General features: G+C 50.0%; 2 protein-coding genes across 4 annotated transcripts; both read left to right on the forward strand.

Moving 5' to 3' along the window:
- The first annotated feature begins 520 nt into the window (after nt 1-520).
- EPB41L1 (erythrocyte membrane protein band 4.1 like 1) lies at nt 521-124,111 on the forward strand. Its single transcript, XM_082670332.1, has 23 exons — nt 521-588; nt 17,819-17,869; nt 71,834-72,024; nt 72,905-73,069; nt 74,986-75,090; nt 75,697-75,739; nt 79,068-79,143; nt 84,570-84,788; nt 87,124-87,211; nt 87,750-87,902; nt 89,144-89,241; nt 89,510-89,685; nt 92,313-92,461; nt 93,296-93,331; nt 95,708-95,890; nt 106,120-106,530; nt 108,287-108,391; nt 110,437-110,517; nt 115,015-115,101; nt 115,866-115,949; nt 117,947-118,027; nt 118,333-118,449; nt 123,810-124,111. The coding sequence occupies exons 3-23, from the start codon at nt 71,848-71,850 to the stop codon at nt 123,816-123,818; spliced, it is 2,643 nt and encodes an 880-aa protein (XP_082526458.1). The 5' UTR covers nt 521-588; nt 17,819-17,869; nt 71,834-71,847; the 3' UTR covers nt 123,819-124,111.
- Nucleotides 124,112-130,278: 6,167 nt separating this feature from the next.
- AAR2 (AAR2 splicing factor) lies at nt 130,279-152,345 on the forward strand. 3 transcript variants are annotated; one of them, XM_082671232.1, is made up of 4 exons: nt 130,279-130,300; nt 133,384-134,192; nt 137,863-138,092; nt 150,060-152,345. In XM_082671232.1, exons 2-4 carry the CDS (start codon nt 133,436-133,438, stop codon nt 150,225-150,227), a joined length of 1,155 nt encoding a protein of 384 aa, XP_082527358.1. In that variant the 5' UTR covers nt 130,279-130,300; nt 133,384-133,435; the 3' UTR covers nt 150,228-152,345. The 3 variants fall into 3 exon arrangements, with proteins under 3 accessions (XP_082527358.1, XP_082527357.1, XP_082527359.1); XM_082671231.1 differs by having other exon boundaries at nt 130,281-130,532; XM_082671233.1 differs by having other exon boundaries at nt 130,281-130,532; nt 150,083-152,345.
- Nucleotides 152,346-228,888: the final 76,543 nt, after the last annotated feature.

Here is a 228,888-nt window from a genome sequence, read left to right on the forward strand (position 1 = left end):
GCGTCTGGGCCAGGGAAAACCGAGGTTGGCGCTGGCTGGGACCAGGAGGGGGCCGGGGGCGGGGCCCGAGCCCACCGGGCTGGGACGGGAAGGGCGAGGGGGCCCAGGGTGGGGTCTCCTCTTCGTCGCCCCGCCGCTCGCCCCGGCCTCCGAGCTCCGCGGCGACACAGGTAGGCGCCGGCCCACGTTGGGGAGCGGGCGGCGGGTCACCAGCGCCAGGCGGGCTCGCAGGGCTCAGCCCCCTCCTTTCCTCCTCTCCCCAGGGGCCCGCGCGGCTCCTCCCTACGCGCGGCCCGGGCTCAGGCGGCGCTCCTCCGGGTTGCTCGCTCGCTCGCCCGTGGCTGCCGCGGCGGCCGGGATCGCCGCCGCTTCCTCTTGGGGAGCCGGCCGGGGCGGGGCGGAGGGGGGAGACCGGGTGAGGGGGGCGGGCGGGGAGGGGGCTGCGCCGCGGGAGGGAGGGAGCTAGCGAGCAAGCGAGCGAGCGGGGCATTTGTGCGCAGCTCAAGTGCGCCTCGGAGCCTGCCGAGCGGCCGCGGGACAGACCGACCGAGGACAGACAGCGCCCGGAAGCCGCGCCGCCGCAGCCAGGTTAGCCGCCTCCTCCGGGCCCCGGGGACCCCGCCGCGTCTGGGCTGGTGTGTGTGGGGAGGGTGATCACCGAGGGCTCCAGGCTCGGTTTCCCGTCCTCGAGCACTGACAGGCCGGCGGGCAGGCTCCGGGGGGCTGGACAGCACCGAGGCGGGGGGCGGGCGCCTGAGCCGGGAGGCGGGGAGCGGGCGCCCGAGCCGGGAGGCGGGGGGCGGGCGCCCGAGCCGGGAGCCCCGGGCCTCGGTTTGTGCGTTTCAGTGCTGGCGCGGTATGTGTGTCGGGGTCCACGTCGCCGGGTGTGTGCTGGGTGTGAGCGCGCGTGTGCCTGTGGGTCTGTGCAAGTGGATGATCGGTGTGTGCGCGCGTGCGTGTGTGCAGCGGGTGTGCATCTGTGTGTGTGTGAGAGGGTGTGTGCCCTGTGTGTCTCCGCGCGTCTGGGCTGGGCGGTGTGTGTGCGCGCGTCTATGCGTGAATGTGTTTATGAGAGGGTGTGTCTGAAAGTGTAGCCGAGTGTGTGTACATTTGGATGAGGGTGTGTGCCAGTGGCTTCGCTTGTGGCTGGAACCTGTGGCGGAGTGTGTGTGTGTGCGCGCGCGCCACTGTGAGTCCCCGTGTGTGCGCGTGTGAGGGCGGGTGTGCACCCGCGTAGCCCCGCGTAGCCCCCGTGTGCGTGTGCGCGGCTTTGTCTCCGCACAGCCTGGAGGAAGGGGTGGGGGCGGCGGCCGAAGCGCTGCCGTCGCCGGGAACCGGGCACCTGGCCGGGGCAGAGGGCGGCGGCAGCGGCGGGAGCGTCCCCGCTGGGCCTAGACTCCTTGCCGGCAGGTGGGCGGCCACACCCCGGGGGCCGGAGGGAGCCGGGCTGACAGAGGGGCCCGCTGGAGCGGAGGGCGTGTCCTGCCTGGAGCCCGGGTGTGTGTGTTGGTGATGGTGGAGACAGCGGTCCCCAGGCTGGTGACCTAGTCGGTTCAGGGATCCATTTCCTGTCGTGGTGCGGGGACAGTCGGCCAGAGCCAGACTGGGCCTGGCCAGCTCAGCCGCACTCCCATCCTCACCCCTCCCAGCTCCCTGGGGTAGAGCCGCACCTTAGGTGCCCTGAAGGGAGGAGGGAGAACCACTCTCTTAAAGGGCCAGTGCCCACCCTCCAAGGAACGCCCCCTCAGATGTCTACTTTGAGAGAGGTCTCTGGGTGTGTCTTACTCCGTTCTTCATGTATCGATGCAGCGCATGCATTTGGAGATGTGTGCATGTGTGTGTTTCTTGTGCATTTGGGGGTGCAGATGTATTTTATCAGTGAACAGTGAATCATGCATCTCTTGAAGTCTATGTGTATGTGTTTCTTAATGAGTTTTAGTATATTTGTTTTTATGTACACATAACTGTTTGTATGTTAGTGAGTCTGTGCATGTGGGTTTGCAAGATAAGTGGCATTTTGCTGCCAACTGGAATAGGATAGAAAAATTTTGTCCAGGGCCACCCTATTTTAGAAAAACTGGGTGAAAAGGTGGTTTGGAAATTTAGCCCCCGGCTTTGTGGGTTTCAGATGCTGGTACTGAAATGTAGGTAGACTGGGATTAGACTGGATATGAGGATAGAAACCGAGACTCTTACAAGAGGAAGGAAGTGTTCTGGAAGAAGGCTATCCAAGTGTAAGAATTCACCCTCCACTTCCAGTTCTTCTTCCCTAGAACTTCACCTCCCCCTCTGCTACTCAGCTTGCCAGGATAAAGTGCACAGGATTTGGAGTGTAAAGGGAGGGAGCTGGGAGTGTGAAAGGAAGGAGGGTGGATGGGTGATAGGATTGGGGGCCAACAGCAGATTTTTGCAATTTTAAAAATGTTTCCCTACTGAAGGCAGCAGAAGCTGGGGGAAAGCTGAGCTTGCTGTCCCCTTTCCTGAATCCCTTTCCCAGGGTAGGAAAGGCTCTGGTCTGCAGCTCAGGAGCCCTGGAATTTGGTGCAGGGGTTTCCTTTGGACTTTGGTCAAACCTTTCATGTTTTTACCTGTTCACTCAACACATTTTTATTGAGCTTCTCTTATATAAGGGTCTAAACCCCCTAAGCCTCAGTTTCCCTAGCTGAGCAGCTAGTAGGCTGGATTCTGAGACTTTGAGTCCCCTTCCCTTTCTCAGAGTGCTAGAGTTTGTCTCATTGTTACCCACATTTAGGAATCTACCCTTTTAGCTCCCAAGGATCCTGGCCATGGGCCCCACTCACCACTCCTCCTTGCCCTCGTATATTCTAGTCTAGAGCAGTGGTTCTCAAAGTATGGTCACCCCACCAGCAGCAGCAGGGTTACCTAGGATCTAGTTAGAAATACAAATTCTTGGGGCTCCCGCCAGATCTACTGAATCAATAACTCTGGGGGTGGGGCCCAGCAGTCTATGTTTTAACAAACACAGGAAATCCTGATTCACATTAGAGCTCAAGAGAGGTGCAGGCAGGGAGCTGGAACCTCCTATAGGATGAAACACCTGGAAAGCATCTCCTGCCCCCTTCCACACACATACCTGAAGTAGCTGACAGCCCTAACCTGGCAAGTAGAGGTTCTGGCTTCAAGTCCCAGGTCTTCCTTGTGATCTTGGACAAATCACGCCTTCACAAAATAATTCAATGACTTGTTGACAGCATCTGCTCTGGGCTAGGTTCTGAGCAAGGGGTTTCCCTGCTCTGCTTCGTTTCTTCATTTCTTACGTTGATTTACAAGGCCTGCCCACCTCTCTAGAAACCAGTCACTCTGGCCTTCTTTTAGTTCATCTAGGCAGCAGGAGCTCTTTTGCCTCTGGGATTTTGCACATGCTGTTCCCTCCGTCTACCACACCCTTCCCCTGCTTCTTCTTTTTTTTTTTTTTCAGTACGCAGGCCTCTCACTGTTGTGGCCTCTGCAGTTGCGGAGCACAGGCTCCGGACATGCAGGCTCAGCGGCCATGGCTCACGGGCCCAGCCGCTCCGCAGCACATGGGATCTTCCCAGACCGGGGCACGAACCCGTGTCCCCTGCATCGGCAGGCGGACTCTCAACTACTGCGCCACCAGGGAAGCCCCCCCTGCTTCTTATGTTGGTTAACTCCCACTCTTCAGATTTCAACTGAAGAATCACTTTCTCAGGGGAGCCTTCACCAACAACTCCTTTAAGATAACTCAGTTTTTCCTGTTATACCTTCTTATAGCTCCCTGTATTTCATAACACTTATGAGATAAGTAATTATACATGAACTTGTTAGTTGTTTGTCTCTCCTCACTGGATTGAAAATGCCATCTGGGCACAAACTTGCTTATCAGTCTTCCTAGTGCCACCACACCATGTCTGGCTTATGACTGGTGTTCAATAAATTTGTTGAATGGTTGACTTTCTAATATGGGAGATGGTATTAAAGGATACCCTTTGTCCTCTCGAGGCCTGACATTGTAATATCTAAGCAGGCTTCATACTTTTCTTTTTTGGCTGCATCAGATCTTAGTTGCAGCACGCGGGCTTCTCTCTAGTGTGGCGTGTGGGCTCCAGAGCGCATGGGCTCTGTAGTTGCAGCACACAGGCTCTCTAGTTGTAGCGTGTGCTCAGTAGATGTGGTGCACGGCTTAGTTGCCCCGCAGCATGTGGGATCTTAGTTCCCCAACCAGGGATCGAACCTGCGTCTCCTGAATTGGAAGGTGGATTTTTAACCACTGGACCACGAGGGAAGTCCCCAGGCTTCAGACTTTGTTGAAGTAGATTCATCTGGTTTTTTTTACTGCTAAGTCGCCTGGCTATAGATTTGAGCCCCTGTTGTGTGGCCAGGCCTATGCTGGGCTCTGCTCTAGGGGAGACGGGAAAAAGCTCTCTAGGAGATACAGCCTACCTTGTTTTCTGTGTCCTCCTGGATTAAGATCCTGCAAGAATGAGAAGAGGAAGAACATTGAATAAGGAATCTAAAGATCTAGGTCCACATCTTGATACCTGACTGTGGGCAAGTCACTCTTCCTTTCTTGCTTGTTTCCTCTTCTGTAAAATGAGGGTATTAGGATGGATGGTGTACCTAACATCGGTTACTAGCACTGGCGCTAGAGTATGGAGCACTGTCTTCGCTACCTACTAGTTGCGTGGACTTGGACAAGTGACTTCATGTCTTCATTTTCTCACCTGTAAAACAGGATCAGTAATAGCATCCGTTTCAAAGGGTTGTCTTGAGAGTGAAATGAAGTAACATACGTGGAATGCTCGGCACAGTGCTGAGCACATAGTAAATATTTGGTAAATGGTAGCAATTGCTACTGTTATGGCTACTCCACAGTTCAACATTCTTGAATGCCTTTATACTGGGCCCTAGGCCTACAGTGACAGAAATGAATACAACAGTGTTCCCAGGCTGAGTGTGCAGGGCAGACCTGTAATGATGAACAATGTACAAGGTGGCAAGGTATGGCTGTTCATGGAGGTAAATGTGGTTGGGCTGGATTTTATTTTCCAGGTAGTTGGAGCAGCATGTGCAAAAGCACCACGACTTGTTAGGGGAAATACAAATAGTTCCATGTGGTTGGAGCAGAAGGCGGTGAGGGGTGGGGACAGGTGGGGTGAGTGGCTGGAGATAAAGAGGAATTTGAGGCCAGATCTGACACAGGCTCTGGGTCCTACAGGTTGTGAAGAGTTAGGGAAGAAGATTAAGCTAGCCAGGAAGGATCGGATTTGCATTTCAAAACCACAGCTCTCCAGGTGGTGGTAGAGGCTGGCCTGGGTGGAGGGGGAGGATGGTCCATCTGGAGTCGGAGCTCAAAGGGTGCTTATGTGCATGATGGAAGGGCCCAGTGGGATGGCTAGACACCTGGGACATGGAAGAAGCCCCGTTGATGGACTTCAGGCCAGCCTGAACCAGGGAAGTGAAGGAGAGATGAGAAGGACTCCTCCATGGGCCCCAGGACTCCATTAACCTCCAAGGCTGCCTAATGAGTGGGAATCTGAAAAATGGAATTTAAGAGTCTCAGGTCTGCTGCTCAATGGACTCACTGTGTATTAATTTCCTAGGGCTGCTTATTGAAATACCACAATCTGGGTGTCCTTAAAAAGCAGAAATTTATTCTCTCGCAGTGTGGAGCTAGAAGTCAGAAAGCAGGGTGTTGGCAATGTTGGTTCCCTCTGAAAGCTCTGAGGTGGGTGGCAGGGGCATCTGTTCTGTGCCCCTCTCCCAGCTTCTGGTGGCGGCCAGTAATCCTTGGAGCTCCTTAGCTTGCAGCTGCATCTGCCTCTGTTGTCACATGGCTTTCTTCCCTTTCTCTGGTGTGTCTCTGTGTCATCTCTTCTTCTAAGGACACCAGTCATCTTGGGTTTAGGACCCACCCGTATCCAGCATGACCTCATTTTATTTTAACTCATTGCTTCCGCAAAGACTCTATTTCCAAATAAGGTCACATTCTGAGCGTCTGTGTAGACATGAATTTGGGGGGACACTATTCAACTCAGTACATACAGGAAGATGGAAAAGACTGCAGGTCTTGGAGTCCCACAAGCCCAGGTCCCAATCCAGGCTTTGCAATGGAGCAGCCATGAGGCTTTTTCTCAGCCTCAGTGTCCTCTTCTCTGAAACGGGGACAGTAGCACCTGCAGTGCCGGGTTGTGGTGGTGACACTTGGTCAAGATAACAGATATGAGTGAGCCTAGTGAGGTGACGCACAGCAGGCGTCCCGTAATTACTGCTTCTGCTTTGACTCCCCCTTCTCTGCACTTAGTAGCCTGGACAAGCCACTTAAATCTTTTTTTTTTTAAATTAGTTTATTTATTTTTGGCTGTGTTGGGTCTTCGTTGCTATGTGCGGGCTTTCTCTAGTTGTGGCGAGTGGGGGCTACTCTTCGTTGCGGTGCACAGGCTTCTCATTGTGGTGGCTTCTCTTGTTGCAGAGCATGGGCTCTAGGTGTGCGGGCTTCAGTAGTTGCAGCACATGGGCTCAGTAGTTGTGGCTCACGGGCTCTAGAGCGCAGGCTCAGTAGTTGTGGTGCATGGGCTTAGTTGCTCCGCGGCATGTGGGATCTTCCTGGACCAGGGCTCGAACCTGTGTCCCCTGCATTGGCAGGCAGATTCTTAACCACTGCGCCACCAGGGAAGTCACAAGCCACTTAAATCTTGCTTCACTTTCCTTATCTGCCAAATATGAATAATCATCGTCCAGCTCTACTTAAGTCACCAGATTGTGAATCCCAGGGGATAATGAGAAAGCTCTTTGTAAACTGCTTTAGAGTTTGTGGCTGTGTTTTTAAATTATAATCGTCATCTTCATAATAACCCTTGGCCATTGCCACATCCACGGCACTCTCAGCAGAGCCCAGCTCGGCACACTCCTCTTCTGAGGCAAGTCCTCTTTGCCCCTTTGTGCTCCAAGGTATCCTACCAGTAGGATAGCTGCTGTCGGAGTTGGGAGAACCTTAGAGAAACTCCTCGTCCTCCGTTGCCCTCATTAGCCAGAGGAAGGAAACACGCTCTGAGGGAAGTGACACCCCTCAGGTCACACAGCTGGTCAGTGGCAATCGGAACACCTCGTTTGTGGTTCCTGTTTAGAGTCTGAATGGTGCTTTTTCCCTAGTCGCAACTTCAGCCTCCGAAGCAGGACCTTGGGGCAGGTAGAGGCCTGGAGAGGGCTCCGCATGGGACCCGGAGGTGGGGACCCAGTGGGGGGAGTCCTGCTGAGTCAGGATCAGAATCCACAAGGGGGTCCCTGAGTCCTAAGTGAGCGAGTAGTGCCTCTGCAGGCTGAATGGGCAAGTGGTTTTGTTCTCAGCCCGGCTCTGGCCGTCTCTGCCTGCTCCAGGGGAGGAGGCCGTCATGGGCAGGCAGCAGCCGCGTGGGGAGCCAGAGCCTGGAGGTAACCCAAGGCTTCAGTGTCCCTGCTGACAGCCAGGGCGGTGCTTCTCAGCAGACTGTGTCCCTTTAAGCCTTGCCTTGGCGGGCCTGGGGAGGCTCCGGGAAGGAGAGAAGGCTTATCCTGTGTTGGCAGCTTCCCTGAAGTCATCTTCCTTTCCCCCAAGCTGGGGAAGCCAGGCCGCCCCCACCCTTGATTTTCCTTTCCCTTCCTCCCTCCTCTTCTCAGTCTTCTTTCTCTCCCTTCCCCTACCTCCCCCTCCTCTCTCTCCCCATCATCTCTCTGGGTTAAAGCTCTAAAGATAAAGCCTCCAGACCCAGTTCCGGTGGGTGGTTTGGGAGTTGCTTGAGGCCACCTAAGAATTAGAAAGCCTAGAGTCTTCCTCGTCAGAGGCTCGCTCTGGTGACTGATAAACAAGTGCTTACGTTTATTGGCTCACCATGTGCCAGGCCCCGTGCTCAGTGGTTTATGCGCCTTATGTCTTTTAATCCTTGCAACTACCCAGTGAGGCAGAGATTACGGTCCCCACTTTATTAAAGGAGGCTAAATAACTTGCCCAAGGCCTACCCAGTCCTCAGCCAGCAAGTGGCACAGTTGGATTTAAAGCCAGATCTAGCCAAAGCCCACAGGTGGTCTGGAGTCTTTCCTATACTGCCCCGGATGGAGGCTGTGAGAACGTTTAGGGGTCCACAGAGGGATGCACACTTGCTCAAATTTGGAGAACAGATTCTTGGCTCAGAGAGTGGGGTCTCCTGCTTCCTAAACCTATGCTGTCACCCCATCAGGGACTGGCCTTCCTACCAGGAAGGACAAGGCTCTGAGCCCCTCTGGTTCTAGGCAGCTGCCCACCTGTTGGAGAGATGCTGCGTCAAGAGCAGGTAACAGGGCAGGACTGCAGGCGCTTGGCTTTTTCTTTAGATGTTGTTTTGTCACTGGCCACCTCAGTTCTTCATTGATTATCTTGAGTCTCCCAATTAAATGAGCTTATCATCTGCAAAGCATGATAGTTTTATCTCCTCAGAAGGGTGCTTGGGGGCTTGGAGGTCCTCTGTCAGGCTCGGTGATGGAGGGGAGGGAGGCAGAGGCTGCAGCCAGGAAACGGAGATTCAGGAGCAGAGTTGTGTAGAAAGGAAAAGGAAGGGAGCCGGACCTGACTGAGGGCTGGAGTGAGAGTCTGGAGAGAGGAAAAGAACCTTTAGGCTGGGGTTGATAGGAACCCTCCTCCCGCCCCAAGTGCAGCCCAGGAGTCCGGACTCTCTCCCAGGCAGGGCTGCTGATCTCAGAACGTCAATTCAGAACCTAGCCAGCTGCAGTCAGCTTGCTGGGCCTCCTCTCACCCTCACCACGACCATGACCATGACCAGGGCCAGCTTGAGCAGGTGGCTCAACCAGAAGGGACCTTGATTAATGAGCAGTGGCTTTAAAACTTCTAGCCACAGAGCCCTCTCTATGTTCAATCTGTGAACCAGCTAAAAGGAGAGCGGCTGAGCACCACGTGGTGGGGGCCCTGGAATCAGCCTGTTTTAATAGGTTCCAGTCGAGGTGACTGGGACACAGAGGGTTCTCAGACTGCCCTCGGGGAACGCTGGTCTCAGATGTTTGTGAACTTCCGAAACGGCATGCACAATTCTCAGAGTGTTCCCTGTCCTTGGGAAAGGATCCACACGCACCACGTGAGTCTCTGAGTCACGACCCAGAAAAGTTCAGAACTGCCGACTTCAGGGCTGTTTTGTTGAGTGGGAGCCTAATGACTGGAGAAGGTCGCTGGGGGGTCATGGCAGAGTGAAGCATTGAAGGCAGATTTCTCCTACCTCTCAGCACATGGCTGGTTCTGCTGCGAAGGGACTGCGAACCGGTCTCTTCCCCTATCTGGGCCTCAGTTTTCCCAGCTGTAAAAATGAGGGTTGGACAGGATAAGCCCAAGGTCCCACGCAGCTTTGATCTGTAGTTCTGGAAGCCAGGTCTACTGCTGCCCAATTCACAGTCTTTGCCCCTTTCCTTGTTTCCTCCCCAGCATCACCCACTTCTGGTGGGGCCACTTCCTCCCTTCAGCATCTCCCATCTTGAGAGAGTCTGTACAGAGCCTGGATTCTAGCCCCTTGAGCCCCTTCTGGCAGACCATGCGCCCAGGCACTCAGCACTCTCTCCCTTTCCACACCCGCTTACCAGAATGAATCAGCTGCCTGGGAGTCTGGGGACGCTCATGGTGGCCTCTCTTCAGGGCCAGACACCTGGGACCAGTGCCAAGGGGAGGGGCTTGGAGAATGCATTTGCTGTGGCTCCTGGGACACGCCCAGTGCTTACCTGTGTCTTTGCCCCAACTTCCTGGGTTCATCTCTGCCAGGAATGCCACACCCGGTCCTTCCCCAGTCACTGTTGAAATCCTGCCTGCCTTGTCAAGGCTCAGCTCAGATGCCAACCTCTGTCCCCCAAAGCCTTGTGAGCCCTCCCGTCCCCAACCCCACAGGGAGATTTGTCTTGCTGTCCTCTGCATTCCCTTAGCACCTTATCGGGTCTCCTCTGGGGACAAGTTCTGCTTGCTCTTGACTTTATCCTGGGACGTGGCTTGTCTCTTTTGCTAGATTGTGAGTTCCAGATGTCTCATGTAATATTCTGTGCTCCCAGCACCTAGCATAGGGCTTTGCACAGAGTAGGTACCTAATAGAAGGTTGTGAAGTTTTATTTATGGAATCTGCCTCTGGCCCTGGGCTGGGCTGGTTTCTATGGGACCCCCATAGCCCCATCACTGGCAGGTCACAGCTTCTCACATATCCCCTCCTTTATGTGTGGATTGGAGGGAGGCCAAGTAGGGCGGTGGATAAGAACTTAAATTCCAGTCTTATGACTGCCATCTCCTGGCTATGTGACCTTGGGCAAATCATTTCACCTCTCTGAGCCTCAATTTCCTCAGTTGAAGACAAAGGGGTAGGAATGACAAGTCTATGGGGGGCTTGGGAGGATGAACTGAAATGATACCTGTAAAATGCTGAGATCTGAGCATTGTAAAGAATGAATGATCAATAAGCAATTATAATTCATTATTTTTCAGGTAATGGTTATTATCGTTGTTTTAGCAGGCACCTACTGTGTTCTCACGGTGCTGGGGGGCAAGGGTGAGGGACAGAGACAAATAATTGCAGGAGTTCCTTGGTCTGCAGGGTCTTAAGGTCACATAGGGCTGGTAAGCCTCTCCTCTGGGGAGCAGTGTCTGGGAGAGACATGGCTGAGTGACTTGAGGAGTGAGTGATCAGTGTAGACTCCGTGCTGGAGGTTTGAGCTGGATGGGCAAGAAGTGGGAGGGGGCCGTGGGGAGCAGGGAGACAGGTATTCCCTGTGGAGATAAAGGAGGCGAGTGCCAGGCCGGGCATGGGAAAGTGGGGCGCATTCTTGGAGCGATGCGGGCAGGATGCAGGAAAGGGCAGAGTGGAAGCCGAGGCAGCTCTAGAACCTCCACTTAGAAGGGCCTTAGGGTCAGCACCCCAGATGGAGGGGGAGCTTCAAGCCTTGTTTCACCAAGAAGAAATTGGGGGAATGGTAGCTCATGATGCCGCTACTGAGAACGACAGAGAGAAGACTGGAAAGGTGGGGCAGAAATAAAAAGCTGGGGATTTATGGTGGAGGTAGGAGAGCCCAGTGAGCCCTCAGGGCCTTTGTCCCTCTGCCCAGGCTTGAGCTGAGAATGCTCAGGGGTGAGCTGTAGCTCCGGGCATCTGCGGGCCTGTTCTCAGAGTCTTTCTCATAATATCAAGGCTGCCTGTTTCCCTGGCCAGGATCTGAACTCTGGTCTGTCTGAAGTTAAAACGCAAACTGATCCCAGAAATGTCAGAATCTCTAAATATCTGGAGAAGCGATCTCTTAATCCACGCCCCCTCACCACCACATTACACAGATGGGAAGCAGAGGTCCAGAAGCGGGAGGCCCCGCCCAAGGACGCAGAGTGAACGGGCCACAGTGAGTTTTGCTCCAGCCTGGTGTGGGCTTTTGTCGTTTGTAGGCCTAGGTTAGGGGAAGAGGGTGAGGAGGGGGCCCGAGGAGGGGGCCCAAGGAGGGGTGTAAATGACAAACAAATGCCAAATTAGGAACCGTCGGTTGCCAGGGTGTGTGTGTGATCCCAGGTGAGTAGGATGTGAGTGGGCTGGAGCCGTCATCATCCCGGGCTTTCCTTCCCGGAAAGGAAAAAGGGCCACATAGGTGGGATCCAGGGGAATATTGGGATGTGGGGGAGTTCAGGGGGTGGCCTGAGAAGAGGAGGCTGTTGCCAAGCAGCGAGAGACAAGACTATATTACAGCGGCACAGAGCATCCCAGCCTCTTGGGCCTGGCCTTGTACAGCCCTGTAGGTGATACCGTAGTGTTATCTGTCACCCCTTGTTTATGGGGAAGAATGAGGGCTGCAAAGGTCACAGCTAGGAAGAGCAGCGCCAGGGCTGGGGGACTTCAAAGCCATTGCCTGGCATGTCCTGGGTGGCTGCCCTCCTGGTTCTCAGCCCAGCTTGGTCTCAGCAAGGACCCAGGACAAGTGAACTTTTGCCTTCCTTCATTTCTCCTCCATCACTCCACCCCCTTATTTGTTAATTAGAAATATTTATTGAGCACCTACTATGTGCCAGGAGCTGTCTGTGACCTTATAGAACTTATGCTGTCACCCCTTAGCTGCCCCACACTGGTAGGTTGGGACCAGAAGGAGGAAGTGGGTTGCTTCACTAAACACCCCTTTCTCCCTTCACACCAAGCCCTTCCCCTCTATCCCCTTCCAAGTCCATCTACCCCAGATGGGACTTTTTTTTTTAATTTTTTATTTTTTTGCTGTACGCGGGCCTCTCACTGTTGTGGCCTCTCCCGTTGTGGAGCACAGGCTCCGGAGCGCAGGCTCAGCGGCCATGGCTCACGGGCCCAGCTGCTCCGCGGCATGTGGGATCTTCCCGGACCAGGGCACGAACCCGTGTACCCTGCATCGGCAGGCGGACTCTCAACCACTGAGCCACCAGGGAAGCCCCAGATGGTACTTTTTGCTGGAACTGCCTCCTGCTGAAATGGAAACCAATCAGAGTTAATTGTTAAACCTAATAACTGGCGAGAGTTTCACCTGGTTAGGCTGCAGGGAGAGGGCTGACTGCTAGCTGTGCCCCCCAGGAGAGGGGTGGAGCTGCCCAGGTTTTTCTGGCCTATACCTGCCACCCTGTCCCTACTCTGGAATCTGCCGCCAGGGCCTGCTCCTCCCCTCCTCCCCGGGGGGTGAGAGGTGGACTGCCCCTTGGATCCTTTCCCTTGACTCCAGCTGAGGTGACCCTGGGAGGTGAGTACAGGCTCTGGCCCTAGTCCAGGGGCCTCTGGGTGAGTGTTCTTGGGCGAGATGTGGGGGAGGGCATGGCGCCGAGCCTAGGAGACCCAACCCAGAGGGCAGGCAGCCAGTGAACCTTGCTGGCTTTGCCTCCTGCTGGGTAGGGGTGGGGAGGGTTGGGAATTGTACCCTAGCGGCCTAAGCCCTGTGTGCAGGACCGTCACCCAGTGCAGCCCATGCCACTTCCTTCCCTTTCCCCTCTTCACTGGTTATCCTGTTAGGGGCCATTCTTTGCCATTTAGACTGGGACAGGAGGGAATTTAGTGGCAAAGGCTAGAAGCCTGAGCCCCAGACCGGGCCCCTGCCAAGCTTTAGGGACAGAGCTTAGGCTTCCAAGTCAGACAGGCTGTGGGTCAAACCTGGGGGACCTTGGAGTGATGGCCCGTCTCTCGGAGCCATAGTGCCATCTGAGCAATGGGTACTCTGTCCCTTTGTCACCCGCGCTGTAAGTATAAAGGCACCAGAGGTCGATATTAATATCAGGCTCCGTAGGGGGTTGGAATAAGTAGACACCATTCTATTGACATTCAACTTTATTTTGGGAGGCCTAGCTCTGGCTTAGGGCCAAGGAGGCCACCAGTCCCGCCCTCTAGGACTTGACTGTTAGAGCTGCCCCATACGGTAGCCACCAGCCACGTGAGACTACTGAGCACTTGGAATGTGGCTGGTGTCACCGAGGAACTGAATTTGTAATCTTATTTAATTTTAGTTAATTTAAAAATTAAAAAGAATATTCCAGTTATTGGAAAACTTCTGTGTATGTTTGTGAACTTAGATTTGTGCAAACACTTTTTCAATTGTCAAGGCTAAGACACTGTAAATATCTGATGAAAATTTAGTGTGAGAATCGAGATGTGCTGTAAGCGTAAGGTGTACACTGGATTTAGAAGACTTAGTATGAAAAAAAAGATTGTAAAATATTTCAGTAATACTTTTGGATTTTTTCTTTTTTGGTGGGGGTAGGTCTCAAGGCTTGTGGGATCTTAGTTCCCCAACCAGGGACTGAACCTGGGCCCCCAGCAGTGGAAGCGCAGAGTCCTAACCACTGGACTGCCAGGGAATTCCCTCAATAATACTTTTGATATTGATGACATGTTAAATAAATATACTATTAGGGCTTCCTTGGTGGCGCAGTGGTTGAGAGTCCGCCTGCCGATGCAGGGGACGCGGGTTCGTGCCCCGGTCCGGGAGGATCCCACATGCCGCGGAGCCGCTGGGCCCGTGAGCCATGGCCGCTGAGCCTGCACGTCCGGAGCCTGTGCTCCGCAACGGGAGAGGCCACAACAGTGAGAGGCCCGCGTACCGCAAAAAAATAAAAATAAAAAAAAATAAAAATAAATAAATATACTATTAAAATTAATTTCACCCACTCCTTTGTACTCTTTTAAATGTGGCTACTGGAAACTTTTAAATTACATATTTGGCTTGTATTATGTTTTGATTGGACAGCTCTGTTCTACCCTAAGTTGAGTTGGACACATTTGAATAATCATACAAGAAAATAGAGCCTAGTTATTCGGGGAGGTTTGGGGGTGAAGGTGAAGTCGAGATATTCCCCCACTCACCACCCCCCATACCTGGGCCACACTCCATGGTGGAATGTTACGCAGAATAACTCCATAGCCTCAAAGATAAGATCAGGGCTTCTGGTGTCAGATGAAGAGCCCCTGTCTGGGTGGCCATGCTATGCACTTGCTCTGTGGGTGACCTTAGGCAAGTCACTTCACTTTGCTGAACCTTAGTCTATCATCTGTAAATCTAGGCTAAGGGTGGGATTTATCTCGTTGATGGAGGGGATCACCTGAGATATAATCCAAGTGCACGCTTAGCACAGTGCCTGCACATTTGCACGGCAGAGTCTGAGCTGTGGCAGTGGTGACTACTACTCCTGGTTGTGGGAGTTGTTGCTAGTGCTGTTGCATCTATCAGCTTGGATTCAGTTATTCCATTTGTCCAAATGGGACATGGGTCAGAGGGAAAGGAGGAGTTAAAAGAGATTGAGGGTGGGAGCTGGGGTGGGGATTGCTTGCCTTTAGGGGTAGCTCCTTGGATCTTCTGGTTCTATAGGTGATCAGGCAAAGATGTGTGCCCATTTTATAGATGAGGAAGGTGAGGCCTGTTGAGGGGAAGTGACCTGGCTATATAGCCAGAACCTGAATGCAGGACTTCCCATGCCTATTGTAGGAATATTGGAGCCAGCGTTAAGAGTCCCCCTCTGGGGCTTGTGAGAGCAGGGCCTGACCAGGAGTCTGGCGCTTATGAGAAATGGTTATGAATAGTCTTCTATAACTGCAAGGGATCTCGACACCATTCAGTACAACTGTCTCATTCTTGAGTTGAAGAAACAGAGACCCGAGTGTGTGTATGTGTGTGTGTGACCTCCCTAGGATCAGCCAGCAAGTTGGTGGCCAAGCTGGAACTGTTTCTGTTTGTTTAGATCCAGCCCTCAGCTCAGCCCTGGCGGGACGGATGGCCCTGCTTGTCAGCCCCTCCTCTCCTGCCCAGTCCCCAGTGAGCGCTGAGAAAGAGGCTTTTGTTTCACCCGCTCCTTCTGGTTTCCTCTCAAGGTAGCTTCACCACCACCCTCACTCCATCTGCCCAGATTTGCATTTGTCCCTGTTCCAGGTTTAAAGGGCCCTGAAATCTGAAGCTTCTCCACACACACCTACTTTCTGGGTAGCCGTGGGGGAGACCAGGGGATTTTTCATCAAGAAGGCCTAGGTTCAAATCCTTCTTCTGCCATGAATTCCCTCTGTGGCTCTGGTCAAGTCACTTGTAATTTTTTCGTCTCAACATCTTCATCTAAAAAAGAGGAACCCAGGGGCTTCCCGGGTGGCGCAGTGGTTAAGAATCCACCTGCCAATGCAGGGGACACAGGTTTGAGCCCTGGACCGGGAAGATCCCACATGCCGCGGAGCAACTAAGCCTGAGCACTACAACTACTGAGCCTGCGCTCTAGAGCCCACGAGCCACAACTACTGAGGCTGCACGCCACAACTACGGAAGCCCGTGTGCCTAGAGCCCGTGCTCCGCAACAAGATAAGCCACCGCAATGAGAAGCCCACGCACCGCAACGAAGAGTAGCCCCCGCTCGCTGCAACTGGAGAAAAGCCCGCACACAGCAACAAAGACCCAACACAGCCAAAAATAAAATAAATAAAATTTTAAAATAAATAATAAATAAAGAGGAACCCAAATGGTTAGCATATAACCGGGCAGTTAAGACCCTGAGCTCTGGGTCTCACCCCTGTGCTGATTCTCTAATGATCTTCAGTGAGTCATTTCAACTCCCTGGGTCCCAGTGTCCACATCCGTAAATGGCGACTCCTCCTGGATTGTTGTGATAGGGAACTGTGCTGTGTTCTCCACATGTAGCGTCTCATTTAATCCTCCCGTTAGCCCTGGAAGCAGACACTATGACTCCTTTCCAAATGAGGAAACCGAGGCTCAGAGAAGTGAGGTGACTTGCCCCAGGCCACTTTGCTAGAAAGAGGTGGGGGCAGAATTCAAACCGGTCTGCATGGCTGCGGAGCCCCAGCTTAAACCACTGTCCTGCACTGCCTCCCAGGTCCCTCGGTACCTGGCCCCCAGGGTGAGCCTGGGCTCTGGGAAACAGTGGATGGGGAACCAGGTCGTAAGCCGCTGGGTGATGGATGTTACAGCTGCAGTGACAATGTCCTGAGGCCCCTACCGGCCTCTGGAGCGGGGGCAGGAACAAGTTGCTCGGGCACACAGCTTCTGCTTCTGCTGTTCCAAGCTCAGCCCAGGTGGTCTTCCTATTTGCTCAGTTCTTGTGTTCTACGTGAAGCGGAAATACTTCATCTCACCTGGAGATAACTGTTCTAAGTGTGTGACTCCAGGGGCCCCGAGGATGCTCCCTCCAACGATCCTGCCCACTGTGTACTAGGCCAGGCCTGCAGTTGGGGCTTAAAGATGATTGAAAAGGGGCTTAAATACTCTGTGAGTGAATTAGACCAGAACAGAACATTAATGCTAAAAAGACCTTAGGGACCCCTGAGTCCAACCATGTTTATTTTATTTTAAAATTTTTTTTAAATTTATTTTTTGGCTGCATTGGGCCTTTGCTGCTACGGGCCGGCTTTCTCTAGTTGCGGCGAGCAGGGGCTACTCTTCGTTGTGGTGTGTGGGCTTCTCATTGCGGTGGCTTCTCTTGTTGAGGAGCACGGGCTCTAGGTGCGTGGGCTTCAGTAGTTGCAGCACGCGAGCTCAGTAGTTGCGGCACATGGGCCCTAGAGCATGCGGGCTTCAGTAGTTGTGGAGGCGGGCTCAGTAGTTGTGGTTCATGGGCTCTAGAGCGCAGACTCAGTAGCTGGGGTGCATCGGGCTTAGCTGCTCTGCAGCATGTGGGATCTTCCCAGACCAGGGATTGAACCCATGTCCTCTGCACTGGCAGGTGGATTCTTAACCACTGTGCCACCAGGGAAGTCCCCAACCATGTTTATTTGACAGATGGGGAAACTGAGTTAAGGATAGGCCAGGTTGAGAGAACAATGGGTGTGGCTCGTCCTGGGTGCTGGAGACCAGGGGACTGACATGAAACAGGCACCTGAGAGGTTGGCAGACCTCTCTCTCCCTTATCCCCCCAGATCTGGTCCACCGCCGAAGTCTGGAGATACCACCGCTCAAAAGAGCTCTGGAATCCATCCACCTCATCCGAGCTCTGCTGTCCCCACCCCAGCCTGGGCCCTTGTCACATGTCCCCAGACAGCCACAACAGCCTCCTAACTCACATGCCTAAAGCTACTCTTGCCTGTTTCCAGTCCATTCTCGACCCTACAGGTCAATGGTTTCTCATTGCTCTTAGACTCAGGACTGAATTCTTTACCTCGGCCTCCAAGGCCCTTCATGGCCTGGCCCCTCCTGGCCGCTCCAGTTTCATATTTGTTACTTTCCCTTTTGCTCTGCATCGTCACACAGGCCTTTCTGTGTAACAGGTTCAGCAACTTCCCAAAGGTTCCTCAGAGAGTCAAATGCCAGCCTCTCAGTTTCCAGCTCCACGCTGGGTCCACGAACTCAGTTCGGAGGTGCTAACACCGTTTCCTCCTTCCAGGTGCCTGACTGCCGTCCTTACCCCCAGGGAGCCGGTGTGGTCGCAGCAGGGGTGAGTGTTACAGAGGCTCAGCCTCATCCTGTCTCTTTTGCTCGGGTTGGACAAATTTGGTCTGTCAGCCCTCAGGCTGTTTTAATATATTTTACTGCTGGGGAGGCGAGAGGATTTGTCTAGGCCACAGATTCCTGGTGGGTTTGAAAAAGCGGGGCGGTGCTGAGGGTCATCTCTGGTTTTGGCTTGTTTTGAGGAGGGACTGCAGTGGGTATTCATTAAGCACCTCTGTGCTAGGCAGCACGCTTTGCCCAAATTGCTGATCTGTCCACCACGGCTGGGGACGGGTGGCCTCGGACCTGGAAGCCGGATCTGCTGACTTGCAGACCTTGTTTTCTTTTGCTTAACCACTGTGAGGTTGTAGACTAGATTCAGAAGAGGGTGTTTTCGTTCTGTTCTGCCACTGACTCCTGCGTGACCTGGGGCAGCCACGTCCCTCTCTGTTGGCCTCAGGGTCATATATACATTGTCAGGGCGGGGAGGTGGGCTCAGAGTAAATGAGTTGCTTTCAGACTTTCCAGCAGTGAAATCCCCTTTTCAAATGAACCCCAGAGAATCTCAGTGTACAAAACAATAGAGGGGTGGGATTGCAGCCGTGGTCGAAGTTGGGGTGGGCCGGGGGACTCTAATTGGCTAAGTCCACAGCACCAGCAGCCCTCAGACAATGACGGAAACCCGTCCTGGGCTCTGTGCAAGACACTTTGCAAACTGCTGGCCTGGGACATGTCAGAGCCCCTTTCCACCTCCCGGGTTCCGTGACACTGGCAGGGTGAGGGTGTGGAGAGGGAACTGGGCCAATGAAGTTATACTGATTGGGAAATTGTGAAGTATTATGCAAATGTCATTGTGGGGTTACTAGTAAAGCACAACTGCCAGGGCTGTGATGTTGTCATTCTAGAATCCTCTGGTTTTTACTGTTGATTAGATGTGAGGCACCTCTGTACCTCGGGGAACTCTCCTGTGTGTGTGCGTATGTGTGTGTGTATGTGTAGGGAGCAGAGGCTATGGGCGTTGAGGTGGGGCTGAGCCAGGCCAGGGCAGGTAGAACAGATGCCTAACAGAGCTGGGAGCATGTTGCTCCCGGGGGTGGTAGGGACAGAGGTGCTTTAACGCCAGTTTAAAGGAGAGATTTGACTCTTTCCTGCCAGCGCATGGGCCCCACAGAGATCTCTGGGCAGGAAGCACTGCGAACAAGGAATCCTCTGTCCACAGTCACGGAACAGCCAGGACAGAGGAGGTGGATTAGGAGTTCCCAGGAGGGGGCCTGCCAGGCTTTCCCTGACGTTTGGGCAAATGGGTGGGGAGAAGGGGAACTGAGTGTCTGTGTACATGGTAGGGGGAAGGTCGCGGTCGGTTCATACATTTATTCCACAAGTTCCTTGAGCTTCTGGAGCCCTCCCAGGAGCCAGGCTCAGAGGCAGGCAGCTCTGCAGGAGTCAGAGCTGAGAAAGGTGAGACTCTAGATATTAACTACCATCAGTTTACCGGAGGAGACAGGAAATGTGAGAGATGATAGATTTTCACAGGCAGCCTGGTGCAGTGGAGTTCGTTTGGCCTGCGAGTCCAGAGCCCTGCGTTCAAGTGCGTGCGCTGACACTGACGTGCTCTGTGGCCTCGGCCTCATCGTTTCCCCTTTCTGGGCCTCAGTTTTCTTTTTTGGAGAATGGGGGTAGACACAGCAGTCTTGGTTACTTCTTAATAGTCTTCTGAGCGTCCGTTAGAATAAGGTATTTCAGATCTCTGGGGGCAGCAGAATCCCGATATGTACGCATTCGCGACAGAACTGCTGTGGTTGAATTCGCAGCAATTTACACAGAATCTTGTTGCCCTCCTTACTGCCCTTTGTTCTGTGGGTGTTTTTGGAGGTGCCTCTGCAGATTCCCAAGGCTCTGGGAAGCAGTGTGTGAAGGCCGTTGGGTCAGGATGATTCTTTAGAACATGCTTTGCGGACTGTCCTTTGCAGCCCAGATGACAGGGATTGTGCTGGAACACACAGGAGCAGTCATAATGCTGCCTCTGCCCTGCCCTGCCCATGGCCAGCACAGACTAAGTCTTGGTCAGAGCCTGTATAATTGGGCCTGGATTATTCAGAAACAAATGACAAAAACTCTATTCAAAGTGGCTTTGAACTTCAAAGTGGACTTCAGTGGATCCTGGGGCAGTTCATAGAACTGAAGGATGAAGAATCAGATAGACTCCCCATCTCTCTCCCATCACGGCTTGTCTCTCCTCTCTGCCCTTATGAGGAACTGGCTGTCCACTGCCCCAGCTTAGCAACCCAAACAGAAAGAGGGAACTATTTTTCTTCTAGGATCTATATATCAACCCAAGGGAAGGACTCTGATTGGTTCAATCATTGTTGCTGGGGATAGGGACGTTCCCTATAGTGGCCTGGCCTGGGTCAATTGTCTACCTGTGTAGCAAATGGAGGAGCAGAGCTAACACCAGAAGAAGGGGGAGTGGACAGAGCCATGAGAACATACGCACATGTTAGCGGAATCTTGGGTTATAGGAGAATGAGTAGCTTATAGGCCTGCAAAGTACCATAACTCCTCTCTTCAGTAATAGTAATACAAATATCAACAATGATAACAATAGGTAATGTTTATTGAATTACTCTCTCTATGCTGAGCATGGTCTATTGTTTTTCATGTATTATTTCATTTAATCCTCATGACAATCCTTTGGGTAGGTGCCATTACTCTCCCCATTTTATAGATGGGAAAACCGAGGCATAGCTAGTGAAGGTCACACACTGAGTAAGCGGAGAAGCTGGGGTTCAAGTCCAAGGAGTCTGTCTTCAGAGCTCACGCTCTGATCACTATGTCTACTGCCTCCCGTCAGCAGTTCAAGTGGATCCTACATCTACTTGCATGCTGCTCCGTGACATGGAGCTCATGATCTGCAGAGACAGCCCAGGCCCAGGTTATTCTGCTCTGGGAGTAGAGAAAGTCTTCCTTATGTTGCACACAGATCCACCTCCATAGATATCCATTCATCCGTTGTGTATCTCTGTGGTAGGCTTTTCAGGAGATGTAAAGAAAACTCATCTGTGGGACTTCCCTGGTGGCACAGTGGATAAGACTCCATGCTCCCAATGTGGGGGGCCTGGGTTCGATCTCTGGTCAGGGAACTAGATCCCACATGCATGCTGCAACTAAGAATTTGCATGCCACAACTAAGGAGCCCGTGGGCTGCAACTAAGGAGCCCACATGCTGCAACTTAAGGAGCCGGTGAGCTGCAACTAGGGACCCCGTCAGCCACAGCTAAGGAGCCCATCTGCTGCAGCTAAGACCCGGTGCAACCAAATAAATAAATAAATATTTCTTTTTTTAAAAAAGTGCAGATTATTAAAAATAAAAAAGAAAGAAAGAAAGAGAGGGAGGGAGGGAGGGAGGGAGGAAGGAAGGAAGGCAGGAAGGAAGGAAGGAAGGAAGGAAGGCAGGCAGGCAGGAAGGAAGGAAGGAAGAAAGAAAGAAAGAAAGAAAGAAAAGAAAGAAAGAAAGAAAGAAAGAAAGAAAGAAAGAAAGAAAGAAAGAAAGAAAGAAAGAAAGGAAAGAAAGAAAGGAAGAAAGAAAGAAAGAAAGAAAGAAAGAAAGAAAGAAAGAAAGAAAGAAAGAAAGAAAGAAAGAAAGAAAACTCATCTGTGAACTTGCCTGAAGGGTCACCATAACAAATAAGTCACATTACTGAGCTCCCAAGCTGTGCCAGGCTCTGTGCTGAGCACTTAATGTTCATTGTCTCATTTAATTGCAAGAACAGCTCTGTGGAGTAGGTACTATTATTGCCCCCATTTTCCAGAGGAAACTGAGGCTCAGAGAGAAGTGACTCTCCCATGGTCAGGTGGCTAATAAATGGCAAAGCTGGCCTTTGAGTTCAGGTTTGCCTAGCTCTGAGCCTGTGCCAGAAACCACTGCAATCACCTGTGCCCCCCAGAGGGGAATAAATAAATGTGTGCAGGTGTTGGCTGTGACACAGTCAACAGTGCACATTGCCACTGGAGAGGGACAGGAAACTGATGCTCAGAGAAACAGGGGGGCAGCGTGGGGCACAGCAGTCAAAATGTGCTTCCGGGAGGAGGGGACATTTGATCTAGGCCTTGGACGGAGCTGGATTGGGACGTTTGGTTCAGGGAGGGCTCTCCAGGAGCTGCCTGGGAAAAGGCGTGGAAGGGAGAAGCAGCAGTGGTTCAGTTTGGCCAGAACTAAAGAGCTGGGGTTGGGGAGGGTGACTAGCCCATCTTTCAGGCTTCCCAGAAAGACCCCTCCTTCCATACTATTCTCTTCAGAGATGTGAAGAAGTTTGATCATCTCCAGCTGCACACAGGTGTCCAGATCCTTCACCTTTTATCCCACATAGATGGTGGACAAGGGCATCTGGGCACCAACAGGTGTCAGTCCTTCATTCCTGGTGGCGAGTGATGGGAAGAGTGCTCCCCTGTGGTCCATTGCCCAGGGGTCAGCCTTTCCTCCAGGCAACACAGGCTCAAGGAACCAGGATTGTTTCTAAGAGCCTTGGTGAACAGTAGTATTCCCCATCCCCTCCCCAGCCAGCAGGCTGAAACATGTACCTCTGACCCACGGAGAGGCCCCCTTTCCTTCCCCCCGCCCCTTCAACACACAACAGATCTCATCTACCTTGTCAGGAGATGGATAACGCCCTCAAGGCCTGGGCTCTGTCCTGAAAGTGCCTTCAGATTTTTTCTTTAAATAACTCAGGTGGAAAATTGGGGGAAGAAGCTGTCAGCACTGGGAGCCTCCGGGTTTCATAGGATGGGAGAATGACAGGCATGTTTACTGAACTGGACTCACGGCGTGTCAGAGGCTTCATCACCCCCATTTTACAGAGGAGGAAAGTGACACAGGTACAGTTGTCACATGAAAGGTAACATCATTGTCTCTTGCAGGAGGGATGGAGGTGGGGGAGACTCAACAGGGGAACACCTCCCACCCACAACAGCCTCCTCCCTGCTCTTGCCCAGAAACTCCTCTCACAGTGGTGGCTCGGAAATGCTGACTCTGGCTCCCCTGTCTGTTCCCCAGCCTCTCCCCGACATGGATACTGACCATTTCCCCTGGCTTGCTGCCTGCCTGAGAGCTAGAGGGGCTGTCTCGGGGACAGGGGGCCAGGCTTCACAAATGTCATACTGACAAGACGCAGATGTCCAGTATTCCTTCTGTGACCCTTCTTGTCTCTGGGATCCCTGGATTTCTCCGACCCTTCTTGGAGGGATTCCAGCATTGCTGTAGGGGGAAAAGAGGTAGAAAAGGGCAGGGGAATTTTTTCTTGTGGTGGGTGGGGTGTTCTTCATCGCCATGGCTCTTATCACCTGGACTAGAATCAAAGTCCCTTATATTTTTCCTATAAGGCCTTTTCTATTCATCATCTCATCAGATTTCCCCCATAATCCTGAGAGGTAAGGCAGGGAGGATAGAATTACCCCCATTTTGCGGATGGGTTAACTGAGGCTCAGAGAAGGTAAGTGACTTCTCCAAGTTCACACAGCTAATGAGTGGCAGAGCAGAGCTAAAAGATAGAAACCAGTGTCTGGAATCCTGACCTTTCTTCCTGTTGCTAATGGCTGTAAGGACAGCCCCCTTTCTGGCCCAGTCTGTGGGGGTCATGTCCCCAGTTCAAACTTTCCCAAGCTTCCTAAGGCCTGCAGAATAAAGCTTCATCACCAGTTCTGAATTTGATCATCCCCTAACCCAGCCCAAGCCTACTGCTCTTGCCAATCTCGGCTGACATAAGAGGATGGCCTTTATCTTCTGATAAGGTGGATGAGATTAGACATTTGTTGGGGAAGATCCCTCTGTGGAATGTTGGAGGCACATGTTTCAGCCTGCTGCCCAGGGAGCAGATGGGGAAACTGAGGCCAGGGGCAGCACAATCGTTGCATTCAGGGCAGCTACAGAGGCAAGGCTGGGAAAAGGCTTGGGCTTGGGCTGGCCTGATATAGTGGGCCCCTTTCCCAGAAAATCCACAACTTTGTTTCACGAAGTGGAACACAGTGTCCACTGAGTGTTTACATTTTGCTCCACTTCTGCCCCAGAGAAATTCTTCCAGGGGCGCCCTGGCCTTTTGGCATCTGGGCCAAACCAGGGAGGAGCCCTGTGTTCCTAGGAGCGTTGGGGCTTGAAGCTCAGCACTTGCTAAGTATAAATGGGGTGCAGGCAGGAATTAGTGGTGATGGTTGCACAACTCTGTGAATACAGTGTGGGCACGTTCTCTACCTCCAGACCTCCCTGGATTGGGGGCAGCAAGAAACAAAGGCGCTGAGACTGGCTTCCTGGGCTTTATGGGGGCCGGAGGCAACAGTTTTGGCCTCTAGAACTCTTTGCTGACCAAGTTAGTTTCCCCATTTGTAAGTTGGGGACTAAGACTCAGACTAGGAAAGTTAATTGGCGTCAGTTGCTGGCCCTGGATGCAAAGGGGGCGGGGCAGCTAGCCGTGGAGTGGGGGGCAGCATTATAAAACTAGAAGAGCAGACACTGCTTTCTTCATATGTGTGTCTCACATATGAAGAAAGGTCTCAGGAAAGGTCTGAACGAATGACCTGGGCAGGTCCCTTTCCCTCTCCAGGCCTCAGTTTCCCCCTTGGGATCCACTCTCCACAGTCCTTTGTATTCCTGCTTTTCTATGATCAGTGAGTTGAGATACATGGTTGCCAAGTTTTCCTGGGGGTCAGTTGCCTCATTTGTCAAACAGGGATGACAAAATCAGCCAATCCTACCCATCTCAAGGGTTACTGCTGCAAGGGTCAGAGAAGTGACTATGTTGCTTTGGGCCACGTCAGGCTTTGGCAAATGGGGAGTTGCTTTAGCAAGGTGACATGCTCCCACGGGGCAGTGGAATGAGCTGGAGCTCCAGACTCAAACAGACTTGGGTGCAGTCTGTCCCTGCTCCACCACCTATGGTGTGAATTTGAATATTTCATTTCTCAATGCCTCAGTTTTACCATCTGTAAAATGGACACAATAATAATTCTTGCCTCAGAGGTTATGGAGGCCAAATGAGAGAAGGCAGGCAACCTGCCTTTGAAAGATTCAAGTGTTTAATAACTGATAGATTTTCCTATCAGTTTTTGGTGGCCATAATGATGATGATCACTGACCTTTAGAGACTGGGATTCTCTGGGGGCCAGCGGGGCTAGTGGTGGCAATGTTATTGTTATGAATAATCTCTTATATCTCTTTGACACTTTACAAAGCATGTTCACACGCATCACTGTATGTGGCTTTCAGAGCATTCCTTAAGAAGGCGTTACCATCTCCATTTTATTTATTTAAAATTTTATTTAGTTTTGGCTGCGTTGGGTCTTCGTTGATGCGTGCGGGCTTTCTCTAGTTGTGGCGAGCAGGGGCTTCTCATTGTGGTGGCTTCTCTTGTTACAGAGCACGGGCTCTAGGCGCACGGGCTTCAGTAGTTGTGGCTTGCGGGCTCCAGAGCGCAGGCTCAGTAGTTGTGGAGCACGGGCTTAGCTGCTCCGCGGCATGTGGGATCTTCCCAGACCAGGGCTCGAACCTGTGTCCCCTGCATTGGCAGGCGGATTCTTTAACCACTGTGCCACCAGGGAAGTCCCCCATCTCCATTTTATAAGTGCAGTCGTGAGTTTTAGGAGAAGTGGCGTGCCCCTGATTTTAGCTCAGGTCTTCACGCTTTGGGAGCTCGACTCCTGGCCAAATGTGTTACGGGGGTCAGCTCTGGGTCTGGCAGCACCGACAGGGAAGTGGGGGACGATTGTTACTGACCCTCATTTTTACCGCATAAGTTTTGGAGAGTGAGGGAGCAAGTGACTGAGTTAAATGACAGAGTGGCTGACTTGGTGGCCTTGCCAAGTCACAGAAACACACACACAGGTCTTTTATGTTGGCTGCGCCGCGCAGCATGCGGGATCTTAGTTCTCCAACCAAGGATCGAACCTGCGCCCCCTGCAGTGGAAGTGCAGAGTCTTAACCACTGGACCGCCAGGGAAGTTACCCGCCCCCCCGCCACAGGTCTTTAAGTCCATACATTCAGGGTGATTGGGGGCAACCTGTCTCTCACTTTGGGGCCCAGGATTTCTGAAGCTGTGGGCCAACAGTGTCCCTGCTTGTTCAATGCAGCCTGCCTGGATCCTGAGCCTCTTCCGTTTCTCGCTTCTGTTTCCGGCTCCCCACCCCACCCCCAGGGCTGGGGCCTAGAAGTAGATTCTGCTTCCAGTCAATCCGCCACTGAGTCTTGATTTAGTCAACCAGTGTGCACTGAGTTCCTGCCCTACGCCAGGCACTGCCCAATGTGCTAGGACACAGAGGCAAACAGAGCAGGTATACACATGATCCGTTTTGAACGGCAGAACTTCGTAGCAGTCTCTGGCAGTTTCCAAGCAGTGGCGAGGAAGGTGTCTCTCGGCTCCCCCGTGGGATGCATGATTTTGAATTTGGGAAAATGTGCTGTGGGAGGAAGTAGGTTCTGGAAGCCCTGGGCTGAGGGGTTCCCTCTCTGCCATGGCCTTGCTGTGTGACCTTGGTCAGGTCCCTGCCTCTTTCTGGGCCTCCTCCTCCCTGTCTACCAAGGGAGGGGATTGGTTGAGATACGAGAACAGTCTCTGACGTTTGTAGGGCACCTGCCTGGCCCATGTGTCCCATGCTCACAAAAGCCCAGACTGATGCCAGGGTCCCTTCCTGCCAAGCGGTTGGCTTCTGAGTCTTGCAGGCCTTGGGAGTGGTCTCTGAACTGGGTTCTGAGCCCTTGGGAAAAGTTGATAGAATCATCAGCCCCCCAAATAGTCTGGCCTGTGGGCCCCGTGTCCCCGGCTGGCACTAGTGCTGACAGAACAGATTCCGGCAAGGCAGCCCCTGACACAGAAGCCCTGTCCAGCAGGGGCCCTGCATACTGGTGGGTTTAACCTCTTATGCTTTCCTTTGGGCAGGAGGTGGTGAGAGGTGGGGTGGAGGTGGGGTGAGAGCAAAACTTAAAGGCTCCCTGAAACATGGAGTTGACCTAGCACCTCCAAGGGAAGGGTGGCGAGATTGGAGACTGAAAGGGCAGGTTTTCCCAAGTCCACACCGAGTGTCAGTGCTGCAGAGCTACCTAGGAACGCCGATTTCCTGCCCCCCTCCTCCAACAGTCACATCTTGTGCTCAGCTATTTCCTGGGTCTTGGTTACTGAGGTTGGGGGAGAGCAAGGGGTAGAGCATGTGTGTCCCCAACAGAGCAGAGAGGGCGGGACTTCATCCTGGTGGCTGTGGTTGGGAGGGGAGAAGTGTTTGTGTGTCATTTTTGTCACATTTCCCTGCCTCCTGTCATGTCTCCCAGATAAGTTCCTGGGTCTCTTGCCCTGGTGGCACTGACAGCTGACACGTTGAGAGTCCAGAGGGGGAGGGGAAGCAGAGGGCAGGCCCTTGTTTGGCCACAGGAGGCCTGGCAAGTCCCAGCTGTGCCTGATTCCGGGTGACGGAGCAGTTCAGCACTGAGCGCCCACCCTGGCCCTGGGGCAGTGCCTGTGTGGCCTGGCTGGCAGGCCAAGAGGCCTCTGTGTCCTCCCTGCCGCTTAGCTCCTGGTGTCTGCAGCCTAGTCACACCCCTGTAGCTCTGGGCTCTGCCCCTTGGCCTGGGTACAGGCACTGGTTTAGCAGGTTTTGCTGCACCCATGAACAGTGGGAGGGTTGCAAGCTGGAGCAGGGCCGGCCGGAGGAAGCAGTGCTGCTCTGTCCTTGCCTCCCTCCCCACCCACAAGGCCAGCCTCACCTCTGCCCCCTTTGCCATCTTTCTCAAGGGAGGCTGCACGGGGAACTGGAAAGCAGAAGATGCTCAGACTCCTAGTTCTTTTTTTTTTTTTCATTTATTCATTTATTTATTTATTTTTGGCTGCATTGGGTCTTCGTTGCTGCACGTGGGCTTTTCTCTAGTTGCGGAGAGCGGGGGCTACTCTTCGTTGCGGTGCACGGGCTTCTCATTACGGTGGCTTCTCTTGTTGCAGAGCACGGGCTCTAGGCGCACGGGCTTCAGTAGTTGTGGCTTGTGGGCTCTAGAACTCAGGCTCAGTAGCTGTGGCGCATGGGCTTAGTTGCTCCGCGGCATGTGGGATCTTCTCGGACCAGAGCTCGAACCCGTGTCCGCTGCATTGGCAGGCAGATTCTTAACCACTGTGCCACCAGGGAAGCCCTAGACTCCTAGTTCTGACTCTATCACTTACTCAGCATGTCACATCTCTTTCCCTTCTTGGACCTTAATGTCTTCATCTGTACAACAGAGTTTTCAGCTCAGTAATCCTCAAACAGCCACATACTATGATTCTAGTTCAAGCTCTGGCATGTTCTTTCCATCCTTAAGCATGTCATAGCACACTGAGTGCCTCAGGTCCTGAGTGGGTAGAATGAGGGCCACAACCCTTGTCTGTTTCCTGGGGAAGGTGATAGGATCAGCCAGCATCCTAGCAAGTAGCCCGTCTCCATCTGTAGTCTGGCCTGCCCTTATCTGGCTCAAGCAGAGGGAGAGAGTGTACCTAGACTGGGGGCTTACTCCAGGGCACCCACCACCCCGCCATCCTGAGCCCATAATTGCCTGGGAACCAGGCTTTCAGAGCTTCTCCATGAAGAGTTTGGGGGAGAACATAGGGGGAAGGCCTTAGCACTTGCTGCCTCCTCTTCCTCCTGACTTTTGCATCAACTGGGGGTCCAGTTCAGGGGGAAGAGAGAAGGCAGGAAAAGTCCACCACTGCTGCAGCCCCGCTCTGTGACAGTGGGTACATTGCATTCTCTCACTGGTCCATATCTATACAGATCATTATATCCTCAGAAAATTCAAATTATGACAATGTATAGGTCAGGAGAAGGAATAGGAGTTAAAGAGGACATTTCCAGCCTGGGAAGGGAGGAGAGAGAGAGAAGGAAAAGAGGATTAACATTTACAGTGCCAGTTACTTTGCATACATTACATACGTTATCTATATTCTCAAGTCTCCTTTCCAAGTGGCAGGCAGAGTGGTCTTCGTAAAATACACATCAGACCATGTCACTCAGTGTCTTTCCTCTGCTCCTAGAATAAACTCTGAACTCCTTACCATGGCTACAGGGCCCTGAATGAGCCTGTCTCTGCTTCCCCCTCTCCAGTCATGTATCTCCTCATTGGTCATTTATTTCTTCCGTTGATTTAACAAATTTTTCCCCACCTCAGGACCTTTACATGTGCTGTTCTTTCTGCTTTGAATTCTCTTTCCCTGGCTCTTTGCAGTCTAGGATCCTTCTTATCCTTTACAACTCAGCTTAGTTAGACACCTTCCTTGCCGGCCCCACCGCACTGCTCTCTACCTCCGCCTTGATTCCTCACAACGCTTACCACAATTTGTAACCATTTGTCTTTTATTTTTAACAGCACGTTCGCTCCACATTGCATGGCACCTAGTAGATATTCAGTAGGTATTTGTTGGATGAATGAATGAATGAGTTGTAGGGAAATGAGATGCTAGTTAAGTGCCTGGCTCAGGGCATGGCTCTTAGTAGGTGCTCAGTAAATGGCAGCTTTTAGTGACAACCAACGTGGCTGGGATGGTAAATACCAGTTTATTGTGGCTAGAGCACACATGCATGGGGCCAGGGGATGCAGTGGGAAATTAAGGTTGAAAAGGTGAGCTGGGGGCCTTCTCTGGCTGTCCAGTGGTTAAGACTCAGTGCTTCCAATGTAGGGGGCATGGGTTCGATCCCTGGTCGGGGAACTAAGATCCCACGTGCCACTCAGCATGGCCAAAAAAAAAAGAAAAGATAAGCTGGTACCAGATCCTGGTGATTCCTTGATGCTAGGCCAAAGAGTCTGGACTTCCTGAAAGACATTGCTGGGAGTCACAGCTGGGCCATTTCTGGGAACTGTAGAGCTCTACTTCTGAGCTGGGGGCTCAGACTCTTTATACTTGAAGAGGTCGTGCTGTGTGGTTGGGGGAAAGTAGGGTTGGAGGCAACCCCAGAGGAACAGGCTGGGCCCTCTCCAGAGGCTCTCTGAGGCAGGCTATTCCCAAAGCCCAGAAAGAAAGAGCACTGCCGGGAACAAGCTGTGTTGCCACTACACTGTTCCTGGGGTCGCAGAGGACTGGGGCCACCTAAGAGTCTGATGCTTGGACTGCTATTCTGGCTCATCGCCTTAACAACCATGTGACTTCTGCCAGCTTCATTCACATCTCTGATCCCATTTCTTCAGCTGTAAACAGGCTGCGCTAAGTACCTGCCTCATAGGGTCTTGGAGAGGATAAATGAAATGGTGCCTGCACAGGGCTTAGCAGAGAGCTAAAGGTGAGCTGTTATCTCCATCCAACAGTGGGGGCTTCAGAAAGGACATTCCAGGCAAGGGGAACCACAAGTGCAAACAAAAAAATGCACAGGCATGAAACAGGAGGGTGCTTTGGAGTGGTGGGAGTTTGCTGCGCACGCTGGGGATGGCAAGAAAAGAAAAGTGGACCACAGGCCGGCCCAGGTCCTGCAGCGCATGTGTACTGGGCCAAGACCTGGAACTTGTCTGGAGGGTGATGAGGGCCACTGCAGGGTGTTAAATTGGGAATGGCGTGATGTGATTTCTGGTGGCAGGAGGATGGGTTGGAAGGGCAAGGCTGAGGCCTGGAGGCCAGTGGGCAAGCTGTTGGCGTGGCCCTCACCACTGTTGGCAAGCGGCAGTGGTGGGAAGTGATGGGCCTAAACTCGGGCATGTGGAAGGACAAGAGGGAACAGATGAGAGACTGGGTGACAAGGGTGAGAGGATGCAGCACAGGGCCTGATGGGTACGGGGCTGGGTGGGGAGAGCAGCCGTGTCCTGGATGGTGGCAGGCTTTCTTTCTTTCTTTTCTTTTTTTTTTTTTTGTGGGATCTTAGTTCCCCGACAGGGATTGAACCTGCACCTTCGGCAGTGAAAACACAGAATCCTAACCACTGGACCACCAGGGAATTCCCTTTTCTATCTTTTTTTTCTCTTTTTTTTTAGGATTTCTTACTAGGTGCCTGAGGGATCGTAGAGCTGAAAGCACGACCAGTGCATGTGGGTTTGGATGTCAATAGTTTGGCTTTTCTGGGAATTGAGAAGCTTCCTAAAAAACCTTTTTTTTTTGTTTTGACTCTCGGTGTGGAAAATCTTTCTAAAATCTGAATGATTGATTCCTCCCTGAGTGACAAGAGAGCCTTCTGTGGGGATGCTGTGCACACCTCGTCCCTGCTGGGCTAGGGACTGGGCAAGGGAAGGGGTGCTGGCTTGGCCTGTAGGTGGCCAAAGCTGGGGGTTTTATCTGGAAGTGGTTTTTCAGCGTCCATCAGTTTTCTTGTGATTTTCTTCCTTCTTCTCAAAGTGTGTACAAAGAGGTAATTCCGGGGAGTGGAATGATTTATGTATTCCAAGGCTCTGGACCGGGGGCCAGGCAAACTTTCAAAAGTGGTATAAGGGGGACTTCCCTGGCGGTCCAGTGGTTAGGACTCTGCGCTTCCACTGCAGGGGGCACGGGTTCAATCCCTGGTCAGGGAACTAAGATTTCGCAAGCCGTGCGGTGTGGCCAAAACAAAACTAAAAAATAAAACCCCAAAGTGGTGTAAGGTAAGCTCCTGCCTATGCCCTGCCCTCAGTAATTTTTCTGGTGAGTGTGGACTGGGCGCTGTCATTCCAAAGAACCATAGGTCTTAGATTTTACACTTTACAGATGGAGGAAATGAGGCCCCAAGGGGAAGCGGATGAGACTTGCTCAGGTCCAGTTGTGAATGAATGCCGGAGCTGGGCCTGGACCAGGCGCCACCCTTCCAGCTCCAGGCTCTCCTGTGGCTCCGCAGCTGGCACGGCCTCTCAGAGGAGTATGGGGCTGATGAGCTGAGGAACATCCACACAGGGCCCCAGCCCAACTCAGGGGCACGCACCTGGTGAGAGAGGACCCCCGCAGACAGGGCAGGACTCAGCTATTGTCCTAAGTCCCCAACTAAGAGGCCCATCCCTACTCCTCCTCCTGATCTGAGATGGGTCCAGAGGCCTGGCTGGAGGTCGGAGGCTAAAACCAGAAGGGTTGTGTTGGTTCCCTCCTTATGAGAAAAGGAGCAGAGAGCCCAGTCTGAATGGGGTGGAATACAGTCTGCATCCTACTTCAGCTGTTTGCTGTGCTGAGCAGAGGCCTTTGTCTGCGTTGCCAGGGGAACCAAAGCTTCTGCCTCCTTCCGGGGCTGTGATTGGCTCCTGGTAGAGCTTGAGCTTTGGTGAATGGAGGGGCTTCCCTCCTGCCTACGTCTTCCATGGAGGTGAGAGACTAGAGCGAGGCTGCGGTCCCCATGGAAGCACCGCATAGGTTTTTGTGCTCTGCTCCTTCAGGTCTAGCGGCGATGGGTCCCCTTGTTCGTTCACTCTTTCATTTATCCCAGGCAGCATCCGCTCCAGGCCCTTCATTCTTCCAGGTCTAGGAAAACTAACCTATGAGTCAGAGGACCTGGCAGAGCCACAGACTCACTCTTGGCCTTGGGCGGTTCCCTTTGCCTCCCTGGGCCTCAGTTTCCCTACTGTATGTAAAAACAAAGGCATTGGGCGAAACTCTCCGGTCCTTCCAGCTCCAACTTCCCTGACCACACAGCTCATACCTTCTCTTTGACTTCCCATCCTCCCGTCTGGCCTCTTGTTGAGCTCTGATCATGTTCTTTTTTGTAGGTGCCCATGCAAGATACAGGGCAGAATAGGGAGTTGCAACCAGCTCTTAGCATTGGTTTTTTTTTTTTCCCCCTAGGAAAATTTTGTTCTCTGAAGCCTCTCCCAGAAGCCCCAAATCCTGCAGCGCCTCTTGTCTCATCCCTTTCACTTGGACCCAGGCTCAGTGTAATATGCCAAGGAGTAGCTAACGATGGATGCCCATCTCTGCTCAGGGCGGGGCGGAGCATCAGGCAGGGCAGAGCGGGCTGGGGCAGGTGGGGATGGTTGGAAGAACCCTGGGGCTCAGCAGTCCTGGGTTCCAGGCCTAACTCAGCTACATGCTGGCTGGGTGACGTCGGTCGGGTTGCTCAGCTTCAGTTTCTGCATCTGGGACACAGGAGTGGTAATGCCACCCTTGGGGTTTTGCAAAGGTTGAACGTGATGACACGCCTGCCCTACAGGAGGCACCGAGTCCCCTTCCCTGGTCTCTCCCCTAAAAAAGGTAGGGAGCTGGGGAAAGTCCAGACCGAGGAGGGCTGGGGGTGGCAGGGCCTGTGGTGCCACGTGGCAGGCTGTAGCCGCTGGTCTTTCCTGGCAGCGCCAAAAAGCAGGGAGCAAAGCGTTGCCTTGGGCGGCTGATGTCTGAGTGGGGGAGGCCGCGTGTCAGAGCTAATGTTTGAATAACACTTTCAAGATCCTCCAGGGACCTCAGATAAGGATTTTTCAGATGAGCTGAAAATGGAGCAAAGTAATAAGTCTGAGCTCACTGGCAGGAAAGGGGGCAGCCTAATTGGTACTGGCCTTGTCTCGCCCAGCCATGCTCATTACCACAGGCTGACTGGGAGAGTGGCCCCTGCATCTGGACTGTGGGCTACAGTAAGGAAGGTCAGTTTTCTCAGAACGAGGGCGTAATGGGTGACTCGGCCCCGCTTCTTGTTGACTCACTAGATTGATGGTCAGAGGTGGCTTCTTAGGTCATTGGTCTTCAGAGGCTGGTTCAGCGTTTAGCTCTATGACCCAGCCTCGCGCCACCACTGGGCTGTGGGAGCTGCCGCCTGGGCCGGGCCGCTGCCTGCCCTGGGTGTGGTGGGAGGCTGGGATGGGACAGTGAAGTGGGATGTGCGCGCTGCTGGGGGCCCTTCCCTCCTCTGCTCAGGTCTGCCGGGCTCTGTGATGAGGTGGGTGGACAGAGGAAGGGGCTTCTCAGGCAAAGAAAGCAGGCTGGTGGTGTGACTCTGGGCATGTTGGGTGTCTGCTTACACCAAGGAGGCACAGCATCTACGGCATGGGTCTCAAAGAGGCTGAGGAAAGGCCCAAGAAGTGAGTGTGTGTGTGTGTGTGTGTGTGTGTGTGTGTGCAAGTGCACCCGTGTATGTGCCTGTGTAGAATGTGGTCCCCACGAAAACAGGTGGCAGAATTGGTGTGTGGTTGTGGACGAGGAGTGCCTTGTCCTGAAGACAAAGAAACTCCTGACCGGGCTCTTCTACCTGAAGCCTCCTCTGCTTTGCTGGGCCTGGGCTGGGAGTGGATGGCCGTGGGGCAGAGCATCGCTGCTTCTCCTGGGTGCCTGGTTTCCACTGGAAGTCCTGCTCCTGGGACACTGGCCACTCTGAGACTCCTCAGTGGGGAACGTGTGCGGGTGGATGACTGATTCTTCCTGGTGCCTGGGTTGCCTTGTGAATGCTGTTGGGGACATAGGGACGAGCATCTGGTCACCAGCGTCTCCCAGGTGCCTCCCGGGGATCCCCACTTCCTTCTCTTCCCTCATCTCCGTGACACCACGCCCTTCTTTCCAGCTTCCCCACTACCTCCCTGGCTGGCTCGAATTTGCCTGTTCCCCCTCCTCTCCTTGACTGCTCAGTGTGTGGCGTCCTCAGGGCTCCATTGCAGTTTTTTGTTTTTTAATAATCCCTTTTTTTAAAAAAAATGAGCAAAGTAATAACAGTACAGAGATTTTGGAAAACAGGAAGAGGAAAAAAATGACTCCTGAGTGTTGCTGAGAGTTTGGTTTCCTTCCAGCTCTTTTTTTACACAGTCATCGTCCTCCCCAGTTCATCTTCAGGGCTGTCCTGTGGTTTTCACTTAACGGTGGATGCGAAACCGCCTTCGGTGTCATTACAGAGGATTCCGTTAAATACGTGATCCATTCACCCCTTTTCCTGTTGATGGATAGTCAGGTTGTTTCCAGTTTGTTCTCTTATAAATAACATGGCAATGAATATTGCCTAAAAGTGTTTTTTCTTCATTTCAGATGATGTCTCTGAGAGTGGGGACCCAGAAGGGGAATTCTGGGTCAAAGGCTGTGGGTGCCTTTCAGGCGCTCAGTAAATCTTGCCCAACTGCTGTGCCACTTTACAGCCCCAGCGTTCAGGGTGATGGAACAGGAATCTCTTTGGATTCCTTTCAGGTCTGCAGAACCTGTTCCTGGTGTCCAGCCCCTCATTCACTCTACGATGGGGGCAGAATAGGGCTGTGGAGTGAGGCTGCCTAGGTTCAGACCATGCTCCCCGCTTGACCTGCTTGACTCTGTTTCCTCGGCTGTAAAATGGGCATGATGGGAGTGACCGCCTCGCAAGGTCATCGTGGGGCCTTTTCAGTCCGTGTAAAGTGTGGAAGCACACAGCCTGGCACTTGATAGATGCTGAGCCATGGTGACAGTGGCTCAGAGAGAGGAAGCTACCTAGTGACTCAGACTGAGCTGAGGCCAGCACTCAGGCTTCTGCTTTCCGGGAAGTCTCTTTCCCTGAAGCCACCCTACCCCTGCAGATGGTCTGCCTTACAGGGATGTGTCCCTTTGTTGGAGAATGTGGTCGAGGGGCTGAGTCCGAGCGAAGCTGTAAGGTAGTGTCTCCCTTTCCTCCCAGAACCATCCGTTTTTCTGGAGTGCTGTTTCCACCAAAGGTGTCTCTCTGGCCTATTCCCTAGAGATGACTCAGGGTATGTTCTGGCCCTAGGAATCTCCCTGGCTGGCCCTTGAGGAGAAAATTTCATGGAGGGTTTCAATCCTGGAGGGAAAAGTGGGCTCCAAGGCTATATTAATTTTCTTTTTTTTTTTTTAAGGTTTTTTTTTTTGATGTGGACCATTTTTACAGTCTTTATTGAATTTGTTACAATATTGCTTCTGTTTTATGTTTTGGTTTTTTGGCCACAAGGCGTGTGGGATCTTAGCTCCCCGACCAGGGGTCCAACCCACATGCCCTGCATTGGAAGGCAAAGTCTTGCCCATTGGACCGCCAGGGAAGTCCCAAGGCTGTATTAATTTTCTATTGCTGTTGTAACAAATTGCCAGGGAAGTAGTGGCTTAAAACAACCTGAATTTATTACCTAATAGTTCTGGAGGTCAGAAGTCTGAAAGTGGACCTTATGGGGCTAAAATCAAGGTGTCGACAGGGTTGTGTTCTTTGTAGAGGCTCCAGGGGTGAATCCGTACCTTGCCCTTTCCAGCTTCTAGAGGCCACCCACATTCCTTGGCTTGTGGCCCCCTCCTAGTAATGGCATCATTCCAACCTCTGCTTCCATTGTCACACCTCCTTCTCTGACACTCACTCCATCGCTTCCCTCTTTTACTTATAAGGACCCTGTGGTTGCATTGGACCCACTTGGATAATCCGGGATAATCTACCCATCCCCAAATTATTAACCTAATCACATGTACAAAGTCCCTTCTGCTACGTGAAGTAATATAGTCACAGATTCTAGGGATTAAGATGTGGTCATCATTGCGGGGGCCATTATTCTGCCTACCACAGTGGCCAATTCTGGAGGCATCTCTGGATTAGTGGACCCCCAGGTACTGCTGGAATTGTACCACCAACCTCCACGATGGAGGAAAGGTCAGGAGAACCCAGATCTAATTATGGTGCAGTTGGGGAGGGGCCTAAGAGACCGTATCACCAGGTTCTCTGTGGTGCAGGCCCCTGAGGGGAGGCAGTGTACCCTGCTACAATGTGACAAAGGTGTTCCACAATGTAAGCATCAGAGGATGTAGCCCCTGGCCTTCACTGATAGGTGTGGGCCTGCTGTGAGGCACAGGAAGCCCAGCAGCCCCGTCCAAAAAGCGCCATCACTGCCATGTGTATGTGTGTTTGTGTGTGTGGTTGGTCATCTCATCTGCATCTCTGCAGCAATACTCTTGGGAGGGGCCAAGGAACAACTCTTTAAAAAAGCCCTTTCTGTTCTTGTTCTAAGCAAAATAATTACACAAGTGACTAATTTTATCCCTAATCCCGTAATTACTTTATTCTGTAACTGGTGAGAGGACTCCGAGCTGTGCCTATAGTGCCACTTTCGCTGGCCAAGCTGGCCTGGTCTGCCAGCACGGAACCCCGCCTTGCTTCTGCCCTGGGCCTTCCATGATGCCAGGGTTGCTGCTCTAGTTCCACTCTGGCTGAAGCCAGCTATACTTTGGTATTTGGGGTCTAAAAGACCATCCTCCCTTTCCCCCAAATCCACGCACAAACACAGCTGCCTGGAGAGTAAGAGCTCGTGATTATGGAATTAAGTCCGTAGGAGTCAGGAGATCTGGGCTCTCATTCAACGTTCTCATTAACTTGCTCCATGACCTTGAGCTAGTCATTTCCCTCTGGGTCTCGATTTACCTGTAAAATGGGGCCCTTGCCAGCTTTAACATTCCATGATTCCATGAGGGGAGCTGAGAGAGCAAGAGCTTTGAGACGGAGGTACCTTCTTGCTATCTGCTGGCAACATGATCCAATCATAGCATTAAAGATCGCAGTACTAACAAGAGACATCATTTATTGAACAAGCACTGTACCAGATCCTTTCTTTTTTTTTTTTTTTGCGGTACACGGGCCTCTCACTGTTGTGGCCTCTCCCGTTGCAGAGCACAGGCTCCGGATGCTCAGGCTCCGCGGCCATGGCTCACGGGCCCAGCTGCTCCGCGGCATGTGGGATCTTCCCGGACCAGGGCACGAACCCGTGTCCCCTGCATCGGCAGGCGGACTCTCAACCACTGCGCCACCAGGGAAGCCCCAGGTCCTTTCTTAATATTTTTCTCATTCTATATTCAAATGACTGTATGAGGGAGGCTTTACAGAAGAGGAAATGGAAGCAATGATTGTATAGGGACTTACCCACCAGGAAGTGGCAGAGCTAGGACTGTAAGCTCTGCTCTTAGCTGCTGCCCTCCCATTCAGCTGGGAAGTGGTGGAGCGGGGCTTTGCACCCAGGTATATCTGTCCCCAAAGTTCTTGCCTTTCCCATGAAGCGAACACCCCAGGGTTAGGCTTATCGGGGTGACTAAACCTCTTGAAATTTTAATATTTAAACAAAGTTGACACAACAAAAAAATAGGGAAGGCAAAATAGGAAACTCCAGTAGAACAGGGAGACAGGTACCTCAGGGTTGTGTTCCAGCTTTGCCGCTGGCTCACATTATGACCTTAAGCAGGTTCCCACTTATCTCCAGGCTTCAGTGTTCCCATCTGTATGACAAGGGATGGAATTAGATGGTCTCCAAAGGCCTTCCTGGTGTTGAGGCTCTGCAACCGTAGGTCACCTGGTTCCGGAAGTTGCCGTGGGGTGGGGGTCAGCCCATGGTGTAGGCCAGTGGGTAGGTGAGTTGGCAGCCCTGGTAGTTTCTATTATGTCCAGTCCCGTGAGAACGGAGACTGCTCAGGTTTCATCCCACAGAGCATCTGCAGAGCCACTGAGGTGGACCACGGAGTCAAGAACACAGTGGAGGAGGTCATTTCCTGATGCTCCTGCATGGTTCCTGCCCAGCTTGGGCTCTTCGCTCTCTCTGGGGTCTGGGTCTGGCCTCTGCCTTTGCTCCAAAGACTGCACTAGCCTCAGCCAGGGACAGACAATGGCTGCAAGTCTGTGTGTGGTTTCTCTGGCGGGTGCCTAGAGGCCTAAGCATAATGAATAATAAAAGCTACTTTGTGTTTCTTAGGATGACCGCATGCAAAGCACTTTTCTTGTGTTATTATGTTTGATTCTCTTAAAACCATATGACACAGGTGCTTGGTCATTCCCACTTAACAGTTAAGGAAACAGACGCTGAGAAGGTTGAGTAATTTTCTCCACATCACACAGCTAGTGAAGGATAGAGTGGGATTTGGGATTCTGACTGTAGAATCCTGGTCTTGGTCTTATGTCTTGGTATCCCATGGGCTGAAGGAATAAGCATGAGGTTAGGAGTCAGCTGGTTTTTAAATCCCTACTCTCTGTTTACCATCTATGTTTACCATCTGTGTTTCCTTGGGTAAGTTACTTTATCTGTCTGAATTTGCATTTCTTTCTCCATAAAAACATTAATACCTGCCTGTTAAGATTAAAGGTTACTGAGATGATGATGTAGGACAGTGCCCAGCATGTGGTCGGTGGTCCCTAAAGGCCTTTTACCATTTGCCCCACTCTCTCCTTCCCACTTTCCTCTATTATACCAGAGGGTCCTGCCACCCTGGAGTGCTCCCCACATGTAGCACATAGCTCAAGGCCTTTGCACATGCTGCTCTGCTGCCTGGAAGTTGCCATCTCTACACGTTCTTTCTTCCTTCACTTCCTCTGGGCTTTGATCCTTCCTGTTTCTCTGAGGATCCTGGGCAGTGGTGGAGGAATGAGGCTAAATTTTCCCACAGGCTTGTGCTCCAGTGATGACGAGAAGCACCACGCGGTGGGGACAGAATTGAGGATAGAGAGCAGACCCTGAGCATCCTGGAGGTGCAAGTCTCTACTGAAAATTCCTCCATTTATGCTCCATGGCTTTACAAGGGTGCGCATGCAAAGTGTGTGTTTCCTCTTTGGGTCACCCCATTTCTGTATTAGTATACTCTCACTTTTTCAGTTCTTTCTCTAGCTTGGTCTCTTAGTCTTTTACTCTCTTCCTTGGTTTTCAGACTGGCACTTTTTGTTAAACATTTTTTATTGTGGTAAAATGCTCATAACTTAAAATTTACCATCTTAACCGTTTTTAAGAGTAGAGTTCAGCAGCGTTGGGTACGTTCACGTTGTTTTGCAGCCGTCATCACATCTCTCACCAGAACTTTTGTCCTGTAAAACTGAAACTCTATACCCATCAAACAATAACTTTCTACTCTTCTCTCCTCTCAGCTCCTTGTAACCACCATTCTACTTTCTGTATCTACGATTTTGACTACTCTACATATACCACATAAGTAGAATCATACAGTGTTTGTCCTTTGTGATTGGTTCATTTCACTTAACATAATGTCCTCAAGGTTCATCCATGTTGTAGCATGTGTCAGAACGTCCTTTTCTTTTCTTAAGGTTGAATATTCCGTTGTATGTATATACTGCGTTTTGTTTATCCATTCATCTGTTGTCGGACACTTGTGTTGCTTCCACCTCTTGGCTATTGTGAATAATACTATGAACATGGATGTACGAACATCTCTTCGAGACCCTGCTTTCGATTCTTTTGGGTAAATTTACCTGGAAGTGGAATTGCTGGATTAGACGGTTAGCACTTTTTTTTTTTTTGCGGTACGCAGGCCTCTCACTGTTGTGGCCTCTCCCATTGCGGAGCACAGGCTCCGGACGCGCAGGCTCAGCGGCCATGGCTCACGGGCCCAGCCGCTCTGCGGCATGTGGGATCTTCCCGGACCGGGGCATGAACCCATGTCCCCTGCATCGGCAGGCAGACTCTCAACAACTGCACCACCAGGGAAGCCCAGCACTTATTTTGAAAGCCACTGTTTATTGTGTGCTTACTATGTGCCAGGAACTGGGTTAAGCACTGACATGTCTTGCCTCATTCAGTGCCTACATTCACTCTGTATCGTGAATACAATCCAGTGATAGAATTATCTGCAATTTGCAGCGGAGGCTGCAATTTGCAATAAAGGCTCAGAGAGGCGAAGTTATTTGCTCAGTCTCCCAGCTGGGAAGCACTGGAGCAGGGCTTGGAGCTCTGACCTGCTGCCAGTCCTTGACCATCGTGCTGTACTGCCTCCCAGTGGCCTCTTGTTCTCCACCTGTCCATCACGTTTTCTGCCTCTGCTGTGTAGTTTCTCTCGTTCGTGCTCACATTGTCATTCTCCTGCTTTGTGTGTGTTTATTCTCTCTCGAGACTGTGTTCACCCTCTCTGGAAACTTTGAGCAACTTGAGTAAAGCCCCTCTGATTATTAAGAAGTTTTTGTGACTTGGAAACCTGCAGAGAGAGGCCTGTAACTTGCTTTCTAATCATGGTTCTCTGGATTTATAGCTGCCTCTCTCCCAGTGGCCTATGGGATCTCCTTCTGCGTCATGTGGTTGCGGATCCACAGAAAACCTGCCCGGTAGGGTCAGTTCCCCTGGGGGCAGGGCACTGTATCCCCCAAAGGGGCAGTGTGGGAAGAGAGAAGGCCCAGCCAGTCAGAGTGGGATTCTCCTGGCTCACTGGTTTCCTAGCAACAACGCAGAGGCAGAGAATTTTACAGAAGAATGGAGAAAGAGAGGCTATGATGTGGGTTCCAGCACACTTGCCTTTTCCAGAACTTCAAAACAATCAGCGCAGACTTCCCTGGTGGTGCAGTGGCTAAGAATCCGCCTGCCAATGCAGGGCACACGGGTTCGAGCCCTGGTCCGGGAAGATCCCACATGCCACGGAGCAACTAAGCCCATTCGCCACAACTACTGAGCCTGCGCTCTAGAGCCCGTGACACAACTACTGAGCCCGCGTGCCACAGCTCCTGAAGCCCACGTGCCTAGAGCCTGTGCTCCGCAACAAGAGAAGCCACTGCAATGAGAAGCCCGCGCACTGCAACAAAGAGTAGCCCCCGCTCACTACAACTAGAGAAAGCCTGCACGCAGCAACGAAGGCCCAATGCAGCCAAAAATAAATAAATAAGTAAATTTATAAAATGGGACAGCCTGGTTAAAAAAAACCAAACAGAGCAAAATATCCCCAAGTTTGGGTGATTTACTGATTATCTAGTCCAGCTAGACTTAAAATTTACATATTAATCAATCAATTTCTTTAGTCAATCTATAATCAATTTCTATAGTCCTTTTAAAACTTTTTTATTCCCTGAGAAAACCAAAATTCAAAAAGAGTCATGTACCAAAATGTTCATTGCAGCTCTATTTACAATAGCCCAGAGATGGAAACAACCTAAGTGCCCATCATCGGATGAATGGATAAAGAAGATGTGGCACATATATACAATGGAATATTACTCAGCCATAAAAAGAAACGAAATTGAGCTATTTGTAATGAGGTGGATAGACCTAGAGTCTGTCATACAGAGTGAAGTAAGTCAGAAAGAAAAAGACAAATACCGTATGCTAACACATATATATGGAATTTAAGAAAAAAAAATGTCATGAAGAACCTAAGGGTAAGACAGAAATAAAGACACAGACCTACTGGAGAACGGACTTGAGGATATGGGGAGGGGGAAGGGTGAGCTGTGACAGGGCGAGAGAGAGTCATGGACATATACACACTAACAAACGTAAGGTAGATAGCTAGTGGCAAGCAGCCGCATGGCACAGGGATATTGGCTCGGTGCTTTGTGACAGCCTGGAGGGGTGGGATAAGGAGGGTGGGAAGGAGGGAGACGCAAGAGGGAAGACATATGGGAACATATGTATATGTATAACTGATTCACTTTGTTATAAAGCAGAAACTAACACACCATTGTAAAGCAATTATACCCCAATAAAGATGTTAAAAAAAAACTTTTTTATTATGGAAAATTTCAAACATGCAGAAGAGTACTAGAGAGAATATTATAATGAACTTCCATGAACCCATTGCTCAGCTTTGACAATTTTCAGTAAATAGTCACTGCCCATCTATCCAACAGTGTGGAATTGAAATAGTTTATTATTCACATTTCTAGCTCCATGCATCACACACAGTAGTTGCTCAGTAAATAAGTAAATGCTGGATGATTACAAATCCTTTCCCCTCTCTGGGTCTCAGTTTCCCTATCTGTGTGGTAAGAGGGTGGGACCAGATGATTTCTAAGAGATGCGGCGTGGTACGGTGGTCAGAGCATACGCTTTGGTGTTAGACACACTTGTTCAAATCTCGTGCATTCCTTAGCTGAGTGTCTTTAGGCAGATTTCATCTCAGGTTCCTCATCTGTAAAATGGGGATGCTAGCTCCTGCTTCTCAGGGGTGGTTTTGAGCACTGAATAAAGTAACTCTTTTGTGACTAGTACTTATTACTGCTATTTTTAATATTAATATTCAGATGGGAAGATTCCATGTATTTCAGAAATGCAAAAGTACATCGGAATTGACCAGAATTCAAACCCTAGGATTCAGCTTCTTTTTTTGTCCCAGTCGGCAGATAGTCAGGAGCTCAAGAAAAGGGAAGTACAGCCAGAGCCAGTGCCCCAAGTGTGGAGCTGGGAGCAGGCCCAGAGTGGGGGCCATGCAGGCTGATGCCATCTCCTCCTCTCCCTGCCCCTACCACACATGGGTGCCACAACCCCTGTGAGAGGAGCCTGCTGGCTGCCCCCTCCCTCAGTGAGACAGGCCCAAGCTGGAGAGCCCAGAGGTGGAGAGAGAGGCGCCACAGGATGTCGCGTTGCTAGGAGACCTGAGGAGGCAGCAAGGACCCGTTGCCAGAGCTGGAAGGGAATGATGGACTGGTGTGGAGATGCAGGGCATGTGGCCCCAGAAGGGCTTTTGTGGGGTTCTGGGCAGGGGGTGGTGGTATAGCAACTGTGAGCTCAGCTGGGCGGAGGGGCTCTGTAGAATTCGGCTCCTAAGAAGTGGGCTCAGGGTAACCTGTTCAGTTCTTCCATTTAACTCCTTTTGTGTCAATCTCAGACCTGCATTTGAATCCTGACTCACTCTGGGACCTTTGGCAAATGTTGTGCAGCTATACTTGCCGGGCCTCATCTGTACAATGGGTATAATAATGCCTGCCTCACAAACCTTTGGGAGGGTTCAGTGAAATGTGTATAATAAAGTGCTCTATAAAAAGGAAGACAAAGTGTAAATGTGGAGGTTCACTACCACTCTTATCTTTATTATAATAATTATTATTTCTCTTACTGTAGAATGAGACACACTCTCTCCGGGATTGGACTCTCCCTGTCTGCATGAGTTTCATGAACAGGGGGCCTCGGAGGAGGGGACTTCCACTGTGGAGGCCTGTGTCAGGGGACTCTGGGCAATGGCTGGATGGGGCCCCCAGTTAGTGAAATCCCAGGGGGCAACTTGAGGAAGGCAGCAAATTTCAAAGCCAGAGGGAGACTTGATAAGAGTGGTGGCTGAAGTGGCGGGGGGCGGGGGGGCTCTGCTGAGATTCCAGGAAGGGCTAGGATGGTTCAGGCCAGAACCTGTGAGTGAGCTGAGGGTTATGGGCCTTTCTTGTTGCCTCTCTTATATAAATAATATATGTCCACACACATACACACAGCAGAAAATAAACAATGAAATAAAACCAAACCCAAACAAGCACAGAAGAAATTCCGCTATCATAAAACAATCCCTGGGAACGTTATGTTTTGAACATTTCCTTCCAAGTTTTCTTTTTTCTATGCATGCACATACTTTATAGAAATTGGGTCACATGTCCCATATGCTTTTAAAAACTCTGCATTATGTTATGAACATTATTACATAGAATCATATAGATCCATGACACTATATTTTAACAGCTGTATAGTATTTCAGGATATGTGTTATCACTATTTATATAAAATACCCACTATTTTTGGACATTTATATTAATTCCAAATTTCCACTTCACTCTGGTATACAAGACTCCTGTATACAACAGACAAATGTTCTTATGGCTACATCTTTGAGTATATCCACTGGTCTCACAGATAAATTCATAGAAGAGGAATTTCTGGATGAAAAGGTATGCACATTTTTAAGGCTTATCATGCACTTTTCCAAAGTGCCCTCCAGAGGGGACTTCCCTGGCGGCCCAGTGGTTGGGACTCTGCACTCTCACTGCCAAGGGCCCCTTTACTCCAGAAAGATGAAACCAGCTGATGGCTGCATTGACACTATCTAAGTCTGCCTGGTTGACTGGGTGCCCATTCATAACCAGATTGCAGTGGTGTGGGAGTGGGTAGCTTACAGATAGACTGGGCAGGGGAAGAGGTATCAACAGCCACTCTAAAAGGACTTGTGCAGAGAGAGGCCCCTGGTGGCCTGGTGGCACTGGCTGGACTGGGCTGGGCTGGGAGAGGCTGTCGGTCTGGATCGGCTGCACTAGCTCAAGCTGGGCGTCTTGCCCCTGGTGTGATCCTGGGCTCATGCTGGTGTGATCAGCATGGTCACCAATCCAAGGCATTCGTTCCAGAAGCCAAGGCAGCCTGTCTGGCCATGCTGACAGACGTGGACATTCGCGTAGTGGGTAGTGATTCATCGGAGCTGGTGGTGGCAGCGGGAGCTCTGACAGAGTGGAACGGCTCTCACCCGTCCTGTCACTCAGCCTTTAAAAATAACCCTCACCTGTTCCAAGTGGCCACACCACCAAGTGTCTGGAAGTGCAGTCCCTTGGCTGTGGCTGTGCGAGGGAGGGCATGGGCGTGGCGCTGTGTGTGTGTGTTTTGGGGGGGCTGGAGGTGGCATCTTGGAGCGTCGTTAGTGATTGGCATCTGAGCCAAGGATTTGGGGTGGGGTAACAAGAGGCCAGACTCCTCCTCTTCTACCTTCTCGTGGCCGGGGACAATCTGTCTACTCTTTGGGAAGTGCCAGAGACAGCTGGTGGGGCAGAGGTGTCTTTCAGGACCATGTGCTCACTCTCTGCTGAGTCGGGGGGGACAGTGTGGAGAGACTGCCAAGGCCAAATGACAAGGGTGGAGGTAGGCTCTTGGAGGGATGCATAGCATTTAGCCGATCAACAACTGAATCTTATGAAAGCCCATTTCACATCTCATCTTTTTGGTGAAAATTTTAACATAGGGTTCCTTTAAATTAGATACAAATATAGCTGACTTCTTATCATGATGACTAGTGACCATCTAGCCAAGGTTTCTTAACCAAGTGTCCACGGACCCAAGGTGTGACCTATGCATGGGTTTCATGAGGTTTCTTGATGCTTGACATCGTAATAAGGTGTGTGTGTGTGCATGCACGTGTGCCTGTGTGCGTGTGTGTGTGTGTGTGTGTGTCTGGATGTGTGCCCATGTGCATTTTTCTGGGAGAAGCTCTGCAGTTTTTATTGCATTTTCAAAGGAAACCATGACCCATAAAAGGTTAAGAACACACTAGTCCAACACCCTCACATTAGAGGCAAGAAAATTGAATCCAAAGAGGAAAATGACTGCCCGAGATCTCACAGCCGAGATCAGAAACCAGGTTTATTGACGCTGTCCTCCCTGGCTAGTTCCCCGAGTCAGGATTGAGCCACCTGCAGTAGACAGAACCCCAGGCACCATTTCCTATGCCCTTTTGGCTGGCATGGGTCCAAATGAAAAGGCTTGAGGCTTTCAGTGGCAGTGGGCAGCTGGGTGCTCACCTCCAGACATCCTATTCGCAGGTGGTCTTGTAGGGGAAGACTCCTGGGGCATCTCCTGACCTGCTTCCTACCGGGACATCTTAGCTCAGGACATTCAATCTGCCCCTTTTGCCTTGACATTCTCCCCTGGTGGAAATGCTCCCTTGACACAGGAAGTGCCCCTGCCTTCCGGGAGAAGAACTGGCACTCTGGGCCTGGAGAAAAGTAAATGGTGGGATGGGGAGTGGGCCTAGGAATATTGTATGATGGACAGGCAGGTAGAGACAGATGCTGGTCCATTGTCTGTGGGAGGAATTCAACTTTGTACCATAGGAGTATAGATGAAGTGGCCCATGAGGATTAAAAATAATTAACATTGGGCTTCCCTGGTGGCGCAGTTGTTGAGAGTCCGCCTGCCGGTGCAGGGGCCGCGGGTTCGTGCCCCGGTCCGGGAAGATCCCACATGCCACGGAGAGGCTGGGCCCGTGAGCCATGGCCACTGAGCCTGCACGTTCGCAGCCTGTGCTCCGCAATGGGAGAGGCCACAGCAGTGAGAGGCCTGCGTACCACAAAAAAAAAATAATAATAATAATAATTAACATTCATTGAGCACTTCCTATAGGCCAGGCACTCTTCTCAGACAAATACATGTATTAACTCCTTTAATCCTTATAAGACTGAGGCACAAAGGAATTAAGCACAGCTAGTAAACAGCTGAGCCAAGACATGCACGACATGGAGGCAGGTCTTCCGACTCCAGGGTGTAGAGGTGTAGAGTCTGGAACCAGAGTGGGCTCCTAGCCTCTATGCCAGGAGCATGCATCAGAATCAGGAGAGGGCTGATAAAAGCACAGGCTGCTGCTCTGAACCCCCAGTTTCTGACTTAGTAGATCTGGGATAGGGCCCAAGGATTTGCATACTGGGAAGTTCCTGGGTGATGCTGCTGTTCCAGGGACCACACTTTGAGAACCATGGCTCTCTGCTTTCCTGCTCACTGATAGGAAGAGAGGAACCCAGGGAATAGACGTGGTTATTGATCTCACCTGGATTATTGCAATGCCTGCCCTGGGTCCAGGCCTCTCTTACCTCCAGGTACCTACCCTTTACCGGGGACAAATTAATCTTCCTAAAGCCCAGCTCCGATCATGTCGTACTTCCGCTCAAAGTCTTCTGGTGTCTCTGCTGTGTGTACCGGCGCTGTCCAGTGGAACTGGCTTTGGTGATGGAGATGTTCTACGTCTGCACTGTCCAATATGGTAACCATCAACCACACGTGGCTATGACTTTTACATTTTATCCCATTTTAACTAATTTAAATGTAAATAGTCACGTGTGGCTACTTGCTGGACAGTGCAGGAAACCCTTGGTGTGCCATTTGAGGCTCCCATTGGCACTATATGCCATTCCAGCCCCAGCCTCAACCTTTGGCATCCTTGGTTCTGGGTCATTCAAGGCCAGTTTCCTGGGAATTCTCTGGCAGTCCAGTGGTTAGGACTTGTCGCTTCCACTGCCAGGGCCTGGGTTCAATCCCTGGTTGGGGAACTAAGATCCCGCAAGCCACGAGGTGCGGCCAAAAAAAAAAAAAAAAAAGCCAGTTTCCTGAGTCTCCCCTGTACTTCCCACAACCCTGTGCCTCGTTTTATGCTATCTCCTCCGTCTGGACTGTCCTTCTGGCCTGCCTTTAATGCTCAACCTAAATGCTACCTCTGCCTTGAAGCTTTCTTTGACACCTGCTCCTCTCTCATTTCTTTCCCCTCTGAACTCCCAAAACATTTTTTCCCTTTCTGACAACCTTTAGTATTTTAGCCTTCTATTGCGGTTGGCTGATTTGTTGTTTCCTCTCTTTCCTTAAACTTTCAGCTTCCGGAGAACGTGACCGTGTTTTCTAGTGAGCCCATGCCCCCAACACAGGTCCCTCCAGGCACACAGAGGCGCTCAATAAATCCCACAAACCTTTGCCCTGGTGCCTTGGGGAAACAGAGATGGATAACGTGCCCTTCCTGTCTTCAGGCTGCCACAGGCTCTCACGAGAGTCTGATTTGTGCCCAGAGGACCACTGAAGCTAATGGTTATTTTGGGCAGGAAGATAAAAGCCACAGAGGGCCCAGTTGGCCAGGAGAGTCTGGCAAGAGCTGCCCAAGCAGAAGCCTGGGTTTACATACACAGACGGCTTCTCTCTGCCCAGCCTGGCCTGGTGCGAGGAAATGGGAACATCCAGACGTGGCTGCCTGGCCATTTCATGAAGCTGGGGATTAACAGTGATGCAGCGGCTGGTCTAGCTGTCTGGGGCAGATGGGTGGATGAGGAGAGGATTGCAAAAACTGCAGAGCAGTGCCAGCTCCTGGAAGTTGAATATTGGCTAGGTGGCACCTGGGCTGGGAATGTAAGTGCAAGAAAATGTTTGTAGTCTGAGCAGCGGACAGACAGCAGGTGAAATTTTGCTGGTCTGGCTTGGGGGTTTATGAGTTCTTTAGGACAGTCCCTATTGAAATGGAAAGATGGTTGGAAAGAAAAAAAAACAAAACCCAGCTTTCTAGCTTCAGACTAAGAGTATTTCACACCCCAAAAATCTCTAGCATAGATTCATCTCTGGGACAAAAACATTAAAAAAATAAACCTTATTGAAGTTATAATATAAATGCAGAAAAGTACACAGATCATAAGTTTACACATATTTATGTAACTACTTCCCAGACAGGAACTAAAGCATGGCCAGCATCTTTAGAGTAAATTTGTGTTAAATCAAATGTATGCAGGATTAATGGTGGACAAACAAGCTGTGGAATCAGGCAAACCTGGAATTGAATCCTGGTTCCCCCACCTACTAGCAGTGTGACTTCGGACTAATGGCTTATCTGCTGTGAGCTTCATTTCCTCCCCTGTAAAATCAAGGTGGAATATATAATCTCTGCCTTACAGAGAAGTAAGAAATTAAAAACTGAAAATGTACGCATATTGCTAGACACAGTGCCAGCACGTAGAGGGGTCCCAAAGGCTCTCTGCGATGGTGATGTTGATTGATGGTGTCGCTGCAGCATCTTCTGGCGCAGGGGACCACAGACAAACACACATAGCCTCTCTCCTGTTGCCTCCCACTGCTCTCAGCCTCAGTGTGATCCTCTCCAAGGTCTCTTCAGACTGCAAGGGATCTGTGATGCTGTGATGATGCAAACCTCAGCTGACACTTCAGGCACCCGATGGGAGGCTGGGTGGATGTCTGAATCCAGTGGGAACGTGGCCAGATCTTTTATGTTCAGGCCCCAGGAGTATGGCTCCCAGACGTCTTAGGAGAGGGCTGATTTACCCGGGGCAGCAGGAGCATGGAGATCCATTAAGAAATGTAGCCGAGGTGGAGTTTGGGTCAGCAGGATTCAGCATCGGCAGGGTCCTGGTATCCTGGGTGAACTCCTGACTCCGGCTTGCTCCCTGGCCTCTGGCTCTGAGAGTGCAGATGTGTCCCCAGGGACCTACACCATGCACGTATTTTGAGCTGGGCACTGGGGGGAGCAATTCACACATCCCAGGGCTGGAGGGCAGAGTGTAGGGGGGAGGGGGGAGGCCAAGAGGTTCCTTCTAGCTGGGAGGGCTTATTGTAAAGGGGAGGGGATCAGGAAGGACTTCCTGGAGGATGGCTGAAAGAATGACCGTGGGAAAGGGAAAGAGGGTCGCCCAGGGAGAGAAAAGAAGCTCTGCAAAAGCAGAGGGGCAGTGCCAGCACCGCCGCGCCCTGGGGGCCCAGAACCATTGAGTCTGACTGAGCTTCCCCGCAGGGACCCTGAGGATGAGGCTGAAGAGGCAGGTGAGACCAGGCTGTGAAGGACTGCAGAGTCAGGCAGAGAGATTGGAGTTGCTTCATCAGAGAATTGTGGCCACTGAAGGCTCTTCCCACGAGGGAGCAGAGCGGGACCAGCTCCTTAGAATATGCACAGTCATCCGACCCACATTGTTTTTGGCCAAAGATAGTGGCCAAGTGTTCAAGCCACTAGAGTGGGCTGTGAGAGCCTCTGGGATGCGCAGCCCTGTGCAGGGGCCTGGCTGTGGGGGAAGTGCCGGGAGAGGGAGAAGGGGAGGAGCGATGGAAAGGAAGGGACGGGCAAGGTTCCCATCTTTGACAAACTACAGTCTTGTTGGAGAGGTCAGAGAGCCTCATCACAGCTGAACTCCAAATTCAGAAGTAGAGACAAGAGATGTGTGGTGGGCCCAGCAGGCTAGAGGAGGGACAGACTGGGTGGCAGAGGCATGGAGGGTGAACTTCCTGGAGGAGAGGTGACCTTTGGATGCTTTGGAGGGACTGAGGGTACCGCAGGGGCCTGCTAAGCCCTTCCTGGGTATTCTCTCATGTCATGGGAGCTTGAAGAGGTGGTGCGGATATTACCCCCATTGTACAGAGGTGGGAACTGAGGCTCAGAGAGGTTTAGGCCCTGCCCAAGGTCACACAGCTCCTGTACTATTAGTGTAACTCCCCTGTCCCTGCCCCCGACCCCCTCCCCGGAGGTAACCATTGCCCCCAGGCTCTTCACCACACTAAGGATGGACAAGTGCTTCGTGCTGTGTGACCCTCTGCAGCTTCATCATCATTCCAGGCCAGAGCATGACCGAAGGCAGGAGTGTGTCGTTCCCACGGTCTGGGCTGGAAGGTTTGAGGGGACGGCAAGGTCCCTGGGGACTGTAGTGCTTTGGGAGGCTTCTTGGAGGAGACTGAAGGAGAGGCGGTAGGGGCAGCTGGAGCCGGGAGGTCCCCGTCAGGTGGGCATTGCTGCCCATCCCTCCACCTACACCCGGACACAGCTGCCCTGCAGGGCCTTCCAGAGAGCACCAAAGATCAGTGAGAGCGGCCTTGTCAGGCAGAACCTCCCAGGCCTGTAGATCACGCCGATCTGGAAAATTTGGCTTTGGTAACTTCCCTCCACGAGCTGGCCCAGCTCTCAGCTCCTGGGGCTGCAGCACAGCCCACCCAGGCCTGGCCGCCCTCTGGGGCCAGAGCCAGAGGCCCTGCAGCTCTCTTGCCCTAGCATACCTTCCTCCCCATGACCTTGCCTTTAACCCAGTTCGGTTTAGGTGTCCCCTCCTGCAGGAACCCTTTTCTGAGCCCCATGGGCTGGGCTAGGACCTCAGAGAATCTAAACCTGTGCTGACCAAAAGAAATACGTGAGCCACACATGCGAGCCACATATGTGATTTTCAATTTTCTGGTAGCCACGTGAAAAAAAAAAGCCAAAAGAAACAGATGAAATTATTCTAATGATATATTTTATTAAACCTAATACATCCAAAATATTATCATTGCAATACAAAAGTTATTAAGGAGATATAGTACATTTCTTTTATTAAATCTTCAAAATCTAGGGACTTCCCTGGTGGTCCAGTGGTTAAGACTCCGAGCTTCCACTGCAGGGGGCACGGGTTCAATACCTGGTCAGGGAACTAGGATCCCGCATGATGCTGCGCAGCGCGGCCTAAAAAAATAAATTAAAAAATAAATCTTTAAAATCTAGTGTGAATTTTACACTTACAGCACATCTCAACGTGCACGAGCCACATTTCAAGGGCTCAGAAGCCATATGTGAGTAGTGGCTCTCTGACGGGTCAGCAGAGCCTTAGAGGCAGGGAGAAAAGCATAAGGGTTGAAGCTCAGTGCTTGGCATCAGACAGATCTGGCAGTCACACCCTGGCCCTGCCATTTACTAGCTGGGTGAACTTTGGGAAGTCGTTAACCCCGAGCCTCAGTGACTCCAGCTATGAAAGGAGTTAATAATTTCGAAGCCAAAGAATTGGTCTAAGGATTAAACAAATGTGTGACTGGGGCCAGGCACAGAGCTAGTACTCAGAAAGTGGTGGTGATTCATCTTACAGTACCCTCTGATGTGCGGGTCTGTGTGCCTTTCTCCGCCGCTGGACTGACGGCGAATTCAAGGACAGAGGCTACCCAATTCCTCTTGCCTTCCCCAGGCTCAGCGTGCACATCACTGATTGCTAAATGAAAGAGTAAATCCTTGCACTACGAATGCTTGCCACCCCACCCTGCCGACCCAGGAATCAAGGGGCCCCTGGTGTCCGGGAGTCGTGAGACCACTGACTACCTGGGGTGACCTTGGCGAGGTGCTGCTTTGCTCTGGGCCTTGGTTTCCTCATCTGAAAGATAAAAGGGGAGGGGTGGGAGGGGCCTGCTGGAGTATTTTGTTTGGTCTCTGCCCCACCAGTGGCCTTGGGGGACTGTAGCGGACACCATGTGTTTTGCCTTCCTAGCCAAGGGACAGCATCACTTCCATCCTATTCCTGGCTTTCCTGTATCCTAGCACTTTTGCACCATCAAGTACCCTCCAGTTAAAATTTAAGAAGAAAGACTTTCTCCTGCTTCCCAGGCAGACCCGAGAGGGGATGAGGAGTCCTGTCCTTTCTCTTCTGCCAGCATCTGCTAACTCATCCCAGCAACTCAGCGACAGAAGCAGGGCAGGAAGAATCTCTCCCACTTTATAGGTGAGAAAACTGAAGCTCAGAGAGGTCAAATCATCTACCCAAGTAACACAGGAAGAAGTGGCAGAGCCAGGGCTGGAAGCCGAATTCAGAAGAGCCCCTCTTTACAGGGGGTGGGGTGGAGGCTCCCGTCCTGCACCTGGGGCCCTAGCATTTCTCCATGGGGGCTTTCACAAGATGTGGTTCTGGGTTGGTCCTGTGCCTCAGTTTCCCTGCCCTGGGAATGAAGGCAGCCAAGTAACTGGGGAAGTGATTTCAGCTGATGCCTACAGGGGGCCGTGTGTTCTTCAGAGAGTTCCCCCACCCCCCTTCCCCACCACAATCAGATTTCTCTGGAAAAGGTTATTGTGGGGTGAAGTGGAAGATGTCTGGTCCAGAGAGTCAGTGTTACTGTGCAAGTGTGACCTTGGACAAGTCACTCACCGCTCTGGACCTCAGACCGCCTGTTTATAAAATGGGGGGGGGGCGGTGACAAGATGTGAGAATGGAACATGAAAGTACTTTGCAAACTAGAAAGTGCTAATAGAAATGTTAGCCAATAATAATAATAGAAAGAGAAATAATGATAACAGTAGAAGAAGCCCAGTTTTCTGTGTGGTCCCACTGACCTGAAGGGAATTGGGCCCTTCGGGTATAAAACCAGAAGAATGTTCTGCCTTGGTTTTTGGAGTGTTGCCTGGATTCTTCTGGGAAAGTGAGAGGCTCCATCTAGCTGAGGAGGGTGGGAAAGTGGTCCTGCCCCAGGGGAGGTAGGGGAAGGCTCCTGCCTGGGGAAAGAAAGGAAGGGGAGGAGGGTTGAGGGAAGGAGAGTTGAACTAGGAGGAATGGAGGGCTCTGGCTGGGCAGCTCTGTCCTGCCCACAGGAACCCAGGGTCGGAAAAGGCGGCAAGCAGAGGAGGCTAAGAATCAATTTGGAATAAAAATACTTGAAGCAGGCAGTCAGAAATCTCTTAGCAGATGTGTGTATGAAACAATAAGTCCATCTGGTGTAACTCCTAAGTTTTACTGGTCCTTTCACTCATTCATTTGAATAAATGTGTGGTGAATTGAATTCAAGCAGAGCACCCCAGAGTGGCAAAGTGACTTGCCCAAGGCCTTCCTCCTGAGGGCCTGGGGAGTTCCTGGGAAGAACTGAATTTTGGAAGCTGGGGAGCGAAAAGTCCAAAGGCAAAGGAGAACATCTACAGGGAAGTCCGCCCAGCAGGACTCTGGTCCTTCTGGGAATTGGCCCTGTGCTGGTTTGTCCATCTTCCTGTCTCCTGTCTGGAGGGAGGGCATGTTCTCTAGGACTGGGAGAATCTGGTTTCCTTCGGCTCTCTGCTCTCTGACCACCCCTGAGCCTAGTGGGCAGCAGAGAGGGTGAAGGCGCCAGAAGCTGTGTCTTGGGAACATTTGGTGAAGGAGTGCGTGACATTTAACTTGGAGAAGAGACGGCTTGATTTGGGGGTGGGGAGAAGGGACATGGTTGCTATCTTGGGTTCTCTGAGGGGGGCTGGGGAGAGGGCATAGCCTCGTTCTGTGGAGGCCCTAGGGTTGGTACTAGGACCTGGGGTGGAAGGTCACTGTGACGGAGCATCCACCTTGGGAGAGAGGAATGGAGGGGGGCGTTGCCTGTTGCTGGAGTGTGGGAGTTCAGATGGATGCTGGTGAGGCTGACACCGAAGGAAATGCAGCCTGCCGTGGGGAGGGGGTGGTGGCGTCCCAGCTTTGGGCCTCTGTAATTTCCAGTGTGGTGGATTCTGCAGTGCCTAGAACAGTGGCTGGCACATAGTACGTCCTCAGGAATGATTTGAAGAATGAAAGAACAGATGTGTATGCCTGGGATGGTGGCGGTGCTGGCTAGGGAGTAGGGGTCATGTGGCCTGCAAATGCGGACCCATGGGCAGAAATCTTTGGGGATCATGTTGTGGGTTACACAACCATCTCTCAGGACTTCCCCACAAACTGGGAACCCTAGAGATAGGTACATCCACCCCTTTTTTCACTGTTGGCAAAGTGAGGCCCAGAGCAGTGTGCCCAAAGGTACTGGTTGACCCATGACAGAGCTGGACTAGAACCCAGGCCGTTGGAGGTCCTCACTGTGGATCTCCTAAGTTGGTCTGGAGGGCTTTCTGAGACAGCGCTGCTGGAGGGGAGGAGCAGGGCTTCACTTGGTTTTGAGCCAGGACCTCAGTGCCACAGGCCAGCTGGCCACCCCCCAACCCCACCTTCCTGGAGCCTGGATGCACATCCAGAAACATCTGTACACGGGCCCACTCCCCACTGTTACACTTATGGCCATTGTCACCGAAGCACATATGAACAAATGCACACATACACACACGGGATCCCAGGAGACATTTGCATGACCTCCTCCACGGTGGGGGAGGAGCGCTGAGTCCCAGGGAAGTTCTGACCCGCGCTGTGAGCTACAGGGGAGGTGAGGGTATTCGGCTGGGCTCGGTGGGCTGAGGCTGAGTCACCCCTTCTGAGTCAGGGATCCTCTCCTCTTCCTCTCCCCTCCGCCCCCTCCTCCCCCGCCGAGCCCCCAACAGGGGTTGGCCTGAGCGGGGACAGGGGCTGTCCAAGGCCAGGGTGGGGTCAGCGGAGGCGCCGGGCTTGGCTGCCGATGAACAGTCCCGCGGTGGACCGGTAACTGCCGCTGTGGCAGCGCCCGGGAGGAGGTGGCCTGGGAGCCTGAGAGAGAGGGAGAGGGAGACCGGCAGGGAGGAGGCGGAGGCAGGGGCAGGGCCGCCGCGAGGGAGCAGGCAGGCGCGCGGCGGCTGCCCCAGGGCTGGGCGCAGAGGCCGGGCGGGGGCGGGGACTGGCCGCGCGACGGGCGCCAGGCCCGGGGCTATAGGCACGGTGCCCAGCCCCCGGCGCACGCCGAGCCGCCGCCGCCGCCGCCGCCGCTGCTGCAGTCGGCATCCATCAGCGGGCGGGGGTGTCGCGGACCAGGCTGCTCCGCAGAGCCCAACGCGGCCCGGCGCGCCCGCCCCGCCCCGCGGCCTGCCGGCCCGCAGGAGCCGAGGGGGCGCCCCCCTCCCAGCCTGCCCGAGATGGGGACCCCCAGACCCAGGTAGGCACGTGCGGGGGATCAGGTGGCACGGGGGGCTAGGGGCTCGGTACCCGGAGGCCCAGCCTCCAACCCTGGGGGAGGTCGGGACCGACCGGCAGGAACTGAGTTTGCAGGCTCTTGGCCCTCCGACCAGTGCGGGGGAGGTCCTTGCTGTTACTCCCTACCTCCCAGGTCTGCAGCCTCCCCGAGGCCTGGAGAGAGAGGTGGGCAGGCGAGGGGGCTGACGCTTGCTGTAGGGATGAACGATTGCGCTGGGTGCTGGGCTGGCCCGCTCCGTTCTCCGAGACCACTCCTGCCGCCGCCGTGGAGGCCGAGAGCGGTCCGGATGTCTCCGTCCAGGCTTCCGATGCTGCAGGACAGTCTCTTGGCTGAAGATTGGGGTGCTGGGGAGCTCTCGCCCTCACCCTCACCCTCTGGTTACAGTCCTTTCCCCACTCGGGGCTCACTTCCCATCCCACCTCCCTTCCGAGTCTCCCAAAGCTGGGGGGATAGAACTTAGCCCTAGGACCACTGAGGTTCTGGCCTGGTGTTGTCCTGACCAGAGGCTTCCCCTACCTGTTAGAGGGAGAGGACTTGAGGGTCCCAGTTGTGTCTGGCACCTTCACACTTGGGGACATCCAAGGCCCCAAGAGGCTGGGATCTTGGGGGCAGCCATGGTTGTGGTGGCGAGTGACTACAGCCATCAGGGTACTTACCAGATCCTAAGGCCACTGTCTGGCAGGGCTATGGCTGGGGGTGGTCCCTGGGGACCGTAGGAGGCTGGACAAGGATGAGGAAAGAGTTCTGAGGATACTGGTCTCCTTTGCGGCACTGGCCGTGGTCCTTGCTTCCCAGCTCCCACCCCCCCCTCCCCCCCCCAGAGCTCTGAGAATGCATTGGTGAGGGAAAGACACTGCCGTGTGTTCCTGCCTCCTCTGCACCCAGAGGTGGGAGTGTAAGAGGGCTGGGTTTAGGACCTCTCTGAGGCCCTGTGGGGTTCAGCTGCTCTATCTCTCCGCCACCTCCCAGCATTAGGAGTCTTCCAGATTCAGTAGCAGCTGGGCCAGGTTGAGAGCTAGGGACGCGAATGATGCCCTCAGAAGCTCCTGGAAGAATCGCGGTGCTGCCTGTCCCGGACAAGGGTGTGGAGAAGAGAGGCGACTGTGTGCCCGCCTGCCCACCCATTCCTCCATATGGAGCCTGCGGCAGTGGCGGCCTGTGCCAGCCTCCTCTCTGAGCCACTGTGGCCCAGGGAGGCTCTGCCAGCTCCGTGCAGAGATGAAGCTGGCTTCTGCTGGCCAGTCTGAGGTCATGCCTGCCTGCTGATCCCATGTACCAGATTTGTGTATGTGCAGAGCATGGTTCCTTGAGGGGCCCCTCAAGGCAATCCTGGAGAAGGAGATCAGTGCAGGGGGCATTATTCCTATTAAACCCTTCCTGGGCCCCATGGCCATTCCCTGGGCCCAGGTCTGTGAGCTTCATGGAGGACTGCTTCCCAGAACCGGCATGAGTGGAATACTTGGTCCTGTAGTCCTCACTCAGTAAATATTGAAATGTTGAATGAGGCCTAGAGAGGAAGAATGACTTGTCCAAGGTCACAGGCAACTGGGTGAGAGAGCCAGCACTAACGTACCCAGCTCTTCTAACTGGTTTGGGGTTTTTGCAGCCCAAATGCCTGCTTCTCTGCTGCTGCGGCTGTTCCATACGCAGGACTCTGATGGGCTGGGCATTGTAGCCTGGAGCCTGAGTCTGCCTCTTAGGAGGCGCCTTCCGTTGGTCTCCCAGCCCTTGCCCCCAAAAGGTGAGAAGGAAAGAAAGGTCAGGCTGCCTCACAGATAATGGGCCAGGGCTGAGGCATTGGTGGCTGGTAGCCCTGGTCCCTCTTGGGAGGATGCAGAGCCAAGAGGATGCTGGTGCCCAGGCAAGTTCTGGGTCTGAGCATACGGGGGCAGTAGAGAGGGTCTCCTGACTAGGCCGGCTGAGGTAGGAGGTGCCTCTGTGTTTGCTCCAGCATGGGTGTCCTTGTGAGCCTCTTGGGCTTCTGTGTCCCCATTTATAAAAAAAAGGATAATAGGGGCTTCCCTGGTGGCGCAGTGGTTGAGAGTCCGCCTGCCGATGCAGGGGACACAGGTTCGTGCCCCGGTCCGGGAAGATCCCACATGCCGCGGAGCGGCTTCGCCCGTGAGCCATGGCCACTGAGACTGCGCGTCCGGAGCCTGTGCTCCGCAACGGGAGAGGCCACAACAGTGAGAGGCCCGCGTAGCGCAAAAAAAAAAAAAAAGGATAATAATCTTTATCTGGAGTAATACCAATGATTACACAATCAGAGTGAGGACATTTATTGAGCACTTACTGTATGCCATGCACTGGGACAGTAAGTGCTTTGCATTATCTCACAGCAACCCTGACAAGTAGGTGCTATTATTATCTTCTTTTTACAGATGAGTAACTAAGGCTCAGAGAGATCAAGTTACCTGCCTGAGGTTACACAGCTGGAAAGTGTGTGGTTGAGTCCAGAACCCCTCTCTCTACCATGGCATTGTACCTGGGGCAGTGTCTGGGAATACCAGGCCGGTGTCCAGCAGAGCCAGACACCTGATGTGCCAGGGCTGGTCCAGGTGGAGAGGTCTACGTGTTGCATCTTGCGAGGCAAGGGTGGCTCTGTGGCCCGAGTGCTCCTGTGGTCCTGAGGGGTGGGGGCAGAGAGGTACTGGCTGGGAGCCTGAGAGAGGGGTTGGCTGTGGCTTTCTGCTTCCTGGCCAGGATCCCCCGGAAGTGGGGAATGCTCTGGACTCCCTGCTCCCATTGGCTACGAGGGAAGACTGGTTGGCTCTGAGGCTGGTTGGCCCTGACACTCACCCCTGCCACATTTGATAGGAACCCAGTGACCAGAAAATGCAAGGGAGGGAATGCAGGGGCACCAGCTGGGACTGTGAAGAGGAGGCCCTGAGGGGAGGGGACGGAGCGTGGGTGGGCCGGTGGGGGTGGGAGCACGCTGGCACTGCTTCCTTTGTGGGCGGGAGGCTTGTGGGTAAGAATAGTCACAGCCAACATTTATCGAGCACTTACTACATGCCAGGCACCTGCTTTAAGGGCTTAACTCATACAATCTTCACAAAACCCTTTGAGGTAGGAATTCTTCTTCCTCCCATTTTACAGATTGAGGGAACTGAGGCTTAGCCAAGAAAAGACAGTTGCTCAAGGTCACACAGCTCGGGTCGGTCGTTGGGGAGCCAGGATTCAAATCTAGGCAGTGTGAGTCAGAGCCACATTCCTGATGGCAATGCGAGCTGCCCACAGTTTCTTCTCAGAGGTCATACTCAGTTTTGTTCAATTTGAAAAATATTCCCTGAGTACCTCCTGCAGGTCGTATATGGCCTCTGGGGAAGCATCCTCTCCTCAAGGGTCTCCCAGTCTAGCCTAGAGAGACACGGACATGACACAGGGGGGGTAAAGGAGGTGCTATGGCCTGTCTCAGCGTGGATTCCTATTCTGGTGATCAGGGGAGGCTTCAAGGAGATCGGGGCCTTTGTGCTGGGCACCAAAGGCCAAGTGGAATTTTGATAGCTGTGGGGGTAAGGGCACCCACTCCCCTGGATCAGAGGGGAGGGAAATAGGGGTGTCTTTGAAGAATGGGCAGTCTGGTGTGCATGCAGCAGATGGTGCAGGGAGCTGGGGGGTGCTGGGAGGTGACTCAGAGTCAGCTTGTGTTTGGGTCTTTGTCAAAGCTCTGGAATCTGCGGGACCTGAGTTCTAGTCCCAGCTCCACTGTGTACTAGCCACGTGCCCTCGGGCTATCACTTAGCTGATCTGAGCCTCCGCTTCCTCATCTGTCAAATGTGGACAAACACACCTATCTGATTGAGACCACATTAGGGTTGTTACGTAAAGGACCTAGAGCAGTGCTGGCACACCACAGGGGCACAGCTAACATCAGTTCCCTCCCCCTTTAGTCTCGCTCAAATGTCAGACACAGGTGTTTCCACTTGACAAGGAGCCTGGAGGCTGCCGGAACCTTTGCGGGTGTTTGGTCTGCATTGGGGCACGCGTTTGGGGCATGACAGAACCATGTCTGGGAAGGTCCCTTTGGCGACTGTAAGGACCATAAGTAACGGGTGGGCTCGGCCTTGCAGGAAAAACATCTGCACTGTGGGGCTTCTCTGGTGGAGCAGTGAGTGGTTGAGAGTCCGCCTGCCGATGCAGGGGACACGGGTTCGTGCCTCGGTCCGGGAGGATCCCACATGCCACGGAGCGGCTGGGCCCGTGAGCCATGGCCGCTGCGCCTGCGCGTCCGGAGCCTGTGCTCCGCAACGGGAGAGGCCACAGCAGTGAGAGGCCCGCGTAACACCCCCCTCGCAAAAAAAAAAAAAATCTGCACTGTGGACCTCGAGGGCTGGCGAGGAAGGAAGGTGGAAACCGCACTGAGATGTCCCCTGGAGTGGTTGGGGGAGGAGCAGGTTGGGGTGGGGGTCATGCATTTGGTTTGCAGCCTCATGAGTTTAAGATGAAGGACTGGTCTCCCTTCAGTCATTCCAAAGGTTGTGCAGCGTCTTTGTGCATCTGGTGTTTTTTTTTTTCTTTTTGCATAATTTCCTTTGGATGAATCCCCATCAGACTTCTCCCATAATAGTAGCAAATTGGGACTAAGTGCCCGACAACAGGAAGATGATTGAGAACGTTTGGGAACATCCAGTGGATAAAATAATATGCAGCCGTGAACAGTCACAGAAATACTTATGGAGTTGTGCACTTGTGAAGCTCCTTTGCATCCTTTCTTCATTTCATTTCATGTCCCTGTGACAGAGGTGGGACGGAGGTTAGAGCCTTCCCGTGCATGAAGAGATTCAGGCTAGGCTCTCATCTCTTTGAGGGCAGCGTTCATGTTTTCTTCATTGTTCTGTCTTCGGCGTGTGGCTAAGTGATTTGCAAATGCTTGTCTGGTGAAAGAATTGATTGAGTGGACAAAGCAGAGGGGAAGTGACTTGTCCAAGGTCATGCAAGTAGGAAGACCCAGGACCTGGGTCTCCTCATCTCTACTTGCTGCATTCTTCTCACTCACCACTCAGTACCTGGGAGGGGAGTAGGATGGAGAGGTTCGCAGCGAGGACTGTGGACAGACCAGGGTTTAAGTCTAGTTTCTGTCCTTACTGACTGTGAGGTCTTGGCAAATCAGTTCATCTTCTTAAGCCTCAGTTTCCTCATCTGTAATATGGATTGTCCAAGTACCTGCTTTTAAGCTTGTCGTGAAGACTAAGTGATTTTAGGTTTAGGCATGTAAAATTCTTAGCATGGGAATTCTAGCACATTCTAGCATACAGTGAAGCACCCACGAATGTTAGCTGTGTAATAATGATGATATAATAATGTGGAACTATTTCTGATACAGTTAAAGTTTTTTGTGTTTTGTTTGTTTGTTTTGGCCACGCCATGTAGCATGCGGGATCTTAGTTCCCCGACCAGGGATCGAACCTGTGCCCCCTGCAGTGGAATGGAGTCTTAACCACTGGACCGCCAGGGAAGTCCCTCTGATACAACGAATGTTAAATAGAAAGAAACCCATAAAACTATGAGCACTCAGATTAAAGTGGTATAAAATTAGGTCTGACCATAGATACAGATTGGAAGAGAACAGGCAGAAATGGCATTACAGCAGGTACTGTGGGAAGTAAATGACTGATCCAAACAAACCTTTTTTTTAAAAATATTATATTTACTTTTTCTTTCTTTTTTAAACCAGAATTTAAGGCCACATTTCCACTTTTATAAATTTATTTATTTTTGGCTGCGTCGGGTCTTTGTTGCTGTGCGTGGGCTTTCTCTAGTTGTGTTCTGTAGTTGCGGCGAGCAGGGGCTACTCTTCATTGCGGTGCGCGGGCTTCTCATCACGATGGCTTCTCTTGTTGTGGAGCACGGTCTCTAGGCGCACGGGCTTCAGTAGTTGTGGCTTGTGGGCTCTAGAGTGCAGGCTTAGTAGTCGTGGCGCACGGGCTTAGTTGCTCCACGGCATGTGGGATCTTCCCGGACCAGGGCTCGAACCCATGTCCCCTTCATTGGCAGGAGGATTCTCAACCACTGCGCCACCAGGGAAGCCCCCTTTTTCTTTCATTTTAATTACAAAAGATTTATGTGAAGAATCCTAATAATTCAGAAGCATATTCTGTCCGTGGCTCCCCAACCAAAATCCTTTTCTCCAGAAGTAGCCAATGATAACAGTGTGATGTGGGTCCTTCCGGAATTTTTTTCTATGCCTACATAAACATACAAACCAGAATGGGACCATAACTTGCATTATTGTTTTACAATGTACATTTTTTCATTCTATAGGCTGACATCTTTTCCCTGCCAATGTATATGAAATCCATCTCAAAAATGTTCACAATAGATATGTAATACTTTTGTAATTCATTTTTCTTTTTTTTAAAATTAATTAATTAATTAATCTATTTTTGGCTGTGTTGGGTCTTCGTTGCTGCATGCAGGCTCTCCCAAGCTGCGGCAAGCAAGGGCCACTCTTCTTTGCAGTGTGCGGGCTTCTCATTGCGGTAGCTTCTCTTGTTGCGGAGCTCGGGCTCTAGGCCTGAGGGCTTCCGTATTTCTGGCACGTGAGCTCAGTAGTTGTGGCTTGTGGGCTCAGTTGTGGCTTGCGGGCTCTAGAGCGCAGGCTCAGTAGTTGTGGTGTACGGGCTTAGTTGCTCCGCGTCATGTGAGATCCTCCCGGACCAGGGCTTGAACCCCTGTCCCCTGCATTGGCAGACGGATTCCTAACCATTGCGCCACCAGGGAAGCCTCTGTAATTCATTTTTCAATGGATAAATCCTAGTTCATTTGGCCATCAACAGGGGGTTGATGGACATGTAAAGTAGTTTCCAATTTTACTCTATTCGGAATAACGCTGACAATGAAATTTCCTAGTGTTTAAACAAAATCAAGTGAGAGAGATTCAGAAACTGCGAGATCACGAAGCGTTGCCAAGGAAGGTCTGCTGCTTCTCCCGTCTTCTTTCCCCTCCTCGCCTCCCTTCTCAGCGGAGCCCGGAACCCGAGGAGGCAAGGACACTGCTCCAAAGCCCATGTTTGTAACTTCAGCTCCGTGCTCCCTCTCACCAACTGCTGATTGGTGAGGTCCAAGCGAATTATGATAATAAAGGGATCTTTTAGATTGTAAAGCACCCTGCATGTGGGAGAGGTTGATACTGCTGTTATTATTTCTACATCCAGAGCAACGGTAGCTTTGGTTACGTGGTTGACAGCAAGTCGGAGGTGGTGGGATGTAGCAGGATCGAGGGGGAAGGGCATGGGGCTGTGAGTCAGCAGACCTGGGTCCACATCCTGGCTCTACTCAAACTGAGTAGTTGTGTGACCTTGGCCAGCTGAGCCTGCCTGGGGAATAAACCTACCTATCTCGGGTGACCCTTGTGGAGCTCACAGGAGACGAAACCTGGAAGCTCATTGTCCAGCTCTCAGAGGATGTCCCACCAGAGGGAGATCTCTGTCTGCCTTTGCAGTCTTCAGTGTGGTCCAAGTGGGAGGCATTTCCCCTTTCTGATGCTGTTACTCTGCAGTTCTGGGCATGTCATGTGGTCCCCGGCCTACAACTGCACGTCAGTCTGTGGCTCCGCGGTGGCACGTGAAACCTTTGGGCAAGAAGCCAGTGCTGACGGGTGGCAGCCTCTTCACGTTGCTTGGTTTTATTTAATGCGGTGCCCATGGGTACCGCAGGCCTCTGACAAATTGCCGTCTCCCCACTGCCGTGTGCGGACCTGAGCATCAGTGGGGATGACTGCAGGCCCAGCTCCTGTTTCCACGCCTCTGACTCCATTAGGGGACCGGCTGGTAGGGCGGCACAGTCCCCCTCCTCCCTCCTCACAGGCGGTCATTTCATTCACGTCCACCGGGAGATTGTCACTCAAGGAAGTGAATGTTCCGTACTGGGGAGATCCTGGTGGCAATTACCATCATCCCCAGAGGGGAAGGAGAGTAGGCTCTCTCTCTCTCTCACGGCGTTTTTTCTTTTAATTCTTTTCTTTTTCTTTTCTGACTCCTAAGTAATACATGCTCATAGTAGAAAAATTGTGTAACACAGAGAACCCCCTTTAAAAAGCCCCCAAAATTCCTGCTCTAAGGGAATGGTATTGTTAACCTTTGAGCCTTTAGACTCAGAACTCAAGATGAGAATTTCTAATATTTCTTGAGCACTAACTGTGGGTTTTGGCATGTAAGTGCTTTACGGGCATGGTCCGATTCTGTTTTCATAGTAAACCTGTGAAGTGGGTGAGATTATCATCATGATTTTACAGATGAAGACACTGAGTCACAGGGAAGTTAAGAGAGTGTTCAAGGTCTCCAGCCTCCTATTTTATCCTTAACCACTAGACTAGACTGCCTCTTCCCAATTGCTCCTCCCCTCCCTCTCTAATTCGTATATCTATTTAGGGTCAGGTGGTGTATCAGTCAGATTCTGGCGGAAAACAGAATTCCACTCAGATGCTTCAACTTGGAGAAGTTAATAAAGCTGCGAGCAGGGTTAAGGGAACCCACAAGGGGTACCCGCAAACTCACAGTGACAGAAGCTATTACCTCCCTTTGGCCTGAATGAACAGAGGGAGGGAATAGTGTTACCAGAATTCAGCGATGGCTGGGCCTGTGCAAGGAGCTGTCACAGAGGGGGGGTTCAGCCACCACCAGAACCACAGGAAGGGCAGTTGGGAAGATATACCCCTGTCCCTCTCTGCTTCCACCCTCTGACCTCCTGCCAGTGACTCCCATTGGCCAAAGGCAATCAGAGGTTAGCAGGCAAGGGAGTTCAAAGGGTAGTCCAAGGGCTCATCCTCCCGCTTCTTTGAGCAGGGCATGGTTCTAGGGGTGCAGATGAGGACCAAGAGCCCAGGAGATGGTTGGAGGGGGACGGGGAAGATGTACTCCCTGGTTTCCCCCAAAGAAAGAAGGATTATCCTGGTAACTCTGATCATTGAAAACATCATTCAGAAGAGAAGAATCTCACTTTCTGCCTAGCATTCTCTTTGTTTTGGTGTTTTCCACACCCTGTCCATTTCTTTCTCTCTCCACTCCTTCCTACCATTAGTTCCTACCTGGTTCAGCATTCCCACAAACACCTGGGTAGAAATCATCAGTGTCTCAGCTTTAGAACAGAACCTTCCTGGCTAGGGAGTGATTGTTCATGACCATGGGCACTCGTGGCTGTGTGTGCCCCCATGCTGTTTCATTGCTACGTGTATGTATGCAAAGGCACACTTCCGGTACACATGTCGTAAACATCTGTGATATACTCTCCCTTGTCTTTAGCGTGACTGTAACTTTTGTGTTTCAAAGTCCTTTTGTTCTCTGAAACATCCTTGCTCTACACAGCCCTGCTCTGAAGTGGGAGGACAGGAGCTCTCGTCCTTATTTGACAAATGGGGAAACTGATGCTCAGAAAGGGGAAGTGACTCACCCAAGGCCCATCAGATAGGAAGTGGCAGAACTGAAACAAGAAACAGTGGTCCTGATTTTGAATTCAGCTCTTCCAAGTGTATTTGCCTTTCAATCTTGGGAAGTTTTTCCTTAGCCAGCTTCACCCCTGGGAGAAATTATTCAGCACGAACCCCCTGAGGCTGCTGAAATGTCATGTAGTGGGATGGACTTTGGAGCCAGAGAGACTTGGCACACCTTATGACCTTGGGCAAATCGGTGGACCTCTTTGGGTCTCTGTGTCCTCATCAGTAAAATCAGGAGGAAAATAATCAGGAGTTTGGATGGAAAAGTCAGCTGCGTAAGATCTGATAAGTTGTCAGGACAGGCTGGCTGGCTGGTAGCCAGAAAGGCTCCCGAGGTGAATGCAGCCCAGGTCTCTAGACTTGTCTCATTGGTGTCCCATCCACCCATCACCCATGTGTTTTTCCATTTATCCATCTACCCATCCCTCTGACTCCAGACTCCCTGGGTTTGAATTCTGACACTATTTACTGGCTGCGTGATCTTGGGCAAGTTACATCACTTCTCAGTGCTTTAGTTTCTTCTTTTGTAAAATGGAGATGTTAAGAGTACCTATTATAGGTTATTATGAAGATTAAATGAGTTAATTGATGTAACATGCTTAGATCAGTGCCTGGTAAATAGCAAACTCTATAAATGTTAGCTTTATTGTTGTTATTTATTAAGAACTGTGCTAAGCCCTGGGGAAAATGGTAAATGAGACAGATAAATTTTTTTTTTTTTTTTTTTTGGGCCACGCTGCACAGCTTGTGAGATCTTAGTTCCCTGACCAGAGATCAAACTCAGGCCTCCTGCAGTAGAAGCGCAGAGTCCTAACCACTGGATCGCCAGGGAATTCCTGAGACAGATAAATTTTTGTCTTTGTGGAGTTTATATTCTAGAGGAGAAATAGAAAGAAAGAAGTCAGTCAGTCAATCAGTATAAGTTCCGTTTGTGAACTTATGAAAAAACCAAACCCGGCATGCTTGCTTCACGGGAACAGAGTTTCTGTTTGAGGGGTGATGAAAACTTTTGGAAGTAGGTAGCAGTGGTTGTTGTACAACATTGTGAATGTAATTAATGCCCCTGAATTGTTACACTTAAAAATGGTTAAAATGGCAAAAACAAAATAAAGCAAAACTGAAAAACCAGCTATAACCAAAAAAAATAGAAGGAGGGACCCACTTTAGACAGAGTGGTCAAGGAGCACATAGATTGAGATCTGAAAGGTGAGAGATGTCAAGAGACAGGGGACAAGTCCATAGTCCCTGCAGAGGGACCATTAAGGGCAACCCCAAGACAGGGGCAAGCCTGGCGTGGCTGAGGTGCAGACAGAAAGCCAGTGTGACACCGTCATCACAGTGATGGTGGCAATAGGGGTGGGGAAGTAGTGGGAGCTGAAGCAGGGGCTGTGTGCAGGGACTCGGAGCTTTGATAAAGAATTTCTGTTTTATTTTGATGGGAGGTCATTGGAGGTTTTTTTTTTTTTTTTTTTTTTTTTTTGCGGTACGTGGTTCTCTCACTGTTGTGGCCTTTCCCGTTGCGGAGCACAGGCTCCGGACGCGCAGGCTCAGCGGCCATGGCTCACGGGCCTAGCTGCTCCGCGGCATGTGGGATCTTCCTGGACCGGGGCACGAACCTGTGTCCCCTGCATCGGCAGGCGGACTCTCAACCACTGCGCCACCAGGGAAGTCCTGGAGGTTTTAAAGAGGGCATCCAATGGAGGGTTGAAGAAATCCTTGTGGCTGCTCTGTGGAGAATAAACCCTAAGAGGGCCCGAGTGGCTACAGGGAGGCCATGGAAGAGGTAGGGTAGCCATGCAGGCAGGAGCTGAGAGTGGCTTGGACCTGGACGGAAGTGGGGATGGAGAAAAAGAACAAATCCAATTTACTGGGCTCAGAGATGCTGAGTCATGCGAACCCTGGTGGGACAGCTTGATGTATAAACCGGTCGATTCATTTTTAATGAGAGGTACAACTGCAAGCCAAGTGGATGTTGCCTCTTCTGGGCAAGGACACCCTCCCCCTTCAGGCCACCGAGACGGAAAGCCACAGCGTCTGAAGGCTGCTTAGTGACTCCGGAAGGCAAACCCGGGGATCCAGCCAGTGGTTGCAATGTTGAAGAGCATCAGAGGCTGACAGCCTGCTGAGCTGGCCCCAGAGGGGGCCAGGCAAGCATGCTGGGCCTCACTGGGCCCCTCTCTTCCAGACAGGGCTGGCGCAGGCACTGTCAGAATTTACCTCTCTGGCTGACCTTTCCCTTTTCTAATCCTGTGCATTTGGGTTTTCATAGGTTAGTGTCATCAGTTAGGCTTTGCCGGCCTCTGTCTCCCTCTATCCATCTGTTCTGGGTGGCCACTTCTTTTTTTTTGTTTTTTTTCTGGCTGCACCATGCAGCATGTGGGATCTGAGTTCCCCGACCAGGGATTCAACCCGTGCCCCCTGCGGTGGAAGCATGGAGTATTGCCACTGGACCACCAAGGAAGTCCCTGGGTGGCCACTTCTAAACTCCTGCTTCGCAGACCACTCCCCACTCTGGCTTCCCATTATTGCTTGTAATTCTGGACCCTCTCAGGGTTGTTTTATTGGGTGCCGTCTTTATGTTATTTTCCTGAATCTCCATCACCCCCCTGAGAGGGAGGGAAGACTATCTCTGTTTTATAAGTGAGGTGACCTAGGCTCAGAGGAGTGAAGTCTCTTGCCCAAGGTCCCAGACTGAGCTAGTGGTGGAGCCGGGCTCCGTGTCTAGGTCTGACTGACCTGGGTCTGCCCCCTGCCTTGCTGCCCTGCATGGAGGGGTCCATGAGATGACTGTGTATGAGGTCCCTGGTGCTGGGCCTGGCCCGCAGTGGCTCAGCAATGGGAGTCTTGTCCTTTCCAGCAAAGTAACACTTCTGACTCTTGCAAAGCTGCCAGCCCCCATCCCCCCACCGCACTCCTTCCCTTCTCCCTGATTCCAGCCTGTCCCTCCTACCAGGCTGGGTGGAGCTCACCTTTATAGGCTTCTTGTTCCAAGGAGTCAGGATGTCAAGGCTCCTCCTTGTCCTCCGCACAGCCCTACTTATTCCCACATCTGGGCGTTTGCCCGCGTAGTGACTCAGCCCAAATGCCCTCCCTGCCATCTCCTGTCTAGATTCTCCCTTTTTTCAAAACCTAACTCCCTCACCCTGCACTCCCTACCCTCTAAGTCTTCTTTGGGAACTCCAGGCCATACTCCTGATCACCAGGTCCCAGAATCTTCTAGAGGCTGAAATGTACACTGGCAAATCTAAGTCACATCCTGGGTGAGTATCATCCTCCCGTGTTGCGATGAGCTCCACGGGAACCAGCACATGTCCCTCCGGGTCCCCTACGGTGCCTGGCTGGCTTGACCGCACAGCGGGCTCCATCAGTCTGTGCTGACCTGGGCCTGGGCAGCACCGTGCCCACGTGACTGGCTGTGGTAGAAGCCAAGGCCAGGTTCTTGGCTCGCATTCTGTGCCCCAGTGAGAGAACCATGCCGTTATCCCTGGATTTGTGAGATACAGAAGGATCTCATCATAGGTTTAAAAAATAATAATGTGATTTTTCTTTTTAATTCATAACTTTTTTTAGAATTTAAACAGATTTTATTTATCCCTTTCTCATCCTGTCATACCAGGCCATGTGCATTGGAAAAATTTATTTTTTAACTTCTAGTTTTTTTAAATCATTCAAGAAATCTCCAAGTATAGTAGAAGAAAATGAGAACTACAGTTAAACAGAAAGAAGAAAAAAATGATTTGTAGACCTGCCTTCTAGAAGCAACCGTAGTTAATATACTTGGCTGAAATTTCTGGCACTATATGTGTGCATTAATCAAACTAGGGTCAATCTGTACAAACTGTTGTGTATCATGCTTTTTCACTCTGGTGAAAATTTTCCATGATTCCATGATTTTAAAAAAATATATATATATTTATTTATTTGACTGCATCGGGTCTTAGCTGCAGCACACGGGATATTTCATTGCAGCACGTGGGCTTCTCTCTAGTTGTGGCGCACGGGCTCCAGAGCTCATGGGCTCAGCAGTTGGGACACATGGGCTCTCCAGTTGTGGCGTGCGGGCTCTGCAGGGCGCAGGCTTAGTTGCCCCGCGGCATGTGGGATCTTAGTTCCCCAACCAGGTATTGAACCCACATCCCCTTCGTTGAAAGGTGGATTCTTAACCACTGGACCACCAGGGAAGTCCCTTCCATGATATATATATATATTTTTTTTAAATTAATTAATTAATTTATTTTTGGCTGCGTTGGGTCTTTGTTGCTGTACGTGGGCTTTCTCTAGTTGCAGCGAGAGGGGCTACTCTTCGTTGCGGTGCACGGGTTTCTCATTGTGGTGGCTTCTCTTGTTGCGGAGCACGGGCTCTAGGCGCTCGGGCTTCAGTAGTTGCGGTACATGGGCTCAGTAGTTGTGGCTCACAGGCTCTAGAGCGCAGGCTCAGTAGTTGTGGCACACAAGATTAGTTGCTCCACGGCATGTGGGACCTTCCTGGGCCAGGGCTCAAACCCTGCATTGGCAGGCGGATTCTTAACCACTGTTCCACCAGGGAAGTCCCACTCAAGCCTCTTTTGCTCTCTGTGTCTCACCTGTAAAAGAAGAGGAGAAGACTAATTATCTCAGAAGGCTTCCAGCTCCTTTCCTCTGAGGTTCTCCCAGCACCAGGCAGTCATGCCAGCAGCCTCTGCTAGAGACCTGGGTGGTGAAAGCCTGGGATATTTATTTAAGATTACTCTCCTGGCTATTTCCAAGATGATGCAGGCCCAGGGAAGGTTCAGAGAGTACGGGCTGAAATCACACTGAGGCAGAGGTGGGAGCAGATGCGCTGGGCTCCCTGGACCCATGAGGGGCATGTGGATTCTGCTTCTCCCAACACAAAACATACAGATTAGTCTATGGTTCTGGTTTTTTTTTTTTTTTTTTTTTGAAGCAAAATTAAGCAGGCATTTATTTTAAGGGCTCTTCCCTGTAAGCCTTATCTAGCATTATGGCTGATATCCTCCAGTGAGGGCTTAGAAGAAAGCCAGAGCCAGGCAGATATGTCTCAGTTTGACACCATGAGGCTGTGAGCCCCCCTGAGCAGCTCTTCTTGCTTTGAGCTCTGGCACAGAGTCAGCACTTAGTGTCATATAAGCAACAGAGAGCCTTTATTTAACTATGGCTTTAAATTATACCCTTAAAGCCCGGGGTAATGACGTGAGTGGAAAGCATTTTTGGGTGGGGTTGAGGCAATGTGGACCAAGACCTTCCCTTCCTCCTCATCTTCTTAACGGCGGCATCTGTAACAACAGACCCTCTCATTTGTGCTATGAGCTCCAGCTTACAAAGTGTTCCACTCATTATCCACGAGGTGGGAATTGAGGATGCTCGTGACCTCTCTAGGGCCCTGGAGATGTTGGGTGGCTGAGTGGGGTGCTCAGGGCCCCTGACTTTCTGTCCAGTGCCCCTTGCTTTGGGTGGGGCTGGTGGCCCCTGGAAGGCAGGGGGAGAAACTGAAGAATAAAAAGAAAACGTGGGGCTGGGGCTTGGAGCATGTGCACAGCCCAGGGTGAATCCTGTGTCTGTCTGTCTAACTGCCCATCCAAGGCGCCATGGTGGGTGGGGTGAGGGAGGGACCTGCCAAGTCTCATCTGGATCTTTCTCATTTAGTATGATGGATTCGGAGGAAGGCTTTAGACTCACGGGTGCGGGTTCCTGCTCATTTCTCTGTTACCCGGTTTTAGCTCCAAATTTTTTTTTTTTTTGAGAGGTTTGTTTTGATCAATGGGGGTCAGAAATGGGTGCTTTTGCCTTCCTAAAAACAAACAAACAAACAACATGGGTTAAAAAAATACAGATGTAGTTTTTAAATTACACAAGTAATTCCAAAGTGTATGAAGTAAAAAACGAAGCTCCCTCTCTTATCCCGCCCTCTCTCTTTTTCCTCTATCTACTTCTGAATTATTAACCTCTCTTAACAGTTTGGTTATCCTTTCAGATCTTTTACTACATGTGTACAAACACAAAGATGTATTGTTGAGGTTATTGGTATTTTTTTTAATATAAAAATGGGGCCATGCCATTCTCTCTTTCTTTCTTTCTCTCGCTCCTTTTCTCTCTTTGCAATTTGCTTATTCCAAAGAGCAGCTGGGCAACAGGTCCTTGATTCTCTGAAATCTCCTCACTTCCTGCTCTGAGGGGGAAATGATAAGAATAGTCGGTTGCAGAGATAATTTCTCAGTCCCTCGCTTTTTGGATGAGTCCTAGTGAGACCAACCGACTGCCCATTTGTGGCAGATGTGGAGCCCGAGTCCAGTTCGCCTGACTTTGACATCATCAGGGCTATGCGTTTTTTTTTTTTTTTTTTTTTTGGCTATGCGTTTTTTAAGAGTACCTTCCTGCGTTATCCCTTTAAGTACATCCTGACAACATCCCTGTGAAGTCAGGGGGCAGGAATTATTGAGGCTTGGGGCATGGAGAGCCTTGTCCGATGTCAGGACTGGAAAGGCTGGGAGCACAGGGCTCTTTGGGTTGAGTTCCATTTATCCCACATTGATTGAGGGGCTACCGTGTGCCAGGTGCTGTAGTGGGAGAGACAGCCTGGCCAAGGGCCTGCCTGGAGGTGGTCACTGACTGTCCCTGGTGCTCTTGGCAGAGTGGGGCCCCCTGGAGAGACTCTCCTCGCCCTTAGGAAGGGCCCTGATTCCAGACCTGGGCCAAGAGCTTGGAGTCCCTGAGGAGCTATATGGCGCAAGGGTGGGTGGGGGTCTGTGACCTCGGCTGTTGCCACCGAGCCCTCACTTCTCATGACTCTGTCCCCATCCTCACTTCCTCTGTCTCTCCCTCCCTCCCTCCTCCTTCTCTCTGTGGCTTTTTGTCCGTTTGTCTCCATCTGTCTCTCTCCACGTGTGGTTCCTGTGCCCCTCGCACCGTTCTGTCGTACCACTGCTGCCCCTCTCCCCCATCATGTGCTCTCTCCTTTGTGCCAATGCAGGCGTGCTGGTCACCATGACAACAGAGACAGGCCCAGATTCTGAGGTGAAGAAGGCTCAGGAGGAGGCCCCGCAGCAGCCTGAGGCAGCCGCTGCAGCTACTACCCCTGTGACCCCCGCAGGCCACGGCCATCCCGAGGCCAACTCCAATGAGAAGCATCCGCCCCATCAGGACGCCCGGCCTGCCGAACAGGTGTGTGCCTGAGAGCACGGGGTCCCTCCTTCTGCCCAGCCAGTCCTCCAGAAGGGAGGCAACAGGGAAACTGAGATGTATTATTGACCCATTACATGCCAAGCACTGTGCAGGGGGCATAGTGTTCATTTCTATAATTAATTCTCTGAGACCTAAGAAGGTAACTGTTGATTTCCCCATTTTACACTTGGGGAAACAGAGCCTCAGCAGGATGAAGTGAGTTACCCAAAGTCACATTGCTATAAAGCGACAGAAGTGCAAGTCAGATCTAGATCTGATTTTGAAAATCGGTGTTCTTTCAACCTTATTTTCCTATCCCCCGAGGCTGTCCATTCTAGCGGGGCAAGCCCAGGGTGACTGCAGAGCAAAATTCATCACCCTAAAAAGAGACAGAGGACTTGGGGGTTCATCTAGCCATTGAATTCACACCTCCCCGAATTCACAGCTGGACCAGAGAGGGCAGGGACTTGGCCAAGGTCATTGAGGGTGTCAGTGACAGAGTTAGGACTAGTGGGCAGGGCTCTGACCTCCCTTCCCTCCACTAGATCAGTCCCAGCCCCATGCTAGACCCAGTGACAGACTGAGGAGGAGGAGACCATGTCCTGATCACTCGCGCACTGTTCTCGGCAGATAGGACAGCTCCCGCCTGCAGGGGAGCAGTGGACCCCTCGTATGAGCCCACCCATTGTACGCAGAAGCTCTGGCTCTCTTCCTGCACACACCCACCATTGACCGTGGTCACCTGGGGGGTCTTAGGGGGCAGTGGCTCTCATTTTGGGGTCTGTCTGAGCCCCAGCTGCATCCTTATTGCATCTCATTTGGACGCAATGCTATGGTTTCTAGCCCGCTGACTAAACCCTTCCCTTGGTTGGACCTGTAGAGCCTAGACATGGAGGAGAAGGACTTCGGGGAGGCCGATGGCCTGTCGGAGAGGACCACGCCCAGCAAGGCCCAGAAGTCGCCCCAGAAGATTGCCAAGAAATACAAGAGTGCCGTCTGCCGAGTCACTCTGCTCGATGCCTCTGAGTATGAGTGTGAGGTGGAGGTAGGGAGCACCACAGGCCCCGTCCTTGGTCGACCGTCCTCAGAGCCAGGATAGGCCTCTGTGCACACGCAGCCTGGGCCAAGCCAGAGGGCATCCACTCTTCAAGGAGGCCTGGACCGACTGCCGCGTCCTGGGGAGATGACCCGGCCAGCCCTCCTTTGCACAGATGGTGGCACTGAGGCCCGCAGAAGGCTCTTCTCATTGCAGATAGTGTTAGGCGAGGCACAGGGCTGGTGCCAGGAATCAGGGTGGCTGTACCTCGGCAAGGAGTCACCGTTTCGGGGCTGATCTATAGCCTGGTAGGACCTGGGCTCTTTCATCTCACCCAGCAGACGCTGAGGTTTCAACCAGAATCATTTTCATTTATATAATGGGTGTGGAGAAGGCTTCTCCCTGTGAAGTACCCTATCCAGGGCACCAGGACAAACTGGTCACTCGAGGCTTCCATGGTGAGGCGTCCCCCAGGCATAGGGAGGTGGCCCATTGGAAGGACCCTCCCCCCCAGGCTGTGGAGACACCCTGTGGCATGGCTCTGGCCCACAGTGGGTGGCTGGGCAGACACCTCCTCTCTGGGATCAGCCCTCCTGGTCCCACGTGTAGCATCTCCCTTTCCTGTACAGGCTGGAACTCCCACCCGAATTCTAAGCTCTCACTCGCCCCCTTTGAGGTTCTGCCCCGGTCCAGGCATCATTCCTGGCCCATCCACGTGTATGGAAGAGTCCAGAGGGTGGCTTTACTGCTGAGAGTTACAGGACCCACCTCCCTTTCTCCCCCGATCCCTGGTCTTAAGGGACCGACTTCTGAGACCTGGGAGGCTGGCTCTGTCGTCTTTGCCGGGTTGGGTTTTGTTTTTTTTTTTAATGTTTATTTCTTCCATAGAAAGGTTGCAGGGTGGACATCTTGCCTACTCCTGGGCAAAACAAAGGGATATCTTCTCCCTCTTTCCTCCTGCCCATGGTGGCCCCAAGGTGCTCTTTCAGTTACCCTAGAAGAGTGGAAGGGTTTGGCCAAGGCCACTCTCTCTGAAGCTCTCCTCCAGGCTCAGGAATCCCTTGGTTTCCCAGCTGCTCCCCACATTCAGGCCTGGTGCCAGTCCCCAGTGACCTAGCCAGACCTTGCAGGGACCTCACCTGCTCCCTGGAGTCCGCTGCCTCTTTGGGTAGTGACTGCTTCGCGCGCCCCCTGCCCCGTGATCCCTTTATCGATGCTCATCCTCACCCCTGTGGGTTTGGGGTACCCAGCCAGGTTCTGGGCTTTGTCCTTCTGAATCCTCAGGCCCAGGTGGTGTTCAGAGAGGTACCACGCCTTGCTGATGGGAGTTGGGGGGAGAAGGTGGCTTGAACAGTGCTGCTTGCAGCTGAGGCTGATTTAGGCTCTGTGAGCCCCTGTGGAACCTCACTTGCTGCCTGGGTAGAGGTGATGCTCCCTTAGTGTAAGGGGAGGGGCCAGTGGAGGACAGTCACGCTGTGACCCTGAGTCCCAGGCCCTCCCCTCCTCCCCTGCCCATGTCCCTCACATGTCAGGTGGCTTGTCTCTTCCTCTCACACTCAAAACTCAGACTTTTGGTTTTCTGCTCCTTGGGTCCAACTTAGCCTGTTTCTCCTAATCACTGTACAGGAAGGAAAAATCAGTCACTCCCCCACCCCACTCTGGCTTTCCCCCAAGCAGGTCTGAGTTCTAGGAGGGCCCCAGGAGGGCTTGGAAGAAGGCAGTCGATGGGCTAGGCATTAGTTTCCCCCCAGGATTCCTTAGGACTTGGAGAGCAGAGCCAGGTGGGTGGCAGGAGTGCTGAGATCCTCCCCAGATGCTGGAAACCTCTTGCAGGTTTTCAGGTCGTCCTGGTGGAGCCTGGGGCATCTCCCCGCCCCATGCTGAGGTGTGTTCCGGCCTCACGGCAGCTCTGCTCTTCTCTTCAGAAACACGGCCGGGGCCAGGTGCTGTTTGACCTGGTCTGTGAGCACCTCAACCTCCTGGAGAAGGACTACTTTGGCCTGACCTTCTGTGATGCCGACAGCCAGAAGGTGCCTGGACTGGGGAGCGGGGCTGACTGGAAGGCCTGCCCTGGGTGGTGGTGGGGTCTCTTCCCTTAAGCCCCCATTGGCCTGGCCACATCCCATGGCTTCCATCAGTCCTCAGATCTTCATTAGGTACCTTCTGTCTGCACGCCTCCAGGGTTCACCCTGCCCTGTCCATCCTCAGTTCTCCGTCTCCTCTGTGCCCCTTCCTTGGGGGCCTGCAAGTCAGCCCCAGATGGGTATCTGGAGAGCCGTGGCATGGCTTCCTGTGGGAGCTGAGGCACTCACCCCCCAGCCCCTCTTCCCCACCCTTGGGAAACTCCTGCCCGAGTTTCCTTCTTCTCACCAATCCCACTGCAGCTGCATTACCCATTCACCGTGCTGCCTCCAAGCACTGCCAGGCCCAGAGCCCCCGGTCCCAAACCCTGAGTGAAGCCAGGCCTCATTCCCTCACCTCCCAGTCCCAGGGGAAAGGACCCAGACAGCTCAGCCAGGGAAGGGTGTTCCCAGCTAAGGGGCTGTTGGCAGGCCATTTCGGGACGTTTCTCTCTCCTAGCCCTACCCAAGTCCCCTCCTCCATCTCCCTCTAAAGAACTCTATCTTCTCCTACAGAACTGGCTGGACCCCTCCAAGGAAATCAAGAAGCAGATCCGGAGTGAGTGGCTTGCTGTGGTTGGAACTGGTAGTGGAAGGTGGCGGGGGGGCTCCGGGCCTTGAGGGCCCTAGGTGCGCTGCTCCCTCCTCCTTTGGGAAGTGCGTTCGGACCCGTGAGTTCGTTTGCTGTGTGTGGCACATCTTGGGGAAGGCAGGGTATTGTTTTAGAGATGAGGAGCCTGAGGCCTGGACAAGAGGAGTCACCCAGCAGGTTAGCAGAGGGATCACAGCTGCCTTCAGGACGTCAGCCCTAGAAGGGACCTGCAGAGTCATCTAGGGCAAGGGGACAGACCGATGGCCTCAAAACAGCCACCTTCTGTCCAGGGCCAGTGCAGGCTTCGGTGATCAGTGACCTTTGACTCAGCTCAGAATCCTTGTCCCTACAGTACTCTAGGCCACTGCCAACTGAGAGGAGCGAATGTGTCCTGTGTTTAATGATGGGTGACCGAGGCCCAGAAAGAGGCAGTTGTTTACCCAAGATCACAGAGTGAGGTATGGGCCACGCCAGGTCTTGAGCCCTGGCCCCCTGGCACCATCCTGCACTCTTTTCAGGGCCTGGGTCAAAGACAGATGAGCAAGCCAAAAACCTGTCTTTTCTGGCCCAGAGGAAAAAAGGGTTGGGAGGGGGGCGGGGCAGCCTTCAAACGCCAGAAGGGGGAGGTAGGTGGCCTCAGCCAGGGGGCATGCGGTGAGTGGGGACTTGGAGCCTAGAGGCAGTGATGCCTCCACTGGGGGCTCCTCCCCTCGGCTGTGCTTGGGCTTCCTGGTCCCCTGGCTGGAAAGCTAGAGCCAAGCCTGTTGCCGTGACAGCAGGCAGCTGGGCCTAGGGATGCCAGCTGACTATGCAGGAGGGGGCTTGAGGGATGCTTTCTGTAGCCTCCTGTAAGTTGGAGATAGAGGCAGGCTCACGGACAGAGCCCCCCTCTCTGGGGCCAACAGGGTCCTAGGCCTGACCTTTATGCTGTCCCCAGGAACCCCAGCCCAGCTGGGAGGCCTGGCTCTCATGCCTGAAAGAATCAGAACACACACAGTGGCTGAGAGTGTTTGAGAAGGACCAGGACCTTAGAAAAGAGAAGCTGCTGACAGAATCTTTGGGTCTCGACTCCCTCTCCAGGGCAAGAAGTGATCCCCTTGGGTTATGAAGGAGCAGGCCTCCCTCCTTTATTTAGTAAAGCCACAGTCTCTCTTCCTACCCCTGCAGTCTCCACCCACTCACCCCAGTTCTGACTTCTGGGGCCCCCACAGAGCAATTTTTTACCCACTTTCTTGATTTGTGACAACTCCAACCTTCTAAAGGTGGCACCTGAGTCCTTATGTCCTGGCCTTCAGAGTTGGGTATATTTCCTCCCAAATCTCAGGGCCCATCACCTAGGGCACTGGGGGCAATTCCTCCACCTCTCTGGATTCCCGCATCTCCCTAGCACGTGGATTAGTGATTACTGCCTCACTAGGTGGGGATGAAGGTTCAGTGATGTGAGTGTGGACAACAGCCAGCACATAGTAGGTGCTTCACATAGTAGGAGGCAATCTGGTGTGATGGTTGAAAGGACAGATGTGGGAAGTAGACTGCCTGGATTTGAATCCTGACTCCGTCACTGCTTCTCGTGTTATTTAATTGCTCTGTGCCTCATCATCTGTAAAGTGGGGGTAACCCTTATCTTTAGGGTTGTTGTGAGGATTAAATGAGTTATTAGGTGTTCAACACCTAAAAGGTGCCTGCCCATAGTAACACCCAGTTTGTATTAGCCATTATTATTATTATTAATTGTTACCATTATTCTCTCGCTCTCTTTTTTTCTTGGCTGTGCTGTGTGGCTTGTGAGATCTCAGCTCCCCGGGATCGAACCCGGGTCATGGCGGTGAAAGCCCGGAATCCTAACAACTAGGCCACCAGGGAACTCCCCCATTGTTATTCTTGAGACAGGGATTGTTTCCCCTTGAGGCTGCTGTTTCCAAGGAGTCAGCTGCAGTCAGGAGCCTAGGTTGTGGAGTCATATGATCAGAGGCTAGACCTGTTTTCTATCGCTGACTAGCTGGGTGATCCTGGGAGAATGACTTAACCTCTCAAAACCTGCATCTATTAAAAGGAAAGTCTACCTCAGGATCACTATAAAGATTAAATTCCAAAAACACGTGTAAAGTTCTTAGCAAGCCAAGCGACCAGCACTTAGTAAGTGTTGGAGACATGACAGCTGTAGGGTGAAGATGGTGGTGCCTGCAGCGACAGGATGGTAGCGATGGCATGGCCTCCAGCCCTTCCTGTCCACAGCCCTGCCCTGGATGGGCCTCTCTTTCTCACTTTGTCAGAGGTCCCTTTAGAGCATGGAGCCCAAAATGTCCCAGGGGTGGTCTGACCGTTGTTCCGGATTATGACCTTTCATCAAGGCCTCCTCCCTCCCCCCTCTTCTTAAGTGGTCATCCCTCTTCTTGGTTTGCAGAGCTTGTTTCCAGCCGAAACCGCAGCGTTTATTTTTCTCTACCTTGTAAATGTGTACCGTTGATTTTTCATATCTAAACGTGGAGGTTAACATTTATCCCTGGGAAATGTTCTTTGTTACTTTTAGCCCATTATATTTGCTTTTGGGTCTTGTTTATAATCCAATTCTGCCATCTGAGATGGAGTCACCATTATATAGGGCAGAGTTTTGCAACATGTTCTCTGAGAAACTTTAATCTGGAAGGATGCCCTGTGACAAATAGATGCAACAGGTCAGATGGATTCTGGGAACTCTTGAATGCATGTCCCCCTTCAAGAGGTACAATGCACAGTAGCAGAGTGCGGGCTCTGAGAAGCCCAAAGTTAGGAAACCTGTTTAATGTGGTATTTTCTAGATTAATTATCTTCCCATTGATGTCCTGGGGCACAGACTTTGGTGTAGAGGGAAGAGCATGGGCTCTGGATCCAGGTGGCCTGGGTCTGAACCTCAGCATTGCCACTTCCTAGCTTGTGACCTTGGACTGGCCACTTTACTGCCTGGGCCTCACCGTCCTCATTTACAAAATGGGGATACTCATTATCAAGGACTTACTTACAGGGATGTTGTGAGGTTTAATGAAGCAATGTTTGTAAAGTAATTAACAGCATGTCTGGCATGCACCATTGTTTTCTTTCTTTCTACCTTCCTTCCCACTGCTAGTTCACAAGTCTGTTAATCTGGGCCTCAGTCTCCTCATCTGTCAAGTGGGAATAATGTGCCAACCTCTCTTATTGGATTGTCCTAAGATGATTGTTATGGGAAGACTGAAAAATTGCCCATGGCATGGTGCATCTGGGCCACCCACGGGGGAGATGGGGCCTCTCTGATCTCTCCTCCATCTTCTCCTCTCAGGCAGCCCCTGGAATTTTGCCTTCACAGTCAAGTTCTACCCCCCTGACCCTGCCCAGCTGACAGAAGACATCACAAGGTGAGGGCTGGGGAGGGGTGGTGGTGGAGGGGGATGGACACAGAGCCCTGGGAGACACAAAGTGGTATATGGGTACATGATGGCAGGTGCAAACCCAGATGCCTACTGAGGCCAGGCAGACAGCATCAACAAGGGAAGCCAACTCAGTGCAAGAGAAAGTGATGCAAATGGAGTGGTCGATGGCAACTGACCCTTGACTTCAGAGGGGGAGGTGTCACAGGGAACAGTGGGGCTCAGTGTGAATTCAAGAGGACAGATGCCACTTAAAACAGTTGCCGTTCTGCTCGGACAGTCACTGTCATGTGGGAACCAGGCCTGATAGTTGGAGTGAAGCTAGAGATTTGAGAGTAAAAACCACACTTTTTAAATATTGGCAACTAATTTAAACTCTTCAAAAGCATGGGGTGGGCCATCTCTGGGTAGGATAAAGCAGACATGTCTGAAGGCCGATGTGCTGGCTGGACCGCCAGGTTTTAACTTTGGGGATAGGAGGGATTAGAACACAGGTGCCTTTGCAAGTGGGAGTTTGGTCCTGTGTGCTACTCTGTGCACATGGCAGGCGAGCGGGAGTCAAATGAGGCATGTGACCACCCCAGGGAGGCAAGCCCAGGCTGCTGAGGTGAACGTGGGTTGTAGGTGCAGGCCTTGTGCCTCAGTGCCAGTAGATAACAAGGCTTAACGATTAGAAGGGGGTGCAAAGCATCTCTCAGGATGAGAGCTTCCATGGGGCTCATCCTGCCTCTGAAATCCAAAACAGGGAGGGGCCTTTCTCTTTATCTAAGCCCCTTCCAAAGAGATAGTCTTACTTTACAATATCCTGGGGCTGTGTCATCCTTGTGCTGGGCCCTAAACACCCACCAACCATAGGATGTGGCTTGGAGTTATTCCTACGGCAGGAGAGGGAGCTACTAAGCCATCCTCTGTCTCCCATTGGGTCCCTTCTTAATCTCTGCCATTTGCCAGGCAATGGGCCAAGGTCAAGATACGGACTCTGGCCTTGGGAGATAAAACAGATATCCCTGGAATAGATCAGACCTGAGGGCTTGGCCTCATTAGCCCCGCTCTAATCCCTGAGGTCAGCTTGGGGCCAAGGTGGCAGCAGCAGGGTCTAAACTTTGTTCCCGAAAGGGCTGAGAGCTTTAGACCAATACAGCCCCCATCCCCTGGTCTTGCCCACTGGTGCCTCTCCTCTTTGTGCTGGTCCCTGGACATTGGGCCTCTAGGGACACCAGGAAGGAAGTTAGCCCTGCCCGGTGTGGCTGGCCTCAGAGGATGGGGTGGTAGTAGCAGCTGATTTAGTCAAAAATATTTAGAACCCAAATAAACTGGTCAGAATGACAAAGTGACTGAAATGAAAGACTGATCAGTGTGCTTGGTAATGATTTCTGAATTTGGAGACTTTTGAATGATATGCTTATAAGCCCACACTCGATGCCTGTAATGTTTGAGCAGCTGCTGGCTCTGAGCCTCTGCCATGGCTCTGAGCACACACTGAGGCCACATGTATTGTACTTTTGGCCAGAGCTTCAGTTCTGACTGCAAAATAATGTCGTGGAGCAGTAAAAACTATATTAAGTAAAAGCCACTTAAAAGGAAAAGAAACAAGTCATTGGAAAAAAAAAATGGTGAAACATAGCAAAGTGGGCAAGGAGGTATTGTAGGCTGAGCGTGAACTGGAATATTAAAAAAAATTACACAGTAACTTAAAAAGCAATAAAAAGTGCTTTGAAATGGTTCTAAAAGTTGTAAAATCCTCCAAGTGTGCATGAAAGTTATAAAAAAAATCATGGCCTAGTGGTTGGAAATGTTTCTTTTAAACCAATTTGGACAATTCATTTAGAGCTGGAGCCAAATAAAAAAGTTTTGAGAAAACATTGGCAAACAGGTTAGTCCAGACAGTGGAATATGGTGCAGAAGTTAAAATGAATAAAGGGGTCACGTGTGCTGACATGGGAAGGGCTGTAAGGCACATAGTTGAGAGTGAAAAAGCAAGCTGTGTGGTCAGATATAGCATTTGATAACATTTACATGGTAAAAACACCCATGAACCAAAACTACATGCATTTAAAAAAATTTATTTTATTGAAGTATAGTTGATTTACAATGTTGTGTTAATTTCTGCTGTACAGAAAATGATTCAGTTATATATACATATATACATATTCTTTTTCATATTCTTTTCCATTATGGTTTATTATAGGATATTGAGTATTGTTCCCTGTGCTATACAGTAGGACCTTGTTGTTTATCCATTCTATATATAATAGTTTGCAACTGCTGATTCCAAACTCCCATTCCATCCCTCCCCCACCCCCTCTCCCCTTTGGCAACCGCAAGTCTGTTTTCTATGTCTGTGAGTCTGTTTCTGTTTCATAGATAAGTTCATTAGTGTCATATTTTAGATTCCACATGTAAGTGATATCATGTGGTATTTGTCTTTCTGTTTCTGATTTACTTCACTTAGTATGATAATCTCTAGTTGCATCCATGTTGCTATAAATGGCAATATTTCGTTCTTTTTATGGCTGAGCAATATTCCATTGTATACATGTACCACATCTTCTTTATCCACTCCTCTGTCGATGGACATTTAGATTGCTTCCATGTCTTGGCCAATGTAAGTAGTGCTGCTGTGAACCTAGGGGTGCATGGATCTTTTCTAATTACAGTTTTTTTCTGGATATATGCCCAGGAGTGGGATTGCTGGATCATATGGCAACTGTATTTTTAGTTTTTTGAGGAACTTCTGTACTGTTTTCCATAGTGGCTGCACAAATTTACATTCCCACCAACAGTGTAGGAGCGTTCCCTTTCTGCCACACCCTCTCCAGCACTTGTTATTTGCAGACTTTTTAATGATGGCCATTCTGACCGGTGTGAGGTGGTACCTCATTGTAGTATTGATTTGCATTTCTCTAATATTTACCGATGATGAGCATCTTTTCATGTGCCTATTTGCCATCTGTATGTCATTTTGGAGAAATGTCTATTTAGGTCTTCTGCCCATTTTTTGATTGGGTTGTTTTGTTTTTTTGTTATTGAGTTGTATGAGCTGTTTGTGTATTTTGGAAATTAAGCCCTTGTTGGTTACATCATTTGCAAATATTTTCTCCCAGTCCGTAGGTTGTCTTTTTGTTTTGTTTATGGTTTCCTTTGCTGTGCAAAAGCTTGTAAGTTTGTTTAGGTTCCATTTGTTTACTTTTGATTTTATTTCTATTGCCTTGGGAGACTGACCTAAGAAAATGTTGGTACGATTTATGTCAGAATGTTTTGCTATGTTCACTTCTAGAAATTTTATGGTGTCCTGTCTTATATTTAAGTCTTTAAGCCATTTTGAGTTTATTTTTGTGTATGGTATGAGGGTGTGTTCTAACTTCATTGGTTTACATGCAGCTGTCCAACTTTCCCAACACCACTTGCTGAAGAGACTGTCTTTTCCCCATTGTATAGTCTTGCCTCCTTTGTCGAAGATTAATTGACCATAGGTGTGTGGGTGTATTTCTGGGCTCTCTATTCTGTTCCATTGATCCATATGTCTGTTTTTGTGCCAATATCATGCTGTTTTGATTACTGTAGCTTTGTAGTATTGTCTGAAATCTGGGAGGGTTATGCCTCCTGCTTTGTTTTTTTTTTAAAAAAATTTTTTTTTAATTTATTTTTTTTGGCTGCATTGAGTCTTCATTGCACTGTGCGGGCTTCCCATTGCAGTGTCTTCTCTTGTTGCAGAGCACGGGCGGGCTTCAGTAGTTGTGGCTCATGGGCCGTAGAGTGTAGGCTCAGTAGTTGTGGCACATGGGCTTAGTTGCTCCGCAGCAGGTGGGATCTCCCCAGACCAGGGCTCTAACCCATGTCCCCTGCACTGGCAGGTGGATTCTTAACCACTGCCCCACCAGGGAAGTCCCTCCTGCTTTGTTCTTTTTCCTCAGGATTACTTTGGCAATTCTGGGTCTTTTATGGTTCCATATAAATTTTAGGATTATTTATTCTAGTTCTGTGAAAAATGTTATGGGTAATTTGATAGGGATTGCATTGAATCTGTAGATTGTTCTGGGTAGTATGGCCATTTTAACAATGTTGATTCTTCCAATCCAAGAGCATGGGATATCTTTCCATTTCTTTGAATCATCTTCAATTTCCTTTATTAATGTTTTATAGTTCTCAGCATATAAGTCTTTTACCTCCTTGGTCAGGTTTATTCCTAAGTATTTTATTTTATTTTTGATGTTATTTTAAAAGGGATTTTTTCAGCAATAATGGAGCTTCTGCATGTAGTGGATTGGTAACTTGTTCCATGGTGGCAAGAAAGAAGTCTTTTTTTTTCTTGCTGTATAACGTTTCAGTTTTAATAATTTTGAAGCACTTGGATGCATTCAGAAATTAAAAATAAAAACCATAGATTAAAAAAATAAATAAAAGGGATTTTTTTTTTTTTTACATTTCCTTTCTGATATTTTATTGTTAAGTGTAAAGAAATGCAGCCAATTTCTGTATGTTAGCCTTGTATCCTGCTGTCTTGCTGAATTCATTTGTCAGTTCTAGCAGTTTTTGTGTGGCGTCTCTAGGGCTTTCTATATGTAGTATCATGTCGTCTGCGTATAATGACAGTGTTACCTCTTCCCTACCAATTTGGATACCTTTTATTTCTTTTTCCTGACTGATTGCTGTAGCAAGGACTTGAAATACTATGTTGAATAGAAGTGATGAGAGTGGGTATCCTTGTCTTGTTCCAGATTTTAGAGAGAAGGCTTTCAGCTTTCACTGTTGAGTATTATATTGGCTATGGGTTTGCCATAAGTAGCTTTTATTATGTTGAGATATGTTCCCTCTATACGCAGTTTCATAAGAGTTTTTATCATGAATCGATGTTGAATTTCATCAAATGCTTTTTCTACATCCATGGAGATGATCATGTGAAAACCACATGCATTTCTATATGTCCATGGAGGAGAAAGGTCTAAACACCACAGGGATAACAGGAGTGACCTCTGGGGGAGGGAGTTAGGACTGAGAATGGACATCAAGAGGAAATTTAGAATTATCTCTAAAGTTTACATTTTTCCCACAATAAGAGTATATTAATAGTATAATTAAAAATACATCACATTTTTAAAAAATGGTTAAACCAGCAAAGCAGTCCTAATTTAGCTTGAAAATGAGTTAGAAATCGAAAATGTTCCTATAGTAGGAAAAATCCTTCAAACTTAGAAATGAACAAAAATGCTTAACGTTGCACGAAATGTTACATAACCATCTTCTAGGATACACCCAAAGTATTAACACACGACATGCCAGTGTCTGGGAACATTTCTCTTCTGCTGCGCTGAGCGTTGATCAGTTGGTGCTGATGGATCGGTGGGCAGCTGTGCTTGGGGGAATCTAGAGAGGGAGTGGCCCCCGTGCCCATGCCAGCTCTCCCCTATGTCCAGATACTACCTGTGCCTGCAGCTGCGGGCGGACATCATCACAGGCCGCCTGCCCTGCTCCTTCGTCACGCATGCCCTGCTGGGCTCCTATGCCGTGCAGGCTGAGCTGGGTGACTATGATGCTGAGGAACACGTGGGCAACTATGTCAGCGAGCTCCGCTTCGCCCCTAACCAGACCCGGGAGCTGGAAGAAAGGATCATGGAGTTGCACAAGACGTACAGGTGAGAGGGCCTCCGCCCAGGCCTCCCCTTGCCCCTTGCCCTGTTGGCCAGAACCTTCCTGGCTAGGCCACCAGATCGTATGCTGTAAGTACCCCACCTGGCTCTGCCGTTGACGTGAGGTGTGTCTGAGAGCACATCATCTCATCAGATGGGAATGATGGTAACTTGCTATGTGACCTTAAATGACTGCTTGGAACTTCAGGTTCTTAAGCTCTTGTACTGGTATGGTAATTCCCTGTCCTTGGCCTCTGAGAATCGGTCTCTTTAACTGCCAATTGGAGATGATAATAATGATTGTGTGTCCCTGGGTAAGTGTCCTGATGTCTCCGGGCATAAAGTTCAAAAGTTTACATTCTAAAGCCAGACCGTCTGGTTCACCTTTTGGCTTTGTCTGTTTCTAACCGGAGGATCTCGGGCTGGTCATTTCACTTGCCTGTGCTTTAGTTTCCTCATTTGTTTAATGGGGGCGCTAATAAAACCTATGCTGTAGGGTCCTGGAGGGGCTAAATGGTGCATATTAGAGACACACTGCATGGTGGCTATTACTGTTGCTCTGTGATTTGAGGGGTTGGGTAGTTGATTGTGCAGTGGAAAGCAGCTTGTGCCAGGAGTTAGAAGATAGTTAACTGGTTGTGTGATTATGGGCTGGGTGTTTAACCCATCAGCCCCATTTGTTACCTGTATAAGGACTAATAAGGACTTAGATTATCAGTGTTTCTCAACTACTGGTATTCGGGGCAGGAGAATTCACTGTGCAGGATGTGTGGCATCCCTGGGCCCCAGGCATTAAATGCCCATAACACCCCCTCAGTCATTGTAACAACCAAAATGCATCCCCCATTTCCAAATCCCTGCCGTGAGGGTGATACCCGCGCCCTGGGGGGACCCTTGGAACTAAATGATCCTTTTAAGCTGGAAGTACTTTGGACTCTAAGTCCAGGCTTGTCAGGGGAACCCAATGTGATAAATGACGTGGAAGTGCGTTGTAAACTGTAAAGTGCTATGCATGTGGGAGGGGGTATGGTGATATTATCACATTTCTAATAAGGATGGAGGGAATGAGGAGGGTTGCGTCCTGGGGAGAGAGGCCATCTGGAGAGAGGCCCAGGTCCAGAGGTGGAGGGATCATGGACGTGGGGAAGAAAGCCTGCTGGGGTGTGATGGGACACGAGGTCTGGGTGGCAAATGTGTCTCTCAGAGACTTGCACACCAACTCTGATTGGCTAGTAACGGCTGCTGTTGTATTGTGTTGAGCAGGATACTGAAACCGTGCAGCCGGTTAGCAGTGTCTGCCTGGGTTCTTTGTCATCCCTGTTGTAGGCAGCAAGGTGTGTTAGGGATTCGCAAGAGTCCTAATAATTCAGAGGGGGAAGTTCAGATCAATATGGGCTGGAGAAATCCTAACGGCCATCCCTTCAGCTGTAACAGCTCTTTTGACATAAAGCAGATGGACTTCCAGTGTCCAGGTATTCTGCACAAAAGCTCCCCGAGGTAGACAGAGCACAGGAAACTGAGGCTATGAGACAGATGTAAACGAAGTGGCTGGGAACGTGAACCATGGAGCCACATTGTCTGGATTCAAATCCTGACTTTGCTACTTAATAGCTGTGTGCCCTTAGGCAAGTTATTCAACCTCTCTGTGCCGTAGTTTCCTCATCTATAAAGTGGGAATAGCGATATCTACCTTATAGTCCTGTTATAAGGATTCAAATGAATTAATACATGTAAAGTGCTTGGAACAGTAACCAGCATGTAGTACTCAATACATGTAACTCAGTAAATGCTGTGAGAGTGTACAGTTTCCTGGCAGCCAAAGCCAAGAAGGAACTTGATGAGTTACGTAACTCTTCTTTTCAGAAAGGAGAGAGATTCCTCCTTTCCTCAAGGGCGATTAAGTGGTTTCTGATACAAAGTTCTGCGAAAAGTAGCCTTTATGGGTAATAAGTTAGGAGCCCCGGGTGATAACGATAAGCAGTGTCATCCACAGTGGTTTCACTGTCGTGGAGAAACAGAATTTATGGCCCCCATTTAATCCAGTGGCAGAATGAGGCAAAAACCTGGACTCCCGGCTGAGGCCTTGAACGCTTCCTGGAGAAAATAAGGCTGGACCTGAGCTTTGGCAGGAGATGAGAGTTCAGTGGGCTGAAGCGGGGGCTAGGGGTGCACTCTCCGGCACTGAGAGCAGAGGTGAGGGACCGGGGAGGCCCAGCCGCACTCCTGCTCCAGAATGCTTGCCTTCCTGGAATCACAGGTTCTGCTCACGGTCATCTTCGGCTGGCAGGACTCAGGCCTTGGTCCTTCCACCGGCCACCAGCGATCACTTTCTTTCCCTTAGGGGCATGACCCCAGGAGAAGCAGAAATCCACTTCCTAGAGAACGCCAAGAAGCTTTCTATGTACGGAGTAGACCTGCACCATGCCAAGGTATTGCTGGGTGCCAGGGTTCCCCTAGGTTCTGGGGCATGCTTCTGAGGAGCTGCCAGGGTCTTCTGGAGGGCTTGGTGTGCCGGACTCTGTGCTACCTCCAACCTGAAGCCTTTTCTCTTCTCATTTCTCATAACTTGACCTTCCATAACCCTTTATTTCCCCATGATCCTTATGAATTTCTCCTTATATTATATTTATTGATGAATCTGTCTGTGCCACTGCTAGATTGAGAGCTTCATGAGGGAAAGACATAGGCCTTAACTTATTTCTGTATCCTGAGCATATAGCATATGACCTAGTATGCATAGGTACGCCTGACTGTCTGCTGGGTGAATGAATGATTGAGTGATTGATAGAGAAAATGATTGAACAAGTGAGTGGGTGAATAAAGGACAAAATGAATGAACAAATGGCTCTGTGAGGGATTAGTCAGTGGGGCTCCAGCAGGGATGCTCAAACCCTGCTCCTGAGGGCTCATTACAAGCAGAGCTCAGAATGGGGTTTCGGGGTCATTCCACGGTCCCTTCTCACACAGGACTCTGAGGGCATCGACATCATGTTAGGAGTCTGTGCCAACGGCCTGCTCATCTACCGGGACCGGCTGAGGATCAACCGCTTTGCCTGGCCCAAGATTCTCAAGATCTCCTACAAGAGGAGTAACTTCTACATCAAGATTCGGCCTGGGGAGGTGAGCCTGCCTTGGAACTCCCTTCTTCACCAGGATCAGCTAAAACGGAGGGGACCCCGGCAGCTGGGCCTGGGTTTTTTCCTACCCAGGATACATGGATGGAGGTGCTGGGTGCTGGGTGGGGAGACAGTCCTCTTTTGCTGGGGCTCTCTACATAGACTTTGCACTTTAGGTATGTGCCTGCACACACACACACACACACACACACGGGAGTATACGCATAAAGAAAACCACATATATTCAGGTTATACAGATCAGGGAATGTTATGTCCATGTCCCTGATTTGCTTACATGTGGTACTCATACGAAGATACACACAGACACACGACTACACACACATGCAAACATGAACATGCCCACCCTCCACATCCCGCCCATCACAAAGTCCGCTTGGTTCTACCTCTAGAATAAACGCGAGCCCGTCTGCTTCTGTCCCTCTGTCCACTGCACCAGCCACCGTCTCTCCCCTCCATCCCTACACTGTCCTTCTCACTGGTCCCCCGGCCTCCACTGCCACTCCAGGCCATTTTCCTCATAGCTGCTGGAGAGAGCTTAAAAGTCCCTTGCATCAGTTCATGTCAAACCCACCCCACTCCCACTCCTCACTTGAACCTTCTGAGAGCTCTCCTTAGCTCTTGGACTCAAGTCCTAACTCTCTCTGGCCACCTGCCTCTCCCACGTGCCTCTGCCCCGCTGCCCCACGCCCACGCCCACGGGCACTCCAGCCCCTTCACCCTTCTCTGAGATCCTTGAATAAGCAAACTCTTTCCTGCCCGAGCCCTTTGCATTTGTTGTTCCCTCCACCTGAAATCCTCTGCCCCACCTTCTCACACAGCTTTGGTTCCTTTCCCGTCCTCCAGTTCTCTGCTCAGAGATCCCCCGTGTAGAGGGCGGTCCCTGATCACCCTTTCTAAAGTAACAGGCGTTCCCTGTCACATCACGCATCTCTATCCATTCCTTTGTGCCCTTATCAGTATCTGAGATGAGCTTGTTTACCCATTTATCATCCCCCCCGCCCCCCCCACCAAGAATCTTCTGTCTTGGTCACCCTGGTGTCTCTGTTGCTTAGCTCTGGATCTGTCACAGAGTAAGGGCTTAATCCAGGTGATTGATTAAATGAACGAATAAATGAACAAACAAGGCAGAGTCATACAGGCCTGAGAAAGAGGTTCAGAAAGGATGGACTGGTGGTGAGAGTGGGCCCAGGCCTTCCTTCTGACCCACCCTCCCTGGTTTTGCAGTATGAGCAGTTTGAGAGCACGATTGGCTTTAAGCTCCCAAATCACCGGTCGGCCAAGAGACTGTGGAAGGTCTGCATTGAGCACCATACGTTCTTCCGGTGAGCCTGCCCCTGGGGTGTGGTAACAGGGGCTGAGGCCGAGGCTGTGAGTGGATGTGGGTAACGGCTGTGTTTTGTCAGTAGGAGGAGTTAGTAGGGACTCTAGGAAAGCCCTCCTCCTCCTCTTTCCCCAAGTCTCTCACCTTCTGGACCACTTAGAGTTGTCGTAGGTGGTGGGACAGCGGGACGGAAGGCCAGCTGTAGTCCAGCCTTGGGTCTGGCGTTGCGCATCTGATCCTCTCTCCTTGCCTCCATCCCTCCCCTGCAGGCTGGTGTCCCCTGAGCCCCCACCCAAGGGCTTCCTGGTGATGGGCTCCAAATTTCGGTATAGTGGGAGGACCCAGGCACAGACCCGCCAGGCCAGCGCCCTCATCGACCGGCCCGCGCCCTTCTTTGAGCGTTCCTCCAGCAAACGGTACACCATGTCCCGCAGCCTTGACGGAGGTATGTCCCACGCTGGAGGTGGCGGGGAGAGTGGCGTGTAGGGGGGGATGGGAGCATGCCGGGTCCTGTAGAATGAGCAGTGGAGGCGGTAAACACATGACAGTTGATTTGCACCAGGCATGGTGGCCCCAGAGCACTGCTGCATCTGGGGACTCTCCGTGGGTTAGTCTAGCCTACGGTACCACTTCTGCTGGAATGTGACACTGACACTCTGGGCTTCTCACAACTTCCCTGAGTTGCGGCCTTTTGGGGTCCCAGGTTCAGCCATATGGTTTTCTGGGCCCCCTTCCCGAGAAGCTTAGCAGTTCACAGCCTGTCACCATTCTGGAATGGTATATTGTAACTGCAGTGTGGAGCTGGTGATGCCTTACTGGAGGCGAAGGAGTTGTTCCCAATCATTTTTTTGGTTCCACTGGGCTCTGGGCTGATTGACATCTAACTGCATGTTAGTCTCCACTGCCCCCGTGTCTCTTGAGTTGATAGGTGCCCTGACTATTAATGAGAATTGGCCATACATTGCCCTGTATCAAGCAGACCAGGGCTTCTCAAAATGTGGCATCAGAACCAGCTGTGAGCTTGTAAACATGAGAAGTCCCAGGCCTTTACCTAATCCTACTAACTCGGCACCCTTTAGGGCCCAGAACTCTCCCAGGATATGCTCACAAGTTTATAGGAGAGGGTCAGAGGCCACATGGGGCGTTGGGAGTTAGGCAGAGTTAGGCCTCAGCCTTGATACTCACCAGTTGCTCCACGGATGCAGGAGGTGGTCCATAAATATTTGAATGAAAGCATGGGAGGCCTTGAGCAGCTTAACTCCCCTGGGCCTATTTCTTCTTCTGCAAAATGAATAATACCTACTTCATTGTGTTATAGGGAGAACTGAACAAGTAATACCTCTACCACACCCAAAACAGTTCATGGCACATAGTAGGACCTTAATAAATTGTAGGACCACTAATAAATTATTATTGCTTTTAGGTTTGTAGGGGGTAGTTTGAAGGTAGGAGATGGGGACTTTGGTGGGGGACCAGCAGATGCTCCCAGAACATATTGGGGCTGGCCTCCAGGCAAGGCAACAAATATTTTCTTAGTGTTAGATGTGTGCCAGGCCTTGTGTTAGGTCCTGGGTACGGTTTTTAGTATAAGTATGGCCCTTTCCTTTGAGGAGCTCACAGAATAGTAGGTTTGTCAGCGTCCAACATGATTCAGCTGGTGGGAGAAGTGTGTACAGAATACAGAGCAGCCCTGTGGAGACAGGGTTGGGCTAGGGTCTTGAAGGATGCTTAGGAGTTTGCCAGGGGATCAGGAGAGTCTGATATGTTTCCAGTAGTATGGAGGTGAGTCCCGCCCCAGGACTCCCTGGCCGTGTTCGGAGGACATGCAGTTTTGCAAGGGTCCATTTGGGGCTCAGGAAGCTCCCTATTCTCCTGGAGTAGGTACCGTGCTGAGAGCTGAGATTTAAGCAAAGGGCAAAGAGGGCTGTGCTGTCCTTCTGTCCTCCCCTGCAGCTCCCATTACCATGCTGGGGGCTGAATGAAACCCAGATTGTTCAGGGCAGCAAAGGTTGGCCCAGAACTGGTGAAGTTCATTATCGAGGAAGCCCGGACTCTAAGCCAGGAGGCCTGGGTCCCTGTCCTGATTCACTGAAAGGTTACCAGTGAGACCTTTCTCCTTTCAAGGTCTCAATTTATCCTCTGTAAAGTGGGGATAGTAATTCCCATCCTAGCCATCAACACAGAGTAGTATGTGGATCTAATGAAATAATGGGCATAAATGAGCAGTTTGTCAAGTGATATATACGAATAAAAGGGATAATTATTCTTTAAAAAAATCTGTGCCAATCCTGAGGATAATCTGTGCTCTGATGATTTTAATGCAGTATTTTCCAGCCATTTTTTCCACTGAGACACAAGCCCTGGGCATAGTCTGGGTTTTGCCCAGTGTCTGATATAAAGTCTATAATTCCATCCCTTTCTTTCCTGTTCAGTAAAGGACTTTGGAATGCCAGTGAGTGAGAAAGATGTTAGTGCAGGGATCCCCTTGATTTCTCCCTAATTTAAAAAGAAGGTAAATCATGTGCAAACCTCAGGACTTTAACTTTCACTAATGAAAGCTAATCTCACAGTATCTGTGTCTCGTTAAATAACGGTCAAGTGAGTATCTGCTACGACCACCACAACAAAGACATTTGTGAGCCAACACTGATCGAATTGGCTCACTCTGAGCCAGCCGCTTCTCTGAGACACATTAGCTTCTCTGTTCCTCCTCCCAGTTGTCTGAATTAGGTACTGTTTGTAGATGAGGAAACTGAGGCCCAGAGAGGTTGTATAACTTACCCAAGATCACACAGCCAAGAAGAGATGGATTTGAGATTTGAACCCAGGCTCGAGTGCTGTAGAAATCAGGGGAGGGCCTGGCGCTGGAGGTAGCTCTGGCTCTCACCCCCTGAGTGACCTGGGGAAGGCCACGCCACTCCTCTGGGCACTGGCTCCTTGTCCCCAGCGTGTTGAGGCTGTGGTGGTATCTGCTCTACACCAGGCATGGTTGGGCGGGCGGTGGGTTGGCTCCTGTTCCCTGTGCCTGGGAGGTGACTCACATGGACGCCCGGCCATCTCTGCCCACTTCAGCAGAGTTCTCTCGCCCAGCCTCGGTCAGTGAGAACCACGACGCAGGACCTGACAGTGACAAGCGGGAGGAGGATGGCGAGTCTGGGGGGCGGCGGTCAGAGGCTGAGGAGGGAGAGGTCAGGACCCCCACCAAGATCAAGGAGTTAAAGGTACGAGCCCCGCTTTCTCGTACCCTCTGACCTGGGCGTCAGGAGGCTGATCCTGGGTCTAGGCTCAGCCTTGACCTTCAGGTGCCCTCAGCGGTGGCCGGGCACCCTTGCTGTGCGGCGCACCACGGACGGGGCCTTGCTCTTGGGCCGTGCTCAATACCTGGAATCCGCGGGTGGGGGTGGGGCACGCTGCCCACCCTGTACCCTTCCTGGTGGACTCTGGCCTCCTCTTGCTCACTTCTAATTTGCCCTTTTGCCTGTGATCTGGATCTGCACAGCCCTCTCTCACCCATGATAGGATGTCCCTGCAGGCCACAAGGGTGAGGTTCAAGTTCCTGCCGCCCGCCCCCATTTCCCACCAACCTGTGCGCACGCTCACGCAGGCCCGCCTGGCCTGAGACTCGCAGGTGTTCACTCACAGACGTGTACCCCCTCGCCCATAGGGTTATGCCCCCAGACGTGCAGACAACGTGCGCACGCACACGGGCATGTGCACACACGGGTGTGCTGGTTTCCATCATGCACCCCCACCTTGGGAGCACAAGCCCCTGAACACACACTGACAGCAAGAAGCATGACTCTCCAGAACCCCACGTCCCATCTGCCGAGTGTGATGGGCCGCTTTGCCTCCAGGCCTCCCGCCCCCTTCTTCGCCTTCCTGGGCTCCCTGCTTCACGCCCCGTACCTTCTGACGACCTCACTGCCCTGCTGGTGGCCCACCCAGCTTCCCAGAGTGCTCTGGGCTACCTGCTGGACCAGGCCAGTCGCGGTATCTCTAATCCATTTGCTCTACTGACCCTGCTGGTTCCTTTTCCTCCTCCCACGTCCCGCTAGCCGGAGCAGGAAACCACGCCGAGGCACAAGCAGGAGGTACTGCATGGGGCCTGTCCCCACCCACCCAGCCATTCACCCACCCCAGCTCATTTGTCATCACCCCACCATCCATCCCAGGCTCACATCCCAGCACCACCTCAACTTAAGCTTCTCCTCCGCTCCCGGCCATCCTCCTCCCTCACCCAGCCCCACCCTCCATCACCCCCTCCCCAACTTAAGCTCATCGAGAGACTCCAGCCCCCCCAACCAACCACCCATGTTTTCCTCCCTCCCCACCTCTCCCTCCCTTTCCCAGCTTCATGCTCTGCCTCTCCAGACCACGCCGTGCTTGCTTCCCACCCACTGACCATCCCCCACTGTGTCCCCCCGTTCTTCCAGGCCATTCTGTGCTTTCACTGAGCTCATCTCCACCCCCATCCCCCACCCCCCCACTCCCACCCCAAAGCCTTCTTTTGACTCTTCTCCTCCCTGTACCACTGTCTTGTCATGCCTCTGCATCTGTGTCCCCTGTGTCCCCCCCCCCAAGCTTCTTTTTGTATCTATGGGCAACCAGATGTGGGAGTGGGGGGGGTGGGGAGGGAGGGGCCTCAGAGCACATCTGTTTTCTCAGCCCCAGGTGCATCTCCCGCGGGCGGGGCCCCTGCTGCTCCAGCTCTGCCAGGAAAGCCTCCTCCTCCCGTTTGCTGCTTCTCTCAACACCCTCATCCTGTGCTAACCACTTCTCCTTCCCTTTCACATGGTGTCCAACTCTTCCTTTGATACTTAACTGCAGGAGAAGTGGGTCTGTTCTTGGGCTGCTGAGGGAAAGGCCAGAGGCTGGGGCGTCAGAAAGGCCTGGCTCTTGGGTTTCAGCCCCAGTTCTGCCACTGACTCTTTGAGGGTCTTGGTAAAGTCCCCTCAGGCCCCAGTCCCCCATCTGCACAGCAAGGCATTTGGACTAGGTTTCCCCCAGGCCCTTATCCTTCAAGGATCCACTGCTCCCTTCAGCCTTGGGGAACACCACATGCTCACAGGACCAGTGTGGCAGGTTCAAGATGGAAGGTCACCAGCCACATCTTAGGTCTGTGGCGGCCCAAACCCACCCACCTGTGCACCCTCCATCGGGTTTGATTTCTCAGACAGACGTTGTCCTGAGACAGCTGCTCAGGAAGGGATGCAGGAGGCACAGACAGATGACTAGAGGGAAAGCAGAGCCTCAGTGGCATCGATTTCCTTCCTTAGTTAACTTAGGAGTCAATCATAGTGGATCCTCGGATGCCAGAGATAAGCCCAGGGGAACTCTAGCCTTGTCCAAGGGCAAGCCTGCCTTCCAAGTAGTTGTTCCAGAATCACTGATCTGACTTTATAATGAGCTGAGGTTGTCTATTTCTTGTCCTGAGTCCTCAAACAGCTTTGCAGATAAGGGTCCTTGGGCTGCCAGCGCACCTGCCCTGCCTCCAGAAGTAGGCAGGCTACTGCTGGTTCCCGTGCAAAGGCTGGTCCTCACTTGACCTAAGGGCAAGGGTACCTCTGTACCGCCCAGAGCTCCGACTTGGCAATTTAATAGCGACACTTCTATGACTCCAGCTGTACCTGGCTCGGTTCTTGTGTCCAGCCTTGGGACTTACCTCCCTTCTTCCTGGTCTCTAATTCTAATCTTCCTGAACACCCCACAGAGCCCTAGTTTCTCTGTCTGGCTGTATCTCACCCTGTCTGCCCTTGAGGAGTTGGTACCCACAAGGAATCTGGAAGATCCTGGGTGGTTGGGGAAGGTAGTGGCTCACGGCAGAGCACGCTAAACATCATCTCTTCCTGGGCCCTGGTGTGGAAGCAGGGCACATTTCTCTGGATGTCCTTGGATTTAGAAGGGCCCTACAGGGCCTGAGCAGTGGCACACGTTGGACTAGGAGGGGCCTAGACCGAGGATCCTGCTAAGCACAGTGGTCCAAGTCGTGGCCAGAGGTAGGCACCAGGATCCAGGAGGCCGAGCAGTGGGCCAGAGCAGCCCAGTGAACAGGACTGGTGATTTCTCACTGTGCTTTGGTTGTAACCAGAGGGAAGTCACCTCTGCGCCTTGTGAAACTAAAGGGAACTTACCCAGACCTGTGGGATTTGGGTTGACTTAGGTGTTCCAAGACCAGGAGCCAGGCAGGGGAGAAGAAAAGATGGTACTTGGCCAGAAGTCTCCTCTCCTTAACCTCAAGTGCTTTTTGCTCTTCTCTTTAATCTTGAGTGGTTTGTGTACCTGTTGGGGCTAGTCATCCCTGCCCTGCTTGGCTTATGGGACGCTGTGAGGGTGAGACAGGGCCGTGGATGGGAATCACCTTGCTGATGTAGGGCGGTGATGGGGACCATTACCATTTTCACCACGCCTTGCATCCTCTTCTTGGAGCTGTTCCTCTGATGCCTGACTGTCCTCTCTGTACACCCAAGTTCTTAGACAAGCCAGAGGATGTCTTGCTGAAGCACCAGGCCAGCATCAACGAGCTCAAGAGGACCTTGAAGGAACCCAACAGCAAACTGATCCACCGGGACCGAGACTGGGAGCGGGAACGCAGGCTACCCTCCTCTCCCGCCTCCCCCTCCCCCAAGGGCACCCCTGAGAAGGTCAACGAGGTAGGTCTCACCTGAACCCCTCACCTGGGGCCTTGGGTAAAGACGGTGGGGAAGGTTGCTATGTACTGACTTACCCTCCCCCTCCACGCCCCGTTGCTGTGTAAGGTGGTGATGGAGATAGGGCAGCAGGTTAAGCTGAGGAAGACAAATTCACTCACTCTTGGAACCTGGGCCCCAGGGACCACCTTGAAAAACTCAGAAGACTCACCGTAGTATGGTGTATTTCCCTTCCATCAGCCAGAGTGTAATGGGGAAAGGGTGCTGGTTAGAAATGCAGGTTCTGGGGCCCCAACTCGGACCTACTGAATCAGAGTATTTGGAGGTAGAGCCCTGGAATCAGTATTTTAAACAAGTGCCCCAGGTGATTCTCACACACACAAAATTTTAAGAATCCTGGTAGTTCTGTCCAGTAACCAGACCCTTTTGTGCCTATTGTGAAAACACAGATGGTGGGAGGGTTCCTTCCTAGGAAGATCCTCAGAGCCCACCAGAAGGGAACAGATCCTCTAGGAAAGTCAGAGCTGTTCCTGGTGCTCCAGAAAAAGATCCCACATGACCTGTCTTTCAGAGTAGAAAGCATGGGGTGTTTTCTCATTGAAAAAGAGAAAGACAGGATCTTGAGAATTCCTGTATTTATAATCCCAAGCTGGTATTTTTAGCACTGCTAAATCTTGGCACTCTTTACCCCCGTTTTTTTGTTTGTTTGTTTTGTTTGTTTGTTTTTTGCGGTACGTGGGCCTCTCACTGTTGTGGCCTCACCCGTTGCGGAGCAACAGGCTCCGGACGCGCAGGCCCAGCGGCCATGGCTCACGGGCCCAGCCGCTCCGCGGCATGTGGGATCCTCCCGGACCGGGGCACGAACCCGCGTCCCCTGCGTCGGCAGGCGGACTCTCAACCACTGCGCCACCAGGGAAGCCCAGCCCCCGTTTATATTAGGTGTTTTCTCTCCAGTGCTGCTGCTTCCTGGTCCTAAACCCTTCTGAGGTCTAGCCTTACAGTGCCTGGGTTTGAATTCCGGCCCTGCTGCCTGCTAGCTGGATGACTCTGGGCTTGTTACTTAACCCCTCTGAGCCTCCGTTAGATAGAGATAATAAAAGCACCTAGTTCCCAGGACTGTTGTGAGCATCCAATGAGATAAAACATGGAGGGGGCAGCAGAAGACCTAGATGCTCAATGTGAGTTACTTATTGTTTCATTTGGAGAGCCTTGGAACTCTCCCACAGGAGGTTAATTTCAAATCAGAATCCTTTTTAAAGTTGGGAAGGACCCTCGGAACCCAGTTGGCTCGAGGTCCTCATTTTACATATGGGCACGGAAGCTCAGGAAGGGGAAGGACTTGATCAGTGTCATAGCTGATAGAAGATGGGCCAGAATCTTATGTTCTTATGTCCCAGGCCACTGTATTTGCTATTAAATCACAGCTGCCTGGGAGCAAGACCAAATCATATGAAGCTCAGGAGACAGTCAATTGTGCCTGTGCTGCCCTTTAGAGCTTTGAAAATTGATGATGCAGCTGTGATCTAATAAGTGAGCCTTTGATTGAATCAGCACTCCCGTGGCCTCAACATGCCGGGTACCAGGGCCTTGTCTAGCAAGGCTGCTGTGGTAGCTGCTTGGCTGGTGATTCACGACGTCAGGGATGCCATGGGGGCCTCTATGGCTGGTGCCATGGAAGGAGGGCAAATCTCTTCACCCACTGAGGGCTTCTGTGGTCACCGCTGGCACAATCAAGACACTGAAGACCCTGGATGGGGCCATGGGGCTGGTCTAGTGATCCAGTTACACACGCCCCTCCTCCTGCCCTGAGAGATGCTTGACCAGAGTGGCCTCTAGTCAGTCCTGAAGTCGGTGAGGTGGATGTAGAGGCTTCCAAAGGGGTCAGACTCCAGCAGAGAAAGGAAGGCTGGGCCCTGGAGGGCTGGACTCCGGGGAGCTGAGATGCTCTGAGCAGCCTGGCATGGGGGTGCCCCACCTGCTGGTGATAGCTGGAACTGCCAGAAGATGCGTCTCATTAAAAGGTGGAGTCTGTTCCACCTCCCATCCCCCCTACTGCCTCCCCGCAAGAAGTGTAGTCCATTGCTGGAGAGAAGTCTGGTCCAGGAGCTCACCTTGGAGCGATGGACCTTTTAACTGGCTTACAGGTCCCACTGGCATTTAGAGGCTCTTGAAAATTTGGGAGAGGAGAGGAGCTGTCGCCAAGGACTGGACTGGGTCCTTGGGTGAGTGACATCACTTCTTGGAAGCCTCACTGCCTTGTCAGTCCATCTAAAAGGGGACCAAAATTGCCACTCCACAGTGCTGTGGGGAAGGTCGAGTGAAATAATGGATATAAAATCACTTTATAAACTGGAAAGTGCTGGACAGTCCTGGGGCCACTGCTGATGGTAACTGGAATCCCTTATTCAAATATGGGCTCTCATGGCGTGGCTCCTTCCTGACCTAAGGATGCGGGATTTACAAAGCTGGGCTATTCACGGACTCTGTGTGTGTGTCTCTCTCCTGCTTTCTGTCCCTCCCTCTCTGTCTCTCCTTCCCTTCCTCCCTCTTCCCCTCTCCTCCGGCCCTGGGCCTCCCCTGCAGTCCCAGAGGACCCAGGACACCTCTCAGCAGGACTTGGCACCTGAGCCTGGAACGGCCACAGGCTTGGAAGTGTTCACTCAGAAAAGCCTCGCAGCATCTCCTGAGGTTACTGTCGTCACCTCCCCACCCACCCAGAACCACCCTAATAATCTTAAGAAAACCCTTTCTCTGGGCTGAGGGGGTGGGCCAGACTCTGCCCTGCAGGTGGGAGCAGTGGGTAGCTCATGTTGGCCCCATGCTGTGACAAGTGAGCGACCCCTGTCCCAGGGGTCCATAATGGGCCAGCCCGTCCCTCATCCATGGTTTCTCAGGAAGGATAGGACTGAAACCATTCAAGGAAGACGGAATGGTCTGAGTCGCCTCTGGCTTAAAAAGGGCAGGTAGAAATGACCTCTCAGGTCCTGCTGAGGCAGGTGACCTGGAGGCAGGTTCTGACTGCTAAGCTTGGGATCAGGGATCATGGCACCTAAATACCTCTGCTCTGAGGTCTTGTCTCTGTTCAGAAGCCTGAGTAAGGTCTAGCAGTGACTAATTAGCCCCTCCATCCCCTGCTTCCATTCTCTAAACTCCCCTTGGAGTTTGGGTCTGTCAGGGTCCCCAGGCAGGCAAGAGTGTGTGTGTTTCACCAGGGAGCATCCTTGGGGTTGTACAGATGTCGGTCCGGCAAGCATTCTAAATGAGGAGAGCATCACTTCTCTGCCCAGGATGGCAGTAGGCCGAGGGTCCTCGGAACTTCCTGTGCCCCTGCGTGGATGCCGGGTGGAATCCAGGCCCAGGAGCAGGGGGCTGTATCCTCCCTCTTTGCTGGGACTTCATAGACCGTCGGGATTGGAAGGGACCGATTGATCATCTGGGTGAAAATTCCTTCTCTCTGATAACCAACCCTGCTCCGTTGGCATAGTGTGTATGAGGGCATATACCGTTCTCCATTCCCAGAGAAAAATTTTGTAGCTGCTAGAAACGTCCTGAAACTGTAAGAGAGCCGTGAGTCAGCTACGTAAGTGGTAAAACATAAATCACAGTTCTACCCTGAATTTTTCCTACATGTAAAATTAAAAACAAAGCTCGGAGCACTCTTGAGAGAAGTCGGACAGGAGTCAACAGCATCCCCAGGTTAGGGAAGCATTGGTGCCTTGGAGCACAGAGATTCGCATAGAGCCAAGCACAGGTGCCCTAACTTGGGGGGTTGCAGGGTTGGGAGGGCAGCATGCGCCCTTCACCAGCATCCCTGAAAATTGTCCGTCCAGCCTGTTCCACAAGGGGGCTCTCCCTGTTCTTCACAGCAGTCCATTTTGTCTTCTTCAGTCATGTGTTGGGAAGTTTCCGTATTGAATTATAACCTGCCCTTCCGAGTCACCTGCCTGTGGGCCTCGCTCTGACCCCTGGCGCCTGTAGTCCCACTCTGCATCCTCCTCCAGGAAGGCCCTTCAGAGTTCAGCGTCCCCCCTGCCCCCCAACTCCCACTTTCTTCCGCAGCTTCTCCCGTGGGTTCTAGAGGGCTCCTTGTCCTGGACCCCTTTTTCTGGGGGTCTCCTGTAAAGAGCAGGGCCCAAAATGTAACCCAGAGCTCCAGGTGGACCCTGAACAGCCCGGGGTCAGCAGAATCCTGGCTGGAGATTTTCTTCCTGTCAGCTTGTGTGGGAACAGAACTGGCCCCACTCCAGCTCCCAGCTCCCGTTTCGCGGCCAGTTTTGCTGCAGTGGCTCCAGCTGACAGCAGGGGGTGCTCTGAGCAGGCACTGAAGGTCCCCTGGCTCAGTGGAAAGAATGGCCCGGTGGCTTCCCTGACATCTTTTATCCTGTGAATTGGGTCAGAGAGCCAAAGCTTTCCTCTCTTTGTTCAGGCTCTTTCTCTCTTCAGGATTTTTACTTGTTAGATGCAGAGCCTCTTCTTCCCTCTGGGAGCCTCAGTTTCCCCTTCTGAAATGAGGGTAACAGGACCTGCTTCACAGGTCGCCATTTGGATTAAGGTTAATAACTTCTCCAAAGGGCTGACACTGCCTGGCACATAGTAACTAAATATAAGTACATGTTTCCCTTTTTCTTTCTGCAGAAACTTTCTGTTCTGTGCCAGCTCCCACCCCACTCAACCTAGTTTCTAAGCTTCTGGTTGCTAGAAACTAGTTTCTAGTTAGACGTGGGCAGGAATGTTCCACAAGGGGTCTCATGGACCATCTTTGGCCATCCTTGCCGGGCTGATGGTGTCAGTACAAGCTGAAATGGGAGCAGCTAAAGGCGCCTGCTTCCCAAGTAGAAGAGAAAGGAGGCTTTGTAGGCTCTCAGAACTCTTCCCTCTGGGATGGTTCCAGTGTTGTTGTCCTGAAAGCTTAACAACCTGAAGTAGAATCTCCGAAACCCACGCAGGTTTTGTCTGGGCCTCCCCCCTTCCTTTTCTCTCTCTTTCCTGTTGGCAAGATTCTCTTAATGAGGTTTGATTCCCTGACAATCATGGAGATTTTGCTAAAATGGAGCAGGGGGAGGGGTGGGGGAGGTCAGAGGGCTTATAATGCTCCCTTGAGTCTTCAGAATCCTTCAGATCTTCTGGGATCTGACAGACTCCTCACCAGGTCATAACCTGCATTGGAGCCCAAGCGCATGGGAACCTGCCCCCTGCTGCAGTCAGGAGCAGTTTTCGGCACATCTTACCGTGGAGCTTTTCACAGGACACAGGATCAGAGACCGGGTTCTAGGCCTGCCTTTGCCACTGGCTCACTCTCTGACCTTGGGCACGGTGCTTACTTCCCCAGCCCTCAGTTTCCACATCTGTGCCATGAGGGACTTGGGTCAGAGCAGTGGTTTCAAAGGAGGGAGGCACTTTGGGGCACTAGGGCAGCCCAGGCCTCCAACTTCCACGGGGGGGGGGGCCCTGTATCTGTGTTACATATTGGATTGCCATCAAGATTTTGTGTGAAGAAGGTATTCTGTAGTTTCGAGAAGATTTGAATCCCATTGGCCTTCTCGCATTGTTGTTGTTGTTTGCACCTCGCGGCTTGCAGGGTCTTAGGTCCCCAACCAGGGACCAAACTCGGGCCCCCGGCAGTGAAAGCACCGGGTCCTAACCACTGGACCACCAGGGAATTCCTGGCCTTCTTGCTTTTTGAACAATTCTAGAAGTCCATCCTTCCCTCCTAAGTGTTGCTTGAAAAACTCTAGGGGAGGTAGAGGGCTGTTTTGTTGATGGTTGACAGTGCTGTACTCTCAGTGCTTTGGACCAGTGATGATGCTTGGATATTTAGATCTTTACCTTCTGTGATATGTTCAGGTCAGTCCTCTTCCAGTCTTTCTGTGGATTTTGTTAGAATTCTCCAAGAACAGGCCTTGGTATTTGTTTCTTTGGGAATGAACCCCACAGAGTTCAAGCTGTTTCAGCCACTGCAGCGACTGGCACTAACCTCTAGAGCTGGTCGTTTGGTATAGTTTGATCTAATCTCTTTCCTTCCAATTAGCGCTTGCAGAAAGGTCCGATTTCAGGCTGTGGCCTGTGAAACTTAACTCAGTGCCTCCCCGACAACTCGACATTAGATCGCAGTTGGGACCCATATTCCATTGGCTGTAAGTCAGCAAGGCTCTCAGGCATTCTTTTCCTGACTCGACTGACTGTGACCTTGAAAAAGTCACTGACCTTCTCTTGGCCTCAGTTTACCCATTTGCACAAGTAGGAGATTGGACTGCAGGAAGTCTTAGGAGTTCTTTTGGCTCTAGCCTTCAAAGATTCCATGTGATGTAAGCTACTTTCCCCTCTGACACTGGCAGCTCTATTATTAAAAGAGGAAGAGTCCTGGACCATCTGTGGATTTCCATTCCCCGATGGTTAACACGGGGAGGGTATGAGACCGCATCCCATTTTACCCGGTTAGGTCCCCAGCCAGCTGACCTTGACCAAGGGGGCAGGTGGACCTTGGTCCCTTCTTGCGGAGGGAAAAAGTGAACCCATTCTTAAGGTGCCTGATATTTCATGTTAACTCTTCTTGCTCCAATTAAAACGCAGGGTTCAGAGCATTGGGTATTTATAGAAAGAGAGTACATTAGGCCAGAAGAACTCAGTCTCCTAAAAGTGACCGCCACACAGCAGGAAGAAAGGGAGGCAGGCCTCGCAGACATGCTTGCTGACGGCAGACTCTCCAAGGTAGACGTCCTGGTGGACAAGTTCACCTTTCAAATGGCCACAGAAGAAAAGGTGGGAGCCAAAGGAGCAAACACACAGCGACAAGGAAGAATGATCACGAGCCCTGAAGGCTTCAAGTCAGTGTGGGAGGAAAGCCCCTGGGTCAGGGAAGGCCCAGGAGGGGCTTCTCTGGCTGCAGGCCGCACGCTGGCAGGAACGCTCCCAGAGGGCTCCTGGTTCAGGGTGGACCCTGGGGAGGCAACCATCAGGAAGCAGCGGGCCTCCAGGGACCAGCTGGAGGGCCCGGCAGAGCTAAGGCAGAAGTGGGAGGAGTTCCAGGCTTGCGGAAGACCCGCCGCCCCGGCCACTGGCCCTGCAGAGGTGGATGTCCCCTCTCCAGCCTCCGACACGGGAGGACTCCGGTCGTTTCTGCTGGACCCAGCCTACACAGAAGCCAGAGCCGACTCGAGCGATGAAACCGACACTTCCTTTGCAGAGAGAAGCTTCTATTTAAACTATGGAGAGAAAGAGTCTGAAGACCAAGTCCTCCCTCCGGCCCTGGAGGAGAGAGAGGAGCACTTAGATGCCCCACCTGGCTGCGAGAGCAGGCGGAAGCTGTCGGAGGAGCTCACGGAGAGCTCAGAGCTGGACTCCTCAGGCCCATGGGGCTCTGCTGCCACTGTCGGCAGAAACAAGCACCACGAGGGTGAAGCCCACTCAGCTTCCTCAGAGGGAGGGGCGGGGCCCCCCAGGAACCAAGGACCAGATGACCTGGAGGTCTTTGTCAAGCAGCTCGGAAAGGGACCTTCTCCAGGGCTGATGTTTGCTGAGTACGAAGCCCGGTGGGAGGTGGAAGGAGAGTCTACCCACCCAGCATCCTCAGTAGCTGCAGAGGAAGAGGCCCCCCAGAGTGGAGATTTGATGGGAAAGGCTGAGAAAAGTCCCCCAGGCGAATGGAACCACTCACCTCACAGAGGAGGGGGCATGCGTCCAGACAGCCAGGCCTGTGTCCTTCCGTGGGCCATCCCTCCTAGCGATGTCAGGAAGCCAGCCAAGCCGGACAGAGGCAACTTCCTGCCCAGAGAGAGGGGACCAGTTCACACCCAAACAGGAGAACCTGTGACAGAGGACAGCAAGGCCCCAGCGTTTCTTCAGATGGAGGAGGTGATCACCCCCCTCCCAACCTCGCCCCGTCCCTTTGCGGCTCAGACGTCTCCAGAGGAAGCTTCTTCAAGCCCAGCCCCTTATGGGTCGGGGGAGCCTGTGCAGCTCAGGGACCGCTTTGGAGAACAGTCCCCCATATTTCTCAAACATGCCCATGCTCCTAAAGAGAGCCTGGAGCCCAAGGACCGAGTAGGGCTGGCTGTGACCCCAGACGGAGGTGAGCGCAGGGCCCCTCCCATCGCCAGCAGGAAGCCCAGAGTTGTCCCTGAAGAAGCCCAGGGGTTGCGGTTCCCTTCAGGGAAGCAAAAGGAGATGACCTCTTTCCAGGCTGGGGGTCAAGAGGGCTCCCTGGAAGATATTAGCAAGACCTCTGTGGCCAACAAGATTCGGATCTTTGAGACCCACGGAGCTGAAACTCGCTGGGCGAGTCAGGGTGAAACCAGGGCCTTTGCAAACGAGTTGTCTTCGGAGGCCTCTGTGGGGCAGGTCGAGCAACAGCGGAGTAGGCGTTTAGACCTGGGATTTGCTCAGTTTCAGCCCCCAGAGGACTTTGCTGCCCCCAAAGCCACACATTCCTCCATGATGCCGCCAGCTACCAGACACTTCTGGGAGGGCATTTCTACCCCATCCCCCCGGGAAGGATGCATGGACGTCGAGCTCGTGTCCCCCAGTCCAGGCTGCGAAACTACACTGGAGGAAGCTACTGGGGGAACTGGCCACGTGAGCCCCCGCCCCCATGCTGCCCCCAGCCCGGGAGCTGACCGCATGCCGCGTAGTTCTTTAAAAGCATGTTTCTGTGGCCCCTCGTCATTACTGCCACCAGAGGCTGCTTGTCCATCCCTATGAGTTCTTTTCCCTAAACGGGCCTGAGCGTAGCCCAGGCGGAATGACGGGTTCATCTGCTTGGCCCATGTTAGCTTAGCCACACAGACCCTCGGCTTTTGGTGTGACCTGGTGCCCGGAGGGTCACGCAGCGCCGGTGGAGAAAGTGGCACCGCCTCCAGCTAACTACACATTTGCTTTGCCTTGCTGCCCGCACCTGCTGGGTTCCCACCGTTTTGCTTGGCTTGTCCAACGATCTTCCTTCATCCTTTCCCTTCCCTGGTGCTCCTGCCTCGGGGAAGCTGACAGTCCAGAGGTTTCCATCCTTCACTTCCGGCTCCCTCTCGGTCCTAGTGCCAAGTTCCTTTCTGCCTCCTTAAGACTAACTGTCTTCTCTAATCCAGAACAAATCCGGAGACGCGGTCAGGCAAGAGAAGCACGTTACCAGCTTAGCAGCGAATCCCCCAGGAAAGGGGGGGCACCTGAGATTCACCAGCCCCTCAGGCCCGCAGGTCTCTGCAGCCCCTCGGTGCCCTGATGACCTGGTCATCTTCGCCTGGCCAGGGTGCATCGCTGCCTTAGATCCCCACCTGCTCTGGCAGTGCCTCTTGTGGCAGCTCAACTCTGGCTTGTCTGGAATGAGTCCTCACACCTCTCAACCTTCCGGAAGCTGGCTAAAGGGAGGCTTGTCTAGCAAGTGAATCTCTAAGTGCACCGAGTCTCTGGAGCCTGAAGCCAAGCACTTTAAAAATATTGGGTGGGGCTTAGATTGGTCTTAAAAAAGAATGTCGTAAAACAGCCAAAAATGTGTGTGGTGTTTAATCCCTGACAGGCCAGTTGAGAGGTATGTATGTCGGACAAGAGTTGCTGGTCCCCCTCCAGCACTTCCTTGGCCTGCTGTTGTCAATTACACTGATGGGAGCAGAACCTCCACTCACGGAGCTCAGGGTTGAAGTGATGTAGCGCCCAGCTCCCACGAATTACCCGGTGTTGCTCCTCCCTCTAGACGATGCTGACCCCTCCCACGGAGACTCAGTGGAATTGACAAACCGTGTTGGCTTCCTCTTTGTTCCTCAAAGCTCTTGGCTCCAGCCTCTCTGCCTCCCTGTCCTGGGTGGTCCTGAATCCCTGGGTCTCCCTCCTTGGTTTTTGCCTCCTTGATGTCCGCCTGCACGGATGGGCCTGGGGTCCGGGCTCCCATCCCTGCCTTGTGCGCAGTGCCGCTTCTGATAAGCTCCCAGATCCAAACCTTGGATGGGGCCTCCTGTCCAGGACCAACTGGCAGGATGTTTGCTTTGTACTTGCTTCTGCCATCAGCCGGAGACCCTCGGAAAGGAGTGTCCTCGCTCTTGAGAAGTGTTCTTTTTTTTTTTTTTTAACCTTATTATGGTGTCAAAGAACCTTTCCGGGGGTGTTTTTCTTTTCCTGACCTCCTCTTCCATTTGGGGCATCGAATGGCCCCGAGATTTCTTCTGTCATTCACCATCTTGACTTCTCTCTTTCTCTCTCTCTCTCCCCACATCCCACACCCCCATTCCTTTGATTTTACCTGGCCATAGAGAGCAGGGCTGAGGGAGGGCTCCGAGGAGAAAGTCAAACCGCCACGGCCCAGGGCCCCAGAGAGTGACACGGGAGACGAGGACCAGGACCAGGAGAGGGACGCGGTGTTCCTGAAGGACAACCACCTGGCCATTGAGCGGAAGTGCTCCAGCATCACGGTCAGCTCCACGTCCAGCCTGGAGGCCGAGGTTGACTTCACGGTCATTGGCGACTACCACGGCAGCGCCTTCGAAGACTTCTCCCGCAGCCTGCCTGAGCTTGACCGAGACAAAAGTGACTCAGAAACCGAGGGCCTGGTGTTCTCCCGGGATCTCAACAAACGGGGCCCGAGCCAGGATGACGAGTCTGGGGGCATCGAGGACAGCCCAGACCGACGGGCCTGCTCCACCCCGGATATGCCCCAGTTCGAGGTACAGTGGAGCATCATCGGGACCCGGGCCCACCGGGCACTGCATGTTCAGAGGGCCCTGGGCCATGTGTGAGAAGACTGAGCCACCAGCCTGAAGCTCTGTTCCGTGTTGCATGACCGCCCCTCCGCAGAACAGCATGGTTCTGTGCTCGCATGTTCGGCAGCTCGGTTTACCCCTAACGTGCACTCCTGGGCGCTTTAACCCTGTGACCCCATCTCTTGCCTGAGGTCAAGTGATGACAGGCAGTCTTGTCCTACGCGACTCCTCCTCCCCCTGTCTGTGTTGCATGGCACCTGCAGAGACCGTGTGCTTGTGGACTCACGGGGGCGCCTGCCGCCTGCTCTGAAAGCCAGATGGTGTTTTCTGATCGCGGCCCTGGCTCCCCTCCCCAGGGCCTGGGGTCTTGGGGTAGTGGTGGAAACTCTTAGAGAAGAGGAACCGTCATCACCTGGGGGGGACACGGGTAGACTGCGTCTGGGCGTCTCTGCTCCCTGTCCTTCTTTCAGAGGATCTTCGATCACATTTTTCCTTCGCTCTCCCACCTCTTCCAGCCCCAGCTCCCTCCCACGTTCCAGGCATTGAAACAGGAGCTCGTCTACTCTGGGCTTTCACTCCATGCTATACCCTCTGGAGAAGGTGTCTCCTCCCTTTCTCTGACTTGCAAACTTGTCACGTTCCAGGGCCAAGTTCAGATAGCACTTACCTAGCAAACGCTTTCCTGACAACCCTGGGCAGAAGTGTTGCTCCCTGCTCCGCCCCCTTGCTCTGCAATGCTTCTGCTTCCAGCGGTATCACAAGTAGTCAGGTTACTGGCTGACAGGTCTGCTTTCCTACCAGGTGGCAGCTCCACTAAGCTTGTACGTTCCAGGCACTAATGATTAACTGAATGAACGGCTAGATCTCCGAGTTACAACCATCTAGAAGAATCCCCTCTTAACCACCCTCCTAACAAGCTAACTTTCATTCATTTATTCAGCTCACATATGTTAGCACCTGCTGTGTGTATAGCCATGAACTAGCTTCTGTGGAGGACTCAGAAGAAACTAATCATTTAACATAAGACTTCTAGAGGAGGCGTGGGAAACTGGTGGCCCTGGGCCAAATCTGGCTAGCAGATGTGTTTTCTTTGACTTTGATTTAAAAATCAGGACACTGAATATAAAATCCAGGGATTTTTTTTTATATCATTAAAAAACAAAAATCAGATGATTCGGTCACTCAGGCCAAACCTGAGTGGACCCCATGTGCTCTCCAGTTCACCCCGGTCCTCAACAAGCCCGCTTCACTCGTTGACATCTCTTGCCTGGCCCCCCCGGGCCTCCAGGTGTGACTCCTACTCTAAAGAACAGTTCAGAGAAAGCAGCTGGGAGGTGGTGGCATAACCATTGAAGTCATTCAGGACTGTGTATTATCAGGAAAATGCTGAGTGTGTGGCACGGCACAGAGCATGTTAATTGAATGGTGAATGTTTTCTTAATGGTAGCCTGAAACCCAGCATGCAGCCACCATGAGGTGGTATGGTGGCAGGGTCATGGGCAGGCTGTCCTGGCGCTGCTGGTGGTTCTGGCTCCCCTCTTGGGCTGTTTGTCTGTGACATCATACCAGGCCTCTTTGACCCTGGCCTTCGACCCCCTCTGGAGACTTGGTCAGCGGCAGTGGTGGGAGGTAGCCTGCTGACCCCGCGCCGCAGTTGCCTGTGAGTAGGAGTCGTGCCGGGGCCTGAGACACAGAGTGTTCTTCCCTCATCTGCCTACAGCCTGTGAAAACGGAAACCATGACAGTCAGCAGCCTGGCTATCAGGAAGAAGATCGAGCCGGAGGCTGTACTGCAGACCAGAGTTGCCACTGTGGACACCACCCAGGTAACCTGTGCCTTCCTGTGCACGCTGGGCCTAGGTACTGGGCATTTAAGGGTGGGGTCTCCGTCATGGCCAAGCCCCCTGGCCAGCTCTTGCTACCTTGGCTCCCCCGGAGCCACCATTTTAACCCTGATGCTCTTCTGAGCTTCGTTGTCCTCCCTGAGCTCCGGGTGTGGGTGGTGGGATGGGTTCTAATCCTGGGCAGACTACACCTCTTAAAGCCTCAATTTTCCCATCTGTAAAATGGGGAGGCTCACGTCTCCTTCATCTTCCTGGGAGTGTTCTAAGGACTAGCGGTTAGCGGATTAGACCATGGCTTTCAGATCGCTTGAAGGAGGTGGAGAGGTTTCTTAAGATATCCCAGGGGAAGAGGAGAGAGAACCCAATTCAGCTTGGGTCAGAGCAGCTCACATTGGGTCATTTTCGTGTGTGTGCACGGGGGTTCCACATCACATTGACAAAATGAACAAACTGAAAAAAAAAGATAAAATGTCATTTGTCTTAGCAAGATGAAACATACTCAGTCCCCTGGAGACGCTGTTGTAATGTACAGTGCATTTCCCAAGTTCCTTTTGTGGTTTTTAAGCTTTGAAAATGGAGACTAAGGGTCTGATAGATGCCCTCTTGGTTCTTTCTGGCCAGAGGAACCGCAGTGCTGGGGACTTTTTTGCCCTGGAGACCAGTCTTTGTCTTAAGAACTAAGGAAAGATGTAAATCTACAAAATGTGGGCAACTCTGTCGTTTCCAGACTTTTTTCTCTCACTTTTATAACATGCATAGAGGATTATGAGGCTGCTAGTGCAGCTGTCGAACCTCTTGAGTTCTGACAAGCTGTGTGACCCCGGGGCAACTTACTCCCTCTCTGATCTATTTTGTTTTAGTAATGTGTGTTGGTTTTGTTTTTATACAAAGAAATACAAAGAAAACTAAAAATGGCCCCAAATTTTACAGCTCAGTAACCCCTATTGACATCAAAACAAAATAACAACAAAATATTCACAGTTATGAAATTCAAACAGAACAAAATGAATTTTTTTCTGAGTGCTCCCAGAAAAAAAAATATATGCATATACCAACATACGTTCTTGTGTCTCTAGGTATTTAAATTTTTTACACAAAAGAGATCATTCTCTTTTACACTTTACCTTTTTTCTTTTTTTAAAATAAATTTATTTATTTTATTTTTGGCTGCATTGGGTCTATGTTGCTGCGCACAGGCTTTCTCTAGCTGCGGCGATTGGGGGCTACTCCTCGTTGCGGTGCACGGGCTCCTCATCGCAGAGGCTTCTCTTGTTGCGGAGCACAAGCTCTATGCGCACGGACTTCAGTAGTTGAGGCATGCGGTCTCAGTAGTTGTGGCTCGCGGGCTCTAGAGCCCAGGCTTAGTAGGTGTGGCGCACAGGTTTAGCTGCTCCACGTCATGTGGGATCTTCCTGGACCAGGGATCGAACCCGTGTACCCTGCGTTGGCAGGCGGATTCTTAACCACTGCACCACCAGGGAAATCCCTACCTTTTTTTTTTTTTAATACTTACCTTGGAAATCACTCCATGTTGGCACATGTGGCCCCACCTCACTCTCCTTGTTCCCCCTTAGGAGTGGATCCTGATTTAGCATGCCTTTATCACCTATCAATGGACCTGTGATGGTTTTTGTCTTTTGCAGTTAATGTTGAATGCTGCAGTGAACTTTGTTGTTCAGACTTCCTGGCGAAATTTTCGAAGTTTGTGCCTGAAGGGTGAATCCCTAGCAATGGGCTCGCCCAGTCAAAGAATACAGGCATTGAAATTTGGATAGGATGTATCAAATTATATGGGATTATTTTCCCTTTGTGAAATAAAACGATTGGAATGAGCTGGAGGACCTGTGAGACCCCTTTGTAGTTTGGTCTGTGTGTGGACGCACCCCCTCCCCAAGTGCATGTCTGCTCACGCTGCCCGTCACTTGGTACCTGGGGATGCCACGAGCCCAGGTGGCAGACGTTGCAGGCGTATCTGGCACTCTCTCTCTCTCTCTCCCCTCTCTAACGACTCCTCCTCTGGCCAGCAGGTTGACGGGACTGCCCCAGGGGGGAAGGAGTTCATAACAACTACTCCCTCCATCACCACAGAGACCATATCAACCACCATGGTAAGTAGGACCCGAGACCTCCCTCTCTGACCAGCCCCATTGGCCCTGAAACGGCCAGATAACAAGCTAACCTCGCCAGCTATGGCAGGAAGTCCTCATCCGCCCTCACAGCATCAGGTGTGGCACACACAGTCAGACTTTTATTGTCTGACACACAGTCCAACTTTTATTGACTGGCCACAGGGCATCCAGTCAGACCTCAGCTTTGCAAATTGAATAATGTAGGAGGCGGCATCCCTGAGTCTCAGTCATCTGGACCATCTCAGCTACGGCAGGGATAAAGAGAGGACGGTACTATTTGATTAACTGACTGTCGGCAACACAGGAGGATTGTGCCCGAAAGTCCTCCCTGAGTGAGGTCCATCCTCCTGGCAGCCATGGCTCAGGATTTGGGACTGTGTCCTGAGGGACCCTGTGGTTCTGCTACCTATTTGCTGCCTGACCCATGAAGGAAGGTCTTTAGGTGTCCTCATCTATAAAATGGGAGTACTCCCATTCTGCCTGGTTCACGGGCTCTTAAGAGAGTTCAGTAATATCAGATTCTTCAAATGATGACACAGCACAGCTAGCTTTCAGCCACAGGTTATGATACCATGCAGTGTGCTCATGGGGTAAAACCAGAGCTGTGAAGTGGATGCTCTTTTTCCCACCCTTTACAGATGAGGAAAATGCAGTTCAGAGAGGTACAGTGACTTACCCAAGGTCACACAACCAATACGTGGTAGAGCCAGGTCAAACCCAGGCATTCTGATTCCCGAAGCCCCACTGTCCACCTCAACCACTCTGCTCTGCTCCCTCATCCTGACCGTTGTGAACAGTGGCTGTGTGGGGCTGGGGCTGAGGCTGGGGCTGAGCAGGTATCAGTGCCTGGGCCAGATCTGTCTTGAGCTGTGGGAGGTTGTTTTCAAATGCTTTCTCTTGCCAAACCCCTCATATGCACATAGGAAGAAAATTACATTAATTTAGACGACCCAGCAGGAAGGTTTTGAGTAAACAAAGATTTTAAGAGAAATAAGCCCAAACCAGTTATCAGTTTGCACACTCTCCCCTGGTCGCTCAGTTCCTCCTCTCCCCTCACCCCTTCACCACGTGGCATCAGGATGCTTATCGGGCTAAATGTAAATTCGTACCATGGTGAGCAGGCAGTCATATCATTCATTTACTCATCCATCCATCCATCCATTCATTTGTTCTAAAAACATTTCTTAATCTCTCCTCTGCCCAGTATGGGGAGTGGAAGAAAAGATACTGCCTGTTAGAACTCATTCATCGAAATAATAATCACAGGCACATCTAGTGGGCTGTGCCTTTGTGTTTAGGTCCTGGGCACACAGTGGTGAACAAGGTCCAGCTCTCCCACTTCCTGGCTGGATGACCTTGGGCAAGTTACCCAAACCTTTCCAGACCTCAGTTTCCACTTCTGGAAAATGGGGTGAGGGGAAATAATAGCATATCTCCCAAAGGGTTGACGTGAGGCTAAACTAAGGTAATCTATGCAAAGCCCTCCAAAGAGTGCCTGGCACATTACAAGTGGTCTGTAAATGTGAGCGGCCGTTACTTTTTCCTGCCTTTCCGAGGGGGCATAGGGTGTGGAGTGACACTGTAGGAGCTGGGGAAGGCTTTATCTAGGCGGTGACATCTGAGCTATTCTTGAAGGATAAATTAGGGTGCAGTCATGGGAGGAGGTCTCCTAGGCTGTGGGAACAGCGGATGTAAAGGCAAGGATGTGAAGGAGCATAGCATTTAGGGAAAGGAAGTGGTCAGTGAAGCAAGATGTCAAGTGTGGGGGGGGGGGGCAGGGGGAGAAGAGGCTGGAAAGGAAGGCTGGGCCAGGGCTTGAAGGGCCTCGAATGCCATGTATGAAGTTCAAACTTCATCCTGGAGACCATGGAGAATCACTTCAACTTTTTAAGTAGAGGCATGATGTCATCAGATATGTGTTTCTGTGTTTTAGAAAGATTACTCTAGCAGCCCGTGTGGGACATGACTGGAGCAAAAAATTCCTTCCCTTGGGGGCGTGGGTCTCTTTTTTTATTTCTCCTTCCTTCCTTCCCCTCCTCCCTCCTTCCCTCCCTCCTTCCTTCAGCAAATATTTATTGAACACCCACGATGTGTGAAGTAGTGTGCCAGGCGCTGTGAATCCAGCTCTGCGGGAGACAGACAGCATCTCTGAGCCCACATTCTACTGGGAGAGACCGGAAGAGCAGGCAGGGAACTAGTTTAGGGGTGGGGGCAGGGCCAGGGTGCGAGGAGTTGGAGGCTGACCAGGAGGTCAGGGTTGAGGGTGCCTGGAGGGAGGAAAGTACCGGATTGGGTCACTGGTAGAACGTTCAGGTGATAGGAGGAAAGACGGGCCGCGACGCCGCGCACCAGTCCCGCTGGTCTCCGAGAGCGAGCTTGGCCCTGGGAACCTGTTAGAGAGGAAATTCCCAGGCCCCGCCCCAGACCTATTGACTCAAAAGCTCCGGGGCGGGGCCCGGGGGGGGGTGGTCTCTGTTTTCACAAGCCCTCCAGGTGACACCCCTCAAGTCCGAGAAGCACTAATAGGAACAAGGAGCACAGAGGGGGGTTGCTCTTTAGCGGCAGGTGTGTGTTGGGGGTGGGAGGCAGCGAATTCCATTTTGGGTCTGATGAGTCTGAGGCGCCTGGGGGACGTTTCCAGGGAAAGTGTCTAGGCAAGTCTAGGGTTCAAGCAAGATCCGAGCTACAGATAAAGCGAGAGGGGACAGTGGCCTCGATGAGGCAGTGGAAGCCTTGAGTGGCTGAGGCGTCCCAGACAGAGGCGGCGAAGAGGAGAGCCCGGAGTCCGCCGGAGGAAGGGCCGGGGGCGGAGATGGCGGTGTCACCTTAGCCACGGAGAGGGGCTGCGCCTCCTAGAGGCGGGAGAGGGCTGGCTGAAGATACAGGAGAGGCAGGCGGAGCAGCTGGCACCTTGTGGTGCCTCGGAATGACCTGTGTCCCCATCAGGGTGAAGGTGGAGGTGAGGCTTTTCCGGGAAAGAGGGGTCAATGGGAGAAGAAGAAGCTTGAGGGGAGAAGGGCCTGGAGGGACAATAGGATTCAAAGGGGCTAGTGGCTGTTTCCTACCCTGGGAGAAAGGAAGCGTTGAGCCCAGAAGGCTGCCCTTTTAAGACCTGCTGCTGGGCCACATTCTGGGACTGCCTCTGAGAAAGTAAGTGCCTTGTGCATGGAATGCCAGGTAACCAGGCCACCGACAGCCTCAGCTGGAGGCAGGCCTCGGGGAAAGGTGGGGCGAAGACAGAGGGCTTCTGTCCTCACCTGTCGCCTGGCAGGCAGAGGTCCAGATCTACTACCCTGCAGCCCACTGGGGAGCTGCAGAATGGACACAGCTTCTGGGCCCCAGGACAGACAAGGCTGATCCCTAAGATGGGGCAGGAAGTAGGAGGTAGAGGCCAGCAGCTGGGCCCCTTCCAGATGTGGGCCAGTAAGTCTAGGGCCAATTCCAGGAGTATCTAGCAGTTAGACTCCAAGGTAGGACCAGGAGAGCTGGCTCAAGGGCAAGTGTTCCAAGGGCAGAATGGCATGGCAGAAGGAGTGCATTGAATTTGGAGTCTGACCAACTTGGGTCTAAATCCAGACTCGATCACTCACTTTCGGGGGGCTTGAACAAGCCACTTCACATGCCCTGACCTTCCAGTTTCTCAACTATAAAACAGGAATATTAAAACTATTTCCTATGGTTGTTCAGAGGCTTAAATGAGATCATGCATCCTTAACACAATACTTAGCACATAGCGAGTACTCAGAAAACAGTAGTTAGTATGTTCTTAGTAGCCAGCCTGTACTCCTATATTAACCTGACATTTCCATTTGCAAAGCCCTTTCTCCTCTGTTATCTTCATAATGTCTCTGTGAGAGTGGGACAGGGGGTCCCCTTTTTAAAAAATTTCTTAAGACTTTATTTTTTGAGAGCAGTTTTCAGTTCGCAGCAAAATTGAGAGGAAGGTACAGAGATTTCTTGTAGACCCCCTGCCCTGTCACACATACAGCCCCCACCACCAACCCGTTATCAACACCCCTACCAGGATGGGACATTTGTTACCACTGATGAATACACACTGCAGGGGTCCCTTTATGTAGGTGAATCCATGAGGCCCGGAGAGCGGAAGTGGCTCCATCCAGGTCACGTGGCTGGAACGTGGCAGGACCAGGACCAGAACCTGGATGTCTTGACTCCTTTGTTAGTGCTTCCAGGGGGCAATACCGCGTCTTGTTCACCACAGTGTCCCTAACGCCAGGCACTCAGTAAATGTTTGTTAAATGAGTGGGTAAGTGTGTAAGCACGTGTGTGAGCGAGCGAGCGAGCGAGGGATGAACAAGAGCAGACTGGACTGAACGATGCCTTCAGCTCTCTGCTTCTGAGAGAAGAAGCACTATTCAACCTTGTGGCCGTGAGAGCTGCATGGCCACGTGCGCCAGCCATCCTGAGGGCCCGCCCACCTGAGACCTGGCCCTCTGAGCACTATTGTTTCCCCAGGAGAACAGTCTCAAGTCCGGGAAGGGGGCAGCTGCCATGATCCCAGGCCCACAGACGGTGGCCACGGAAATCCGTTCTCTTTCTCCGGTAAGTGGGCAGGGCCAACCCAGGCTAGCGGACTCTAGGCAGAGAATGTGGACGCGGGTCCACAGGTGGCCTGCAGCAAGTACGGCGTAGAGCGTGGGAGGCTGCCTCTTTAAGTGCAGCACCAGGAAACGGCATCACATTCAGATGCCCACAGGGCTCCCTGGTCCCCACCAGAGTCTCATCCGTTGGTGGTGCCTGTGATGTGCCAGCTGCTTTGCATCTGCTCTCCTTACTGACCAGGAGGAGCAATGGACGAGGGCTCCAGAAGCTTGGACTCTGGACCCAGCTCTGTTGGTGGCTGCCTCAGTCGCCCACATCTGTCACCGTGAGGTCTCTTGCAGCTCCTGTGTTCTCCAGATCTGTTGTTTTCGTCATTTAGTCCCAGAGAGAGCACGTTCCCAGCCCTGACAGGGTGGGGGATTGGGGGGGCTCTGTGTCCACCTTGGATCCCTCTGTTCATTCTTGTAAGATGCCAGGATTCTTAAATTCTAGGGTCTTGTTAGGATTCTGGACCTCAGGAATCTCAGGTCCTAGGAATCTTAGATTCCAAGGTTTGAGGATATCATGGATCTAGCATTCTGAAGATTCCAGTATTCCTGAGTTCTTAGACTCAGTGGCTCAAAGCATCTTGGCTTCCAAACTTCACCTTCATGGGACCCCCCCACACCCCGACTCCTCCCTTGGTTTACCCCACCCCCGCCCCCGTCCTGCAGAGTCCAGTGTCCTCACCTGAGCCCTGGGTGGGGGGTGGTTATATTCTGCAGATCATCGGGAAAGATGTCCTCACCAGCACCTACGGCGCCACCGCGGAAACCCTCTCCACTTCCACCACCACCCATGTTACCAAAGTGAGTAGCAGCAGGATGTCGTGTGCCCCCAGCCTGGCTGTGGGGCTCGGGAAGGCCATTGCCATGGCTCTGCCTTGTAACGTGGACAGAGAAGACCTGCGGTATTCCCAGTTTCTGGGAGCTTTGTTCTGTGATAAGGGTTGTCCTAGGTGCCGACCTGCCCTTCAGTGTTGACAGCCAGGCTGGGGGGATGAGACCATCTCCTTGGAAGAAATTGTGAACCGTGGCATTTGCGCCTTATAGATCCTAAGTGCTAGAGGGATTTAGAGGGGGGTGATTGAAGGAAGGCTCAAAGAATGAGGAAGGGTCTTCTGGAAAAAATGGGGTTTGTATAGGGTCTTGGAAAGCCAGGGCGGACTCGTGAGGGAGGATGCAGACGTTCTAAGCCACAGGGAAGATGGGAACAGAAACCGTGTGTTTGCTTATTCATTCACTGAGCAAATGTTAGTGAGCATCAACCTCATGCTGGCCTCTGGGCTGAGGGCTGCTGGAGGGGCTGCAAGCAGTGCACATGGGGAAACAGGAGAAGTGGTCTCTGTCAGGAAGAAGCAGCACCTAGGGGACGTAACTGGGAAATTAGGTTGGACTGGAGGTAGGGGAAGCAGAATAGAGGCAAAAGACAAATCCCAGGACAAATGTGATAACAGAGGGTCTGAGTCTGAGAGCCATTGGAAAGCCATCAAGGTTTTCAAGATGGGGAGTGACCCAGTGAAAAGGGGTTTAAGGAGAGGAGATTAGGTCCACCAGGATGTGCAGGCAGATGGGAGAAAGAAGAGAGAGAGAGTCTCTCCATAGAGAGACTAGGGATGGAGGGCCTGGTGCAGGGTGCGGGGAGGAAGAGGCAGGGCCAAAGAACGGAGACATTCCTGGTGAGACAGCCATGACTTAGCCCGTGAGGACAGAGGGCTGAGGACAGGCTGGCCAGCATGTCCATGCCTGAGTGGCCAGGGCCCAGGCAGGGATGGAGGCCTGGAGGAGAGAGGCCAGAGAGCCAGGATGAGTTGGAGGTTTTGCTCAAGCACCAAAGGAGGAGTCTGGTAGGCAGCGCTGGCCCTTGAGGAGCACAGACTGTCCCAGCCCTGCCCACTCCCATGCAGCACGGTCCCCGGAAAGCACCCACTCCTACCGAAAGCATCAGTGAGCAATGATGACTTCACTGAAAGCTTTATGGGAAGGTGTTCCGTCACACACTCCACTGCATACAGCTCAGATAACTCTTCTTCCCAAAGTCCCTCCTAGCCCTGCCAACTGGGAGCCCCCCTCTTCTTTCTGTCCACTCCTGACCCCAGCTGGGGTTTCCCTTAGCCACCACCCGCCTTTAATATGCCAAGCAAGTAGGTCCTGCCCTATCTTCTACTTCTAAACTTGCACCCGAACCCCACCCCTTCGGAAAACAGTGGCGGTTTTAAGCATATGTATAAGCGTCATCAATGCAGTTTTCTAGTATTGTTTGAAGTCATTTAAAGTAGAACCTTGTCACCATTCACATTTCATTCATGTGTTCATTCGACAAATCTGCATTTAGCACCTGCCCTGGTCAGGTTGGACAGGGAAGTGGGGGAGGAGGGGATCCAGAGATGAACAAAACACAGCCCCTGCCCTCATGAGCCCCAGCCCAGTGAGCAGGGCCAGGTCACACACACAACGTCAGTACAAGGCAGAGAGGCCCAGGACCATGAGAGATACGAACGTGCCGCTCAGGGAGTACCGAGGCAGGACGGAGGAAGGATCGCTTACCAGGGTCAGAGTGACAGCAATTGAACCGGGCTTGGAAGAGCTAGAGGGGGCAGCTTGGTAGTTGGGGGAGTGGTGGCAGCCAGGCAAGATGTGCAGTCTGAAGTCCCAAAACCAGAAAAAGGAGAAAACCGAGGGAGCCAGGAGAGAAGGCGACTGCTGGTTCCAGCCTTGCCCTTGAGGGATGCTTTGGACCGGTCCCCTGTCGAGGCTGCTGCCCCAGCAGGACCCAAGGCTGACCTCACCTCCCTCTCCCTCTGCAGACTGTGAAAGGAGGATTTTCTGAGACGAGGATCGAGAAGCGGATCATCATCACCGGGGACGAAGATGTCGATCAAGACCAGGTATGGGGATGCAGAGCATGGTTCCCAGTGGCACTGCCCAGGCCCCAGGCGCCCCCATATTGGTTTACCCATGGACGGCTGCATCTGTGAGCAGAGATGTCTACTTCCTACTGACCCTGTCCAGAGGAGAAGCCCTCAAGGAAGGGGCACTGACTGGGAGTCAGAAGGAGCCAGAAGACCTGAGCTCTGGCCTCTCCCCTTAACTCCTGGTCCTCAGCTGTGTGCTGGAGGGGCCTGTTGGTCTCCGTGGCCTCTCCCGTATTCCATATGCTCTGACTCCTCACTTTGCGGTTCTTTTCCTCCAGGCCCTGGCTTTGGCCATCAAGGAGGCCAAACTGCAGCACCCTGACATGCTGGTAACCAAAGCTGTCGTATACAGAGAAACAGACCCATCCCCAGAGGAGAGGGACAAGAAGCCACAGGTGAGGCTCATGGGGCTCAGCAGCCACGAGATGGAGGAGAGAACAAGGTCCTCCGAGGGGCGTTTCCATCTGAGGACCCACCAAGGGGCTTGGTCCCCAGCACAGCTCTGACCTCCCCAAGCTTCCTGGTTTGGGCCTCCAAGTGGAGAGGTCGCTCCCTCAGATATGACGAATCAGAGTGCAGAGGGGAAGGAAGGCTGGTTCCTTGGTTTCTTTGGAGTTTCAGGCTCCAGACCCAGAAAAGTAAATCCAGAAGTGGTCAGAACAGGGGAGAGAGGATTGACAGTGGGTACTGAAGTGGGACAGACAGAGACAAGTGTACCCTCACTGACCACTGCCTGTAGGCTGGAAGTCGGAAAAAGTCCTGCCAGGCCCAGGGCCACATTCCTGTCCCTGACTCTCTGTCTCCATCACCGGTCACTGGATGTTGCCAGGGAGGAATTTTTTTTTTTTTTAATTGAAGTATAGTTGATTTACAATGTTGTGCCAATTTTATTTTATTTTTTAATTTTTTAAATTGAAGTATAGTTGATGCCAAGGAGGAATATGATGGCCAGAGCCCTCGATCCCATCTGTCTTGCTAGATTGGAAACCCTTCTCAGGCCACCAGGGGCGAGAATCTTAGGGACTCCAATCCTTACTCTTTCCACTGAAGGGCTATCAGTGCCTTCGTGAATAAGAGGAATGAGATGGTGCCGGAGCAGAGAGGTCTTTTAGCAGATGAAATTGGGGGAAGGGTTCTGGCCCGTCTAGAAGTTTACTGAATTTGGTCAGACCGATAATAACAAAATCTCACAGACACTGAATTGAATGAAATAAGTCAAACACAAAAAGTACATACAATGTGAGTCTATTCATAGGAAGTTCAAAACCAGGCCAAACTAATCAGCAATGATCAAAGTCTGAATATCGGTTCCTTCTGGGATGTGGCATTGACAGGGAAGAGCCGCAAAGGGAACTTCTAGGGTGCTGGAAATATCAGCGTCTTGAACTGGGGGGGGTTGCATGGGTGTGTATGTATGTAAAAGTGGACCAAGCGCCACACTTAGATTTGTATACTTTACTTACTTCACACCGTATACCTCAATGAAAAATAAATGCATTTCAAAGTCCCCCACAAACAGCAGGTCTCCCTTTTGTCCTCTTCCCTGATGAAGAAACCCAGTGTTTTCTAGGAAGATACAGAATGTTTCTTTCTCATCCTTTGATTACCACCCCCTTCGTGTCAGAAGGAGAAGCACTGAACTTCCTGCAGTGACGGAAATGATTTTCTGTGCTGTGCAGTGTAGGGGCCACTAGCTGCACACAGCTGTTGAGCACATGAAACTGGCTAATCTGAAATGAGATGCACCTTGAGGGTAGAATAGGTGCCGGAAAAAGGAGTATAAAATAACTCAGTAATTTTTATATTGATTACATGTTAAATGATAATGTTTGGATATATTGGGTTAAGTAAAATACATTATTAAAATTAATCTCACCTGTTTCTTTTTACTCTTTTTCATGTAAATTAAAACATATGAATTTTAATTTAGAAATTAAAATTTTCTATATAGCTGGAAAATTTTAGAAAACCAGAAATACTAGAAAATTTAGAAAATACTGTCTAGAAAATCTATTATCTAAAAAATTTTAAATTCCGTCTGTGGCTTCATTTCTTTTGGACAGCGCTGGTCCAGAAGATGTAAAAACTGATCACGGGCAGAGCCTGCCTCCCAGCCTTCCTCAGACTTTCAAGTAAATTGTCACTCCTGTCCTGTCAGTTGCCCAGTTACTGTTGCTTTTTGTCCCCTAGATCTCAGAGTGGTAGAGTGTAGGTCACTTGCCAAGCTGGTGCTGGGCTGGCAGTATCAGCTGGGGAACACAAATACTAGAAAACTATTGCCATAAAGTCTGACTTAGAAGTGCTGGGCCAGGACCTGGGAATCTTTATTTATACGTTGGTCCTTAGGAAGTCCATGCTCAGCCAGGTGTAGGAGCCACTGACGCAAAGAACTCTGTGCTGGGAATCAGGACCCGACTCCACTCCCAGCCATCCTGCTGACATGGCTGTGTGGCCATTGGGGTCTCAGTTTCCTCATTTGCAAAAGGAAGAGATGGACAAGCCCCCTTCCAGTTATGTACAGTCCTCTGGCTGTGTGTTTGCTTTCCTAGCTTCTCGTATCTTCTCCATTCCCCGTCTCACTCCTCCTCGTCTTTCCTGGGGCATCCCAGCCAGCCCCCCAGGCTCCTGCCCACCCGCGTTCCCTGGCCATTTGGAGCTCTCGTCCCAGCCTCCACGTCCTGCCCACCCCATGCAGTCTTTCACATCTGCCCACCTCACTGCTCCCTTTGCGGTCCTTCCTCCTCGCCCCTCTTTTAGTCCTTTGTTTGCTGCCATTGTCCCACGCATCACTACACACCCTCTCTCTCTCTTTTGGATCCTTCTGTAAAGGTCACCTTGCTATGTTGTCCTGGAGAAACAGAAGTTTCTCCCTTGCCTTTTCTGCCCACCTGCTTTCCCATTAGTTATCGCCAAGTAGGAACCACCTCTGACTTTTAATATAGTCAGACTCACTGATTCTGGGGGAAACGTCTTCTCTGAATTAGAAAACTCTTTTTTAAAGTATTTGAAAAATGTTGGTTTGATGGATGGATGCATCTTGGCACCCGGGATGGTAGTCCTGACTCGAATCTCAGTCCTGACCGTTATTAGCTGCGCAACTTTGAGCAAGCTATTTAACCTTCTCGGCCTGTGTTGCCTCATCAGCCAGATGACAATGACATAGTAACAATTGCGGTAACTTATGGAGTCCTTACACTCTTCCAGGCACCTGGCTGTGCACTAGGCGCAGTACTGTCACCTGCTCATTCATTTTACAAAGAAGGGAACTGAAGCTCTGAGATGTTAGGCGATTTGCTCACAGATTTGGAGCTGGGAACACAAAGAATTGGTTAGAGAGTCGAACCTCATCTGTTAGACTCCAAAGCTGCCTTATGGCCTTAATCTCCTGACCACGCTGACTGTTCACAGTATCTATCTCATAGGGTTACTGAGATCATACATCTACAGTAGTAAGCACCGTGCCTGGCACATAGTAAGTGCTCGATAAGAGTTAATTATGACCATGATTACTATTAACACAAAGTAAGCTAACAAAATGCTGCCCGTTTGGACTCTGCTGTAATAAACAGAAAAATACATGATCATACAGTATTGTTTAGATGTCCCCGGTCCTTCTGAAGTGTCTGTGGGCTTTAGAAGATATCCCACAAACCCAGAATCATGTGTACACTGAGTTTTGGGCAGGTACTTTATTAATCGATGAGGAAACTTAAGGTGAAGCCGGCACTGTAGGAAAAAATCCTCAGAAAGTAGCAGAATGGAGTAGCAAGAACACACCCAGCTTTGGACTCAGAAAGTGTGCCCAGAGGAACCTGCCTGGGCCTCAGTTTTCTAACCTACAAAATGGAGTTAATCTATAAACTGGAGCTGCTGTAATAATTAAACAACATCTATGAGTGTCAGAGTCCTCTCAGGCTGCTATAACAGAACACCGTAGACGGGGTGGCTTAAACAACACACACTTAATATCTCACAGTTATGGGGACTGGGAAGTCCAAGGTCAAGGTGCTGGCCAGTCTGGTTCCTGCTTAGACCCTCTTCTGGTTTGCAGACAGCCATCCTCAAGTGGTGGAGAGCAGAGAGAGAAGTTATCTGTCTCACGTCTCTTTCTATAAGGGCACTCATCCTATTTATGAGTGCCTTCTAAAGGCCCCGCTTCCATATACCATCACCTTGAGGGTTAGGGCTTCAACATGTGAATTTCAGGGGGACCTAAACATTCAGTCCATAGCAATGATGTGCCAGGTGGTGTCTCACATACAGAAGGTGCTGGGCTGCTTCCTTGTCCCAATAGTTTTGTCATGTTGAGGGGTTGGTGAGAGCCCTGAGCAAGTCAGACCCTAAACTTCTATCACCAGCCTGGTGCACGAGGCCCTGTTTCCACGTGGGCATCCATCTTACCAGTCATCTTCTCTCCCCTCCCTGAATCCTCCAGGAACACCTGTCCCTGCTCCAGTAGATTTCTTTATGAAGTTCTTCCTCCTTGAAGTTCTTGCTGTGACTGTGAAATCACGCCCATCTTAGAGTCTTCTCTTCTCTCCCTGCAACTCACAGGCCAGATGTGTGGCTTCTGCTCCATCTTTGTTCACTGGCCCGTCTCCTCCACGCAAGACCTGTCTCCCAAACATTGCCAGCAAGAGGGCAGCATCCAGCCAGCTTCTCAGAGCTTTCTTACTTTCAAATTTTTAATTAAATGGGGGTGGGGATGACCTATTCCAAAGCAGGAGCCTAGGGTTCTCGTCTTGTTTCTGCCACCAACTTGCTAAGTCATTGAACCCTCTGGGCTTCGGTTTTCCCATTTGTCAAATGAGCTGAGAAGGATCAAATTTCTACAACTCCGTTAGCACCTGACCATATGTAAGTGGCAAAGGGCAGGGACAACATGCCACTTGTTAAATGGTTTGGGGTAGTTGCTGTGTGTCAGTCATGGTGTTGGGCCCTGGAAAGACAACAATAAGTAAAACACAGCCCTTGCCCTCAATGAGATCAAATGTGGTTAAGTTAACAACAATAGTAATAAGCACAGCCAGTATTTACTCAGCACTTACTATATGCTGAGCCTTGTCTTGAATCCTCCCTACAACTTTGTGAGGTGGGACCCATTTTACAGAGGGAGCAACTAAGGTCTAAAGAGGTTAGGAAACTTGCCCAAGATGACAGAGCTAGTAGACTGTGGAATGGGATTTGAAACTAGGATTGTCTGATTTCAGAGCCCATGCCCCTTAACCACTGAGTTTTGGAGTCAAACCTGAGTTGGAATCCAGACTCCAGTTTCTTTACTTAAACACTCCTCTGTGGGGTTTAACCCCCAGGACACAGCAGGCAGTGGCAAACAGAAGGGAAAGACAAAAAAAAGATCTGCAATCATGACTAAACATTTCTTAGAACTGAGAGCAGATAGAAAGACAAAAGGAAACAAGTATAATCTTAGCTTTCAGTGTTCAAGGAAACTTGGACAAATTTTCCAGCCAAAGTAAAAGATACCACCTGCCTGGAAACAACCCAGAAAACACGCATGGCCTTTGGAGTCAGAGAGTCAGACAGAGGTGGCTTCAGTTCTCAGCGGCCACTTTCTTACAAGCTGTGTGGCCTTGGACAAGTCACTCTATCTTCCCTAGTCATAATAAATGGCACACGGTAAAGACAGGGAAGACAACCTCTTGCCATGTATTTAAAGATGAGTGACAAAAGTTACTAACTCTTCTTGTTCTCCTCCTTCCTTTGCATCTTCTCCCCGCAACACCTCTGGCTTCAGGAATCCTGACCTCTGTGAAGAGATGCTGGCGTTTCTGGTCCAACCCAAGCCAGAGAACCGTAAAGAAGGGGCCTTCATTCTGGATTCTCCAACTCAACACCGACGTCCCAGCTGCGACGTACTGTCCCTGACAAGAGACTGGGAAAGGAAAAGCATATATATATAGATATATATAGATATAGATATATATACAGGAAACATCACGTCCTTGCACTGCTGCCGGGGCTGGCCGAGCATTCGGCCGACAGCAACGGCCAACATCTGAACGCCTACATTTCCTTTGCAGACAAATTGAAGAATTGGTGGGATTGTTCAGGAAAAAAAAATTATAACAACAATAATCCCTTGCTCCGCCCCCCCCCACACCCCCTGCTGCGCCTGTCCCAACCCCCCCCCCTTGAAGCCCGCGGAACAACCAAGACAAGCCAGACCACGCTGATTGTAGAAGTACAATGCGACCCGGGTTCTACATGTTCCATTCAGTGGACGAGCATTCCATTTCTTCTTCTCCTGCGTCTGTTGCCCACTCAAATGCAAAGGAAAACACTTCTGCAGCCAAGCAAGAGAAGCTGCAGCAGCAAGACACGCCCCGTCAAACGTTTTCCAAGAGAGAAAAGTCCCTGCTCGGAAAGGAGGAGGAGGAACACTAGATTCTTATTTTTTGGGTCTTGACACTGGGCTGCAAAATCCACCTTCCTTTCTTCCGCCTCCCCTCCCCGTCGACTGTCACACATCTTGTCAGTCATTTTCTGTCTGGGTTCCCTCCTCCCTCTTCCCCACCCCACCCCCGCCTCACCTTCTGTGTCCTGGTCCTGCTGAGGGCCACTGCAGATGACTCTCACTGGAAGCGAGAAAAAGCAAAGCAAAGCAAGAATGTGAAACCAAGCCGCAGGAGGTGAAGTAGACATTGTGTGTTATGGGTTCTCATTATGAAGGTGCAGCTCGTAGATTCGTACGGATGTGCTTTTAAGTTATGTATATTACATATAACAGGAAACAAATATTAAAATAAACAGTGCTGGTAAGTATGAAGCTGACATTTTAAAATTATAATTATCTGACTGTGATTGATGTATCCCAAGGTTCCTAGATCTCACCGAACCGACCCTGCCAAGGAGACCCGGACTCTGGCTGTGGGTCGCTCACAGTAGGAGCCGACGGTTCAGTGTAGAAATACAGTGTGTGGTGTTTGTAACCGACTGATTGGTGGGGAGGGGCGGGGTCCCCAGGTGGAGAGGCAGGGATTTTGGCAAGAAGGGAGCAACACGGGTGTGGTTCAAGATGCCTTCTCCCCCTGGGCAGTAGCAACCGGGGGGCTGGTCTGTGCTCAGGCGTGGGGTCCAGAGTTAGGATTCTGCTGCACAGGTCTCCCGGCCCAGCGCCCCCGCCTCCCTAGGAGGCTCGCCTCCTTTCTCAATCTCTCTTTGTTTTGCCACGTCTTGCCTTTTCCTGACCGCATTGTGACAGCTGACTCCCATCCCGAGGGAGGTGACATACCCAGCTGCCGCGGAAGATGGTGGCTTCCACCTGGCTGTCTGAACATCCCCAGCCCAGTCTTTTCCTTTACCACTCCTGTATTCTGTCTGAATCATTCTCTGCTTCCTGGGCCAAAGCAGCCATGGTAGAGACTGAACACAGGGCAGGCCCTGCTAGGTCAAAACCGCACTCCCAAAGGCTTCGCCTGCCCCAGAGTAAGCCGAGGAGGATCTACGTATAAGACCCTGGCTTTAGAGACCTCGCCTTCAGTCGGCGTCTGCGCTCTGAGCCTGTGGCCTCGGAGTCCCAAAAATGGCCTTGAGCCCACAGAAGCCCTTGGAGAAGACCCCCATCAAAAGCTTGGCATTGCCCTCTGGCACACGTGGGCCTTCCCAGGCTTACTTGACACAAGATGCTTCCCTGAGCTTAATGAGGCCCCTTCTGAGGGAGTTTTTCCACACTGCCCTTCACTTTCTCAGTCCCATTTCATTTCCCCCATCCTGCTTCTAAAGCACGCGGCAAATTCACTCAACAAATATTTATTGAGTACTTACTTGTGTCAGGCACTATCATTAGGCTCAAGGAGAAAGCGTGGGGGGGGAGCAGAGGGACCTGGGAAGAGCCCTGAGCCAGGCTTACATCTCTAACCGCTCTGAGAACATTTCCGAATTCTCTCCAATTATCAGACATTGCCTAGGGATGTCCCAGAGAGGGGCTTGGCTTGCTTATTAGTTACCCCAGTGACACATATGCTTAGCTGCTTAACTGGTGCTGACCTGAGGCAGGACAAGAAACCGGAACGGTGTTTGCCTCTGTGGGCAAAAATGGGATGGAGAGAGGGCGGAGAGAGCCCTGTACCTGGGGCCCAGGTGACACAGTCAGCCACATCCCCTCTGGGGCAGGCTGGTGGCCCACTCCAACTCCCCCTGAGAGCGAAGGCACACTTCGAATGCACCAGGTTCTTTTTACAGTCCTGGGAGAGAAGCCACAGAACCTCGTTCCTGTCCTCCTCAGCCTGAGAGCCCCCAGCGTTTCTGGGCCAAGAGCTGGAGTGGCTCCGCCCTCTCCGGGCCACCTGGAATTGGACTCAGGCATCCCTGTCTTTGCAGGAACCAGGTGTCCCGAGAGCACTGGACATACCTCAGAGAGAGAATATTTGTTCTGGGTCTGTGCCTGCCTACAGACCCTAAGGGTGTGGCTTTAGGGCAGGGAAGATGTGACCAGGCTTATTAGCTTGTGGGCCAGCCAGGGTTTGTGGAGCTCTCCATCCCACAGATGTTCTGACCTTCCGCCGAGAGGCAGGCAGTGCCAGCAGGGAGGAGGGGAGCTGCAAAGCTGAAATCTAGGGCACTGTTTCCTCCCCATCCTCCTCTTCATAGGGAATATAGACGTTTGTCTTGTCTGTCTTCAACCTACTTTTCCTTTTTACATTTCGCATCCTTTCTGTGCCACCTCTCCACCCAGGAGACCATGTAGCATGGTGGAAAAAGTCCTGGAGGGCAGTCAGGAGTTCTGGGTGGCCATCCTGGCTCAACCCCTAACTCACCACGTGCCACTGAGCTAGTCCCATTCCCGCTTCGGGGCCTCAGTTTCCTCACGTGCAAAACGAAGAGGAGAAAGCAGAGGGTCTCCATGCCCTTTTGCCACTCTGCCAGCCTACAGATCTTTGTTTTCCCTTCTTTTGCTTTCTTGGGATCTTTTCCATCTGAGGGTATAGGAAGTGCCAAGACCTGTTTCAGTTTTTGAATCCTGCAAGCACATTCCAAGACTGGCCTGAAACTGCATGAACAACATCACTCTAAATATATACTTTTTTTTTTTTTTCCAAAAGCACCTTCCCAACCAACTGCGATGCTGTCCTGGTCCTTTTTACTCGCACCCTTCTCTCCTCTCTTGTCCCCGCGCTCCCCCACCTCAGTGCTCCGTGCTGTATGCGTGTGCTCTCTGTTCTTGTATACTCAATAAAAGTGAAATAAATGTGTTTGATGCTGAACCACAAACTGCCTTGGCATCTCTCTCTCTGTCTCTGACCTAGGCTACCAGTACAAGTTGGCATCGTGGGAAGGGCTAAAACTGGGTGGAGAGATCCCAACTGGGACACTTTCATTCAACCTACAGCACTTTCATTCAAATATTTGCAGATCCCAACGTGGTCCAGGTCTTGGCTTTGGCTTTACACGTACAACAACAAATAAGACAAAGCCCCTGACCTCCAGGAGCTCACAGGCTAGTGGAGGAAGCTGATAACAAAACAGGTGAGCACTCAGAGATGATTCCAGAGTGATCAGCACCAGGAAAGAAGTGCATCAGGGAAGGGGATCGTCACTGAAGGAGACCACTTTAAATAAGGTGGCCAGTTATGGCCTCCCTGAGGACATGATTTTTGAGCTGAGTGAAGAGAAAGATCGAGTAAGGTGAAGAACTTGGGTGAGAGCATTCTAGGCAGCAGGAAGAGTAGGCGTGCAGACCCAGGACACAGAGGGGCTTGGTATGTGGAGACACACTTGAAAGAAGAGCACCGCCATTGGGGTCTTTTCCCACATCCTCCTTCATGGGAGCCAAGTGGATAATGTATACAGCAAATGTTGCCATAACCCCATACATGCTACCCGTCCCAACGTTGACATCATCTTTCTTTCAATTGACTCTCTGTAAAAAAAAAAAAAAAAAAATTATTTAAAAAGGAAACTATATTACTTCCACAAATGAAAAACTAGCGTCACTTGGCAAAGGAAGGAGGTCTTCATAAAAGTAAATGCAAGAATATTAAAATTTAAAAACCATAATCCATGTGAAACCTAAATGTGTCCCTTGGGCTACCTGAGGTTCATGTACCAGCACTTTGCTTTCATTCTACCAGACAACTCACCCCAAACCACCTTTCTTTACTACCCCAAATCTCACAAGCAAGAACCACTGCTAACTCTCTGGTCCATTTTCTTCCAGTCTTTTCTCATGTACATGTATTTTATCAGAGTTGAAGTCACCTTGTACATGCTGTTCTAAACACTTTTTTTGGTGGGAAGGCTGTGACACAAGGCATGCGGGATCTTAGTTCCCCAGACAGGGATCGAGCCTGGGCCCCCTGCGGGGGAAGCCCGGAGTTCTAACCACTGGACCGCCAGGGAAGTCCCCCATTCTAAATACTTTTAAAGACTTAAATCCTGAGCATTTCCCTATAACTTCAAACACTAAATACTGTCTTTTCTTTTTAAAGGTAATTCATTAAATGTTACAAGATGCTATGCAGTGAAAAGCAATTCTTCAACTCTCTCCAGACTCCTGTCCATTGTCAGAGGCAATTGCTTCCCGGAGTTTTGTGAATCCTTCCCTGAATTTTCCCTGTAGGTTTCCTTTAGTTATCTGTCACACCTGGGGTCCTGAAATAGGACAAGGTTTGCAAACATTGGGTTCCCACCCACCCTGGATCTGTGTCTCTGTCTCCCATAAATACAGAGTCAGCCTCCAAGCTGCTTAGGAATAACCTGGCTGATTCATTTAGATCAGTGACTCTTAACTTGTGTGTGTGTGCGCGCATGTGCGTGACTTTGTCCCTCGAGGAACATTTAGCAATGCTTGGAGATATTTTTGGTTGTCACAACTGAGAGGTGCTACTAGCATACAGTGGGTAGAGACCAGGGATGCTGCTAAACATCCTACAACACACAGGACAGCAGCCCTACAACAAAGAATTATCTAGCCTGGAATCTCAATAGTACCAAGGTTGAGAAACCTGATCTGGGTGGACATGCAACCCACCAGCTGGGATTCCTGAGCTACCACCTATGGCTCCTGTGCCCATAGTTCAGTGCCCTGGAGTCTCAGAAGAGGGTGAGTCCTGCTAGAATAGGGAGCTCTGAAAACAGACCAAGGAGCTCAGCACCTAAGGCTGGAAATGGGGAGGGGTGGGGAGGGAGCTGAGCTTCTTCATGCAGGAAATGGAACTGACATGACAGACAGATTGACACGCATGACTGTGACTGATGGAGGCCATCTCTGGCTAATCCAGCAGCAGCTCGTTGTGATCAACCATGACTGCAGGGCCCGGTCTAGTCTGTAACCCACTAAGAGATGAATTTTGACTGAGACAGATTGGCATGCTTAGTAGGGTTAGTGCAAGGATTAGACATCATACACCAAGTGGCCTGCCCTATGGATCTTGCACTTACCTAGGCAGCCCTCACAATCATGTAAGCCAATTCCTTGTAATAAAGCTCTTATATACCTCCTGTTGGCTCTGCCTCTTTGGTTGAACCCTGACTGATACAACCACCCAGCACAGGGCTAGGCTCCAAAATAGAAGCCATTAATTAATAAAGAATTACTGTCATTAATTAAATGCATAATATATGTATTGAGCTGGGCCTTTGTGCCTGGCTTTGTGCTAGGTTCCAGGAAAACAGTGGAGAACAAGACAGGCAGGTTTCCTCCCTCAAGGTGCGTTTACAGCCTGACTGAGATATCATAGTAGGCCTGCACTGTCGGAGGACACTGGGTGGTTATAGCTAGAGGGACCGATGTGGTGACTACTGCTGTGAGACTGGTTCTCTCTGGGCTGGGTTTCTGAAGCTCTCCTCTACAGCTGAGTATGGTTGGAAGCTGGGACCGGGTGATAACGGGCCAGCTGTGACACTGTCACTCGGATAGAGATCGACTGAACCGAACCACGACTGAGCCTCTGTCTGTGGCTACTGGGCAGCCATGAACTTGACCCCAGCCTCAGAAACCATGACTGATTGAGACCGAAAATCCATGGCTGGTGGATGTATTTCTGGAGCGGGATATAAAGTGCATCGTTTGATGAAAGTTATTATCCACTGTTCAGAAGCTAAAACCAGTAACTAAAAGTAGCAAAAGGCAATATTTGATGGGGCGGAACCTGCAGAGGCGGACCGTTCCTCCCGCGACCGAGAGATCCGCCCGGCCCCTTTTCCCATTGCTCCAGTCCGGCGCCCGAGAGGGAGAACTTCCGGTGCGCTTCCGCGGTGCCTGAGCCTGAGGCAAGACCCAAGTCGGTGAGCGCGGCCTCCTGTCCTCTTTTAACTCCTCTGCTTTCTTTGTCTGTGTGGTCCGGCCACCCCTCTTCCCAGCTTGGGATCGCGGATGGCCCTGCACTAGGGCACCTAGCGGGGACTGGGACATCCCCGTCTGTGGGCCGGTGGTGGGACCCACCTGTCTCTACAGGCCTTGCTCCCTGAGAAACCGTCACCAGATACACCGTCGCCAGGACTTCCTGGGGCACCCGCGGTAACTTGCTTTTTTTCGTAACTTTAGAACTTGCGGGCCGGAGGCCGTGGCTCCGCCTGACGTGGTTCTGAGCTACTCTCTGTAACTTCGGCTAAGGTCTTTTCTCCGAACCGAGGCTTTGTTTCTTATCTACAAAATGGGTATCATGCTTTTATTAAACAAATGTTTACCAGTGTCTAATATGTGCTAGAGATACAAAAGACCCACGTCTCCTGGAGATGACAGCCCTCTATTAACATTTGCAAAATTGCAACTGTGATAAGTGACATGGAAAGATACGAGGCGCCGTGAGAGCGAATTACAGGAGAACTGACTTAGACCCGGTCAAAGAAGCTTTACTGAGGAGATGAATATTGAGCAGAGATCAGAAAAATGATTTGAGAAAGAGGGGAGGGAAGAGTTTTCTATCAGGGAAGCCTCCTGTTTGAGGGTCTGAAAGGGGTCAGTTTGGCTGCAACAGAGAGCGTGTGGGGGAAAGCATGGTATGACACAAGCTGGAGGAGTTGCCAGGGACCAGACCACGCAGGCCTTCCTTGTAGGTCATGGTAGGAATTTAGTTTGCCAAGAGCCACGTGAGAAGCCTCTCAGAGGATATTAAGTATGGGTGGTGACATGCTTAGATTAGTGCTTTGAGAAGGTCACTCCAGCTATTGGATGGAGAAGGGATTGAAGGGGCGATCGCTCTCTGGGTGAGGGATGTGGTAGCTTAGCTTAAGGAGGTGGTAGAGAGAAGTGGGTGGATGTGACTTTCTGCCTCCCAAGGCATCTTCTTTGTGCCAGGCCATGTGCCAGCTGCTGAAGATATAGCGAGGAGAATTACAGTCTGGTGGAAATAGAAGGAAAGGAATGGCATTATCAAGGAGGGGCATACAGATGCCACCAGGGAAGATGGCTAATTGATGAGCAGTTATTCTAAATGCGATAGCTGTTCATCTAGCAAATATTTATTAAGTACCTTCTGAATTCAAGATTAGGAATAGGAAAATGATATAAATTATTCAGAGCAGTGGCTTTCAGACTTTTTTGATTGTGACCTACAGTAACAAATACATTTTATGTTGTGACCAAGAGTCCATTCAAACACACAAAGCTTCCGAAAACAGTACTTAGCTTTAATATTTATGATGTACTCTGATTTTTAAAAATTCTGTCCTTTTATTTTAAAAAATTAATGCTGGCTGAGATTCCCTAAAATGATCTCTTGACCCATTAACAGGTTGTGACTTGCAGTTTGGAAAAATAATGCTGATTTAGAGTGAGAGTCATTTGTGGTGGGTATTGGGTTAAGACAATAAAATATGTCCTTAACATTTTTGGAAAAGGGTTGCTCTTCCTTTCCTCATGGTTTTATTTTGTTTTGTTTGTTTAAATAAAATGAGTAAAAAGGATTAAACAGGCAGCTGGTCCTTCTGTTTGTGAAGTTTTGGGGCCTTGTTTGTATGTCTGGCTAGATTGGAAGTGCCTAGAGGGCAGTAACTGTCTTACTCTGTGAATGTTTCTGTTAGTGCCTGGCAAAGATCCTGGCACAGTGCAGGCATTCCAGGGTTATTTGTTGAATTGAATAGGTAGGTGTCTTGGACTAAAGGGTTAGATAATTGTCCTGTTTAAATTAGTTCATGTTGGAACCATTCTTTTTTTTTTTAATTAATTAATTTATTTATTTGGCTGTGCCAGGTCTTTTTTTTATAACAACACCTTTTATTAATTAATTAATTATTATTATTATTTTTTTTTTTTTGCTGTGTTGGGTCTTGGTTTCTGTGTGAGGACTTTCTCTAGTGCGGCGAGCGGGGGCCACTCTTCATCGCGGTGCGCGGGCCTCTCACTATCGCGGCCTCTCTTGTTACAGAGCACAAGCTCCAGACGCGCAGGCTCAGTAGTTGTGGCTCACGGGCCTAGTTGCTCCGCGGCATGTGGGATCCTCCCAGACCAGGGCCCGAACCCGTGTCCCCTGCATTAGCAGGCGGATTCTCAACCACTGCGCCACCAGGGAAGCCCTGGAACCATTCTTATAAATACAGAAGCAGTGTGTGTCTGCTTACAGAAGTTTTATCAGTGTGTCCTCATGGGTAGTTCAGAGGTAGACAAAATAAATGTTCTATGGTCTTTCTCTTCGGATCCAAGGCCAGCTGTGCTTCCTGGATCCCTTCTGGGTGAGCAGTCCAGAGCTGCTACTGACTGTGAACCCTTTGGGAAGTCGTTTCACTCTCTGGACTTCAGGTTTTTTATAAGTAAGAGAAGAAGGGTGTGGTTGTGGTTGAAAAGCTCTTTCACTGCCCAAACCTTTTGTGAATTTTAGATACTGAGCACCCACTTTCCACCTTTGGTCCATTTCTGGGCCTTCCCTGAGGCTTATAGGAAACTGAGTGGGTGCTTCTCAACTCTTCTGGGGACTCTCCAGCAATAGGTTTTAGACAGAGTTAGAGTTTAAGACAGTTTAGGCAGAGTTATAGTTAGAATGGACCAGCCAAGCTTTCTCTGCCTTCATCCTCTGTTGTGAGAAGGAGATCTGAGAGTAGATCCTGAGTGAACAGTGGAAAGAACACTGGCCTGGAGGGCAGGGTACCCAGGTTCTAACTGGGTCCTCTGTGACCTTGAACATGTCACTTTTCTTTAACTGATGTCTTTCCAGCTGTGAAGTGAGTGTTCTTGCTCATTAAACCAAAACACAAAACCCCTCTTCTCTTTGAGTCTTATTTTCTTCATCTGTAAAACAATGCGGGGTTGTGGTGAAAATTAAGGGAGATAATTATGTCAGGGGTCTAGTTCAATATCTAGCACATAGAGAATGCTCAGCAAATGAAGCATCCTTCCCCAGGTTCTGATTAACTCTGATATATTTCTTTTTCAGCTGTTCTGGAAAACTAGAAAAGTTTTCTTTTTGGTCACTCACCACTGGTCCCATGGCTGCCATGCAGATGGATCCTGAGCTTGCCAAGCACCTCTTCTTTGAAGGGGCCACTGTGGTCATCCTGAATATGCCCAAGGGGACAGAGTTTGGCATTGACTACAACTCCTGGGAGGTGGGGCCCAAGTTCCGGGGTGTGAAGATGATCCCTCCAGGCATCCACTTCCTCCACTACAGCTCTGTGGACAAGGCCAATACCAGGGAGGTGGGCCCCCGTATGGGCTTCTTCCTTAGCCTACAGCAGCGGGGGCTGAAGGTCCTGCGCTGGGATGCAGTCCAGGAAGAGGTAGACCTGTCCCCAGCCCCAGAGGCTGTGGTGGAGGCCATGAGGGCCAACCTCCAGGAGCTGGACCAGTTCCTGGGACCTTACCCATATGCCACACTCAAGAAGTGGGTCTCACTAACCAACTTCATCAGCGAGGCCACAGTGGAGAAGCTCCAGCCCGAGAGTCGGCAGATCTGTGCCTTCTCAGATGTGCTGCCTGTGCTCTCCATGAAGTACACCAAGGACCGGGTGGAGCAGAATCTACCCCGCTGCGGCACTGAGTGCAAAAGCTACCAGGAAGGCCTGGCCCGGCTGCCCGAGATGAAGCCCAGACCTGGCACAGAGATCCGGTTCTCCAAGCTGCCCACACAGATGTTCCCAGCAGGTGCCACGCCGGCCGAGATAACCAGGCACAGCATGGACCTGAGCTATGCTCTGGAGACGGTGCTCAACAAGCAGTTCCCCCAAAGTCCCCAGGACGTGCTAGGTGAGGAGGAACGAGGCTTTGAGAGTGGGCCAGGGGAGGTGTATATAGTAGGAGGGCTTGAGAACAAGGAGTACATCTTGGGTTATCTAGTCCAGTGGTTCCTAAACCTGGCTAGGAGGCGGTCTTGCCCAGAATGCTTGTTAAAGATACAGATCCCCAGGTCTTACCCCTGGAGGCTGATTCAAAAGATCTGGATTGGGGCCCCAGCAATTTATCTCTCTGTCTACCTAACAGACAAGCACTGTAGGTGAACCTGATGCAGACAGTCCTGTGTTTGTGTACTGATGGTGTGGCCCAGCCTCCCTGCCACCGCGTCTTACAGATTGAGGTCCATAGAGGGAAAGGATTTGGCTGCTAAGTGGTGTAGTCGAAGTGAGACCAAAGCCTAGGGCTCCTGGTTCCCAGGCCCAGCCGTGTTCCTGGGGGCCTCCCACCTCCCCGCTCAGTTTGCTCCTGACTCTCTCAAGGCTTCATCCAGAACAGTGATTTTCTTTTTCTTTTTTTTTTAAAGGTCCAATTCTTTTTCTTTAAATTTTTAAAATTTTATTTTAAAAAAATTTTGGCTGCATCAGGTCTTAGTTGTGGCACGTGGACTCTTTCATTGTGGTGTGTGGGCTTCTCTCTAGCTGTGGCACGCAGGCTGCAGAGTGTGCGGGCTCAGTAGTTGTGGTGCACGGGCTCTCCTCTAGTTGTGGGGCACGGCCTCCAGAGCACGTGGGCTAAGTAGTTGTGGCGCATGGGCTCAGTTGCCCCATGGCATGTGGGATTTTAGTTCCCCAACCAGGGATCGAACCCACGTGCCCTGCATTGGAAGGCGGATTCTTAACCACTGGACCACCAGGGAAGTCCCAGTGATTTTCTTTAAATTGTCATAGTTTTTATTGTTGTTTTTCCCCCTTATTACAAAAAAATAACATATATTCATCCTAGAAGAAAAACAAAAATAAAATTCCAAATCCCACCACCTAGAAATAACCATTGTTTTGCACTTTGTTGTACTTATTTTCCATCTTTTAGGTATATATTTATATGTATTTCTCAGTTTAATACATTTTTGTGTTTCCTTTTAGTCTTTTTTAATTCAATTATGTGTTTTTGTATATATAATATTTTTACAAAACAAGACTACAGTATATTATTCTGTAATTTGCTTTAATGTAAACATTTTTCCATGTCACTGAAATGGTCACTTCTCTTTAGTGGCTACTTATGTTCCATAGTAATTGAACCAACCCCTGTTGATGGATCTTTAAGATGTCCCTATTTTCCCTATTATAAGTGGCGTCTAATGAATGTCCTTGTGTGCCCTTCTGCATACATTTCGGGGTGAAATTGTTGGATCAGAGTGTGCATGTTGCCAGGAGAAGGTCATGCATCCTTGCCAGCTGGTGAGGCTGTTGCCCATCACCTTTGACATGGCATTTGATATGGCAGTTTAGCAAAGGTCTCTTCCAACTGGATAGTTGAAAAATGACATCTTGTTTCAATTTATATTTCTCCAATTACTAGTGACAGCAAACATTTGTCACATCTTTAATAGTTGTTAATATTTTTTCTTGTATAAGTTGTCCAATATTTACATCTTTTTCTATTGGAAGATCAGTGAGAATTTTGAATATGGGGCCTTTTACATAATAGGCTTAGCTGATAAAAAGGGACATTTTATGGGGTGTATCTATTTTCATTTAATAAGTAACACTTGAAATTCTGGCTTAAAAATAAACAGAAAAAAAAATGAACAGAAATCCTGTTTTCTACCTCTTAAACATTTCAGTTCTTCAAAGTAATCTTGTGAAAAGGTCTGTTTCAGGGATTACTGTGTCTTCATGACAGTCCTTTGAAATTATTTCTGATCTCATAATTTAATTTTAGACTGAGCCAGAAATGTATGAATTTAAACAAATGCCCTAAATTCAGAGAATAAGCTCGTATTTTCACAAACTAACAAGGTAAAGCCAACTGAAGAAGCAAATCATTAACCTCTAGAAAAGGTTAAATTTTCTAACCTATAGAAAGTTTAACTATATTTTGAAAATATTGATCAAATGTTCAAAATATCTAGACTAGGTAGCTATCCACACAAATCAAACTTTGTTCCACAAGCCTAGGAACAGAGAACTAGTTTTTCCAGGTCTCCAGAGGTGACAGATCAGACACCATGCATTTAAAGAGGTATTAGTGTTGAGTACATCTGTTCTTTTTATGGCCCACACGTAGATATACCACAGAAGCCCTCCTTAAATTTGAAGCCAGAGAGAGCGTCTCTGATCAGCAGCAGTTTATCTTGGCAACTAGAGACCCAGCTGCTTGCCCAAGGACAATGGCTTCTGGATTACCAGGTCTCTGAGACAGGGATCTGGTGGGAATGTGGGAATAATAACTAAGATTTCTTGAGTGATACTGTGTGCCAGGCATTATGCTAAATGCATTATATATACTATATTGATTCATTTAATCTTCACTACAACCCTCAAATAAGGAAATTGAAGCATAAACAGATTAAGTAACGTGCCCAAAGTCACACAGCTGCTGAGTGGTTGGAGCTGAGATTTGAACCTATGCATTTTGGCTCTAGAGCCCATGCTCTTAACCACAGGCTGCTCATAGAGATCAAATCACAGAGCCCTGTGATTAAACTAGGAAAAATAATTTGGCTGGCAGGCTAACCCTGGAACAAGTACTCATGAATTTTCTTGTTCAGGGAGGCTCTAGGACTGTTCCCACCCAGTAGAAATCTGTTTTAGGGCTTCCCTGGTGGCGTAGTGGTTAAGAATCTGCCTGCCAATGCAGGGGACATGGGTTCAAGCCCTGGTCCGGGAAAATCCCACATGCCACGGAGCAACTAAGCCCGCGAGCCACAACTACTGAAGCCACACTACTGAAGCCCATGTGCCTAGAGGTGGTGCTCTGCAACAGGAGAAGCCACCACAATGAGAAGCCCACGCACCGCAACTAGAGAAAAGCCCGCGCACAGCAACGAAGACCCAATGCAGCCCAAAATAAATGAATAAAGTAAATAAATTTTAAAAAGAAATCTGTTTTATCTTTCCATTGTTCAGTTGCTAAGCATTAGATGTGTGACCTTGGGCAACTTGCTTGACCTCATCTATGAAATGAGGCAAATACCACCTTCCCTGATCACCTTGCGGAGTTGGGCTGAGGATTATGTGGTGTAATGCAGCATTTCCCTGACCCTGAAGCAGACCGTGTGCATCAGAAGCACCCGGGAAGCTTGTTAGAGCTACAGATACTGAGGCCCCATCATCTGTCCTCAACCAGGATCTCTGGTGGTGAGGCTTGGGCAGCTTTATTTTTAACAAGTTCTCTTAGTATTTCAGATGGGCAGCCAGTTTGGGGATCCACTTGGCATAATATCCATGGACACATTTGTAAACTTGTTAAATGCTAGGCAGATACTATGTGTGCCTCTTCTCTTGCACTCAGATATCACAGAAATCCAAAACCAGTTTGGTTTCTCATGGCTTGAGTTTATAGCAGTTCAGCAAACTTTTATTGAGCAGCTGCTAGGTGCAAAACCCTGTGTCGGGCTCTGGAAGAGTGACAAGGATAGAAAGCCACTTATTGCTGAGGCCCAGTGGAACTGGCGGCTTAGTAGTGTCAGCCAGTACTCCTGTCCCTCAGGATCATTTCTCCTCTCTGCACCTTTCAGGTGAACTCCAGTTTGCCTTTGTATGCTTCCTGCTGGGGAACGTGTACGAGGCATTCGAGCACTGGAAGCAGCTCCTGAACCTTCTGTGCCGGTCAGAAGAGGCCATGGTGAAGCACCACACCCTTTACGTCAACCTCATCTCCATCCTGTACCACCAGCTTGGCGAGATCCCCGCCGACTTCTTTGTGGACATTGTCTCCCAGGACAACTTCCTCACCAGCACCTTACAGGTGAGCAGGCTTTTGGCTGACACCCAAGTGGGTCAGAATTAAGGCCAGGGTGTGTGAAAGTACCCTTGGAGGCTTACCTTTTTTTTTTTGCTGTTCTTTCCTGAGCCAAGTTGTCTTCATTTCAGTTTCCTAATAGTAGGCTGTTCCCTGATTCTCTCTCTCCTACTTGATTATAAGCTCCTTAATTCCAGAGACCCTCTCTCCTTCTCTCCGCCTCGCCCCCCAAGGTGCCTAGCACTGGGGTACTTGGAATTTGAGTCAGCCCCACCCCTTGAGCAACTCGGCTCAAAACAGTTTTTATTTCTGCCTCCCTGTAGCTGTAAGTTGCTGCAAACCAGTAGGACAGAGTTTTGAAGCTAGTTATTCCCAGGGAAACATCTGCAGCTCCTTAGATCTCATTTAGGCATTAAAGTAACTTTGATTTCCTGTTCAAACAAAATGTGCCAGTTTCTTCAGAGATTCTCTGACAGAAAAAGTGAAATTTGCTTTTAACTCAGCAATTAAATTTTCATTATGAGTGATAATTAGGGAAGAAGCTTCAAACAACTTACAATCTCCATCCTGTGCTATTTCCTCCCTTTGCAAACAGATTAGCTTCCTTTATGTTCTTGGGACAGCCTCTGTCACTCACATTGTGTAACTTTCTCAAGTATAGAAGAGGCAGAAGCTGCAGGCTGTCAGTTTCCATACTTTCTGTTTCATGACTTTTTTTTCACTGTGTGTGAGACCCCCACAGGCCTGCTCCTTAAAAGGTGGCTATTCACTAACCTCTCACTCCCACCCATGGTAAGGGAAAGAATGAACAGTCATTAAATGCCTGTGGCATTTAATAGGCACCATGCTTATCTCTTTATATGGGTTCCCTCATTTAATCTCTCTGGAGCACGTGAGACAGGGAGGATTATTCCCATTTTACAAATGAGAACACTGAGACTCAAAAAGATTAAATCATTAATATAAGGTCACACAGCTGGTAGGTGGCAGAGTCAGGATTTGTACCCAGGCCTGAGTCTTGGTTTAAGGCCTATGCTTATGCCCCTACATACCGAATACAGTGTAGATCCCCCCCCGCCCCACCGAAAAGAGTCTTGATTGACATTAGTGGACATACCTATCAGGGGCCTGTTTCTCAGAGATACAGAATACTTTTCTAAAACCAGCATTCTGTTGGAAGAGTCCCTGTGATCAGGCAGCTGACATAAACCTCTGAAGTTGAAGGACTTGTGTGGACCATGGGGATGAGTCAGTCAGGCTGATGGTTTGAGCCTGGTGTATTCCACTTCATGGGAGTTATAAAACTGCCCTTTTATTGGTTCTTGATATCACAGAGAAATTAAATCCCTTTAGCCTTCCTCTGCAGGGGAAATCGCCCCAGTTACTGGGTCATGGGTTGCGGAGCAGTAGGAGGCAGCAGCCTGCTAACTGGCCTCTGGCAGCGGGAATACGTGCTGCCCTTGTGATATGCCCTAGTGCTGTCGTGCAAACATAGGAGGGCCGCAGTGTGTCGTTGGCTGTCCAACCATTGTCAGCATGACCAGCAGCTGAGCTCTCATTGCTGAGGCTTTGTTGCCAGCAATGATTTACAAAGCAGAAAGGGCCCAGCTGGATTGCTCAATGTCCAGGTAGGGTGTGCAAAGCTGATGATTAGAAGAATTTTGTCTTTGGACTTTTCACCAAGAAAATTTGATGTCATTATTTGGAAAAATCCAGGACATGTGCCTTAAAAAAAATATATCAACACCTGTTTTTTGTTTTTTGTTTTTTAAAACACATTCTCTGCATTCAAAGACCTTATTCTTTTTTTGTTTTTTTTAATTAATTTATTTATTTTTGCTGTGTTGGGTCTTCGTTTCTGTGCGAGGGCTTTCTCTAGTTGTGGCAAGTGGGGGCTACTCTTCATCGTGGTGCGCTGGCCTCTCACTATCGCGGCCTCTCTTGTTGGGGAGCACAGGCTCCAGATGCGCAGGCTTAATACTTGTGGCTCACGGGCTTAGTTGCTCCGCGGCATGTGGGATCCTCCCAGACCAGGGCTCAGACCCGTGTCCCCTGCATTAGCAGGCAGATTCTCAACCACTGCGCTACCAGGGAAGCCCCCTCAACACCTGTTTTTTAAGCATCCTTTCTTTATATACAACGTTCTTCTCAGAGTGTTGAGGAATATGTATATGAGTTAGCCTGTTTCTTAGAGGTACAGAGCACTTTTCTAAAACCAGCATACTGTTGGAAGAGTCCATGTGATCAGGCAGCTGACATAAAACTCTGAAAGTTGAAGGACTTGTGCAGAAGCATCTCTTCATTGATTTAGCAGGCGTTTGCTGTGCACCTGTTGTATACAAGGCCCTGTTCTAGGATGGGAAATGTAGCTCTGGGCAAGACAGACAGAGTCCCTGACTTGGAGTTTAGATTTTGGTGGGAAAGTAAACAAATGAATTAACCAGATAACTCCAGGTAGCCCTAAGTGTTTTAGAAGGCAGTACCATTTTCCTAACCCGGGCCTTTTGGTCTCATCTAGACTGCATCAGAGTTTATCAACTTCCATGTTTACCCCCATCAGTCCATCTGTCTCCCACACTGCCACCAAAATGCACCTCTGATTCTATTTCTCTGTGGTCCTCGTTGCCTAAAAAGTTAAAAGCCCAAACCTAGGTGATAATACCCATTCTGATCGGGCTCCTAATCTGTTCTCCAGCTTTTCCTTCCTTTCCCTATTTTCCACCATCAACTCCAGCAGCAGTGGTCTCCTTGCAAGTTGCCAGACATGCCATGCTGTTCCATGCCTTCCACTTTTTTTTTTAATTGTAAAGAATATGTAACATGAGATTTACCCTCTTAATTTTTTAAGTGTACAGTACAGTACTGTTAACTGTAAGCAGAGAGGATCTCTAGAACTTTTTCATCTGGCACGACTGAAACTTTATACCCATGTTTCATGTCTTCTTAACTGAACCTGATTTTCCCTCCGCCTGTACTTGTTGATCCTACAGGATGCCCTCTAGGCATCCCTCTCTGTGATGCCATCCCTGATATCTCCCTCCTTTCCATACTATTAGCCTACTTTGTACGTGTCACTATTATATTGCACAGGCTGTGCTTGTGAAATGTATATATTGTCTGCCTGACTTCCCCACTGAGCCATGGGTTTTTACCAGAAGCCTATTTTTTGTTCATCTGGTTATATTCAACACCTACTTGAGGCCTAGCACTGATCTCACTTTGTGTTATTGGGTGTTTTTAGTGCATAATTCCTGTGGCAGTGTGAACAGATGACCCTGCTATGACAGGTGTAAACAGTGAAGTCTGGTCAAAGGGCATTAGGAGCACCAGAGAGGGGTTGGTTGGTTCATTCAGGCTGGAGTTGAGATTTGAGGAGACAGAGAGTCAGGAATGGCGTTTTTGTGAAGGGGGGCATTTGATCATGAGCTTGAAGGATGACACAGATTTCAATGGGCAAAATGCGGAAAGGGTATTTCAAAACTTTTCTCTTTTTTGATGGCAAGTTTCACTGATGCCATCTTGGCAGTGAGATCCTGTCACCCTACACACAGGCACTCACTCCGGGTGTTTGTGAGTGAATGAATCAGCCCATAAAAGCCTTCCTTAGCCAGCCGCCTGCTCTCCCCGCAGGTCATCAAGTAAGTGGAACTGGCTTTCTTACTTCAGAGTTTAAATGGCTGCTACACCTGGAGAGGGACTGGTGTTTGTGTGTGAGCACTTAAAGACAGCCACATTAGCTTGTGTAAAATCAGCGACATAATGCCCTCTGCCAGTAGAGGCCCCTTTGAATAGATGCCACTGATTTTTACAAATCCCATGGATTAGCTTGAATAAAAATTGTTTGTTTTATAAAAATAGATACAGTTTTTTCTTTTATTTGAAGCAACTTGAGTCATCATAATTTGTTTAAAACCAATGAAAGGATAATCTGAATTTAATAATATGTTATAAAGTGAATTATGTACAAAATAAGAATTCTTATTACTGATTGCATAGCATTTAGGCATATAGTCATGTAACCTGGTTTTTTTTAATACTTTTAGTTGCAATAGACCACTAAATAGGCTCTCCAGCTTCATTTCTTGCCAGTATTCGAAATACGAGTGTCCACCTTTAACTCTCGAGGGAAAACACTAGCTCTGACAATGATGTCTGTAGTACCGGCATACCTTGGAGATATTGCGGGTTCGGTGCTGGGCTACCACAATAAAGTGAATATCACCAAAAGTGAGTCACATGAATTTTTTGGTTTCCCAGTGCATATAAAAGTCATGTTTACTCTATACATAGTCTATTAAGTGTGCAGTAGCATTATGTCTTAAAAGAAAATACCTTAGTGAAGCACTTTATTGCTAAAAAATGCTAACCGTCATCTGCGCCCTCAGTGAGTCGTAATCTTTTTTTTTTTAACATCTTTATTGGAGTATCATTTCCTTACAATGGTGTGTTAGTTTCTGCTTTATAACAAAGTGAATCAGCTATACATATATATATATCCCCATATCTCCTCCCTCTTGCATCTCCCTCCCACCCTCCCTATCCCACCCCTCTAGGTGGTCACAAAGCACCAAGCTGATCTCCCTGTGCTATGTGGCTGCTTCCCACTAGCTATCTATGTTACATTTGGTAGTGTATATATGTCCATGCCACTCTCTCACTTCGTCCCAGCTTACCCTTCCCCCTCCCCGTGTCCTCAAGTCCATTCTCTATGTCTGCATCTTTATTCCTTTCCTGCCCCAAGGTTCTTCAGAACCATTTTTTTTTTTTTTTAGATTCCATATATATGTGTAGGCATACGGTATTTGCTTTTCTCTTTCTGACTTACTTCACTCTGTATGACAGACTCTGGGTCCATCCACCTCACTACAAATAACTCAATTTCGTTCCTTTTTATGGCTGAGTAGTATTCCATTGTGTATATGTGCCACATCTTCTTTATCCATTCATCTGTGGATGGACACTTAGGTTGCTTGCATGTCCTAGCTATTGTAAGTAGAGCTGCAATGAACATTGTGGTACATGACTCTTTTTGATTTATGGTTTTCTCAGGGTATATACCCAGTAGTGGGATTTAGTTTTTTAAGGAACCTCCATACTGTTCTCCACAGTGGCTGTATCAATTTACATTCCCACCAACAGTGCAAGAGGGTTCCCTTTTCTCCACACCCTCTCCAGCATTTATTGTTTGTAGATTTTTTGATGATGGCCATTCTCACTGGTGTGAGGTGATACCTCATTGTAGTTTTGATTTGCATTTCTCTAATGATTAGTGATGTTGAGCATCCTTTCATGTGTTTGTTGGCAATCTGTATATCTTCTTTGGAGAAATGTCTATTTAGGTCTTCTGCCCATTTTTGGATTGGGTTGTTTGTTTTTTTGATATTGAGCTGCATGAGCTGCTTGTAAATTTTGGAGATTAATCCTTTGTCAGTTGCTTCATTTGCGAATATTTTCTCCCATTCTGAGGGTTGTCTTTTCGTCTTGTTTATGGTTTCCTTTGCTGTGCAAAAGCTTTTAAGTTTCATTAGGTCCCATTTGTTTATTTTTGTTTTTATTTCCATTTCTCTACAAGGTGGGTCAAAAAGGATTTTGCTGTTATTTATGTCATAGAGTGTTCTGCCTATGTTTTCCTCTAAGAGTTAGATAGTGTCTGGTTTTACATTTAGGTCTTTAATCCAGTTTGAGTTTATTTTTGTGTATGGTGTTAGGGAGTGTTCTAATTTCATTCTTTTTTTTTAGAAATGGCTTTTATTTATTTATTTTTGGCTGTGTTCGGTCTTCGTTTCTGTGCGAGGGCTTTCTCTAGTTGTGGCAAGCAGGGGCCACTCTTCATCGCGGTGTGCAGACCTCTCACTATTGCGGCCTCTCTTGTTGCGGAGCACAGGCTCCAGACGTGCAGGCTCAGTAGTTGTGGCTCACAGGCTTAGTTGCTTCGCAGCATGTGGGATCTTCCCGGACCAGGGCTCGAGCCTGTGTCCCCTGCATTGGCAGGCAGACTCTCAACCACTGCGCCACCAGGGAAGCCCTCTAATTTCATTCTTTTACATGTAGCTGTTCAGTTTTCCCAGCACCACTTATTGAAGAGGCTGTCTTTTCTCCATTATATATTCTTGCCTCCTTCATCAAAAATAAGGTGACCATAGGTGCTTGGGTTTATCTCTGGGCTTTCTATCCTGTTCCATTGATCTGTATTTCTGTTTTTGTGCCAGTACCATACTGTCTTGATTACTGTAGCTTTGTAGTATCCTCTGAAGTCTGGGAGCCTGGTTCCTCCAGCTCTGTTTTTCTTTCTCAAGATTGCTTTGGCTGTTCGGGGTCTTTTGTGTTTCCATACAAATTGTGAAATTTTTTGTTCTAGTTCTGTGAAAAATGCCATTGGTAGTTTGATAGGGATTGCATTGAGTCTTTGGGTAGTATAGTCTTTTTCACAATGTTGATTCTTCCAATCCAAGAACATGGTCTATCTCTCCATCTGTTTGTATCATCTTTAATTTCTTTCATCAGTGTCTTATAGTTTTCTGCATACAGGTCTTTTGTCTCCTTAGGTAGGTTTATTCCTAGGTATAGTCGTAATGTTTTTGGTTTGAAATATTTTGAGAATTACCAGAATATGACACAGACACAAAGTGAGCAAATGCTGTTGGGAAAATGGTGCTGATAGACTTGCTCAATGCAGGGTTGCCACAGACCTTCATTTTGTAAAAAATGCAATACCTGAGAAGTGCAATAAAACAGCATATGCCTGTGTTTTTGTCATAACACCAGCTCTGATAAATTTCACCTGCCTACTCCTGCACCTCCTGCCATCAACTATCACTTCTGCACACTTACTGTGCATTATTTCATTTAGCCCTCACAACAATGCTAGAAGTTAAGTATATAATCCCATTTTATAGATGAGAAGACAGGAACAGGGAGGTCACATAATTTTGCCTGAGTTTGTCAGAGCTAGTGGATGGCAAGGCTGAACTTTGATTCTAAAGCCCACTGTGGTGGGCTCCCATATATGATTAGAGCCCCAGATGAAACATCCCAGATTCTTTAAACTGACCTCAGAAAACATGATTCTGCTGCTTTTCGCCTTCTTGGTAATTGTTGTGAAGTGATAGTCTTGCTTTTAACACCACTTACTTCTTCTGCAAGTGGAAATAAAATGTACTACCTCTGGCTAGTTTCATTCTAAGTTGAATAATCATGTGGGAATTGAAAAAATTAGGAAATTTCATCTTTTTGGTCTAGCCACAAAATAGGATAAGCAGTGACTCAGCTATCTACCGTGGTATTTTGAATTTCTCAAGGTGACCTGACTGAACTCAATTTATTTAACTGGGGTTTAAAAGAAAGCTTTCACATTTCTGACTAAAGTACAATTTTACAGTATATAGACTTAATGGTAAAAGTATTAATACCTTTTTTTTTTAATTTGAAGAAAAATACCCAGTGGGTGTGCTTTTAGTTCTAAAGTGCAGATGTTTGTGAAATGTTATTATCCTTTTTCAAAAGTATTTTTAAAATATCCAGGATTAATATTCCCATATTAAGATGATTCATTTCTCAGTGATTTTAAAAAGTTTACTTGTTTCACTTAAGTAAATAAAATAACCATATCATTACTAAATTTATATAAGAAGGCATACAATTAATCTAAAAACAAGAGAATCAAAGTAAATTGTTGTTTGGAAACCAGATACTGTCTAAACATCTCTTCTGAATTGTGAATTTTTAAAATCACAAGTTTGTAAACTATAGGGACAAAAATAGATCAATGGATGCCAGGGGCTAGGGTCAAGGGGAGGATATGGGCCTTTAAACTCATAGACTGGATACCAAAAGAAAAAGCTATAAACAGATACCTATCTTGATTACATCATATAGTGGTTGCATGGGTGTATACATTTATCAAAACGAATTGAACACTTAAAATGGATGAATTTAATTGTATGTAAATTATGCATCAATAAAGTTGGTTTTTTAAAACGGGCAACCTAGGCTGTGACCTGGGTCCTGGAGGCCTCCAGAAGGGACAGTTCCAGAAGCACCTAGTCTCCAAGCCCCTTGGTTCCCCATAGGACACGGCTGAAAATATCAAGGATGTATTACATCTGTGTCAAGAAAAGAAGGTTTTGGTAGGGAAGAAGGATTTCGATTTGACTACTGGGACTGGATCTTGCTTGACATTTATCACTTGCTCAGCATTTATCACCATCCTTATCTGTACAATGGGAATAGTAATTTCCTATCCTACCTCCCAGTTTGTAGTAAAGATTAGACTGACAAGTTCTTTAAAAAGGACATAGCGCTTTTCAAATTAGAAGCCTTATTTTTCAGACTGAAGCCGTCAGTTATACCTGCCTCTAGTTGATGTTACCCCCATGGCGACGTTGGAGAGGTGGGTGGGAAGGATGAATGACGAGTATGCACCCAGCCTGTTCCAGTCTCTCACTGCTGGCCATCCCTACATCTCATTCATATCCATTCAGTGAGCATCCTGTGGGCCCCAACTCTATGCCAGGCCCTGGGCGATCTGCTGTGTGGGTCACATAGATAATTAGGAAGTGACCCCTACTCTGAAGGGGCACAGATCACTGTGATGCAAGCAGAGTGTGAGAAATGCCATAAGGGATGCTCAGGCGCGGTCCTGGGGGAACAGAGGTTGGAGCAGTTCCTTTCAGCTTGGGCTTTCATAAGAGAACTGTCACAAGGAGATGGCTTGTGAGCCGGTGGCATTCAGGGGCCTGGTAAATAAGCCACGTCCTCCCCAGGACGAGTCCCTTATTCTGTCCAGCACCATCATGTAATTATCGAGCAATCATTTGGTACAGGCACTGTGCAAAAGGGACCCAGAAATAGATTTTCGTAGAACGTATGATCTTCTTCGTTCTTTTGTTCATTAAACATCCAATGGGTCCTTTTTATATGGCAGACTCTGTGCCAGGGGAGTGGGATGCAGGTAGGAAAAGGAGTCTCTGCTTTGGGGTTGCTCCTTGTCTCTTGGGAGAGCTCAATGGTAAATGGACGGTTACTGACTGAGAGTGAGGCTATGTCCCAAGTAACCCTGGGCACCGGGGGAGCACAGAGGAGCACCTGTTCTGTCTTTGGTCTGGGAAGACATCCCAAAGGAGGTGGCATCTGAACTGAGCTTGGGTCACTAGTAGAAATTAGTAGGTGAAGGAGGAGAAAGCAGGGGTGGAGAAGCGTGTCATAAGCAGAGGGAAAAGCCTGTGTGAGTAGAGGCACAGAAGAGGCAATGGAGCATGTTTGGGCAGCTGCTCAATGTGGCAGGAGAGGAAGGGCTGTGTAGAGAGTAGTACAATTTACCATGTAAGGAGGGAGAACAGGAAGAGGCTTTTGCTAATTCAGCCAGCAGGCCCCCGCCCCCAGGACCTCTGGGGGCAGACCCATGGGTGCACAGGGCCTCCAGCACTAATGCTGTTTGAAACAAGGCTTCTCTGCTTCCCATACCAGGCCCCTCCCCAGGGTTCAGCCAGCCTCACGTTCAGTGCTCCAGAGCAAGCTCCATTAGCTGCCTATGGACAGGCCACCGGCTTCCCCACTGCCCTCTCACCAGTGAGCTCACACAGCCCCTCTAATTAGTTATTGATCTGGTATTTTGTTGTAGCTGTGCTTTCTGCTCCTGTATTTAGTCGATTCCCAAGTAATGAAACTAAATTCTGTAACCCCCCACCTTCTGCTTCTGAGCCTCCCCTCCCCGTCACTTCAGTCCCTGCTACCACCCCAACAAAGTGTCTCCAAGCAAAGACCACTGACCATGAGCCTCACTCCTGCTAACAGAAAGACAGTGGAGAGGCGGTTAGGAGGCGTGTTGTCCCTGGAAGCAGCTGCAGAGTACACCTGTTACCTTTGTCAGGTCAAGGCCCTGGAGCCCAGATTCCTTCCTTGGTGGCCTGCGGGCCAGCTGTGACACGAAGGTGATGTGGATCAGATTGCTGCTTTCACCCTCATGCTGCTGTGTCTGGGGTGGTCTTGCAGGGAGCCAACGGGTAGTCTGGGAAAAACTGCTCCTTCCTTTCTGGTAATTTTGACCCAGCCATTTAACTCCCCTCAGCCTCCATTTCCATAAAATAGGCATCCTAGTGTGTCTTCCCAGGGCCTTGTGAGGATCCATTGGACTACTCTATGAAACTTCTTTGAGAACAATAACATAGTGTGAGAAGGAGTAATGGGTTTGCTGTCATTCTTAGAGAAGCGGTTGAGATCCGGGACAATCTGGAATGGAGTTTCAGAGGTAGGGAAAATTACTCTGTTTGCCCCTGCCCATGTTTATATTAGATGAAACTGAATTTAAAAGAACATCAAAACAAGGGATTAATATCCAGAATATATAAAGAACTTCGATGACTCAACAACACAAATAAAAAAACCTGATCCAAAAAGGGCTTCCCTGGTGGCGCAGTGGTTGAGAGTCCGCCTGCCGATGCAGGGGACACGGGTTCGTGCCCCGGTCCGGAAAGATCCCACATGCCACGGAGCGGCTGGGCCCGTGAGCCATGGCCGCTGAGCCTGCGCGTCCGGAGCCTGTGCTCCGCAACGGGAGAGGCCACAACAGTGAGAGGCCTGCATACCGCAAAAAAAAAAAAGGGCAAAGGACTAGAATAGACTTTTCTCCAAGGAAGATATACACATGGCCAATAAATACATGAAAAGATATTCAGCATCACTAATCCTTAGGGAAATGCAAATCAAAACCACAATGAGACACCACACCCATTTGGGTAGCTATTGTAAACAAACAAACAAAAACAAAATAACAGATACTGAAGAGATTGTAGAGAAATTGGAACCCTCGTTCATTGCTGATGGGAATGTAGAATGACACAGCCACTGTGGAAAACAGTATGGTGGTTCCTCAAAACATTAAACAGAATTACCTTATGATCCAGAAACTCCACTTCTGGGTATATACCCCAAAGAATTGAAAGCAATGAATCTGTAAGAGATATTTTTATATCCGTGTTCATAGCAGCATTATTTATAATAGCCAAAAGGTAGAAACAACCCAAATGGCCATTGACAGATGAGTGGGGAAAAAACGTGGTATCTACATACGGTGGCATATCATTCAGCCTTAGAAAGGAAGGAAATTCTGGCACTCCCTACATGAGTGAACCTTGAGGACATTATGTTAAGTGAAATAAGTCAGGCACAAAAGGACAAATATTGTATGATTTCACTTATATGAGGTACCTAGAGTAGTCAGATTCATAGAGAGAAAGTAGAATGGTGGTTACCAGGGGCTGGAAGCAGGGAATGGGGAGTTAATGGGTGTCGTTTCAGTTGGGCAAGATGAAAAAGTTCTGGAGATGGTTGGTGGTGATGGTTGTGTAATAATGTAAATATACTTAATGCCACTGGGCTATACTCTTAACATGGTGAATATTATGTGTATTTAGTACAGTCGTTTAAATTATAATTTTTTTAATGTTTAAAATGGTAGATTTTGTGTTATGTATATATTACCACAATTTAAAAAAAACAAAACTTTTAAGGGGAATAGAAACCTCAGATTGGCAGCCTGGGGCCCATTTAGATTAGAGCAGCAATTCACCCTCACTGGGTTAGGGCCTGGGATTTTATGGGATCCAGGGGCTTATAAGCACCCCCATGCCTTTCTTAGTACCAGCTGGTGTAGCTACTGCCTCTTTTTCTAAGTTACTGTCCAGGTGCCCAGTAGATCTCCCCGGAGAGCAGGGCCAGGGTGATGGCCCCGCTGGACTTACTCTCAGTGGGGCATCTCTGCCCAAGATAGTAATTTTCCATTCTGGTCCTGCCTGAGCTTCTCAGCTGGGCTTGGACCTTCTTTCTTGGTTTGGGGGGAGCACAGTAGGTGTCCTGAGCCTGTGCCAGCAGCGGCTGATCCACCCACCCTGGAGAGCTGAACACCACGAGGAAATTTCCACAGCTTTCTCAGCCCCTCTGTGTTCTCAGGAGTGACTTATCCTCTGTTCTCTGTAGGTTTTCTTTTCATCCGCCTGCAGCGTTGCCGTGGATGCCACCCTGAGGCAGAAAGCTGAAAAGTTCCAAGCTCACCTAACCAAGAAGTTTCAGTGGGACTTTGAGGCGGAGCCTGAGGACTGCGCCCCGGTGGTGGTGGTTCTTCCCGAGGGCGTGGGGACTGGCTAAGTGGAAAAGCTCTCAGCCAGAGGAGGCCCCTTCCCCACGGCTGCGGTCCTGGCTCCTCCATTCACCTGTCCTACTGGGACTTACTGGGGCAGCAACCCTGCCAGGTTCTACAAAGATGGAGCCAGAATTCCCTCCTTCACCAATAAATAAGTTCCTTCAGTGCCAGCGAGGCTGTACCCCATCTAGAAGGCGCATTTGTGGGTTCGCCGTCAGCCTGGCCTCGGTGCTATAACCTAACTGAATTCCAGATGAGCTCTTGGGAGAGACCTGCCTCAGCAGCAGCCTGCTTCCTCCCAGAAGAGAAGCAGTTGAGCCAAAAGCCCAGGAGAACCGATTGTTTATTCCGTAGAACGGTTAGAAACCCTGGAGTGCCCAGGAGTCTGAGATGTCAGTTGGTGACTTTTTAAAAGTTAATCAGAGGGTAATAGGGAGATGAGCCAGGATTTCTGCCTGCCCCTTGTTGGATGGGAATACGTCACAGAAAACATGGGTGTGTGACCACCCTGGAGCCCCAGGTTGGGGAGGGCATAACAGAAGACAGTTGGGTTGAATCTGACGAGTGGTCAGCTTTTGCTTTAAGTCCCTTTCTCCTGTCCAGAGGTCCCAGTGGATAATCTTTCAAGATCATTGCAGCCCCTGACCTCAGAGGCGTTGCTAGTGCCACACCCCTCCCATCTGCTCCGTTCTGAGGCCTCAGACCCAGAAGTGGGCCTTGGTGACCCTTTGTATGGCCCCATTCCTCACCAGAGCCAGCACGAGTGTTTCTGATGACCTGGAGATTCAACGACAAAGAGAAAGGTTCTTGCTTTATACAGGCTTCTTTGGCCCTGTTGAAGTTCTGTGCCTTTATTCAGAGCTCCAGAGATGACCTGGTCAGCCTGGGTCCGCCCCCCCATCCTGCTGTGGGGCTGTCAGCCACAGGAGTGATGGTGCTCCGGTTTCCTGGGAGTCCTGAGGGCCCGCGCATCATACACATAGGCCCTGCCACCCTGACCTCACACTGTTGTACTGTGATCAGAGTCCCTGTGCTGCTCTCTCCCAAGGCTGCGGCTCACACTAGGTTTCTGAATAAGAATCCCCTCCGGTTAAGACTTTCGGTTCCACTTGTCTCCTTGGAATTGTTTTTCCAAGAGCATAACGTACATTAAAGTCTTGGAGTTGAGACTAAATCCCCTTGTGTGAGTCTCATAGTTCATCTGCCCAGTTCCCACCGCAGCCAGGCACTGTCCTTAGATGCACATGTCCTCCCTACCGGGCACCAGGAGACCCTGCCCAACCTCTGCAGGCTCTGGAGGAGGCAAGTGACCAGCGATGTCTCCTGTCACCAGCGGGGCTTCTGAGATGGGCACACCTGCAGGAATGATTGAGGCCCTGTATCTATATAGCAACCAGAAGGTTCACCTTGTGTGAATTTGCTGTTCTTTTTCTCCCCAAAGCCCAATCATCAGAACTACTGGGGAGCTTGTTAAAATTGCAGATTCCAAAGGAATAAAGCCCTGATCCATGCCGCAGCATAGACAAACCTTGGAAACACTGTGCAGAGTGAAAGAAGTTGGACACAAAGACCACATGTTGTACGATTGCATTCTTATGAATCGTCCAGAGTTGACAAATCCTTAGAGACAGAGGGATTAGTGGTTACCAGGGGATGGGAGAGTGGGGAAGGGGGAGTGACTGCTAATGGGTACTGGGTTTCTTTTTGGGGTGATGACAAGGTTCTGGAAGTAGGTAGTGGTGGTGGTTGGCCAACCTTATGAGTATCATAAAAACCCATACAAGTGTATGCTTTAAAATGGTGAATTTCATGGTGTGTAAATTATATCTCAATAATTTTTAAAAGTTCAGACTCCCAAGTCCCACCATACAGGAACTCGCAGGCAGTGAATCTGGGTGCAGCCTGGGTTCTGAGGCACACTCAGTTTTGAGTTACTACCTAGAAGTAACAGCATTGCAATTTAGTACCTAGAGCTCCATTGGGACAATTTGTCTCCCACTGGCCTTGACAGGGCAGCACCTGGAAGTTGGATCATGTGACCTGTTCTCTAAGCTTGTTGGTCTTATGTCTACACAGACACATACACCCCCCAACCGCGCCCACTCACACAAATGGGTTAAAGAAAAGCAGCTACAATGTATAAGTGCTCTGTTCTGTTAGTTCACTTAATCCTCACAACAGTATGTGGTGAGTGCTATTATTATCCCCATTTTACTGATAGGAAAATGGGCTCAGAGAGCTTCCGTCATTTTGCTAGGGTCCCACAGCTTGTAAGGATTGAGCTCAAGAGTCAAACCAAGCCCATTGGTGTCCAGGGTCCGCACTCAGTACTGCATTCACTACTGTGGTTTACTCCTTCCCTACCCTTGCATGTCCAGGACAGCCTTGCTTTCTTCCTGCTTCCCCGGATCTAGCCTTGGCCCTGTTGACAGCCAGCTGTGTGACCGTGGGCAAGCCACTTAGGTTCTCCGGGCTTCAGTGTATTTTTGTATAAAGTAAGAGAGTTTGCTTGGACTGAAGATTTCTGGTAAAGATACTCCAGGCTCCTTCAGGCTCCCTCCACTTAAAAATGGAACCTTGTGTTTTAAATGTTTTCAAAGGGAAACTACATTTACATGAGATAATATGGCTGGGCTGACAAAAAAAAAACAATAGGTCTCTTGTTGGGGGCTAGAGTGACATAGATGCTGTGTCTTCTCCTTCTCCCAGCTGGCAGTCCTCTGTGTCTTTGATGAATAAAAAATGTGAAAACAAATTAATTATTACTTAACACTTGCAGTATTTTTGGAAAGCAGAAACCTTGAAAACTGAGAACCAGTGGCGTTGCTGATCTCTAAGCTCCCTTCCAGTTCTAACACATCTAAAAGTGAAGCTATTGGCAGGAGCTGGCCTGATTTTAAAATCCCCTCAAATGCAGGCCTCCTGGGGTCTGGCTCTTGTTTGCGAGGCTGCTTTATCCTATTAACAGAATCAGCAGAGGTAGCGACTTTCCAACCCCTTCTGCTGTCCCCGTGACAAACCCTCGCTGCTCATAGCCCCGGTCCGTCTAATTTCTTACCACTTCAGCAGTGGAGGAGTTCCCGCCGCTGATTGCCTCTTACCATCGGTAATTATTTTCCCAACGTCATCCCTTTATAAATATTATTGAATATTCTCAGGGTGCTCTGACATGTTGGTTTCTCCAACTAATCAGACTTTGGCTTGACCAAGATGCCATCCCCTGCTGAAACGGGGGCTGGCAATGCAGAGGATGCCGTGGCAAAGCCATTGCTGAGTCACGTCCGCCAGACTTAAAGCAGGACAGAGTTGGGCAGCTCACCTGAGCCACCTGCTAATACTGGGGGCCGCGTGGTCCTGTGATTCTGCAGAGCCACCCCCGCTGACCACGGCACTGCCTAACCTTGGAGTTCACCACATCTGGCCCAGGCAGTCTTTGTTGTCAGTAGGCCCTTCTAGACCCTTCTCCTCAGCATCCAACGTCTGTCTCCGAGGTGGTTCATTCTCCCCACAAACCCTGGGCTCCTGCTCTGGACTGGCCTCCCTGCTGAGATGGGGTTGAGAGCCAAGGTAACATCAGCTGCTCCCTGCTGGGGGGTGAGGGAGGAGTGTGTCCAGCCCTCCCCCACCTGCTAGGCCTTCTGTCCTGTGTCCTCAGTCTGGTGCTCACCTGTGTAGACTCAACAGATTTCTCTGGAAAACAGGGATCCTCAGGGTTCTCAGGCTGTCAGTTAAAATGCTCGGTGGGAGGAAGGTGGGAGAAGTCGGTGGCTTCCCAGTCCAATGTCAGACGCCTGTTCGAAAGGAACTCCACAGGGGTCTCTTCCTTGGATCTCTGTCTTGCTTCTTCCCTCTGCACAATTTCTCCATTTTCCCTCTGTCCGCCTCCAGACGTTCTTACCTGGCTCAAGTCTGGACTCTACACCGCTAAGGGTATGCCGACAGATGGAGTTTCATCTTGAGGAGAGGGAGCCATCCCATGAGAAGCAGAGAAAAATGTGGGACCTACACCAAAGAGCAGAGAGGCTGGGAGAGCTGTCTTCAAGGAGGAGGTCTCTGCATCCTTTAGAAGGGAGAGCTGGGACCCGTGGAAGAAACTGCAGGGGGCAGAGCTTGGCTTCATTCCTTCTCTACCCAACTAATACTCTCTGAGCTCCTGCCCCTGGGAGCTTACATTCCAGTGGGGCGAGGGACAGGCAATAAGTGTAATAAACAGACTGAAGAGTATGTTAGTTGTGAGAAATGCTCTGGAAAAAAATAGAGCAGGATAAGGGAAGTTGGGAGTCCTGGCAGGGTAAGGGGACATGTTGCAATTTAAATGGGGTGACGCTTGAGCAAGGATTTGAAGGGGGTGAGCAAGGGAGTCATGTGGTTATCTGAAGGAAGTGTTCCAGGCAAAATGAAGTGAGTGCAAAGGCCCTGGGGCAGGAGCATGTCTGATGTGTTGGAGGAGAACCAGGGGGTCAGCATGGTGTGAGTGGAGTGATCAAGAAGAGAATGGAAGGAGAGAACATCTCGGAGGGTACAGAGCAATCAGATTGTCCAGGGCTTAGGGACTGTTGTAAGAATGTTGCATTTTAATCAGTGAAATGGGATCCATTAGAGGGTTTTAAGCAGAAGAGTGGCGTGGTCTGACTTTTGTTTTAACAGGGTCACCAGCTGTCCTGTTGGACATAGACTGCAGGGGGCTGGGTAGAAGCAGGGAGACCAGTAAGAAGGCTAGTGCAGTGGAGGTGAGGGACGACGCTGGCTCAATCAGAGTGATATCAGGTATGCGCGCTGGGGCTATTCATGACTCAGATCAGGGATGGACTGGATGTCTTCCAAGGGCCCTTCTAGCCTGATAACCTCGCCTCTGAAGTCTCAGAATCTGGGCAGAATACTGACTCGTTGGGTCCTCCCACCCCCACCCTACAAGTCCCCTGTCTACTGTGCCATCAGGGATCTGCCATCCCTGCCTGTTCCCAGATGTCCATGGTACCTTAGGGCAGGCGAGGCAATGGTGAAGGACTGGGGAGGAACTCACAGGAGTTCTGGGCTGTCGGGGTGGAGGCAGGGCACTCGACGGCTCTGTTGAGAAGCCATAAATGAGTCAGGGCCGCGACAGGCTCTGGTCACACTGCCAGCGAGTGCTGAGGAGGGTCACACTTGCTGTTCGGGGGTTCTCGTGACTCACAGAGTTGAGGGCTGTTGGTACTAATTTGTCTTGGTCAAGAAGCGTTCACACACCCATTTCCACCAGGGAATGTCCATGGACTTCGAGGTGACTAATGTGAGCCAGCATGGAGGGGAAGGTGCTCCCTCTTCTCTGCTGGGAACATGCTGGATCCTTTATTCACCTTATTCAGGCAGAGCCGTAGGTCTTCAAGGAAGGTCTTATCATTCCTCATCGTACAGACAAGGAAACAAGGCTCAGAGAGGTGAGGCACAGGCTCACGAGTCTCAGAACCAGAATCCCAGCCTGTCTGAGTCCGGCACGGCCCTGCCACCACACAGCTCTCCTTAATAAGAACGGTTACATAATCTGTGATAATTACCAGTGGATCCAAGGCTGCCAGCCTGATAACTGACAGTGTCAGCCACTTGCAAGGGTGGTGGGCAGGCCTCTTGGTTCATGACAGCTTGCTAATGTTTCCACCCAGACTCTTAGTGTCCGGAGCTGGCCTTGGGTACAATGGACTGACTGGCTCAGGCGAGGTGGCACCTGGGTGTGGTAGGAGGGGGAGCCGCATCTGGTCCAGAAGGAGTCTGCTTCTAGACTCTTTGTGGACCACTGGGGACCCCGAGGGGCTGCTCCGTCTGGGGCGCACCTGAGTAGAGGCCTCTCCCACCCTGTCCTGCCAGAGTTGCTGTTGAATTTGCAAAAGGTCTTTGCTTTACTGCCAGATGTGAGGCCTCTGAGGGGCTGATTTAATGCCCAGACATCCTCCGTAGATCAATAAGCTGTTTTGTTCCGAGTCTAGGAGCCCAAAGGTAGAGAACAGGATGTAGGGGATGGAGGGGGCGTCTCTTCTTCTCGATTTTTGAATGGAGAAGGCTACACCATTGTTCATTTCCCTTTTGGAAGTTGTCTATTTATGGCCTCTGCCCATTTTTCTTTTGCATCTTCTTTTTTTTTTAATATACATTTGTCTTACATCTTAATATTAGAAATATTTCCCCCAATTTGCCTTTTAATGTTATGATGTTTTGAAATGTATACTTTACTTTTTTATGTCAAATATGCCAAGCTTGTTCTTTTTGATTTGATCTTTTTCCCACTGCTTTAATGCTTAAAAGTCTATTCCCATATCAAGATGAAATTTATACTAACCTATACTTTGTTCTAGTATTTCTCAGTGTTACGGTTTTTTATTGTATTTTGCCAGAGTCAAAACCATGTTTCCTCGGCCCCACTTAATCCATCCCCACTCCTACCTTTCACACCTCACATCCGTTCTCGATTTTTCCTCTCCAGATTTTAAGTCCTAACTACCGCCTCATGCCTCTGTCCTTTTCCTTTCCTCAGCCACCGAGGGCTTCTCATAAGCCTTCCTGATCCCCTCACAGCATCTACAGCCAGAACCACGCCCATATCTGGCCCTTGGCATTACAGTCTGGTGATGTGGAGTGCTTTTCTTGTTGCTTCCCAAGGCTAGAATCATTTGTTCATGATGCTATACTGCCTTGCTCCAAACATGGGGCTAAGTGCAGCAATGCTTTGGGTTTTTCTTTTTCTTTTTTTTTTAAAGAAGATAGAATTTAGTAGAGGGAAGGGTCTCTTCCAGAACCAGCAGGCTGACTTCCTAGTAGTCTGGGAGAGTCGAGCCTGAACATGTGCTATAGATCAGTTTTTATAGCCAGAAAACAAAAGAATGGTCCGAGGTGAAAATTTTGTTTACTGATTGGTCGAGGCACATATACCTTCCTTCTATAGGGTGGGAGTGGGACAGGGCATATGCCTTTCCTTATTTGGGACGGGTCCCGTTGCCCAGGTGGGCATCGCCCAGGTGGGCTCAGGAATTTCGTAACCATCGCAACATGATGGGGAGGGCGATTAGGCGTCCGGTAGGGAGTGTAATGCTGAAACTTTTTCAGGCTGGTTTTCTTTGTCCTTGAAGCACCATTGTCCTTGGAGCACCACATTCCCCCCTGTATTTATAGGGCCAATTCCTTGGCCCTGTTGTATACCCTGCTCATATCTACCTAACTGCCTAATTGCCTCTCAAGCATTCGGGGAACCCTTTTGTGAGAAGGGACAGTGAACTCTCTGGCTGCTTCCTGCTGAGCGGAGGCCTCATGGGGCCCTGGGTTCCCGTTGCCTGCTCTGTCAGGGTGTATCTAGGGAGGAGTGCGGGCCCCGTGGAAAGAGATGGCGGCCTGTTCAAGCGTCGTACGAGTGTTGACTGGCTGGTATTCTTGTTGCATCACCATTTGGAGGTTTATTTGTTGTATTCTGGAAGAGACAAACTTAACAAGGAGGTTAAAAATACATGGCCCGAAGATTAGTAGAAGTAGAAAAGCCACTATAGGGCCTAGGAAAGGGGTTAGCCAAGAGAACCAGGACCAGATATTAGTCTTGAAGTCCCACCAGTCGAATCCCCCTGAGACTCCTTGTAGAATCCACTTAGCTCTTTCAATAATGGCTCGAAGATGAGTCTGGACCCTGCCTGATTGGTTGACAAGAAAAGAGCAATCCTCCTTTAACATTGCACAGGTCCCTCCTTGATTAGCTGTTAGGAGGTCCAGAGCTCTTCTATTTTGTAAAACCACTCCTGCTAGAGAATTTATTTGCTCTTGTAGCATGTTAATTTGAGCTGCTAGGTTGGCAGTCTCTTGTGTGAGTTCAAGAGAGAGCTGTCGGGCAGTGAAACTGGAGTTTAAAAGTCCAGCTGAGCCTGTTCCCATCCCTGTTAGGAGGATTGAAGAATGGCAAGTGGGACCAGAGAAGGAGGTCAGGGCTGAATAAGTAGCCCCAGTGTCAATTAGAAAGTTTACAGTAGCCCCTGCTACATCCAGGGTTACCCGGGGCTCCTCTGGTCTTATGGGGAACATAGGGGCTTGTAGACTGAGCCTCGGGCACCTTCAGTCATCTGCTTCCAGGAGCCCCAGATCTAGAGTGCAATCCGGTTCTTGATCCTGATAGTCAATTACCACTCACAGGGGCAATTGGCCTTGACCTCGGCCCAGGGGGCTGGGCCCTGAAATACCCCGGGGTGTTGAGTGGTTGTGGAATTGGCCTACCCGCTTGAGGGTGGGAGGGACAACTCCTCTTCCAATGGCCCTTTTGGCGACGGTAAGGGCACGGCGTAACGGTTGGTGGGGTGCAGCAGTTCCTGACAGTGTGCCCCTAGTGACCGCACTGGTAGCAGGTTGGCGGTGGCTTCTGAGACGGGAGAGGGGCTCCCATGGGTCCCTGCTGTGGAGGGACTGAGTAACGGCAAGAGCCATGTACTGAGCGTGGCGTTTTAATTTTTCCTCCTCTCTTAGTTCTCGTCTGTTCCTAGAAGCCTCCTCCCTGTTGTTGAAGACCTTAAGGCTGTGTCAAGTAGGACAGAAAATGGGGTCTGTGGCCCTTGCTCTAGTTTCTGTAATTTCTGTCTTATCTCTGGGGATGCCTGGCTTATAAAGTGAACTGCAAGTATAGCCTGACCTTCAGGGGTCTCAGGGTCTAGGTTGGTGTATTTCCTCATAGCCTCTACTCATCAGGCCTGAAAAAGGGCTGGATTCTCAGAGGGTTCCTGTGTGACTTCTCTGAGTTGATTATAATTGACAGGTTTGATGATTGCCTTTTTCATACCTCCTAGTAGACAGCTAATCATGTAATTTCTCCTAGTGAGCCCTCCTGCTGGCCCATTTTCATTTGCCTGGTATCTCCATCCTGGGTCTGCCCATGGGACTCCCCCCGCTCGGTTCTCATTAGGATTTTGGGCATGTGTCTCATCTGCCCAGGCCTGAGCCAAGGCCCAGATCCTGACCCTTTCTTCGTGAGAGCAGCAGGTAGTTAGGACCACATGAATATCTTGCCAAGTTAAGTCAAAGGCTATAGTTAGGGCCTGGAATTCCCTGATGAACACGGAAGGGTCCTGGCTAAAGGAGCCCAGTTTCCCTTGAATATGAGAGAGATCAGACATGGGGAAGGGGACCTGAACTCTGATAGTACCTAGGTCTCCGGTAGCGACCTCTCACAGGAGAAGCATACTGGGACTCGATTCAGAGCGTTGGGCTGCTTGTGACTGAGTGTGGGGAGGGGAGGGAAGGTCTGCTTCCAGGTATGGAGGTGGGGTTGGGGAGCAGAAGGTTGAGGAGGAGGCTGGGGAGACTGGGGACAAGAAGGCTCATCCAAGATACCTGGTGGAGGGGGAGATGCGGAGGGACGAGGTAGTGAAGCTGAAGGAAGAGGAGGGGGGGAGGGTGAGGCATTAAAGTGGTAATGGAGAGACACATGCGACAGGAGTCCCTTGGGCTCGGATTCTGACTGAGGGCCATGATGGCCTGGATATATAGAACCTCGGAATCCTTTCCTAGTTTCCGACAATAGAGATCAAGTTGGAGGATCGTGTTGTAATTTAGTGTCCCATTAAGAGGCCATTGTTCTTGTTCTCTCAGTTTGTATTGGGGCCAAGCCATATTACAAAAGAAAATGGCAACTTCCCTGGTGGTGCAGTGGTTAAGAATCCACCTGCCAATGCAAGGGACACGGGTTTTATCCTTGGTCCGGGAAGATCCCACATGCCACGGAGCAACTAAGCCCGTGCGCTGCAACTACTGAGCCTGTGCTCTAGAGCCCACGAGCCACAACTACTGAAGCCCGTGCACCTAGAGCCTGTGCTCCGCAACAAGAGAAGCCACCGCAATGAGAAGCCCGCGCACCACAACGAAGAGTAGCCTCCACTCGCCACAACTAGAGAAAGCCCATGTGCAGCAACGAAGAGCCAATGCAGCCATAAATAAATAATAAATAAATAAATAAGCCTCTTTTTTTTTTTTGTGGTACGCGGGCCTCTCACTGTTGTGGCCTCTCCTGTTGTGGAACACAGGCTCCGGACGCGCAGGCTCAGCGGGCATGGCTCACAGGCCTAGCCGCTCCGCGGCATGTGGGATCTTCCCGGACCGGGGCACGAACGCGTGTCCCCTGCATCGGCAGGCAGACTCTCAACCACTGCGCCACCAGGGAAGCCCAAGCCTCTTCTTTTTAAGATTGTCTGGGTCAAATTCCTTCCAATTTGTGAGTCTAAGGGGATAGACGTACCTGAACACATTCTTAGCCTCAGTGCCGTAGAATGGGGGTACTGAGAATTACTGATGGGCAAAAAGGCATCCCTCTTTGTCTCAGTGACATTTCTGTGTGACTAAGGCACCAGTGACCAGAAAAGGGAATTCCCGGAAGCCAGCAGGAAATTGACTCACCGTTAGAAGACGGGAAGGAGCTCTTGGGACGATCTAGAGGTGGTGGGGTCCTTTGGAGTCAGTCCGAGCCTAGGAGAAAGAAGCAGAAGCAACAGAAAAGAGGACTGAGGATTCCTCTTCTAACCCTACCGAGGAGGCGGTGGCCAAGGGACTGGGGGCTTTGTGTTTTGCTTTGTCCATGATGTGCCTCACGTTGCACAGAAGTTGTCTTGACGGGGGCAGACTCTCTAATAGCCTGGTCCGTTCCGTCACCCCCTTATCCTTTCACGGGAGTCTTCAAGCGGCAGGCGCCCTAATGGCTTTTAAATGCCTGACCCGTGCCCTCACGATACCCTTTGGCCTAGCCCTCAGTCAGAAGGAAGACAGAGGCGTCCTCACCCGTTCTGGGCGGCAGTTACTGGGGTGAAGTGAGTCTTCGGAACACACCAGGGTGTGGCCCTGGCCAGAGTTCCTCCATTGCTTCCACAGCAACTTGCCTGTTCACAGAGGGTCCCAAGGAATGAGGAGAGGAGGTGAGGAAAGAGATCCCCCCTGGAGATACCCGTACAGGCCACCAAATGTCGTGGTCCGAACGTGGGTTGGAAGAGAATCTCCAGACACAAGGCAGATGTAAAGAAGATAGAATTTATTAGAGGGAAGTGTCGCTGCCAGAACAGTAGGCCGACTTCCTAGTAGTCTGGGAGAGTCTATCCTCAATGCTTTGTTGATGGGAAGATTACCTCTCCCTCTTTGAGAAGGCCCCATCCCTGCACTAAAGGCCATGGAATGGCCAGTGGTTGCTGTTTTGTAGACTGCACAACCCATTTCTCTTCACCGCCCTTCCGATGTCAAGCCTTCTTTGCTTTGAGGAAGATTTTTCTACTCCATGTCATCTTTGGTAGGAGTGCCAATCATGGGACCTCATTCCATCCTTCTACCTGCAGAGATAGACACATAACTTCAGCTAAGCCACTTGTCACCTTCCCTGGGATGCTTCTTCTGGAAGGTGCGGAAAGATACTGCATGCTTTTGGAGTTATGGTGGTAGAGGACTCTCACCTGGACCTAATAGGGCTCATCATACCCATAAAAAAAAAAAGAGCCCTTGCACCAGAGGATGAGGACAGCACAGAAGGAAGCTGAGATGAGAGATGAGAGTGAGAGAGAGAGAGAGCCAACAACATCACTGGAACACCTGGATCCAGCACCACCTGCAGCCCAGAGTCCCCAGGATTCCTTCAAATGAGTCAAAATAACACCTTTTTTTCTTCCCTAAATTTTATTTTATTGTGGTAAGAACACTTAACATGAGATCTACCTTCTTAAGAATTTTTTAGGTGTAAAATACAGTATTGTTGATTATAGGTACAATGTTGTACAGCAGATCTCTTAATCATCTCTCTTAACTGGAACTTTATGTCCATTGACTTGTAACTTCTCATTTCTCCCTCCCCCGACCCTCTGGCAACCACTATTCCATTCTTTGATTCTATGAATTTGACTGTTTCCGATACTTCATACTATTCACAATAGTATGTGGAAACAACCTAAATGTCCATCCACAGATGAATGGATAATGCAAAGGTGGTGTATGCATACAATGGAATATTATTCAGCCTTAAAAAAGAAGGAAGTTCTACAATACGTGACAAGCTGGATGAACCTTGAGGACATTATACTGAGTGAAATAAGCCAGTCGCAGAAAGACAAATACCTCTTTTCTTTAAGCCCCTTTGTTACAGGTTCCTGCCCTTTGCAACCAGAAGTTTCCTGACTAATTCATTCTTGCATTTGTGAGGCTTTGACCTTCATTGCCTTCCCATCTGCAAAACTCCCAAGATGTCAGAGCTCAGAGGAGCACTAGAGACCACAGGCTGACCCTGCTGTTAGTGAAACCAAGATCCCAGGAGGAAAAAAGAACTCATTCAAGGTTACATGGTAAGTTGTTTTCTGCCCAAACAGAAAGCGCTTGAACTCACTGGCCAGCAGCCTGGACCGTGGCACGGGCCTCAGCCATGGCATTGGAGTGCTGAGTGGCTATCGATCTGTTGTTTTCGGATGCATCACCCAGCCAAGATTGCCACCACCCCACAAGCATTTGTGCAGCCGAGGGAGAGCTCCAGGATGGGCCCAGGCCAGGCTGGGGAGGGCGTCAAGTGCTGCTGTTTCTGCTGTTCCAGACCCTGCGGCCCCTGTCGGGAGGGGGTGGCCATGATTGAGACCAGGGTTGCCATTTACTGAGCGCTCACTATGTGCCAGGCAGCATCTTCAACCATAGCAGCAGCTTTACGTACATCTGCCTTCATATGGAAGACTTGCTGCGTCCATATGAAGGAAGTACTATGGGAATCCCCATTTCACCAGCGAGGAAACAGGCCCAGAGAAGTTAAGGAACTTTCTGATAGTCACACTGTAATTGAGCCACCCGCTTGGATTAACCCAGGCCGGCCTGACTCCAGAGCCCATGGTCTCACCCTTTGCATCAGGGGAGACGAACTCGGATGCTGACAAGGGGTCAGGCAGGCCCGTGGCTGAGTGGACGGGAGTACACCTCTGCTCCCCAGCTCTGGCCCGGGGCGGCCAATTCAAGGCAGACTTGTCAAAGCTTCCAGTTTTTCAAGAGAAGCCAGCAACCTGGATTTTTATGTGAAACTTCTCTATTTTTAAGTGTTGGCAACAAATTCAGATTAAAAAAAAACAACACTGTGCAAGCCAACCAAAAGCACATTTGCAAGCCTGTGGATTGCAACTTTTCTACTTTACTCTACTCTGTGTGGCTGGAGAACAATATTCTTACCCACAGGGGTCTCTGTCCATCCTCTGGTGGGAGAACTGGTATTGTTAGACCCTGACCCTGCCCGGGCCCACACTCATTTGCTCTCGAATATGCCTCAAAGGCGAAGCACCAGAAGTGGGGGCTGGGTGGGAGCTGAGACAGCAGAAGAGACTTAACTATTCAATTTTACAGGTGAGGGCGGAAGACCAAGTGAGGCAATGTAAATGGTCGACATCCCACAGTAACTCAGCGAAAGAGCGGCTGGGACTAGATCTGAGGTCCTTCTGAGCCACAGGTGAGGTGCTCTTATCACCGTATTACCCAGCTGATGGCCATTTGGCTAGAAAGAGGAAACACCTGGATTCTGGAAAGGACAGACTTCCAGCCTTGCTCATAATGATAATACTAGGGAGGTTACTGAACCTTTCTGGGACTCAGTTTTCTCATCTGTAAAATGGGGGTAGTAACCACCTCTCAGGGTAAGAGTGAAGAGCAAATGAAGTACAGAAAGTGGGAGTGCCTGGCACACAATAAGTCTTTTTCTTCCGGATCTGTCCAGGACAGTGCCGAGAACCTGTAAGGCAAGGGGAAGACCTCGCTCATGCCCTTCACTCTCGGTATAGTTCTTACTGCCTCCACGCAGACTCTTTACTTGTATTCAGTCCACACTGAAGTCAGGCAGTGTCTGTCAGAATCGATGAGAGGGGAAGGCGATGGGGAACTGGCCGTGCATCAGGGCTGTGTCACTGTGAAGATGGCCCAAGATCACAAGCCAACTGGGCTCAGTGGCCTCTGGGGGCAGGGCTGGGCCATAGCACACGATGCCCTGGGTGCTCCTCAGAAAGAGGTTCAACGCGTTTCCTGCCTCCCATGGAGTAAGGAGGGTCCCTGGCGGGCATTCGTGGAGGCTTCAGGCTTGTGGACTCGACGCCGACGCTGCCCAGAGGTGGGGACTCCTGGTGATTCTCTGATCCAGACAGGTTGTGCCCCGACACACGCTGCTGCTCCGGTCCCTCACCGGAGATGTGACGAATTGATCATGACACCCTTTCTTTCTCAATGTGATGCCCCAAGCAGCCCCAGCCAATGCAGGAAGCTGACATGTGAGGGGAAATCTGCTTGTTTTTCCCGATCCAGTTGAAGTGCCCTTGTCTTAGGGCAAGGGGGAGACAGGCCCAGAGAGAGCAGAGGCTTCGTCCAAGGTCACCTGGCATTTTCATGTCAGGGTGGGCATCCCAGCTGCCCTGTGTAGCCCAGAGGGTGGGGCTGAGGCTGCTCAGTAGGGCAAGTGTCCTGCGGCCTCATCTACCTGCCGCAACTCAAGATCTGCATTCTCACCTGTGTTCCCCACCAGGAAGCCACGGCTCTGCAAGCATGTCGGGAGTCTTAACCCTGCTGTAATCCTTGGACCAGTCCTTCCGCTTCTCCGGGGCTTAGTTTCCTCCTCTGTCACATAGGGTATTGGCTGTGCCCCAGGCTCCCGTGAAACCCCAGTGCCCAGTCCCTGAAGGATAAGGGGTTGCGTGCTCCCCATCTCCCCAAGCAGGGCACTGAGCTGAAGATGCTCACAACCCCTTCTGCGCACTGCATCTGGAGCCAGGGTCTGTGTGCCGGGCGTGCACTGATGCACGATGACTCGCCAGAGCGGGGTCTGTCCCCTCCCGCCTAGTCCTCGGGGACAGGGGTGGGGCTGCATCTGCTTCATCTCCAGGTCACCAGCCCTCAGCCCTGGGCCTGGCGCAGAGGAGGAGAGTGAGTGAATGAATGGGTGGATGGATGAATAATATCCTAACAGCAGTGCTCACCCAGCGCCCTCCGTGTGCCAAGCTCCCTGCACACATCATAGCTCATCCTGGCGGCCTCCTTGCGCTGTGGAGGGAACCACACCCCCTCCCCATCATCTGTTCACTACGCACACATGCCCTTCTCTCCAAGCCGTGGTTCCCAGAGACCCCCAGAGCTCAGAGCTGTCCCTGAGACCCTGACCCAGGCCCGGCCAAGGCAGCCACCCCCAAGCTTCCCTCAGGCATTAGCGGCCTCACCCTGCATCCTTGGCCTGGCAGGACCGGGGAGTCTCATCTCCTCAGCCATGAGATCAGCCCCTAACAGAATGATCAGCCCTTGGCCTCCCCGTGTCTGCTCAGCTTGGCGTGTCTTTGAGGTTCTCAACCTATCACCTGGCCTCAGAAACAGCCTCTGGACCTGAGGGTCTCCACAAGGCTTTGTACTGACTTACCCCGACCTCAGCAGGAATGATCAATGTTGAGCCTCATGGGCCTCAGCGGGCAGGGCTGAGACCCGTGGGGTGAAGCTAGGGGAGGCAGATCTAAAATCTCAGTATGAGGTAGAACTTACAGTTAAAGCTGCCCGGAATGGAATGGGCTCTTTGGAAGTAGTGAGTTCTCCGTTCTTAGAGGTATGCAAGTAAAACCTAGGCAGCTTAATGGGGCTAACAGAGATATCCACCAGGAGAGTAGCTTCACTAGGTGGTTGTGAAGTTCTCTTCCAGTTCTTTGACCACAAATCTCCTTTTTTCTAGGACTTTCTCCTCAAACCACCCCCCGCCCAAGACAGACACAAGCAATAGCAGACCCAATTCAGGGCAGAGGAAAGGGGAGTCCAGAGGCTAAAGGAAAGTTGTCTGTGAACACACAGCTGGGCTCAGAACCAGGGATTCTGGAACCCAGCTGCCTTTTTGCAGGGGCTTAACTGGTCCTCCCTGGATCAAGTCCAAGGCTGATGCGGGATCCTAATCTCCAAGAGATTCCCCTGCTGGTGCTGGGTGTGAGGGCCAGGGAAAGCAATGGGCGTGGGGACTATGGACTCTGGGTTCAATTTGGCAATATGTGGGGATACCTGGGGGACAGGCAGCTTTTCAGGGGCCCAATGCCATGGACCTCTGAAGGCCTCTACTTCCACTCCTACGAGCAGGACGGGAGGGAGCATAGCCCAGAACTCTCTGGCACCGGCTTCCTCTCGCGGGCTCCACAGAGCTCACACTCATCTGTCTCTCTCTCACACGCTCCGTGCCGGGACAGACGCAGCAGCACCCACATCCAAACCACTCACACACATCAGACGCACACACACGTTGGGCACAGGGACACCCACACAGAGACAGAGACACACCCTCCCGGAGCCACGCAGACACCACGTGCAGGCACAAACGTGGACCCCCTGGCTGGGGAAGGTGGGCAGGCCGGGGGTTGTGCGCTGGGTCCTAGTTCTGGAAGTCCTGATTGTGTGGAAGCCATTTCCTGCCTCTCCCCATGACTGACTCCGCATCTGGGGCCAGCAGGGCTGGGGTCTGCAGGGAGGCGGCCCAGCAATTCAGCAGGCTCTCAAGTCAGGTAATCTGCGTTCAAGCTTTAGCTCTACCTCCTTCTAGCTCTGTGACCTTGGCAAGTCATTGGACCTCTCTGAGCCTCAGCTGCCTCATCCGGAGAATGGGCATAAACATAGTACCACTTAGATCCAGTAATCTCTGTAGCCTGCAGGCCTGGCACATAGTGGTGTGGAGTAAATGGAGATATTGCTGTTGGTTCAGGGCAGAGGCTCAGCTACCAAACGGCAACTCACTCCTTGCAGCCCCACATATGGTGAGGGCCCTTATTCATGAGCTGTCATTTCCACGTCTCCTTCAGGAGGCTACCTGAGGTCTGAACCCATGTGTCTCCCTTGCAGGGGCCCAGGACTGCGAATGTGTGTTCCCCACCTGGTGAAGACAGCTCCCAAGCCCCTGGCAAATGTGGCGCTCGGCCTGGGGGGCTAGGAGAGGGATGTCCCCAGAAACACTCTTTGATATTGAACAGTGAGCAGCCCCTCCGTTAGAACCTGAACTAGACTCCTAGCAATTTCATACCATTGCATTCTAGACCCATGGACTGCAAAATCCAGAGTCTTTGCCAGCGTATGTTAGACTCTCAAGGATCTCAAAGCACAAATCTCAGAATCTTAGAGCTGTAAGGAGGCCTAGTAGATATCTGGTCCAGCTGCCTCACTCCTGGGATGGGATCTCAAACACAGAGCCTCTGAGTGGGAAGAGAAAGTTGAGTCCATCCTAGTCCAATTTGACGGAAGTGGCAACTGAGGCTCAGAGAGGGTGAGCCACTGGTGCGAGGTTGCACAGCAAGATAGTGGAAGTGTTGAGACCAGAACCCTGCTCCTGGCCTCGCAGGCTTAGACTTGGCCCATCTATGGAGGCCTGGAGGAGGTGGGGGAAGATGGAGGAGGAAACATTTGGACCAAAGCAAGGATTTTCCAGAGACTGTTTTTGAAAAATCAAACCAAAAAGAAAAATGGGAAAGGGTGCTGGCTTCCCTTTATTTTCTGCCTTGTCTTCCTCTGGGCACTCATTCTCTGCAGCTCTCAGCCGGCCCCCAGCTCTGCTCACAAGCTGCTTCCAACCGCCCACAGGCTTCCTAAAACGGTCTCTGCAAGCTAATTCCAGAGGGTGAATGGCAGAGAGCAGGCCTGGGGGGTGGCGGGGGGGGGCGCTTCCTTAGCTAGCGCAGGCGCAGGGAGTCTCCTTGGGCAGGCGCAGAGCTGGCTGCCCCCACTCCCAGCCCTCTCCCCAGGTGCTTCAGCCCCTGCCCGCCCTGCAGGGGAGTAGGGATGGGGTCCAGCGCCCACCACTCACTGTCTGAGCTCTCAGAATAGGCTATTTATTTTTGCTTCTTCAAAAATTAATTTTTAAAACTCTGTATGTAATAATACATATGTAATAATAAATATGCAGTAATATATATTTATCGTATAATAATTGGGAAAGTGTAAAGAAGAAAATTAAGATCACCTGTAATCAACTTCTGTCAGTGAAACAACCATTAACATCTAAACATATATCCTTCCAGATTTTGGATCAAACACATATTATAGAAAGAAGGGCTGATTTCAGTACATAATGTTCTAAAACCTGTTTTTTCTTCCAATCATATATTCACAAACATCTGTCCTAGTCAACAATTGAACTTCTACAGCATGATTCTTCGTGGCTGCATAGCATGCTACATATGACTACACCACACTTTACTCAACCAATCCCCAGTGCTGAAAATTTTAGCTTATGTCCCGTTTTTTTCCCCATGAGAAGCAACGAATCATTGATTCTTGTGGTTAAATCTTTGTGTTTATCCTAATTATTTCCTTAGGACAGTGTTCTGGAATTGGTACGACTGGTCAAAGGACTTACACTTTTTTTTTTTTTTTTTTGGCGGTACGTGGTCCTCTCACTGTTGTGGCCTCTCCCGTTGCGGAGCACAGGCTCCGGACGCACAGGCTCAGCGGCCATGGCTCACGGGCCTAGCCGCTCCGCGGCATGTGGTATCTTCCCGGACCGGGGCACGAACCTGTGTCCCCTGCATCGGCAGGGGGACTCTCAACCACTGCGCCACCAGGGAAGCCCGACTTACACTTTTTAAAAAACGATCAATGCAAAATATAACTCTATTCTCTCCTCCTACAATGAACGTGTGATAAAGAAAGATTAGAAAATACAAATGATGAAAAAACTCCTTAAGTTCTCCTGATTTTTTTTTTTAAGATGATGGGGGTAGGAGTTTATTAATTAATTTATTTATTTTTGCTGTGTTGTATCTTCGTTTCTGTGCGAGGGCTTTCTCTATTTGCGGCGAGCGGGGGCCCCTCTTCATCGCGGTGCACGGGCCTCTCACTATCGCTGGCCTCTCTTGTTGCAGAGCACAGGCTCCAGACACGCAGGCTCAGTAGTTGTGGCTCACGGGCCTAGTTGCTCCGCAGCACGTGGGATCCTCCCAGACCAGGGCTTGAACCCATGTCCCCTGCATTAGCAGGCAGATTCTCAACCACTGTGCCACCAGCGAAGCCCAAGTTCCCCTGATTCTTACCACCAAGCTACGGTTAAGAATTTTGCTGTAAAACACTAGGCTTTTTCGTATGCGTGCACGCACGTGTGTGTGTGTGTGTGTGTGTGTGTGTGTGTATACACACATATAAATAATGTGATTCCACTGAACATGCTGTTTTGTAAAATTCTGACTATTTGTTCATGTCAGTAAAGTTACATTCACAGCGTCACTTGTATCAACCACATAGTATTTCGTTGTAGGTATGTACCCCGGCATAACCGCTTTCCTACTGCTGGGGAACAGATTTCTGATTTTGCTCCAGTATGAACAGTTCTGTAATGAACATGCTTGGAGAAGCAGCTTTGCTTCTTGTCCACATGCATTCTTAGGCTCGATAGTAGTGAACTTGCTGGGTCAAGGGCTTTGTGTCCTTGATATTGCATCATTTCTGACCGTAACTCCAAACACCAAGCTGGCACAGAGGCTTGACCAGGCTCTGCTGGGGGCTACAGGGAAGGCCCCGCAATCTGTAGAACAGGCAGGCCTCCTCTCTTGGGTGGCTGCCTCTCCTCTCCTCCTCTCCCTCCCTCTTCCTCCCCCACCTCTCTTTCTCCCTCTCTTTCCTGTTGGCTCTAATCTTGTCTTTTTCTCAGATGGCTCTTTCCTCTCCCAAGTCTGAACAGAGCAAGACCCCAGAGAACAGAGCAGTGCCATGAGGGATGGAGGGGCACCGAACGAGGAGAGGAAGTCCTGGGCTGGCCTGGTCCCCAGCAGCCAGGAAGCTCTAGGCAGAGCCCCCTCCACGCTCTCTCGCCTTGTTCTGCCCCACTGTCCAGGGCAGCTCCTGGCCCTTCCTGCTCTGAGCACCTCAGCTAGGCAGTGTCACCTCCCTTCTGTGTTGGCCACCCCCATTCTCTCCTCTGCCCAGGGTGACCTTCAGCCTCTGGTGGAGCTCAACCCCCTTCATACACCCCTCAGGCCTGCCCCCCGGGCCCCCCATGCCCTGCAAGGCCAGCGGCTCCCATCTGCCCTACCGTCTCTAAGCACCAGCTGCCAACTGGCAGTATCCTGGCTGCATCTTTCCCCTCCTCAGAGCAATGCAGACATGTCACACTTGCTCTCCAGCTGTCCACAGGCTCAGGTGAGTGCGGAGCTGGAGGCACAGAGAGGGGAACATTGACCCTGCCTCCTGTTATTATGCCCATTTTATAGATGGAGAAAGTGAGGTACAGAGAGGTTAAGGAACTGGCCCAAGATCTCATAGCCAGCAGGTAGCAGAGCTGGATTTAGAGCCCACACTTGTCACCCAGAGCCAACCAAACGCTAATCAGGCTTTATATCATCCGAGCTCTGTGAAACCCTCAAGTCTGTCCTGGGCTCCCCCAAACCTTTCTTTCTCTGGCCTAGACCTTGGAACCCACCCCTTGTCTGGGCCAGAGAGAGGAAATCTGTAAGCCACCCATTTCCATCCAATGCAGTATGCCCCCTCCCTGAAGGCAGCTTTGTCTGTCTCACTCCCTGGCATTTCCAGTGCCTAGAATAAGTGCTTGCAATGTAGTAATTGCTCAGTAAATCTTTGCTGAATGAAAGAACAAGACTTGCCCCGAGAAGAGGCGCTGTTTTGACGAAGCAGTGCCATCGCAGGCATGCGGTGCGGTTAAGAGAGAGGCCTGGAGCCAGGCTGCCTGGCCCAGTCCTCCCTGTGTGACACTGGACAAGTCACTCCACATCTCTGAGCTTCACTCTCCCCATTTGTGGGGCCACTGCACAAATGCTCTGGGGATATCTAGCTGCTATTATTACTATGTTATTACCCAAGGACACCTACCGCCCATATTGGAACTTGGGTCTGGACCAACGTGGTTCTCTCCCCACACGCCTGTCTCTGGATGCTGCCCGGGGCTTGGGGTAGGGGGTGGGGGCTGCTGCTGGGCTGGACCATGCCCTCCCCTTCATCCCTTGTCAGGAAAGAGGCCCTGTTGACACCCGATCCCAGCCCCAGCAGCTATTCTTGGTCCCTCCCCATATCACTCATCGCCAGGCATTTTCCCTCCTAAACTCGTTCTGCGTTTCCATAGGAACCGGGGGGGGGGCGGGGGGGAAGGGGGGAGGGGCCTCTCCCACGGAAGGGAACTTCATTTGAGGCCTTTCGGGAGCAGCTGGCAGCGCCTGGCGGAGCTTTTCCCACTGCTCCTCACCCCACTTTACAGACCCCTCCCTGAACGGCGTGTTCCTCCGACCGTGATTTTTAATGCATTTATCCTGGCGCTTAATTTATCCCGCGTTGTGATCAGATTTAGCCGAGAGCGCTCTGTGCGCGCGGGCCTGCCTGCATATTCATGAGCCGGTTCATTCATGCCACCTGAGAGGATGCCAGGTGCCGGGCGCCGTGGGCAGCGGCCTGGGCCCACGGATCCCACCCGCGGCAAGGGCGCCCCAGGGTCAGCGGTCAAGGGCCCGGACTGGAGCGAGGCAGGTGGCCTAGGGTACAGCCTGTGTGGGGAGTCACCGGGCGCAGGCTCTGGAGTCGAACTGGCTTTAAGTCCTTCTCTGCTGTCGCTAATGAAGTCGCTTCACCTCTCAGTTTACTCATCTGCAAAGGGGGCTGATAACGGCACTGCCCTGGGTCACTGGAAGGCTTGAAAGAGAGAATACACGTCAGTGATCACGGTGGTGGGGTGGGATGGGGTAGGAGCGGTGTAAGCAATCAACACATTCTACCATCATCATTATGGTCACGGCTGAGCAGTCGTTCATCTGGTCTGGTTCCCCAGGGAGAAATAGGGCAGAAGCAGGGTGGTGCCTAGGTCTGTTCTGGTGGGGGAAGCGGGGGGGGGGGGTTGTATTTCTCCCCAGCCTGTGCCTGCCTGCTGATACCCTTGATAACAGCATTGGGAGGCCAGTCCCCAAGAAGGCAGGAGAAGCCCAAAGAAGCCATCCAGCCTCTGAGGAAAGGCCACAGATGTGGATGTGTGAGCCCTTCCCTGGGCCAGCAGGTCCTCAGGAGGCTGCGGCTCTGGAAGGAGCCCAGGCTCTTGGCTCCAGGTTCTTGTTACCCGTGGGAATTTTTCTGTAGGTTTACTCTGTTTACTATTCATTCTGTCAGTTTACTGATGCCAACCCCTGCTGGGCTCTGGGGACATGCGTCCTCAAAGAGATCTCATCCTGTGAGGGAGGTGAGCTCAGGGTAGGGAATAGTCAGGACTTTCATATGAAGCCAGATCAACTTCTGTGGAAATTCAGAAGTGAAGTGGAAGAAGCCACCCCAGCTGGGGCATCAGGGAAGGCTTCCTGCAGGAGGTGGCATTTAGGCTGAGCCTTGAAAATGTGGCTGTAAAGAGACAGGATGGAATAAGAAGGTGTCTTGGCGTCTAAGGGACAGCAAAGGCCTGGAGATGGGAACTCGGCTTGGGAGGTGTGGTTCAGGTGGCGCTGGGAGAACCACGAGCCCCAGGCAGAGGGATCAGGACTGATTTCAGTTCGTCCCTGAGGCAGGGAGCCAGAGGGGGATCACCTCTGTCCTTCACGTGTGTGTGCACTCAGAGGTCACGTTCCAGCTTGCTGGAGAAAAGAGGAGAGCTCCCGCCCTGGCTCTCCTGATTAATCTATAATTAAATCAGCACAGATGCCACAGAACCATGTTGTCATTAGGGGGCTGGTGAGGGAAGCAGTGATTTCTCTGTGAACCAAGAGCCCTGCCAGGTGGCGGTGTATTAGGCCACTCACAGGCAGCCATCAGGGGTGAGGGGCAGGCAAGGGAGGCCAGAGCTTCAGCCAGGAATAAGAAAACCAGCAGATCACAGTTGGCCATTTACATAGTCTTCCCATCACTATCTTGGTTAATCACGACAGTGCTACGAGGGGATTACCATTATTTGCTTCCATTTTACAGATAGAGAAACTGAGGGGCAGAGAGCAAAGGGGTGAGATAGCCTGGTTGAGGACGTGGGTTTTGGAATCAGAAAATCTTGGGTTCAGAATTCCCAGATTTGCCTCTTGCTGGCTGTGTGGCCCCAGGCAGATTGCTTACCCTCTCTGTTCCTCAATTTCTTCATTTGTATATTGAGGACAAAATACTATGACTTCAAAATAGTATTGTTGTAAGGATTGAATGAAGCAATCCATGCAAAGAATTTAACACAGTGGTTGGCACTCAGCAAGTTCTCATCAAATGCTACTACTTATCCTCACGATTTGTCTAACTGCTTGCTTCTTGTCCATCTTTCTCACTAGAATGTGGGCTCCATGAGGACAGGGACTACGTCCACCTTGTTTACCTCTGTGACCCCAGCAACGGTCACTTGGTAAATTATTCGTATCTGAGCCCGCAGTTGGTAGGCTGCAAAATGCCAAATAAACGTTAGATACTATTTTCTCTGTGTTCTGCCTTGCTGTAAAAAGGATTCAAGGAGACAGGTATTGTTATTATTGTTGTTATCTTTGTTATTATCACTGTCATGTCACAAGTCTGTTATTTAGAGCTGGTCCTTCCTGAAACGGGTTCAGGAAAAGTCTAGAAAATGCAAGAAGCCTCAATCCACAGGTGGCTGCTAAGAAGTAAGGGAGCGGGTTGGAGGAGACCTGGCTTCTGGAGGAGTCATCTGGGCACAACTACAGAATCTTATCGAATCGGGGGTCCCCTTGCTCACCACTTACCAAATCAATACTCACAGGTGCTGATAGAAAGGAAAGATGCCTTTACTCAGAATGCCGGCAATCTGGGGAGATGATGGACTCAATGTCCCTCAAAAACCACCTCAGAAGATTCTGCTCGGCCATGAAAGTTTTAAAGGGAAGAAGGGAAGTAATCTCAGTTAATCACTGAGCTGGGAGGTCAGAGTCATCGCCATCCCCCTGCTTGCAGGCTCGTGGACTACTTGTGATCTTCCTCTAGATGTTATCTTGTTCACACAGTTTGGTCACACAGTTTGTTTGCGAGATTACTGAAGGGGAATCTAGGGAAGAGATCTGGTCATCTGTTAATGTCATTCTTCTGTCATCTGTCATTTTTATTCTTCATTTCTACTTCTTTGATCTATGGAAATAACCGACAAGTTAGGCAAACTATTGTGTGATTAAAAGATTTGAAAGGTGTACTTGGGCCAGAGATGAGTAGAGCATGGGGGTGCCTGGTTTAAAAGTTAGTTACTGGGACTTCCCTGGCAGTCCATTGGCTGGGACTCCGTGCTTCCACTGCAGGGGGCATGGGTTCGATCTCTGGCTGGGGATCTAAGATCCTGCATGCCATGCAGCCAAAAAAAATAAAAATAAAAATTAGTTACAATATAGCTTTGCTAAAGTGACAAGAAAAGGGGCTTCCTGCTGAGGGTGGTTTCCTGGAAAGACCTGCTTACAAAACCTCTGGGCTACCCAGCAAGCCACAGCCTGGGTCGGGGGGTGCCTGGAAGAGCCTCTTCCTCTTGTCATCTGGGGGACTTTGGACTTGAAGAGAGATCAGAGGGGCTGGAGCCTGCAGCCCACTTAAAGCAGATTGGATCTAAGGGAATCAAACCGGTGATTCAGAGGGCGTTTGGGAATCATTATCATCTCTGGCCTGTGGGGCAGTGGTTTCCAACCTCTCCACTGGGATCTGTGGTTTGTTATACGAATAAGTGTTAAAGTCCTAGACTCTCCAAGTGACTTACTTTAAGTATGATCAACTTGAGTAGATTCAGAGTCACAGAGATAACTGTGAGGCCCCGCTCACCTGCGTCCTTGAGTGGACGATAAAGGAATAGAGTTACCTGGAGCTTGCAGGACCTGGCGCCTCTCACCTGTACCTCAAGCCATGAGTAACGGATGTCTGCTGGCAGTCACTTACCTGTGACAAAAGGGCGTGTATGAATATGGCGCCGTCAGGGGCTGGTGTGCCCTGCCCACGTTCCCGGAGGTGCCGGCTGATGGCCTCTCTGCCCGAAGGTGTTCTCCACTGTGTGGGCACGCTCAGCCAGAAACGCCGGGGCCTTAACGCCCCAGGAGCCACCCTCAACCATGGGGGATAGGGGTGGTGGAGAAAGACTTCCTCGCCCCTCAGCGGGACAATCGCCCACAGCGGTAACTTGAGTATTAGCTCCGTTGTTGACGTCCCCCCCTTTCCTGGCTCATTCTCCTCGTCGCAAGCAGCCTATCGCACCCCAGTCCTCATCCAGGATCTGCACTGGGGAAACGTGGGCTAAGACACCCTCCAAAATCATGTGTGCTTTCCTGACCTACAAAAATTTTTGAGAGGTGTCAAGGGCCTGCAGATGCTCAAGGGACTGCGTCCATCATGGGGGCTGTGATGACAAAAATGTGGGAGCCTGTGGCGCTAGGTGGGGACGTGTTGGTCAGCAGATGGTTCTGATAAAGAGAAGCTGATGGTAAATGGAAAGCCGGGTAGCAGAGAGCTCTGTATTGTGGCAGCTTCACCTCAAACCCTTGTCGGGAGCCCGAGGCGGATCCTGAACTGAGGACTCTGTGCCGAACCAGGAAGGCACTTGCTTTGCTTTAGTAATCACCGATTAAGCACCTGCTGTATGCTGGGGATACAAAAGGATAAAAAAGGTGAATAAGAGTGAGTATCCTTGCCCCTGGGGACGTCAGTGTCAATTGGGGAAGAGATATGTCATCATGTGAACTGAGGTTAGAGAGGAGCTGAGAAGACTTGAGAGGACTTTGAGAAATTCATCCATTGATTTAAGATACATTTATTGAGTGCTTAGGGTATACAAGGCACTGAACTAGGCCTTGTGGATAGAAGAGAGATGGGTTACAACTATACTCCATTCAGGAGTGAGGAAAGGTAACTGAAATGTAGAGCTCTTCCTGTGTGCCAGGCACTGAGTAGGGTGCCTTCCAAAGTTCATCTCATTTCTTCTCACAACAAACCCATGACGAGGTAACTATTCTTATCCCCACTACACAGAAGAGGCCCAGAAACGTGATATAACTTATAAGACCATACGGCTGGCAAGTGGCAGAGCTGGGATTCAACCTAGATCTGTCGATTCCTAGACCCCAATACTATTTTTTCCCCTTGAATCAGCCTGTGGTTTTTGTCTTAAATACCCACTGAGTGAACCAGTTTTAAAAAGAACAAAACCTGGGAGCAAACCAGGCCAGTCTCAGATGGAGCCAGAACATGCTTTTGCTGGAGTCGAGCTCCTGCTCAGAAGCCCCGTCTCATCAACAGGGGCCCCAGCCTGGTCTTGACCCCTGTCTGTAGGGAATCCAGGACACCTGGAAGCCGACCTCATTCCACCCTGAAAAGTCATGGAGGGAGAGCTTGGTAGAGGCCCTCTCCCCGTGCTCACTGGGCCTCAGGTGCGACTGATGCGGGATTCAGGGCGGCTCAGGGCTCAGACCCTCCCCCTCACCTCCCCAAGAGTAGTTAAGGCAGGGCCTGGCTGGTGGAGCGAGGATGTTCCAGTTACTGTTACTGCAAAATAAACCACCCTGAAACTTAGAGGCACACAATATCCATTTAGTTATGCTCACAGACTCTGTAAGTCAAGACTATGAACAGGGCACAGTGAGGATGGATGCCTCACTACGTCTGGGGCCTCCTCTGGGAAGACTCAGTAGCTGGGGGTGACTCGCCAGCTGGAGGCTGGAATCACCTGGAATTCCTTCACTCACACGTCTGATGGCTGATGCTGCCTGTCGGCTGGGACCTCAGTGGAGCTCTGAGCCAGATCAGCTACCTGCGGCCCTTCCATGCCACCTCTCCCTGGACTACATTGGGCTTCCTCACAGCATGGCAGCGGGGTTCTAAGAGTGAGCACCCCAAAAGAGCCAAGTGGAAGTTGCAGCACCTTTTATGACCTAACCTTGGCAATCACATAGCCTTGTGTCACTTCTGCAATCATCACAAGCCCACCCAGTTTCAAGGGAAAGGAACATAGACCTTACCTCTCGATGGGACAGCATGTGGAATTGGAGATGTTGTTGTGTCCACCTCTGTCACATGATCTGCTACAGACATCATTTGCTACTGTAGGGTGTAGGTGGGTGTTGGCTGTCAAAGCTATTAGACCCGTTTGAGTGAGTGGCTGCCCTGAGTGGAGATGGGGCCAGCGTTGTGAATGCTAGAATGGGAGGTGGGTAGCCTGAGTGGGTCAGACAATAAGTAGCTTGACTGAGGTTGACTTCTGAGGTCTAGGCAACAAGGCTGGAGGTAACAAGGCAGGGCTTGATCTGGCAAAGAGGAACAGAGATTATTTTATTTGTTTATGTACCATCCCTGCCTCAGTACAGCCACCCTTTCACCCATCCATCCATCCGTCCATCCAACCATCCATCCTTTTATCCATTTACCTACCTACTCTTCTATCCACCTGTCCTTTCCTTTGTTCAACAGTACAGTTGGATCATATGCACATTGAACTTGCATAAATTCAACCATATCCTTAGCCAAACAGAGAGAGGGAAAACTAATTTTAAAAGCACAATTGACTCTACCTGCCATTCCACTCAGTGGGTGTTTGCCCCCGAGGGAACGTGAGCTGAGCCATGAGACTTTCCAGATCATCATACAGGAACATGCTACCAAATAGGGTGGTGAAAGCAAAACCACAAATGCCACAGTTCGGGGGGATTGATTGGATCTCCTAGGGCAATTTTAACTGTTCATGTTTCACCTTTCATGCTGACTTTCCTACTTTCTGTATGGGATGGGACCCACCTCTCTGAAATGGGCTGGTCCCTGGTGGCGCAGACACAGTAAGACCTGGTCCCTGACCTCAGTATGCTCTGTCTATGGCGAGTGCGATGGGACAGGCACGCAAACGGATCATAACAGTGTAATATGGAAAATACCATGACAGTATTAAAATACAAGTCTGTATAAAATTGAAGAAGCATCAAAGGGCACAAGACCTCTGGTGGTGGGACAGGAAGAGCGTGAGGAAGGGCTTTGTGAGTGTAGGATGTTTGAACAAAATCTTTTTGTTTTTGAATTTTATTTTATTTATTTTTTATACAGCAAGTTCTTATTAGTTATCTATTTTATACATATTAATGTATATATGTCAATCCCAATCTCCCAATTCATCATACCACCACCATCCCCACTGCCACTTTCCCCCCTGGTGTCCATACGTTTGTTCTCTACATCTGTGTCTCTATTTCTGCCCTGCAAACTGGTTCATCTGTACCATTTTTCTAGGGTCCACATATATGCATTAATATACGATATTTGTTTTTCTCTTTCTGACTTACTTCACTCTGTATGACACTCTCTAGGTCCATCCACGTCTCTACAAATGACCCAATTTTGTTCCTTTTTATGGCTGAGTCATATATTCCATTGTATATATGTACCACATCTTCTTTATCCATTCCTCTGTTGATGGACATTTAGGTTGCTTCCATGTCCTGGCTATTGTAAATAGTGCTGCTATGAACATTGGGGTACATGTGTCTTTTTGAATTATGGTTTTCTCTCTAAGAGTTTTAAAATTCCTATTATTATATTTTTCACTTCTGGAAGTTTGACCTGGTTCTCTTTCAAATCTGCTTGTTCTTTTGGGAGAGTCTGTTCCTCCATATTCATGTTTTCAACTGGCTCTATTACTTCTCTAAACACATGGAATGTATTTATTTTATATTTTCAACCGTAGAATACAAACATCTGAAGTCTTTGGGGATCTGATTCCATTGTTTGTGGTTTCTCCCGTCTTGCTCAGGGTGGCATGTTTCTTGAATGCTTTGAATCTTTTAAATTGTCAGTTGGACCTATATCTGTGGGGATTCACTGAAGACTAGATTGAGGGTATTTTCTTCCAGGGAGGATTCAGTTTTGTTTCTGTTGAGCACCTGGGAGCACCTGGGAGCACAGAATTTATTTTTGTAACTTTTATACTTTCAAAAATTGAACTATTTCCTATAAAAAGTAATGTCCACAAGACTTTAGAGGGAACCATTATTCTAACTTCTACCATCACTAATTAGTTGTGAAACTTTATACAAATGGAATAATTCAGGATTCCTTGTCTTGATGTAACATTGATGTGATCCATTCATGCTATTGTATGTTGTGAGAATCTGTGTACTATTCTAGTGTATGAATATACCACAATTCGCTTATCCATTGTCCTGATAATGGACATTTAGGTTGTTTCCAGTTTGATGCTATTATGAGTGAAGCTGCTGTGAATATTCTTGTATATTACCTTTGGTGAACACAAGCACTTATTTTTATTGGATAAATATACCCAGGAATGAAATTGGTGGGTGACGGAGTATATTGGATGTTTGGTTTTAGTAGATACTGACAAAGAGTTTTCCAAAATTGTTGTGCCAGTTTACCCTCCCACAAGCCATGTATGAGAGTTCCCAGTGCTCTACATTCTCACCGACCCTTGGCCTTGTGTGTTTTTAATGCTTGCCGTTCTGGTGGGGACGTAGTGGTATTTCACCGTGGCTTTAATTTGTACTTTCCTGATGATTAATGCTGTAGAACACCTTTTATGTTTATGGCCATTTTGATATCCTATTTGGTGTGTGTCCATATCTGTTGCCCTCCTTGTTTTGAACTTAGGCTTAATTGGAATTCATTGGAAAAGTAAAAATGGTGCATTTTCCACCTTATGTAACACTTCCAGCAGCGCGTAGGGCAGTGGTGCACTGATACTGGCTCTTGGAAGTAAAAAATAGCCTGATTTGTAGCATTTTCTGATTTCTGTGGTGTAAATACTCCAACCATAGCCGATTTCAAGCTACCAACTGAATGGCTCACAAAATTCCTGAATATTTAACAAGCAGCTCTCATGAGCCAGCCTTGATCAGCTCTGGGACACCACTCTGTCTGGGATAGCACCTCTAATGAAACTAATTGATATTTCTGCGGCAAAATATGTAAATATTCACAGTAATTGGTATAAAACAAGCCTCACATCAGTTGAGGTCAGTTTTTTTTTGCCTGCACATGAGTCAACCACCAATTAACCGTAAAAGAACTTTCGGTTTACAGAGCTCTTTGGATTTTCGCATTGCACATAAAAGATGTGGATCTGTAACTGCTTCTAGTCCACTGTTTGAAGGTTTGCTGGTGCTGTTAGGGCACGTCAGGAAATCCTCTTGGACTTGTGTGCACAGCAGCAAACAATGATTTTGAGCTAACTGACCTCCGAGGTCCCTTCCAGCCCTGGAAGTCTACAGCTTAAAGTTCATGAAATATTCCATTAATTGTCCCCTTGGCTTTATTTCTATTTTAGCATTGCTGTGGAATAGAGATTTTCAGAACATGTATCCATATTTTTTTCTGGAACTTTTATTGTTTCAGTTTCCACACACAGATCTATGATCCTCCATCTTGAATTAATTTTTGTGTGAGGTAAGGATCAAAAATCTTTTTTTCTTTTTCATACGGATATCCAGTTTTGACAGCACTATTTATTGAAAATAAAAAATAAATATACGTTTTTTGTAAATATTTCTTAATTGAAAAATACATATCCTTTCCCCCACTGAATTTCAGGGTCACCTCAATAGCCAGGTGTTCATATATGTGTGCGTCTGTTTTTTGTACTCTCTGTTCTGTACTCCTGATCTACTGGTCTATCTGTGTACTGATGGTACACTGTCTTAATTACTATAGGTTATTTTTAAATTAAACTTTTAAATTCACTTTTTATTGACATATAAGATTATATTAGTTTCAGGTGAACAACATAATGATTTGATATTTATATATATTGCAAAATAATTGAACATTTAATTGCAAGATAATTGTAGGTTCTCATACAGTTGTAAGAAATAATGCAGAGAGATCCTGTGTGCTCTTTACCAAGTTTCTCCTAGTGGTAACATCTTGCAAAGGTATAATACAATGTCACAACCAGGATGTTGATATTGATACAATCTACCAATCTTATTCAGAATTCCCCAGTTTTGTACTCATTTGTGTGTGTGTGTGTGTGTGTGTGTTTTCAGTTCTATACAGTTTTATCACACGTGTAGGTTTATGTATCCACCACCGAGATACACAACAGTTCCATCTCCAGAAGAATCCCCGTGTTTCCCTTTTTTAGCCACATCCACCTCCCTCTCACACTCTCTCCCCACGATATCAAGCATCCCTAACCCCTGGCAATCACTGATCTAGTCTCCATTTCTATAATTTTGCCATTTCAAAAATGTTGTATAAATGGAATCACATAGTATGTAACCTTTTAGGATTGGCTTCTTTCTCTCTGCATAAATTCCCTTGAGATTCACCCAGGTTGTTACACTATCGATAGCTTGTTCCTTTTTATTACTGAATAGTGTTCCAGGGTGTGGATGTACCCTTTTGTTTAATCATTCACCCAGTGAAGGACATGAATTGTTTCTAGTTTGGGGCTATTATCAATAAAGTTGCTATGAACATTCATATACAGGTTTTTGTGTGAACCTAAGTTTCTATTTCTCTTGGATAAATGCCCACGAAAGTGCAATTTCTGGGTTGTATGGTGATAGCATGTTTAGTTTTTTAAAAATACAGACTTTATTTTTTAGAGCAATTTTAGATTCACAGCAAATTGAGTGGAAAGTACGGAGAATTCTCATATACCCCCTGCCCCCGCATTTGTACAGCTTCTCCCACTATCAAAATACCCCACCAGAATGGTACATTTGTTATATCTATGGATCTACATTGACACATCATTATCACCTAAAATGAATAGTTTCTATTAGGATTTACTCTGTTGTACATTCTATGGGTTTGGACAAAGGCATGACATGTATACCATTATAGTATCATACAGAGTAGTTTCACTGCCATAAAAGTCCTCTGTGCTCTGCCTATTCATCCCTCCCATTTCCACCTTCTGGCAACCACTGATCCTTTTATTGTCTCCATAGTCGCCTTTCCCAAAAAAGTCATATAGTTGCAATTATACAGTATGAAGACTTCTCATAGTGGCTTATTTCACTTAGTAATATTCGTTTGTTTCCTCCATGTCTTTTCGAGATGAGCTTGATAGCTCACCTCTTTTTTGCACTGAATAATATTTCATCGTGTGGATGTACCACAGTTATTTTTCCATTCACCTATTGAAGGACATCTTGGTTGCTTCCAAGTTTTGGCAATTATGAACAAAGGTGCTGTAAATATTTGTGTGGAGCTTTTGTGTGGACCTGACTTTTCGGTTTATCTCGGTAAATACCAAAGGGTGCAACTGGTGGATCATATGCTAAGAGTATGTTTAGTTTAGTAAGAAATTGTCTTCCAAAGTGGCTGCACCATTTTGCATCCCCACCAGCAATGAAATGAGAGTTCCTATTGCTCCACATCCTCATCAGCATTTGGTGTTTTCAGTGTTTTGAATTTTGGTCATTCTAATAGGTGGGTAGTGGTATCTCCTTGTTTTAATGATCAATTTCCTAATGACATATGATGTTGAACATCTTTTCATATGCTTACTTGCCATCTATATATCTTCTTTGGTAAGGTGTCTGTTCAGGTCTCTTGCCTATTTTTAATTATTTTCATTTATTTATTATTATTATTGTTGGCTGTGCCATGAGGCTTGTGGGATCTAAGTTCCCCAACCAGGGATAGAACCCAGGCCCTTGGCAGTGAAAGTGCAGTGTCCTAACCACTGGACTGCCAGGGAATTCCCCTCTTGCCTATTTGTAAATTGGATTTTTCATTTTCTTATTGTTAAGTTTTAAGAATTTTTTGCATATTTTGGATAACAGTCCTTTATTAGACATGTCTTTTTCAAATATTTTCTCCCAATCTGTGGCTTGTCTTCTCATTCTTTTGACACTGTCTTTCATAAAGCAAATATTTCTAATTTTAATAGCGTCTAGCTTATTATTTCTTTCACAGGTCATGCCTTTGATGTTGTATTTTAAAAGTCATCACCACACCCAAGGTCATCTAAGTTTTCTCCTATGTTGTCTTGTAGGAGTTTTATAATTTTACATTTAGGTCTATGATCCATTTTGACTTAATTTTTGTGAAGGGTATAAGGTCAGTGTATATACTCTTTTTTTTTTTTTTTTTCCTGTGGGTGTTTTTCCAGCACCATTTTTTGAAGACTACCTTTGCTCCATTGGATTCCCTTTACTCCAACACCAGTTGACTATATTTATGTGGTTCTATTTCTGGGTTCTCAATTCTTTTCCATGGATCTGTTTGTCTATTCTTTCACTAATACCACACTGTCTTGATTACTGCAGCTTTACAGTAAGTCTTAAAGTTGGGAAGTGTCAGTTCTCTGACTTTGTTCTTCTCCAACAATATTGAGTTGGTTATTCTGGGTCTTTTGCCTCTCCGTATAAACTTTAGAGTTAGTTTGTCAATATTCATAAAATAACTTGCTGGGATTTTGATTTGGATTGTGTCAAACCTATAGATCAGGTTGGGAAGAACTGACATCTTGACAGTGTTTTCTTCCTATCCATAGATGCGGAATATCGCTCCATTTATTTAGTTCTTCAATTTCTTCTCATCAGTTTTAGAATTTTCCTCATAAAGATCTTGTATATATATATATATTTTTAGATTTATACCTAAGTAATTCCTTTCGGGAGATGCTAGTGTAAATGGTATTGAATTTCTTAATTTCAAATTCCACTTGTTCATTGCTGGTGTATAGGAAAGCAATTGACTTTTATGTATTAACCTTGTATTCTGCAACCTTGCTAAATTCTCTTATTAGTTCCAGGAGTTCATGTGTAGCTTTATTTAAAACAACAACAACAACAACAACTGTCAAACTGTTTTCCAGAGGAGCTATACCATTTTACATTTCTACCAGCAATGTCTGGGCCATCCAGTTTCTCTGCATCCTTGATCGCACTTGGTGGTGTCGCTACTTTATACTTCAGCCATTCTGATAGGCATACAGTCATAGCTCACTGTGGTTGTAATTTGCATTTCCTAATGGTTAATGATGTTGAACATCTTTTCATGTGTTTATTTGTCATCTGCATGTATTCTTTGGTAAAATGTCTATTCACGTCTTTTGTCCATTTTCTAGTTGGATTGTTTTTTTACTGTTGAGTTTTTTACTGTTAGAGTTTTATATACTCTAGAACTTAGTCCTCCAAAGTATAGTTTTCAATATACCCTAAAATCTAGTATTTTTTAAAGATTTAAAACATTTTTATTTTATATTGGAGTATAGTTGATTTATAATGTTGTGTTAGTTTCAGGTGTACAGCAAAGTTATTCAGTTATACATATGCATATATCTGTTCTTTTTCAGATTCTTTTCCCATATAGGTTATTACAGAGTATTGAGTAGAGTTCCCTGTGCTCTACAGTGGGTCTTTGTCGATTATCTATTTTGTACACACAGTAGTGTGTATATGTTAATCCCAGCCTCCTACTTTATCCCTCCCCCTCCCATCTTTCCCCTTTGGTAACCATAAGTTTGTTTTCTAAACCTGTGAGTCTATGAAATCTAGCATTGTTAGTCCTACAGCTGTATTCTTCTTCTTCAATATAGTCTCTACAGTAGAAAGTCCTTTGAACTTTCATATAAATTTTAGAATGTGCTTATCAGAACCTTGAGAAGATTTTGATTTGGATTGGGATCTATAGATCGATGTGAGGAGAAATGACACCTTTCCAATAGTGAGTGGGCCAATTTATGAACATAGTATATTTCTCAACTTATTAAGGTCTTATTTAATTTCTGTCTGAAAGGTTTTGTAATTTTCAGTGTAGAAGTCTTGCACATCTTTCATTAGAGTTATTACTAGGTATTTTATAGGCTTCGGTGCTATTGTAAATGGTATTGTTTATTTAAATTTTATTTTTAATTGTTTATTGCTCATACATGTAAATACAACTAATTTTTGAATATTGACTTTTTATACAGAGATCTTGCTAAATTCACTCATTTTAATAGTTTGCTTGTAGGTTCTTTGGATTTTCCACATACACAAAATGTCATCTGTGAATAAGGATATTTTTACTTCTTCTGTTCCAATTTTGTACATTTTTCCCTTCCTGATTGCACTGGCTAGCCTGTAATGTTGAATAACTATGGTGATAGTGGACAGTTAATCTAAAGGGAAAAGCATTCAGATTTTCACCAATAAGTATGATGTTAGCTGTAGGGTTTTGTAATGCCCTTTGTAAGATTAATGAAGATGCTTCTATTCCAAGATTGGTGAGAGTTTTTATTATGAATGGGTGTTGAAGTTGATCAAATATATTTTCCACATCTTTTGAGATGATTATTTAACAAACTCTATTAAAGTGGTGAATTACATTGATAGATTTTTGAATGCCAAACCAACTTTGCAGTCATGGAATGAATCATATTTGTTCATGATGTATTGTGATTTTATACATGATTAGATTTGTTATGTCAATATTTTGTTTAGTAGTTTTGTATCTACATTCGTGGAGATATTGGCTTATAATTTTCCTTTCTTGTAATGTCCTTTTCAGAAGTTGGTAACAAGTTTAGGCTGAAATCATCAACCAAGTCACAAAATATTCCCTCCTTTTTTATTCTCTAGAAGAATTTATAGAATTGATTCTTTTTATTTTCTAAACATTTGAAAGAATTCGCCACTGAGATCATCTGGGTTTAGAATTTTCTTTATGGTAAGTTTTGTTTTGTTTTGTTTTGGCCACGCCGCATGGCATGTGAGATCTTAGTTCCCCAACCAGGGATCGAACCTAAGCCCCCTGCAGTGGAAGCATGGAGTCTTAATATGGTAAGATTTTTAGTTACAGATTCAATTTCCTTAATAGATATGACTATTCAAAACTGTCATTTCTTTTGTGTCTGTTTTAATAAGTAATATTTTTTGAGGAATTTGTCCACTTCAATGAAATTATCCATTTTTTGGCATAAAATTGTTTATAATATCTTGTTACCTTTTAAATGTCTGTAGCATCTGTAGTGATGTCCTTTCTTCATTCCTGATGTTGATAATTTGTGTGATCTTTTTACCTCTGTCTCTTCTTGATCTTTTTTCAGAGAACCAACTTTCGGCTTTGTTAATTTGGAGGTCCATTTTATTTATGTATTTATTTATTTATTGGTTGCATTGCGCAGCATGTGGGATCTTAGTTCCCGACCAGGGATCGAACCCATGTCCCCCTTCAGTGGAAGCACGGAGTCTTAACCACTGGACTTCTGGAGAAGTCCCTGGAGGTCCACTTTAAATTAAAATTCTCAGCTTGAATTTTTTTTTGGTAGCTCATCAATACTTACAGTTCAGACCTAAAAGCCATGTGAGGGCCAGTCAATGTCCATACCTTCGCAGGTGAGATTTTTCTTTAATCTCACACAGATCTCAGGCTGAGACAGACAGTTGTCTTTGCTGCCTGCCTCTGTGAGGCAGAATCTCTTTTTAAATTCACCATTTTTTTCTGTGATGTAGCCCTTCCTGAGTCCATAATTTATGCAGGATGGTCTCTGACTCATTTGGCTCTCTGCCCTGTGTGGGCCATAGACTTTGTGTTACCTGAGCTGTAGGTGTCTGCGTGGCATCTCACAGCTTCAGTGTGGGTTTCTCATTGGTCTCATGTTCCCAATTTGAGGATTTCTCTACTTTCTTTAAGACTTATCCATTTCCATATTTTTTTTAATCTAGGATTTTTAGATGTTTAATAATAGGAAGATTTTAGTATCTCAGACCTTAGGGCATTTGCAGTGGCTGTTCCTTCTATCTGGAAAGCTTTTCCCCCAGATACCTGCAAGGATGTCATATCCCCTTCACTCTTTTCCTCACATATTACCTTCTCAGTGAGCACTACCTGACTACCCTATTTAAAATTAATAATCAGCACCAATTCTCCAACTCTAGCACTTCCTACTCCTCTTACCCATATCTACCTTTCCCTTCCTTTTTTCATAAAACTTATAATCACCTAATGAACTGTATCATGTCTTCCATTATGTTTCTTGCTTATTGACAAGTCCCCTATGCTCTAGGAAGGCTGGACCGTTATCTTTTTCGTTTACTGAAGTCTCCCAAATTCCTAGGACAGTGTCTGACACATAGCAGGTTCTCAGTAAATATTTCTTGAATTAGTTGAACAAATAAAGGAATGCTTCCAGAAACTGGAGCCCTCTTGTTAGACAGAGAGAGAAACAGGGGTCTCGAGAGAGAAAGGGATTTGTCCAAGGTCACCTGGAGAGGTGGTGGCAGAGCCAGGACCAGAACAATTACCCTTGACCTTTGTCCAGCACTCCACAGTACTGAAGTACAGTCACAGTCTCCTTGGAGCTTTGCCCCAGCCCCCAAGGTGTGGGCAGCGCAGGAAAAACAGTCCTCACTTCACAACACTGTTGGCCACTTTCTCCTGGAAGCATGGCCTTCCCCAGTTCGGCCCCCCAGCAGTCTCTTGGTCTTTCTTCTGCTTCTCTGCTCACATCATTTTAGCCTCTTCTGCGCAACTCTTTTTTTTTTGCCATGAATACCTTTTGCTGAAATACTGTAGGACTCACTTTCACAATAAGGTAACCGAACTGTTTCTAATAGAGGAACCAAGTAACATCCAACTCTCCATGTACAGCATCTTGTCATTTCTAGAAAAATCCTTTCACATTTTACAATCAGCTTCGGCTGGAAGGCCTGGGCTGTTGATTGAAGCCCAGAGGGTCTCTGGAGATGCTGCGTGAGAGTTTTCACTGCTGCTCTGTTGGCTGGGAGCCCCACCTGCCGCTGAGGAGGCCACAGCCCCACCGATGGATGAGGAGGCCAGGCAAGAGGAGCTGGAACGTAGGCAGGAGCTGGGTTCTGCATGTAGGGATACCCAGACTGTCGGTTTCTCGTCCCTCCTAGATGGGCTCTGGAAGATGGTCGTTTATGTGCACCTCTTGGGCTGCACCCCACAGGCCTACAAGGCCTGTGCTTGCCCAGCTTCAAGACCAAAGAAAGAGCCCAGAGTCAGCAACAGAGACATCAAAAAAAAAAATTCAAGCTGAGAATTTTAATTTAAAGTGGACCTCCAGGGACTTCGCCAGCAGTCCAGTGGTTAAGACTCCGTGCTTCCACTGCAGGGGGCATGGGTTCGATCCCTGGTTTGATGAATGGGGGAGCTTACTTGTCTGAAGCAAGTCCTGGTGCGTGACACACGGCCGTGCGCGGTGGCCTGGGGGCAGGACGTGGCAGCAGTCTTCACTCTGCTCAACTCTTGAAGGTTGCCGATTCTTAAGGTTCTGCCCAGGTGATTTTCTTGTCTCTCTCGATGCCCTCTCCGTGAGTGACTTTGTCTACTCCATGCCTTCCCTCTCTCTGTCTCCAGCCCCAGCCTCTCCCCTGATTTCCCATTTCTCTGGACATCTCCTTACAAACCTCTGGTGACTGGGAGGCCCCTTGGGTGCAGGAGAAAGGCCTGGGTATGGAAGGCAGAAGAACTAGCTCCATCACCCACTTGGATCAGTCACTGCTGCTCTCTGAGCCTTGAATTTTCTCTCCGAGAGAAATGGGGTTGGCCTCACAGGTTGTTGGCGGGCGGTGGCTTCCAGGGAGTCTGTGGATCGACAGCCCTTTGAAAACTGTAAACTACGGAGCCCGCAGGAGGAGCAGCTCCATGTGCCCTGAGATCCCTCACGTGACCCGGGTGCCCATGTGGCCTTCCTCCCGTTTGCCTTTTGCCCAGTACTCGCCTCTCAAGGCTGTCCTATCAGCCGCTCACACCAGAAACCTGAGCCTCATTTTTGCCTCCTCCCCTCCCGTCGCCCCACATCAGGATCCATCAGCAACAACTCTTGATTCTGTCTCTGACATCTCTCCCGACTATCTCCTTCCTCTCCCTTTCCACAGCTGCAGCCTAGTCTAGGCCCATCACTTCTCTGGATGGTTGCAGTGGCCTCGGCACTAGCCTCCCTGCCTCCAGTCTCACGCTCTCTTGATGGCCATCCTCTACACTGGCCACGATTAAACAACATTGGATCACATCTTCCCTGTCCTCTAAACCCTGTAACAGCACCTCTTTGCCTCCCAGATGAAGTCTGAGCTGTTCACCTGGTACTCAAAGTCTTTCCTGATCAAACCCCTGCTCTGGCCTCAGCTCTGTTGCTCTCCACACGCACCCGCACTCAACTGTTTGCTTTTCCCTGAATCCCCTGTGCCTCCTGCCTTTTGTTCATGCCCGTCCCTCCACCCAGCATTTCCTCCCTTCTTTCCTTGCCTGCTGTGGGGGTTGTCACAGCCCCTGTAGTGCACTGCAGAGCAGGAGAGTGAAAGGTGTACACACAGCATGCAGGCATTTTGATATGACAATGATCCCACTTTTGCCAGAAATCTTTGGAAATAGCCTCTCCTCCCCTAGGCTGAACCATCAGATGTGAGAGTTGTCTCTTAAACCCAAGATTTAGTCTAGTGTGATCAACCAGATGGGCTGGTTTAGGGTTTAGGACACAAGGGTTTAGGGTTGACCAGATATCCACGGGGTGAGGTATGTCTATGAGATGCTTTGAGTGGGATTCACTAGATACTAAGGTGGGATCTGGTCACCTCTTTGCTTGAGCTGGTGGTGTCAGACACCCTGGTGATGTCAGCCTTGGGGCCGGCTCAAGAGGACTGAGGCCAGAAAGGGGCTGAGACCCATCTGTCCACGTCCTTTCATTTCTCCCCCTCCACTCAAGGGTCCTTGAGCTGCCAGCTACCACTCCTTCCCAACCTCACAGCAGCACTTTGTTCAGGTCTCGGGGGGCCATTCCAGCAAGTTTTAGCATAATCTGGGACTTTATCCTGGTTCCACCACTTTCTCCCTGTATATCCTTGGATAAGTGAATTAACTTCTTTGGGCCTCAGTTTCCTTTCTGAAAAATGGGGTTCTTAAATCCTCTTAACTGTGGTATTCAGAGGATCAGCTGAAATGGTCCCTCCGAAGCTTTTGGTGTATGCACAGGAAATAAATGTCCTTCTGTCTATCCCACTCCCCCTACACTCTATTTCAAGGGAGAAGACTTTGTTCCATTCACATCTGAGATACTCTTCCTATTCTGCGTGTGGCCCAGGGCCTAACATATGACAGGTGCCCGTGTGTGTTTCTGAATTGGTCATGTAAGGGAGGGTGACTTGGGGGGATAGGTAGTGCCCTGTCCAGGGCATTCGGACATGGGGTAAGGGCAGCACAAATGCACCTTCCCCTTATGTCACACAGGCTTTAGGTTTTGAACCCTACAGACCCGGGTTCAAATCCTGGCTGTGCTCTTACTTGCTCTGAAATTTGGGGCCTGTGATCACCGGTCTCCATGCCTCAGTTCCTCATCTGAAAAGGGATGGGGGGGATCCCCAGGTCAAAGGGGTGTGATGAGGGTCAGAGCCAACACACAGTAGGTACTCAGGAAACGGGACCCAACTCGTCCTCCTCCCTCCGTCCCTCCCTCCCTCCCTTCCTTTCTTCCATGTGAGAGATGTCTCCAAGGAGACGAGAGGAACTATTTAAGGAAAAGAGCTAAGGCTCTGGTGGGAGCAGATGGTAGCTCGGGCATCTGGGAGGCTGAGGCAGGTGGTCTGGCCCTTTAAGGAGACGGTGGAACCCAAGCACCTCCCGTCCCAAAAAGCATCAGGACTGGCCCTGGAGGTGAATCTATGTTGAGGGGCAGAGAAAAAGCATTTCTGGTGTCACAGAGAAGGGACAGAACACTGGACCTGGCTGTGCTTTTGACTCACTTGATGACCCTAGAAAAGTCCCCACCCTTGTCTCTTGGCCTGTGGGCAAGTAGCAGGCCCCACTGAGTGGGGTGGGGCAGGGAGAAGGTAGGACTGCGGGGAGGAGGCTGAGTTCCAGGCTGAGACTAGTGTGAGGGAAGGCACCTGGCAGAAATTCATTCATTCGTTTGCTCACTCATCCATTCATTCCATTCATATGAATGAACGGAGCGCCTTCCTCAGCCAGGCCCTGAGCACACTTCATTTCAAGCCCTCCTCAGAACATCCTTGTTGTGGTATTTTTCCCCCCAGTGTACAGACGAGGAAGCTGAGGCTCTGAGAGGCAAAAGGAGTTGCCCTGGTTCACAAAGGAAGTCAAAGGTTCTTTCCCAGTCTTGTCCTCATTTTTCATAGATCCCCACCACCTTCAGCTGAAAATCCTGATTCCTCAGAGGACTTCAAGGTTGTGATGATCCAGCCCTGGCTGCATTCTGGCTTCATCTTTGAACTCTGAGACTTCAGCCCCAATGAGCTGCCCACAGTGGCTTGCAAGGGCCCGGCCTGGCCTCCAGGCCTTAGTGTACATTGTCCCCTCTTGCTGGAATGTACACTCTGTCCTTCCTTTGCTCATCAGACTAAATCCTGCACAACTTGGGAGTTACCTCTTCCCGGACATCTTCCCACACTCCCCCGACAGTTGGTCAGAGCCCCTCTGGGAATGGTGGGTTTTCTTGGGTCTCCCCTGGAGCTGGCAAGGCTCCTGAGACCAGAGACATTCCTCCTACAACTGTGTATCCCCGGTGCCCAGCATAGGGCTTGGCCCAAGTGGTATCAGTGAGCATGGAATGAATGAATGAACAAGATGAGGAACACCCTGGGGCTCCACTACTAGCTTCACTCCTTGTGTTCTCCAGACATTTCCCAGGCACCTCCTCCATGCCAGGCTTGATGCCAGCCCCAGGGACAACAATAACCCAGGCTTGCAATTTACTCTGTGGTTTACAACGAGCTTCTATCATAAAAGTCACAACCACCCTGCAAAGTAGGTGCTCATGCTTATGTCCATTTTCCAGATGTGGAAACTGAGGCCCAGTGAGGTTGAGTGACTTGCCTAGTCACAGCTAGTACGTGACAGAGCCAAGATCTGAACCCAGGCTTGCTCAGTCCAGAGGTCACACTCCTTCCACACCATCAAGACAAAGCAAAACAAAGCAAAGGAATATGTGAATACTCAAAAAAATTGGAAAACATAGGAAAAGAGAAGGAAGAGTGAAGTCCTATATTCCGCCCCCCCGTCGACCCTGGGATATATTTCATTAACGGTCTGGGAATCTCCTACTTTCTTTTGCTGAGCCTCTGTCTTCAAGGAAGTGACTTGGTCAAGGTCACACAATGCAAGTAGCAGGATGTGAACCCAGATTGCTGGCCACAATTTGAGGTGAATTCAATGTGGCCTCAGACGTCAAGGAGCTATATCCAGTTTTATGTAAGAGATGGAAGCAAACAGGTATGTTTTACTTTGGGTTCCCCCCAAAAGCAGCAGCCCCTGAGACAGTGACTTGAGCACAGGTAGTTCATTTGGGAGGTGATCCTAGGAAGTGGGAGGGAGGGAGTCTGGAGAGTGAGACAGGAGAGGAGAGAAAGTCAATAAAGTGTGCATTAGCACATGGCCACTGGAATGCCATCCTGCTGGGGACCTTCCGAGGAACAGTGGAGAAGATGCCTCAGAACTGGTTCCCTGAAGGAGGAGCATTTACCCACTGGTTCCTGACCCTGTGATGGAAGGATGCTCCTAAGGGCATTAACTCCGCTGTGTTTCCAAGTTGTCCTGTGCTTGAGCTCTTGTGACTTCAGAAAATGCTGTCTGTTTACAACAGCTAAGACATGGAAGCTACCTTCACATGCCCAACAACAGATGAATGGATAAAGAAGATGTGGTACATATATACAATGGAATACTACTCAGCCATAAGAAAGAATGAAATAATGCCATTTGCAGCAACACGGATGGACTTAGAGATGATCATACTCAGTGAAGTAAGTCAGACAAAGAAAGACAAATATTATATGATATCACATATATGTGGAATCTAAAAAAATAACACAAATGAGCTTATTTACAAAACAGAAACAGTCTCACAGACATAGAAAACAAACTTACGGTTACCAAAGGGGAAAGGGAGGGATAGATTCTGAGTATGGAATTAACAGATACTCACTACTATATATAAAATAGATAAACAGCTAGAAGTTACTGTACAGCACAGGGAACTATATTCTGTATCTTGTAATAACCTATAATGGAAAATAATCTGAAAAAGAATATACATATCACTGAATCACTTTGCCATATATCCGAAACTAACACAATATTGTAAATCAACTATACTTCAATTATTTAAAAAAAGCCATCAGGCAGAAGAATTGGAGAGAGCTGTTGGGTGCCTCCAGTGGACCAGTGTCTGGGAGCTGTCCACCTTGTCTGCTGCTGGACCCCAAGGTGGGTGGCAAAACCATTTGTTATAAGGTGTTTGAGACATGGTGTGTCTTTGCAATCATAAAGCATCTGGGGAGTCTACAGTTAACAATACTGTATTGTATACTTGAAATTTGCGAAGAGTGTCATCTTAAGTGTTCTCACCAGAAGAAAAAAAAGGTAACTATGTGAGGTGTGGACATGTTAATAAACTTGATTGTGGCGGTCATTCCACAATATATACATATATCAAAACATCAAGCTGTACACCTTAAATATATACAATTTTTATTTGTCAATTATATCTCAGTAAAGCTAAAGAAGAAAGAAAGAAAGAAATGCTTGGTAATACCAAGGGGAAAAAATAAAGTATTTGGGGTGACAAACTGGGAATGGGGAATGGGGCGTAGAAGTTAGGGAAGGTTTCCCCAGAGTAGGTGACATCTGAGTCGAATTTCAAAAGATGAGTATCCAATGGGGGAGAGGCATTCCGGGTAGAAGGACCTGCATAGGCTGAGGTGTGAAACAGCTTGTCTTTGGGAGAAACTGCAGAGCCTGTACCTGAGTCATGGGATTTGACCAGAATTGAATTAGGAGAGGGTACAAAAGACAAATGGTGAAGAGTTTTGAATACCAGGCTAATGCTGAATACCAGTTCAAACTTTCACCCCAGGTGGTGGGGAGCCAATGCAGAGTTCTGAGCAAGGGAGGGACACATCTGTTTTATAGAAAGTTCTCTCTGAGGCTGGTGTGGAGGATGTATTGGAAAGGGAGAGACCGGAGCAGAAGTCCTGAGAGGAGGCTGGAGTGGTCCAGTCAGGGGATGCAGAGGCTGAGCCAGGGCAAAGACAGAGCAATGGGGAGGCGGGGCCAGCCCCAAGGGCTGTGTAGGGGAGAGAGAGTTCATCGCATGCAGTAGGGTGAGGAGAAAGAGGCCAACCCTCACTGCCTGCAGGGCCCCTGGGATTTTCCTCCCTCTCCATTTCCCCCAGGGGCTGACCAAGGCTGACCAGCTGCCTCGCTGACCTGGAGAGCAGTGTTGGGGCCAGGCATCCCCAGATCTGATCTTGACGGATATGGACATTATCTGGTTTGGTCACAAGCCAAGACTCATCATTAGCTAGATGTGGTTACCACTCGGATCTAGTCATTACCAGAGCTGGTCTTTACCCAAGGCTGGAGGTTACCTGCTGCCAACTGGACTCTCTCCACTTGGTTTGAGTCATTCTGTCCTCTCCTAGGGTCTTTCTTGAAGTCTGTGGCTCTGCATGGTCTGAGCTGGTGGCCTGATGGCAGGAGTCAGAAGAGAATCTGACACCCAGGCTGCTACAGCCTCTTCCCCATGATAACCCCTTTCTGGACCCTGGCTGGGTCAGGCAAACATCCCACAGTCCCACAACTTCTGTTCCCTTCAGAGCCCTGACCGCTCTGTGCTGTGCTTGGGTTAGAACACACGTTCCCAAATGGACCATGCCTGTCCTCAACTCTCCCCGTCTCTCTCAGTCTCTCCATCTCTCTTTGAGTCTCTGTCTCTATGAGTTTCTCTCTCTCTTTTTAAATACGGACCTCAGGGACTCATGACTGAGTTAACAGCATCCTTGGCTCATGACACAATCTCAGGATTGGTCCATGCACGGCCCTGTGTATATAATACAATACAATACACTATAAAACACAACATATGTGCCTGTGAACCACTGTCCCCTACCCACCCACCCCCGCCCCAAGAACTAGAACAGAAACAAAATCTGACATCCATTTCTGTGCTCCAGCCCATCCCATCTCCCAGCTCTCTGCCAGAGGTCACTAATATTCTGAATTTTGAGTTTATCCTTCCCTAGTTTCTTTGATTTTAGTCTTCTTACATGTATGAATGCCTAAACAATTTATTTGTTTTTACTTATTATTTTAAACAGTATACTGTATAGAATGTTGTCTTAAAAAAAAACCCTCAATGCCACGTGGTGAGAATTCATCCATGTTGTGTGTAGTTGCGATTCATTCATTTCAAGGGCTGTGTGTGACTATACCACAATTTATTTATTTGTTCCTTCTCTCGTCAATTGATAATTGGATTGTTTTCAGGTTTTCTGATCTTACGAACAGTGCTGCCGTGGATATTCATCCGTATTTCTCCTAATGCTCTTCAAAAATGTGTTGTGTTCCAGGGTCGGCATCACCTGGAAACTTGTTAGAAATGTAGACTCCTCAGCCCTGCCCTAGACCTGCCGAATCAGAACCTGCCTTTGAACAAGATCCCTGGGGGATTCCTATGAACACTAAAGTTCGAGAAGCATTGGCCCAGGCTACGTGTGCAGGGTTCTCTTGGGCACACGTATCCAGGAGTGGATTTGCTGGGTCACAGTGGTGTTGCAGTACAGAGAGCTGCACTGATCTACATCTTTACCCACACTTGGTATTGTCAGACTTTCTCATTTTTGCCAGTCGAATGGGAATAAAGTGGCAATTCATCACTGTCTGGACTTACCTCTCCCGGATGACTAATGAGGTCAGGCGACTCGTGTTTACCGGCCATGTTTCCCTTCTGTGAAATGCCCTGTTGGTGATTTTTGCTCTCCTGGGCTCACTCAGCTCTACCCCTGCCTTTGCACTTGCTATTCTCTCAGCCTGAAACAACTTCCCCCTTCACTGCCCGGTGTCAGTTCTTCCAGGAAGCCCTCCACGACTGCTGCTCAGGCTGTGAGCCTCTTCAGCCTCACTGGCAGGAAAACTTGGTGTCGCTGTCCCTTCATTTCATCTCCTGGAGGCTCTTCCTCACCAAAGAGATCGCAAACCTTATGGCTTGGCCCCCACAGAGTTTTGATTTTTTTTTTTTCAACTTAGTTCCATCATTTAAGATTTGGAAAATTTTGTATTTTAAAAAATCTGAAAAATTTTGTATTTAAAAAAATCGGAATTGCTGATTTATCTTCAAAAAAACAAGATGTAACCCCACTGGGCCTCTTTTTCTACGTGGCAACAATCAGCTGGTGCTGAGTAGGGGCTGCCCCTGCCAGACCATGTGTCACAGTCCCCACACCTCCATGCTCACCGCCTGCTTAATGACCTGCCTGGGCTCTGTGAGCATTTAAGTTTGTGACGCTTGCCTAAGCACACCAGTTGTTTATTCCTCTAAATCTCTCCCATCCTTTTCCTTCTCCCCATAACTCTGTCTCTGTCCCCCCTCAGGCCTTCACACCTGTCCCCTGGACTGTCACACCAGCCTCCCCACGACCTTGCTTTTCTAATCTTGCCCCTTCCAGTCCACTGACCATGTCACAACCCCACTCAAGAACCAACAGTGGCTCCCCATTGCCTTCCCAGGCATCTCCTGACTTTCTAAAAAAAATAAATAAATAAAGCAGGGACTTCCCTGGTGGTCCAGTGGTTAAGACTCTGCGCTCCCAATGCAGGGGGCCTGGGTTTGATCCCTGGTCAGGGAACTAGATCCCACATGCTGCAACTAAGACCCAGTGCAGACAAATAAATAAAGAATTATTTTAATTTAAAAAAAAGCATTATTACATTATGAATATTTCATGTTCACAACAAAGTCTAGAGAACAGCATAACAAACACCCATGTACCCACCACCCAGCTTAAGAAATAAACCGTTTCAAGTGTAATTGAAGCCCCATCACATTCCCTTCCCTTTCTCCCTCTGGGTCACTACTCTCTTGAATTTGCTCTTTATTACTGCCATGTGTGTTTTTATGTAATACACTTATGTTACATATGCATGTGTCTCTCAACAATATATAGTATTGTGGGTTTTCAAACTTTATATATCTGGCATCAAACTGTGTCTTCCATCTGCAATTTGCTTTTTTCATCCAATGATGTATTAAAAAATTTTTTTATTGTATTGAAGTATAAAATTCATACAAAGAGTACACGAATCATAAGTGTACAACTCTGAATTTTCACGAATTGCATCAACAGTGTGTTTTTCTGAGATTTCTTTTCATGGACGCATGAGGCTTGCATTCACCTATTTTGAAGATCATGGTGTGGAGAGCTTTCCCACTGCTTGAGTTCATCACTATTTACCCCATCTCTGCTTGATGGATAGCTAGGCTGTGTCCAACTTTCCACTATTACACATGACGCTGCTATGAACATCCTTGTACAAGTCTCCTGGGACCCCTGTGTGAGGTGTTCTCCAGGGCAAAGCCTGCTCATCTTCAACCTGACCATATGTTGCCAGGTCACTGCCCAGCCCTCGGCTCTTGCTGGCCCCAGCTCAGACAATAAGGTCTTCCCAACTGCTCCAGGCGGCACATTCTCTGTGGCCTTATTGACACTCTGCCCAAACATAAACCACCTCTTTACCTGCCACACACTCTCCTTCCTCCCCCTGGAACTCCAGACTCACTTCTCCTTCCAGGCCCTACTAAAGCTGCCTCCTCCAAGGAACATGACCTCATGGTGTCATCTCCTCTGAGTGATATCCTCTCACCACAGTTGTCAGAGCCCATGAAGACAGAGACAAACCTAGACCAGGCAGTGGGAAAGGAGAAGGGAGGCATGGATGGGCAGCTAGGGAGTGTGAGAAACTGGGATATGTGACTGATTGCTCAGGGCTTTGATGGATGAATAGGAGTTTGCCGGGCAGAGATGGTGGGAAGGCATTGCAGACACAGGGAAAGGCAGAGAAGCACTGGAACAGACGTTTCTGGAATGAGGATGAGGCAGGGTGGGTGGGCAGTGGATCAAGCCGGAAAAAGAGCTTGTAAGGAGCCTTGAATGCCAACCTTTAACACCATTTTGACTCTGCATTCAACTGGCATTCTTGGGAGATGTGGGAGCCAGGGAGAGTGAACACATTCATTTGACACTTACTGAATGCCAGGCACCAGCAAGGAGCTTAACATCCATTATCTCCTTGTTTCCTCGATCCCAGTTGGGGATACTATACTAGTGTTGTTCCCATTTTAGGTGAAGAAACTGGGGCTCCAAAAGAACAGTCTCTCATCTCTGATCTCAGAGCCTCAGGAGAGGTAGGATGGGTACTCTGCCCGGTCCATCCGACTTCAGGGATTGTTTTTAACCCCCGTGCTGCCATAGGCAAGAAGACACCAGGGAGAGGTTTCTGCAAGAAACAGGTCACCAGGAGAGGGCACACGTTCCCAGCGGCAGGACCCCTAGGTTCGAATCCCAAGGGCCTCCTGACTCGCACGGTATGGCCCAGACCAATCTCGTCCTCTGTGGGCCTCAGTTTCTCTGCTCCACGGGGCCGGCGCTCGTCCACCTACGTTCCCGCTGACCCACTCTGCAGCCTGGAGTTCCAGGTTCCCACGCTACCGCAGCCCGCGCTGTGTGACCTTGTGCCAGTAGCCTGCACTCTCTGGGCGGCCAACCAGGGATCTCCAAGCGCCCTTCCGGCTCGCGCGCGACCCAGCGTCGCCGGCTGCGGAGACCCTCCCCCTTCCCCCCGGGGTTGCGGGGGCGTGAGTGGGGGTGGGCGTTGGAAACGGCGCCCCCCCACCCCCAGCCCCGGGCCGGTGCCTGCATCCGCGCCTGGTTTTGGGCGCAGCCGCGCGGCCCCCTCCCCCGCGCGCCTCTCCCCGCCCCCCGCCCCCCGCCCCCTCCCCGCCGCTCTCGGGGAGCCGGGGCCGCGCGGCTCCTCCTCCCGCAGCCGCATCTGGGGCGCCGCGCCGGTCAGAGGAGAGGCATGGGGCGCCCGCGGGCCGGGGCCGGGGCCGGGGCCGGGGCCGGGGCCTAGGCGAGAGGACCTGCGAGCGGACCTGAGCGGCGGCGGCGGCGCAGCGCAGCGGTCGAGCGGGCCGGAGGCGGCCGGGGCGCCGGGCGCAGGTGAGGGCGCGGGGGTGGCGCGCGGTAGCCGGGACCCCCTTTCCGGGGCCGGTGCGCCCCGTCCCTCTTCAAGACCCCCAAATCCGGTCTCCTCTCGGACAGACCTCCCTAAACCGAGGGGCGGCGCTGGCGCAGAAAAGCCCCCTCCCCCTGCCAGTTCTGTCTTCTGAGCCCCAGAACCGAGGGGGCGGCTCTGCGGCTGGGAAGCCCCCTTCTCTGGGTGGGATCCCCCAATCTAGGTCTCCCCCGACCCTCAAGCCGGGGGGCGGTGGCGCTGGGCCCGGAACCCTCTATCCGGGGCCGGGCCCCCATTCCACCTCTTTTTCCCGCGGACTCCCCCTTGTCAACCGGTTGCCAAAGCTGGAAAGCCTCTCCTCCGGCCCAACCCTCCATCAGCAGGGTGGACAGGGGGGTCAGGTAGACCCCTCCCCTGCCCACCAACCTTGGAGCTAAGGAGACGGAGGGTTCTGCCGGCCGGCCGGCCCGGGCATTCCTCCATTCAACCCAGCTGCTTCCGATCCCGCCTCAGTAGCCCCGGGAGCCTGCCCGGCCGGCTACCCCCTTCCCGAGCTCTTTCCCCGGACCTGGCATCTGGGGAGGGGGCAGGGGCCACCCCCCCCACCCCCGCTGCATAGCGCCCCCTCCCTGTTTGCGTACCCGGGAGGGGCCGGGCTGACCTGGGCACCTGGGCTGGGGGGGTGCTCACATGGCTACTGGAGGCCCCCACGTGCGGCGCCCCACGGTGAAAGGGGGATCGTGTTCAGAGCGGGTGGCGGGTGGACCAGGTGGCCCGAGAGGCCAGCTGGGTTCAGATGTGCCTGGCCTGCTGGGAGGGGATATGTGCTACCTGGACATGTGATGGCCTCTGGCCTCTTTCGACCAAACCTAATGCCTCCAGTCCCCCTCCATCCTTCCATTCCTCTATCCCTTCATCCCTCTCCCTTCTCCCTTCTCCCTTCTTCCTCGGTGCTGCCTGTGTTGCAGAGGGGCTGCCAGAGACTGTTGATGTGGGGAAAAAAATGAAATAGGGGAAGGGCTTATGGGATGGGGAAGGCCAGTTGGGGGATGAGGGGGCGGAGGAGGTGCCCCTAGAATGGGAAGCTTCAAGCTTGGAAAGCAGGGCTAATGGGGGGAGGGTTCCTGCACCCACACCTGCCTGGAAGTGGAAATGACAGAGGTGGAGGGGGCTGCAGTCCCCAGCCTCAAGGGAGGCTGGGCTGGCCTGGCTCTACCCGGTTGCACCTCCCGGCCCAGCCCAGTTCCCTGGGGTCCTGGCTCCCTCTACCTCTGGGCCTTTGCTGGTGGGAGGGGGCTGTGTCTTCTGCCAGGCCAGAGGTGGTGAAGCGAGATTGTACAGGACCGTCCCAGAGAGGCTGTTGGAGGAGCCCAGTTTCTGTCCCACAGGGGGGACTGTGGGCTGCCTGGCCCCAGGGTGGCCTGAGGGGCCGGAGCCAGACTCCTGTGGGCACCAGGACTGGGTGGGGCCGCAGAGCCGGCTAGCCCGTTGGTAGCTGGAGTCGGGAGCCACCGCCAGGCCCCGGAACTGGGCTGTTGGCAGCCAGTCGGCGGCAGATGCCAATTGTATTCCCAGCAGCTCCTGGAGACACTGGCTGTGCACGTGGGGCAGGCGTGTGTGCTCGTGCCTGCGCCGTGGCAGGGGTGCGCCAGGGCTCCTGGGTCCTCCTGGAGCTGAGAGACGGCCGCTGGACTTCAGCGAGTGTGCTTGTGTGTGGTGTCCCTGGCACCCGCCCCTCATTCATCCATCAGAGGCCAGGCTAGGCCTGTGCAAGGCGCTGGGGACATGTGATGGCCTGATGTGGTCCCCACCCTCGAGGATCCCCTGTTTTGTCAGGGGGAGGCGGTCTGTGTTGGGCACTGGGGACGGAAGGCAAGGTCCAGACTGGAGAGGAGGTGTGGGGTGGAGCGGGCTGATGGACGGCTGTTATGTGGGACCCGGGGCAGCATCCCGCTAGTGCCAGCCTTGCTATGGAGCTGTGGGTTTGAGGGCTGTGCCCTGAGCGCGAGGCTGCCTGGCAGCTGAGTTGGTGTTTTTGAAGACAGGCTGTGCAGCACTTGGAAACTAAGGATAGATTGTGTACTTTGGAGCTTTCAGAAGACTCAGTGACGTACTGGATGTACCGGGGGCACCCACTGGCATCTCTTTAGGTTCTTATGTGGTTTATGGGCCACTGGCTTCATCAGTGCCAGCGTTTCTCCGTGATGGGGAGGCCCTGAGGAATTGTATAGGGCACTCTGTGTGATGGGGGCAGGTGGTCTCTACCCTCCTATACATCTGTGATTGATTGATTGATTCATTCATTCATTCAAAAAAGCATTAAAAAATAGCACTGTCTGATTACAGTGCATTTAAACACTTTCACTTAAACATTCTGGAATGTGAATTCATAAAATCATGAATGCAGATTTTTTTTTAAGCACACAGTAAGTACTCAGTAAATGCCCACGGCTCCCAGGATGAAGCCCAGCCTCCTTCCCCAACTCGCTACTCCTCTAGCCACATCTTGCACCGCTGCCCCCGCCCCCCACCTTTTGGCTCCCATCCCCCTAGCCTGCTTTCAGTTCCTGGAGCCTCCAGGTTCCCTCCAGCCTCAGGGCCTTTGTACATGCTGATTCCTCTGCCTGAACCTCCTGCCTTCCTTCCCCTCATTTTCCTACTTAACTACTACTAATCATCCAGGTCTCCAGAAGAAAGCTCTCCTTGGTACCCAGGCCAGGTGTGTCCCTGTCACCACCTTTACAGCCCCACGGGCCTCTGCCTTCACTGACCCAGTCACCGTTCCTTATTATTGGATGTCGCGCGGTGTGGTTGGTGTGGGGAGGGCCAGGGTTATGCCTGCCTCTTCATGCCATTCCCCTGGGGCTGAGGACAGGGCTAGGCCATTCTCAGTCAAGGACTGGGTGGTGGGGTATGGTGGGACCCTTGGCCAGTCCCAGTTGCCACCTTGACCATCCCTGTGGGTTCCTGGCCTCCAGCTGGGTCTGCAGACCTAGAGGCATTTGGCTGGGCTCTGATAGGCCTGTGGCCTCTAAAATCCCAGTACGTCTAGGGGCCCCCAGATGCTCTCCATGAGGGTGAGGGCCGCACGTGGGCAAGACCCTACCTCTTCGGTGGTGTGTCCGTGCCCATCTTGCCAGGCATTTATTCCTGAATCAGCTCATCTGCTCACACCATCACCTATTTACTGGTTCATCCCTTCTTTCTTTCACTAGGCCACCGGCTCCTTCCCCTCTCCAGTTCCTCGTCCTCCATTCTGTCTTTGGGCCACCAGTGCTTCCTGAGGCCTGCTGAGTGCCCACCCCTGTGCCAGGCATGGGGGCCCAGAGGCCCCCCACAGGGCCCTGCTCTGTAAACTCTAGTCATCTGCCAGGCCCCTCTCAGTGATGGAGGCTGGGGCTGCTCGAGTGCAGGGAAGGGGCCACTAGTTAGGACCTGCAGGGAGTGCTTCCTGGGGGACACACACTGGATCTGGGGTGGATTCTGGAGGATTCGAGGGATTTGGGTCGATGGAGAATGGCGGGGAAGGGCGCTGCTGGCTGAGAGAACTGCATGGTTAGAGGCAAGGAGGCAGCCAAGTGCTGGGCAGGCTGGGGGTTGGCGTGGGTATGTGTCCTTCTAGGAGGAGGGGGCCTCCTGAGCAGACTGGCCATGGAGGTGGGCAATGTACTGTCATGGTGGGTGTCCAGCCTGTGCCAGGAGCCTTGTTGCTGCCTTGCTGTGTGCTCTTGGATGAGACATGTCCCCTCTCTGGACTGCCTTAGTAAAGTGAAAGCTAGGGCCTGGTGAACTCAGAGGGGCCTTGCGTCTACCCACAGTCTGGAGTCTGTGATCCTGACGTCCCGGGAAGGGAGTCCTCAGGGGCCCTGCCTCTTCTTTGCGCGTGAGGAGGGCTGTCCCACATTGGGGCTTGGTGGCTTTGAAGGGCTGGGCGTGAGGCTCCGAAGTTCCTTCTAATGGAGGATCCTGATGGTTTAAGGGAGTGTGGAGGCCGGCTCCGCTGGGAGGGGGCCCCTGCCGTGCAAACTGTCACCCCACCCTCTTTGGGAAAGGCTCTCACTAAGGAGGGGCTTCCTGTGTTGCACCAAAGACAAGCCCACTCCCCTCTTCATCAGACTCTTGTGGGGGGAACCCTTTAAAACTCAGGTGACTAGATTTTCTTTTGTTGTGGCCTCTGGGGGTTGGGGGGTGGAGCCTGTTCTGCTCCCACACCCACTCCACAGTGTCTTCTGGGTTGCCCCGGGCCAGGACTGAGGCCTGTAGGGTGTGTGCGATACTCTCCCCTCACCTTCTAACCACCCCCAGGGAGGGGTACGCATGAAAACAGAAATTGTCTCCATTTGACAGATGAGGAAACTGAGGCTCAGAGCAGCTGGGTAGCTGCTCAGGGTCACTCAGAGAGTGGGGATAAACCCAGGAGTCCCCTGGACCGAGCCCTGGGGGTGCCGGCTCCGAGGGCCCCCTTGCTCACGGATCGCAGATCATTTCCCGAGCCGAGGAGCGGGGCCCAGATCCCTCTGTGCTGGGTTTCGCAATGCCGCCTCCTCCTTGCCGAGCTGTCTGACGTGGCCTTTTCAAAAATGAATGGAAGCAAATTTTGTTTGGAAATTTTTGCTACACCCTATAGCAGGGCTAGTTGCAAAACCAGGCTTGGGGATCCCTGCTGGTGTTGATGATGATAATAGTAATGACAACGGATCATTGACTAACACCCATTCATGCCACAGAGCATCAGTGACCGTCGCCTAGGAGCCATGCACAGTGCTGGGCCCTCTGTTGAGCGAGCACCGCCTCTGAGCACCGTAAATCCAGGCCCTCCTTTTGTCCCATCCCACCCTATGATTACTCTCCCCACTTTACAGACGAGGAAACTGGGGCAAAGAGAGCTATAGTAGGTTGTCCAATGCCCCACAACTGGTGAAGTGGTGGCACCAGGATTTGAAACCAGGTGGGTTAGAGTTTAGAGTCTAGTCTTAGCCCTGTGTTATGGAAATTCTAAAGCTCCCATTTGTTCAACAGAAGTGATGGGTGGAGGGCATGGAAGGCGGGTATTATTAGGCCGTGGGAATCAAATGTGGGTGGCAGACCCAGATCCTGGTTTGAGGGCACCTGGACATACACTGCAGGTGGAGCTCAGCCTGGTCTGAGAGCGCCTGATGTCACTGGTCACTCACTCAAGCAGCACCTGACCTCCCAGGCCCTGCTGGAGGCCCCGGGGAAGCATGCTGTTAGTAAGAGAGCCGTGGCCTGTCCCAGCTCCTTTAGTTGCCACTAACACACAGTTCCGGTAGGTGGCCCATCTCCCCGGCTTCCGGGGGGGACGGGGAGGTGACATGGGTCCTGAGAAGTGACTGTGACTGCAGAACAGAGGGAGAACAAAGCGCTTGGTTCCTGGGGCCGTCCAGTGACGGGGCAGACCCATCTCACACAGACACCGCAGCCCCCAGGGCCCAGTCACAGGGGTGCGGGTGCTCCTGAGAAGGCAGAAAGCAGACACAGCATTTGTATTCCTCTCTTCAGCGTAAGAAGGCCTGTGCAGGTGATCCGTCTCCCGGAGTTTACTTCAAAAGTGGCTAAAGCGACATTTGGTACACGAGGGGGTCATCTTTAGAAAACACATGATGTGGGCGGGTTCTGTCTTTGACAATGTAGAAATGGGGCCAGCATCCCGGCACATAAATGGAGTACAAGACCACTTATTGAGCACCTGCTGTGTACCTAGCACTGTGCTGCGCCCCACGACAGGGGCTCAGAACCACACCCCACTGAGGTGCTTGTGATCGTGCAGGTGGGGGTCTCTGTGATTCCAGGTGCCAGGGCCGGGGAGTGAGAACTAGGCCTCTAGTTCAGACATTTTTCTTTCTGCAGTGACAGATGAGCCCGTGGTGACAGAGGTGGGTCCAGGAGGCTTTTGCTTTGCGGTTGCTAGGAGATAGGGGTTTGGAGTTCGAATGATGAGCTCGCTCACTGCTGTGTGTCACCGACTGAATCCCAGCCCCTCTCTGAGCCTCATAGTCTCCATCTATTTGTGGGACACTAGGGATTAAGTCTCCGAGGCTCTCCCAGCTCAGCCTTCTGTGATTCCAGGGGTGAATCCAGCTGGGCTTCCCTCTGGGAGCAGTCAGGGAGCCTTCACTGTCCTCACCCCTGACCCTCTGCCTGGCTCCCCACCACCCCCCTGCCCCCCAGCCCCTGCCAGAGGGAAGGAGCCTCCTCTTCCGCCCACTGCGGGCTGACTGCGTGCAGTGACGCAGCAACTGAGGCCTCTGGAGCGCAGCTTGGAAACGGGGACCCGAGTTTGCTAAAGACAGGGGAAAAAAAGGTTCTTCCCACCACCTCCAGCTGCCTGCCTGCCTGCCTCCCTCCCTCCTCCGGCTGCCGCCAAGCCCTGGCACCTCCTTGGCTCTGCCAGATCCGCTTTGGGGTGGGAGGCTCGGGGCTGGAGTTTCAGCTGAACAGGGCCCAAGTTCAAGTCTCTGCATGCTGGGGTCTTGCTGTGTGACCCTGGCATGGTTGCCTATCTTTTCTGGGCAGGGTGCACTGTGAGAGCCGGGCTTTGGGACACTGGAGGTGAGCAGGCAGCTTTGCAGTGATGGCTCTCGGGAGGTGTCCTGGCTGGACTCGGCCTGCTGTGGGAGGACAGGGCCCTCTGCCACCTCTGTTCTCCACGTGTGCACCCCGCAGTGAAGGGGGCAAGGTGCTGTGATCATCCCCATCTTATCTCCGAGGATACTGAGTCTGTACAGCTGGTGCGGGTAGAGCGAGGATCTCAGGCCAGGTCTGTGTGACTCAGGCATCCAGGTGAGAAGGCAGGAAAGTCCCAGGCAAGAGGCCAGCCTGGTGACCATGACCGCCCCCCCCCTCCCGCCATGCCCTCTCTGGGTCTCAGTTTCTCCATCTGTGCAGTAGGAGTGGGATGGGGTAGGAGGGGTTGAGGCTGCCCCGGCCCACCTCTGGGCCCCCACCTGGCTGTGCTGGGAATTTTCTGAGCTGCAGCTCCGGTCCTCGAAGCTGAGGTGAGACGGCAGGGAGAAGGTGTTAGTGTCTCATGCCTCTCCTGGGTAGTGGGGGGAAACCTGCCACCTTTGGGTGTGAGAGATTCCTGGAGGACTGGGAGTGTGCAGGGCCTTCCAGGGACAGAGTGGGCGGGGACGGAGGCTGGTTGGCTCTGGGCAACCTGGTGGTCTTGGCGAGTCATGGGGCCAGACCCACCTCTGCCACTCTGTGCATCTGACCCTTGTCTGTCTGGTTCATCAGGGCACTCGGGGAGGGTGTGGGCGTGGACAGGAAGGTATGGCCGCCCGTGGGCCCCTTCCCACCCCTGTGTGCGATATGTGCATGTTTGGGTGTGTGGGGCTGGTGTGACGTTGCCTTCACTCAGGCCAGGCCTTTTGCATATTGTCAGATCATCCTAACACTGGGAGATAGATATTATCATCCCTCTGGACTTCCCTTCCCTTTCTCCCTTTCTTTTTCTAAGTATTCATTCAACAGACAACATGGTAGGTGCCTGCTCTGTGCTCAGAGCAGGTGCCAGGTACGTATCAGTGAACTGAGCCCCCGGTCCCAGCCCTCTGGGGCCCACGATCCTCTTGGGAGGCCAGCGGTCATAACCTAGCCTCCCAGATGAATGTAAACGCACATCAGTGACAGGCGCGGCTGCTGCAGAGAAGCACAAGGAGATCTGCCCTAGGCTGGGGCGGTCCGGGAGGGCTGCCCCAGGGAGGTGACACTCAAGCTGAGACCTGCAAGTGGGAGTTAACTGGTGCGAAGGCCCTGACCTGGGGGCAGCATGGGGAGCGTGAGGGTCTCAAGCCTGGAGGGAGCTTGGAGGAGCTCGATGTGAGGGGCAGTCAGGGCCTGGAGGACCACACGGTGCACTGCTGACGTACAGTGAAACTGAGGCTCAGAGAAGTGAAGCAGCCTGTCCAGGTGGGGCTCGAAACTTGGCCGGATGTGGGTTGGATCCCTGAGGGGTCCCTGGGGAAAGCTTTTGGCTCTCACTGAGTCCAGCTCAGGTCGTTTGAGTGACTTGCCTGAGGCTCTGCAGCAAGTCAGAGTGGAGCTGGGCCCCTCCTCCCAGCCTCTTGGGCTCCCCCTGCAAGGGTGCTTCCCACTGAGAGAAACTGGGGAGCCACAGAAGGTTCCGGAGCAGGGCAGACCCACAGTGTTCTCCTGGCCGGCCACGCCTCAGGCCTTCCCGGCACTGGCACGGAGCGTTGGCCATCTGCCTGCCTGGTGAGGCTGAGGCCAAAGCCGACTGACTGCTGACCCGGTGTGTCCTCACCCTCTGCTGCCACTGGACGGGGCAGGGGCAGAGGCAGCCGGCAGCCCGTTTGGGGGGTGGGGGGGTGGGCAGGGGCACAGCCAGCAGCCCCAAGGCTTCCAGGAACCATTTGCCAGGCTGGGTTTGATAAATGACAAGGCCACTCCTGGAGGCTGGGGGAGGGGAGGCAGCCTTAGGCATGGAGCCCTTGGGGTGGGACTAGGGGTTTGGCTACGAAGCAGAAGTTGGGCTCCTTCCCTGCCCCATGTCCCCTTCTCAGGCATCTTTTGACTTCAGAACGTCGTGGCCTCTCGTCAAGGTGACTGTCCCGGCCCTCTCCTAGGTCTCCTGCCCATATACCCTCCACACACAGGCAAAGAGATGGATCCAGAACCACACCCGGCCCCTTACACCCTGTCACGGCCCAGAGCCCTGAGCAGTCCATGCCTCTGTCACCTGCGCCTGTCACACCCTCACCTACGGATCAGCTGAAGGACTTGGGACCCCCAGAGCACACCATGTCCCCTGGCCCCCAGCCTCCCTCTGCCTGGAAAACCCTTCCCCAGAGTCTTTGCTCAGGAGCTCCTGTTTGTTATTTCCCACTCGGCTTAGGCCTCATCCTTCCAGGAGATGGGCCCACTCGTCCCACGTGGGTCACTCCTGCCCTCCAGGCAGGGGCCAGGCTGGTGCCTCTTGGTTCGCCTAGCCGTGCCCAGCCTGAGGCCTGGCACACAGTAGGTGCACAGCTCATAGATGTCAGCCAAGCACTGTTGCGCCCAGTGACCAGGTGCAGCCTGTGCCCCCTCAGGCTCCTGTCTCACAGAAATGTCCGGGTCAAGCCCAGGTCACGTGGCAAGTGCCTCAGACCAGAGCCCAGCCCGTACATCCCACTGTGGCCCCTTGCGCCTCTCCTCCCCAACCAGGAGTGGGGGTGGTGGCTGCATGAGCCCATCTGGGGCGCCAGGGGGGTGCCCAGGGGCTGAGCAAGTGGGGAGCTGGCTGATTGGTCTCCCTCTTTTAGCTTGTGGACCCACCAGGGCTGTTTTTTGCCAACCTGGGGAGAAGCCCAACTGTTTGAAAGGAGTACAGTTCTTGTTCTTTAAGCCCCTGAAATTTGGGGTCTGTTTATCACTGCTGCCCAGTCCATACAGAGTAATACCAACACCTATTATGTGCCAGGTATTATTCTAGGCACTGGGCATAATAAAGAATTGAATGACAACTGATATGCGAAAGCCTTTATCTTTTTAAATTAAATTAAATTAATTAATTATTTAATTTTTATTTTTGGCTGCGTTGGGTCTTCGTTGCTGCGCGCAGGCTTTCTCTAGTTGGTGGCGAGTGGGGGCTACTCTTCGTTGCAGTGCGCGGGCTTCTCGTTGCGGTGGCTTCTCTTGTTGCGGAGCACGGGCTCTAGGCGCGCAGGCTTCAGTAGTTGTGGCGCGCGGGCTCTAGAGCGCAGGCTCAGTAGTTGTGGCGCAAGGGCTTAGTTGCTCCGCAGCATGTGGGATCTTCCGGGACCAGGGATCGAACCCGTCTCCTGCATTGGCAGGTGGATTCTTAACCACTGTGCCACCAGGGAAGTCCAAAAGCCTTTAGCTTTGAGCTGGCGCATGGTAGGCTCTGTGGGTTAGAGGAGTTCTTTCTGATCTGTACTTGTGTCTATAAACAGTCATAGGAAGCAGCCATAGAGGGAAGGCTGAGGTCGGGGAGAGGCATGAGAGGAAGGCACCCCTGCATGCGCAGCCTGGGAGACATAAATTGCACCCTCTGGAACCAGCCCCCAGTTGCTCTCTGCCCTCTCCTCTACCCCCTCGCAACTGACCCTCTGTGTTAGTTATCTGGTGCTGCGTAACAAATTATCCCAAAACTTAATGGCTTAAAATGATAATAAACATTTATAATCTCTCTCATACATACACACACACATTCTATCTCCAGGAGCCACTCTGAGGGAATCTGGGGATTTTTTAGGGAATCTTACGCTGTCATCAGTGATAGGTTAAACCAGAGTGATGCTGGCTGTTTCCTGTGGGACGTGGGCCAGAACTTGGCCTTGGCCGTCTCTCCAGTACACCCAGTGACACTGGGTCAAGGGTCCCACTGTCCTCTCACAGGTGGGGAGATGAGGCACAGAGAGGGAGAGTGACAATCCGAAGGTCACCCAGCCAGCAGCTGGTAGAGCCAGGATTTGAACCCAGACCAGCTGTCCTCAGATCCAGGCTCTGCACCATCCTGCCTAGGGTGAGAGTGGGTGAGGGCCGGGAGGTAGGCTCGGCTGTGTGGGGCCTTAGTGCCTGTTGAATAGTGAAGCAGCGAGTGTTAATGTCCAGCTGTTTCAGTAAACAAGTTTTTTTTGTTTTTTTGTTTTTTTCTGCTTTTGTTTTTAATTGAAAGAGCAAGACTGAGTGGAAAGGCAGCGACTGCCTCATCCCTGAGGACCCTGGGAGGCTTTCTGGAGCCACGGGCAGACCTCCCTGCGTGGCCACCAGTGAGCTCTTGCACCCACAGGAGGAAGTCAGCCGACTCTGAGGGTTGGCTCGAGTTCGAGTCTGGCTCTCCTCACCAGCTGTGTGACCTTCAGCAGGTCACAGAAACCTCTCGGAGCCTCAGTTTCCCCATCTCTTCCCCGTGGGATAACACGTCACTGCCTGTCTTGGAGGCTTGGTGTGACGTTGAGGTGATGTAAGATGTTATGGAAAAACGCAAACAAACTTTTTGGCCAACCCAGTACCTAGGACGGGGCCTGGCACATAGCAGGTGGTCAAGAAAAAGCAGCTGATGCTGTTGTGTTCTCTCATGACTCCCCCACCCCTACGCACACACACACTCTGGAGGCTTCTGGCGTTCCTTCCCCACACCCCAGTGCAGACCAGCTCACAGAAGGTTGGCCCGGGCTCCCAATGAGACCAGCTTGGAAGGGAGGGCCAAGAAGTGGACACTCCTACGTGCAGAGTGCCTGCACACACGGGGATGCGTGCTTATGGCCATTTTACAGATGGGGAAACAGGGGCCCAGAGAGGACTTGCCTGAGGGCCTCAGTGGTAGAGATGGGGCTGAACCACAGCCTCTTTTTAAACATTTTTATTTATTTATTTATGCTTTGGCCGTGCCATGCGGCATGCGGGATCTTAGTTCCCCGACCAGGGATCAAACCCAGGCTCCCTGCAGGGGAAGCACGGAGTCCTAAACCACTGGACCGCCAGGGAAGTCCCGAACCACAGCCTCTTGACTCTGAACCTAGTGCTCTTTCTGCTATCCCACTCTGAAAGATCGTTGGGAGAAGCTGAAGAGAATTCTAGAAGCCCTCGGTGGCTGGGAGCCAAGACACTTGGGTTCTCCACCCCTCACTGCCCCCAGACCCCCATGTGACCCTGTTGGAGTTGCCTCCCTCTCTATGCCTTTGTTACAAGGTGGTGGGGAGAGTCTGGACTGCCTGGGACCAAGGCCTCTTCCCCCAGCTCCGTGTCCCCCTCCCCCAGGTCCCTCCTCTGCTGGCCTGGTTTGTGCGTGGCCCACATTCAAGGCAGCTGCTTTTGGGGAGGTCAGGCATTGGGAACCCTGCTTGGAAAAGCCCACCCAGGCCCGCCCCTGGCCCTGGGCCCCAGGGTGGATTTCCCCTGCCGGGGCAGGGGCCATGAGCCGGGCGAGTGAGTGAGGCTCTCCCAGCACTCAGGCCCACCGTGCCCCTGACTCCCTCCCTGTGTGTCCTGTGTTGGGATTAGATATATTTAGACAGAACGCTCTGTTCTGTACAGATTCCACGTCCACTGCGCCTGTCAGGGCTGGGGAGGCGGGGCCTGCGGGCAGCCACACCTGGTACCTGGAGCTCTGGGGCCGGCTGGCTTGAGGAGGGCAAGCCCATCAGACAGGGGTTGCAGCTGACTGTGGATGCCGCCCCACCCCCCAGGACCACACCTCTCTACCCTCGGCCTCCAGGTCACAGCCACACTCAATCACTGGCTCTCCTCCCGCTCCCCTGTCCCTGACTTCCTCTGTCCCTCTCAGCACCTGGAGCACTTTCTCCCTCTTGTAGTCAGTCAGCAAACGTGGATTCGTGTCTGCTATGGGCCACTCCCTTGCTGGACTCTGGGACATGGAGATGACTATGGAGGACCCACAAGGTGGCCACATCACAGGCTGGGAGAGGGATCACAGGCCACCAGGTCATCGGGATCTGTGTTGGGATAGCAGGCAGCGCTGGGACAAGGGCTGGGGGATGATCAGTGAAGGTTTCTTGGAGGAGTTTTCCAAGCTGAGACCCACAGGTTAAGTGGGAGCGAGCCGACTACTGGGGCCGAGCAGGCATTCCTGGTAGAGGGAACAGCACGTGCAAAGGCCAGGAGTTGAGTGGGGACCTGGCTGCACTTGGGAGAGTGGAGAGCAGGAAGGTGGGCGGGGACCTTGCTGAGCCTCAAATGCCAGGTGGAGGGTCTTGCCCTCCCCTTCCCCCCCCACCCCCCCGACCCTGGGTGCTGGAGAGCTAAGGGACGGTTTTCAGTAGGTCAGTGGCCAGGTCTGGTGTGATGAGTGTGCAGGGTAGCTGGCCAGCGGTTCTACCTGCCGGGCAGCCCCGTTTCCTGCGGCTTCCTGCGGCAGATGCACTGTGCCCGGCCAGGTGGGAATCAGAAATAGCTCACACGTGCTCAGCGCTCGGGGAAGCGGCTCCACCCCCTCCCCCCCTCGCCCGACCTCCCCCGCCCCCAGCGCATTTCATGTGCACCTGGGTCAAGGACGGCTCCGCTCAGAGCTTGCAAGCTGAGTGACCTTCTCCCTCCGTTTATTAATACACCGCCCACTGGGGCTGCAGGCAGAGCTGGGAGAACTCTGTAGGGGTCAAGGAGGGTGGCAGACGGGGGTCCCGCAGACAGGGGAAGTGCTGAGGGGTTGGAAGATGATATTTGCCCCCAGGAACACTATCCAGCCAGATAAACCCCAAAGTACAAAAATGAGAGTAAAAATTCCCCGGAATCCACCTCCCTGTGGTGACCATCGTCGACATTTTGACGTCAGCCTTCCAGAGCCCCCTCCAAGTCGATCTGACCTGGCAGGTGGATTCATTCATTCACTTATTCATTCCTTCAGCAAATATTTGTTGAGTGCCCAATCCACGCCAGGCCCTACAGTGGGCAGAGGGGACCTGGATCTGAGTGAAACAGACACTTCCTCACTCTCAGGGGACTCAAAAAGCAGGTAGAACAGTGATGAGGTCCACAGGGGAGAGTCATGGGAACGATGGATGCAAATGAGAGGTCTCAGCCCAGGCTGGGGGTCCGGAAGGCTGCCTGGAGGAGGTGACACTTGGGCTGAGACCGGAGGGATGAGAAGACACTCCTAGTGGAGAGAACGGCAAATGTGCAAACCCTGCAGTGTGAGGGCAGTGGTGTTTTCAGGGAAGAGAAAGGAAGAGGAGAAGCCTGGAATGTTGGGATGAGGAGGGAGGATGAGTTAAAGCATGAGGGTTGTGACGGGGACCAGACTGTGTGCAGCCTCAGGGGCTGTGGTCAGGTTGTGGTCAGGGTTTACATAAGAGCATGGGCACTGGTGCCATAAGGCCTAAGTTCAGATCCCACCCTGCCACTTAGTTGACTTCAATCAAGTTACCTAATCTCTCTGTGCCTCGGTCTTCTCATCTGTAAAGTGGGGCCAGTAATGGTCCCAACCTCATAAGACGGTTGTGAGGATGAAATGATGTAAAAAAGTGCTTAGGCCAATGCTTGGTGTACACAAAGTACTCTCATAAATTTTAGTTCATGTAGTTTTGAAGTCATCTGCAGGTGAAATGCATATGTGTAGACGATTTTGCATAAATAGGGTCATGTGAGTCCTGTTTGTCTGTAGCTACCTTTCCCCTTGATGCTGGCCATCTTTCTGAGTCAATGACTACAGAGTATTATTATATTTAAAAGTTTTGTATTGAGGTGTAACGTATGTGTGGTAGAGTACACTAACCTTAATGTACATATAGTGTGGCTTGATTCATGTGTATATGTATATATAATGGAAAATAATGGAAGCAACCAAGATGTCCTTCAATGGATGACTGGATAAACAAATTGTGGTACATCCATTGAATGCAATATTGTTTAGCAATAACAAGAAATGAGCTATCAAGCCGCAAAAAGACATGGAGGAGCTTTAAACACAATTACTAAGTGAAAGAAGCTAGTCCGAAAAGGTTACATACTGTCTGATTCCAACTGTATGACATTCTGGAGAAGGTAAAACTGTAGAGAAAGTAAAAAGATCAGTGGTTGCCAAGGATTCGAGGGGAGGAAGGGGGGATGAGTAGGTGGAGCACAGAGGATTTTAGGACAGTGAAACTCTTCTGTATGATACTGAGGTGGTGGATACATGACATTAGACATTTGTCAAAACCCATAGAACTTTACAAAGAGTGAACCCTAGTTTAAACAATGAACTTTAGTTAATAATAGTGTATCAATGTTGGTTCGTCCACTGTAACAAAGGTACCACATTGATGCAAGGTATTAATCATGGGGAACTACAAGGAGGAAAGAGAAAGGATATATGGGAACTCTGTAGTTTCTGCTCAGTTTTTCTGTAAACCTAAAATTGCTCTAAAAAACAAAGCCTATTCATTTAAGAATGAAAAATTAAATTAAAATGTAAAAAATTTTTAAAGGGAAAAGATGAAAACAAAAATCACTAGTGGTGTCTGCGGTAGCTTTGGAGCTATGTCCCGTTGATCGTTCTGTCCGGGGAGGTTTTTCTTCTCCGTGTGGGCTGACACTCCAGAATACCTCTGTGTTTCACTTCTGTTCCCTCTCCCTGCTCATGCCTGTGGTGGAAGCACATCCCCGTATTACTTAAAACTCTTCCGAAGCATCATGTTCAGTGGCTCCCTAAAGCGAGAGGTGATTTAAATTCTAATGATGGAGTAGGAGCCATTCTATTCCTCCGTTCATGCGTGTTTGAAGAAAAGAATGGAGATGGAGAAAGCGATGGAATCATGCGATCTCAGGTTATGGGTGTTACATTTCAGGAGAAATGATTTAGCATCACAGCCTCTTACTTGGTATCAATGCATCTCAGAACCTCAGTATAGTTATCTTCAAAATGACAGAATGAGGTATGTTTATACTCCGGAAATAAATGATTATGAATCCTTGAACAGATGAGACTTAGCATTTCAAGACTCAAAAAATGATAGAACCTCTAAGTTGAAAAAACCAGTCAAAATATTCTAGTTTAATCCTTCTCCCCCGCTTCCAGTGTAACTCTCACTGTTGTGGCCTCTACCATTGCGGAGCACAGGCTCCGGGCACGCAGGCTCAGAGCCCAGCCGCTCTGCGGCATGTAGGATCTTCCCAGACCGGGGCACGAACCCGTGTCCCCTGCGTTGGCAGGCGGACTCTCAACCACTGCGCCACCAGGGAAGCCCTCCAGTGTAACTTTGATTTATTTTCCTTTTAAAAAGCAGCTTTTATTGAGGTATAACTGACATAACAATAAATCACACATAGTCAAAGTGTTCAAATTGATAGGTTTTGACAGATGTATACACCCTGAAACCATCACCATGATCAAGATAATGAACATATCCATCCCTCCCAAAAGTCTCCTCATGGCCCTAGGTAAGCCTTCCTCTTCCCCCCTTCCCCCCTCCCACTCTACTCTTGCCCCTCCCCATCCCCAGGCAAGTATTCATTTGTGTTCCCTAGAATTCTATATAAATGGACTCACACATACTCTTTTTGTCTGGCTTCTTTCACTCAGCATAATTATTTGGATATTCATCCATGTTGTCGCATGTATCAGTAGTTTGTTCTTTTTTATTGTATTGAGTAGTATTCCATTGTGTGGATATGCCACAGTTTATTTCTTCATTTACTTGTTGATGGAAATTTGGGCTTCTTTCCAGTTTGGGGCTATTACAAATAAAGCTTCTATGAATTTGTGTGTACAAATCTTTGTATGAACCTATGCTTTCATTCCTCTTGAGTAAACACCTAGGAGAGGAATGACTGGACGACATGGTTGGTGTATGTTTAATTTTTTAAGAAACCTATCAAGGTGTTTTCCAAAGTGGGTGCACCATTTAAAATTCACACTAGCAGCGTGTGGAAGTTCCAGTTCCTCCACATCCACACCAACACTTTGCAGCATCAATCTTTCCAATTTTAAGTATTCTAATGGTTGCAGTATCTCATTGTGGTGTTAATTTGCAGTTCCTTAATGACCAGTGATGTTGAGCAACTTCTCACGTCCTTATTTTGCCATCTGTATATCTTCTTTGTGAAGTGTCTCTTTGTACAACATCTTTGCCCATTTTTATCTTTTATTTTTAAAAATATTTATTTATTATTTATTTTGGCTGTGCCAGGTCTTAGTTGTGGCAGGCATGTGGGATCTAGTTCCCCGACCAGGGATTGAACCCAGGCCCCCTGCATTGGGAGCGTAGGGTCTTACCCACTGGACCACCAGGGAAGTCCCTTGCCCATTTTTATACTGGGTTGTCTGTTTTCTTATTCTTGAGTTTTGTGGGTTCTTTTTGTATTCTGGATACAAGTCCTATAAAGGATATATGTTTTGCAAATATTTTCCTCCAGTCTATGAATTGTCTTTTCAAAGCACAGGCATTTAAAATTTTTGATGAAGTCCAATTTAACGATTTGTTCTTTTCTGGATTGTGTCTGTTGTTGTCTGTCATATCTAAGAAATCTTTAGCTCGTCCAAGATCATAAAGGTTTAGTCTGTGTTTTCTTCTTGAAGTTTTATAGTTTTATGTTTATAACTATGATCCATTTTGAGTTAATTTATATAGTGTGAGATATGGATTAAATTTCACACTTTACTCATAAATGTTCTATCATTCCAGCACCATTTGTGGAAAAAACCCTTATGGCTCTGCTGATTATCTCTGCTCCTTTGTCAAAAGTCAATTTGAGAGTGAACATCTTAGCAATATTGAATCTCCTAATCCATGAGCAAGATATCTCAGTTTATTTAGGTGTTTTTTAAAAACTTATCTCAGCAATAATTTAGTTTCCTGTATCCAGGTCTTTCACGTCTATTGCCATATTTATTCCTATTTCATATTTTTGATGCTGTTGTATATAGTATTTAAAATTTTTAATTTCTGGTTGTTTGTAGCTAGTATATAGAAAAATTGATATTTGTATATTGATCTTATATCCTGCACCTTGGTAAGCTTACTTATTAGTTATAATAGCTTTTTTGTGTGTGGCTTCTATTGGATTTTCTTTATACGTGAGCATGTTATCTGCAAATAAAGATAGTTTTATTTCTTTCTTTCTAGTCTGGATGCCTTTTGTTTCATTTTCTTGCCTTATTGCCCTGGCTGGAAACTCCAGGGCAGTGTTGAATAGGAGTGGTGAGAGTGGACATCCTTGTCTTGTTCCTGATCTTAGAAGGGAGCTTTCAGTCTTTCACCATTAAATATGATATTAGCTGTGGGGTTTTTGTAGATGCCTTTTTCAGGTTGAGGAATTTTCCTTCTATTCCCAGTTTGCTGAGAGTTTTAAAAACCAGGAATGGTTACTGGATTTTGTGAAATGCTTTTTCTGTGTCTTTTGAGATGATCCCATGCTTTTTCTCTTTTATTCTGTTATGAAGTACATTGATTAATTTTCAAATGTTGAGCCAACTCTACACTCCTAAGGTGAGACCCACTTGACCTTTTAACATATTGTTGAATTAGATTTGCTGAAATGTTGTTTAGGATTTTTTTTTTTTTTTTTTTTTTTTTTTTTTTTTTTGGCTGCGTTGGGTCTTCATTGCTGCATGCGGGCTTTCTCTAGTTGTGGCGAGTGGGGGCTACTCTTCGTTGCGGCGCACGGGCTTCTCATTGCGGTGGCTTCTCTGGTTGTGGAGCATGGGCTCTAGGTGAGTGGACTTCAGTAGTTGCAGCACACAGGCTCAGTAGTTGCGGCACATGGGCCCTAGAGCGTGCAGGCTTCAATAGTTGTGGTGAGTGGGCTCAGTAGTTGTGGCGTGTGGGCTCTAGGGTGCGTGGGCTTCAGTAGTTGTGGCTCATGGGCTCAGTAGTTGTGGCTCGTGGGCTCTAGAGTGCAGGCTCAGTAGTTGTGGCGCTTGGGCTTGGTTGCTCCACGGCATGTGGGATCTTCTCAGACTAGGGATTGAACCTGTGTCCGCTGCATTGGCAGGCGGATTCTTAACCACTGCACTACCAGGGAAGTACCAGGATTTAAAAAAAAAATACATCATATTCATTGCACAGCGTTTTAGTACTGTAAAGCAGAGGGGTTTTGGGTTTTTTTTTAAAGATTTATTTATTTATCTTATTTATTTTTGGCTGCATCAGGTCTTAGTTGCGGCACACGGGATCTTCTTTGAGGCATGCGGGATCTTTCGTTGCGGCGCGCGGGCTTCTCTCTAGTTGTGGCGCACAGGCTCCAGGGTGTGTGGGCTCTGTAGTTGTGGCACGTGGGTTCCAGAGTGTGTGGGCTCTGTAGTTTGCAGCACCCGGGCTCTCTAGTTGAGGCATGCGAGCTCAGTAGTTGTGGCGCCCAGGCTTAGTTGCCCCGCGGCATGTGGGATCTTAGTTCCCTGACCAAGGATGGAAGCCGAGCCCCCTTCATTGGAAGGCGGATTCTTTACCACTGGACCACCAAGGAAGTCCCTGTTTAGGATTTTGACATCTATATTCATGAAGGCTGTTGGTCTGTAGTTTTCACTTATTGTATTGAGTTTGTCTGGTTTTGGTATCAGGGCCCCATAAAGTGCAGTGGAAAGTATTTCCCTCTCTTCAGTCTTTTACAAGAGTTTGTATAGAATTAGCGTACAAATGTTTGTTTAGAATCACCAGTGAAGCCATCTGAGCCATGAGTTTTCTTTGTGGGAAAGTTTTATCTAAAAATTCAACTTCTTTAATAAATATAGGGCTATTCAGGTTGCCTATAGCTTCTTCCATGGGCTTTGGTGATTTGTATCTTCAAGGAAATTTGTCCATTTTATCTAAGTTGTCAAATGTATTGGCATAAAGTTGTTCATCATATTCCTTTGTTATCCCTTTTAAAAAATAACAGCTTTATTGAGATATAATTTATATATATTATAAATTATATTATTATATATTATATTGAGATATAATTTATATACCATACAATTTACCTATTTAAAGTATAAAAATTAATGTTTTTAAAAAAATTTTATTGGAGTAAAATTGCTTTACAATGTTGTGTTAGTTTCTTGCTGTACAGCAAAATGAATCAGTCATTCATATACATATATCCACTCTTTTTTAGGTTTTCTTCCCATTTAGGTCGCCACAGAGCATGGAATAGAGTTCCCTGTGCTATACATTAGGTTCTCATTAGTTTGTGTATTTCATACATTAGTAGTGTACATATGTCAGTCCCAATCTCCCAGTTCATCCCACCCTCCTCCCCTCTTGATAACCATAAGTTTGTTCTCTACCTCTGTGACTCTATTTCTGCTTTGCAAATAAGTTCATTTCTACCATTTTTCTAGATTCCACATGTAAGCGATATTATATGTTATATGTTTTTCTCTTTCTGACTTACTTCACTCTGTCTCTAGGTCCAGCCACGTCTCTCTCTGCAAATGTCACTATTTTGTTCCTTTTTATGGCTGAGTAATATTCCATTGTATATATGTACCACATCTTCTTTATCTGTTCCTCTGTCGATGGACATTTAGGTTGCTTCCATGTGCTGGCTATTGTAAATAATGCTGCATTGAACATTGGGGTGCATGTATCATTTTGGACCATGTTTTTCTCTGGATATATGCCTATAAGTGGGATTGCTAGGTCATATGGTAGCTCTATTTTTAGTTTTTTAAAGAACCTCCGTACTGTTCTCCATAGTGGCTGTACCAGTTTACGTTCCCACCAACAGTGTAGGAGGGTTCCCTTTTCTCCACAGCCTCTCCAGCATTTATTGTGAAAATCAGTGGTTTTAATACCATTGTACACAGTTGTACACCAATCATCACATCAAGTTTAGAACGTTTCATCACCCCCAAAAGTAACTGTATCCTTATTAGAAGCCACTCCCCTTTTCCCACTACCCACTCCCCTACCCTCAGTCCTGGGCAACCACTAATCTACTTTCCATCTCTATTGATTTGCTTATTTGGGACACTTCATGTAAATGGAATCATACAATATATGGCCTTTTGTGACTGTCTTTTTACACTTATCATAATGTTTTCAAGGTTCATACAAGTTGTAGCATGTAACAGTACCTCATTCATTTTTATTGCTGAATGGTATTCTATTGTATGGATACACTACATTTTATCTATCCATTCTTCTATTTATGGACATTTATGTTGTATCCACTTTTTAGCCATTACAAATAATGCTGCTGTGAACATTGCATATAGGTTTTTTAAAAATAATTTATTTATTTTTGGCTGCGTTGGGTCTTCGTTGCTACGTGTGGGCTTTTCTCTAGTTGCGGAGAAGGGGCTACTCTTCATTGCGGTGCGTAGGCTTCTCATTGCAGTGGCTTTTCTTGTTGCGGAGCACAGGCTCTAGGCGTGCGGGCTTCAGTAGTTGTGGCACACGGGCTTAGTTGCTCCGCGGCATGTGCAATCTTCCTGGACCAGGGCTCAAACATGTGTCCCTTACACTGGTAGGCAGATTCTTAACCACTGCACCACAAGGGAAGCCCTGTATATAGGTTTTTGTGTGGGCATATGCTTTCATATTGGGGTTATATATCTAGGAGTGGAATCACTGATTGATATGATGTGTTTAAGCTTTTGAGCAACTTCCAGGATGTTTTCCAAAGTGACTACACCATTTTTCATTTCCACGGCAGTGTATGAGGGTTCCAATTTTTCCGGATTTTCACCAACATTTGTAGCTGTCTGTCTTTTTAATTATAGCCATCCTAGTGGATGTGAAGTGGTGTCTCATTGTGGTTTTGACTTGCATTACTTTAATGGCTACCGGTGTTGAGCATGTGTTGATTGTCCACTTGTGTCTTCTTTTGAGAAATGTCCATTCAAATCCTTTGTCCATGTTAAAATTGGACTACTTATCTCTATATTATTAAGCTGTGAGTGTTCTTTATATACTTTGGAATATAAGTCTTCTATCAGATATATGATTTTCACATTTTTTAAAATATTTATTTATTTTGGCTGTGCGGCATGTATGTGGGATCTAGTTCTCTGACCAGGGATCAAACTCGGGCCCCCTTCATTGGGAGCGCGGAGTCTTACCCACTGGACCACCAGGGAAGTCCCCGATTTTCACATGTTTATCCCATGCTATGAGTTGTCTTTTCACATTCTTGGTAGTGTCCTTTGTAGTCCTTTTCAATTTTGATGAAGTCGAACTTACCTATTTTTTTCTTCTAATGCATGTGCTTTTGGTGTCATATATAAGAAACCATTGCCTAGTTCAAGGTTGTAAAGATTTACACTTGTGTTCTCTTCTAAGAGCCTTATAGTTTTAGCTCTTACATTTAGGTCTTTGATCCATTTTGAGTTAATTTTTTGTACATGGTGTGAGGTAGTCCAACTTCGTTTTTTTTTTTTTTTGCACGTGGATATTCAGTTGTTCCATCTCCATTTGTTGAAAAGGCTGTTCTTCCCCCCTTTGAATGGTCGTGGCACGCTTGTTGGAAATCAGCTAACCATAAATGTGAGGGTTATTTTTTTTCTGGACTCCTAATTCTGTTCCATTGATCTATCCTTATAACAGTACCACCCTGACTTTATTACTATAGCTTTGTAATAAGTTTTGAACCTTATTATCCTTTTAATATCTGTGTAATCTGTAGTGATGTCACCTCTTTCATTCCTGACATTGGTAATTTGTGTCTTCTCTCCCTCTCTTTTTATATTTTCTTTCTTTGATCCATCTGGTTAGAGATTTTTCAATTTTATTGACCTTTTCAAAGAACCAGCTTTTGGTGTGTCTGATGTTTCTCTATTACTTTTCTGTGTTCTTTTTTTTATTGATTTCCCATCTAATCTTTATTATTTCCTTGTTCTTACTTAGTTTGGTTTAATTTGTTCTTCTAGTTTCTTAAGGTAAAAGCAGAAGTCATCGGTTTGAAACCTTTCTTCTTCACTAATACAGGCCTTTAGTGCTGTAAAGTTTCCCTGAAGTACTGCTTTAGTAGCGTCCCAGACATTTTGATATGTGATGTTTTGTTTTCATTTTCATTCAGTTCAAAATTTTCTAATTTCCCTGTTGATATCCCTTTGACCCATGGGTTATTTAGAAGTGTATTATTCTGTTTCCCAATATTTGGGGATTTTCCAGGGATTTTTCTGTTACTGGTTTTTACTTTAATTCCATTGTGATCATAGAATGTATTTTGTATGAATCGAATCTTTTAAAATGTGTTGAGACTTTTTTAATGGCCCAGAGTATGGTCTATTTTGGTAAGTGTTCCATGAAAGGCATATGTATTCTGCTGTTATTGGGTGGAGTGTTCTATAAATGTCAGGTCAAGTTGGTTGATGGTCTTATTCAAGTCTTCTGTATCCTTATTTATTTTCTGTCTCACTTGTTCTATCAATTATTGAGAGAGTGATATTGAAATCCCTGACTATAATTGGGGATTGTCTATCACTTTTTGCTTCATGTATTTTGCACTTTTGTTATTAAATACACAAATATTTAGGATTATTGTTCCTCTTGATGAATTGACCTCTTAATCATTATAAGATGACTTTCTTTATCCTCTAAACACACTTTTTCTAATGTAAATATAGCCCTCCAGTTTTCTTCTTTCTTTTCTTTTAATTTTTTTTAAAAAAATATTTATTTATTTGCTGCCTGAGGTCTTAGTTGCGGCACGTGGGAGCTTTCATTGCCGTGCACGGGCTCTTCGTTGCGGTGCATGGGCTTCTCTCTCGTTGTGGCCCCCAGGCTTAGTTGCCCCACGGCGTGTGGGATCTTAGTTCACCGACCAGGGATCGAACTGGCATCCCTGCATTGCAACATGGATTCTTAATCACTGGACCACCAGGGAAGTCCCCCTCCTATTTTCCTTTAATTAGTGTTAAAATGGTCTACAGTTTTCCATCCTTTTACTTTTAACCCACTTGGTTTTATTTTTATATTTGAAGTGCATTTCTTATAAGCAGCATATAGTTAGGTCTATTTCTTTATCCAATCTGAAAATTTCTGCCTTTTAGTTGGAGTATTTAGACCGTTTACATTTGATGTGATTGTTAATACGGTTAGGTTTAAATCTTTTATCTTGCTATTTGTTTTCTACTTGTCCTGTCTGTTCTTTGTTCCCCTTTTCCTCTTCTTCTGCCCGTGTTTTAGGATTAATTAAATGTTTTTATAATTCTATTTATCTCTTGTTGATTATTAGCTATAACTCTTTGCTTTGTTATTTTAGTTATTCCTGTATATAGTATACATCTTTAACTTATCACCATCTACTTTCAAGTGATATTATATCACTTCATGTATAATATAAGACTCTTACATTCTTATTCTATTATATTATGCATTTTACTTTTACATATTTTAAATACAACATGACATTATTATTATTTTCGTCTAAAGAGTAAGTTATCTTTTAAAGAGATTTAAATAATGAGAAAAATAATCCTACATATTATTTATGTAGTTACCATTTCCAGTGCTCTTCATTCCTTTTTGTAGCTCCACATTTCTCTCTGGTATCGTTTTCCTGAAGCCTGAGGGACGTTGACTTTTCTTTTAGTGTGGGTCTGCTGGTGATGAATTCTTTCAGCTTCTCTGTCTGAAAAAGTCTTTATTTTTAACCTTCATTTTTGAAAGTTATCTTTGCTAGACATAGAATTCTAAGTTGACAGATTTATTTCTTTCAATACTTTAAAGACGTCGTTCCCTGCTTTCTCACTGCATTATCTTCGGCAAGAAATCTGTTGTCATTCTCGTCTTTTTTCCTCAGTATGTAACTTTTCTTTTTAATCCGATGGCTTTTTTAAAAAAAAATATTTATTTATTTATTTATTTGGCTGCACCAGGTATTAGTTGCAGCACACGGGATCTTTGTTGTGACATGCAGGATCTTTAGTTGCGGCATGTGGGCTCTTAGTTTCGGCATGCGGGATCTAGTTCCCTGACCAGGGATTGAACCCAGGTCCCTTGCATTGGGAGCGTGGAGTCTTAACCCTTGGACCACCAGGGAAGTCCCTTAACCTGATTGCTTTTAAGATTTCCTCTTTCTCACTGGTTTTGAACAGTTTGATTATGATTTACCTTGGTATAGTTTTCTTCCTACTTCTTGTCCTTGGATTCATTGAATTTACTGGATCTGAAGGTTTACAGTTTTTCACATGATAGAGTGACACTCAGGAACAGAGAGGAAGTACCAAGCCGAAAACTTGGGGAAAGCCACTTCTGACTTAGTTTCCCTGTCAGGTAGGCTGAGGGATACCTGCATTTGAGGGCATTCTGTTTTCCTTATAGGACTTGCTTCTAAGATCAAAGTACACAGTGACAGAGTGGCTAAGGTGTCAGGTAACTGGGTACAACTCTTAACTTGTTGACTCAGCATCTCTTCTGGTTCCTTCTGTGTTGAGACATGGGGCTTCCAGCTGGGAGGACATTAGGCCCTGGCCAGTCATGCCCCAGATCCACAAGGGTGCAAATTGAGACCCCCTTTTTTTAGGACAGGTTGGTATAGAATTTTTTTAAATTAGGATTTAAAAAGCTTAGAATTTTACATATGCTTGACCTGGCAATTCCAGCACCAGGAAGTTATCATAAGAAAACAGTTCAGATTATTAGAGCCAAAAGATGTGAGTTTGAACCTGGCTGGATCAGTGATCAGCTTTGTGACCTTGGACATATTACTTTACCTCTCTGAACCTACATTTGCTAATCTATAAAATTGGGATTTTAATCATTGTATTATCTTGCTGTAGTGAGGATGAAATGAGATCATATGAGGGTTAAATGAGGTAATGTGTACCAGATACTCAGCACAGGGCCAAGTACAGAGCAAATCTTGTGCTGCTGGGCAATGTTTTGATAATGATTATATATGGAAAATAAAAAGACTAGAACAACATGCCCAGAATATCAAAAATGGTCATCTCTGGGAGAGGAATCATTTTATTTTCTAAATGCTTTTCTGTTTTCTTCTAGTTTTCTACAGTGAACAAATATTGCTTTTATAATGAGGAGAAAAAAATAGATGGCAGTTAAAACACAATGTGTGTCATTCTTCCAAAACTTCTTTTGAAAGGGGTGAGAAACCCAATGGGCCAGGCTAGAGGTGGGAGTGGCAGGGCTGGAGAAGGGCCGGGTGACCGGTCCTCCACCTCCTAGACCAGAGCCTGGGTTGGAATCTGAAAGGAGGCTGTGGAGGGAGGTGCTGGAGCAGATAGAATTCAAGGTCCACTTACGGTATGCCTCAGTCAAGCATCTTTGCTGCTCTGTGCCTCAGTTTCTGCATCTGTAAAATGCGCGTATAAGAGGCTCTGTCTCATAGGGTTGTTGAGACTTTAGTGACTGTTTAGTTTTTAGCACAGTGCCCGGTGAACAGTAAGTGTCAGCTGTTGTCATTGTTATTATTACTATTCTTATTATAGTCATTCACCATTGCCTCTAGTGTAGGTGGTGAGGGGTGGGGACTGTCAGTCCAAAGTGGGGCTCCATCTCCCTCGCAAGATGAGAGATGTGAGAGAGACAGCTCAACCCAGCTGGAGACCCTTGGGCAGGCCACCCCATCTCTCTGGGCCTTCTCTCTGGGCCTCTGGTTCCCCCTCTGACCAGTGGGGACACTTGTTTCCACATGTGAATAATAAACGGGCCCCCATGTCCAATGCCTGCACACCAGTGGCATCTACTGTTGGTTTCCTTCCCTTCGTGGATGACACCTGTGTCAGGGAGAAGAGTAGGAGAGGCCATGTGGCCAGGCTGGGTGGGGTCAGGCACCCCAGCCACCCAGAGGCCGGTGCCCCAAAGCCCCAGATGTCCCTCCTCCAGCTCCCTGATGGCCGTGGAGGGAACGGGAGCAACATGGGAACATTAATCTTCCTCATTAACTCACTTTGCTCTGGAGTTGTAGCTATTAGCCCTGCATGCAGTCAGAGCAGCAGTCAGAGCCGGACAGGGGTCACCCAGGCTGCTGGCCCACTGCCTGCCCAACCTCTGCCCAGTACTTGCCCTGTCCCCAGGGAGAGGGGCCAGAGGAGGGGGGTTCTCTAGCAGCAGAGTTCCTTACGTCACTAAAGACGGAGGCAGAAATGGAAGCTTTGACTTCTGTTCACTTACTGACTCACAGTCATTCGAAGGCTGTTTCTAGAGCACCTACTGTGTGCCAAGGAGACCGCATCTTCCATATACTTCGCATGTGGCTGGGAAGAATGGGGGGCAAGTAGCAGGAGATGAGGTCATAGAAATAAGGGGGCATATAGCTGTAGGAAGGACTTGGCCTTTTCCCTGAGTCAAGCCAGAGTCGTTGGAGAGCTTGGGGCGAGGAGGCGACGTGATCAGATTTGCATTTCATGAGACTTTTCATCTGGAGAAGGGGCGCCATGAGGAGGCTGGCTGGGCCAGTCATCCCAGCAGTGTGGAGACTGACCAGGGAGGCGTTGAGGGTTGAGGAGTGCGGTTACCATGGGGATGAAGGACAGATCAAGGAGCTGGGCAGGGCAAAGGGTTCCCGTCCTTCCAGTGAGTCCTTCCTAGTCTTTGCGCCTCATCTTCTTCACCTTCCTAGTCTCTGCGCTGATCTACAAGGCCCCTCTTCTGTCAGCTTGCAGCCTTTCCGCTGCCTGGCCCGTGCCTTGTCCCACCCATCCCAGGCCTCGGCTACAGCGAGGAGCCAAAGCCATGATCGTGAACCTCAAGGACCATAAGATTGGCTTTGTATGTTAGTGTTGGCCAGAGTTGGCGTATATCTTAGCTCCTTTCATCCCCACAGCGCCCAGGGTAGGTAAACAGAAGTCTTCACGTTTTACGGATGAGGAAACTGAGGTGCAGAGAGGTGATGTTTCTTACCCAACGGCACAGAGCTAGTGGCAAGCAGAGCAAGGACTTGAACTCAGGTCGGATGGATTGCCAATCCCATCCTTCTCCATTATTAACTGTTCCAGTGGTCCCTCCCAGCTCTGGGTTCAGTGAAATAAGCACCGGCAAGTGTTGGGCGCCTACTGTGTGCCAGGTGCCATGTTGGGTGTGTCACTTAGCATCATCTTCTGTCCCTGCCAGCCCCAGGAGGGAGTGTTCCCATTTCACAGGTGAGAAAATGGAGGCTCAGAAGGGAAAGGAGTTGCCCAAGGTCAGAGCTGGCCACCCGGGTCTCCAGTCTCTCCAGCACCTGCTATCTCATCCTAGCTCCCCCCGCACCATTCGAGGTCCCCTCAAAGCCAATGACCCCAATTTCCCAAAGTAAGGTAACCTGTTAGCATCTCAAAGAGCCTTCTGCCTGCCGCCATGTATATTCATGGAGGTTCAAAGAGGAAGCTCCAGACAGGAGACTCTTTTCTTTCCTTCCAAGAGCAAATTCTCACCCTCTCAGATGCAGGAAATGTAGTCTGGCTGGGAAAAGACTTTCTTTCTTTTTCCTTTTTCACCAGAGTTGGTAAAAGAGAACTGCTACCTCCAGCTCTGACGTCTGAACATGATTGGTTCAGACTTTGCCTGGTTGGTTCTAGGAGTTGGGAGGGCATGAGAGCTGCTGGCTGAGTAGAGTCCTCTGTCCTCTCTCCAAGGCCATCTGGTCTCTCTTTAGAGTGACAGAAAGCAGAGGTCAGAGTGCTAGGGGGCCCCGCATGCCAGGGTTACCTACTCACCCAGCTTAAAATACACCACATAAATGGGGCTCTTCTCCCTGCCTTCGTGTATGTTTGAAAGTTTTCATAAGAAGTTAATAAAGGCGTTTATTTTAAAAAACACTAAAAGAAAAAACAAACAACCCAACTCTGTAGGCGGATGTCCTTTGGGGGGAGGGCCACCCCTTCTGGGTGTGGCAGCCCAGGCTTTCATAGTCAGGCTTCTCTAGTGCTGGGGCTACAATGAGGGTCTGCTCCCTGACACTCCCTCTTCGCTCCACCCTTTGCACGTGCTTTCCCCTCAGGCCTCACGAACTCCTGTTCATTTTTCAAGACATTTCCCATGTCACCTCCTCTCTGAAGCCTTCCCTGATTCCTTCAGGCAGTCACACCTGCCTCTCTCAGAGCCCCTTGTTCATCTTCCCTCACCAGCAGCCCCCACCAGTGCACGAACAGTGCTTTAGGCTCTGTGCTCTGTTCTTTACCCAGGCTGTGGCTTTGATTCCTCATGCAGTGGTCCCACATGTTCATGAGGAAACTTAAGGCTCAGAGAGGTGAGGTCACTTGCCCAAAGTCACACAGCAAGTGAGTAGTGGGGTGAGGATCCAAATGAACGTGTGGCTACGTGGCCCAGCCCCCAAACCACTCCCCGCTCTGCCCTGCGTTATTACACCATGGCACTTTGTAACACAAATCTTTCTGGCTTGATCATCCCTGCTGGCCTGTAAGCCCCCCAAGGGTGGGTCCCAGGCCCTGGACCCTGTGTACCCAGCTCAGTGCTGGCACCGGGGTGGCCAGCGAAAACCTAGATCCTAAATGGGTGAAAACCTAGATCCGAAATCTTGGAGACCATTTTCCCTGGTCCCTGCCATTACAGAGTGAAAGCAAAGGCTTGGAAGTCTCATGGAACCACCTGTAGAGGCCTCAGGAGCAAGAAACCCAGGGAGGCTAGAAAGCCACCGCCCCCAGCTACCCACAAGGATGACCAGATATTTGGGGAGCAGTGGCTCCTTGGACTGCAGGGAGGGAGGGAGGGCAGGGCTCAGTAGACAGCAGGGAGGTCATGGTTGCTGGATCATTCAGGAAGCATTGATTGAGCACTTACTGTGTGCCAGGCACAGTGCGAGGCACTGGGGCAAAGCTGCAAACAAGCCAGACCCGGTCCGTACCCTCACAGGGATCTCACGTGTGAGGCGGAGCGTAGGCAGTCAAGAAATTGACAGAAATGCTCTAGCCTTGGAAAGAATGATGGGAGGGGTCTGGGGAGGGGGGCAAGTATCAGAGACTTTCAGGAGGTGGTGTTGAGGCTGAGCTCTACCAGGTGAGGGAGTCTGTCAGGGAGGTATGGGCTGCAGGGTCTCCCACGTGGACTGTGCAAAGGCCCTGCGGTGGAGAAAGTCTGGGCTCACTCAGGGACAGATGAGAGGGGGGTGTCCCTGAGGGCAGGGGCAGGGGTGCTAGAGGAGGTAGGGAGCCACTGGCGAGATCTGAGGGGGTGACAGTAGAGGCAGCATTTGGCTTGAGCTTAGTTGCAGGGACCCAGATGAACATGGAGACCACTGGTAGGAGGCTGGTGTGTTTCTCGGGGGAGATAAAAGTGGACCAAATCAGGACAGGGGCTGTGGATGTGGAGGTGAGGGGCCAATTAGATTTTAGTGGCAGGGCCTGTTGGCTTTGTGTTGGGCTGTGTAGGGGGACAGGAGGGAGACACTGACTCCCAAGACGGGGGCTGGGACACGCAGCTGAAGCCCTCCTTGTGAGGGTCCCCAAAGTGGCCCGGGGGCAGCTGAGTCCCTGGCACAGGGTGGTCCCTTTCTCTGAATCCATCCCATCCCAGCCTGTGTCTGGAACTGACATGT

Source organism: Grampus griseus (assembly GCF_964374135.1).
Source record: "Grampus griseus genome assembly, chromosome: 14".
In the NCBI taxonomy this organism is placed as follows: domain Eukaryota; kingdom Metazoa; phylum Chordata; class Mammalia; order Artiodactyla; family Delphinidae; genus Grampus; species Grampus griseus.

Coding starts and splice junctions, on each gene's coding strand:
- EPB41L1 (XM_082670332.1), top strand. CDS start 71,848: ATGACAACAGAGACAGGCCCAGATTCTGAGGTGAAGAAGGCTCAGGAG. Junction 84,789..87,123: donor GAGTTGCACAAGACGTACAG/GTGAGAGGGCCT, acceptor TCTTTCCCTTAG/GGGCATGACCCCAGGAGAAG. Junction 89,242..89,509: donor GAGCACCATACGTTCTTCCG/GTGAGCCTGCCC, acceptor CCTCCCCTGCAG/GCTGGTGTCCCCTGAGCCCC.
- AAR2 (XM_082671232.1), top strand. CDS start 133,436: ATGGCTGCCATGCAGATGGATCCTGAGCTTGCCAAGCACCTCTTCTTT. Junction 134,193..137,862: donor AAGTCCCCAGGACGTGCTAG/GTGAGGAGGAAC, acceptor TGCACCTTTCAG/GTGAACTCCAGTTTGCCTTT. Junction 138,093..150,059: donor TCCTCACCAGCACCTTACAG/GTGAGCAGGCTT, acceptor TGTTCTCTGTAG/GTTTTCTTTTCATCCGCCTG.